The sequence below is a fragment of the Miniopterus natalensis genome, chromosome 7 (assembly GCF_054644295.1).
Source record: "Miniopterus natalensis isolate mMinNat1 chromosome 7, mMinNat1.hap1, whole genome shotgun sequence".
Taxonomy (NCBI): Eukaryota; Metazoa; Chordata; class Mammalia; order Chiroptera; family Miniopteridae; genus Miniopterus; species Miniopterus natalensis.
In genome coordinates this window covers 44,624,888-44,879,622 of record NC_142087.1, presented here as the reverse complement: position 1 = coordinate 44,879,622, position 254,735 = coordinate 44,624,888, and the positions used below count along the sequence as shown (strand labels likewise).

General features: G+C 42.1%; 1 protein-coding gene across 2 annotated transcripts; it reads right to left on the bottom strand.

The window, feature by feature from the left end:
* Nucleotides 1–47,521: 47,521 nt before the first annotated feature.
* Nucleotides 47,522–233,678, bottom strand: LAMA3 (laminin subunit alpha 3). 2 transcript variants are annotated; one of them, XM_087819001.1, is made up of 75 exons: nt 233,406–233,678; nt 213,328–213,480; nt 198,047–198,164; nt 197,213–197,331; nt 195,784–195,954; nt 193,207–193,298; nt 191,992–192,107; nt 188,952–189,070; nt 186,534–186,624; nt 184,469–184,600; nt 182,928–182,990; nt 177,412–177,546; nt 167,463–167,600; nt 164,200–164,246; nt 163,182–163,281; nt 162,451–162,503; nt 162,113–162,218; nt 161,309–161,408; nt 160,254–160,410; nt 157,680–157,812; nt 154,892–155,034; nt 153,678–153,775; nt 153,034–153,187; nt 146,158–146,318; nt 142,985–143,093; nt 140,916–141,013; nt 139,877–140,021; nt 137,653–137,779; nt 137,432–137,571; nt 135,788–135,903; nt 134,433–134,644; nt 133,345–133,552; nt 125,904–126,048; nt 125,081–125,221; nt 123,655–123,816; nt 120,588–120,686; nt 118,308–118,391; nt 113,017–113,247; nt 108,999–109,109; nt 103,775–103,884; nt 101,292–101,372; nt 96,844–96,950; nt 93,973–94,023; nt 92,889–93,040; nt 89,056–89,166; nt 88,835–88,946; nt 88,468–88,635; nt 87,325–87,521; nt 86,017–86,133; nt 85,197–85,351; nt 84,793–84,934; nt 83,814–83,916; nt 81,681–81,797; nt 81,416–81,595; nt 80,773–80,915; nt 78,926–79,096; nt 77,148–77,299; nt 76,823–76,985; nt 76,139–76,272; nt 75,168–75,321; nt 72,326–72,445; nt 71,822–71,955; nt 69,100–69,217; nt 68,584–68,724; nt 66,406–66,545; nt 65,892–66,023; nt 64,386–64,539; nt 60,268–60,437; nt 57,274–57,457; nt 55,468–55,608; nt 52,559–52,718; nt 52,323–52,453; nt 50,510–50,603; nt 48,729–48,848; nt 47,522–47,978 (listed from the first exon to the last, which is right to left on the bottom strand). In XM_087819001.1, the coding sequence occupies exons 1-75, from the start codon at nt 233,676–233,678 to the stop codon at nt 47,836–47,838; spliced, it is 10,002 nt and encodes a 3,333-aa protein (XP_087675127.1). In that variant the 3' UTR covers nt 47,522–47,835. The 2 variants fall into 2 exon arrangements, with proteins under 2 accessions (XP_087675127.1, XP_016067014.2); XM_016211528.2 differs by lacking the exons at nt 113,017–113,247; nt 118,308–118,391; nt 120,588–120,686; ... (33 more) ...; nt 213,328–213,480; nt 233,406–233,678 and adding an exon at nt 111,682–111,870.
* Nucleotides 233,679–254,735: the final 21,057 nt, after the last annotated feature.

Sequence of the window (254,735 nt, the reverse complement as noted above, 5' to 3'; positions counted from 1 at the left end):
AAGAACAGCACAGTTGATTATGGTTACACAGACTTACTGAAATCTGTTGAATGATTGGGGCAAGGTCCAGTGCAACTGCCTAGCACCCCATATATGGGCGGGCATGGGGAGCAGTGATATGGATAGAGGATAATTCTACCATGTACTGTACACCAGATATGTGCCAAGTTGGATTTAACCAGATACCAAAACAATTTCATTAGCAACAGCATCATGGACAGTTTCAAATATTTGCTCTGTGATAAGGGATACAAAGAGGATTGAAAAACGGGCCTCACGATCCTGAAGAGAGACAACACATGAACCAGTAATTATACTTGTGACAGCTGTATTTGGCACTGACATTTGCCCAAGGCTCACCTAGCAGGTGGGGAATTAAGGTTGATTGTGTTTTCTTCACTAGATAATAATGGAAGATAATGACAGATATTTAAGAGGTCATGGCTTGTATTACCTACAAAAGGAAGGGAAATCTAATTGCTAACACATTAGGGCACCATGCACTGACATTGTGAGATTCTCAGCACCCTCTTACAGAACTAATGCAGTATTCAGTGCACTTAGCTTCAGTCTAATAGTTACCCAAGTGTTTCTTTTGGAAAAAAAGAGGAAAGAGGAGGAGAGAAGGGAGAGGAAAAGAAAAGAGAAACTCTCAAGTGAAGGAAAGAGCCTATTTCCTTTCAACATACCCCTTGTGACTATTGTCAGCATTTTGTGGTTCTTCATGAGATTTCATTATGAAAACAAAACTCCAAGTCTAAATGATCAGTGAAAAGTTTTAGACATGTGTATGACCCTTTACACAGTAGACTTTTTATAAGTTAAAATGTTTTGGCCGCAAGTAACAGAAAAACCTAAACCAAATTGACTCAGAATTGAAAATTTTTTTATTTATGATGGGGATGTCCCAAAATGAGGCTGTACCAGGGCTGAAACACTATGACTAGGACCCAGTTTCTCCGCCTCTCAGCTCTGTTAATTTGGTCTTTGGTGGCTCTATTCTCAGGTAGGCCCATCCCTCCTGATCCCCAAACAGATGGAAACTCTCAGGTCTATCTGCTTGGCCATTTACATCCAGCAGGAACGCATTGCTTCTCCAATGCTTAACCAAAATCCCTTAATTGATCTCATTGGCTTTGATTGGTCGGACTGTGGCCAGGTGAACCGATCAATGCGGTTAGGAAGGTGGCTTATTATGATGGATTAAGCCAATCAGAGCCAGCTCCAGGATCTGGGAGGTGGAACCAATTCCATGCAAACTCCATGGCTGGTAAATTGCAGGTCTATTAGGGAAAGGGAGGTAGGGAATGGATGCCAGACAATAACATCCTCTATCTTTGTCTTCCTAAACATATTTTGAGTTTTTGGAATTACACTTTCAATGCATTTAGAGAATATAATACCTAAAGAAAATCTGGTGTTGTTTGCTTAGGTTATATTAAAATTTCTAAGTAATGATAATAGCCAGGCCTTAATGTATCTTTTTGTAAATCTACACTATCAGTTGAAATAAATACAGGTTTCCAGAATGTCTGAAATTCTAAAAAGGAAGAGAGCAGGGAAATTAATGTCACTACATTTTCATGTTACAGAAGCTATGCTATCAACTCAGCCCTTTTACTCTACTGAAGGTGAGGGAAAATTTAGTGAACTGCTTTTAGTGGCAGGCAAATCAGGTGAAAGGTTGATATGCAGAACTGGCTGGTTCCGTCCTGTTCTGCTCACAGGTGGGTCACTCGCTGGCCTCTGCAGTGGGGAGCCCGCGGTGGACCCACAAGGGTTCGCCTGGCTATTTCTCCAGCAGGATAGATGGCTCCGACAGGAAACTCTCGCTGCCCCAGGGTGGTCATGGAGCAGGAAACCACCCCCTTTGGATTGGGAGCCTCCGCACCTGCCTTTCCCCAAACCAGATACTCAGAGGACACAGTATGGGATTAAGCACAGAGTTTAGATCATTGCTTTGCTGCTTATAGATTCAGCGGCAAGACTGGGGAAGAAGGCATCACCCCTCCTCTGGCTATCTTCCTCCCACTGGGTGGCTCAAGCACTGAGGGCTCCTGCCAAGTCCTTGACTGGGATGTGTCCTTGAGTGGAAATATCAGTCCTCTCCTCGTCTTCAGAGGGTCTCTCTCTCTTTTTCACTCTCCTCTTTCCCCTCCCATTCCTTTTGCCTTTCTTCATGCATCCCTTCCCTTTTACCCATCTCCTTGCTTTCCCCTGACATTTGCTATTCCCCAGATCTACCATCCCTTCTCCTTCTTACAGAAATAATCAAGCCTCCCTCTCCCTTGGTCCCTTCTCATGATGTGCACATTTTTTGCAGCCTCTGGTGAATGTCCATGACTCCTCCGTCCACTGTGTGTTGTTCTGCAGAGGGACAGGCTGTCTCTGGTTTCAGGGTCTGGGTGTGCCGAGTCCCTGGGGAGGGAAGCAGAGCTCTCTCTGGTCCTGTGGATTGGGTGTGGGGAGAGGTGTCAAAGGTACGGAAAGTTCCACCCAGTGAACTGGTGGCTTTTCTCCCTGTGTATCTAAAACCTAATATACCTTGTCACTATGATTAATTTCTATCTTGAATTGCCATTTTTATGTAAATTAGAAAATCATCTTCCTTCTATTCATGTAACTTTACCTTATTTCTTACTAACAATCCTGATCTTATTATGCTAAGATACTATTAATCCTTTCCAACATCAACTAACAAATGGCATGGCCCAGTTCTTCTCTCTAACCACTAGGCTTCTCTCCTGACTGCAGGAAGAAGGAAGATTCCTCTCTGTTCATCTAACCACCTATGTGAATCTATTTTGGGTGGAAGCAGCAGCAGCCTTGGCATTGGCTTCTCAGAGTGGATTTGTTTCCAAATCTTAAAGTGTGGTCAGATTCCCTAGGACTGTCTAGAACAGCAATTTTCAACCTTTTCATCTCATGGCACATAAAAACTAATTACTGAAATTCTACTGCACACCAAAATATATATTTTTTGCTGATCAAACAAACAAACAAAGGTATAATTTTGATTCATACCAGATGGCTATTGTTGTGTTGGCGGTTGTCATTTTTTTATTTGATAGTCTAAGGAAAAAGAGGTGAGTGGCCCTGACTAAATAGTCAGGTATTGCATGTTTTAAAAATTCTCATGGCATGTTAGTTGAAAATCCCTGGTTTGGAGCATGCAGTAGGTGCTCAATACCTGTGTGTTAAGTTGTATGGGAAGGGTAAGCTACCAAGGGGGTGAGGTGGAAATGTGGGAGGAGGGAGACTGGGCCAGAGTCTAAATCATAGATTATTATTCTGGTTCTGCAATGTGTTAACTGTGTGACCTGGAGCGATTCTACTTAACCTTTTTCAGCCTGTGTCCCCATTTATAATATGAAGATAATCAGTACCTTCAAGGCGAGTATATGAAATAGTGGGCACATGAAAGAGCTTCATAAGCTGTAACAGCAAGATATTCTCTGAATCTATACAGTTAGTTTTCTAATATTCATTAAAGCCAGTGGATCCTTCTGTTCATCTACTTACTTGTCAACAGCATGATCTTGAACTATCCAGCTACAAGAAAATCTGTGCAATGAAATAACCAGCTGGAGATAATTAATTTAAACCGTTTCTAATATAAACAATACATGTTTGCTATTATCACTTCAGCCTGAGGAAGAAGTGAAGGTTTTCTTCAGAATGTATAAAAAATACAAAATAAAAAATATCTAGGTTTTAGAGTTCTTCATTTGGTTCTGATTTGGTTCTGCTTTAATAATCCATTAGTGTGTTTTTGACACTGTCTGAAGGGTTGCATGAGGAAATCAATAACATTTGGCATGAAGATGTTTAAAACGCCTCTTCCATGTCCTGTGTTTGTACCATGTTTTGCAGCCAGCTCTTGTTTATCTTCACAAGGAGAGGTGTATTACTAATATAAAATAATGCCTTACTTATAAATCACTGGTGTTTTGATCTGGGTTTAAGTTAGGAACCCATGTGTTCTAACCCAGAACTCAGCACCACTGAATTTCCCAGAGTAGCTTAAGGAATTGGTTGAAAAAAACGTTTTCTGTCAATGCAGGTAATCCCCACAGGTATTACCTGTGCAAATGCGTGGATATCCTGGAGCTGAGCTTCCTGACGCTCCAGTTTTTCACAGGGTGCTCACTGAGTGTTTTCACCGTGTCAGAACAGGGGTAAGTGCTGGCAATATTTAGACAAATATTACTGCCTCTCATTACTGTGGATGGGATATGTAGCCAGACACACACTCGTAAGACAATATGGTAAGTACTAAGGCCATGTGATCTCGGTTCAAAGTTTTTCAGAATTCATGTGATTTTTGGATTAACTCCTTAAATGATTATAACACATTTATACCTTATGAGCTGACTTTCACTGACTTTCTATTAATCTGTTGATTCTTTACACATCAGAGTTAACATATGGGCCACACCAGAACACCAGTCCTACTAATTTATAGCCAGTCCTTGATTTTTTGAGCCCCAAAATTGTATTAACCAGTTTGAGTTCCCCCATTAGTCACTGAAGGGAAGTAATCAGTATTTTTTTTATCACATTCCTATTTATCTTCAAAAGAAGATCCATTGTAACTGTACATATTTAAAACATTGTGAATAATATTTTGAGGATAATTCCAGAAGAGGAATTTAAAAGATGAATAAAATACCTTAAAAGAAAATATTTATAGTTCCCCAAGGATTGTAAATACCCACTAGAGTGAATAATTTGGTATATTTGTTTTAAGAGGTTCTATTAAACAATCTTGCTTCCCTAAGGAGGGTACACACACACACACACACACACACACATACATGTGTTAAAAACTCATCTTGAAAATGTTCCAAAATTAAATAGTGGTCATGGTTGCATAACTCTGTAAATATACTAAAAACCACTGGCTTGTATATTGTAAACAGTGAATTTTTCAGTATGTAAATCACACTTCAATAAAGCTGTTAATTTAAAATAAGAGAAAGACAAATATCACATGATCTCACATATGTGGAATCTAAAGAACATAATAATCTAATGAACAAAATAGATTCAGTGACATAGAATCATGGATCAGACTTACGAATGTCAGAGGGAAGGTGGGGGGGCGGTGGGAAGAGATTAACCAAAGAATTTATATGCATATATGCATAACCCATGGACACAGACAAGAGCGTGGTGAAGGCCTGGGCTGGGGAGTGGGTGCAGGGTGGAAGGGGTCAAAGGGGGGGGGGGAAGGGGACATCTGTAATGTTTTGAACAATAAAAAAAAAAAGGAATCATTTTAAACCACAGAGTGCAGGACAGAAAAGGGAGTTCATGGTTTGATTTTTTTTTATTTCATATATCTAGGGCAGAAAGAAAGAATTAATTATGAAAAAAGAATCTCATCTTGAAGACCACCCATAAATCAGGAATACCTGGTGCAGAGTTAAGACTTTGCACAGGTTGTTCCATTTAATTCTCAAAGTAACCCCTTGGGGTGGGCATTATCCCAAGATTACAGATGTGAAAATAAATACAAAGTTGGACAGTTTTCCCGAAGCCATGCAGCTAGTAGGGTTAAAGTAAGGTTTAACCCTCAGTCTCATTGGCCAGGGTGGGCAAATACTAGTTGTCAAACCCTAGTATCTTCTGGATGCCTGACCCAGAGGGAGTACACACACACACACACACACACACACACACACACACACGCACGTATGGGTTTCCTGTAATCATCATCACCTCTTCCTGAAAAGTAAGAATACCATTTACATTTAGAAGCTCTTTTGAAGACAGGCAAATATATGATCTCATATACGATCTGATTCACTAAAACAGGTGGAGCCCAGGCACCTGCATTTCACTGAGAACCCCAGATGAGTCTAATTAATGGCAGCAAACCTCAGAAAGCCCCGTGAGGAAGCATTCCTGGAAAGCAGAGTGGCTATTATTCATCTTTGTGTACCTTAGGCTGATTTTTCACCCTTAGTATATGTTTCAGAAATAGTGTATGAATTAATCGGGTGAAAGCATAACGTAATGTTTGATTTCGATGGCAAAGCATTTGTATGTCCTTGGATGTGAGCATGTGTGCTACTAAATTGAGGATAAAGGTGCATATTTAGACCCTTTAAAACAAAAGCATTTCATGTAATATCTTCAGAAACTGTACATTCCATCGGCTAGTGATTTAGATATCCCGAGTTGAAAGAAACCCGGTTTAGAGGGTAACCAGTCACAAGAAGACAGGCCCCATTAAGGAGAAAAGAGGGCGTAGACACTAAGGAATTGCTCAAACCCCAACTTTTGACATTTACTTTTTAAATGTGGTTGTAAAAGACTCAGAACAGTCAGCTGTGTCGTGGCTAAAAATACTCGTTTCTTCAGTTCTCCTCACCCTTTCCACCCTGCCGTTTCCACTGAGACAAGAGCAGTGAAAACAAGGGGATACTGCGAGCTGATAAAGAAAAAATTAGAGAGGAGTTTATATCCACAGATAGGAAGCTGGATGCTCAGATCCCACTGGGCCTAGAGTCTTCATTCCCTAAACCAGGCCAAAGAACAACAGCTTTCTGGGCTCAGGAGCAATCTTACTTCCTTTACCTTTCTGTAAAGGAAACAGCCTCTGGCGGGTGGGCCCCTCAGCTCTGCCTATAAGCAATACTCCTGCTTCAGGCCCCTGCCTTGCCATACCTGCCTGGGGAACAAAACTGGCCTTGTAGAAATAAAACATGCTGTTGTTTCTCTAGACTTAAGATAGCAATTCTGTTGTGTGCCTCTGCCATAAGTAATTCAAGTAAATTTTAAAATTATTTGCCTGTAAAGAGCGCTTTCCCATACAAGCGTCATAATGAATGGTCATGGGTGCACTAGTGGTCCACTCAGGAACGATGCACTACATAAACTGCAGGCCATCTCAGATTATTAAACCAGCAAGACTATCATATTTTACTTAAAATGAGGGCCAATTCAGTTCCACAGCACCTTCAAGGATGTACTGTGTGCCAACCACTGCATGCTAGGTGCTGTGGGAAACAAAGTTGAAGATACAACCCCAGGATCTGAGAATCTTCTAGTCTAGTGGGTAAGACAGACACACCAGCAGATACCCTAATATAAAACGGTCATAAGATAGAGGTATATGCTGTGTGCTATGGGAGCACAGAGGAGGGGCATTAGCCCACCTGGGGGTTCATGGGAGGCTTCTGTGAGGGATTTGAGAATTGAGCTTAGTCCAGGAGGAAGGGGGGAATGTATCGCAGGCAGAGGCACCGGCGTGAGCAATGCCTTGGACATAAGTGACAGCAGAGGCCGTTGAACAGAGCAGTTGTCCCAGAGGGCAGGGCATGAGGCAGGAAGCAGCAGGGCCGAGGCTGGGGAGGTGGGGAGCAGTCCGGGCTCGAGGGCTTGCTATGCCTTGCTAAGGGGTGGACAGGCGACGTGGAGCCAGTAAGGAATTTGGGCATGGGAATGATGCTGTCAGATTTGTGGTAGATAGAAGGCTCACCTGATTTCACATGAAGGGTTAATTTAATGGGAAGAAGACCGGAGACTTAGGAGAAGCAAATGCAGAAAATCAGAGCACCTGTTACTCCCTAATACGTGCGATTGTCCTTCTCTTTCTGTTGCAAGTGACCAACCCAACCCAAATGGGCTTAAATGGAAAAGGCGCAGCCTGAGGGCGGATCGCAGGTATCTGCAGGGTTGGATTCATGTGTTCACTCGGGGACACCAGGACTGGGCTTCTCTTTACAGGTTAGCCTTTTTCTCTGCTGCAAGTGGGAGAGTGGGTAACAGGACAAGTCTTCCTTTTGCAGGACTGTCCTGTACATTGCAATAATCTAGCATCCCTGCCTCCCAATGCCCAAAGCATCTCCCAAGCACTGTAACAACACAGAGGTCCTCATACATTAAAAAAAGAAAGAAGGAAAGAGCCCTGAGAGTGGTGCTATCCCCCATCTTGAACTACTGTTCTAGGGTATGAGCAATTCAAGGCTCTTCTCTGGCAGGTTTGAGTTTCATTACCACCAGTCCTTATACCTCTAAATAGCTTCTGGTCAATTCAAGCCTCTATTGACTCTCTGAGCTAGTAACACATATTAGAGCTCTTCTCAAGTTGTAGTCTCTAAATCCAGATCCTACTCTCCATTTTTAGTTTTTCTGCGTGACCATTGGTCTCTGTGCTTGCCCATTGCCAGGGAAAGAGAGACCTCTGTCTCTCCAGTTTCTACATACCTGCTGCCAAGGGTGTTTCTGCGTGGTGCTGGCTGAGTCACATGACAATCCCTGGCACAGTCCCTGTAGGATGGAATACTCTGATTGGCCAGCCTCGGTCAATCTGGAGGCAGTGAGGAGGGTGGAGCATCCTGGCCAACAGCCCCACCAGGCCCACACAGAATGGGGGCGAAGTTGTTTCCAAAGAAAGGAATGCAGGCACACAACTCAATGCCTACCTCAGAGGATTAATAAGCAACAACAAAATATAATTATTTCACACCTCACCCTCCAATGCTCCATTCTGTAGTAACGAAAAGTTTAAAAATCCCAAACCTCCTCTTGCCTCTCCCAAAAGTTTTGGTGGATTTGGAAAATTATCTGTTTGAGTGGAACCCAAGAGTAAATTAAGCACGACTTTATTAAACATTTCTTTAGGACACTGATGATGTAACTGACTTGAAAATCTCCAGGGTATATTGGTGATGCTATGTGCAGGCCTATGAAGAACTGAGAAACTATAAGAAAACTGTGGTGCAGCAGGGGCTGAGGAGAAACATAGGAAAGTCAAAGGAGAGTCAAGGGGCCAGGCCCATTGGCCTCATGGAAGAGCACCAGTAAAGCAACGGCAGAAGAGAGAAGAGGAGAGAAGAGGTGGGGGGGGGATAGACAGAGAGAGATAGTGAAAACTAACACACCGATTAGAAAGTTGGTTTTCCCGGGAAAGCCAAGAGGCTGAATATGTAGAGCCAAGGAACAGGTTAAATAATTGATTCCTGATGATATTTCTCAAGGTCCTTGACCAAGGGAACAGATCCAGTGGCCTGAAGTCAGCAGTTTCTATTTGAACCCAAGCCAGGTGGACCTGGGACCCAGGCGGGCAAGAACTCTGCTTCTCCAGAGATATGGTATCTAGTAGAAACACAGATAAAGGTAGGCTAGGGAGGACCAGCCAAAAAGATGGTATCGCCAATTGAGGCTGGTGGAGGAACTGCTTAACTAGAAGGCCAGGGTCATTCAAGGGTCATTCAGAAGACACTGAGCCTGGTGTCACAGGTTAAACTTCAGTCAAGATCGCGGAGTGAAGGCCAGGCAACTGTGTAAAGGTTTTACTTCCAAATTCTCTTACTTTTTAGATGAGTTCTAGAGTTGCAGAATCCCAAAACTGGATGCAATACAGAGGTCATTACATAAGAAACCTCAGTTCTTGCTTCAACTCTGGATAGTTCTGTTGGCCTTGATCAAGTTGCTTAACCTCTTTCAGCTTCAGTTTCATCATCAATAAACTCAAATAATGATAAAGACTCTGTTTACCTCACAGGACTGCTGTGATAACCAGGTGACAGGAGTACATGTAACCAGGCTACATATTTTGTGGGGTCCCTACAAAATGAAAATATGGGGCCCCTTGTTTAAAAAGTTTAAATACTCAGAAACCTAAGCATATACGTTCTTTTTTACAGGCAAAAGGAAAGAAACCATTATTTGTACAATTGATCCTGGAAAACATATGGCGTTTGTATGATGCTGTCTTTTAAATGCTGTCTTTTAAAGTATAAAGATGTTCAAGATGACAAGAGCAGAGCATTACACCAAGTGCCAGGTGCCTCTGCGAGCAGAGCCCTGGGCGATTGTCCAGGTCTGTAGCCGTGAAGCCAGCCCTGCAGGGTGGGAGAGTGCACATCAAAGTGCTTTAGGGATCAACAAAGAGCTCTACAAACTCCTTGTTGCTCTTGGCTCTCCAGCATTGTATTAGTTTGCTAAGGCTGCCGTAAAAAAGTACCACAAACTGGGTAACTTACATGACAGAAATTTGTTGTCTGTTAGTTCTGGAAGCCAGAAGTCCAAAATCAAAACGTCTGTGGGTAGGTTTGTTTCCTTCTGAAGGCTGTGAGGAAAGAATCTGTTCTAGGCCTCTCTTCTCTCTCTTTTTTTAAAATCCTCACCTGAGGATATATTTTCCATTGCTTTTCAGAGAGAATAGAAGGGGGAGGGAGGGGAGAGAGAGAGAAAGAGAGAGAGAGAGGGAAGGAGAAACATCATTGGGTTGCTCCCAGCACGTGCCCTGATCAGGGCCGGGGATCGAGCCTACAACAGAGGTACATGCCTTTGGCCGGAATCAAGCCCAGGACCCCTCAGCTCTAACCGCCAAGCCAGACCAGGTAGGGCTAGGCCTCTCGCCTTGGCATGTCTTCTCCTTGTCTTCCCTCAATGCAGATCTCCATTCCCAAATATTCCCTTCTTATAAGGACACCAATGATACTGTATTAGGGCTCACCCTAATGACCTCATTTCAACTTGATTATCTGTGCAAAGACCCTAGCTCCAGATAAGGTCACATTTTGAGGTATTGGGGGTTAGGACTTCAACATACTAATTTAGGAGAGTGGGGGCGCAATTCAAGCCATAACGAGCACCAACCCCCTTCTACTGTTTTGGAGTTATCTCCAATGGTGTGTGACAGTGATGTCAGCCTGTGTGTGAGGGAGGGCTCTGCCACCACGACAGGGGGTATGAACCAGTGTTTCTGCTGCCCAGTAATACAACTCTCGTTGCTTGTTCTGGAAGACCTGTTATTGAGTCTCTGAAAGCTCTTAAATGTACACCCAATGAAGTCCTTTCTGGCTTAAGAAAGCTGGAGTATGTTCCTGTGGCTTGACACCAAGGCCCCTGTCTGATGCTCAACTATTACATTAGAATTGGAAAGGGTATTGTATTGGACCCAACTTCTGTGCCTATTCAGATTTGCTTGGCCCCATCTGCCTGCTGGGCCCTGGTTTATTGCTCAAGTGGAAGGAGCCCCAGCTCCCCACTGTGGCCTTATCTCTGCCACCATCTGCAGACACAGCCTCCTCCAGTGTGAGGGCGGAGGGCCAGCTCCAGCACAGCTGCTAGGTGCCCACTGAATGGGAGCCACAGCAGCTTAGCAGCCCAGGTCCAGTTTCTCTGGGGGGACCTGCAGAGGCATTGGCTCTTCCCATCCCTTGTAGACACACATGGGGCAGCTTGCTGGGCTGTAGAATATAGCAGCCCCACAGCTACTGGGAGGGGCGAGGTGACAACTTGAGCTGAGGGAAGAGCTGAATCCCCATGGGACTAGCTTTCACCAATGAGAGTCAGGAGGCAGAGGGAACCAGCAGGCAAACTCCTTTCTCTTCTTCCCCCAGGACTAACAACTCCAGGGCGTGGTATTTCCACTTGGCCCACACAGTCCTGCTGGCTGCACGTTGGGCATGGTTCCTGGGGCCCAAGGCCAGCGCTGTCACACATCACTGTGCCTTTGCTCCCACTCTCTCCTCCACTCACTCCTCTTTCTCCCTCTCTCTTCCCTTCTGGGGCAGAGCCTTACACCTGAAGCTTTGCCTCAGGTTCTCTTTTCTGTTTGCTTTGATCCCCAAAGGCAGGGGCCGTGGAAGAGCCTCCTGTTTAGGGCCTGGGAAGGGAAAGGAGGAAACCATTTCACCATGCCCACAAGTTCGCAGCTCTCAACTTACCTGAGGCTCAAAGACATAAAAAGGCAGGCAACCAGGAATCATGAACAAAGAGACTGGGTATATTATGAAAACATCAATTATGTCAGAGCTGCTCAGAGAACGGAGGCAATCATCCAAGATGATTCAGGGCGTCAGCTGGGGAACAAAAGGGCTTTCACCTGAACACACCATGGTAAACGGAGGCCAGGGCTGCGAGTGTGTATTTAAAGGGTGGGGCTTATTCTCCCATAATTACAGGCTCCTGAGGAGCAGGATGGAAGTAATTTCTAACACTGTGCAGCAGTTTACCACTTCAGTGCTCCCGAGAGCTCCACTCTATTCAGCTTGACCTTTACCGTTCACATTGCAGCGCTAGACCAGAGGAACATTTGGAAATGCAGCTTCAGCGTAGCATTTATTCCAGTGCAGAAATGGTGACTGGTTAGGCTATTCAGAGCTATGTAAATGTAGTTATAAATTCTTATAGCTCTTTTTTTAAAAATGACTTTCAAGTAGGTCTTTTAAAAATAATAATAATAACTGGAGTTGGGGTCAACCAAGGACAAAAATAAGGGGAAATTCCAGAGGGAAAAACAGTTGTTATCTACTAGCTTTATGACCTTGGGCAAATGACCAGACCACCCTGAACCTCAGTTTCCCCTTCTACGAAATAGAGAATGTAATAACCTCTCTCTAAGTTGCTATCAGAATTAAGGGAGCTAGTGTGTGGGAGAAGCCTAGCCCATAATTAGTGCCCTATAAATGTTAATGATTATTATTACCATTATTGATTACTACAAATATTACTTCTCAACACAGAGATGTGATTATATGTGAGAACTGCTTCTGGAAGACCAGTTTGGAAGTAGGTAAACACACTATTCTAGTTCTCTCTGTTCCCCATGTCTCTGAAGGAGAACACAAGTTTCTATGCCCCAAATTGGCTAAAGAGAATTCTTCTTGAAGCCAATTTCTTAATAGAAGGACATCCCCCTGTGCCTAAAGACAGCTCCAGCAGTGGAGAGATGGGCCCCTAGTCTTTCTTGAGTAAGGTAGGTCCCAAAGCTTTGAGAGCATAGGAACCACCTGGTCTATGTGTGCAGATTTCTAGGCCCCATCTTCAAAAGTTCTGATTCTGTAGGTCTGAGGTTTGGGACCTGGGAATTACCATTTTACACACATGTGCACATGCACATGCAAAATGATTCTGAGGCAAGCGGTGTCTGGTCCCCATTCCCAGAATTATCCTCAGAAGGTCTCAGACACTCTTCCAGCCCTTGGTGAATATATGCAGGAAACTGAGCTCCTGGAAAATACTTCCCAGTCCCTCCCTTGGACTGCAGGCATTTTTAATTGGCTGGTCCTGCCCATACTCGCCTTATTTTAAGGTTAGCACAGTGCAACAGCATAAGTTGAGAGTGTACCACATGGAGAGGTTACAAGAAGGCAGTGCTTCCTGAACTTGGCTGCATATTAGCAACACCCATGAAAGTTGCCCCCGCCCCCACGCCCAAATCCAGTTAGAAAATGGGTAAAAGACAAAGACATTTCACTGAAGAGGACATACAGGTGGCAAATATGCTCACGAAAAGGTGCTCAGTGTCACTAGTCATGAAGGAAATGAAAATCAAACCACAATGAGATACCACTATACAACTATCAGAATGGCTAAAATTAAACAGTGATATTACCAAATGCTGACAAGAATACAGCAAAACTGGATCTCTCATGCATTACTGGGAGGCATGTAAAATGGTACAGTTACTCTGGAAAACAATTTGGCAGTTTCTTAAAAAACTAAACATATACTTAACATCTGACCCAGCGGTTGTGCTCCTGGCATTTATCCCAGAGAAATGGAAAACTCATGTTCACATAAAAACCTATATATACAGGGTGTCTCCCCAAAATGTATATATATTTTGAACAATTATTAATTCCAATGGGTTAAATCTGAAAAGAAAGAAACATCATTTGTGCTATCAACTGTAAAGTATGTATACATTTTTTTGGATACCCAATAGATGTTCATGGCAGCTTTATTTGCAACAGCCCCAAACTGTAAACAACCAAAATGTCCTCCAACAGGTAAATATCAAACAAACTGTTGTGGAGCACTACTTAGTGATAAGAAGGAATGAATTATTGCTACACACAATAACTTGAATGAATCCCAAGAACATTATGCTAAGTGAAAAGCCAATCTCAAAATGTTGCATAGTGAATAATTCCTTTAATATAACATTCTTGAAATGACAACATTATAGAGGTGGGGAACAGATTATTAGAGTTTGTTGGAATTCTAGGGAGGAGGTGGGTAGGTGATACTATAAAGGAGTATAGGAGAATGTTACAATGATGGACTATTTCTGTGTCTTAATTGCAGTAGTGGTTATATACACAAGGAATAAAATGGCATAGAATTATGCACACACATTGTACCATATCAATTTCCTGGTTTTAATATTATAACTATAGTTATGTAAGATGTAACCATTAGGGAAAACTTTGCAACCTCCTGAGCATCTATAATAATTATTATTTTGAAACATTTTTTTTATTGATTTCAGAGAGAGGAAGGGAGAGAGAGACAAGAACATCAATGATGAAAGACAGTCATTGATCCGCTGCCTTCTGCACGCCTCGTACTGGGGATCGAGTCCACAGCCTGGACATGTGCCTGACTGGGAATCGAACCCCGACCTTCAGGTTTATAGGTTGACGCTCAAACACAGAGCCATGAGGGCCAGGCTATAATTACTTTTTAAAAGAAAAAAAATCCTGATGCCCAGGCTGTTCCCTAGACCAATAAAATCAAAATGGGGGTGGGGGTGGGGGTGGGGATAGTCCAGCCTTCAGCATTTGCAGAACTCCACGTGATGGCTGAGTGCGGCCGAGGCTGAGGTCTACAGTAACAAGGCATTTTATAACTCCTGCTGCTACTGTTTTCAGCTGCTGAGCATCGCACACAGTAGAAACAGTCATCCAATGTACAGCAGGGCTATGAGTGCCAACACTGGAGGCATTTTTTAAAGCCTTGAAACCGGATTGATGGATATTTCTTGAGGAATATGAGTGCCATTAAATCAGTGTGGGGGGACGAGCCCAGCAATGCAGAGTGCAGGTGGGGACACATTGGTGTTGAACTAGGCTAAGGAAAACCCCAGGTTTCATTTCCCTTTGTTCCTCCAGATTCCTGGACAAATACAAAATGCTCTCTTGGGCTTCTGATTGACGTTCATAACAGATTCCCTAAGTGTCTGTAAAACATCTGCCGACCACACTGATAGGCTCTCGCACAAAGATTTTAAAGGTACAGGCTGGCTCCCTTCGGTGATTACAATTGGTTTCATCTCCAAAACTGTCTTCTCTATCATCTTATTGTAAACAAATGAAAACCACTGCACAAAATAAAGTGATAGTTCTTGAAGAAGACATTTATTTTTCCTTTTGTATCTTCAGCCAAAATATCTAAGGACTAATTATGAAAATAATAGAACACCTTTTACCCTGATTGTTGCTGTTTATCGCCTCAATTTACTTCCTGCTATTTTATTGCCATAGCTTCATATTGTTTCAGAGCTCCATGTTCCTGGTAGTTTTAAATGTTTTCCAAAATGAATTTCTCCAGCTGCATCGCAGATGTGAAAGCTTTGTTAATTGTAACAGTTCATTTAAGATTAATATGAAGCTTTCTGGTTGATCGTTGGTGATGTCATATGGACTACCAAAACCTCTAATGACAGACTGGGTCTTTTCTCATTGTATTTCCCAAGATAGTTGAACTGGCGTATCGTTTTTTTTAAAAATGGATATTTGTTTTATAAGATGGCATGCCTTTAAATAATTACCCAAAATGACATTGCTAATTGTGACATTACTTAAATATTTACAAAAAGTGAACTTTGATACGCCGTTTCACTCAAAGGCAGTGGAAGACAGTAGTCCAGACCTCACAGCTGGAGGGCTACGGTTTGCTCTTGCTAACGATTAGAAACATTCAAACCTGTGAAGAATTTTTTTTATGAGTCTATTTGAGCCAAACTGCTGACATATGCCTGGAAGCAAAATCTCAAGAGATGGAGATAATGCTCCGGAGAGTGGCAGTTTTGCACCTAGTTTTATACTTTACAATCAAAAGAGGAGATGTAAGTGGGTTACATGACATCTATTGGTGATAGATTAAGGAGGTGGGAGAAAGCAAAGCGGGGTCAAGGGGTAGGGGGTAACCTCTGGGGTTGGGTAAAAAGTAAAATGATAGACTCACAATTCTTTTACATGGGAGGGTACAGGATAGTTAACAATCAACAGTTAACAAGATAACAATAACAATGAGAAGATTCTAGGTCCCTGCCCTGGTGAATTGGGGGCCCAGAAAAGGGAGAAATACCTGTGTTTTGCAAAAGCATGTTAATCAGGTATGTTATTGTGAAAATTAACGTTAGGGAAAAATACCAGCCTAGGATATGACTACTAGCCATGAACTGCTTTTAGTTAGAAAGTTTTAATTTCAGACCATCCTATGTGGTTACTTTTAGGTCTCTGAGTTTGCAAGGTGGCCATGCAGGCCTCCCCTGAGCTTGTCAGGTTTAGCATGTGGCCCCTTTTCATCCAAACTCTTTATACAAGCTTTAACCGAAATATGAAGGGGCTTTTGGGCAATTTTCATATATTCTCAACCAAGTAAAGTATAAGAACTGTAAGTGGGGGTCTACTAAATTATTTGATATCAAAAAGGGGCCTTATACGTTATAACAATTAGTCATATCTATGCAATGCAGTGGACATTTACTGATAGATATCACCTCTACTATGTGTAGATATTATAAAATTATAGCTGTTCTCTGCTAACCTGACATTAACACATGTCTTTTAACCTGACCCTCCATGGAATATCATAGAAATACTTTAATATCTGGTATTAGCAGGGATTGTTAAGAATGGCACTGAGAAAGTCCTTCTCACCTTATGCAATTCATTATGGAAACATTTCTTTCTATTATACCTCTTGTCCATTTTATATTAAAAGGCATTTGATCATGTCCTCAATTTGCAGCAGTATTTTCACATCAAAGATGAACTTAAGCCGTGCAATGAGCTGCATGATAAAAACATAAAATGATTTAACAATTTGATTCTTCTTATCATTTATGCTGCCTCATTAAGCTGCTTACCATAAAAGAAACTTGGCATTTCTTGGGTGCAAGACAGGAGAGTTCTTAGGAGCTGGCCTTTCTGAGCTAATGGCAGGGTGCAGCCACGGGCTCGGGGGGGGGGGGAGGAGGGGGACCGGACACCTAGGTATTGTGTAGAGACAAGAAAGGAACCGGAAAATAAGTTCTGCCACTGTTGTAGCAAAACTCTCCTTTCTCTTCCCCAGTTTTGCTCAGAACCTGTGTACACGATTGGGGTTCACCTGCATGTGCATATGGGATTTAAAAGACTGATGCAGCTTGGGGAGTCTTTTCCGCACTGTATACCCAGGAGCACAGCCTTTCTGCTCGAAGTGCCTGGCTGCTGCTCGGCTCTGGCTATGTGGGGCATGTTGGTCGGGCCTGCCTGCCAATTACTCGAGCAGGCCATGCTTGTTAAACAGGTTGCTGCCCTCCAAGCACAGAAATGTCACATGCACATAATTACTACTAATTTGAAAACACAGAAAAGCTGCTACAATTGGAGAGCAGCGGGGCAAGGCCTTTCTTGTTTCTGGAGGGAACCAAAATTACATCCCCGCAGTATATTGAGCTTACTCTGCTACCTAGCACACATACGCATCTTCCGATTTATTGCAATGCATCATTACATACTTATTTTTTGTCTGCCCTCTCCCCATAGGCTTTATGAGGGCAGACACCATATATCTGTGTCATTTACCACTACACACACCCAGGACAGTGTAGGAACTTAGTAAGTGTTTAATAAATATGACCACGGTAGTTCATTTGTAAGGAAGAACTTCCAAACACATTTCCCTCCATTTCATTGTGAATTTATTCAACCAAGTTAGCCGAACACTTGATATAACCTCTAGATTGTTCATGTTGAATTACTGGGCCAGACACGGGGGGGAAATGACATAGTGGCCTATGAATATTTTACGTTAGATGTGATGGCCATGAGAGCTTGATTATGATTCAAAGACAAGGAGGCCCCTTAGCTGGTTATCTTTTCTATTTCTTTGTCTGCATGTAGCTCATTCTGTATAGACATATTCTGTATCCAAATGATAAAGGCATTCATGGCAGCATTAGTCACAGTGGTCAAGACATGGAGACAACCCAAGTGTCCTTCCATAGAGGATTGGATAGGGAAGATGTGGTCCTTATATACCACAGACTACTACTCAGCATAAGAAAGGATGAAAGACTGCCTTTTGCAACAATGTGGATGGATCTTGAGAGTATCATGCTAAGCAAAATAAGTCAGTCAGAAAAAGCTAAGAATCATGATTTCACACCTATGTAGATATAAATCTGAAATATATGGACACAGACAACAGTATGATGGTTACCCGAGGGAAGGGGGTGGGGGGATAGTAAAGTGTAAAGGGGGCCAAGTATATGGTGACGGAAGATAATCTGACTCTGGGTGGTGGGCACACAACGTAATATACAGATCATGTAGCATAGAAATGTACACTTGAAACCTATATGACCCTGTTGGCCAGGGTCGCCCCAATAAATTTAATACAAAATAAAATAAAAATAAGCCTGGCTGGTGTGGCTCAGTGGTTGAGCATCGACCCATGAACCAAGAGGTCACCGGTTTGATTCCCCATCAGGGCAAATGCCCAGGCTGTGGCTCGATTCCCATAGGGGGCGTGCAGGAAGCAGCCAGTTGATGATGTTTCTCTCTCATCAGTGTTTCTCTCTATCCCTCTCCCTTCCCCTTTCTAAAAATCAAAAAATGTATATTAAAAGAATAAATAAAAATAAAATTCCTTTTAACTGACAAAAAAATCACAAATGATAAAGACTTGTTGGAAAGAAGATTTCATTGCCTCTTATAATTTATTCAATGCTTAACAGCATTAAAGATGACTACCACACTGTTGACACATAACAGATGTGAAATATTGTTGTTTTTGTGAATTGAACTCAGTCGCAAAAATTAAAATTGCAGCTACTAAATATTTGGTGTGAATTATAGCAGCTCCCTTTAATCTCTTTTTAGTTCAATCGTGTTTGCATGAGTTAAATTGCTTTCCTTCTAGTATCCAATTTACATGCAGAAGCAAGCATTTTGCAAGCCATTTTCATTTTAGCCTGCTCAGCGTTTCCAGGTAGATGGCTCCGGGCATAAGTCAGATTCTGAGTCCCTGGCTGAATCATTGTCCTCAGGGCCTGTGCAGGGTAGGTCTTGCAAAGTTGTTCCTAGGTTTTCTTTAGTGTATTTGAAAGAAAGACACGCTCTTGCCATGTCCAGTGTGCTTCAGAGATATCCCCTCAAATAAAACTATGGAAAAATCACACTTTTACAGTTCTTTAATTTTTAGATCCATATAACTACTAAGCATAAAATATTATTGTGACACACACATTAAGTACTTCCTGTGAGCCAGGGGCGAGAACTACAGCTATTATTATGATTAAAGCTTTTGCTCACTGCTTGGCTTACCACCAGAAGAGAAGGAGATGTTGGCTCCTCTGCATAGAATTATATATGAGAAGTCATCTTAGCCAAGGTCAACACCTACAAGCTAGGAGCATTATTTGTAAATAGTTTTATCTTAAACATTTTTTTTAAAGCTTGATCGAGGTATAACTGACATATAACATACATACTGCACATATTAAAAATGTATTATTTGATAAAGTTTGACATATGTATAAATAGTGAAAACATCACCACAAATCAAGATAGTGAACATATCCATAACCCCAAAAAGTTTTTTCCTGTCCCTTTGTCATTCCTGTCCCCAAACCACTCCATGCCACAATCCATCCCCAGGCCACCAGTTTGGTTTTTTTCTGTCATTATCAATTAGTTTACATTTTCTAGACTTTCATATAAATGGAATTTTATAGTATGTACTCTTTGGTATTTTTCACTCGGCATACTCAAGTTGAGATTTACCCAAGCCGGAGCTTAGATTAATAGTTCGTTCCTTTTTGTTGCTGAGTAGTATCCCACTAATGAATATAGTAGTTAATCAATTCATCTGTGGATGGAAATTTGGGTTCTTTCTGGTTTTTCTCTTACACAGAAAGCTGCTATGAGCATTCATTCGCATGTCTTTGTACGGCACATATTTCCTTTCCTCTTAGTGAAGCACTTAGAAGCAGAATGGCTGGGTCATGAAGGGTGCATGTTTCGCTTTTGAAAAATCTGTCAGTTGTCTCCCAAAATGTCTGCATCATTTTTCCTTCCCAGTAGCAGTGTACGAGAGTTCCAGTTCTTCACACCCTCACCTACACTTGGCATGGTCATCTCATTATGGCTTTAATTTGTGTTCCCCTGACGGACAATGATGTTGAGCATCTTTAATGTACTTATTTGCTATCAGTCTCTATTCTTTGGGGAAGGGTCTGTTTAAATCTTTTGCCCAAATTTCTATTGGGTTTGTTTTCATGTAATATAGTTTTGAAAGTTCTTTATATATTCTGAGTACAATTCCTACATTAGATATATGATTTTAAAATATTTTTTCCTCAGTCTGTGACCTGTCCATCCTGTGAAAGATCAGACGTTTTTAATTTTGATGAAGTCCAACTTAACAGTTTATTCTTTGGGGGATTGTACTTCTGGTGTTATATCTATGAAATCTTTGTCTAATCAAAGGTCAAAATATTGTTTCTTATATTTCCTTATAGAAGTTGCACAATTTTAGGTTTTATATTTAGTTCTATGGCCCATTTTGAGTTAACTTTTGTGCACAGCACAAGATGTGAATGAAGTCCATTTTATTTTGCATATGAATATCCAATTGTTTGAGCACTGCTTGTTGAAGAGACTATATTTTCTTCACTGCATTGCCTTTGTCAAAAATCAGTTTCCCAGATAAATGTAGGTTTATTTCTGGACTCTCTATTTTGTCCATTGTCCTATTTGTCTATATTTATGCCAGTACTATGTATCTCGATTATTAGAGCTTTATAGTACGTATTGAAATCAGGTAGTGTTAGTCCCCCCCCCCTTTTTTTACAGTTGTTTAGATTATTCTATTTGCCTTGCATTTTAGAATCAGTTTATTAATTTCTACAAAAACACGGCCTTGATTGGCAGTGAGTTGTATCTATAGGTGGACTTGGGGACAATGAACGTCTTAATATTGATTCTTCTGATGCATGTACATACCATATCTCTTCATTTATTTAGGTCTTATATGATTCCTGTTGACAATGTTTTATAGTTGTCAGTGTACAAGACTTTTACATGTTGTGTCAGATTTATTTCTAAGTATTTTATGTATTTGATGCTATTGTCAATGGTATTTAAAAATTTTTTAATTTACAATTGCTCGTTGCTAGTACATAGAAATACAGCTAATTTTTGCATATCTATCCTGTATCACATAACATTGCTAAGCTCATTTATTAGTTCTAGTATTTTTTTATAGATAGCATCACAGTGACTACATAAACAATCATATTGTGTGTGAATAAATAGAACGAACTTTATGAGCAATATTGGTCTGTTTTCTTGTAGTTTCTGTGTTAGGTTTTGGTATCAGGGTAATGCTCGCCTCATTAAATGTTCTTTCAATACTTTTCATTATCTTCTCACATTATTTCCAACAAAAAAACTCCTGTCACTCTTACCTTTGTTCCTCTGTAATGTGTTTTCCATCTGGCTGCTGTTAAGGTTCTTTTCTTTATCACTATTCAATCATGATGTGCCTTGATGTTGCCTTATTTATGTTTATTGCATTTGGAGTTCACTGAGCTTATTGGATTTGTGGATTTATTGTTTTCACCAGATTTGGAAAAATTTCTGCCATTATTTCTTCATATATTTTCTTCTATACCCCTGTCTTTATTCTCTTTCAGGGATTCCAATTACACATGTATTAGGCCAATTGAAATTGTACCACAGCTCACCAATGCTTTGTTCATTTAATATATATATCCTTTCTCTCTGTTTCATGTTCAGTAGCTTCTATTTCTATGCCTTCAATCTTTTCATCTACAATATCTAATCTGCCATTAATACCTACCACTCAGTGTACTATATGCCTCATGCATTGTAGTTTTCAACTCTAAAAGATTGGCTTGAATCTTTTTTTTAATATCTTCCATACATCTAATTTTTTGAACATATAGACACAGCTATAACTATTGTAATGTCTTGTCTGCTAATTCTAACACTGGTGCCAGTTTTGAGTCTGTTTCAGTGTATTGATTTTTTCCCCCCCTCATCATGAGTCCCATTTCTCTGCTTCATTGCATGCCTGGTAATTCTTTATTGGATTCCAAACACTGACTTATCTTGTTGGGTGCTGGATATTTTGCATCCCTTTAAATATTATTGAACTTTATTCTGGAATGCAAAGAAGTGACTTGAAACAAATTGATCCTTTCAGGTCCTGCTTTTACAGTTTGTTAGATGGGTCTGGAGTAGTGCTCAGTCTAAGGCTAGTAATTATTCCTTACTACGCAGCCACCTTCTCTTATAATCCACCGACGGCCTGGGAATCACGAGTTTTTCTGGCTGGTGGGAACAGAGGCTATTCCTGGCCCTATCTGAGCGCTGGGTCCTGTTACCACTCATCCTTCTGAGTGCTCTTCCCTGGCCTCAGCCAGTGGCCTCGCACGCATACAGGGGTCAGTATTCAGCTTGAGGGAGATCTCCTCAGATCACTGGAGTTCTGCCTGCATGGGTTCCCCTCACTGCTGCTGCATGGAAACCCCTCAAGGCAATCCTAGGCTCACCTTATTTGTTTCCTCTCTCTCAGAGATCACAGTTCTTAGTTGCCCGATGTCTAGTTGCTTTCAACCTTCTTTCATATGTTTTGTTTCATGTGTGATGGTAAATCCAGTACTTGCAACTTTCATTTTGGTCAGAAACAGTCTTAAAATTTTTGAGCCTCTGAACTTGAAGCCTAAATGGATAATTTTGTCTCAGTCTTTCAAATGCTGTTTTCCTAAACTTACTGTATGACACAATATCTCAACTTTCTGTTTGACTACATATTTTTTTCAGATAACTTATGGTATTTATTATGAATGTTGTTCAAAACAGAGATGAGTAACAGTAATGTTAATTGGTTATTTAAGATAATAGCAGATAACATTATTTATTAAGTAGTCATCTTTTATATTTTTAAGTCATTTTATTTATTGATTTAACCATAACTTGTAAATATTGTTAAAATTGGTTGTGAAAATAAACTCTTTAGAGACATCAAGAAAACTCTATTTTCTTTTTCTTCTTTGGCTTTCTCAACTTGTCTTGTGCTAATTCAGTCACAACATTTACTAAAATATACCATATTTACTACACATTTACTAAAGTGTTGCTTTAAATCTGATCATAGAAGATCGAAAATTCTTGAGATTATTTGTTTGTAACTCATTCAATTATGATGTTTCTTGTGTTAATGCAGAATTTAGAAAAAGAGAAATGTTAGGCTAAAACAGCAATGTATGAATTTTCCAGGAATTTCAGTGTGTATGTGTTGTGTGAAGTGCTGAGGTCCCAGAAAATCTCAGCATATTGTTCTTGGATTCCCAAAGAAATAACCCAGAGGACTGGCTGTGAAACTCGGGGTGTTATTAGGACTTACATGCACACCTGTGGCAGCTGACTGGTGAAGTTTATCACTGCAGTGGCTGCCACCAGCGAAGTCCAACAGCCGAGTCCCATCTGGCCTGCAGATGGGCTACACTGGTGGTGGCCTGCTCGTGCCATTGGTTTGCTGCCACCCAGACTTTTCCAGCACAAGATTTTATAGAGTACAGAAAACAGAAAAATAGGGCATGCAGGGGGAGGGGAATGGGCCTGTGTAAGATCAAAACACTAGCTGTTTACAAACCAGGCTCACATCTAGAAGTAGCTCCTCTTTGGCCTTTCTTTTGACCAGGTTCCCAAGATCTCACAATCCACTTACAGGTGGCCATCACTATATTCCCACAGGGTGGGAGGGAGAGCTGAAGCATGGGAATGGGCCCATGTTCCCATTTACCATACAGTATGTCAATATGAAGTTACTGACTCTAATTTTTTTCCTCCCAGTGGAAAGTTTTTATTATTTTATTTTATTTTATTTTATTTTATTTTATTTATTTTATTTTATCTGAAGAACATTTTTATTTTTTGAAATAAATTTATTGGGCTGACAATGATTAATAAACCATCAACAAAACAAAAAAGCAACCAACTAAATGAGAAAGGATATTTGCAAATGATACTTACAATAAGGGGCTAATATCTAGAATATATTTTAAAGAACTCATATAATTCAACAAGAAATCAAACACTCCGATGAAAAAAATAGGCAGAGGACCTGAAGACACTTATCCAAGGAAGACATACAGATGGCCAACAGATATATTTAAAAATGTTCAACATCACTAGCTAGAGGAAAATGCAATTCAAAACTACAGTGAGAGCCCAGCCGGGCATGGCTCAGCGGTTGAGCATCGACCTAGGGTCCAGGAGATCAGGGTTCGATTCCCAGTCAGGGCACATGCCCGGGTTGTGGGCGCAGCCGATCAATGACTCTCTCATCATTGATGTTTCTATCTCTCTCTCTCCCTCTCCCTTCCTCTCTCTGAAATCAATAAAGATATATATATAAAATAACAAACTACAATGAGATAACAACTCTCAGCTGTCAGAATGGCTATTATCAATAAGACAAGAAATCACATGTGTTGGTGAGAATATGGAGAAAAGGAAACACTTGTACACTGCTGGTGGAAATGTAAATTGGTACAGCCACTGTGGAAAGCAGTATAGAGAGTCCTCAAAAAATTAAGAAGAAAGTTACCATATAACCCAGCAATCCCTCTTCTGGGTATCTACTTGAAAAAATTGAAAGCACTTATTTGTAAAGATAGACAGGGTGGGGCAAAAGTGGATGTACAGTTTTGGGTACAAAAACATAGTTTATTCTTGCATTATTATTTATTAATTATTGCACTATTTTCCATATGAACAACTGTAAACCTCCTTTGGCCCATCCTGTATGTACCTCTGTGCTCATTGCAGCATTATTCACAATAGCCAAGACATGGAAACCACTAAGTGTCCTTTGACGGATGATTGGATAAAGGATACATGGTACGTAGATACAATGGAACACTACTCAGCCACAAAAAGATGAAATATTGCCATTTTGACAACATGGATGGGCCTTGAGAGTATTTCGCTAAGTGAAATAAGTCAGGTGGAAAAAGACAAGAAGTGTATGATTTCACTCATATGTGGGACATAAAACTAAAGCAACAAATGAACAAATAAAACAAAAAACAAATGCACAGATACAGACAACAGAACGGTGGCTACCAGAGGAGAAGGGGGTGGGAGGAGGAAGGAGGTAATGGGAGTCAGTTATATGGTGATGGAAGGAGAATAGACGTAGGTTGAGGGGCACAAAATTGAGTATTCAGATGTCGTAGTATATAAAGATGTACACCTGAAACTTATATAATGTTAATTAATAGTGATCCTTTCAGTAAATATTTCTTGAGCCCTTACCACAAGCTAGGCACTCTGCTAGGCCGAAGGTATAATAATAAACAAACATTATCCCTGCCTGCAAGGAGCTGATGCTCTAATTAGGGAGCAGATGGGTAAACCGACAGTGACCGGCAGGTGCAAAGGCCCTGTGCTGAGTGAAAGCGTGGCACCTTTGGAAAGAAGTGACCGGGCCTTCATAGTTCGCAATCTAGGAGACAAAGATACTCATGCAAAATAACACCCCCAAACAGTGTGAGCCCCATGGTGGTAAGATTTGATGGTGATGATAATAAGAGCTGGTGTTTATTGAGCTAACATAATATGTCAGTCACTGCTCCCTTTCTCATTGAATCATTAGAACAACTTTACATGGGGTAAGTACTGTTATTACCTCTTTTATAGATGAGGAAACTGAGACACAGAACAGTTAAGGAATAAGCCCAAGGCCATAGTCGTCACTCTGGTTAAAGGGCAAACTCATTTTTTGACCACACGTTTAATAACCATAGCTCCTTTTATGATAGTCAGTAGCATATTCAGTGGCAGCAGACCATTCCTTTTGAAAAAATTTGCCACATAATATGTAGAGAGCAAACCCAATAATCACCTGAAAACTCAATTCACAATCTCTTTTCTTCCTAGAACATCTTCTGGCAAATAAATTCTCATAGATGTTTCTATTTTTATTCCAGTTCCCTTTATCTGTGCTCAAGTAAAGGCTACCCTGCACTTTCACTGAGCAGCTGGTCACCTAATCTTCTCTAGCTTGCTGGAATCACTGCTGGCTTCTCTTTCCTTCTCAGAATTTTCCCTTTGGTACCGTGGCTCTGCTCTAGAAAATGCTAGTCGAAGTTTTAGCTAATGGTGGGTTTTGCAAAATTCCAGAATTTTATTAAGTGCTTGACTTTCACTTGGAGAATGCAATTTGTTTAAAAAAGACATGTGGTTTGTTTATCCGTGCAACATTTTCACTGAGTGCCTACTATGTGCAAGGGGCTAATAACAGAGCATATTATTAGCTCTATTAGCATAGTGCACAAAACAAAAAATGCATCATGCCCATGTAGAGCTTACTTCTGGTGTGTGTAGGGGCTGGGAGCATAGACTACAAATATATAATTAAAATACAGTAGGCTAAATGAAAAGCATGAGAAACAAAGGAAAAACAGAATTCAGTATGTGCTTATGTGCATAGCATCTTCATATATGCCTATAATTACCTTATTGCAAGAAACAGGCATGAGTTAATTAGGGGCTCTCCTCATCTCAGATCTAGTTTAGGTGATCCAAACAAAAAAAGTTGAGAAATTTGCTTTTGGTAATGTTTTTTTTCACCATAATGTTTATTTACCATAATATTTACCTTTATATTCTTATTTAACTTGTAATGTTTTATTGTAAATACTTCAGACTCTTTTTACTAAATTTCTACAATCAGACTGAAACTCAGTACTTGCTTTACAAATATATACGTGAAGAGAAATTGCTCATAGCTCACTTTATCTCTGGGAGATTTTTGCTTCTATCTGATGAGTCACTGAATAGTATTAATTTTCAAGTAGAAATTCAGTTGAAGGTAGCCAAATGTTTAAGTATGTTCTCTCCTTGAAGATTAAGATCAAGACTGGACAAATAGAAGGGTTGTAAACATGAATTGTGTTTAACTATCCGCTTTATCTACTCAAAGACTGTCTTCTTGGGTAAAGGGAACCAGCAACTTGAGTAGTCCTCTAAAGAAAATTGGTGAAAATTCCACTGGTATTTGTACTGTTTTAGAAAATGACAGAAATAACCAAGTATTCACTACTAGGCAAAGGAGGGAACTCGTAAGTGAAGCCAGCGACTGGTAGAATGTGTCTTTGGTTCCCTCATCTCTCTCCCACTCCTGCCCAGGGCTGCGGCCTGCATACATGAAACGGGTGGGCATCTGTGGTGTGGGAAAGAGGGTGTGTAACTTTTACTTCGCCCGTCAGTGACGGATGCTCTAATGCCCATTTATTGACTCTCTAGTTAATAATAAAAGTAATAAAAGAACACTGATAGCTAATCCATGGTACATGGTAGGTACCAGCCTGGGCACTTTACAAATGTTAACCTGTTAATCATCACTACACCCTATGAAGTAGATATTATTTTTTAAAGAATAGTTTATTGATTTTGGGAGAGAGAGAAGGAGAGAAACATTGTTGTGAGAGCACAACATCGATCGGCTGCCTCCTGCATGCCTCCTACAGGGGATCCAGCCCGAAACCTGGGCATGTGCCCTGACCAGGAACCGAACTTGCAGTCTCCTGGTGCATGGGAGGACACCCAATCAACTGAGCCACACCAGCCAGGGCTAGATACTATTATCTCCATTTTACAGAAGAGGAAACTGAAGCACACTTAGCTACTGGCTGGTGGAATTTGGATTCTCACTCAGGCAGTCTGCTTGCAGAGTCCTACCTCGACTGGGCTATATTTGCCTTTCAGACTGAAAGGTAAATAAGACACCACTTCTGCCCTGGAGGCGCTCTAGGCCAGTAGGAGAAACAGACGCAGTCATTCACTAGTTAATTTCTTCACTCAAGAAACATGGGGAGTCATCTGCCTGCACGACGTGTGTGGTCTCTCCTCCAAGAGGGCAGGAAGCATGGTTTTCTCCCCTATACAAAGGGGCCACGTGGATGGTTATATGAAGCTTATCTTTATATTCTAGGGATACAAACAGGCCTTTGTAGCATTTGATATAAAGGTAGTTACTGACTATCAGGAAGTAAGGCATCTTAGTGACTATTACAATAAATAACATCTGTAGGAATGAAGAGCAGGAGAATGGAGATGGCCAGGGTGCGCTTTCAGGTGACGTGGGCGGAAAAGCACTTTCTGAGGAGGGACATTTAAGCAGAGCCCTGCGTGCCTAAGAGCACAGCCATTGCCGAGGCGCCAGGGGCGGGGAGAGTCAGGACAGGCTGGGGGAGCCAGGCTCGGTGAGGGCCCTTGTTGCACAGCCTGCGGGAGGAGCGCAAGAATAAGCAGCACTTGGTGTAGCTCTGCCTGAACAGACTGTCTCCTCTAGTAAACGTGCCGTCCTAGCTGGGTGCCGCCGCGTTCTCCGTCCATCCCTGCCCTGCGCCAGCAGGCAGACACCGGGGCACCGGGAGCAGGTCCTGGGTGCAGGGCGGCCCGATTTGGACAGAGAGGGAAGGCTGGAAGCCGGACCTGCCCTGACTCAAGGTCGCCAGTTCCGGGCCCTGGAGGGTTCCAAACGCGGTACAGAGAGGGAAAGGCAGCGAAGATGAAATGTACATGTTTCAAAATTTTATTTCCGACCTGGAGCAGGGTCTCCCTCCCTCCCCTCCCCCTGTCCACTTGCCCCCCTCCTTCCCCTCGGCCCACGGCGCGGACGGACGCAGCCCTCCCCGCGCGCCCTCACTGCCCTCTGCAGGGGCCGGCGCACAGCGCGCAGTGCCGGCTCCGCCTGCCCCTGGGCTCGCTCTCGAACCTGCCGCCAGCTCCAGTCCCTCGGCAGGCTGAGGCTGGCCTGAGGCCTGGCGCCCGTGCCTGTGCCCCCGGGTGACCGTGGGTGGGGCATTAATATGCTTACTCACTTATCCTCTAATTCCCGGCGGGCCTTACGCCTTCTTTGAACCACCTTTTGCTTTTAGAGCGCGCCCTGTCCAAAGGCCCCCTGCGTGAGCCCTGCGAGGACACGTTGGCCGCTGCAGTGAGTAGCCTTGGCCGTGCCAGGGGCTCGCCTGCAGCAGGGTTTCTGTCCCTCATGCTGAGCAGCTGGCAGCCGGAGTGAGCCGTGCTGACGGCTGCCCACCCGCTGCCCGCCCAGAGGCTCCGCTGCGGGAGCCCCGCGTCACAGGCGCAGGAGAGCAGAGCCCCAGAGCTATTTATAGAAACCTCTCCCTTATAGCAGATCCATGCACGCCAGAGGATTTCTGAGCCAGAACTAGGCTTCCTGTCACTTACGGCTTCCAATAGCCCGTTGTTATTAATCCTTCTGAAAAACATGACCTGTGCCCCTTCAGGCTGCAGCAGGGTAACAAGTAGCTGTGGGAGAACCATAAAGGGGCTCAGGGTTGTTACATTGTGAAGGGCTCTTGCGTGGTCTCCACCCCCAGAGCTGCCACAGCCTCTGGAGATCCACGCTGCCTCGGAAATTACTGTACAACTCCCTCCTATGCCTCAGGACACCTTTACAGATACAGCAACATGTTCTTGAGGATTTGAAAACAAGAGGATGGTATATTGCCTAGACATGTACACGCTGGGACCTGCAAAGCTCTCTGTACGAAATGTTTTTGATAATAGTTCTTCCTTTAAGTTTTTTTAGTGTCTACTAAAGCTAAATGCATGCATACCCCATGACTTATTTTTAGTTCTTATTTTTTTCTAATCACCATTTATCCCCTCTATGCCTTCTTCCAATTTTTTAAAATTGATTTGAAAGAGAAACAGCGATTTGTTGACCTGCTGACTTATGCATTCACTGGTTGATTCTTGTATGTGCCCTGACCAGGGATGAACCTGCAACTTTGGCGTATCAGGACGACACTCTAACCAACTGAGCCACCCAGCCAGGGCAATAATAGTTCTTTCTAATACAGGTGATATTACAGGTGACAATATCGGTGATATTATTTCCTGAACAGTATCAGTTTAATAAATGTAGTAATACTAATTAGTGTTAGTAATACTAATAAAGGTAGTTGTAGTGTAAAGCCTGGGTATTTCCCAATTCCCCCTTCCAGTCAATGGGAAGGTGTTCACCTGGCCAGTGGCCACAAGGAGCAGAGAAACCCAGATCCGAGTGTTTCCCATGTCTTTGGTGGCTAACAAGCTTCACCAGACCCTCTGTTTGGCCTTGGCATGCAGGCCATTCCTAGCTGTGGCTCTGGCTTCAGAGGCTCCCTCCCCTCTTCTAGCTGCTAGATAATCCCTTGCTCCACCCTGGTCAGGGGTAGAAACTCACCCCACCGGCCCCCATCCATCAGGTCTTCCCTGATTTAAGTAATAAAGGCTATGTCTTTCCCCTCTGGTCCCCTGCGTGCTTTTTCTGGACTATCAAAGAACAGTGTGGCACTCCCAGGGTTGGAGCTCCTACAGTGCAGTAATAATAATAGATAATAATAATACAGGTAATATTATTTTCTTAACAGTATCAATTTCATCACCAGGCAATATAGGCTAGTATATTTTCAAAAGATCTTTGCTCATTAAAATAGCTAGGCTCCATTTCATTTTAATAATGTTTCTTTAAGACATTGAATTCCTTCCAAATAGCATAAATCATGGTGACATTTAGAAACAATCAATCAAACATGTAATTAAAAATGATCACATTAATTCTTAACTTACCAGAAGTCAAGAGCATGTTATTATTCATTTGAGAAAGGTGTAGGTTTTTACAACTTACAGATTTGTCAAGAACCCTGGAGTTTCAAGAATCTTAGCTGACCCCCGAATTGCTTCCAGAATCACAGAAGACTAGGTATAGGGGTTGTAGTAGGGTGGGGAATTTGAGAGCTAAAAAGGTCAGTAGAAACCATCACCCTATTAAACAACACCCGAGACAAGGACTTGGTGATAGGTAATTATCGTCCTGGGAAGTAGGAGTTAGGGAGTGGGAAGAGACTAGGAAGGAAAAAACACACAATATAAGCACATGTTATTAGAGGGGGAAGGGTCTATTTGTTATCAGTTGTAGTTTGTGGTTAACTGTGTGTTAACAGAAACATGGTGGCTTAACACTATGCACAACAGCACAATAAACGGTATTATCTTACAGTTCTGTAGAGCAGGAGTTCAAACTGGGTTGCACTGGGCTCAGGTCAAGCCCTCAGAAAGGCTGCGCTCCTCTCTGGAGGCTCTAGGGGACGATTCTTTACCCTCTCCTTTCATTTGTAGAGCTGCCTGCATTCTTTGGCTCCTGGCCCTTTCCTCTTCAAAGCTGGAGACATCACATCTCCCTGACCCATTTATGTCATCACAGAGCTTCCTCACCAAGCTGGGAAGAATTTCTCTGCTTTTAAAATCTCATGTGATTAGATTGGGTCCACCTGGCTGATCCAGGCTGTTCCCCCAACTGAGGGGCCTTCAGTTAATCCCACCTGTGAACTCCCTTTTGCCAGGGAAGGTAACATGCACAGGTTCTGGAGTTAGGACGTGGACATCTCTGGGGGTCACTATTCTGTCTACAGGAGGGGGCAGTGGACAGTGGGCAGTGGGGGGAGCGCTGTCTTTCTCTGGTTCGCTGAGGAGCCCATGGAATGCCTCGACTGCCCACCTGAAGTAAAGAGGCTGCAGAATTTATCTACCAGTTCCCGTGCCCACTGGTTGAGGGTTCCTCCTGGAGACTTCTAGTCTATATACCTCCAGGTTGTGCCTGTACATGGCAAGTGGGCTCTGGGGGGTTGGGGCACAAAGCATGCTGGACCTTGTCAGCACAAAGTGACAAGAGCTTGCAAGGAAGGGTCTCCCACAGCTGCTCTGAAAACAGTGTTGGCTGAGCAGGTGCAAAACCGGCAGCAGGCAGCTGCTTCATCCATGGATGGAATGACGGCACCTGGAGACCTAAGAGTCACGCAGGCCTAGAACTTGAACAGTAGAACTCAAACCATTGGGAAGCCTTCCCAAGTGTTCAACATTTCCTAAACCTCAGTTTTTTCATTTGTTATATGGAGAGACAACTGTGGACCACACTGAGCAGGTATCACTATTAAGTGCACTAACAAATGCAAAGCAACTATGTAGAGAGACTGGTCATAAATGGCAGCAGGAATATTTACTTATTGATCCAAAGAAACATTTATTGGTTGCCAGGCACCGGGGATACGCCTGTGAAAAAGACCGAGAAGGTCCCTGCCTCCCTGCCCTCATGGAGCTTCTCTTCCAGTGGGGGAGACAGGCAAGAGAAAAGTAAATACTGGTAAGTACACAAGGCCTTACAGATTATGGTTGCTGCAGTAAAGAGCACCAACAGGGTGACAGGATAGAAAGTAAAGGGGCAGTGATGTGGCAGAAACTGTCCAGTGCCCCTCCCCTCTCCCCCTTTCTAGAGGAATCTAGTACATTCAGGTGGCATATGGGGATTCGTTGTGAGAGAGTAGCCCTGACCCCGATCCCAGGGGTGAATCGTGACTGGTCTAGCTCATTAGGGTCCTGTCATTCCCCTTGGTGAGCAACTGGCATAAAAGTAGACACTAGATCCAGTGGGATCCAAGTGGCAGTCCGCTGCCTGGTGAGGAGAAAGGTTTTTGCCTTTCCCCCCATTTTCCTGCCTCAAACAACATAAATGAGCCATCTGGACCAGTAACAGCCTTTTTGTGATCATGAAACAGCAAGCACAGAGGCAGAGCTAAAGCTCCTAAGGGCCGAGTCCCTGATGATGTCGCGGAGCAGCTGATCCAAACTTTCACGGAGGAAAAAGGAACCTCTATTTTTTTTAATGCTACGACTAGTCTAGTTTTCTGTTGCTTGTAGCTGAACACATCTTAGCTGATACAGGTAGTCCAGAGGTGACATTTAGTCTGCGGCCTGGAACGTAGCATATGAAAAGAACCATGGCAGCCCCTCTAAGCAGAAGGAAGAAGCGACTGGTGGCTGGAGGCTGGGTGAGGGGAGAGGGGCCTGATGCGGTGCCCGAGGGTACCCTGCCAGGGCCTCGACTTGAGAACGAAGAGTTTTAGGAACAAAGTGAAACTGCACAGTGGCTGTCTGCAGGGAGTGACATGTGGTCATAGGGAATGGTAAGTCCCATCGTCTTTAATGTAGAAAGGGGAAGCTTTAAGGCCTAACATTTTGATAGGGCTATTAAAATAGAGTTATTAAAAATTATGCTGAAGCCAGAAACTGCAGGCCTGTAATAAGCAGTTGTTAGCGAAGAACCTTGGGAATGTAGGAGACTGATGACTCCGTTGTCTTGGGAGACAAGCCCTGAGCTATAAACCTTTTACAGCTAATTGTTAAGGAGAGAGGCGAGCAATATTTATAGGCCACAGGACTTGGAGATCCTTAGAATATAAATCCTAACTCCTGTCAGGTGAAGGCCCCATTGTGTCAGATCGACTTGCTTTGTACTGGGTATTATGAAAATGTCCTGGCTAGTTTATAAGAGCAATTCTAGAGATACCATGACTCTAAAAGTGTAATACCATCTCCTTTAGAAACCATCAATCCTAAAGCAACATATTAGTGAAAATAGAAAATTACCCTCAGCCACTATTTATAATTCTTAAGGGACTTGAATTCTTTTTATTTATTTTTTCCTAAGAAAATATCAAGCCTTTGGCTTTCTCCCTTCAGGCCTGATTGAAATAAATGACTCTAACACATTCATTGTAATAAGTATCTCTAACATTTGTTTCTTAATAAAGAATTTTCTTGACGGGTTGATCTGTCTGATGGGTTAAAAAATATCACCCTGGCTGCAATGTGATGATTTATAAGGGAGTCAGAGCTGATACAAAGAGCACAGTTAGGAGCCTCAGGAGAGGGGGGGTGGGGGGGTGGGGAGCAGTGACATTACAAGCATGTGGACAGACTTGAGATGCGTGTAGGAGGCAGAACTGAAAGGACTGGCTGGAGGAACCAAAGATAATGCATTGGGTTTTGGCGTAAGCAACAAGATAGACAGCGATACAATTTACTGAAATTGAGACATTCGGGAGAGGAGGAGCTTTGCACGAATAAACGGTTTAGATTTGGGCATATTCCATCCAAGTGGAGCTACCAAGTAGGCAGCTGGAGGTACTCAAGTCTGGGGTTTGGCACAGAAGCAGTGCACAGAGGAGGGCGCTCAGGTGGGGCCCTTGGGGCACTCCAATATTTACAGAATACCCCCATTCGCAGGCAAAGAACAGCTTGACACCAAAAAAAATAATGCATGCCCATTTTTCTGGCCTGCTACCCATAGTCTATCTTTTGGAAGCCCTGCAAATGCCAACTTTCATTTAGGCGTACCTATTGTAGAAGTGGTCGCTCTCCAATCCCCAAATGTACTTCATTCATTACGGGCCTTCAAATAATGGAAGCTCCTGCTGACAGCGACTGCCTGGTGCCAGCCATGGACAATAGCCAAGCCTGATTAACTGTGCGACTCAGATTGTTAAAAGCTGGCTCTCTCTTGGGTGACTAAGACTCCCTTGAAGGGAGGTGTGGGGTCGGGTGCTGTTCCAGCGCTTGGGGTTCAGGGCGCTGACACACGGTGTTTTCCTGCAGCGCATGCGCAGGATCGAGGCCGGGCCGAGCGCTGAGCTTACTTGTGCGTTAGCTGCTTTTCGTAGGTGTGGAGTTGGGGTGACACTGTGTCCTGGAAATGCACAATCCTGTGTGTGTCGGCCCAGAACAGTGTGTGTGGAGAGGGGAAGGAGAAACAAGCTGAATTAGGTTATTTTGGTGATTAATTACTATTTTCAACTGAAGTCTTTGGCTTAATTATCTGTTATGAGAATGCTAATTTGGTCAGCTGTCTCTAGGTAGCTAACTTTACCCCTAATTTAAAAGCTGCCATCTGTGACGGAAGATGGCTTTCTGGAGGAAGAATGCCCGCCCACCAGAGGGGAGGCCTGGTGCTCACAACTTTTCCTAACCCCCTTTTGATGAATGTATAAATCAGGGCGCCCCAGATACCCTGACAGTCTCCTTCCCATCACCACAGTGCCATGGAAACGAGTGGAAATGGATGGCTGCGATCCGGGTGTCAGAGAGGATTAGTGGGTTAGACCAGCAGTCCTTCTTCATGCCCTTGGCCTTAATTTGTCTTCGAGCTCACCAGTACTAATAGCAAATAGGATGTGATGCTTCCCTCGTGAGGCTCTGCTTTCTTGACTCGGCTTAGTGCAGGGGCAACCCTGGATGTGTGTATTAAAATGTCATTCTTCTAATTATTCAGGTGTGGTGAGGCCAGCAGGTCAGGAGACAATTGCCACTGGAAAGACAGTTTGTTATACTCACAGGTCCCAACTGGGGGAGGGGGAGGGGCACCTACAGAAGCATCAGATTTGGTCAGGAGTCAGAGGGATGGGGAAATGGGGGCAAGAGCCTTTCACTGTGGTCTCTGCAGAAGGAGTGGGTGAGGCAGGGTAACCAGAGTTAGGATTGGCTAGTCTGAATCATTTCTGTGGACTCTGGGGTGTTGGGCTGTCCCTAGTGGTCTGGTACCTGGCCCCAAGGTAATTAAGGACAGGAGAACACTGACCCTGAGGAAATGGTATAGGCTCTGGATTGGTTAGTTAGCATATAAAAGACACATGGTCACAAATGAGTCACAATCTCCAGGAATTAGCTAACCCATGGGAGGGGTCTTTCCCTCCAGGATCAGCCAGCTCCCTCCTCTCCCATGTCAAACACACGGTTAATCCAACATGAGTCATAGTTCTGTGAGAACTGGACATATAATCTTGGGGTTTACTCTCAGAGTCTCAGTTTACTCTTCTGCTAAATGGAGTAATAATACCTCGAACTCAAGGTCATTGTTGAGACTGGAGGAGATTATAGGCAAGAGGTTGGCACAGTGGCCGGCACCTGCCAAGTGCTCAGTAAACGGTACAGGCGTTTGTTTATTAGTGGCCAGGTCATGAGCTCTGGTCACGGAAGCTTGAGTTGTGGTTACAAGAGTTTGAGGGCTGTTTCATGGCACTGAACGAGGGACAGCTGTGTCCTGCCACACTCTTCTCCTGGTTGGAAAGTAGTTCCCATCTGTGTCCAGAGGTTTCTTTCTTTCTTTTTAATTATTTTAAATACCCCAAGAGGTGCTTTGCACATAGGTCATGGTGTCACTGTTATGAATCCTTTGGGTGAACTGAATCCCTTTTCCCTGGGGAAACTTTGGACCCGAGAGAGTAAGTGGTTTCCTGAGTTTTCACCAAATAGATGAGTAGCCAAGACTTTTCTAAAAGTCTTCCATTGATTGATCCACTAATCAATTTCCCATTAACCTTTAGTAATAAAAGGCATGATGCTAGCGAGGGTGAGGTTTGGAGATCCGTACATTTTAGTTCATCTCCCACTGTGACATTTCTTTCTTTCCTTCCTTCAGTGATCATTTATTATGCCTGAGGCACAGGGGGGAGCAATTTACATAAAATAATTTAATGAAAGGAAAGAAGACAAATGAAGTGCAGGGAGCCTCACATTTTCTTGCTACGTAACCAGTGTTTGCTTTTACTTAAATTTCTCTCCATTTTTGTGAGTGTGGAAATGAAAATACCAAAAGAAGAAAATGAAGCCTGAGGCCAGAGCAAGGCTGCCCTGGAGAGTAATTAGCTGCCTCTGGTTTAAATTTCCCTTTCCTTTGACCTGAGGGCTTTCTGCAGCTCGTAATTATCCTGCAGTGTTTTCAGACCAAAGGGATGTTAATTCTTGGATTTGTGGAACAATTCACAGCACAACAACAGTGTGCAGAATTAGGACCTGAAATATTCACCTACCAGCAGACCCTACCTATCAGCCATCATTTTCCTCTGTGGCCCCAGCTTCTCCTGGTCCAAGGTCAGGAGCAAGCTCAGTTTCAGACGCAGAGAGTTGTTTTCTTAAAAAGGCCTTGATTTTCCCAAACCTAGTCCCTGCTACTTCCCTTCATGTGCCCCTCAGCTAGGTCTTTCCAGTTTTGGTCCCAGTTCTATAACCCAGCATGGTGTGGGGAAATGCACATGCTGAGAAGTCAGGGGACCTGCCTTTGAACTTGGGCAAACTCCCTAAGCTTTCTGAGCCCGTTTCTTTGTCTGCAAGATGGGGCCAATGGCACCCACAGTCAGCTGTGTTTCTGGAAGAGAGGAGGCCAGAGTGCCATCCCCAACTCTCCCAAGGTGACTTCTGGCCCTATCACTCCACTGAAATTCCCTGCACCTAAGATACCAACTGCCCCTTGCTTGCTAAAGCCAGTGCCTCCCTGCAGCTAGCAGGGATTACCATGCCCCCAGGACCTGGCTCCTGCCCAGCCCCCCAGCACCAACTCTTTCCTTGCACTTGCCTCCTTGCAGTCTTGCTCTCAGCCGGAGCTACCCAGGATCCTCTTGCTCTCTTCCCTGTGCCTTTGCACGTGTGCACTGTAGTTGAGGAGACATGTATGAAACACAGTCGGTCTGTAATGCTTGTTCCCACATTCTTCATTCCTGAATTACACACAACTTAGCTCATTCTTTTTTGATGGGCAGAGTCATTTCCTAATTGAGATGCAAGCCCAAAAGTGGCTTCCACCATTGGGCATCACTATGGTGACACTTCCTGTGTAAAACTAGATGTCCCCCAGCCATAGCAGCTCATAGCAGTTTTTTCCTGCTCAGCGTTCTACTGCAAGGCTGCATTAGACCCTAAATTCAATGCAGATTCTCTATCAGAAAGATAACTGGTTTGGATGCTAGTAATAGGATCATCTTCTAAGCAAACCTACCTAAAATGAAATGAAATGTGAAGTCCTATTTAATGCAAGTACTTACTCTATGATACTATATTTCAGACATTTGCCTGATTATGAGAATCACCTGGTGGGTTTATTAAAACTACAGATTCCTGCATTCCCTGCTACCTAGGAAATCAGAATCTCGAGGGCAGGGTCTCATCCTTACTCTTGTGTGTTTTAGAATCTTATCCTGGAAGGGAGGTCTGAGACTCAGGCTAGGAAAGCCAATTACCTGCCAATTACCAACTGAAAGTAGAACACTGTGCTGGCTGAACTGGAGGAACTGGGAAGTTTGAGCAACATCGGAGATCAAGGCAAGACTAAACCCTTGTTAAACCTTCTTCTCATGAATAAGCTCTTAGCTGGTCCCCTTCATTTTGCCCAGGATTGGATTTCTTCAAATGCATTATAATTTTGCACAAGGCATGTAGGAATGATGAGAGGTGAGTTTTGTGGGTCCAGGTAACATTTTCCATCTTAGTGCTGCCATGAATTGCAAACAACTGTGGCTCAAGTTTCAGGGCATCTGGTTGAGCGGGGTCATTAGCCCTCAGAGAGAGGTTAAGCACAGTCAGAAAACTGTCTCTAGTTCACTCTAAGTTTATGATGTGACCTTGACTATACCCCTCATTGCTCCATTATCAGGTGGGGCCCTATCTTGATGAAAAGGCAGAATTTTAAGTGGGTAATTTCTCTTGTCCCTACCCAGTGAAACCATGTGGGCCTCAGGCAGCAGGGGTGGAATATGTATTGGAGGTTGCTATGGACTAAATATTTGTGGCTCCCTCCCCCCCCAATCCATATGTTGAAGCTCTAACCTCCAACATGACCTATTTGGAGATGAGGATTTATGAAAGAAATTAAGGTTAAATGGTCATAAAAGTAGAATCCTGACCTGATAGGATCAATATTCTTGCCCGGCCGGGCGTGGCTCAGCGGTTGAGCGCTGACCTAGAATCCAGGCGATCGGGGTTCAATTCCTGGTCAGGGCACATGCCCGGGTTGTGGGCTAGATCCCCAGTCGGGGGGCGCAGGAGGCAGCTGATCAATGACTCCCTCATCATTGATGTTTCTATCTCTCTCCCTCTCCTTTCCTCTCTCTGAAATCAATAAAGATATATTTTAAAAAATCATTTAATATTCTTATAAGAGACACCAAACAGCTCTGTCTCTTTCTCCCTGTATGCACACACCAAGAGCATGTGAGGAAGACCATGTGAGGACAGCAAGAAGGCAGTTGTCTACAAGCCAGAAAGAGAGCTCTCTCCACAAACTAAATTGGCCAGAACCTCAGTCTTGGACTTGTAGCTTCCAGAATTGTGAGAAAATACAGTTCTCTTGATTAAGCCACCCCATCAATGGGGTTTTGCTATGAAAACTTTAGCTGACTAAGACAGACTTAGCTATGAGACACTTGTCCAGGCTTGGGGACAAGAAAAGGCACTGGAGTAAAGACAATAGCTTGCTTTGAGGGAGGTCTGGACACAATGAGGTACCATTAAAGCAACAATCTTATCCCAGTCAGTGCTTTTCTCAAAGGCACCCACGTCACCAGGCTTTCTGTCTCTTTTCCTGATGTGCAGCCAGGTTTCTGACTCAGGGTGTATTATATTTCCAACTTATACAAACACTACATGTATTCATGTTATATAAATAATACATAACACACATAGCAAAACAAAGCTATATAAACACCTTTATGGTTAAGTTGTTTTCCACATCTTTATTAATTAATTAGGACAGACCCCTAGGAGTAGAATGAACATTTAAAATTTTGTTATTTGCTGCCAAGTTGCCACATTCTTCTTCCAAAGGGATACCGATATGCAATCCTATTACTTATTTATGTATTTAATTATTTAAACAACCTTTGTCAATACTGTTGACAAAAATAATATATTTCATATTTTACATTTAATTGCTATTTAGACTGAGGATAGTTACACGCTTAGGGGCAATTTATATTTCTTTTGTAAATTATTCTCTCCTTTGGCTACTTAACTATTGGGATGTTTATTAATCTTCAAGAACTTTTAATTTGTAAGAATATTAAAGCTTTCTCTGTTACATGTTAAATATTTCCCCAGTGTTCTATTTTAATTAAGTTCAGTGCATTTCTTACCATAGAGAAATGTAATATTCTTTTATTTATTTTTAATCCTCACCCAAGGATATATTTTTTTAAAATTGATTTTAGAGAGAGGAAAGGAGAGAGAGGAAAACATTATCGGCTGCCTCCCATAAGCGCCCCAACCTGGGATCAGGCCCACAACCTATGTATGGGCCCTGACTGGAATTGAACCCAAAACCTTCTGTTGTACAGGATGATGCCCCAACTGACCCGCCCAGCCAGGGCCAGAAATGTAGTATTCTTATGTGATCACATCTATCAATATTTTCCTTATAGCTTCTTTCTTTAGTATCCTGTTTAGAAAACTACTCCTCAGCCTAAGAGTATGTGAATACTTCTAACATTTTCTTCTAGCACTTTTATGGTTTTAATTCACTTGAATCTTTAATCCACCTAGAATTAATTTTGGTAGAAGATGTAAGAATCTATCTTTATCTAATTTTTCCAATGGTGAGCCTACTTCAAGGAGACGTATTATTATTGCCTTAGATAAAAAATGGTGATGGTTTCAGTCCACTCCCTCCCAGATAAAAAGGCAAAAGAGGAGCATTGCTGGAAAAGCAGGAACAGGAGAAAGCTCATTCAAAACAAATGGAAGATAAAGCTCTTAGAAGTGAGCCACTGCTTGTTCCCATGGCCTTCAACTCCTCTTCCCCCTAGTACAATGAGAAAGGGCTGTGGCTGTCTTCACTGGGGTCTCAGCTTTACCAAGCAGTGAAAACACTGGAATTAGGAGACTTGATTTCCAGGACTGACTTTGACACTTGGGGCCTGCATGATGTTACCTTAGAATTTGGATAATTTCTCTTCTTTTTTTCACTCATTGATTAAATGAGGATATGTGTTAAATATATTTCTAAAAAGTGCTATTCAGATATCAGGTATTATGAGTACAAAGGAACATTTTTATCCAGAAGATATTCTCACTGGTAAACAAGTCAAAATTTACACTGCAACCTGATTATTTAATTCCAGTCAAAATGCATCCCCATGGATCAGAAAATTTCTTGACACTGGAATGCACAGTGGACATCTAAGGTAAATTTTGTTGTTTTTTTGTGTGACATGAACTAGCTATATCACAAAAATAGTATTGTCAAAACCTAGGACAAAATTTCTCTTTATTCTTCAGAGGGTGTCTATGTTTCGGGTCACCTGAAGTAGGCCCTGATCAAGGATTTGAAAGCAGGTAGCTTATTTGTGAGGTAAAGGAAATAGGGATGGAAAAGTTAGAGTGAGACACAATAGAAAGGCAGCCAGTGAAGTGAGATTTTGGAGCCAGCTCCCATGGTGGGCAACCAGAAAGTAATCCTGCTGGAGAAACTCAGGGGACCAGTGCTGAGTGTGTGCTTCCCAAGGGTGTGGGAACATGACACCAACTCTGAAGTCATTGGTAAGGGTCATGCCTGGGGTGTTAATCCCCTACTGGCATGGCTGGCTGACCTGCTGCACAAGTGGACACAGCTGACTTCAGCCATCAAAGGCCTCAAAGAAATGCCAGTGCTGGCCTCTGGAAGTCAGGGTGGTGAGCCCTGAAGTGGTGAGAGGTGAAGGGAGATGAGCCGGCAACTCACAGCTTCTATTACAATGGTTTTTTCCTTCATTTGAAATATATCTTACTTGTGCACACAGAAATGGTCTACAACATAGGGACAAATGTACTTTCTCTGTTGTTTCCTTAGAATGGCAAGTCAGGAAAAGTGGTAAACACAATCACAAGGAGAACAGGACACTTCATTAGATCCTTAGTTTTCATACTTTTGGACATTTGAATTCCTTTCCTAGAAATAATTAAGCCATAAGGATACCCAACTTCTTATACTTTCTTTGCTCTGTGTTTTACAGTGTTAATAGTAATATCAACAATAATATTCTCATAACATTTTTATATCCATTGTCTCATTTAACTTTGAGAGAAAACTTCAGAAGGAACATAATTTTTTGTTCCTCAAACTTCTAAAATATTCTAAACCACATGACAGAAAGCTTGCATGCTTGAAACTCAACTGAAATGATAGGCCCAAGGGAGCAAGGAGTGTCTCGGATTCAAGTGATTTCAAAGAGCAAAGGTTTTTCCTTGGGGGGGTGGCTTTCCTGAGGGGCTTTCCTCTTTTTGGGGGGAAGTGAGAAGAGATGGATTATGGGAAACAGTGGAGCAGGAGGCAAACCTCATTGGGATCTGGGTCTGTCAGGAGCTGTCACAGCAGCAGCTGAACTTTGTGGTTCACGCAGTGACCCAGGAAGAAGTCCCATGAGGCACTTCGGCCTGACAGAAGCCTCCCCCTCACCAAGGACACTGCAAAACATGACATTAACAATCTTATTCTCTGTTGACAGCACTGCAATTGAATGCTAGATACGCTCAGTCACTTATTTTCCAGAATATAGACTTTACTTCTGAGAACGAGTATTTCCTGTAGGAATAGTAATTACCTGCTGAGAGTTGCTTTTTGACTGGACAGCGTGCCAGCCTACATCACTGGATACCCAGCTCCATTATAACTTTCCAGGAATGCATGCTCCCTGAGTATGAAATGATTAGTTACTGATTAATTTGCAAAAGCTTTTTGAGCTATGAATGGCTTAATCAGTAAGTGTGTGCTCTGCTACCCATGTGCATTCATGAAGACTAAAGTGCTGCAGACAGTTCCAGTTCTTTGCCCTCTGAAACTCCCAATTCTCATTTTATCAAGGACTCAATGTAGAATAAAATAAACCACACATTCAAAATTTATGGGGAATAAAACCTTCTGGCAATGGAAAGGTATACTTTACATTCTGGGGTCACAGAAGTCTTTATGAGCAAAGAAGACAGCATTTTCAGTAAATAGTATTCATCATCTCAGGACTCTGCCCTCAATTCTGGGGGAATACCCCCCCCCCCATGATTAGCAGAGATATTTCAATCTTATCTCTGCTTTCCACACTCAGGCATCCAGACCTTATGCTAGAATTTCTATGCTGAGAAATTAAGTTATATTGTTTGGCAAATTAAGAAACTGGAAACATGACACATATGCCACCTGCTACCACCACTATTACCACTATCACTCATGTTAAGAAGAGTTTTGTTTGGATTTCTCTGTTGGGGGGGCAGAGTGATGAGAGGGATGGGGACTTGAGCTTTTACCCATTTAAATCACAAAAGACCCCAAATAGCCAAAGAAATCTTAAGAAAGAACAAAGTGGGAAGTATCACGCTACCTGGCATCAAACTATACTACAAAGCTACAATAATCAAAAAAGTATGGTACTGGCATAAAAACAAGATATATAGATTAATGGAATAGACTAGAAAGCCCAGAAATAAATCCTCACTTATTTGGCCTAGTAATATATGACAAAGAAGGTAAAGATATACAATGGGGTAAAGACAGCCTCTTCAATAAGTGATGTTGGAAAAAAATTGGATTGCTTTCTTATATTATATAGAAAAATAGACTCAAAATGAATGAAAGACTTACATATTATACCTGAAACCATAAAACTCCTAGAGGAAAACATAGGCAGTAAACTCTCATATAGCTCTTAGCAATATCTTTTTTAATATATCTCCTTGTCCAAGGGAAAAAAAAGAAAAAATAAACAAATGGGACTACATTAAACGAAAACAATTTTGCACGATGAAGCAAACCATCAATAAAACAAAAAGACACCCTCCTGAGTGGGAGAAGGTATCTGCTAATGACACACACAAAAAGGAGTCAGTACCCAAAGTTTATAAGAAACTCATACAACTCAACACCAAAAACCAGACAATCCAAGTGAAAAATGGGCAGAGGACCTGAATAGATACTTCTCCAAAGAAGACACACAGGTGGCCTATAGACATCTACAAAGATGCTCAATGTCACTAACCATCAAGGAAATGAAAATTAAAACCACAGTGAGAATGGCTATCATCAATAAATCAACAAACAGCAAGTACTGATGAACATGTGGAGAAAAGGGAACCCTTGTACACTGTTGATGAGAATGCAGATTGGTGCAGCCACTGTGGAAAACAGTATGGAGATTCCTCAAAAAATTAAAAGTATAGCTGCCATATGATCCAGCAATTCCACTTCTGAGAATTCATCCAAAGAAAACAAAAACACTAAATTGAAAACTATATACGCATCCCTATGTTCACTGAAGCATTACTAGTAATAGCCAAGATATGGAGAAAACCTAAGTGTACATCAATAGATGAATGGAAGAAGATGTGGTACACACACACACACACACACACACACACACACACACACTGGAATATTCTTCAGAAATAAAGAATGAAATCTTGCATTTATGACAACATTGATGGACCTAGAGGATATTATGCTAAGTGAAATAAGCCAGAGAAAGACAAACACTGCATAATTTCACTTATATGTGCAATCTTAAAAAAAAAAAAAATGAATAAATGAAATGAAACAGAAACATATTCATAGATATGGAGAACAAGCTGATGGTTGCCAAACAGGAAGGGTGGGGTGGAAATTTTAAACAAACAAACAAACTACAGCCCTCCAAATACATAAATAAGCCCTGGAAATTTTACTTGAGCGAATCCTTCTGGAAGTTTCAATCACAAAGAAAGCGAACTTACAGGGTGGAAGAGAAAGCCGCTGGCCGGAGCTGTGGCTGAGGTTCGGCGGCTGTAACTGGCCATCGCCCCTGATGCCATGGGGAGCACAGTACCCCCTCAAACCCTCAGAGCTGTGCCCTGATCCTTTCTGAAAACACGTCCCAGGCCTGGCATTGGTTTGGAGCTCTCAAAGAGTGACATGTTCTGCAAACCTGGCTGTGTCTGTGGCTCAGTGTTGGTTCTTTAGTACAAATAATTAAACTGCCTGCTATCTCGAGGCGTTTTTGCAGAATCACCCACCAGAGCCCATCAGCTCCAGGTGATGTGATTCTGGCTGAGATGAGCCCGGGGCATGGAGCTCTATGAGCCGGCTGCTCCAACAGGTGCTCCCTGTCTTCCAAACCATGGGCAGACCTTGCTGAGTCTGTATTTAATGGCATCAGGGGCTATGGCCAGTTTCAAAAGATACGAATGTAAGTGGATTATAACCTGTTAGGAAACAATTTGGCAATAGCTAACTACAAACATAAAAATGTTCATATCCTTTGGCCTAGTAGTTTTACGTCTAAGAATTTATCCTAAGAAAATATGTAAGTTTACATTCTATGACATATTCATTCTAGGAGTTGGTTAAATACATTATGATAAATTCATCTGATGTAGTGCTCTACATACAGTCAAAGACCTGGGAAACAGTCACTATATAGTTTTAAAAACCTTATAAAATATATACAGTATAATTGTGATTTTGTAAGAAAATACAAAGAATAATAGACATCCAACTAAATACAAACAGATTTCTGAGTGATGAGATTATGGGTGTTTTTATGCTTCTCTGCATATCCTAATTTTCTATAATTTACATATATATCATTTGTATTCAATGAAATAATGTTATTTAAAAATGGTTCCACTCATATGCTGGCTCCATGTCATCATTCGTAAGAAATCTAGCCTTTCTGGGGCAAGCAACAACCTACCCAAAGCTGAATTAGTAAAAAGAGAGCTGGGGACCTGGAAGAGAGGAGGAAGGTGGCTGGGAGAGCAGGAGTCGGGGTTAGGGGTTTGGCAGTGCAGCACTGTGGGGGAGCGGGAGCAGCAAGGAGCGGAGTCAAAGCTCTCTGTGGGGAAGCAAGGCCACTCCCTGGGAGGAAGGGAATGCCAGCATGTTCTGCCCCGGACCACTGACCTCCACCATGGGGTTACTGTGAGTGTGGCAAAAACTGACAACCCTGCCTAGCCGGGCATGGCTCAGCGGTTGAGCATCGACCTAGGATCCAGGCAATCAGGGTTCGATTTTTGGTCCGGGCACATGCCTGGGTTGCAGGCTCGATCAATGATTCTCTCATCATTGATGTTTCCATCTCTCTCTCTCCCTCTCCCTTCCTCTCTCTGAAATCAATAAAGATATATTTAAAAAAACAAAACAAAACAAAAAACTGACAACCCTGAGTATTGAAGAGTGAGGTCAAGAGGTGTCCTGAGAGATGTTGGAGAAGCAGCCCATGGAGATACACAATCGCTTCATAGTCACTTGGTGCCCTTGGAAAGACGGTTGCCCAGGGAGATATGCTGACAGTTTTCTGACAATCCAGGCCCCACTCCCCCGGACCAAAAGGAAACCAACTGTGGCCCTGTCGTGAACTGGTCAGAGTCAGCCACCAGTGATCTTGAAGCCTCTCCTTAGACTGTTACCCCAACAAAGGTCAGCACTACTTGTGAGATGTGAGCCGGGAAGAAAAGAACAGTGATAGTATTTGTGTGGCACATGACAGTTTACAAGTAATTTCCATAATAGTTCAATTGAGGAGCTGCAAACACGTTTGCAATCTGAGAAAAGCCACACTGAGGGCTTTCTGAGTCCCCAACTGTAATTCCACCTGTGCCACTCTCTTCTGCCCTCTGGTGGCTGGGGTTATACTCAGCAAAGGCAGATAAACAGCTGTTTCTCAAGGCACTATAAAATGGAGGGACAACCACGGTATTAGTGAAGAATTAACTGCCCCTTTATAATGAATCTAGAAAGTGCTGATAAATAATCAACACTAATGAATAACTTTGTAGATTCAGTTACGATAACACCAGGAACCCAGAAGAATCTCCTGTTTGGTGCAGACCTGCCAAAGACAGGTGAAACAGGTGCTCTTCCTGCAGACTCAGTGTCTGGGTGGTAATCACCTGGTGACATTTTCATTTGAAAATCAATGTTTTCTGAAAATACATGATTTAAGGTCGTACAATTCAATCTCTGACCCAGCATAGCATCTCTAAGGTCTACCAGCAAGCCTCTGATGAATAGTCCCTGTGATGGGGACCTGCGACCTCTCCAGTAGAACACTCTGTGCTTGTGTAGATATGGCTGTTCGAAAGCATGCCCACAGGACTGCAGTGTGAGGGGCATAAAAACAGCACTGAGTTGAAGGGAATTTGGCTCAACTTCAGAGGGGGGCGGGCATGTGGCCATAAGAATATCATATAGAATTATGGTATCCAAATTTCAGAATGGTTTGTTCTCTTCTTCCTGATGAACAAACACTGTGTAGCCTTCTACACAGTCTTTGTTAGGAAGGGTCGTGCTGGGTAATAATATTGGTCTAGTACATGGTTCATTATTTTGTAGATAAAACTAGAAGCAACTCCTCCTTTCCATTGACTCCTGTTAGCCTGCCATGCCAAGCTTCAATTACAGTATGTCCATCCACCTCAGCTTCCCTACAAGATAGGTTTTGCTCTTTAGGAATCGCTCATCATAATCTAGAGTTGACTGGTAGCAGACTGTATGTGGGAAGCCAAGTGGATTATAGGTCTATTAAATTGGTTTGTTATTTAGGATTTTATGAATATTATGTGTCTCCCAAATTGGACTGCATATCCTTCGGGGCAGGAATTGCTTCTTATACCTGACTGTAGACCCAACACTGAGCGCACATAGTACCTACCAGTATGGGATCATAATTATTTGCAGAAAACTGTGTTGTAGTAAGCACAGGTGAAGAATTAATATGATTAACAATGACCATCAAGTCACTGGCTTTATGTTAATAAAACATCATAATTTAAAGAGTACACTGCATTAATTTAACCTCATAAATGATAACCCCTTAACAGATGTAAAATTTTTGTATTTTTAAAGTGCTTTAAAAGATATTTATTTTTTAACAAGTAGCAAATAATGTTCTTTAAAAGACATTTCATTTTTAGTGGGAAATGATATTACCAAAAGCATATAACAATTTGCTCACCATCTTCAAGAACTGGGATTTTTATATAAAATAATATGTAGCACTGAATGCCAAAATGATGGTTATGTGTGGTCGACTTTCAAAATTGGATTTGCTACTGAATCCGTTTGCATGGTGTCTTAAGTCAAGAATGACCTTGAGCAGGGAGAGGGAGGTGCGTTGCTTATCAGTGCTTTTAAAGGTGAATCTCCTCACTGTGTGATCGGTTTGAGTTAGTGGTCGGGACAGCCATTCAGACTGACAGTCCCCTGGACTTCCACAGCTTCAGTGACAGGGATGGGAATGTGGTTGACTTGAATATTCTTCAGGCAGCCAAAAAATGATTTCCAGACAGGGAGCTTCAGGGTCTTCAAATCTGTTGAAAGAGGAAAAGGAGAGGCATTCAATGGATAATTCATACTGTCAAATGGATGCACCCAATTTAAAAAATAGATTAGCACTGAAGGGACCCAGGGTTTCAACCAACCCAGTCATTTCCTCCCTTTAAGCAGGCACCCAACACCCCACCTGCTGTGGTAAATCAGCACAAGGCTACTCTTCAAATTCTTCAATTCCACAGCCCAAATCAACAGATAATAACTCTAAATGCGAGTGCTATTTATGGGTCATGGAAGACCTGTATAATGACCAAACTATTTGGAGGGACACAAAACAATGAAGAATGACAAGACTCTTTCCAAGCAAAATTCTAGTCTTGCACTTGACTCCACTTCAACCTGCTTGATTGTCCAATTCTGGCCCCACAAAGCTTAATAACTCACCAGTAAATGCCTGAAAAGGAGACCAGTTTCTCAGTCCCTTTCCTGATCCTTTGCTGATATCAGGCATCTAGGTTAACACAGCCTCTTAAGAGAGGCTTGTAAGTTATAGGCTTGGGACAAGAGGAAGCAGCAGTAATGTGGCCTGAGCAGCCATTAAATCTGTCCATTGCTGACAACTGGGTTTCCCCATGTGCTAGAGCAAAGGGCCTCATCATTTCCACTGTACAGTTAATAGCTGCTCTACTGATAACCCATGGGCTGAGGTATCTCATTTGTTGGGTTACAATGGACATGTTAACAGCTGACATGGGAAACCATGGTGTAGAAGTCATGACAAGAGTTACCTGGGACACCTCCAATGTGTAGTGGCTCCTGAGTGCTGGCAGGCGGGAAGGGGAGCCGTCCGGCTGTGTAGCTGTTGTCTGCATCCAGTTCCAGGTGCAGGATGTGTTGTTTTATGGTGACTGGAGGAAAAGTAAGCTGGTCAGGTATTACCTGAGATGAACCCTGCCCACTGTTTAATATCTACACAAGTGTGTAACCACTGGCTTCTTTTAACTCATTCCTGTTGGACCTGTCCTCAGCACTATCCTCAGGAATTCAGTCAACCTAGACATAAATTCAACTGTTTCTCCACACCAGGTGGTGTTCAGGTGCTTCCACATATTTTACAGAATTTAATCCTTAAAATTTGTGAGAAAGATACTGTCACTCCATTTCCCACATAAGAGACTGACTCTCAGTTACCGAGGAGCTTGGTTATAAGTTGAATGGGACTCGAGCCCTGGTCTCCTATCTCCAGAGGCCATGCTTATGTCATGTGGTCTCAGCTTCTTTCCAAGAAGACACTGACTTCTGAAAACTGACTCCAAAGACAGTCACTTTTGGCCCTTAAAATAAAATTCCTCCCATGTAAATAATCTTAACTAATTGCAATGTAGTTAGCTTTCAAATTAGGCAAAGATATTTTAGCCAGAACAGGTTAATATATCTACAAACTTATGTCCACAAGTTATTCATAAAATAGCAGATTCGACTTGAAAGGCTGTGCCTGTTCTCTGCCTGGTGGTTTAAATCATTTGCATTCATAGTAAACAGCTATTTTTAAAACAACAACAATGAACTTTAACATTAGAGCAAATACTTATTGAACACTTACTACATATGGGACACTGCTAAGCACTTCTCATGCATTACCCCATTTAATTTTCACAACCCTGGGAGGTATATACTCAGCTCCATTGTGCATATGAGGAAATTGAAGGTGAAGGGCAATTAAGTAGCTCGCTCACGGCCACACAGGAGAGGGCTGGGACTGAGATTTTCACCTCTGTTCTTTTTGACTTCATGGCCAAAATCTAAATCACAATGTTATACTACCTTGAAAATAAACACAGCTTATCAGTTTTGTGGGCTCGAAAAACAAAAATGGCAGTGTGTTATGGAGAACTGGAGGCAGCAGTCATGAATTACGTGAGTATGGTTTGGGGTGAGAATGGACCCGCTCTCACCATGTTGTGGACCCTGAGAGTCATTTGATGTGAAGCCTGAGAAGGAATTTACGGGCTCCTCATGGTCAACCAAGGGCCTACATTTTATGAATAGTAAGAGCCTAGGCCATTGGCTGACAGGGGCTCCTTGGATACTCAGTATACTGAGAAGAACCTCAGCCTGAACTCTCGGCTTCCCGCACTCGGCCCTGCTTGTTTAGCCATCTGAGCCAACCACCGCAGGGACACCCTGGTTTCATCTGTTCACCAATGGATTAAGATCTGCTCTGTCCAATCAGAACCATACAAATTGTATCCTCATTTGCATCTATACTGACCAATAAGAGCTGCACAATTAAGAAACATATTTGCATAAAATTGGGAACTTGGGCAGGATCTTTATCTATAGGAGATGGCCTCCCCTTTGTTTCAATGGAACACAATTTAGGTTGCTACCTGAATCTGTGTCGCCTGAGCTGCAGCTCCTTTTGCTCAAATACATGCTTTTTAATTCTTTATTATAGTCAAGTTAATTTTGGTTTGGAATTTTAACTTTGTTGACACTAATGGATTAATAAACTCAGGCTGCATTTGGGACATTTAAATCAGATGAAAAGGAAGACTGGATGTCATACCTGCCACTGAGTGCCACTGTCCATCACACAGAGACTGCTTAGGTGTGACTGATGTCAAGATCCCACCTGCCTCACTGTCCACAGAGGCCACAACCTGAAATACAAATGCATTTTCCTATTTCCTTCAGAAAGACAGGTGGAGCCCACTTCCCCTGACATCTTCCATTCCCAACACTTCCACCCTGACAGCCCAAGAGCCCTTTAGATGTAGGTTCCCCCTCCCACACCAAGTGACCACATGGTGTCCAAGGCTTTGCAAGAATCTCTCTGCTTTATCCCTTTGAAGCAAGCAAGCTGCCAACGCAGAGTTCTGCCTGAAGGTGCTGCCAAAGGCAATGATCTCGTCCCTCCCTGCCCCCATCAGGCCCTACTCTAAGGTTACTGATTAACATCAAAGATCCTCCTTAGCTATTTATATGTGACAGTGGCTTTGTTTAGAAGGACATGTACAACTTGGAAGGCAAAAATGCTGACTAAGGCCTACACCCTGCTGCAAGGGCCAGCCAATTAAAATAATTCCATGAATACATGACTTATAGAGGGTTCCCATCTGAGGAATCCAATGAGCTGACCTATTGCATCTGTACTGGGCGCATGTCAGGGGTCAGGCACTCAGCGTGTTACTGTGTAGAATCCTGCATTCCTGTTGTCTGGGCTAGGATTCTCCAAGCACTGAATCAAGGTGAGTAACATGAGAGAACTGAAATAAGTGTTGGTAAATAATTTACATTTAATGTGCATGTAGCTAGACAGGGCAGCCTATTCTTGAGGGATTTTTGAGCTAAACAATGTGATTGCTGTTATGAAGGTCATCAGGTCTTGTTTTAAATTTCTGTGATTATTTCCCATCTAGAAGCTCTCACTGGAGACTCTCCCCAAACTCTCCCCTGAAAAGCCAGCCTGTCTCAGCCGCCAGCAAGCAGGTAGATAGTTGCTTGCTTCTTCCCTATCAGAGGCCTATAGGCTGCAACTTAAAGAAAAAGTGTTCTAGGAGTTTGGATGATTGTATTTTCTTCTTGGAGTTTTTCCATCCCATTTAATAAAATGTGGAAGGATGCAGGTGAAAAAAGTGGTACATTATCAAACTTTGCCTTGAGGCCTTGACCAAGAGAGGCATCCCAGAAGACTTTGGTTTTAAAGAGATTTTGTGAAAAGAGAAGCGATATAACAGGGTCATGAAGGTAAGATATTGACGAGGCCTGTGAATAATGGGGAGGGTGGAGCAGCAGAAGTATACACGCAGGGAGGAACCCAGGAAAAGCCAAAGGGAGCCTGCGTGGAGACCTGTGAGACTGATTCAGCGGACACGGGGCGTGGGCATGGGCGCGGCATGGTGCAGACAGCTGGTGAGGAAATGCATGCCATGAATTCTGGCACTGCCCTTATGAATAAAAGGAGAGATGTGACAAAGGTGAAAAGAAGAAGAGAAAAATGAACATTTATTGAGTACATGGCAGCTTCTCTTCTCTTGACGGAGCCCTAGGATATAAGCATTATTATCTACATTCTAAAGAAAAGCCAGTGAGTCTGAAAGAGGGTACATGACTTCCCCAGGGCCATATAACGAAGCGGTGCAGCTGGAATTCAGCCCAGCTTGTTTGAGTTTTCCCAATTTTAAGGACGAAGAACAGAAAACATGATGATCAAATTACTTGCTAAAGGAAGCAGGTAAGTCAGCCCTGAAGTCAGGACTCTCCAATACAAGACTGGATTCCACTCTCTATAGTCCCTTCACCTACTGTGGTCTCCAAAATTGGACTCTGCTTCTAATGCAAACCCACATGCCCTTCCACATCCTCAGACTGCTACGCACCTTTCCTGCCTCCATGTAAACACACAAGTGCCTCTGGGGCCCACTGCCGATGTGTATCAGGATTCCCGTGAGACTTCTCGGGCGGACGCTGAAAACGAGCTTAAATTCTGGCCCCAACGACACAGAGTTAGCTTTCAAAAGAAAAGAAACAAGAAACAGTTAAAACATCATAATTCAAGAGAAAGGATGGAGTTCTTCAGACTCAAAGACATAAACTCTTCCAAACTGGTCCTTACCTAGTTTGATGTGACCTCCTTCTTGGGAGAAATAAATGCCTTTCTCCAAAGAGCCAATCAAGCAGGGAGACACCCCAAAGCTTGCAGAAGGGGTGTCCAGTGGTTTCGAATCCAACTGAAAGTTCCTCAGGCATCCCACAAAGCTGTTTTTGGGGAGGCTCTGCAACCAAGCAGAAGAGAGCGCAAACTTCATTACCCACAACTCCCAGAAACGCAGGGGCAGCTGCGGTTAAGGGCCGGGGCAGTTGTCTGCTAAAGACAGAAGGCTGGGGACTCATTCTTCCTGTTTCAGAGTCAGGTGGGCCTGACTTTTCCATTTCGCTCCTGCCCATAGTACCAAGAAAAACCTGGATACCAGATGTCTGGTGGATGGTCAAATTTGAAGGTGCCACCAACCCAAGTGGCATGTGTGCAGAGGGCAGGGGTGGTGGAGGTTGCTTGCACGTGCTGGAACAAGAGCAGGGAGGGTGACCTGACCCTGGTCCACCTGGACAGAGCTCCAAGAGGGGGAGTTTCCACCTTAAGCGTCACAGATCTCACCATCTCCTTGCAGGTACAAACCACTTCTTAGGATTTTATGAGCTCATGTGATTGCTTAATGCAGGGCAGCTGACTGAAAAAAGAGGCCAAAACATTCCAAAAATAATAAAGTGTAAAAAGGTTCTCTACATTGTTGGGCTCACTGAATGCCTTAGAGTTAAAATAAGACACGCTGTGCAGCATCGGTGAGCTTGCATGGAGCTCTGTGCCTGCCTAACACTGGCTTAGAACAGTAATTCTCACCTGGGGCCCAGGGGTGCGTTTCTGGATTCTGTGATCCCTTAAATCATATATCAGATATTCTCTGCATGTGCATTTGCCTGAGAAGAGGGACTGTAACTTTAATGAAATTCTCAAAAAAGTTAAAGAATCACTGAATTAAATCCCTAAAATCCCTTCTATCGATACCTTTAGGACCCTGAAATTCTACATGACAGATGCAAGACATGATAATTTTGAGAGACTATGGTGATATTAGAGAGGCATGTGGTGTCAGTGTTGACGATAAAGGGCTGATTGGGCTTCCTATGAAGTTTTTAGTATCTTAAGACTTGCCATCTTATACAATAAAGAGCCTGAGCTGAGACCCAGCTCAAACTCTGCAGGATAGGCCATGGCCTACACTGAACCCTACACGCTGACTGCAGGTTTTGGTGCCCAGCAGCAGGCATGGTTTGATTGGATGGGGCCTGCCCTTTGAGAGGATTTGGAGGAGAGTAATCCAATGGTAATCCTTCAGGTTGAAGGGAGGCTGCAGAGAGAACCCTGGCTTATAAGAATGTTGTAAATCGGGTGCTGAATATTGTTCCAGATATTAGGAGGCCAAGTGTGTTTTATCCAGGTCAAAAGAATACCCAAATTGTGCCCTTGAATAGCTACTTCTCTGAGAGGGAAATGGGTACAGAGGTTTCAGAAAAGCAAACAGTAACATTGAGTATCCTCTTTAGCAATTAATATATATGTTATATAATATATTACATATACTATATTATGTTATATATTATTTATGATATGTTATTATCTATAATGAAGCAAAACGATACTTTAAGACTTGCTGGGGCTTTGACCCAAACCCCAGTGCAAAACTCAAGGGGGGGAAAATATATATATATATAAAGCAAAAAAGAGACTCAAGGGGACCAGGCTGAGCCGTGTGGAGATACTTTGGCCTAGGCAACGTCAGCCTGAATGCCCAGAATCTACACTAGTGGAAATGATCTGCCTTAATTATGCCCGTTCCCAGGCCCAGATTTGGGTCTTGGCCCTTCCTCCACAACTGCAAGCAAACTTCATACCAGAATGGGCCACCGCCCATGCGAAAAGGGGCAAGAGGGGCTGAGCACACGGCAGCGCATTTAGGTAGAGCGCAGTTCCTAGGCCTGAGCTGCTGACAGGACCATCTTACTTCACTTTGTGGGAGAAAAAAAGCAAATCTGGGAGAATGGCAAGTGAGGATAGCTGCCCCGAGTAACCCAGATGCAATCTGTGCTCTGGCAGTGTGGGAAGAGAGATAGGGAGAGGGCATGCCGAGCTCAGCCCTAGAGCCGTGGCCCCATCAGAGCCTTTGAACTTGACACATCCAGGTTCATATTCCTCCTTCTCCTCCTCCTTGGGGACAGACAGACTTGTGACTCTCCCTTAGCCTAATTTATTTTAGACACCAAATAACATTAAAACAAATATTCAGTTATTATGTTATTCCCTTTTCAATTCTCTGTCTAGCCTTATTAGGGAAGGAACAAATTTCTGTTTAGTGCTAATATCTTAAACACTTCTTGATCACTTGTCAAGCTGCTTTTTCTACAAATGAAGGCAGTGCAGGCTACACTATCTAGCTGGACTTTTTAAACACTTTTATTTTCATATATTTATTTTTATGGTTATCTACGATTTATGGTTTAAGGATATTGGATTTCCATTTAGGAGAGAGGAAAAAAAGATCCTTTAAAAACAAATTTAAATTAGTGAGTTGATTGAGAGCAAATTATTAATGTTTTACTGGGTATGGTAAAGATGGTGAAGGTGGCACAAATTGCTAAAGTTTGAAATATATTATCTTAATCAAAACTTCCATCTTAAACCCAGGTTTTTGCATTCCCTGAAAGACAAGCTGAGATCCGTGTGTATAAATCCATGGAGAAGGCCTGAATTCACTCCTTCAGGGCTTGCCTGTGTTTCAAGCTGTACCTGTAAAACGAAAGGCTGGGAATGGGGAATGTGTACCTCTCTGTGGGTTTATGGACATTAATTAGATTATTTTAAAAATCATTTAGAGCATTTTGGTATCTTTGAATATCTTGCATAATTATAATGATTATATTATAAAGTTAGTTATTTTTTATCTACGGTTCTGAAGCATAGCTACTTACTGTTGGTTTCCCTGATGGAGACGATCCCAGGTAAACTGATGTTCTGAGGCTGACGGTGGAATTTCCCGGTAAACTTCCCTCCCAGGCCCTCAGACCATCTACAACCAAGCGTCCCTTCTTTCCATCTTGTCCAAATGCCACCTTAAGAGCAAAGAAAATAAGTTAATAATAGTTTTGCCTTTGACAGTTGCTGCTGTATTTTATTTAGTGGTCACAGAAAATTTTTAAAAAATGTTTTTCTGTCCCTTTGAGTAGCCTTAAAAAATCAGAGATTTTTCTCTCTATTGTCGTCATCATCATCATTTTGTGATATAGTAGATATTGAATAAAGTGAGCTAAAAAAAGTAAGCAAAAAAAAAAAAGGTTGTTTGAAAGTGAACTAATAAAGATATAATTAATCTGGAAACTTGTGGAAATATAAACAACTGAAGATCTAAAGGAACATACATATATACACCCCCATGCAACAAAGGGAAAGGAATAGTTTGTGCAGAGCTAAGGGGTGGGGGAGTCACATGCTCCCTTGAGCAAGGCTCCTGGAGCAAGGGGCCAGTGGCTACTTCTCTTCTAACAAGAGAAGCAAGTGTTTTAAACTCTGCTAGAAGTCACGATCCCTAAGCTCCACTGTGGACCCTGCCACCTCACGGCTATGAAACTATTCTCTAACTGCTCCCCAGTTTATACACCCAGCTGTGACCTCCGGCCTCTACTGTCTACACACATGTGGGCTCACGTGTCTGATAGGCAACTCAACTCTAGGATGTTTACACCAGAACCCCTACTCTTCCCCAGCTCTGCACTGCTCCTTCCCTGGCCACACTCACCTCCTTCCCATCTTTTTCATCTCAGCAAAGGTTCCACTATAGACCCGATTGCTGGTCCAAAATCATAGCACTCAATATTGATTCCTCTTTCTCTCACACTATACATGGAATCCATCAGCAAGGCCTCTTGGGTCTGCCTTCAGAACATACCCAGGATGGCTCACTTCTCCCCACCTCTATGACAGCCTCTCAAAGCAAAGGCACTAGTGTCCATCTGGTCTACCTACTTCTCCTCTTACCTGCTTTCGGTCTCTTCAGCTAAAGAGAGTTTTTGAAAATATAAATCTATTCATGCAATGCTCCCTTTTTCGTTTTAGACTCTCCAAAAGCTTCAGGGACACTCAAAATAAAATCCAAAGTTCTTATCTTGGTCTCCAAAGCTTAAAAGATCTGGGACCTGCCTTGCTTTTGAATCCCATTTCTTGCCCTTTCTGTTCTGTTCACTCCGCTAATTCCTACCTCAGGGTCTTTGTACCTGCTGTTCCCTCTGCCTGAAACACTCTCCCTAGAACTTCATGTGATTGTCACTTCCTGGAGGAGGCCTTTTTTCACTACCGTATCTAAAATAGTTTCTCTACTCAGTTATTTCCCTACCTGGCTTCACTTTGTTGACTAAGTGAGTAGGACTTGTCAAATCACTCAAGTTTTCTGAGTTCCAGTTGCCTTATCAGAAAGAAGTCCCTTCTTGCTTTAAACTGTAATTCTTTAAATCTGGGATGCCTGAAGGCAGGAGCTAGGATGCTAGAGATGCGGGTCCTTATCCTTGTGCGATGGAGAAGGCTCAGAGAGGAGCCTGGTCCTGAAGGAGGGACATGGTCCGGGAAGCTGGGGTGGGAGTGGGCAAGGGGAGTGAGACACCTCAGCGAGGCATGGAGGGGACTGAAGCAGTGAGCAAAGCCCATCTTGGCAGTTAAGATGACACCCAGGCATGGACCTGTAGCAGCGCCTAGTGCTGAGCTTCTGAAGCAGCCCCAGCTCTTACCGTGTGCCACTTCCCATCATTGCACTTCTCTTTGCTTTTGAGCCTCAGTTTTTTCCCTTCTGCCCCCAAAGCAAAGACCAGTCGTCCCTTGGAGAGATAGAGAGCCATAAAGGAGTTCTTCGTGCCTGTGTGAAACACAAGCCCCCTGGAGGATGTTGTCTGCAGGTCCACAGCAAATTGTGACCTGCAGGAAAAGAAAGCAATGGGCACAGAAGGAAAATAGAGGTTTTTCGTGTTTTTCCAAATTTTCAAAGCTGGGGGAGAGGGTGAAGGGCAAATACCCAAACCCCCATTATTTAAATGAATAAACTGAGGTATGTGCTGATTAAATGATCTGTCTCTCTGGGAACTTTTAAAAGTTTTTCTATTTGGCTGTTAAAAGTTATGTTGTAGCCCTAGCTGGTTTTGCTCAGTGGTTAGAGCACCGGCCTGCAAACTGAAGGGTCTCAGGTTCGAATTTGGCCCAGGGCACGTACCTCGGTTGCAGGCTCGATCCCCGGCCCAGGTCAGGGAGGCAGCCAATCGGTGTGTCTCTCACATCAGTGTTTCTCTCTCTCTCCCTTCCACTCTCTCTGAAGAGCAATGGAAAAAATATCCTCTAGTGAGGATTAAAAAAAAAAAAAAGCTGTGATGTATAATTTCCTCACTGAGTTGGGGAATAATGTGGAAGTTCCACAGCAAGCTTAGCTGGAGGTGTAAATCTCAGCACATGGCAAGGAGGAAGATGCCTTACTTAAAATAAAATAAAAATCAACATTTATAAAAATTAGTAAAATGAACATAACATAAAACTTACCATCTTTACCATTTTAAAGTGTTCAGTTTAGTAGTTTTAAGTACATTCACATTGTTTGTACATCCCACCTTTGGACCTCTTTTCATCTTGTAAAACTGAAACCCTGTACCCGCTAAACAACTCTGTATTCCCTCCTGCCCCCAGCCCCTGGCAACCACCCTTCTCTATTCTGTCTCTGAATTTTACCACTCTAGGTACCTTGTATAAGTGAAACCATACAGTATTTGTCTTTTGTGACTGGCTTATTTCACTGGGCAGCTCCTCCTCACATACTTTTAAGCCCTGTGAACATGCGTGCTATTTTGTATACATCTAAGGAGAAGTTGTGAAGAGCAGTTGGGGGATAATTTGAATAGCAAGGATTTGATTTAAGCATCAGGCAAGCATTTTCTTTCTGTAAGACACTTTTAACACAGAGGCACACAAGTACATGTCCACCTTCTCCCATCCACCTTTAAGTTTCTCGGACCTTAATGCCCCACCTATGATAAAACTGGAATTAAGCAAGCATCATGCAGTAAAAGCGGAGAATGAAAGTTAATATTCATTTGCATGGTGTTGCATATTGTATGTACACCTGGCTAAACAAGCTTTACTTTCTATGAAAACTCACATTCATTCATCTATCCTTCCACTCATTCATTTATTCATTCACTCAACACATGTTGAATGAGTGTGTAGTATGTATAAAACACTGTGGCGGGCGCTAAGAGTGCAGTAATGGACGTTTCATTCCTGGAATTGTTTATGGCACACTGGAATGGGTGCCTAAAAGCGCAGTAGGGTGTTACTAAGCTGTCATGCCCGTTCCTGTGGTTTATGAATAAGTACATACCGGCAGGGACTGGGTCTATCCTGCTTAAGGCTGTATCCCCAGTGCCTAGTACACAGTGAGCACTGAAGAATTAGTTACTGAATTGAATTAAATGGTACTATATATGGAAAATTTAGAGGCAGAATCGGGAAGTGGAAGAAAAAAAAAATCACACTTTAATTCCTCTTTGTTTTTCAATACTGTGCGGCTGAGCCAACACTGAGATGTACTTTAATTCTTCAAATTAGCAAGTTTCCTTGAGGGTAATGTTCTTCAAAATGAGAAAGAAATCTATATTTGTTAAATGAAACCAACCAGATGGAGACACTGCTCAATATTTCTCCTGGTGTATCTGTGTTAGTGTGGAGGTTTGGGAAACGAGGGTTAGCCAATTTAAGGAGGACAGAACGTGCTACAGAATTCAAGTACTTTACATATGTGGGCGTGGTTACCAGGCCTGACATTTGCTCTCCAGAATTATTTCTTAAAGCAACTATCTTTCAGAAAAGACTGATTAACACCCCAAAAGGGCGGCAGTAGAGAGCCTGACTCTCTGAACTGCACTGCAGCCTGAGGCCCTTCCCACCCACTGCTCCTTCCTTTCCCTCTCCTTTCACTGGGGGCAGGCCCCTAGCTCCTGGCTCGCTCCTGCCCCTGCCCCTTTCTCTTCTACAGGGGCAATAAATCTCCTGCACTTCTAGTCCCGCCCTGACATTTCCAGCCTGGAGGGCCTGAGCTCACACAGCCAGCAAGTGGCTGAACGGGGACTGAAAGTGAGGTCTTTTGGACCCCTGAGAAATTCTGCTCCTATAGATAAGTCACAAAGGAATTTTTGGCACCTTTTTATTTTGGTCTCCTTCATATCACATGAAAATGACAAACCTTGTTTTTCTACATTTTTTCTGGTATAATTAATGTCTCTGCTCATTCCTTCTTCCCCCAAAGAGATGCAACTTTTTAGCACAAAAAGTCCAAATGTGTTCTCTAAAAATGATCTATTGGGCGCTTGAGTCTACCGAAAAGAATGATTTTCCTCTGATTATAGAATGCAGGGGAAGAAAGGTGACTTATCATAGAAATAAATAGCAGCTTTGAAAAGAATTATCAGCCTATTTTTAGAACACTGTCAATTCTAAACCGGAGCTGAGCTGATTGTCTCAGCCTGGGAGCAGCACACGTCATGCGTGCATTCCAGCTGTGGGGAGGGAGCACACTCAGCAGTCATGCTGTATGTCCTGTGCAAGCCAGCACCTTTTTGCACAAAAGTGGTAGTGCCACCATCATCAGTGACAGGGGCACAGTGTCATGCCAGCTAGCCTGCCCTGGGGTAAAATCACAGAGTCAGGCTCTGAGATGGCGTAGGGGCAAGAAAATGAAATAATACCTGGGTTTTAGCAACTCCTGGGGAAGCGTGAATAGCAAGTGGCTGGTGGGACTGTCCCCAAACCTGAGGGCTCCGTGACTGGCCTGGGCCCCGGGAGGTGATGGACAAGACTGAGCATTCTGCCACGCCTGCACACTCCTCGGGGAGGCCACTGGTGTGTCCTGCAATGGCTGTATGGGAAAAGAAGCACAAAATTAGGGCCACTAATTACCGGGGGGGGGGAGGATGAAGAATGCACCTGGCTAAGTGCCTAGCTCCGTTTTTACTTTGGATCCTAAAAGAGGAATTCAATACAGATGGGTTCGTCCTTGGGGAGAATGGAGGTTAATCCCATCCTACAGCAGTGCTGCGCCCGGAGCCAGTGGCCATCCAGAGCCCCTCTCTGGGGGGACTTCATTAGAACCAGCGTCCCTTGAGAGCCAGTGTTTGGCAGGCAGCTCCGAGGCCTGCACAGCTAGTTGGTGGGCCAAGGAGCTGCCAACCTACCACCTCCCCTGGGGCCATGCACTCGGGCTTTCGCAGTAGGGCAGTGAGAGGATCAGGAGAGCAGGATACAGAAGGCATGGGGTGGGTCCACAGCCTGTCCCCACTTTCATCAAAGTTGACCCATGCACCGAAGTCTGAGCTGGACAATGCTTTGAACTTTTGAATGGGACTGAGTTTTAATGCAGAAAACAACCATAATAAGTATCAAATGTCACTTAAACAACTGTTGAAAGAAACTAAGACTTGCCAGCCGCCCCTCTTTTCTCTGCTGCAAAGCCCAGATTTTAATGACCTGTCCATACTTTTCCCAAGGGGCTTAGAGCTGAGCAGGGATCTCCATTTTTCAAAGCTAAAGGTGGAAATTCATCTTGCTAAGGACTGGTTTAGGAATGAACATGTGAGCCTCTCCTGGCCAATGAGCCTTGAGGGTAAACCTGGGGTGGGGCCTCCGGGAATGGTTTCCTTCTAGTGGAGAGAGAAAGCCTGGCAGATCAGTGCTTCTGGTGCTGGGCATTGTCACGTGAGGATATGCCACTCCCAGCTGTGCAGGACAGAGCCCAGTCCTGATGCGCCAGGCCTCAAGCCCCACCTGTGTCCCTTAACGTGACACTGTAGATTCCTTGCTGGTTAAACATTTTGCAGTGGGTTTTCTGGAGCTAGCAGCTGACGGCTTCCCCATGGATTCAGATTCCTTCAAGATCAGGTTTTCCTCCCCGACCCAATTCCTAGATAGGTGCTCAGAATGCAAATCAGTTATTTAAAACATTCTGTGTTTGCACATTGCCGAGTGGAGATGTTTGATCACTAGGAAGTTAAGTGAATTGCTTAAAATCACAGCCAGATCTGGATCTGACTGCAGCTTAGGATCTGAAACTCTGTAACCAAAGCCCTCCTTTTCACGGCTTCACATTAACTATAGAAAAAATGTTAACATGACATCAGGCCATCCAAGACTCTCCTGAGTCTTGGTTCAAGTGGATTCTGAGCTTACTTCCCCCAGTCTCTTTTCTCCATCACATTCCCCTGTTCACCAAGCTTTCCAAGCCTGCAGATGCCACATGTGAAGAGCACATTCTTTGGGATTCTACAGCCTAAGCTTCAATTCTGAATCTACCATTCACTGACAGGACAAGATTTTTTAACCACTCTGAGACTCAATTTCCTGATCTATAAAGTTGGTGTTTTCTTCTGCTCTCAGAGGGGTGTGCTGAGAACAGAGAGATGGTAAGAAGACTTGTGAGGTTTGGAGAGAATACACGTAAAGTGTCTTGAACCTGAGAGTCCCACCCACATCCTGCCTCCCAGCTTTGGCCTTCTGCTCATGTAGCGATAATACTCACTTGTCTAAAGTCAACCCATACTCCAGACTCAGTTCATGTATCACCTCCTCCAAAAGGACACCCCTGATCTCTGCAGAAAAGTGCCTGCTGTACCACACTGTAGCATGTTGTATCCCTTTCACTTAGGTTTTTAGTGTGTATAACAATAATAATAATAATAATAGCTGATATTTACTGCATGCTTACCAAGTACCAGGCACTTCTCTACCTGTTCTGTGTTTCTTACTTCCTTTACCCCTCACACCATGAGTTAGTACTATTATGTATCCTCATTTATGTTGCAGGAAATAGACCCACAGGGAGGTCAATATTCACTGGAGGTCACACACCTAATAAGTGATAACACCTGATACAAACCCAGGAAGCCTGACCCCAAAGTCCAGTACATAACTACAAAGCTCTGTTGCCTTCTCTCTGTTACTGGGCTTTGGGAGGCAAAAACGAATATCTTTTTTCATCTAACCTGGGGGATCGCACAGAACGGCGTACTCTCTGGTGTCTCCCATGTCAACAGCCCCAGTCCTACCCTGTCTGCTGAGGTCCACTCAGAGACACCCAACAGTCTCCCGCCAGCATTCTCTCCCTGGATGTCCCGCAGGCACCTGCCACTCAATATGCTACGAACTGCGCTCAGTTCCTTTCCCTCCAAATACTGTCCTGTCCTCTCTCCACGATGCCGTCCGCATCTATCCAGTGACTGGACTAGATGCCTCAGAATTATATGAAATCCTGCCCCTCTCTTGCCACCCACATTCAATTACTATGTTATGTATATTCTATCTTTTAAATAGCTTTGAATCCATCTCCTTTTCTCCATCTCCACCACCACTGTGCTAATTTAGTCTCTTGGTAATTTTCAGCCTTACAGTAAAAAAATGAATATATGACTTCATTCCTGATGGGGCAGGTCTAAAGATGTTCTTTCTATAACAGCGAAATGACAACCCTTTGGGATTTATGAAGCATATTCCTTCTTAATAGCATAAAACATTTCTTATTAGGTACTATCTATTAAACTCCCCCAAATCACTGTACAGCGGGGAAGTACTGGCAGACAAGCAGTGTGCGGTTGACGTTAAGTGAAGAGCATGCTGAACAGAAGCACATTGCTCTTAGGAGCACATGGGCTCCGCCTGGGTTTGAAATCCAACTCCACCTTCCATCTGCAGGAGCATAGGCAAATTGCTTGCCTTTCTAAGCCATAACACCCTTTTCTGTAAGATGTGGCTAGTAATAGTACTTCTCTCCCAAGGTTACTTGCAGATGTAGTAAGAAAATCCACTTAAAGAGCTCAGTGCGATGCCTGGCACACGGGAGGTGCTCAATGTTATCTATTAATCATATTAATTGTAACCTCAGACGTGGGGAGGTCACACGGTTGACCTCAGGCAAGGCAAGGAATTCTTTAAGTTCTAACCCTGTGTTCAATTCATTAAGATGTTTTTGCTCCTGCAAATGAGGAATTTTGTTTCCTTCCAGTCTCTCTTCGTGCTACACATTAGAATCGCCGGGGGAACTTTACAAACGTCTGCCACCTGGACCCACCTTGAGCATCTGACTTAATTGGGTGGGATGCAACCTGAGCACTGGGATTTTTTTTAAACAACTTTAAAAATATATATATATATATATTGATTTTTAGAGAGAGAGGGAGAGGGAATAGAGAGATAGAAACATTGATGAGAGAGAAACATCATCAATTGGCTGTCTCCTGCTTCCTACACGCCCCCTACCAGGGACCAAGCCTGGGCATGTACCCTGACAGGGAATTGAACTGTGACCTCCTGGTTCTTAGGTCAACGCTCAACCACTGCACCACACAGGCCAGGTGAGCACTGGGATTTTAAAAGCTCTCCAGGTGTTTCTCATGTGCAGTCAAGGTCAAGCCACACTGGTCTCAGCAAGGCCTGGGTGCATGTGTGTATGTGTCACAAGAGGCAGGGCAGAGGGGTGTCTGTGGGGAGAAGGGGCATGGCCTCTGTATTTTAGACAATTATTGTGCTCATTAGAGACAGAAGTGTTAAAAGAGCAAGACATCAGGTACAAAAATGTGGCACCTAAGTCAAGGTTCTGTTTATTGTATGACTGCAAAAATTGCCAAATTTTTATCGATACAAAATAAAAGCTAAAAAGAAAACCATTTTGACCTTTTGGTATAATCCAACTGTTAATGACCCATCAAATCCACTTCCTGGAGGCACTGACCACACCCTGCCCACCCCTCCTGGCCCTCCTCCAGCATCTCCCATGAGATAGCGAGAAGAAAAACTGGGGATATGGTTTGACACTTACCTGGTTGATATTGAAAGTCTTGGCTTTGCTAAACCTTGCAGAACCTTTCAACAACATGAGAAAAGGTGGTTTGTTCAAACTGCAGCCTCCCAGGGACACACCTCTCTTGACAGATTTAGTGGTCAAATCTAGGACTTCAGGATTCTGTGACAACCTGGAATGAGGGCAGAAAAGAAAGCTGCTGCCGAACTTGGAAAACACATTGGCAGGGAGAGATTATTCCAAAAACACACATTCTTACTGTCATGGTTTCTGGGTAGCCTTTCATCTCCCTGAACCTTACACCTGGAGGAGTCACTGGACGCATGAGGCTGAGGATGTGCTGTGCCCACCTTTGTGTTCCCTGAAATGCCCAGCACTGTGCCTGGCCAGCAGAAGGGCATGAGAAACTTTTCTTTTTCTTTTTGAACATCCAGGATTGTGGCTAAGCCAGAACACTACAGTTCTTTCTTTGGAACGAGTGTCATATAGAAATATAAAAACAAACTATGCAGAGAGGAGAAACCTGGTCTAGAACAGTGATTTTCAACCTTTCCCATCTTGTGGCGCACATAAACTAATTACTAATAATTCTGCGGCACACCAAAAAATATATTTTTTGCTGCTCTGACAAAAAATAGGTACAATTTTGATTCCTTCACACTGAATGGCTATTATTGTGTTGGCTATTGTCATTTTATTTATTTATTTGACAACCTAAGGGAAAAGGGGTCAGTGCCCCTGACTCAATAGTCAGTACTGCATGTTTTAAAAATTCTTACGGCGCATCAGTGTGCCGTGGGACACTGGTTGAAAATGGTTGATCTAGAATGATGGTGAACATAAGGAAACCTCAGATGTGAGTTTATGAAGGGATTTTTCTCACTGCACTTGAGTAGGAAAGTCTCACAGCTAAGTGTGCTTTATCTCATGATTGTTATCGGAGCCTTGATGGACAGTAGGAGCCCACAAGCTCCTGACAGGCTGCCTGAGGTTCATGACCAGTCCCAGGCCCTCCCTCTGCCTTGGGAGGGGTTTTGCCTCTTATCTAAAAAGAATCATTTTGTATCAGAAGGAAAGAACATTAAAACATTTGCATGCGAGCATCAGGCTCTGCTCTATGAAAGTCACGTTGGACGCTGTGGTGGTTTGGTTTCCTAGCCCTGCACTGCACTGGGCCATGTAATTCTTTGGCCTTGAAAACTGGGAGAACTGATTACATCTAATTGTACAATCTTGATTAAAATTAAGTAAAATCTTGGTGTGAATATTCCTCAGAAACATCATATGAAACTTAATTTTATTTAGACCTTTTAAAGATTATGTGCCAAAGCTGCTCCTACAAAGGAAGGCTGGGCCCAGGTGTTCTTTTAAAATTTTTGGTTGTTGTTGGTTTGTTTTTAATGTGTGTATTCTGCCAAAGACATCATTGTTTGAAAGTTTGTGGTAATCCGCTCCACCAGCAAACCAACGGCATGCCCTCTGCATCACAGGCTGTTCTCATCACACAGAGAGACGGGCACGCACCTCTGGACAAAAACGTTGCTGATACAGCCCTCAAAATCACCCCCGCCCAGGCGCAGGGATTTCTGGGAACTTGAAATGCTTTGTAGCCTTTGGTTACTTTTCAGAGGCTGGTCATCAATGAGAAGCTGGAGTCTGAAAGACAAGGAAAGGACAACAAGGGTGAGAAGTGCTGGAAAACAGAAGATTGTCGCCTTGTGGTCAACTTACTGTCTTCAATTCAGACTCAATGTCTTTGTGTAGGAAGCATGCTGTCATGGAAGGTTGTAGAGCTTTCATTCTCATTACTCCCATTTTATTCTCCCACTTTGAATATACCACAATTTATCTAGCCATCCAATGCTGATTAATTTTTAATAAAGAAATTAATATAGAACCAGGAAGAAGGCCCCGACTTACTAGTAAAATAGTGTCAATCTCAAGGACAAATATTTCACAAGAAAAGACACTAGACAATTCCATTAAACTAAATAAAGTGAAATTCTTAGAGCTGTGGCAGAAATGCCATTCCACTCACCCAGAGTTGTCATTTATTACAGACACATAATGCAGTAAACCATCCATGTATGTCTGTGGAGATTTAAAAATTGGGCTGCTGCGATCCCTGGTGCTGAGCTCAATGTGACCATCTTCCAGGGAGACCTGTAGGCTAGTTGTCTGAAATCATCATAGAATTACCCATCAGTACAATGAATTTGCATTTAAGACTCATGAATGTATCAATTCTGCATGTATGATCAAAATTATGTACAAAACAGTCAGGATGTTTTGACCCAGATGTTTTGACTTTGCTATTTTGATCTAATGACTATTTTTAAATATTTTAACTTCATGTTTATGAATATAAAAATCTTATGCTATTATTTCAACACTGATGAATTTGTTAAAAGCATTTTATGGATCTACATTCAGAAACCAATTTAATTTCTCCAGCAACTATACAAAACAGTTAAACCATCTCTAAATTTTTCTATTTTCAGTTTCATTTTGCTAAAGTTGTTTTCATCAGATCAATTCTTTTCTGAACAAACTTTAGAATGAAGACTTGATTCATCATTTTTTCCCACGTGATTATAACAGTGATCTCTTCAGTCATAAATTTTTTATTTTCTGGTCATAATTTCTAGGAAGTTCAATTTTCCGATGTCAAACTACAGATCTAAATTCTGGCAAGATGATTTGATTCTTTCTGTTAATTCTTAATAAAAAAAATATGTGTAGTGTTAGTAGTTGTCACTTTAATTTTGTTGATGTTTTCTCCACCAAGTACATTTTTACAATTTTCAGCAAGATGTAATTCTTCAGTGAGTTTTTAGTCTAAAACAATTTTTACAGTGTGCGGTGCCAGTTTCATTTTATGTTGTTTTTTTTTCCAGTTGGCAATATTCCTTGTGAATTAGATAAAAGAATGCTAATTTATATGCATTTCTTAGCTAACCAATTATGAAGTTGAGGGCCATGTTCCTAGGCTATTTCCAGGATTCCTGCATTGCCCAGGATTGATCTCATCTTTTACTAAGCCAATTAATTCTTCCATCTGCTTTCAACCATTTTGTATATTGTGTACTAAGTGTCCCTACCCTCAGCAGAAGAAACGAGTGTTGGGGGTCAAAAGCGTAGATCAAAACATCCTGTTTTGATGGAAAAGCCATTCTCACCATCTAAATGCTAGCATGTGCTTCTTTAGCACTAGTTTTTGAAAAAAAGATCTCTAAAGGCCAATGAGCAAAGAAGTCAAGAGAGGAAAGGCTTTCTAATATGACAAAGCCACAGAGTCAGCTACCATCCTTCCTTTCAACAAATACTAGATTAATCAAAGAATTTATATGCATATATGCACAACCCATGGACACACAATAGTGTAGAGAAGGCCTGGAGGGAGCAGGGGTGAATGCCAGGTAGAGGGGGTAAATGGGGAGAAAAGGGAGACATCTGTAATACTTTCAACAATAAAGACAAAAATTAAAAAAATAAATAAATGACATATTACCATACATTTATATTCTTTTGAAAAAAATACTAGATATCTGTTGTGCTGGAAATTCTGAAGACACAAATCCAGAATGGCACTATGCTATTTCTACCTCTATTTTAAAATCCCACGTGTTCCACAAAGAGATTTCTAAGTGTTAGTTGACTTCTACACCTATGTAACTGCACTAGCTAAATTCTCTTAAGGTATAGAGGTATCTCCTTGCTGAAGAGAATTTCTGTGGCTCTGTTGTACATGAACAAAGAGCAAAAGACCTTCTTTTCTCCCATTTCCCAGATATGAATATTGTCCAATAAGCTGCTGCATGAAAAGAAGAGCTACCTTTCATGATATAAAAAAGGAATAGTGGAGATACATTCTGATTTTTTCCTTAGATCTAAAACTTTAAGCTACATTATAACTTTTAACAGTTATAATTCACCTTGACTCAAAAAATAAATCTAACAAAGAATAAAAATGAGCCCATGAATACACACAAATTCAATTCTGTGAACTACAATGTACTTTCTAAACCTGATTTCCTTTAGGACCTACCCCAGGGTGTATAGCTCAACCTCCATGGTTGAAATATACAATGGCATTGATCATGTGACGATAGATAAAACGCCCAAATAATTTACATTCAAAATCTCTCTATTGCTTTTGACATCAGATGTTGAGTCAGGTTTAAATCTTGCTCAGTATTCATGCAATGTTTCATACCCCTGCAGGATGATTTAATAGCACGCCACTGGGTTGAAAGGTCTGAAACCCAAAGGAGGCCTGGAACTGGCTGGACAATGGGAAGTCCAAATTGGTGAAGCTCAGATGTCCTTCCCTGGAGAATGAGGCAGATCGCACGAGCTGAAATGCAAACACGGAATAAATGACTGGCATTGCAATCATTTAATGGCTGAAATACAGATCTTGTCCTATGTCAGGGCACCTCAACTGATTAATGTGGTTTATGAGGCCTTGAGGAGAATTAAGTTTGCTTTTCTGAATGGCAATTTATTGATCATCTGCAGGTTTCTTTGTGTGTCATTGGTATTACTCCTTTCCTACAAATTTCATATGCAAACCTAAAGAGGTTTTGCAAGCACGTGGGGAGTGTATGTAAGCCAGTTCACAGTAACACTGTGTGCTACCAGAAAGGAGTCCAAAGCTGATGTTTTAACGAATACCAAAAATGGGTGGTTGGGGGACATTCCCTTGTAAGGTTATGAACTCGTCACATACCTTCCAGTCTTCTGAGCACTTCTTTGTTACTCCCACAGTATCATTCAACCTAACCACGCCACTGGGTTTCTTCAGATTTTTCATGCAGCCTCGGAAAGCAGGTGTAGAAATGTTAAACCTGATTTGGGACACAAAAAAGGACCGAGATGTACCAGACCAAGCTTACCTGAGAACTGGAGCTGAAACACTGTCCTCTGCTACTTCTCGCCCATAAACAAGGATGTATTTTAAGGTCATCAGTTCTCATAGGATTTCTAAAATGCTACTTATTTTGTGATGCTGGGAAAATCTACATCCTTTCTGTGGGATTCTGCATTCTCAGCTTCAAAAGTGAACACAATAGTGTTCACAAAAGAATGGCCAGTGTCCTCAAAAGGTACAGAGACAGAGAAGATATACAATATCTAGGATTGCTCTCCCACCCTGGGAGTCATGGCAGTGCATGGTGACTAGAAAGTATATTAATAAATTAATATACTATAAATATTAATTAATATATATTAATAGCTTAATAAATAAGTAATTTGTTAGAGTCGGGAATGCTCTAGAAAACTTTATGCCCTTTTTTTCCTGTCTAATTTTAAGTTTAGCCACTTTTAAGTTAGCTTTTTTTCTGTCTACTTCTAAGCTAAACTCAGAAAAAACAAACTGTTACTTTTTGGTTCTAGACAATTAGGAAAAATTCGGTTGGGTATTGAACCGATGCCAAGTTGAACACTGGAAAGCACTGTCTGGCCTCACATGCTGTATCCACCACCTCCTAACTGGGCTACCTGGGCAAGGGGTTATTGTGAGGATTAAACACATTGATGCACAGTGAATGCCTGGGACGATATGTGGCACATGGTCATGAACACACAGGAGGTGTTTCTCAGAGACAAGGTAGTGTAGCTCTAGAGCTGTCTGGAGCTGTGGGCCCTGGTGCCAGACTGCCTGGGCTCAAGTCCTGTCTCTGATGCCTGAGCAGGCAATACAACTTCTCTGTGCCTCTATTTGTCATTTATACAACGGGAATATTTAATGTTTCCTACGGTTGTCAGGAGTTTAAATGAGTTAATATGTGTAACACACTCAGTTGGTGCTTGGTACGGAGCAGGGACTCTATGTAAGAAGGTGGACTCAGTGACTGCCCCATATCAGTGCAATCACGTAATGAGAGCCACTTCCGAGCAGCTCTTCCTAGGCGGCTGCCCTGGCGTTTCCCCTTTGATTTCACTTCTGGCTCTGTCTGAAGCTGAATTCACATAAAACATTAACACACATGAACCAACTGAAGTCCAGGCAAATATTTGTGTTTCTTAAACAAATGATGTACTAAGAAAAACAGAAAGCTGATTTCATTATAAATCCCTAAGGCAGCTCACTTTTCTAAATGGAAGGGTGTCTGCATTCATTTTTATTCAATTCATTATAAGCAGTTTAGCTACATGTAATATGCATAAAATTAAATCTCATTAAAGCAAAAGGCAGAAATGAATCCTCAACAGAATTGCAGCATGAGCCTAATTATTTTATAAAGGTGGCTTTTTGCCTCAGAAGAGGAGGAGAGTGTGTGTGGGTTCCCGGAGCGGGTCTATTTATGCATACATTTAGATCCAACCTCTCTTGCATTTCAACGTGTTTTAGACCCATCAGCACCTCCTGATGCCCTTCTTTCCATAAAGTATAGGTTGAAGGAAGAAGGTGGCAGAAAAGAAAAGGGGGAAAGAAAGGCCACTAACAGATACAAGGTGCCTATTTTTGTGAAAGGTGCTGTTATGCTATCCTCACAATAACCTTTCAAGGGAGACATTTACTGAGCACTTACCATGTGCCAGGCACTGTGCGAACTACTCTGAAACCCACAACCGCCCTGAGAGAGAGGCGATTACTGCGCCCACGGTACAGCTGTGGCCAGGAGGCTGGGGAAGGCTGAGGACTGGCCTGAGGTGGTCAGTGTGTCACACAAGCAGGCATCCCTGGAAGCCCCTGAGCCTTACGCATACACAGTTTGTGTACCCGCAGCACTTGGAATGCCCATGGCTCTCCCCCCGCAGATTTGACATAAAAGTAATAACTGAACATTCTGGGACTTTCTTAGCTTAGTCGTGAGGCTGTACTAACCCTTCCAGGGCATCTTCTTTCCATACATTATCAGCAGCTATTTGGAGAATACAAATAAAACGTAAAAGTTTTTTTAAACTACATTCTCAAAGTGTTTTTTTTTGTTGATTTTGTTTGTCTTTTTCTCATTCAGCATAAGCTTTTCCTGTTTTCAAATGAACTGAATTCATTCACGTATTCATTAACCTGAGAAACGGTCTATACCTAGTCTATGCTCAATAACATACCAGCGGGCAGGTAACACAGGTGTGCCTTACATTCTAGAGATCCTTCCCAAAGGCAGCGACCCCAGCTTTCCGTGCCCAGGCCTGCTTGTCACACTGCCTTGAAGGGCTCCAGGGCCACAGCCTCCACTCCAATCGGCAGCATTGTCAACACCATCTATATTCCTGTGGCTTCTCTCCTCCCAAGAATGACAATGGGGGTGGCACACAGTTCCCCTCTCTCCCCCTTTCAAATGGCCAGTCCCGTTATCCAGTATTTATAGCCTGTTTTACTCTGTTGCCTAACACTGTTAATACTGAAAAGCTAACTTTCTGTGTTTGTTCATTGCTAGAATTAAAAAAGGCAAACTAATCAGTAGCTGTCTGCTTCCTTAAAAAAAAAAAAAAAATCTTACCTTTCCCTGATTGAAAGTGGAATTCCTCCCAGATAATATGTGTTGAAATCAAATATTTCACCATCAATCATACTGGAGCGACTATCCACACTTATGTACATACTTTTCATGGCTTTTGGAATTCTGATCAGAATCTGAAATAAATGAGAGGAGATTTAATGAGCAATGAGAAAAAAAATTCTATTCATAGTGCCTCAGAGCTATTATGTTTTTTGTCTTCCTTCAGATTCATTTATATACATGTTAGGAAGACTCTGACATTAGCACTTTTACATAAAATATAATATTAAAACATTTTAATAGAAATGTTTGCATTTGAAATGAATCATGTTTTATATATGCCACATACACGTTATATATTTTATACCCAAATGTTCAAATTTTAAAAAGACATGTCCCTCAGTTAATAAGCTCATGTGGTAAAAGAAAAGTGCTTGGGGCACTGACTTAATTTTAAAGGACTAAGGATATTTAACAATTCAAGTAAACAGACTGAGGACATACCGAATGATCTTTCCCATTGCTTATGGGCTCTTTAATTCTTTTTTCTTTTGGTGGCTCTGAATTCAGTTTGTATAGCACCAGGAGACTGTCATCTTCTATATTTAGAGAGATGAATTGATCCTAGAGCAAGGAAACAATGCAGATTACCAGGAGATACAACGGAGGAAGACCTGAGCACTGGCGCTCAAGTTACAGGCTGCTCTCAGCTCCAGCTGCCTCCTTAGTTAAAAGGGACAATAGTGCTGCAAGGTCCAACTCCTGGGATGGGTGTGACAGTTAAACGTTGTAAGTCTTGCCAAACATCATATATGGTGGTTGCACACAGGAAGGACACAATAAATGCTACCTATTATGATTTTGTGTCATAGTGATCTATAACCAGCATGTAAAAATGGAAACTGAAAAGATACAGATCATTAATATCATGTGACAACATGAATGCTACCTTTTGGAAAGAGGTATGGTCTTACTTAAGCCCCAGGCATTTTCTACCATCTGTTTTCTGACTTATTACTATGTCTCGGTCTCCTTTGCTGGCTCATCCCCCTTCTAATCTTCCATGCAAGTGTTGGGGGTTCTTTGGGGATCCTGCACAGGACCTCTTCCTCCCACCACTCTCTGCCTCACAATCACAGACACTCCCGTGGCTTTAATTCAGGTGTGCCCGTGAAGCCCAAATGTTTTTCTCCAGCCTAGACCTGTCTTTACAGTACCAGGTCTGTGCATCTGGTTACCTGACTGTTATTGCTGGCATGACTCATAGATGTTCAAATTCAGAATATCTCTAACAGAGCTTATGATCTACATGCCTCCCACCTGCTGCCAAGCCCGTGTCTTGCCCTTCACGCTCTCTCCCTTCTTTCTCTCTCTCACTACTGATACTCACTGATGGGGCCACAGACCCACTGGGAGTCATTCTTGACTCTTCCCCCTCTCTCCCATCCAAACAAATCTTAGCAGTTCTGCCCTTTCTTAACTCTCTCCATTTCATGCCATCTGGTCTCAGCCACAACTCTTTCAGCTGGACTGCACAGCAATAACACACTGTCCCCCCATGTCCGCTCTGTGCCTTCTCAAATCCACTTTCCACCCTGCAGCCAAAGAGGTTTTTGAAAATGCCAGCGTGAGCACACTATTCTCCTTTGCTCTCGGAATAAAGCCCTAACTCCCTATCAGGTGCTCTGAGGCCCTGACCACCTCTTTAGGTTTATTTCTCTGTGGTCCCTCCGGCTCTTTGTGTCCCAGCCACATGGGCCACCATTCCACTCCCCAGTGCTCCCTGCCTTTCCCATGTCTGGGCCTTCTTCCAGCCCCTCTCCCCACATGGATCACCCTTTTCCTCTTTATATGATGTCTCTACTTGTCCTCCAAGTCTCAGATTAAGCATCCTTTGTTCAAGAAAGTCTATTCTGTTACACATCCTCATTTCACCTCAAACTCTCCCTCTATATTGCTCGTCACCATTGTGATGATGTAATTAACCAGCTAACGAGTGTAACTTTAATATTTGTCTTCCCATCTAGCACACAAGGTCCTTGAGGGCAGGAATCATGTTGGTCTTGGTCTGTTGTGCATCCGCCTCATGGTGTAAGGCACATATTTAAACCAGCCATTTCCTTAGAGGAAAGATAAGCTGAGGAATTTCTCCTGCAGGGCTTGAAGGTTGGCTCTCGCAAAGTTCCCTATTGATAAGAGGGCCTCTCTTTGAAGTCTACTGCCAGAGTGCTTATCTAATAGAAAAATCAGTCCTTACCTGGATCGTAAACCTTGCCCTAGGAAGCCAGTTAGGGTTCCTCACACTCATAAATAACAGAATAACATTAACTCACCGACAGTTATGAGCCAGCCTACTTAACAGTAGCCCTTTAGATCATTTTCTCTTATCTAGTTGCTAATGGCATTTTATATAAGTAGTATTTCTGGTTCTTAGTCTCAAAGAACTTCAAAATGTAGTACAAAGAACACCTTGCTTTGGAAAACAGCCACCTTGCCCTGAAGATGCTGTGTGACATCTCAGTTCTCTGCAATCTTCAGGTAGGTCAGGACCTTCCCAAACCATCAGAACTGGTTGAGCCTTGGAAGCTGCTGGAGGGTCCAGACCAACCCGAGAGAGAAGAGTTGGACCAGGTCTGTGTCCCCACCCTTCAGATAGAAGGGTCTGGTAAAATCTCAAGTGCCTTGTGAATCCCACATTCTTACAACGGAGATTCCCGTTTCTCCAGAAATGCTACCTAATGGAGCAAACTACAGGTCTATTTAGAGGAGCAGACAATTCCCAGCCCATTTACCAGCAGATGGCGCTAGTGATCACCTGTAGAGCATCACTGGACTTTTCTAAACTAGGAGACTAAAGAATGGCCTCTAAGAAAGTCAGCTGCTTGACAGCAGAGAAGCTTTCATGTCTTGGATAGTCAAGGGTCAGGTTGATAAAGACAATCTCACACAGCCTGGCAAGAGTTGGACCAAGATGCAAACATCCAAAGGTCAAACAGTCGAGCTCTCAGAAACCCCAGGAGGTCTTCACATTTTTTATGCAGAATAAGTAAATTATTAGGCAAACAGTAGTTCTCAGAGAATGAAATTGACAATGAGAATCGAATGGGAAAAGGGGTGATTTCTTCCACATTTTGGTAGCAAGTTCTCAAATTCCTGATTATTTGCCTTATTAAGACACATATTCCCACAACCAAAGAAAGAAGAACTGGGCCAAGGGAAAGGATGCATATAACATTTACACATTGTATTTCAGATCTACTTGGGTGTTAAAAATAACCCAGTTACCCTCAAATTGCTCAATTGAATGGGCATATTTGTTAGTATTTAGATGCTTGATATAAATTACCTGGTTTTCTGCAAAGAACAGCAAACCTTTATCCACAGTGGTCTGAATTGACTGCCCAAAGGTTTTGACTGAAGCAGTTATAGTTGAAGTTTGAGTTGGAACTCGAGCATAGCCCGTACCTTCAAAATAATTTTTGTCTGACTCTTCCTTTCTCCTGTCAACATTAATCATCATAGGTTAGAACAAAGCAGCACAGGACTACTACACAAGTTTGTTTATTAATATGAGATGCTGCTATCTGAAAAATGGAGCAAAGCATATGCAATCTTGTTGCCACAATTTTTTAAAGAGGAGGAAACATCTTTAAAATGTTAAAACAGCCAGCTACTTCTCCTGGATGTGCTCTTATAATAATTAAAACCTCATTCAATAAAGACAATATTCAAGAGTACCTTTTGGAAATATCTACTTAGGAAGATGTAGACTAGCATCTGAAGAGTTTAAACATAAACAAAATTATGAACTTGAAATGTAATAATTTTATTCTGAGTAATAAATATGCAGTCTGTTCCATATTAGAATGTTCCAAATCCTTTTAACTAGAGGGAAGGTCAGGAGCTCAAGGCAGCAATTTTCATTAGGTCCAGGTGTCAGAGTACCTAGAAAGTTACAGTGTACTATGTGGACCATTGAAAAAAAAATTACAGTAAATACATACTTTTGTGCCTAAATCAGGTACCAATCCCACATTCAACATTTTGTGGTAGGAGGCACCAAAAATTTAAGAAAAAATTATTATTTTTAAATTGAGAAAACTCTATCAATTTAACATATTCTACAAATGAAGAAAAGACTACCATTAGATTTTAGGGATGGAATAGCACTGTTGCGTGCAAGCATAATTTAGGAACTACTGGCCCAAAGCAACCAGTGACATCAACAGCAAGTCAATGCCCATCCTTTGTAATGTAACAGACCTGCAAGCTATACAAATCACAGTCATAGGGACACAGTGTCTAGGCTTTGTTTACCTTCTACAAGGCTCCACTTGAGTTGTATTAAGATTGAAAGTTTCTTTGAAGTTGTACAAGCTCAGAACATTTTCATTGAGGTCATCTAATTCAATACAACCTTTGTATGGAGGGAATCTAAGTTTTCTAGGAAGCTGAAAAAAATGAAACAAAAAAATCTACTAATTGAACAAAGGACAATGATCACATTGGCCAAGAAATAGTATGACTTTGTTACTTTTTACCATAGACATAGCCATAGGGGTTAAGAATGTGGACGCTGTGAAGGCCTGGGGTGGGGGATGGGTGCAGGGTAGAAGGGGTCAATGGGGAAAAAAGGGGATATCTGCAACCCTTTCAACAATAAAGATAAAAAAAGAAAGAAAGAAAAGAATGTGGACCCTGGAACCAAATGCCCTGGCTTTACTATTTACCAGCTGTATGACCTTGGGCAAGTTATTCAACCTCTTTGTCTCAGTTTCCTCATCTGTGAAGTGGGAATGATAACGATGCTTTTTAAACTCATATGCTTAGCATATATCACTGCACAAGGAAGTACTTAAGTATTAGCTATTACCCCTAAATAAGCTTTAAGAATACATAGTTAAATCCATCTTATATACAATTGATCAGTAGAGACAAGAGGCCATCATAACAAATAAAAATGTAAATATTGTCACTCAGTGAAATAAAATTTGCACTTACTCTGAAATCAGGTGGGTAGCCTCCAACATAAAATACAACATTTTCAGGATCCAAATCGAGGAGTGTGTTGCTATTTCCATTGTCCGTGTCATAGAATTGAGCTGTTTCTGGTTTACTGGATGTGGCTTTTCTGGTGTAATTAAGCCTGGCAAACTGATAGATTCTGTTTAAAAATAAATTAGATAGTAGATTTATATAAACATTTATGCAAAAATGAAAAAAATCAAAGCTAAGATTCTAAAAATGGGGTTCATCAACATGTGCAATTGAAGTTCAGCAAGTGTAAGTCAGGTTAGCAAAGAGCAGCAGTCTATCAGACTTGTACCTCTGAAATTTCACCCGGTCCATAACTGCATCCTGAGTTTCACTCTTGGTCAAGATCTGGTCCACTTGAAGTTCCGCCTCCTGGTCTCCCAGGTTGTAGACACATGTGAGCTGGCCATCTATGACTGCCATGCCGATGTAGTCCCTGGAGGCCTGGCGGGATAAAGTCTACCTCAGAGCCCTTGACATATGTATTCTCTCAACTTCTCATTCCAAGAGAGTGCATTTCAAATAACAAGTGAGTTTTATACAATAAGCCTTGGGCAGGCAGAATAAATGAGGTGTATCCTTGTTCAGAATAATATACACAGAACACTTAACATTAATAATGCCTGAGCTGTCTTTGCTCGTGGTATATAGTGCACTCATTTATTCTACAAATATTTGCCAAGCACCTGCCATAAAGATGAACCAGATATGGACTCGGGTCTCCATTAGATTTTAGTCTGGTAAGGGAAATAAGCCATTTTTTCTCCCTGTACCATACAACATTCCCTCAATACTGTGTACATGCCTCTGTTACAACACCTAGCACCCTGTATTATCACGGCTACATATGTATCTTTTCCCCCTGTTAGAATATGAGCACTTTAAGGTAGATACAAATTTTTGGTAAATGATGGTATAATACCCCTGGCTGATGTGGCTCAGTTGGTTGGAGCGTCGTCCAGGGCACCAAAAGGTGGTAGGTTTGATCCCAGTCAGGGCGCATTCGAGAGGCAACCAATCGAGGCAATTGATAGGTTTTCCTCTCTCACATCAATGTTTCTCTCTCTTCCTCTCTCTAAAATCAATGACGAAGCATATTCTCAGGTGAGGATTAAAAAAAATTATGGTAAAATATACCATTTCAACCAGTTTTAAGTGTACATTAAGTACACTCATGAAACAAATTTTTGTTTATCATAAATACAGGGTGCTGCACCTAGTAGGTATATGGTATAAATTTATTGAAGGAATAAAGTAATGTGTATTTTGTCACATACAAAGCAAAAAGTCATGTCATAAGAAAGCTACAAATGAAGTACCAACCCCTCGAAGCAGAAAGAGTGATTAATAACTGTGTTGATTTTAGGAATCTTTAAATACACTGTCCACTAATGGCAGCCAACCATTTAACTGACAGAATTTTCAGATATTTCTTTTCTAAAAATTGTATCCTAACCCAATCAGTAATTAGTTTTTCCTGACAATTAGGTTGAAGAAATGTATTTTAAGTGGGGGGATTAAGTGCTAAAATAAACTCTTCAAAATGCCTGAAACAGTAGCAGTTTAAAGAATTTAGAATTGTAGAGATGGGGCAACTGGATTTCTGATTAATTAGGTAGGAGAGGCTTCATTTGCTCCGGTCTCCATCCACAGATGGTTGTCACCCCACCGACTTGAGAAAGGGCTAGGGCTGGACGTTCTGAGCAAGAGAACAGGGTCACAATTCTGTGAGGGAGAACTGTTGATTCCCACGAAGCCTTGATATTGCTGCCCTGGTCACGTGGTGAAAGGGGCTGATCTTTAACCCCAGGTGTATATTTGCTCATAGGCACACACATGTGTACACGTGTGCCCATGTGTTGGGCACCTCTGGTAAGGCCTCTAGATCTGCCAGCAGATAATAATCCATGATTGACAGAAAGCTCCTTGTGGCACCATCAGAGGTAGTGGAGTTTGTTGACACGTTGGTGGGATTTCCTCCTGCTGTGTCCATGGCAGTGACACACGGGTGTCTCACATCTCAAAACCATATTCTTTTAAAAACAAGAGAAGTATCAAAGCAATACTTACATCTTTATTTCCGAGGTACATCACAAACATATTCTCAGTCCCTCCATCTTCTCCTGACTCAGGTCTTTGGAGAAATAAAGAAAGAGATGTGTATCCTTTCAAATCTTCCAGGTCATTTGGCAGTCGGACTTCTACTCCAGATTTTCCATTGAATCTCATGGGGATAGCAACCTGCGAAGGAGTAAGATCTATGGTGTTAACCGTGCACCAGGAGGAAAGTGGGTGTGTTCAGAGCGGCTACTCCTTTCAAACATGCATGAGCCTTTGTCAAGCTGTCAGGATAAGGAACACAGGAGTGTGCGTGTCTCCTAGACCGGGATTAAAAACTCATGAAACTCATTCACTGTTTTTAGATTTATCCGTGTTGATACACTTGGCTCCAGCTCGCTCATGTTTACTGTTGTATGGTCTTTCATTGTATAAATTTATCACAATTTTATCCATGTCCTATTGATGGACATTTGGGTTTTTCCCAATGATTTTTGTGTGATTATACGCTGTGTTGCATTGAACATTCTTATATGCGTCCTTTCGTACTATTCTTAGCCTCTCTAGGTAGAAATTGGTATTTCCAAAACCCAGCAACACACCTTTATCCAGCCTCTTAGTGTAGTCTTTTCACCAAATGCCACTTGCAGCAGCTGGAGAGCAACCTGGGTCCTCAGGAGAGTGCCATGCAAGCCAGGTGTTCAAAAGCACTTGCTGATTATTTTTTATTATCCACTTACATAGTACTATTAGCCAGGAGCTGTTTTACATTAGCTCATTTAATCCTAACACTCTCATGAGGCCTGTATTATTATTTATTCTGCTTACAGATGAAGCTACTGAGGCACAGCGAGGTGAAGTGGCTGGCCCAAGGCCTCGGAGCTCATAAGTGATGGAACTAGGATCAAAACCAAGGCAGTCTGGCTTGGTTTGACCAAAGCACATAACAGTGGAGAAAATGGGTAATATTTCCTGGCTTGGCTCACTGACTCTTGACCACTGTGCTTTTCATACACGTCAAATTTTGTTGACTAAGTTAGTGAATGAATATAGAAGAGCAAAAGCTAACTGTGCCTATGCTCTTTGTTTTCTTGCCGAAGAAAAGGTTTTATGTTGACAGTACTTACTTCTCTTTCCTAAAAAAAGGGGCAGAATTTGAGGCTAACAAAACGTAATATGGAGCCTAGAGATAAATGACAGTGCCTCCAGGGCAGTGATATTATGACTTGGTTTTCCAACCCTCTATCTCCAAATCTCTCATGGGGGGTGGCTGAAAAATAAATGATATTTCATTAATATTTTGTGAGGACAAAACAAATTGTGGGAGAGACGTGTCAGGAATTCGAGTAAATAATGTTAATGTCAGGTTAAAATGAGAAAGGCTGATGGATCAGTGCTCCTGTGATGGAAAATTGCTATAATCCCATGTTCGGAACACTGGTGATGCTGGTAGGAACTATTCCTGCATCCTCAATAAAAGTGGATTCTACAACTTTCAAGTTACAGCAAGAAAGTAGGTCCTGTGCAGCATCATATCAGCCTATTCTGATTACAGAATCCTTACTTGAACTTGTAGTTTACTAGCTGCTGCCTGGAGGAAAACCCTTCTCACTGTCTGCATAAACTCAGTGGGGAGGAAACGGCTTCCGGTCCCTGACATGCCAGATCATGGGGATGAGATTGTTGTGCACATTTGAAGGACGACAGGGGGAAATCAACTTTCACATTTCAAGCAACCAAAGAATTAGGGCAAGAAAAACAACAGGTTCTTGAGTAAATAAATGCCCTTCCTTTCCTGATGAATGTGGTAACTTATCAAAGAAGGAGCTTAGGTGCCTGGCAAGGCAGGGCACACCTACCTTATTTGCAGCATCTCTGGCCTGCTGAATTAGCTCTCGAATGTGGTCCACATTATCAGAGATGTTGCCCAGTGGCAACAGCTGTTGGTTGATACTTTCAATCTTGCTCAAAAGATCAGGCAGTTTGTTGGTTAATTTTCTTACTATTGGTGAGGTAACAAAACAGAAATTTAGAAATATAAGTTGAGAAAGGTTAAATACAGATGTCCTTGTTGACAGTATTTGTCAAATAGTATGTTTGGGTCTCAAATGTTGAACAGGATGACTTGGAATCAGGTAAAACCTTTTCTAAATATGTAAGAGATTTTATTCTGCAATCTAGAGGTCAAGTCACCTTTCTTGACCACTATAGGAAAAAATACCTTTGTTTTCTAATCCTTAATATCAATCATAATTTAATACCTCATGATTCAGGGACCTATACCTCTACTCTATAAAAGGGAAAATCAATAGCAATGTTAATGGATCCTGCCTGGTCTTTCTAACTAATAGAATACCCACACTCTTTGAATGTGTTATGTGAAACTGTTTTCTAATGTTTTAATTTCTAAGATCATACTTTACCAGGGAAGAATTTAAATTGATCAAAGCACATAACAATGGAGAAAATGGATAACCTTTCCTGGCCAAGAATGCCTGATACCTGAGTTATCTGCGTCAGTCAGAGCCTTGTTGAAGTCTTCGCTGTGTGTGCTCCCATAGGTATCCTTAATTCTTTCCACATCTGTCTGAATGGGGTTGAGCCCATCCAGAACCTCATCTGTGATATCGTTGGCATTTCTGACCATGCTCTTTGCACTACTGATCATACCATCGATGTCATCTGATACACACACAAATAGGGAAATGTAAGTATCTAAACTGTTCAACAAAAGAAGCCAGGCTTGGTGGGTTCAGGAGATGCTGACCTCTCTCTATCCCACGAAGATCATCACGGATGGTAGTAATATTGGCGTCTATCATCCCTTTCTGAACTGCCATAATTTCCAGAGTTTGCTGTAGGTTGTTCAGAGCTGGACTGATTTCTAAAATAAAATAAAGCATTAAGAGGCAATTACTCTGTGCATTTTTATCCCGCATTGGTATTAGTTGCCCTTAAGTAGCTAGTGTCTGCACAGCTTTGAGCAGACCTGCATTTAAGGGGTCATCCCAGAGGTGCCCACTGCTTGTGTCTAGACCCACAGCTTCAGGGTCCTCTGGTTATGGAGATCAGGAGCATATGAAAGCCCGTGGCCCGAGCTCCTGGGAAATACGCATGAAGAAAGGGAGAGGCTTAATAACCTAGGGGAGAATTTAACTTCCACTCTGCTCAGGACAGAAGTCTCTCTTTAATGAAGGGAAAGAATGTGTTTGTCTTGTTCTCTGCTGTGTCCCATGACAAAGTGTTATGTCTGGCACTAGTCAGGGCTTAATATTAATACATATTTATAGAATGAATGAATGACTGTATGACCAGATGAACAAATGAATGAATAATGCAGAAAGGTGCCTCTTCAGTTTCAGAGTATAAGAAAGGAATGTTGTTATCAGAGCCTTATCCAAGCAAACACACACACACACACACACACTTAGGCATTGCTTGTTTCTGTTCATTTCCAAACTGATACACTTAAGGGAATTCAGTGAAAGGAGCAGAGCTCACAGTCCTAGTTGATAATATTGCCACTTTGGGGTCATGGAAAATGACCAGTGAATGCTACAAGACCAAACTGATGATAGAAGGCTTAAATTATGATTCTAGGACTGGTTTAAATAACAATGTTGACAAAACCCATATGATTTCTCTTATACATAAGATCTAAAAACAACAGCCTGGCCGGGCATAGCTCAGCAGTTGAGCGTTGACCTAGGATCCAGGCAATTGGGGTTCAATTCCCGGTCGGGGCACATGCCCGGGTTGTGGGCTCGATCAATGACTCTCTCATCATTGATGTTTCTATCTCTCTCTCCCTCTCCTGTCCTCTCTCTGAATCAATAAAGATATATTTAAAAAATAAAATAAATAAATAAATAAATAAATAAATAAATAAATAAATAAATAAATAAATATAAAAACAACAACAAAAAGCTCTTAGATACAGAGAATAAACTGGTGGTTGCCAGAGGTAGTGGTGGGAGAAATGGATGAAGGGGGTCATATATTTAGAAACAAAAGAAAATAAAAGGAAAAAGTAACAATGTGGTTAGCGTCCTAAACCTATTTAAAACACTGATCCTCACTTCTTACCTCAAATTTTATAGAGAGCAGAGATCATACAAGGAAATTTTAATTCTTGAAATTTGCTAGGCAAATCATTTTATGTTTATATTTTGTATTTTATTTTTCATGTATTTAATTTTTATAGATGAATGAGAGAAAGAAGAAAGGTAAGTTAGTAGTAGAAGCCATCTAATCCCTTTGAAGCGACTAAGAAGCTGAGTGAGGGCTGTGGGTGTTCAGATGGCTGCCCAGCTGTGAGTGACCACGAGGGACCGGAGAATATCAAGGGACCACATTTTCAGACACAGGAACTTGGTGAGATTGAGGTGGATTAATTCTTTTTTTAAAAATTAAATAAGTGGAACTTTTTCAATGATAAAATTTATAATTAAAAAATCCTCATGTTTCACAGTGGTACTAGTTTTTGGTACTTTTAATTACTAAGATTTCAGGACTTAAGAAAATTTGAAGCAGTTACTCTAATGACCTGAAATTAATGGTCTAGACCTTAAATAAGAAACCAGTACTGTACTTACCTCTATGCTATGTGGGTTCCCAATGCCACGGTCACAAGTAGATTAAATTAAATAGCCCCATAAAGGCCTGGCCAAAACAGGCTTGTCACCCTCAAGATTTATTATATTCATGAGGTTCTAGTTAAGTTAGTATATGTTAAAATATTGGGTAGAAACATCAAATTTATAAAATAAACCATGGATTTACAAATGTGCATCAATGCTGAGATTCAGGAAGAGCATTTTTTTCTAGGGCTGCCTCTCCTGGTCCTATAGGTTGTTTTCAAGTCCCTGATTATAACCTGACCACCCCCTCCCCCCAATACCTTGTTGTAGCTTCTTCTGTGTTATCTTGGCTTCATTTAACAGTTTATCACTGTCGGAACTCAGGGTTTTAGCTTTTGTTGGAACATCTTCCTTTGTCATTGTCTGAAAGCAAAACATTGAGCAGCTTTAAGCATGTGGTGCAGCTTAGGAAACATGAAATAAGATTCTTTTTCTTATCCTACCCCAAAGCCTTTATCTTTAATCTTTAAAGAATGAAGTTTGAAGAAGAGGTTTAAAAAGACTGTTCCTTAAAAGATAGATTTAGGGGTCTAGGTGGACATTTGTGGCTTGGGGAAGTGGACCCATCTCTGGTGACATATTGATGAATTATATGACACCTGTCTCATTTTCTCACTGTCACTTGTATAGTACTCTCTGAAATAACTGAAGACAGAATGGAGTTGCTTTTAGGTTTTTAGTCTTTGGGAGATAAAAGTCTTCAACCTTCCAATAAGGCCTTTCCCCTAATTCTTTGATATTTAATATTTTGTTCTTTATTTTTAAATATAAGAATATTATATGGTACATATCAGATCCCATAGGACTCCACAGACGTGCCTAGGTGTAAGACAAAGGAAATAAATGGTTCTCAAACTGTACACAAAAATCTCTCTCTTTTTTGGTAAATGTTAATACTTAATCACAGCCTAAAAGCATACCAGATAAGAAGCAGGATATAATATTTATCTTGGTTCAAAATTGATAATTAGTGTAATTTCTATCTGGTTTTACAAAGTTATTTTAAAAATTAAATGTTTTGGGGTGACATTGGTTGTACTACACATTAGTCATATAAATAACGACCCATATCTGGAGCAAGTTCAAGGCTATTCTATATAACAAGTTCTGATTTAAAGTAATGCTAACTGTATATATGCATGTGTGTGTGTGTCCATCCATCCCTTGGTTCACAGAGAAAGAAAATAAGAGAGACATCTCCAGAGTGCATCTAGAGAAGGTGCCAGTGCAGGTGCCCACCTGGAGGGCAGACTCGGAGGCACTAGTGGCCTTGTCGGCGGCATCCTCTGCCGCTTTGATGGCGTTCAGGATGTTCTCATAGGCAGTGGCCGCGTCCACAGCACGACGCACCAGCTCATCCGCACTGGCGTTCCTCTTGATCCTGGAAGACAGATGGGGGAAGTGCTCCAGCAGGCCCCCTGCCTGCCGCTGACCCCAATTCATTTGACGGGTGGAGACCTAGGCAGTGGGTCCTGCAGCTCTGCTCAAGTGCAACTGGGAATCAGTCCCCTACTGTAGATCGGGTTGGACTTATGCCCTGGGTCCACCCTCCACCCTGTTCCGGAGACCCAGCCCGCCCGGGGCGGGGCTTCCACACCAGGCCTCAGCAGGGGCACGGTGAAACCTCCAGGGCCCACACTCACTCCTCCAGCTGCTTTGCCAGCTCCTGTAAGGACTGCGCGTGCTTCTCTGCCTGCGCCACCAGCGATGCTTTGCTGGCGGATTTGGAAAGTTCTCTCACTTTGTCACTTAGTTCATGTCTTACTTCATTCACAGTGGCAGCTAATTTTTTATAGTCCTGTTTTTTTCCAAGTAAACAGAGACAGTGTCAATTTAAGCAAAGAATGTATATGCCATTTTCTTGAACTCTGTCCTAAATGACACGTTTCCAGGAAGCAACAAGAAGGAATTTGTTTTCTAAGCCCATTTACTACACCAATTAATCTTTGATGACTTCAGATAGTGGTGTTCATAACATTCTCCCAAGTTTAACCACCATTCGAACATTTTCCTTATGGCAGGGACGCCCTTTGATAAATTTTATAACAGCATGCTGTTATCATTAGTGTAAATTTGTACTAGGCCAAAACACTTTTTTTTCTGATTTGGAAATAGCGATCATAAAAGATACTTTCAAAATGCCCATTGGGCTAAGAAATGTCAATCTTTTATCAGTCCTAAATGTTTTCTGCTAATAAAGGTATGCTTGATATTTTAAAAACAGCATTTCAATTTTTTAAATTATGAAAGTAACATTTGCTCATTGCAGGCAAATTAGGCAATACAAAAACACAAAGAAGCCACATCATTCACACCGCTCCTCCGGTTGGCATTTTGGTATATTTCCTTCCAAGTAAAAGACATATACTGGAGGAAAAAAAGTAGATCAGCTCATCTCATAGTTTCCCTGCAATATAATTTAAGTATTTTTTGATTTTTCTCGAGAACAAGTTTTGTCTCTACCTGCTGGCTTTTCTCCATCAGCTGCAGCAAAACGTTGGTTTGCAATAAGGAAGAGTCTGCAGTGGCTAGAGACTTGGTGAAATCACTCTGCAAGGAATTCATTTCTTTAACTTGCCTCTGGAGAGAATAAAAAGAATATCTGCGTGAGCTGCAGAATATATCATTAGCAGGCACAGGCATATTTATTGGGGAAGAGCCTAGAAGTAATTTCAAGAGTCAGAATGTTTTCTTGAACTTAAAGATCATCTAGGCAATTGCAAAGTGAGGGGAAATCCGCTCTTTTTGCAGTGTGGGTGCACTGTCACAGTTTCCTCAAACTCCATGCCCATGAAACAGTCGTTATCCCTGTCGAAGGAGGTGTCTGTGCTGGTGTCATCTCGGGCATGGACGGCATACATGTAAGCTCTGGTTGGTGGAGGAGAAGGAGGGATTTTTAACTACATAAACCAGCCCCAACCATCAACACATCACTGTGCCAGTCCCCATGGGGATGCAGGTGGACTTCAATGAGAGAGCACATAGGACCTGAGAAGGCCAGGCCAGGAGGCTGCCAAGGTGCAGGACCCAGAAAGTTGTATCCTGCTCCCTTGGCTGGGCATAATCAGGACTTCAACAGAGGTGTTACTGTTGGAATAGGTTTTGGGAATAAAGCATATTGCCACCTGCTAAGATATTCTTTATTGTCTTTCACCATGTTCTTTTTGGGAGTCAGTCCTATGTTATTCCACTTAGATCTTACTGTCATTTCATAACCTCTCACAATTTTGTTGTTGGTTAGCATACAATGTTCACCACTGAAAATATATACCATAGAATCTTGAGCTCTCAATTCTGTCACTGCAGCTCCTGCATGAGGCCTATATTTAATTTATTCCCTTAAAAAAAAGCAGGTGATGGCTTAAAATGCCCTTGCTGGTGATTATGATGTTTATGCATCTGACCCAAAAAATTATTTAAAACATATTACATACTTTGAATTAATAACGATATTAGTTTAACTTCTCATCTACTTGGTAACATTTTTCCTATAGTACTCTGTCAGCCAGGGGGGTGGGGAAGAGAGGGATTTGCTCTGCTTTCTCAGTGGTTTAAGTTCAGAATCTTTTCTGGCAACTGAGGAGTAGGGATAACTTTGGTTTTGCATTTACTGCCTCATTCCTGTTTGATTAGAAGGTTCACCATAGAGAGAGGTGCATAAGACTAGATATGCAGATGGGCCCCTGGCTATGCCATTTAATCAACAGTAAAGATCCATCTCCCTCATCCTTGTCATTAGTGAAAGTGTGCAGACTCTGACTTTGAACTCACCTTGATGGATTCCAAAGTCCTCTCGTTGTCTTGGTTGAGGCCAGTGGCCTTATTTGCCTGGGCTGTTGCCTCCTGCAGTGCAGTACGGAGGTCAGCGAGTTTGGCTTCATAGTCATTTAAAGAATCCCGCATGTTCTTAACAAGTCCATTGCTCTGCACCTGGTGGTTTTCCATCCAGCTCCTTATCCGATTCAGCACTGTAATACATCACTTTATGTTTTCTACTTACGAGATGAGTACGTTGCATCTAAGTTAAAAAGACTACAGAAGGAGACTTACGTTTCTAATCATTTCATGGTTTTCCTTGAATTTTCGAGGGAATAGGAAAGGAAACTAACATTCATGCAGCACCTGCTCTGTGCATTGAACCCACTGCCTCATTTAACTTTTATGATAACCGCGTGAAAACAGTAACATTCTCATGTTTCATATAAGGAAACAGAGATGCAGAAATTAGGTGATGACCCAAGACTGCACGACCAGTCAGCCCAGGGATTTGAATTAGATCTGCGGAGTATACAGCACATGCACTCTACCACGATTTCTGTCTCCTTGCAGTTAAAAGCCAAGGCTAATTTTAAATTTAAACAATACAAACTCTAAAAGAAAACTGCTACTATCTGTAGCAGTTATAAATTAGCCATTGATAACATTATTTTACTACAGAAAATTTTACTAGAAAAACTAGTATTTCTCAGTTTTTAGCTGATGAGGCATTTTTCCCTAATCGAAACTTTAGATCTATTCCGTTCACTCCTACTATATCCATTTTTTGTTTTTGCAATAATAGTGCTAATATCAATTTGTAATTCAAACCCAATGGTGATGAGGTGACCATTCAAAAGTGATATAATGACAAAGATGGGAGGAGCTGAATTAAAGAATAATGAAAATGCAGTAAAAATGGAAGAGAGGTGTCAGTATCTAATATCTTAGGAGAAGACACCTCCCTTTTTTTGCCTGATGGTAAGATGTTAGTAACTTGGATGGGCAACCCGTTTTCACCACATGATGCTCTAACAGTAATATCCACTGAAATGAGGACACCCTCCACCTGTAACTAGGGACTCGATATTGTACTTTGCACACTGTATTTCAGACCGATGAGAATGGACGGATGCGAGAGTTTGGGGACATCCTTACAGAGCTGAGCCTCTCTTTTTTCAGCTTCTGCTTCTCTCAGGTTCCTTGCAAAGTCGCGGCTCCGCAGCTCCTTCAGCATGCGCTCGGCCTCGGCCAGCTTCCTGGCAAACTCCCCGGGTGGCAAGCTGCTCCCTCCTCCGTCCACCCCGGAGATCTGCCTCAGAAGAACTGGAAAACAAGAGCGGCTTATTAGACTGGGAATGTTGGCCTCCCGCAGGCTACTTAAAAACAGGCAGATGTTTTTATGGGAGGGTTCCTCTGACTGCAGGATCTTCATAATGTTGAACTCTTAAAGGAAAATTCTTTCAGCGTGCAGAAAAGGGCTATGTAACATAAAAAGTTAATTGGATAGAGTAACTCTTCTTACTGTGCACATTTCGAATGACGTTTTTAATCTTTGCATCCAGCTCTTTTGCGCTTTGGGTTGTCCGATCAACGTTGTTATATAATGTTTGTGCTTTCCTGGAATTTATTTGAACCTATAGGAAAAATAAATGTATTGGCAACAAATTGAAGTTAATGGGGGGGGGATTAATAATATTTTGAAAGTACAAACAAAAAGTTAATGCTATTGACCTAACACATTACCTTTTCTTGCAAAGTGTCAAATTCACGATTCAAATTGCTCAGTTCTTTTTCTAGGCCATCCATTTTTGAGCCCTGATTTGAAATGGCAGAACGGTAGTTGAGCAGCTGGTTCTGAAAGTCAAATACAAAGTTAATCTCACTTGAGAGTAGAAATTTGGAGTAAATCCTATCAACTTAGTAAACCTGGGTTGATAATATGAAAAGATTCATTTAGCAAGACCAATGCTGCTGGTTCCACAAGAAAAAACATGGTTCTTCAAAATAGGCTACATGAAGAATCTATTTTCTAATATAAATTGTGATATGGATCTACAATAAAAATAGCAACATTTAAAAACGTGAAAAGACAAGAGATACTTTACTTGAATGAATGACCTAACCTTATAGAAATGAGAGTGATACCACTTACCTAATGTATTAATTTCCAGATTCTATAATGAATTCAGTTGTTTTTAACCTATATTTAACCTTATGATACTAAAATCAGTGCCTATGGCTACTTTATTGGAGGAATCATTAGATTCAAAGAATGTTAGAGCAGTAAGGGAACTCAGAGCTCACTTAATTGAATACCCTCCTACTACAAATGAGAAAACAGAAGCCCAAAGAAATTGGGTGACTTGTCCATGCCAGGACTGTATAGCCAATCAGTATTGCTTCAGGACAAGAATCCAGGTCCCCTGTCCTTTCTGGAGTATTAAACTGCCTCATTACTTTGAGAAGGTGACACTGCTGCATATAATATCTAGGATAGCTAATATTTTCAATTTTGGGGAAAAATTTTGTTAATATCTTTAAAAAATTTTGTAAGAAAAAGAAATACTATTACCTCTATTTGTATGCGAGAGCCAGTGTTGGGTAAAAGGACACAGCTCAGGTACAAACTCTAGGTTCTCCATTTAGTAGATAAGCTCACTAAGCCTTATCTCCTTTATCAGTATATTACAGGTTGTAACATGAAGCTGTCAAGTTGTTTATGGTGGAAACTGGGCTAATGTATTATGAAACATCATACATGCACAAGCATTAAAAATGTTAGCTTTCCTCTCACACTTTGTACTAAATTCTCACAGTGCTTGTGTGATATGGCAAGAAAATTGTTCCATTTTAATTTTGCTCTGGGCAAACTAAGGCCCATCATTCTGTCAAATGTTAGGAGAATACTTGGATAAAAAGTACAGTGGGTAAAGCATGGTCTTAGAATTTGATCTTGGTTGGAATTCTAGCACTACCACATACTAGCTATGTAATTTTAAGCAAGTTACTTAGCTTTTCCATGCCTGTTCAAGGAAATAACACTATTGTCCTCATAAGGTGTTGTGAGGCTTAAATAAAACTTTTAGCACAGAGCCTGGCACACAGGGCGGGTACTGGAACGTTGGTTCCCTTCCCTTCACTGAAGAAGTGCAGAGTTTTATTGATGACATCAGAGTAACTCTAGTGGCTTCTTTCTCTCTCAAAACATAAAGGCTTCCCCCTAACCCCCACATTAAGCCTATAAACCATGACTAAAATGATCCTGATGGGATAGAAAAGAACCATTTTTCTAGCATTATTTTTTGCTATGTATTCTCAGCTGTAGCCATTAATGGGTTTAGAATTAGCCCTCATTCTAAAAGCACTTATTAAACTTTCTCCAAAGCCTCTTTCCCTATGTCTAGCTTAGGGTTTTATCCCATCTATTGAATTCTTTTACTTCAATGAGTATATATTTTTTCATTTCCATGATTTTTAATTGGACCTTTTCATATCCACCTCTTCTTGTTTGGTTTCTGGTATTTAAATTTCTTGTTCAGATTGTCCTGTGATTTTCATTTTATCTAAAGGGAACTCATCTCTTGACTGCTGCTTCTGTTAGCTATCTTTCTTATTGTTATTTGTCTATTACAGTGTCTGCAAGCTCATTCTTAGTGGGAGCTTTTCCTCTCTGCACTCTGTGTGTCCTGTCCAGTGATCTTACAGTTATCATCACTCCCACCCTCTAGTCCAGGACCAGGTCTTATATTGGCGGTTTAGGACTTATATACTATGGTGATGTTGAGGATGTCACATTCTAGTACAGAGTCTGGTTTGTGAATCTTGTCCAGGTCCCAGCTATAAGTTTGTAGCTTTCCTAGGTTTTCATGTAGCTATTCCCAACAATGAGCGTTGGGCAATTTCAGGGTTGTTTTTTCAGCCTTAATTCATGGGGTGAGCTTGACTCTTGCCCTGTGAGGAACTTTAGACCCCATTACTTCTCAGGACACCCTCTTGACCACCTTCTTTACAAGTGAACATATAACATTCTCCCAGGTGGACCATATTCTGAGCTATGAAACAAATCTTAACACACTTAAAGGAACTGGAATCATATAAAGTATGTTCTTTGATCACAACAGAATTAAATTAGAAATCAATAACAGAAAGTTATCTGGAAAATACCCAATTTGGAAATTAAACAACACACTAGAAGTAACTCAGGGATCAAAAACATGTCACAAGGGAAATTAGAAAATCTTCTGAATTGAATAAAAATGAAAACACAACATTTTAAAATGTGTGGGATGAAGCTAAAGTGGTGCTTCGGGAAATATTTAGCATTAAATGCTTATATTAAAAACAAGAAGGGTTTTGAATCTGTAAAAACTAGCAAATTAAACCCAAAGCAAGCAGAAGGAAGAAAAAATATAAATGAAAAAAGAAATCAATAAAATTGAAAACAGAAAAACAACAGAGAAAATCAGTGAAATAAAAAAATTAAATTAACAAACCTCTTGCCAGAATAATAAAGAAAAAAGAGATAAGTACAAATTACCAATATCTGGGATGAATGAGAATGCATCACTACAGATTTTGTAGATATTAAATGAATAATAAGGGAAGATTATGAATAATTTTATGTCAATACATTTGATAACTTAGATGAAATGAAAAATTATTTGAAAGGCACAAATTACCAAATATCACCCAAGAAGAAATTGATAACCCAAATAGTCCCACATCTATTTTTAAAAATTGAACTTATGCTTTATTTAAAAACAAATATACAAACAAACAAAAACTTCCGACAAAGAAAACCCCAGGCCCACATGGCTTCACTGGAAAAATTCATCAAACATTTAAAGAAGAATTAATAACAATTTTACACAAATGTGATTTTGAGTCTTCTGAATGCAAGAAGGCTCCATGAGAAAAACTGGCCCAGAAACATTCAGTAAGTAAGGAATGTTCATTCAGAAGTGTTAGTTTTGTGTATTTACTAATACTTCCCATCAGTAAAAATGTATTATTCTACATGAAATAAGTCAGACAGAGAAGGGCGAATACTGTATGATTTCACTTATATGTAGAATCTAAATAACAAAACAAATGAACAAATAAAACAAAACAGAAACAGACTCACAGATACAGAGAATGTATATCTTTTGCTGTTTGCCAAAGAGAGGGGGCGGATGGGCAGAAAAGGTGAAGGGGATTAAAGGGTACAAACTTCCATTTATAAAATAAATAAGTCACAGGGAAGCAGCAAACAGCATGGAGAAAGTAACCAGTAGTACCGTAATAACACTGTATGGTGACAGAAGGTAACTAGACTTATGTGGTGATCACTTCAAAATGTATTTGAACATTGAATCACTGTTATACACTTGAAACTAATACAATATTGTAGGTCAATTATACCTCAATTAAAAAGAATCCAATCTTCATTTAGATTAGAGGAAGGAGGAAAGCCCCCTGAACCTTAAGTGGAGTGAAGCCCTCCTTTCCTGCTTGAGGAATATTCATTCATGCTGCATCTATTCAACACATATCTAATGTGGGCCAGCATCATGCTGGACCCACAGGCTACTTACCCTCAGGTCCTTGGTCTGGGTCTCCAAGTGACCCATCTGCTGCAGAGTGCCCGCACTGGCACTCAGCTCCTGCAGCTGCGACTTGACTGAGCGGAGCTCGTCCTCCATGGTGGCCAGGTCATTCAAGAGTGTCATAACACAGCTGTCACAATCTGTAGGGACCACAATCAAAGGCAAGTGTTCTGCAGGCTGGAGCCACAGGAATGCAAACAGAGCACAAGGACTATACAACCCAGTTAATATGCATGTGGGTCACCACAGGCAAACATCACAATCCTAGACTTGTCAGGGAGGGCCATGGATTCTGAGAAAGGGAGGTGTCTAGACAGGATGCATTTTAAAAATTTTAGAAATGGGGGTGGTGATGGTTGAAGGTGGTCAAAAGTAAAAAAGGCCCAGTTATAAGACAAATAATTCCTGGGATGTAATGTATAGCATGGTGACTATAGTTAATAATACTGTATTGCATATTTGAAAGTTGCTAAAAGACTAGATCTTAAAAGCTCTCATCATAAGAAAAAAATTTCTAACTATGTGAGATGATGGATATTAACTAAACTTATTGTGATAATTTTGCAATGTATATCAAATCATTATGTTGTATACCTTAAACTAACACAATGTTATATGTTAATTATATCTCAATAAAACTGGAAAAAAAGAAGAACTGGTGAATCTTCTTGCAAGGGTAAATAGCCTGGTGAGTCAAAATATGCAAATTGTTGCTTATTTTATATGTGGGAAAGATAATAAATAGCTTTTAGTTATTTATTGCTATTTACCAGGCATTGTGACAAGAGATTTACAAGAATTTTTCCAAAAACTCTAATGAGGTTGACCTAGTTATTATGTCCATTTTGCAAATGGTGAAACTGAAGCTTGGAGAAGGTCACTTGCCCAAGGTCATATAGCTCTTAGTTGACAGAGGCTGGATTTGACCTTAACTAGTCTTCCTCCTCCCTCCTCCCTCCTCCCCCCTCCCACATAGCTTTCCCAGACTGGAAACTGCATGTTCCAGATTGGGGCTCACATATCTTAAGCAAAACTGCACAATTGGGAAAGGAAAGGTGCTTTCTTTACTCACCATCACATTCTTCTCCTGGGCTGCCATCTTTGGGTTCTTGGTTTGTGCATTCTGACCCAAGGCATAACCAAAGAAGGTAGTGTTATTAAGCTTACTCATAATCTGTTTTCTGATTTGGCTTTCAGAAAAGCTAGTTTTTGCAAGATTTTAGTCACCAAACTGTCCATGATCACTGGCTCTTCCCTTTCCTTCCCCGACCTGTGCCACTGCTCAGGGAGCTTTCTCATCTCCCAGCAGTCTTGCTGTAGGAACTTCTCTTGTGGCCTCTCTGATTCTATATTCACCTTCTTCTCTATAAAGGGTCATGTCATTCTTATAAAATTAAAACTCCTAGTCATTAGTGTTGAGGCTTTCTTCATTTGACAGCCTCTTCCAATACCATTCAGGAACATTCAATAAACATTCATTGGGCACCTTTGAGCATCCACTGTGCACTATGGGCCTGTGGTAGGTGCAGAAGATACAAAGATACCGAGACAAAAATCCCTGCTGTTCTGTGGCTTAATGGTCCCATAGGGGAGGCAGACAAATTACGCAACAGTGTGACACATGCTGTGAGAGAGATATGCACACAATTTTAGTGGACCCACACTGCCAACTTCCATAAATATAAGCCAAATTTTGAGAGTCTCAGGCACAGCCAGGAAAGCATACTGGTCATCCTTGCACACTGTTTACCCCCTTCCACATTTTCCCCCCCATACCATGTATTCTTACACTGAAACACCCTCTCACTTCCCTCTGTAAAATCATCGAACATCACCACAGGAAGACGCGAAGTTTGAAAAGTTCCTAGACATGTTTTCATGTTTGGTCTCGGCAGCAGGCAACATTCCACACTTTGTGTGTATATGCATATATTTTAAACCACATTTACTGTTAAGTAAATTCACTAGGGAAAATTTGGGAAAATCAGAAGAAGAATATAAAAACACCCTCCATCCTTCCACTCAAAGACAATCAATGTCTCCTTTATACATATTTGTACGCATTTTCATTTATTATATATAATCCTAAGTGTCTCTTACTCATTTTTTTTTAAATCATTTGCTCATTCTTGTAGTCATGTCACTTTTATTTCCTCAATTAGACCATAAATGCCTCACAGCCAGGAAAGATGTTTTGTTTCCTTTGCAATCTCCCATAGCACCTGGAACAGTTTGTGGGGGACTTGACTTAAGTGCATCATTGATATATCAGTGCAACTTTCTCAACAAGTTTGAGTTTGGCCATCACACAATCTGTACATTATTAATTGAAAGAAAAAGGAAGGATGAGAAGAGAGGGAAAAAAGCTCACAGGAACAAACAAGTCTCACGTGTGAGAATTTTCTTCCATTTGGGGAACAATATTTACCACCTTCATTTCACATTGCCTATTTTTGTTATTAGAATAGAGGGGAAAGATATTAACCTCACAAGTAAACTGGGCATAAGGTTGAAGCTTCTCCTTGAATACCTCCAATGACAGCAAAACTCAGTTCCTTTTAAAAGTCCTTTTCATCTTTAAACATCTGACGCTTCTTTCCTAAGATCATTTAAAATAGAACTCCCTCTAGCTTCCACTCTTTGGTGTAGGTTCTATCCCTCCTTCCACAGTACACAACGAACCCTTCTCCCACACACCAGCCTTTCAAATATGTGCTTTCCAAGTATTCTCTTCACTGTCCTGGTTTGTTAACCCCCCCTCATGTGACATGACTCTAAGTCCCTTCGCAGTCTTACCATCTTTCCGAACAAGCTGGAGCTTGTCTATTGCCTTCTAAAGACACAAACCCCACCTGAGGACTTATAGGAGCAGAGAACCAGGGAATGGGAGACCACCTGGTTTTAGACACTAGAACTCGGCGAAGATAGTGTGAGGTGTCTTTCAGGAGCCACATTACTCTCCTGAGCACTGAACTTACTGCTAATGAAAGTCTTAGTCTTTTCACACCTCCTACTACTAAGTTACATCTCACTTACCACAGACTTAAAGGTTGATTTTTTTCCCATTCAACTATAGGGCCATATGCTTATCCCTAACATAATTTTGTCTGGTTAGAACTGGCCCGTTATTCCAGGCTGTTGAGACCCTTTTGTATTCTAACTGTGCTGCAGGAGACATTTTGCTCTCTCTGAACTTTGTGTCATCTGATAACTGTATTTCCATTCAAATCGACAGTGTTGAGTTGATATTGAAGATGGAGCCAAGGATGAGGCCCTGAGGCATGAAAATAGGCACTTCATTCTGGACTAATAATAATTCATTCACTCTTCCTTCCTTTGGAAACAGTCACTTTACCAAATCTAATCTACACATTCAGGGTTTTGTTTGTAACTATAAAGTGACAGACTTTATCTAAGGGGTTGGCATTACACTATGTCAATGGCATTTTCCTAGGAAATCACATTAATATTCTCTGTCAAAGAGGGGAGAGCATAGTCTTCCCTTTTCTTTCAAGTCCTTCCTAATGAACCCACTAATTCCCAGTAGTTACCTTTTCCTTGATATGTAATATCCATCTCAATTGTACCACCTACATCCCAGAACATTTATTGCTATTAGAGAGAGAATACTTTGACTTCTTTAGATACATAAAGAACGCTGATGTGACAGATAACCTTATCAAAATAGGGTCTGAGGTTATTTTGGTTATAATTAGTTGAGTTTTAAAAACAATTTAAAAAACCCCAACAACCTACTTGAAGTAAGTTATTCACCAAAGTTGAAAATACTGCCTCAGCATTCCACAGGTTATCAAAATAAAGGGACAATTTGCTAGCTGGAATTGGGCATTGTGCTTCCTATAAATGTTTGCTTGAGTTCTTCACCTGTTACTTTATACTAGTCTGATAAATGCAGGTTAACAGAGGTATGAGTTGATCTTACCTCCGGTCAGGGAGTCACAGCTGCCCAAATGGCCGTTGCTATTACAATTGCATGGTTGGCAGCTACCTCCAAACTTCTGGGGATTTCCGAAATATCCTGGAGCACACCTACACAAAATACAGAAAAGAAGAGAAACACTCAATGAACACATCATTTATTCCACCCAATTTTCTCAACCTCTGGCTCCCTGTTTAGGATATTGTAACCCTATCAGAGGAAGGTTGATTTAGATTTTCAAGAATGAATGTGTCTCAGCACAGAGATATTTATGGCTTGAATGAGAATGTGAGTGGGATGCAGGCAGAGATTGCTCCCTTCCTCCTTGACACCCAGGACAGAATCCTCAGTTATCCCTAGAGCCGAATGGCAGATGAATAAATTGCACACAGGAGCCAGTGGTTTGATCGATATGGAAATCAGGGGTGGCTGAGGGAACAATCCCCAGAGCAGGCTATGTGCTGGGAAGCCTTTCCTCCCCTCTCCCCCCGACTGGCTGCTCCCTCCCTGCCCAACTAGCTCCTGCATATATTCCTCTTTTACTCTAACTGTCCTTGTATTTATCAATGCACAGTTAACGACTCTGCCAGGACTGACGCCTGGCATAGAGAGGGTGCTCAATAAACATTTAACAAATGAAAAATTTTGACATTAAAATGGCATTTACCTGTGAAAATGTCTTTAAAAATTTTAAAGAAACAATAGCTTGCTATCTTGAGACAGCAAATGTAACAAATTAAGCTGAAATAAGAACTGTTAATTACGAATTTCTCTTTTCAAATCAGCTGCCTGGCAGATGAATGTCTCATCCAGCCCATTGTTGTTTTGCTTCATTGTTTGTGAAGAACCATAAGGAGGGCTGAATTAGGATGTCTCTCCCAGGTGGGGGTTTCATAACTTTTAAATCACAGAGCCTGGAAGATCTTCCTAAGCCCCATTCTCCACTCTACCCACCCTTTAAAAATAAGGTATTGTGGTGATATTGGTTAATAAAATTATATAGGTTTTAGGTGTACAATTCTATGATACATCATCTGTATATTGCATTGTGTGCCCACCACCCAAAGTCAGGTCTTCTGTCACAATCAAAAGAACCACCAATAAAACAAAATGGCAAACAACTGAATGGGAGAAGATATTTGCTAAGAATAATTCTGATAAGGGGTTAATATCCAAAATATGTAAAGAATTCATACAACTCAACACCAAAAAAACAAACAATCCAATTAAAGAACGGGCAGAGGACCTGAACAGACACTTCTCCAAGAAGACATACAAATGGCCAACAGATATATGGAAAGGTGCTCACCTTCACTAGCTATTAGGGAAATGCAAATCAAAACTACAATGAAACACCACCTCACACCTGTTAGAATGGCTGTTCCCAACAAGACACATAATAATAAGTGTGGGAGAGGGTGTGGAGAAAAGGGACCCTCATTCACCACACTCAACCTTGCTGTCTCAGTATAGCTGCCCTTTCCAGCCCTCACCCTTCGAGGATGGTCGGATTCTCTCCTATTGCAGCCCGACTTCGCCCAGTTATGTTCTCTCTCACTATTTAAACAGCTTGTGTGTATGTCAGTCCACCACTAGACTGTAAAAACCCTGAGGGCAGAGTCTGTGTTTTGGTTGCTAATGTGTCTCCAGCGATTAGCACAGCACCAGATATATACTGAGATCTCCATATACTTTTCAATGAAGAAAAGAATGGGTAATAGGTGTGAGGCAAGTGTGGGATATGTTTCTCTTGCTGAAGTGGAAAATAGAAGAAACCTGAATTGCTGCTTGTTACTATAGGACAGTTTCAGACATTTGGCAGACAGTTCCAATAAGGCACTCCCCCCAACAACACCCCCTTCCACCCATGGCAGGTATCTTCTAGGTCGTTTCTTGCATTACTTTCCTGATCTGAGCCACTTTCTACTCCTACCTTGCAGCTCCACTGGGTTCCAGTCATCCCTTCAACCCATTTAATTAAGGCCCACCTTTTCCATAAGATGTTTCAGATAACCCCTGTCTAGAGAGGCGCCGCCTTATTATAAAATTCAGTTGAATTAACTTTCTGTTTTTTTGAAATTTGGTAAAACTTTTCTAAAGTTTATCCAGAAAAACAACATGCCAGAATAATCAAAGAAAATATTCTAAATAAGGGTTACAGGGAGAGTCTTGCTCAATCAAATATTCATTCAAATGCATTTTATACTTTCGGAAATGATACAGACGTGATAATGGCACAAGGACCAAATAAAACGCACAGAAACAAACCCAAGTCTATATGGGAATTTTGTATACAGACATTTAGCTTTAGTGAATTCAACTAAAGGTACTTGGCAAAAATGGAACGAGCATGAGAGGTGAGAGTAAGAGAAAAAACAGCTGGGGTGTCTGTGCCCATCCACTCAATGAGCCACAGCCTGCAGTGAGCATGGCAGGAGGGCTGGGAATCTGCTCCTTCCCCAGTTGGTCTAGTTTCCTTCTCCTAGAGTGAAAAACTCACCCTACTGAGTTGTGGTTCTGGGGTGTATCCAAGCACTACATGTATTTCATGCAACATGGTCCCTAGATTATTGAGAGATGGGATATTGGGATGGTCAAAGTTATTTGAACTCTGGTCCATTTTTGCCTAATATGTTGACCCTAAATCTATTTACCACATAAGATGCAATACCACCAAAAGGTAGGTTCTAAATTTTCACCAACATGAAGATTTAAATGCAAGAAATCAAACCATTAAAGGACCAAAAGAAAATATGCAAAACATTTATATCACCTCTCTATGCATGACACTAATGGCTGAAATTCTAAAGGATAAAAGAATAGATATGAAGATAGTATAACTTAACTGCTGCATATTTGGAATTGACAAAAACAAAATAAAAAACATACAAACAGAAAATAAACAGAGAAGAACATCTGCAACGTTGAGTATTAAGGATTAATTTCCTCTAAAAATGTACAAACCAATAAAAATTTTTGAAAATTCCACTAGAAAAAAATGGGTAAAAGACCTGGATAGCAATTCAAAAAATAAGATTTATAAATGGTCACTAAGTATATGAAAAAGCCCAATCTGATTATTTTAAAAAAGAAATGTAAATTAAAAAGACATTCATTATTTCCCTATTAAATTGGTAAACATTTGAAAAATTGACCATTTTTAGTATCCACTGGGGGCAGGAGTTACTTTTGCTGCCCATAGAAATGTAAACAGATGCAATTTTTCTGGAGGGCAATTTTGCAAAATGTATCAAAAGCCTGAAAAATTTATTAGCCTTTGACCCCAGGGATCCAAGTCTATAATTATATCTTGAGAATTTATGCATACAAAAATTTAGCTAAAAATATCTACTTTAGATTCTGCTTTGAATCAATGAATACTTACTGATATGGAAAGATATTACTAACGTACTATTAGGTGAGAAAACAAGTCAAAACAGAAAGTAAAATAGGAATCTACTTTTGTTTTTAAGAAAAAGTCTGCATATAGAAATGATCTGTAAGAATATACAACAAGCTTTTAACAGTGGTTTTCCATAGGTAAAATGATTATGAATTGGACTGCAAGTGCGCAGGCATGTAGTGGGCTATGTAGGGGTGCGGTGGGCCTCACTGGTTTTTTGCTCACCCGCATTACATCATTTTTATAATAAATATGTATTGATTTTATGATAAAGTCATTTTAAATTTAAAAACATGTCGTCCATATGATTCATTTGTTATACTGTTACTTTTCCAAATATATGTGTGCTATCTTCCCAGCTAGCTTGTAAATACGTTCTATAGTTTTCACAATACTTGGCAGCATCCTGGGTATAGTAGCTAATCATGAAATATTGTGTGGGGATATAGAGGAGTGTGTGTGTGTGTGTGTAGGAGCATCTATGGCTGTGGATATGGATATGTATGTGCATGTAGGAGTACATAGAGCTTGTGTGTGTGTACAGGCAAGTAGAAATGTGCGTGGGGTAGGGCTGGGTATACGTAGGGCAGGAGTAGGTAGGGATGCATTTATATGGAGGCAGGGGTTTGCAGGGATATGTATGGGGGAGGAAGGTGCAGGGCATGTGGAGGGAAAGAGGTATATAGGCACATGAAGGGGAAGGAGTATGTAGGGGTGCCCATGGGGGTGGAGCATATAGGGGTGTATGTTGGGGAGTACATAGGGCTATGACATATTGGACTTTATTCTCAAGTTTCTGAAACACGTACAAAATAGGAAAGAAACGAAAGTTAATGATTTATTAAGTGAGCAGTCTTGTATTTTTCCCAAGAGACCTTTTTCCATCCCGTGGAAACCAACAGCCCCACCCCTAGTTCTGAGCCACGACTGGGCAGAGCTCCACCGGCAGCCTGAGCGCCTGCAGCAGCCTGCAGAGCCCACCCCCACCCCACCTGCAGGATGGGTGGGGTGGGGAGGGGAGGGGAGGGGAGGGGGAGGGAGCACCCACCTTTCACACTGTGTTCCTGCGTATCCAGGTTTGCAGGAGCACTGCACGCTAATCCCAGTCACAACACAGCCGGTGGCAAAGCTTGAAGGAAGACAGAACAAAGCTCCAGTGAAAACATGAATCGATATAGGCTTTTACGCTCATTATTTTTTGCCACAAAGAACTGACTTGCAGTAAGTGAAAACGGAAACCAAGGGTCTGGCTACTTTTTTGTGAAGAAAATTTTGCCCATTGAGACTTGTAGAGATAACGATGAATTATTTCAGCTGACACTGGGCACATTTTGGTGAACAAGGACAGAAGGCATTTATTTTGTTTCATTTTTGGCCTGAAGATATACATTCCTTCCCATAGGACGGAGCAGAGTCACTCACTCTGGAAGAGATGATTACAACAGCATTCTCCCAGAAATAACAAGGAAAGAATAAAACAAGTCTAGGCAAAACAAAAGAGCAGAGAGCTCTGATTCTTTAAGAACATTTTCCCCTTGTTTATTGTATTTCTTTTACATTGGGCATGTTGCCTTTTGGGAAGGGAAGGTGGTGGAGAGGCCAGGCCCTCAGAGCCCCAGAGGGACCGAGGCCCAGGGCATGGCTGCCACCTGTGTGTTTTAGCTAATGATTGTTACATTTTTCAAGTCAAACTGTGGTGTGATATCTTAATTCCCCTTCTTTTAGTTCTAAATGGGTGTATATCTGAGCTTTTTTTTTTTTATTAAATGAAGAGATCATGAAAAAGCCCTGTTACCTTATGAAATGTCTGTCTGTGCTTTGAACATTTCACTGTGTAAATCTGAGGGGAAATAACTCCATTTATCAATTGCTTGTAAAAAAAAAATCTTATTTTGGGAAGCTTCTCTTGGCCTATTGGGAGAATATAGAGTTATAGCTCTAAAGGGGCCATTAGAAATTTGTCAGCAGTACTAATACTGCTGGAAGGAGAATTACATAAAAATAGGGTTTCATTGATTTGTCTGAGGAAGTGGTTACTTCAACTGCATGGAATCTGGAAGCTGACCTTGAGGATAACAATACACTTTGCCACCTAAGATGAAAAGCTTTTCTCAAGCACCCAGTGGAAGCCTCACTGCTTTCTACTCTCTCCAGCTTCTGTTCAAACAAGTCTGGGCTGGTGTAAGGTGATAGATCTCTTTACAAATAAAGCTGCAGGACTGGGCAGGTTTAAGGAGTCCATAGATAGCAAAGCAGGGTGAACTTTTCAAATATGCATCTCCAGGGAAGCCACATTTGGGCAAGAGGCTTCTGGTAAAATTAAGACTTAGCCAATTTCTCTGCTGCTAGGCTCATCTCAGTCTGCCTTGTGGCCCATACTTGTTCCAGGGCATGTGTACTACTGATACTTTATCAGCATCTCCGGATTTTCTTGCTTCTCTTAGATGTTCTATTTTGCTGGACCCACAGTGAACACGCCATAAGGAGCAAGAATGCGGCAAGGTGCCAAGTCCAAACAAAACATGGGTTACTATGAAAAAAAAAAAGGTGGCTTTCTATTTGCGTAACCTATTGGCCATATTGGGAGTGAATGAGGATGCAGGTCACACTACGCTGTGGTTCAGAACTGTCCTGTGGCTCCCATCACACGGCAGGTAAGATCCAAGAGTCTTACTCCAGCATGCAAGGTCCTATAGGATCCGAACCCTGCCCGCCAGCCTGGTCCCCTGCCCCACTCTCCCACACCACACTCCAGCCACTCCTGCCTTTTCACTGTCCACAAACACATTATCGCAGGGGCTTTCTCTTCTGTTTTTTCCTTGCTTGAGACCTGCATTGCTAAGATATTGGTCATGGCTTCCTCCACCTCATCATTCATTGGTCCCTGCCCAAGGGCTCCAGAAAACCCTCCTATCACCCTCTTTAAAGAATCTGCTCACTGCCAATCGAATAACCCTTTAATCCTTTGCATAACCCATCTCTTTCTGAAAGCATTCTTCTTATTTATTTATGCACATATTTATTGAGTGGGACAATTCTCCCCATCCATACTCATGAGATCAGAATCTTTGCTGGTCTTTTTTACTGCAGCTTCCCCAGCATCTAGATAGGGTTAAGGCCTAGCCCTGTAATGGGTGCTCAGTAAATGATTGTTTAGTCATTGAACGAATGGCACATGGAAAGAGAGAAAGGAAAAACCCAGAAGTGTACAGCTTGCAAAGACTGTTTTTGTTTGCTTTGTTTTGCACTTTTTGTTTGCTCTTTTTTTATATAACTGTTTATTGAGAGAATTCACATAGCATACAATTCACCCATTTAAAAGTGTACAATTCAATGGCTTTTAGTATAGTCACAGAATTGTACAACCATTACCACCGTCCATTTTAGAACATTTTCATCACCCCCAAAGAAGTGCCATGTCACATACCCCTTAGCATGCATTTCCCACTTTCCCTCCACCCCCACCCCAGTCCTAGGCAACCGCCAACCTACATCCTGTCTCAATAGGTTATTTTCAAGCTTCCACAGTACCTGTTTGAATGAGGACAGGGGCAGGCGCTGCAGGATCCCTGGATGGCGTTCCCATAGAAACCCTCCTGGCAGCGCTCACAGTGTTCCCCAGCAGTGTTATGCTGGCAGCTCTTGGGGCAGATAAACAATACAATTAATAGCAGCCGATTACATTTATTACTATTGAGAACAGTGTCATCTTAATTACTCATACAATTATTACTCAGGTCCTCTGTCTCTGTATGGTGATAGCAGTTTCTCTAACCATATATTTTTCCTGTCCATCCAATCACTGTTGGTGCTAGAAAAAAGGTAAGTGTCCTTCCATCAGCTATCTGGTGTTTAACGCTGGGAGGTATGAAGTGGAGAGAGACCAGCTGGGTTCAAATCCCATTCCGTCATTTCGTAGCTGTAGATCTTGAGCAAGTTCCTTCACCTTTCTGATGCTCAGCATTTTTTTATAAATCAACTTTATTGGTAGATGATTTACATACAATTCTAATGTTCTTAAAATGTACAGTTGGAATAATATCCACTTTCCAAGGTTGCTGGGAGGATTTTTAAAAGTACGGTAGTGATGGGAAAGTATAACAGGGCCTCAGCAAATGTAACCCCTGCCCTTTTCCTTCTGTCCCTTAGAATGGCTTCTATGAAAATTAACTTGATTAACTCATAATTTACAATGATATACTGAAGAGCAATAAAATTGAAATAAGTTTTTAACATATGACATTTGTTAAAACAACAAAAATTGCATCATTATCTTAAGAAAACACTTAATTTAATTCCAATGTCTCAAAGAAACAAAGCATTAATTTTATCTACACTTGAGTTTATGGGAATCTAATTATGTGCATGTGAAAGTCAATGCCTAGTGAAAGCTGTTCTTCAGTAAAGCACTGGAATGACACAACTTTGCAACTATGCAGTCTACATGCAGTCTACTGAGACAAAGCTGAGTGGATTGTGTCAAATTTACTTAGTTTGTGGACTTTTTGCCCAGTATAACCTTTCTTGGCTTTATTCTAGTAATAAAGATCTTAATGCACAAAAATAGCCTGGCAAACACTTCTTACTGTGGGCATTTGATAACTCAGAGATACATTGTGTTAATGATAAAGCCTGGAATAAGTACAGTCTAAAAAATTGTACTTATTCTTAGAGGGAAGGCACCGGTGGGTGGGAAGAGATTAACCAAAGAATTTATATGTGTGTATGCATAACCCATGGACGCAGACAATAGTGCAGTGAAGGTCTGGAGTGGGGGGAGAGGGTGGAGTAGAGAGGATCACTGGGGGAAAAAGGGGACATCTGTAATACTTTCAACAATAAAGATAAAAAATTAAAAAAATAATTTTCTTATATATGATACCTCTGTACGCAGGGGCAGTACTTGAGTAGGAAACTTTAGTGGATGTGAGTTTTAAAGTAATATCTGAAATCAGGTTGGGAAAAACAATATGCAGACTATCTTAAGTGGGAGAGGCACTGCTCTGAACAGCCAAGACCGTCCTTCAGTCACACAGGTCCTCGGTTTGTTCAGCTTAAGCAGATCTATCCTTCACAAACCTTTGAATAACTGAGAATTACACAATCCACTAAGATGTTAAAATCTCTTTTTCTACTTTGTCCAGCTAGAAAATTGTGCTACAAACACAAGGGATTAGTAAGCATATCAGAAAACTAGGTGGGTCTTTCAAGTACGAAGCTGCTTACATGTAAACATTTGATCACCAGAAAGTTCACCCCTGTCCTGAATCCTTCCCTCCTTCCCAAAATGTCACTGCTGTGAGGGGTTTTCCCGTAGGCACGAACACTGTAGGAACAAATCTACACTGGGCTGTGTCGGATCCACAGAGGGGTCTCTCAGGGGTGTCGGGTGAGGTGCTGAAGGCTTCCTCCACCTCTGCTTTGCCTGGTGGCCCTGACTCTCTCAGAAAATATCCATCTTTTGAATTCATTAGTTTCCTTTCCAAATGCCAATTTTAAAGAAGACATGCCTGAACAGATATATTTTAGTCCTGTGACTACTTAGTTTTGAGCTGAAAACACTAGAGAAGCAAGAACATAGAGAAACAAGAATTGCAGTGAGGTCATCTGTAGTCTACCAAAAACACCCTGAATACTGGTCCTCCACAGAGGGGGAAAGGGAGAGGGTCACAGAAGAGGATCAGCACCTGTCAGTCCTGTAAGCATGTCTCAAACAGCCCCTCACCCTCAGTTGAGAGCATCTACCCTAGAATTTGTCTTTATCAATCCTGCAAATCTGAGGCATCTGCCTATCAAATATCCTGTGCTTCATTGTGAATAAATGAATGCGTGAGTGAATGAATGAATCCACATCCACTCCCTCAACACGTGCCGTCCTAGCTCCATTTCACACCACCAAACATCTCCTGGGCATTTATTCTATGCTCAACTATGCTAGATACAAGGATGCAAAAGCAGATTGGCACCTGACTCGGACAGACAGAACCCTGTGGACAGACATATACAATGCAATGCGAAAAGTAAAAAGATGTGCCCCATTCCCTAAAGCAAGAGGAGCCTTAGGAAGGGCTTTTGGAGGCGATGCCTCCTGCGTGGAAAATAGAAGGAGAGGAACTAGCTGGGTGGAAAAGTGAGAGAAGGGCATTCCAGGTGCCAGGAACAGTGTGCACAGATCCCCAGTCTTGCAGGAGCCCAGCAGCACGGGCAGGCCACGTGAAGCGATTGGTAGCCTGGAGGGTGAAGTGCAAGGGCGGAAGGGTGCAGCTGGACAGGCACCATGACCTGCGGCTTTCACGTGAATCATTCTGTGGGAAGGAGGGAAGGGGCTCAGTGGCAGGAAATAAGAAGGAAAATGGAAGGAAGAAGATAAGAGAAAGGGGAAGGAACATGGGGACAGAGAGGAAGATGTGGGTGACTGAAACGGGAAGGCAAGGGGGATGGGAAACAGGCGGACATGGGGAGAGAGGAGGGAAAGTGGGCAGGGAGGAGAGGGGGAAGCAGGGCGTCAGTGGAGAGGGGGCCATCATCATCACAGGTCCCTTCGGCCAGTGGCACCAAAAGGCCACAGCACCTCCTACTCCTGCCTCTCAACTGGACACATCCCGCTTTATTGGCAAGGAGTTGGGTTACTTTCTTTTCAAACTTCAAAGGTTATTCTTTTTTTTTTTTTCATATCTTTATTGATTTCAGAGAGAGGAAAGGAGGGGGAGGAGGGAGAAAGAAACATCAGTGATGAGACAGTCACTGATCAGCTGCCTAGCCCGCAACCTGGGCATGTGCCCTGACCAGGAATCGAACCCCGATCTCTTGGATCCTAGGTCGATGCTCAACCGCTGAGCCACACCTGGCTGGGTGAAAGGTTATTCTTGAAAAGACATGGAGACTTGCACATGTGTGACGGTCCCAGATTTTAGAAATTGATTTTGGCCCTTGAGAGCAGCCAGCCCATTTGATAGTGGAAGGAACTTGGCTTCCCCATTACTGCCCTTTGAGAATGAGGGCTGCTGCCTCTGACGTTTGAGAGTAGTGTCAGCTCTCGGTTTCTGCCACCAGGCAGAAAGTGAGTGCAGACACGGGCTCCGTGCCTGTGTGTGTGTACGTGTGTGTGAATGGATGTGTGTCCGTGCATGTGTGCACGCACACATCCTCCACTAGACAGCACGCCAGTGAGAGTGGGGGTTATGTCTGATGGTTTCAACCTCAGCACTTAGCTCAGTCCCTCCCACAAGAGCAAATGCTCAGTAAGGGTTTCCTGAATGAATAGTTTCTAGAAGCTGCATGGGCATTAGGGACAAGTGAAGACAGAGTCATAAAGGAAATGGGAAAGAAATCTTGTTTGGTTAATCTCTTAAGCGAAGAACTTATATGTATATACGCATAACCCATGGACACAGACAATAATGTGGGGAAGGCCTGGGGAGGGAGCGGGAGTGGGCTGGAGGGGGTCAATGGGAGGAAAAGGGAGACATCTGTAATACTTTCAACAATAAAGATAAATTTTTAAAAAAAGAAAACCTGTTTGGTTAAAACATGTGAATTATAACTCTCACTAGTGATCCTTTCACTAGGTAAACGGACTATAGAGAAAACTCCCTTTCTTCTTCGGCAGCTTTTCTAAGTAGACTGAACATCTAGCAATGGTTCACAGACAGGATAAATATTTATACTTCATTAACGCATCTACCTGTGTTGTACACAACACACATTATCAAATATAAACTACTATATAAGAATATGTACGAGCTGAAAAATGGTAGTTTTCAATGTCTTTTATTTGTTTTGAACTTATAAGGTTAAAATCCTACAAAATATTCTCTCTGGTTCTTTACAACAATTTCCTGTCCTGGCCTGTCCCATCCTGCAGAGGAAGCAGCTCCCTGGGACATGTTGACTTGGCTTAAGGCAGTCTAGGAACTCAAATAAGTGAAACACTCTCGTCGCATTACACACTGCGAAGGAAAGCCATGCCAGAAGAACACATTTCCACCCAGCACAACCTAAGTGGGGGGCTCTGTGTTCCTGCAGGTACCCGCGCTCTCTCTTCTCCTTGGAACTGTCCATTCTCTTTCTAACTGGGGAGGCCTTGGTTCCCAGGGAGAGAAACTCTGATGAAAAGGAAGTCAGCAGAATAAAAAAATGTTCTGCTTCAGGATACAAAGGAAAAGCTTCCTGAGAATCGAATTTTCTATGGGAGAATTTTCTAAAATATTCCAGAAGAAGAGTGTTTTCCAGTGGATAAGCCATAGATGGCAGGGATGGCCCCTGGTCTGCCTTCCCACATAAACCCACTTCGCCTTGTCAGCTGTGGAAGGCTGTGCCTGACTGAGTGTACACAGCAAGCCTTTCTTAGCATCTCCTTCTCCTCTGGTGGTTTTCTTGAGCTACTGCTCATCCAACAGTCGCAACGCTCCCCTCCCACAACCTCCTGCCACCCAACAAAATTGGAGCCCACAGTAATGACTGAGATTTATTAGATCCTGGCAAGAGTTAAGTCCAGGATCCACCCATTAATATCATTTAATGAAGCAGAGATTTAGACGCTAAGGTGTAAATTAACGGTTCAGACAAGTGTTCTCCTCTGATGACGTGTTAAAATGGAGGAAAAAGTGAAGTGTAAAATTACTTGGCTTGATAATGCTGGAGCCTCCACTTAGGGTTTGGTTGGAGGTGACATTTGATGTCTCAGGGCCCAGCAGGGGGGGACAAGGGAGACATAGATTGCCTGCTGGTAGTGTTATAGCATCAATGTACTTACAATACATATTCCAGAGCCATCCTGGCATCGATTTGAATGTCCGTTGCAATTGCAGGGAACACACCGTCCATATAAGTCTCTGTTATCCCGATAGTATCCGGGGCTACATCTCTGTTTTCAAACAAAGTGTTCCGTCAAAACAAAGAAAGAAAATTATCATCCAAAGCATGTGACAATTCTGACTATCAAGCACTCCCCTTTCAAATCTTTTTTCCTTTAGTCTCTGTGAATTTCTACTTTCAAACACTAGCCAGCCCCACTTGCTTTTTTTTTTTTTTTTTTGGTCACCTCCTGTTTTGTTTCCACACCCTGGTGGGAATATGTGTGTGTGTTTGTGCCTCAGTGGGAGACGTGGTGGGGAATCCAGAGAAAGGGGAGGTTTGGAGGGTGGGTGTGGACGTGGCTTGCTCTCCTCATGTCAGTCCTTTCAAGGGTGAGTGGATGGGGGAAGCAGTGAAACAGCAAAGGGCTCAGACCTCCGTCTAAATAGGGAGGGCCTCTAAGCAAAACCCTTCAAGTTCAAGTTCTGTTTGGTAGCCATTCCCTCTCCAAGTATGGATTTGGGCTGGCTGGTGAGGCAGTATGGGGGTGGGGACAAGGAGTCTTCATTGGGACCTACACAGTCATGGCTGGACTGTGGAATCATGTCACTGCCAGTCACCAGCGATGGGCAGAACAGAGAGCCAGGGGAGAGGAGCGTGCTGTGTTCTCATGCGGAAGTTTGCGGGATAGTTGGTTCTGACCGAGCACACGAAGACCCAGCTCCGGGAAACCTCCTCCCTGTGATCTCCTGTTCAATAGCGTCTTGACTATTTCTATCTCCAGTATATTGTCTCTTTTCAGTGTAACACAGATTATCATTTTTCATATGGAGGAAAAGAATTATACTTTTTTTGATGAATTGATATACTTTTTAAAAGTATTCTAGATAAGAAAGCCCCCAATAAAAAAAATCAATTATTCTTACACCAGCAATTAAAAATTATTTAGATTTGTGTCTTTAAATAGAATTATAGGCATTTTCATCACTTTGGCAGAGCAAATCAGTGTACTGGTAAAAATAAAATGTTGTCCCTGGTTTCCTTCACTGGTCTGCTGTATGCCCTGTCTTTAAAGCATCAGGAAAAATTACTATTTCAAGATAAAAGATATTTTCTCCAATCCTCTTTAAACAGCAGGTATGTCTGTAAGACTCTGAAACTACAGCGCAGGGAAATCTTGAAATGAACTGTTCATCCTGATTCATCCATGGCCATAAAGGTCTCACCCTGGCCAAATGGGGGAGAGGAAGAAGCCAATGGGATAGGGCTGTACTCCCCAGAGTGGACTATTCCAGTTGCTTCTAGGAGCTTCTTCCACAATATTGTACACAATAAAAGACTACAATTTCAATATCCTTTTTCCTTCAGCTATCAGAAACCATGTTTAGGCAAAAGAACACATTGCAAAAAATGAGATTACTTTATGTGTTATATGAATAGGCTTGTCTAAAGGAGAATCAAAGTATGAAAGGAATGTTCTTTAGCTGAACGCACAACTGAGAGGTTTGAGCGAAATTCAGCTGACGATAGTATGATCATATCTGCAAACAGATAATCTCTGCTAATAAGGGGCAAGTACCTTATAATTATCCCCATATACCACATTACATACATATATCATAATCATATTTGGTAAAGAACAAACTACCCAAATAATTAAGTATATCAGGTTCGCTTGCGACAACCTACTCAAGTAAGTAAAAGCCTTAATTAAACATGCTTTGGGAGGAAAGGACAGTCTATCCTGATTAAAATTAAATCATCCATCCTAATTTGCTTTTGATTTGAATCAGAAGTACTCTGCAAGAGTTGTGTGTCCTGTGACTCTCAGATAAAACATTTGTCAGTTACTGAAGTATAATCATTTTCTCACCTCTACAGAGCACACAAACTTCACATTTTACATAAAGTGCAGTTTGAGTATTAAGAATGTATTAAAGACCTACTTTAAATGACAGTGAATGTATGCTAATATATTATTTCAGCAAAGGGGCTTTTCAGCTAATCACTTTTTAAGTGATAATTTTTCAGGATAACTTTTCCAATAAACTTTTATAGCACAAATGATAAAATGTCTCTATCAGATTTCCAAGGCTATACCCGGAGTTATAGGATCTGTTTCTCTGTGAATATAGATGCAACATCCAGGAAGTTTAAAGAAAGAGAAACAGAATGTATTAAGTATTTAATGCCTGGCAAAGTAAAGTTTGTCTGGTAGGTATTATACAAACTTGATCTCATCACTTTTTTAAAACACAGATTTCACTGATTCTAAAATTTTACTTTATGGATAATTTTTCTTCCAAGCAGAATCTGAAAACCTATAGGCATTGGACTTTTTTTCTTGAGGCTTGGGTTACTCTCGAAAGGGCACAAAGTTTCATAGCATATTAACATCCCACAAATATTCGAACTCTTAGCTGTCTCGGCATTTCCAGGGGGCTGATGTTTATAGGGTTTGCGGTTAACAACTCAGGAGAGCAGTCTGTTAGGCACTGCAGTAAACACTGCCAGTCAGTGGGAGGGGGAGGCCATGGGCTCCTCCCCCAGCCCACCCATTACTCATTTATCACCCTAACTTAAAAAGTCACAAAGCTGGAAACCCTTCCCCCTCCCGAACCAAAATGTAAAAGGGACATTACCTGGCTGGGTTTAAACTCCACAAGACTTGCTTGCAGGTTACTCTGACCAGGAGGCTGAAGAAAAGCTACCCTTTGCTGCTGTGAATTGTATCCCAGACACTGCCCCAGGGCTGCCCAGAAGATCCACAGCCATCGCGCACCCTGGGCTGACCACCTCACTGCTGGGGGCATCCTGGTCCCTGGGCGTCCTGCTGGCTGCACACACACCTCTGCCTCTTCCTCTTATACCAGCCCTTCCTGCTCGGTGCCCAGGCCCGCCTGACTCAGGTAAGGCAGGCTGTCTGCGGCAGGAGGCCCCACCTGTAAACTTCACCCATGAGTCAGCCTGTGAGAGAGCACACATAACAGTTCCACCGGGAAGCGCACCGCTCTCTAATCCCTGCGAGGTGGGGCAGGCATCACCTTCTACCCACCTCGCCTCACAGCCAGACGGCACTGGCGGACTAGGGCAGCTGTAAATCACAGGCTGAGTCATGGGCGAAGAACACGCCCTGGGCTGTAGGGTGATAATCCAGAGGTTCCACTCTTTCCCTTGAGCTATGTATTTTATTTAATTGGGCTAGAAAAGAGATAGAAGGAAGGTGGACAAATGTAGGCACCTGTGGGCTAAATGTTACAAAACAGGAGTCCCCAGAAAACCACTGCAGGTAATATGTTTGTAAATTTAAAAACCCCCACAAAACTCTAATGTGCAGATCACCTTGAGGTTTTCTGCTATCAAGGCATCAGGAGAGAGAATGAAGGATATCTATGACACAGAATGATAATTATTTCCTAATAACTATACTAATCAATGTGTTTCTCCCCCCCCCCCCCCCTTTAGGAAGAAAACAGATTTAAATTCTGAGATATGAAATCGTTTCATTTTATGGCACATTTTAATCACCTGAGGACAGGTCAGGTGGGCTGGGCCTCAAGTGAGACCTGCTGCAAGCTAGAAAATTGGAATTTGATAGAATTCCTCAAAGAATGAGGATATACTTGGGATTATAACTCTACTGGGGCGGGGCTAGGGGGGGCTAGATTAGAGAAGGTCATGAAAACCCTGGGTCAGCTACTGGGAAAGCAGTAGCTCAGATACTGGGGTGCTGACTGCAGGCTCTTTCCAACCTCTGGGGAAGTCCTGATTTTTACAACCCCCAGGACCTATTGGGCTCCTGTGGCTTTCCTACGGATTTTGAGACATTGTGATTTCTTTTCATATTTAATACCTAAAGGTAGTCCAGGTAAGAACAGAAACCTGTACAATGGATCAAGTGCCTCAGACCATCCAGGGTGCTGGACAGCAGTCAGGAGTGCCCTGGGGGAATTTTATGGAACAGGAGAATTTCCTACCTGACATGAGTCACCAGTGTAGTCAGGGGGGCAGGCACACATCTCCACATTATGTGCTCTACGTCCACTCCCTGTGTCAGAGGCCTCCTCCAGCCCCACCCCGCTCAGGGTGAGCCGCTGGGTCTCGCTGAAGTAGAGGCCTCGAAGGCGCACATCTTCCAGTCTAGACAGCACCGTCATCAGCTCTTCCCGAGTCACCGGGGCACCGCTCCTGGCATGTCTGAAGTTTCCCTACAGGTGAAAACAGAGAGGCAAGCTCACTTCCAGGGGTTTCAAAGAGGCAGGGCACCCAGAATGAGTCAAAGAAAAGACACTTAAGATATCTAACAGAAAAGAAAATAAGACAGGTAAGTGTAAGATATTGAATTTACATTCAGAAGTCAGATGTCCTGGGTTATTTCCAAGAAGAGAGAGAGCCACACGAAAGGGGGAAAAATGAAGGCAGGAAATAAGGAACAATAAAATGAAATAGAATTTTCCAGTGTTATGCTTATTTTAAAATGAACTTTTGTTTGTGTAAGCACAGAGTTAAGTGAGAAAGATACAGGAGAGAAGTCATATGGATACTGGCCGAGTCATGCAGCTCAGATCACTGTGTACACAACTGTGACAGAAGTGCAATCTTTACTTGCTCACGCACACTCATACTATTTTATTTTATTTTTTATTATGGTAAAAAACATACAGCATAAAAATGATCACCTTAACCTTTTTAAAAGCACACTACATGCTGTTAACTCTATTCACATTGTTGTACAACAGATCCCTAGAACTTTATCATCTTGCAAGACTGAAACCCTATACCTATTAAGAAATAACTCCCGTTTCCTCCCCCTCTGCCCCCTCCCCTCCCAGCTCCTGGCAACCACCATTGTACTTTCTGTTTCTATGAATTTGAGTGCTTTAAATACCTCTTGTAAGCAAAATCATGTAGTATTTAGTTTTTGTGACTGGCTTACTTAATTTAGTACAGTGTCCTCAAGTTTCATTCATGTTCTAGCCTGTGGCAGGATTTCCTTCCTTTTTAGGTGGAATAATATTTCAATGTAGATGCCTTGTTTTCTTTGTCCATTCATCTGTTGGTAGGCATTTCGGTTGTTTTTACTGCTTGGCTATTGTAAGTGCTGTGATAAATGTGAGTGTGCAAATATCTCTGCAAAATCCTGTTTTCACTCCTTTTGGATATATACTCAGAAATGGGATTGCTGTATCATATAGTAATTCCATTTTTTAATATTTTGGAGGAACCTCAAAATTGTTTTCCACAGCAACTGCACTGTGTTACAGTTCCACCGACGGTGCATATCCTTGCTAACCCTTGTTATTTTCTGTTGGTTTTTTAATTTAAAAAATTTTTATTGTAGCTGCTCTAATGAGTGTGAGGTGGTGTCTCATAGTTTTAATTTGCATTTTTCTAGTGATTTTGTGATGTTAAGTATCTTTTCACATAAAAAGCCTGCACTTTTAACCTCTAGATTCTGTTGCCTCCTTGAAGATTTTCCACATCTCTTTAATGGGCCATAGTAATAATTCCTAATCTCTCAGGACTATCATGAGGATTAAAATAGATTAATGATATAATGTACTTAAAGTATTCAACACAGTGCCTAGCATATAGCAGACATTTAATAAATGGTAATTATTATTAACACATTAATATAATACTTATATAATTTTAATTTCTATTTTAACAGCTTGAGGTACACAGACAATAATATTTCCTCATTTTAAGTGTACAAATTTTAGTAAATTTACAGAGGCATGCAACCATTACCACAATGTAATTTTAGAACACTTTCATTCCCCCTAGTGAATCCTTGCGGCCATTTGTAGTTACTACCCATCCCACCTCCAGCCCCAGGCAACCCCTAAGCTATATTCTGTCTCTATGGATTTGCCCATGCTGGACAATTTATATAAATACCAACTTAATTTCAGTAGCATACAAAATTTGGTTTCCATTTGCTTCATTTCCTCCCCTGCTCCTTTGTGCTTTTGTCATATAACTTACATTTTTATACATTGTACACTCACCAACACAGATTTATAATTGTTTCTTTATGCAGTTGTCATTTAAGTCAGATAGGAGATAAAAAAAGAGTTATAAACAAAAGATATATTTATACTGCCTTCTATATTTACCTATGTAGTTACCCTTACCTGTGCTGGGTTTCTTATGCATATTTAAGTTATTGTCTAGTGCCCTTTAATTTCAGTCTAAAGGATTCCCTTTAGTATTTCTTATAAGGAGGGTGGGCTAGTTAGTGAATTCTCTTAGTTTTGTTTATAATAGAATGTCTTCATTTCTCCTTTATTTTTGAAGTACATTTTGCTGGATATGTGATTCTTTGTTGACAGTATGTTTCTTTCTGCACTTTGAAAATGTCATCCCACTGTCTTCTGACTTCCATGGTTTCTACTCCTTGTATGTGATGCACTGCTTCTCTCATACTGCTTTCAAGATTCTCTATCTTTGTCTTTCAAGCATCTTTACTATGATGTTTCTGTATGTGGATTTCTTGTATTTATCATACTTGGAGTTTATTGAGCTTAGATGTATAGATTAATGATTTTCATCAAATCTGGGAAGTTTTCAGCCATTATTTCTTCAAATATTTTTTCCTCTTTTCTCTCTCTCTCCTCTTCTTCTGGAACTTCATTACGCACATGTTGATGCATTGGTTTCCCAAATATCTCTGAGAGTCTGTTTGTTTTTTCTTTCTGTTCCCCAGATGGGTAATCTCAGTTGAACTTCCTCAAGTTTGATGATTTTTCTGCCTGCTCAAACCTGCTATTGAGCCCTTGTCTTAGCTTTGGCTGCCACAGCAAAATACTGTAGACTAGGTCGCTTAAACAACAGATATTTATTTTCCCACAGTTCTGGAGGCTAGAAATCCCAGATCAAGGTGCCAATCAATTTGGCTCCTGGTAAGAAACCCTCTTCCTGGCTTGCAGATAGTCACCTTCTCACTGTGTCCTTACATGGCAGAGAGACAAAGTGAGCTTCCTCATGTGTCCTCTTTTAAGGCCATACTATAGGACACATTTCATCCTATTGGATCAGGGCTCCACCCTTATGACCTCATTTAACCTTAATCACTTCCTTACTGCAAATACAGCCACACTGCGGATCAGGGTTTCAACATTTGAATTTGTGGGGGGGAGGGGCACAATTCAGTCCACAGTAGCCCTTATAGTGAATTCTTCATTTTGGTTATTATACTTTTTAACACCAGAATTTTTATTTGATTCTTTTATATAATTTCTATTTTTTAATTGATATTCTCTATTTGGTGAGATATTGTTCTCATATTTTCCATTAGTTCTTTAGACATGGTGTCTTTCAGTTCTTTGACATATTTGAAATGTTAAAGTCTTTTATAATAAATTAAATGCCTGGGCTTCCTTAGGGACACTGTCTATTTGTTGTTCCTCCCACCCTCACCCTCGTGTGTAAACCACATTTTCTTATTTCTTTCCATGTTTCATAACTTTTGTTGAAAACTGGACATTTAAAATAATATAATGTGGCAACTCTGGAAATCATTCCCCCCCTTCCTGCTTTGAAGGATTTGTTTCTGTTTCTGTATTTATTTAATGACTTCTCTGAACTAATTCTGTAAAGTCTGTAATCTTTGTCCTGAGTGACCATTAAAGTTGGTTTAGTAGTCAGCTAATGACTGGACAGAAATTTTTACAAATGCTTGGAAACAAAAAGTCTCCTAGTCTTTGCAAAAGGGCTCTGTGTACATGTTGGAGGACTAACCAGGCAGCTGATAACTCTGCTTTAGCCTTTACTTCCTGCTTGCACAGAGCCTCAAGGTCAGCCAGAGGTGAAGGCTTAGGGCCTTCTCAGGTCTTTCCTGAGAATGCATACATCCTTGAGTATGTAAGTCTTTCTGTATTTCCAGGACTGTACTGGATCTTTTCAAAGCCTTTATGGATACCATATCCCCCAACTTCTTATTTTAAATTTTGTGATTATCCTAATGATTGCTCCAACTATTATCCACCACCTTAGGCAACCCTGAAGTGCAATGATTGCCCCTAAATGTTTCCAACACTCCCAGGGGAAAGGCTTTTCACACTGGGAGAGCTCTGAGTCAGGTCAGATAAAGACAGTCTTGGAAGTGGGATCATCCAGAAACCCTCCAGACAGGTCAAATCATGACAATTCTCTGGGAATGAGGTTTTGTAGGAGCTCCAATCCCACTCTTTCTCCTCTGGTGGCTTCTGGGCTACTGGCTTTTACCTTGATGGTGGGCTGTGGGTTATTGATTTTCAGGTCTACTGTGGAGCTGGGGTGGAGGGATGGAAATAGAGCAAGTCAAATACCAGCCACAAAGCTCATTGTTCTTCCCAAAGTTCATCCATTTTTCTTGAATAAATGCTTTCCAGATTGCTGCAAGCCTTTGCTTAATTTCCAGAGTTCTGAAATAGTTGATTTTGACAATTTAGGACAGTTTCCTCATTGCTTTTATAGAGGAAAGAATTTTTTGAGGTTCTTATTCCACCATTTTTGCTGATGTCAGCTCTCTCTTATAAAAAGAATCTCACAATATGTGATCTTTTGTGTCTTGCTTCTTTAAATCAGTACTCTGTATCATGTTTTTGAGGTTCATCAAGTTGTGGTAGGCATCAATACTTTGTTCCATTCATTGCCAGTTTTCCATTGTATGATGGATCTGTACAGAAATGTTAAAATATGTCTGCAAGTTCAGAGTACTAGAAAAAGGATCACCTTGAAGCATTGAAAGTATTTAGAAATACAAATGGAACACTATTTTAAAGGAATAGTTGTAAACAAGTAGGTATAGTATAATAAAATATTTTATGATTCAATGATCTTTCCTTTATCTATTTATCTACTCTTATTTCTTTGATGCTAGACGTCTTTGTGGCTTTTCCATCAATTCATCCCAAACATTTGTTGGGCACTCATCAAATCCCAGACACTGAGGGAGGCCTGAGGTTGAGAGGGAGCTGCATCTTAGCACTTAGAAGATCACACGGTTTATGAGACAAGGATAATTAACTATAAACAGGACAGATAGTTCTTAGTGCCATAAAAACAGTACAAACAAAGCCCTATGAAGATGAAACTGTATATTTTATATAATTTATGTTTTAAATTTATATATATGGTATGTTTATATTAATGTGATTAAGATAACTAACATTTTAAATTCATAAAATAAGTTAAAAAGCATAATTGTTTGACAGAACTAAGTTGTAGAACAGAAAAGATCATCAAGAACCATTTCATGTATGTTCCTCCCTTATGCATGTACCTCCACCACCTGCACTCGCCCATGGTACAGCTTGTCCGGCCGTGGGTTATTCGGCTCCTTGTAGATGATGGACATGTGCTGACCCTGTTTAAAGAAAAACACAAATGCTTTAGTGCTGTGGCTGGGATGTGTTGAAGTTTAGATTGAGCTCAGAACAAATTTCTATGGATCTGCATTTCATGAAGTGCCTGACTCTAAAAAATTGTTTGAAAATAAACTGACTGGCAAAAGGATTAGTGGCATGGAAGCAGAATGATACTACCAAATAGAGTGCATTTTCACCAATAGGAAACCCTAATTTTCGTTTAACTGAAAATGTCTAAAAAGATGGAGAAAAATTTTTTTAAAACCATGCCTTGCAGTCAATGCATGAGGTGCTGCCTCTATTACTGCCTACAGGATCTGACTGTGGTAGCAAGAAAGCGCTTTGGAGGGCGGGGTAGGCAGGAAGGTTAGCGGGGCCCCGCAGTGCAGCCTGCAGGGCCAGGGAGCTTCGGAGTTGGCTGGTGGGGCGGGATTTAGCCCCACAGCCCCCACACTCCAGGGCCCAGCCGCACTCACTCAGCCTCTGAACCCCGCTCCCTGAGGGACTCCTTACAGGCACAACAGGAAAGTCACACTCACCATCAGCACCCCACCTTGAACACACACACACACACACACACACACACACACACACACACACACACACACACACACACACCAGCTTTTCTGTTGTATCACCAAACCCGAAAGGAACTCATTAGAACCACTGTTTCAGAAAGAAGAGCATTATCTGCCATAACAAATCATTTAAAACCTTAACCTAGGAAACATGCCCCAATAGGCTCTCCACTATAGCAGTTTGGAACAAAGCAGAGTAATGTTTCATGAGCCTAATTTTTCTCCTATGTTTGAAGGTGAAATTAAGGAGAAATTCTGATCATCACCTCTCCGTGAATTCTAACAGGTTGCATAATAAACTCTTTGGCAGTAAAATATAGGTAAACCAATGGCCTGAACTTGAGATACTCTGCAATAAAAATGAAAATGAAATAAAGCACTGCTATGACAGTATTTTTATTGTGGAGCTCTTTTTCCTTCAACTATAACTTTAAAACCTTTGGTGCTTCATTATCAAGGTGTTTTGAAAAGGTTTCTTTGAATTTTTAAAATAATAGTTCAATAAATTTGGGTGCCAGTAAACACAAAACATATCACGGCAGTGCCTGAACACAAATAATCCACCAGAATGTGAGGCCCTCACCTCTGCTGAGGTGTGTGAGACTTGCTGGTCCCTATTGTGCAGTGAGTGACACAGACACCCTTCAGGAAGCTGTGACTGCATTGCATTAATCACAGCATACAAAGCAGAAGCAGGGTCAAGTTCAGGCCCTGGCACCCCAGCCATACATTGCAGGGGATTCAGTGCAGGATGTGACATTGCCCCTTCCCTCAGGACTTTTCTAGACTGTAGCTCTGTATTGTGTGTCTGGCACACACTATGTGACGTCACTTTTCTCTCAAAGAACCAAAGTGGCTCCCCAGTATCTACATAAGGCCAAATTCTTATCATAGCATTAAACACCCTCCTTCCTACCCTTTCAGGCTTGTCTTTGATGATCCACAATGATGATACTGCCAGCTTGGACTGGTCACACCTTACGCACTGCCCCCTGCCTCAGTTTACCTCACTCTCTGCTGCTGGAAGGGTGTTTCTCCTCTCATGCCCATGTTCAAAGGCTTGGCTCAAAACTAACCTTTCCCATGAAGCCTTCTGAGGGCCTCTCAACTACATAAGTCTCCACTTGGATCCCAGATCCCACACAGCCTTGTTTGGACTTTGCCTCAAATGCTTACTGTTCAGTGGATTGTAGCTATTTGCATTTTTTTTCTTTTCTCCCCTTTAGATTACACTCTCTTTTTTTGAGTATAGGGATTACCTATCCTTTATGAGCCCAGCAATGTGGTCTTGTAAATAGGAAAGGTTCAAAAACATTTGTGAAACTAAATCAAAAGATAGAAACATAAAAAAGTTTAACATGAACTTATGAGAATCAACTTATGAGATATTAAGTACATTGGGAGGGGACAAAGGAGAAACCACTTGGGCCTGGGATGGTCAGGGGCAGAGGATCCTGAGGAGGTGCTACATGGTCTAAACTCCTCTTTCAGTTTCTAAAAAATATTGGAAATGACTTAATCGAAATGTTTTGTAGAACCCTTATGAAGTGGTCCTAAAATTGAATCAGCACCAACTGTAACTGTCTTCCTGTTACTTGGTCAGGCTTTGATACCTACAGTGAGCTGCACATCTGGCTGCATTTCCAGAAGAACCATGTCACCAGGTAGCCCAAATGACTTGATTTGGTAGGTGAGGTAGCCACCATAGGAGGAAACCTAAAATTGAAATGAAATGATCAATAGCACAGACATTAAAAAAGACTATAGCGACATTAGCCCATATAAAAATTACATAGGCACATAGATCTGGAAAGATACACAATCAACCTGTTAACAGATGTCACCCTTAGAGGGTGGAATTGAAGATGGTATTTTAACGATATACATTATACCATTTTATATCAATTAAAATGTTTAACATGAACATGATTGAGTTTTACAAGCAAAAGAAGGTGAAGAGATTAACCAAAGAACATATATGCATAGTCCAGACAACAGTGTGGTGATTGCCAGAGGGATAGAGGGTGAGAGCTGGGTGGAGGAGGATATGGGGGGGGGGGGACACCTGTAATAGTGTCAACGATAAAAAATAAAAGATACTTCTGTTAAAAAGAAAAATAATAGTCACGCAGAAACAAATAAGATTCTTTTATTCTAGATGACTGCTAAACCAAAGTGTTTGTTTAGTCCACGGCTATTCTAAGAAATCTAGGCCATTGGTTTTTTACTTAACTGAGAAAATTGGTTAATATCTATCAGTTACAAAATGAACCTCTATAAGTAAATTTTCAATAACCTTCCCCTGAGAGCAGATGGTAAGTATTTCCTAAGTGATTATGCATTTTCCTGAGTATTAGCCATGTCTAACTATTCCCTTAGGTGTACGGACCTTCTCTCAGGGCACATAAGTAGCGCAAGGGTGGTGGAGATGTGGAGGTGAATGGTCATGGTTTCCTGACAGCAACTTCACCTCTGGTCCTGATACCTCCCACCCTTAAAGCTAAAACCAACCAAGAAGGAAGGGGTGACTAACGGATGAAAATCAGAGGCAATATAACATCAGAGCAGGCAGGACAAAATCCCCCTATTGGAGAGTGCAAATAACTTGCAGCAGGGAAGGAGCAGCATTTCTGGGCTCCCAATCCTCTCAAGTTTTTCCCTAGAATCTATAATCTGACAAAGCTTTACAGAGTTATGATCTTAAAGTCTGGAAGAATTCTAAGGCAACATCTTGAATCATCTTATTGAGTACAGTTGACCCTTGAACGTGGGGGTTAGGGGTGCTGACACCCCTTCCTGTACAGTTGAAAACCTGTGTATAACTTTTATCTCTCCAAAACCCTAACTACTAATAGCCTACTGATAATATAAATATTTGAGTGATAACATATGTTATATGTTATATGTATTATATACTGTACTCTTACAATAAAGTAAGCTGGAGAAAAGAAAATATTAAGATAATCATATGGAAGAGAAAATACATTTATAGTACAGTATATATTTATTGATAATGTAAGTTTATGTCATCTGTTTATAAGATGAAAAAAATCCACATATAAGTGAACCCCCACAGTTCAAATCTACGTTGTTCAAGGGTCAACTAAATGGCCTTTTTGATGGCTAAGGTAGTTTTAAAAACATGTCCCATATTCTTTGATATCCTATTTTTTATGAGGTAGAGCTTAATTCCCTCTCCTTGAGTGTGGGCTGGACTTAATGACTGGCTTCTAATGAATAGAATATGGCAAAAGTGACGTTATGTCATTTCTGAAATTAGGTTATAAAAAGATTGTGGCTTCTGTTTTGAGCCTATCATCTATCTATCTATCTATCATCTATCTATCTATCTATCTATCTATCTATCTATCTATCTATCTATCTATCTATCTATCATCTATCTATCATCTATCTATCTATCTATCTATCTATCTATCTATCTATCTATCTATCATCTATCTATCTATCTATCTATCTATCTATCTATCTATCATCATCTATCTATCTATCTATCATCTATCTATTTATCTATCATTTATCTATCATCTCTATCTGTTGTTTTAGAGGAAGCCAGCTGGCAGGTCATGAGGACCTTCAGGCAACCTATGGAGAAAGAGCTTAATGCAATGGAGAACTGAGGCCTACAATTTACAGCCAGCAAGGATCAGAGACCTGCTGACAACCATGTGTGTGGGTCCTCTAGTCCCAGATGACCACATCCTCATGAGAGACTCTGAGCCATCTGCTCTTGGATCTTGGTCCACAGAAACTATGCAAGATCATAACTGTATTTTGTTTTAAGATTCAAAGTTGTGGGGTAATTTGTTACACAGTAATAGATAACAGTACATGGGCCCACCTGTGGAGGTGAAGAGGGTTATATGAGAGAAGCAACAGTCCCCACACTCAAAGGTCAAAACCCATAATCCTTCAACCAGAAGGCAGAGTTAGGGACCTCAGGCCAACAAAGCCCTAATATTTAGTCATTCTGAAGGTGAGAATATGGCATTACCTGAGCTGGCCCTATGAAATCCTCCCCTTCTCAGCTGCTCTACCCTATGCCACCAGGTGCGCATGTCACCCGATGGTGTTTCCACAGGAGGCCCACACTTCTGTCCTTATGAATTAGTGCAGCTGGCCAGGCTCTGGAATAACATTTTATGCAGCAAAGTAAGAGCAACCAGTGCGTTAGCTCCCGTGGGAGTGTCTAACTAACCGCGCGTGATTCTCCTAATGAAAGTCGAACTGCCACAGAATCCTGGGCTTCTTTAAATGAGCTCCCGAGTCACTTTTCAGCTTTTGTTTTTTTGACAAGGGGCCTTTCTTCTGCTTTAAAACAAAGAACTCCCAGCTTGGCATTTACAAAGCATACATGTCCCATTTGCAACAGATATTACGAAAATGGTTATTTCCTTTGGCATTAAGTAAAAAAATCAAGAAAAACATGGTGCATGACTTCCTCTGCTAATGAGCTAATAATGCATGTGGGGTCCATGGGTTTCTTATGGTCTCAGCCCCTCCCAGAGGGAGGCAGCATCTCTCCTGCATTTGGAGTTAACCTAATTTCTTCCATTTTAGTAACCTGAACTTCCTGATGTTTCCTTCCAGGCACCCAGTAAATAACGCTCATGCAGTGAGGGAGGAGGCCCGGCGAGGGCCTGGAAGAACAACAGGATATCATTACCTTGTCCCCCAAGTAGGAAGGAGGTGCCACCCAGGTCACACTGTGAACTGTTGAGGGCAGCTCCTGGAGGTCAGCAACCACGCTGCTGCTGCCAGGGTTGAATGAGATGGGGATCTCTGCTCTGTCCCCCGTCTCCAGGCGCCAGCCCATCATATCCACAAACTGGAATACAAAAGCAAGGAATGGGAACGTGTGCCTGTGACTTCTTGGTGACGCAGGATTATGCAGAATAGAAAGAGCCATGGGGCAGCCACCTTGCTTCGAAGGCTTCCTTTCTGTGTCTCCCCTCGGCTTGCCCTTGGAATTCTCAGAGGGCAGGCAGAATGAGGGATTTATCTTTGTGTCCTAGCACACATCCTGGTTCTTGACTTTTAATAGGTATCCAATAAATGTTCAAATAACACATAAATAAGTATATGAATAACAACTAGCACAGTGGGCACATTTTAATGGGCAGCTTCTTCTATACAAAATGTGATGTGGAAGACAGCAATCTGCTATCATTATTTTGCTCTAAATGGAGCGCTGTAATTAAATATTTCCCTGGTCACAAAGGAGGCCAGGAGTTAAATTATGAGAGGAAGAGAAAGAAGGAGCTTACAAGGCATAGATTAGGAATAATGCTCCTGGGTCCCCTGGGGGTAAAGAGAGGAGACTTCAGGGTGGATTTACAAATTAATTTTTTTATTTTTCCAATTACAAGCCTGCACTCCTTTTAGGAGGCAGGCAGTAAAATGTGTAAAAAATCTTTCTTTGAATACTTGTTGGACATAAGACATTACTCTATAAGGAAAGCAAGCATTATACTACTGGTTCAAGGAATAGTGAAGGCAGCAAAAGTTTCCTTCATTTAAAGGAGTTATTTTAAAAAGTGGCCAAAGAAAAGATGTGGTGAAATATATGAGAAGGCAAAGAAAACAGGAAGAAGATTAGCAGATAAGAACAAACAAGGGGGAAGAGCAACAAAGGCCATTTATTTAACGAGTGTTTATTGAGCATCTACTATGTTCCAGATGCTGATGTAGGCACTGGGAATAAATCAGGGGCTCACGTGCTAGTGGGGGAGGAAGGCAGATAATAAAAAAATTTTAGAACTAAATGTAAAATATGGCAGGGAGTGATAAATGCTTTTGAGTACATGACACAAAGAAGGGCAAGCACACAGAGAGTGACCGGGGGGAGCTATTTCATAGGGAGTGGTGAAGGGTGGCCCCTGTGGGCATGAGACACCTGGCAAACTGAGGGACGGAGAGTGAGGACATCTGTGGAAAGAACACTGAAGGCTCAGGAACAGGTGAGCCATGCTTAACTTTTTAACAAAGTAATACGTAAAAACTTCCACAACCCTTCATGTTTCATACCAATTCATTCCTCCCTCATTCGGAAGTACTAAACAAAAACAAATAGACTCTCACTCCTTGCATACCTTAGCTCTTCTTTTATGTGTACTGTGACAGTGATTACTTATTCCAAAACAAAAGCAGCTGGTACAACCCTTGGGGTTTGCAGGGTCCAAGTAGAATGAGCCTTCTCGACACACATTGCATTCTGCACCTTCCACATTCTCCTATTAAAAAACACGGAACAAGAGGTCATTCCTTCTAAAGGTTCCCTGATTGCAGATAGCTAGCTAGTTGCACAAAAGAAATACCAATACAAGCTGTTAGAACATGGATGCTAACAGAACATTAAGATATATAATTGTTAAGCTTTTATACTGCATTAACTGTTTAAACTTTTATGCCACATACAAATAGAAAACTTCCTAAATTTTATATGATTCCCCTTGGCATCTGGAAGGTAGGGGAATTAGAACCAGAAGGATTCACAATATGGTGAGATAAATTCATCCCACTTACCACCACCTCAAAACATCTGCTAGGACTTGGGAGCTCTGCTACCACCTGGCAGAAGCCCTGGTGGCAGAGATGCGCCAGGAATAGGCTTCTAGGGAACCTTTAAATCTCCTGAAATTGTACATAGAAGTTTGTGTTGATTTTTCTGGAGAGGATGTGCACCTGTCATCAGATTCTTAAGAGGGTTTGCTGCCTCTCCAAAGGATGGAGGGGTAAGAGGGGTCTTCCCTTCTATTTCTATCAAATGAGAATGACTATAAAATGCTACACATATGGTGGAAATCTACTGCAGGTCAGTCCCATTTCCCATGTATTCTTATATGTTGACTCGACATGAAGACCTCCCACACTGATCAGTGGCTGACATCCTTGGCATTGCATGTTCGCTCTTACCTTGCAGAGGCAAGCCCCTGTCTCCGGGTCACAGACTCCTGGCTTCGTCCCCTCTCTGTTGCAGTGGCAGGGAATGCACTCAGGGAAGCGGTAAAACCCAGAAGTACATCGGTCACACTGCCGCCCTGTGATTCTGGGCTTGCACCTACACCCAAAGCAGAGGAAGCAAAAGCTCTCATCATCTCCAGACAGTTCTAGAATCCACTTAACACTGCAGCAGACCAGTTGCTGTACAAAGCCAGTCAAACAGACACGGTGTCTGCCCACAGGGTGCTGACAGTCAAAGGCAGAATGGAGGAAGCAGATAAAAGGCACCTACACAACCTGGGCCTGGGCCTTGAAGGTGAGGACAAGCAGATGGGAACCTATTTTACATATTTTCACTTCATTGGAAAAGAAAGAAAAGGAGTATTTTGCAATGAAGGCAACTGTGGAAGCTGCTTGTTGAGACTAGAACTGGAAGCAATTTCATTACTTGTTGGCCTATTTATTTCAGAGCATATGTAAGCAGGGCTGGGCTGAGAGAGCTTGGCTACGTCGGTAAGATAAGGTAAAGCTCTGAACACAGGAGTGAAGGAGAAAAAGCAAAAGCTGCGAAGAGTGGCCATAGCAATGGCCTAGGAGCTGAACCCTGAGAAACCCTTAGGACGGCTAGGCAAGGGTTAACCAAAACATGGAGAGTATGACGTCTCAGTTCCTCAGCAATGCAATGCTCAGAGCACTCAGTATACAAATCCTGTGCCAAAAAAGCAACGAAAGGAGTTTGGGGTGGTACCATGGCAACAGAGAATCAGAAGTAAACTTCCTTTGCAAAGTCTGGCTGAATACCTTTTAAAACTACCTAAAGTCACCCTGACCTTGGCACATTTCTCCAGAGACACTCCGCTATCCAAGGAGCGGCCCTCACGGTGAAGGCAAGAGGTTCTAGGTGCCGGCTGGAGGCTCAGAACCCGCAGCCCTAAGAATGCAGGTCTTGTGAAGTCATCTCCACGGCAATGGGCTCCCAGCCAAGCGTGACGTAATAACATCTGCGAGCATGTGGGTGCTCGCCGTGCCTCACAGACAATCAGAAAATCAGGTGTTCGGCTGAACTCTATCCTTTGCTCATTAAACACTGTGGGTCCCTTAAGCCACACTCACATCAAACTCTAGCTTTAATCTAGAATCCAAAGTCTGCCTTATTCATTCATTCATTCATTCAATAATTATCGAGTGCCATATACATATGGGTATATATATATATATATATGGTATCCCCAAAAATAATGTCTACACACTTTAATAGATGATAGCTTAATTTTGAAAATGAAATGTATTTTGATAAACACTGCTTTCATAATTATTAAAAGTGTGTGTATACATTTTTGGGGACATATATATCCCTGTGTAGGGAACCTGGGAAGGAAGGGACAAAGTAAAATAGGTTGGTCTTGACCTCAGCACATTTTCACTGAGGACACAGGACACAGAGATGCAGAATACTAGGTAATCCTGTGAGAGACGGAAGGCTGAACATTAAACTTGCTTTAGGCAATGAGATGATGAGGATGTCCCCGCAGACTTCTAGAAGGCTTCATGCTTTCTCTGAGTTTTAATACACAATCCTCAGAGGATAAGTACAATTTGGGGCTAACAGAAGAGGGGGAAGGAGGCCTTCATAGCTGGAGAACTGAATATGTGCAAACAATGTTTAGAGGAAGTGAGAAAACGAAGCCAGAGAAGGCTAAAAGAAGGCTTCATTAGGGTCGGTGGAAAGCTGGTCTTTATCCTGTCAGACAATCGGGATTTGAGAAAGGATTTTGTGCAGAGTGATGGATGGGAGTGGTGCTGTGCAGAGACATGTGTCCCCACAGCAGCCCACAACTCAGGCTGGCACTCAGCACACCGCAGATTACTGTTGGTGAGTAGAGATTCCCCTATCAAGCTGTGACCTGGGACAGCATGTGTGCCTTCTACACAAGGCACAGCACCTGAACTGGAGTGGGTACCAGATACAGTTTGAGCAATCAAACATATTTATATCTGACAAGGTAGAATTTAAGGCAAAAAATGAACTGAGGGGAATGTTTCATCATGGTTTAAAAAGACACATACAAGAAGATAAAATCATAAGCATGAATTCATCGGCATTGTCTCAAGTTTTGTAGACTAATAGTTCTATGTATTCATGACAAAATTATACGGAAAATAGATCTTTAAATCCCAGTATGATTTTGTATTAACACATTCCTCTTCAACAAGGGGGAAAGAGAGAAAGAGAGAGAGAAGGAAAAAAAGAAAAGAAACTACAAACCAGGAAAAGGTAGGTCAATCAGGTGATCATCAATATCACTCAAACAGGAAGGGGTAGAAGGACTGAACTGGGTGCAGCAGCTGGCAGGGAACCATGGGGAGGGAGGGGGGCAATATCTACCTTGCCAGAAGTTGACACCTGATCAACTGTAGGAAAAAGAGGCTGGTTCTAAGATATACTGGAGTTTCAGACTTTGAGGACTGGGAGGAGGCTGTTACCATTAAGTAGAATTTTTTTAAACATCCAAAGAGAGAAATGGCTTGAAAAGCAAAACAATGGTGCAGGTTTTGGATATGAGGTAAGAGGTGTAGAATTTTTGAAGTTGTAAAGGCCCTTAAAGACCATCTAGTCTAATATTTTGTTATACATGTGAGGGGACAGGAGCTCAGAGACTTAGGGGACTTGTCCAAGATCACCTAAGTAAAGCCAGTAAGAGAACCCAGGTCAAACCGATTTGCAGCGAAGGTGGGATAAGACAGCCCTCAAGGACCAGGACTGGAGCTCTGGATGTAGGAACCACCCAGGAGTCGGGGAGGAGGGTGGAAGCCAGGGGACTAGGTGGGGTGTCCACGGGGCAAAGTACAGAGGGAAGAAGGCAGAATAACAGCTAATACTTGTTGGGTGCTGGTGTGTCTCAGATATTGTTCTAAGGGTTTTTGCAAAGGATATTTAATCCTCAAAAGAACTTCAAGAGGGAGGTGCCTCCAGTATGTCTATTCTACCGATGAAGAAATAAGGCATGGAGAGCAGTAGTATGGTGACATCACCCAGGTATCTTTGATTATTTCTTTTTATAAACTTTAGGTTCTCCTAGACACATTCTTCATTTTCATTAGGAAATTTTCTGGGTGAAAAATAGCATTCATCCCTCTAATATTTTCTAAGGAAATAATTCTTTCAGGCAATTAAAAGCTTTTTCAGCACAAACTCTGGAGTTACTGTGAGCAATTTGTGCAATTTATAGCCATGTAGTAAACTGAAAGATTTTCTTACATTACCTGCCAAAGGCCCTTTCATAACAAGTCCACTTTGATCATGAATGGATATGTCATCCCATGAGGTTATTACAGTCTCTGTGGTAATGTCAAGTAAACAATCACATCTTGGGTTAAGTGTGATACAGGTCAATGAGATTCCATTCCTGTGATGCTCCCTCAGGTTTCTGCAAAACTATAGGACATGTCTCAGTTCCGAGTTAGGAATTTTCCAGACTATGAGTTGTCACTGTAAAGTTTTGTTAAACAGTCCTTAGAATTTTAAGTAAAATAAAAATACTCTGATAAATCTCTCTATCAAAGAAGGTGCCTTAACTGATTTTACAACTTTTAATATGTTCTTGGTTTCTTTCTCTGCAGTGCTGAGAAACTGTGTTCACAGCAATGTATCCTGTTGACCAGCTACTACTCCCTTTTAAAACTCTCTTGCTAGTCCTCAGACAGTGAATTCTATTGCTTCTCTTCCTGCTGAAAAACTGCTTCTCCATTTCCTTGGTTCCTTTGCCTCCTAGGATTAAACATCAGTACTCCCTCCAGGACCCCCACTGGCCTTTCCTCCTGCGTGTCCGCACCCCTCCTGGGTCCTCATTCACTCTGATCTATGCCCTTGGTTCCCAAACCTCCATTCTCAGCGCCGAACTCTTCACTTGGATGTTCTGCTTTCAAAAGAAAAACCAAACTAGTCATTAAGGAAAAACAGAACTTTGTTGTACTTCCTTGCACTTATTTTGAGGCCTACTAAGTTTTTATTCTTAATTATATATGGGGGCACTATATTGTTTTCAGTATTTAGGGCTCTAAGTATCTTAATGCAGCTGTGACTGAGGCCACTGCAGACTCCTGGGCTCCCTCTCTGCAGGGACTTCTATTTCCTAATAACTATTGCATGCATCCTGTTTACCTTCCTCTCCTGCTCTTCGGCCTAGTTTTTTCTTCGTATTCACAAGGTTATGCATTGCTTATTCTGCTGTTCAAATGGAATCTTGTCCTTGCAGCCTTTCTTACATCCAGACTCCTGCTATAACACCCTTGAGTGAGTCAAGGATTTTAACCTCGCTCCCTGCTTATGCTACTTATTTGTCAGACTTTTCTTTCTTCCGAAGGATTTGCACACACCTGTTTCACATAAAGATGTTGAACTATTTCCTTTTATTTGCTCTTCAAATATATTAAAAGAAAAACAATTATTCCTAAGTCAATCTTTTTCCCTTTTTATTATACCCCAGATTTCCTTTTCTGAAGTCAGTTCTAATTCTACAGTTTCCTCTGATCTGGTGGATGTCCTGGGGAGCTTTGAGGGGGGTGGTGTGTGTGTGTGTGTGTGTGTGTGTGTGTGTGTGTGTGTTTAGGACTGAGAAACTGCAGAAGGATTGAAATATTTCAATTGCGAAAAAACTGGCTTGGTTGACCATCTTTCGACAGTTGTCTAACTCTCCCTTGACCACCTTTTTGAACCCAAGATGGCAAATGGTGTCAGTGGTGCTCTCTTAGCTTCATGGAGAGAAATGCTTAATTCTTCTTATCTTTGTGGATATTTCCATCAAGATTCACACATTTTGCTTACAAATACTCTGGAGCTCTGGTCTCAAATGTTTATGACTATCACTTTCCTGCCAATAAAAGGGTTTGTTTTTCAAGAAAGGGAGATGGCACTGATGGGAACATAAAAAGGGAAAGGTCAATGGTAAGGGAGTGATGGGAAATAATTGTGAATATCGCCATTGGAGGGAGGAAGGCCCTTGTAGATGTAGAAAAGACAAAAATCATCATGGGGGTGTTAGCTGGGAGAGAAAAAGTGACAGCCATCAGTGAAAGAATAGAAGATAAAGAGAGGTAATGGGAGCAAAGGCAGCTATATGACAGGAAGATGAGAGTAGAGGAGATGCTGGGAGCAATGCCAAATAGCCCAGCTGAAATTAGGCCGCATCCCACCTAGTGGACCAAATCTACAAGGTTCTGCCACTTTCCCAGCTCCTTTTTGGACCAAGGGTTGAAACAGATGGATGGAAGCAATTTTTTCCTGGAGAAGCGCATCTAGATCAATAATGAAGTCACAAGATGACACGTAACTCCTCTTCCTCTCTGCTGTCTATAAAGTTGATGGGGTCATGGTTGGCACACCTTGCTCCTCTGCAGCCTCCCACTTAGACATCTTCTCCAGGAACGTGGCTGTAAGCAACGCCTGGGCTCAGCGCATCTTTCCGCTCTGCAGCATTCCCACTGGCTCCCGGGAGCCTGTGCTTCCACACCAAGTGTCATCCTCCTCATACATCAGTAACCGACTGGAAATAAATCAGACACTTTCACAGGCCCATGGGTGCCCTCGGGTACACAAGGCAGAGCCTTCGGTAGTGAACTAAGGGCCGGGCTTCCTTCCAGAGAACAGCCTAAACACCGGAGGGAACGGAACCTGATATGTGTTAATCAATTGTGATGAAAACTCTGGATATCGCCTCAAAATTCTTTGTGCAAATCACATCCAGTTTACACTCATAGTTTGAGAAAGATAAACAACTGAGTTGACTCAGGAAGGACTCAGACCTGTGAAGTTAAAGATTTGGAATGTTTCATGATTCAGGTTTTCACTCAGCTTCCTTCCCAGTAGTACAAAGGAGTTGCTAGGCACTGGGCAACAATTAAGGTGTGGTTAAGGGCCCTTCCTTAGGAAAAGTGAACATCACTGCTATAGAGAGTAGAGTTTTGTCCCTAAAAATATATGTTCAAGTTCCAACCCCTACTACCTGAGAATGTGGCTTTACTGGAATTGGAAATGGGGTCTTTTCAGGTATAATCAGGTTAAAATGAGGTCATACTGGAATAAGGTGGGTACCACTCCAAAATGATTGGTGGCCTTATAAGAAAAGAAAAGACAGACACACAGAAAGGAGAATGCCATGTGAAGACAGAGGCAGAGACTGGAGTGATGCATCTACAGGCCAAGGAAATCCAAGGAATACTGGCAACACCTGAAGGTAAGAGAAAGGCATGGAACAGAATCTCTCCTAGAGCCTTTAGAAGAAGCATGACATAGTTAAGATTTTGGACTTCTAGCATTTAGAACTGTGTGAGAATAAATTTCTGTTGTTTTAAGTCACCCAGTTTGTGGTAATTTTTTATAGTAGCCACAGAAAATGAATACAGCTGCCCTCCAGTACCAGCAGAAGCCCCTCCTGGCTCACACCTGAGTTACAGGAACACAGACTCTGAAACAGCCATGTGCCTGGGCGTGTGGTGGGGGGAGGCGAGTATAGGGTGGGTGGTGAACCACATACTTTCTCCTGCCTACTGCCATGCCAGCCTGGCCTTCAAAAGCTCTGGCTCAGTTTCCCTGCTACACAGCCCACTATTTAATTCTTCTAGCCTCTCTTCTAGGAGGCTGGCTCCCGTTCTCCATCACCTGTCACTGCTCCCCAGTCCTGCTGAGATAGGCTGATCACTTGCAATCATGTGGCATCAGCTTCTAGTTTTTAATGCAGAGCCTGGCCTGCACCTGTTTGAGCCAATGCTTGCCATTTGCCTCTTAGCGATTATACATTGGACCTATTGCTGTTCCTGGGGGCAGCCCCACTCACAGGCAGGCTCTCCAGCAGGTACCTGCCTGCCCTGTTTCCCTCCCCACTCCCAAACAACCCCCAATGAACCCCCACATTGGCTCAGACAGGCAGCAGGCAGGAGAAAGTACACAGTCTATCACCCCTTCCAGCTGGCCTGAGTGAGGGAGGCAGGCTGAGGATTTCAGACTTCGGCATGCACTGTCCTTAAGCAAACCTCCAGCTAATCCCAGATTGAAGGTTTGGAGCCCAGCCCTAAATACAAATGTATAGGTGTCCACCACAAGGTGACCCAGTGGAAGAAACTGATAACTTTATGCATGTAAATAACTTTATGCACACTAAGAACAATGCTGGAGTGAATAGGCAAGGCAGCTTGTGGCCTCGGGCCAGTGGCCATCTGCCCACCCAGGCTCTGCTGGGTTACCTGAGGGGATAAATTATTCCACACAGGAAGCCATTCGGAGTGGGAACTGCACCCTGAGGTGGACATGGTGCCATCCTTGAACCCGTGAGAAATGGGAAGTAATGACTGGTGAGTGGGCAGATGGTGCCATTCCTTCCCATAACAGGACCTAGTAGGTCAATGCACCTGAGCTCACCTGCACTGCCCGTGGTCCCTGTCGCACTCCAGGGTGGCAGCCCCAGCAACAGTGCCCCTCCTGGAGCAGTTGCAGCCCTCGCAGCCAGCCAAGGGGTGGAAGCTGAAGGAGTGTGTCTCACACACCTCACACTGGGGCCTGACCGTGCGGGGAGGGCAGAGGCACTTCCCCGTCATCTCCTCACAAAGGCGCCGGCCACAGCTGCATGCTGGCCAGGGGATAAAGAGAGATAGTGAAAGTTAGATGCTTCCCAGCCTCCAGCAGGACGGTACCAACTGCCAGGATTTCCAGAAGCTTCCAAGGGGTCTAGGAGAAATGTCTTGCTTTTCCTTCATTATGGCATTATTGATCATAGTTGATATTAAAGGCCCTTTCTCAGGGCCAAGATCAACCATATTAAATGCTCACAGTGGATATCATACAGTGTGTGATTGCTGTATTGGCTCCAAGATAGCCACTTAGAGGAACCCACCAAGCTGCCTATCTGTGCCTTTCTAGTGTGAGGCCTCTCACTCATCAGAGGGTTCTGCTCCTCTTGGGCTACTGAAGTGGCTCCACATCACCCCAGTGCATTGAGTCCAGGGTCAGGGCAGGACTCAGGAGCAGGACCCCATTACGCAAAGGCTGGTCTCCATGTGGGGACTCTGTATGCACCACACCTGCACCCCTCACTGATGACATGGCCTGAGCTGACCCTGCGTCTTAGGCAGCAGGACGGTTCTTAGATAATGGTCTGCAGGCTTCTTGTTCAGTGAGTAGTATGCTCTCTGACCCTACTTCTCCTCCCATCCTTACTTTGGTTGTGTTGCAAAAGCTGAGAAGGCTGCCACTAGGAATGAAATTGAGCCATCCAATATTTTAATACTTAATACTATTTACATGGCAAGGACATAATGAGTAGTTATTAGACATGCAGAACCTCAGGCCGCAGCCCAGGCCTCCTGTATCAGAATTTGCATTTCCTTAAGGCCCCCTCCCCCCTTCCCCATGAGTCTCTAGCACAGAGAACTCCGAGAAAGTCCTGCCCTAGATGAGCACCATCCACCTGGAACCAGAGACTATCCCAAATGACCTGAACGTGCACTTACGCTTGCAGTGTGGGAATCCGTAGTAGCCCGTTTGACAGCGGGTACATTGTCGACCAATGACACCAGGCCGACACAGGCACTGCCCACCCTCTTGGCTGCAGTGATGACCAACAGCCCCGGCAGGGTGGCACTCACAGGGCACTGCACCCTTGTGGTAGAGAGCTACCAGAGACCTGGCAGAGTTCTTACAGAATCCAGAGGCTGTCTGGGGGCTGTGGAGACAAAAACAACTCATGGTTCTATTCCAGGAGGTGTGCCCAGAAACGGTCCTACCATCCCCTTCCCACTTACCCACCAAGCAGGGTCTTTGGGGAGGGGCTCTGATTCTGGAGTCTTGGAGAAAACGGGAGAACATCCCATCCCTGGACTCATAGCCAGTGACAACCACCCTTCCCCCCAGCCATCCACTCCTGAACACCACACAAGACTGGTGGTGGGAACTTTTGGGGGCTGGAATAAAAAGGAAAGAATTTACGTATGGAATGAATTGTATGATTTGTGGATTATATCTCAATAAAGAACTTACCAAAAAATTACACCTAAATGTGTAATGATATGCCAATAACAATAATGAGGAGGAGGTGAATTGTCAACAATTATTCAATGGTGCATGCTAGAAGCTTTTCTTACATCTCACTTAACCTCACAACCTCATTTCACAGATAAGGCAACTGAAGCTCCTAGAGGTTAAACAACATTCCCAAGGTCACAGAGCTATAAAGCGGCTGAGCAGGCATTCATATCATAGTTGTTTGACTTCAGAGCCTTTGTTCTTAATATTTTCTCTACAGGGAGCTTCTGCCTACGAGGCCACCTGGAGCACCTGGGTTCCACAGGAAACCTACAGGGGCCAGGTGGGTCTGAAGAAGAGAACAGGAGCAGATTCTCATGGCCCCATTCAGCTCTTGGCATTCAAGGAGCAGGAGGGAGGATGGGAGGCCTATCTTGCTCTGATGCTCCCCACTCAGTCAGATGGCAAAAGAGGGTGGGAATCAGGCCTGACATGCCTCCCAGTGGAGAGTATCCTGTGTGGTATCTTTTAGGAAACTGAATTGGACAATAGGTAGCAGCAAAGAGGAAGAGAAACTCCTGAGCAGCCCGTGAAACCCAGTTTGGAGGGTGAATCTCTGTTGAGATCCCAGTTGAGGGTGGGAATCTTGCCCAGATGTGCATGACAAGACCTGTTTATATATATATAAAGTGTGCAGAGAAGAGCACCTCCTTCCCTGGACATGGGACTCACTGCCACTCCCTTGGGTGCAGAGAGAAAGCAGACTCAAGGGCCAGCAGCTCCCTTGCCTTGCCCTGGGCGGGAATGTGGGAGAACCTCATGCATTTCACAAAGTAATACTTACTCAATATAAAAACTATTTCCTCCGCAATTGGTGATAAACTCGAATGACTTGTCCACTGATTTTTTGTGAAGTATTTGGTAGTCGTAATTCTCTGCAGGCACCAGTAGAACACGGACCTAATGGAAACAGTGAACATACATGTCTTTGGATTTCCAACAACAGGGCACAGCCACTGCTATGCATTATACTCTCTGTACCAAGATCAATGTTCTCTGTCGTTAAGCCTGAGACCAAATGTAATAGGATTTATGAAAAGAAGAATCACAAGAACACCCCTAAGCCAGTATTAAAGGCTCAGTCTATGATCCTATGTAGGAAATGATGAGGGCTGGGCAGACCCCTTGGAGCAGCAGCTTAGAGAAGCAGCGGCCTGGAATGCTGGGTGGGGACAGGAGATCTGGGGGGTATGCAGGGTCCTGTCAGGACTCCCAGGGCCCCATGGGATTCATGCCTGGGATGCCTCTGGAACCACAGAGGTTGCTGTTTTGTATTTTAAAGGTGAGCAGACTGAAATGGCAGGACCAATGGGGAAACTCATACCATGGCCTGCCCCTGAAGTTTCAATCATATCAGATAGTCTATTGTGAATAATTATAGCCCCAGTTTTTAAAAGTCCTGCTTGGTTCTCTGAACCTGTACAAATGAGACTAAGCTAGTAACAAATGCTGTAGGAAATTTCAAATATCTTTGTCAACTACTCACCAGCATACAGTTTATAGAGAGACTACTGATCTCATATTACTCAATTCAATAAACATTTGCCAAGCACCATGTGCCAGGTGGTGTTCTAGGCACAGGGGAGACCAAATAAATAAAGTCAGGTCCCTGTCCTTAGCAAGATGATATTCTCGGAAAGAAGGAGCGCGAGCAAGGACTAGAGGGCCCCGGAGCAGGGCCTGGCAATGCTGCCTGGCTTTGTGGAAGGCTTTACCAGCATTGGGTGACTGTGATTCCATCAACCAAAGTGATGAACAGGGGAGGGGGCACATGGGCCTGTGCAGGTAACAGGACAAGTTTGAGGGGCTTATGAGATCTCTGGCGATAGAGACATGCAGCAGATGGTCCCATACTGGGTCTGGAGGTCAGGAAAAATCAGAGATGAATGCACAGATGTGGGTGACACTCTCACCAAGGACAGAATAGAATCAACAGGCACAGATAATGTTACCCGGAGAGAAATGATAAAACAAGGGCCCAGGGTCCCACCTGAGGGAATGCCAACATATGGGGACTAATGGAAGGAGAAACCACAGAAAAAGCACTAGAGAAAGTGAGGAAAAACAAGAGAACACAGCCATGGAAGCCACAAAAAGAAAGTTTTTAAGAGCAAAGGGGTCTTAAATTCTTCAGAGAGAGACCAGTCAGAGGAGGGGTCAGGAGAGGAAGGGCTGGTAGAGCGTGAGGCACTCGCTCACCACAGCTTGCACGGGAGTATTTTCTTCCTATTTACTCTCTATTATTTTGTTTGATTTTAATTGTCACATGCTTTCTTTTTTGTAATAGACAGCTGCAAAATTTAAACATTTTTCTATAAATATAACTTCATTTCCTTGGAGGAATTATTGTCATGAGCCAAACGGACCCACAGAGTGGCTGACCAAGGCAATCATGTGAAGAGTGAGCAGAGGGGCAAGCAGAACGCACCAATACTAAGGACTTTCCTTCTGGAACCTTCACAGTCACAACCACCTCAGGCTCTGTGAGGTCAAACTCCACTTGGTCTTCAGCCATCACTTGGTCCTGGCAGCCAAGCACATGGGGGCAAAAAGAGGCACGGAAGACACCTGGGCAGAAAGAGGAGGTCCTGTCACACCACCACAAGGCCTAGTGAGGCAGGCAACCACGAGCCTGTCCCTGCAGCTCACCTGGCGACAGCTGCCTGCCATCCACAGACACCTGTGCGGGAAACGTGGGGTGCACCGGTTGATGAAAATGGATGACAATAACATACCGGCCCACGCGTGGCACGCGTCCTCTCAGGGTCACTTGGTTCTAGAAGGAAAAAGGAGAGGGGAAAAACTCCTCAAGCTGCAGAGCTACGACTAATTAGAATCACAGGATATTCTGAGGTTAAAAACCAAAACAACCAAGGTATTTACCCAAGCTAAGTAAAAACCTTCACCGGAATGTTTATAGCCGCTTTATCTATAATCACAAACACTGGGAACAACCCAAATGTTCCTCAGTTGCAAAACAAGTAAACCCACTGTGGTACAACCATGACGATGTGGAGAGGGGGTAATCTGGTACAATCACTTTGGGAAACTGTCTTGAGTGTTTTGCCAAAGTTGAACATATAACTGAGCACTTGCAGGTCTCAATACCTACCCATCAGAAATGCATAATATGTTTGTCAAAAGGCCGTAGGAGTATGCTCTCAGTGTCCAACTACTACTTGTAACAACTGTGTAATAAAAGTCAGACTCCATTTTGCATGTCTGACCACTGACGGTTTCCAAGATCATCACCACCCTTCTGTCTTGGGCCCCACGCCTGGATTAGACAGTAAGGAAGCCCAGGTGCGCATCCCTTGGCACAGCGGGAAGTTCAAACCACACCAATTCTAGCCCTTGGAGAGGGATCCTCCCCCGAGACCCCTCCCCAGCCCCACGCCCATCCAATCACTCTGCAAACCAGGCACACCCCTCCGTTCCTTCGTAAAAGCTTGGGTGTGCGCCCCCTTCTCCCCAGAAAGCCTCACTATGTAAGAAGCCTTTTCAAACCCTCAAAAACACCCCACAAGGATAACAACTAAGGCTTATCCTCACCTGTCAGATGAGCACCGTGACTCAGGGAGGGTAAGTAACTTGCTGACGGTTATACACTAACTTGGTCACAAACCGGGACTAGAACTCTATTGTCTTGATTTCAATTCATTTCCTTCTACTATTTTCGGCTTCCCTTCCCATATGAGATCTTACTACATTTTCTCTCTCAGGTCTGTTAATTTCCTAACTCAACTCAATGGGAATGGACACAGCCCATCTCTAGTATTATAGGGACATAATATCATCAGAACAAATGTGAAGTCTTGTGATTTTGTAGTTTACAGTGAAAAAAATTGTATTTCTCCTACTACTTCATCTTCATGCTCTAGATCAGCAATTTTCAACTGGTGTGCCACAAGAATTTTTAAAACATGCAATACCTGACTATTTAGTCAGGGCCACTGACCTCTTTTCCCTTAGACTGTCAAATAAAAAAAATGATAACAGTCAACTCAATAATAGCTGGTTAGTGTGAATGCCCTGTCCTGAACCATAAACATAGTATAGGTCATATAATAGAGTTGCATCTTATTGGTCACATTGAATAATAAGGTTGCATCTGCTTGGTTAATTCTTGGCACCAGAAATCTTTATATATAAGTATAAGCACCTACTTTTTTAAAAAGTCACTTTGGAGCAAAAAGGATAGATAATTACTATTATTATTACTATTATTTTTTAAATAGGTCAAAACTATACCTATTTTTTGTCAGATGGGCAAAAAATATATTTTTTGGTGTGCTGCAGAATTTTAGTAATTAGTTTATGTGTGTCATGAAATGAATAAGGTTGAAAATCACTGCTCTAGAAAACTAATCAATCACTAAATGTTTATTGAGAATTTCTTTCTTGCAAGGAATTGTGCTTGTGCAGTTGGTGATACCAAAAAAAAATTGTTAGACACAGCAGTTATTCTAAAAGTGCTTACATTCCAACTTGGGAAGATAATAAACTCAATAGTGTTAAAGAGCAATGGCCCGTGAAAATATGAGGTGTCACAAGATGGGCCATGAGAACTGGCCAAATGCTTTAGACAGAGATGCAGGAGGGAAAGAGAGCAGCAGGAAGGGGTGGTCATAAATAAGATTAACCAGATGCCTGCAGGTCTGGATCCTCCACAGTTGAGAGTAGAGGCTCTCAAACTTTAGGGGCATCTGAATTCACTGGGAAGGTTGTTGAAACACAGATTGTTGGTTCAGTAGTACTGAGGTGGGGCTTGCGAATCTGCATTTCTAACAAGTTTCAGGTGATGCAGATGCTGCCGGTTCAGGGCAACACTGAGAACCACTGCCTTAGAAACAACACACTCGGGGATTCCTACCTGTGGTGCCATCAAGGTGACGCCAGTAACAACATCAGCAGAAGGTGAAGGATCCTGGTGCAGGAGAGGGGGAGAACCACCATGTGGGACATCTAAAATTAATGCTGCTGGAGGAGTTTCAGGGGACAGGGAGACACAAGTGGCTCTGAAAAATAGAATATTTTAAAATTTTATTTTAAAAATAACCAGAAAAAGGGAGAACTGCCCATTGGTGAAGATACAGATTCTGAACATAAGACTGTGTGAGGTTCCAGTCTTGGGGGAACCATAGGACTGTGGCGATCTTTATACTGGCCAGTGTATTCCAGCCACCTTCTCAATACAATGAGCTAAAATAGAAAGAAAAACCTTAATTTTGAGGGAAAATAAACTACACATAAAATTTCTGAAACTTCCTTTTCTATAACTAAAATTGTTAAATGAGACCAATGCAACGAAACATTATTATTCACCTCTAAACATAAATGTTGACATAAAACTGTGTAAAAACAGGAGCAAGCACACATCATTTCTTTAGGCACAGCCAGATTTCATTGCCTTGCTAGTTTCCATAGTCCTAACCATGTGCACAGATTTTATGACTGTGTCTATAAATTATTTTTGAATCTACATCAAAACAGCTCTACCAAAACCCCAATAAACATTGGTTAGCAAAGTCTCATAACACGGTTGTGGAGTAGGTCATTATATTCATGGTTTTTTAAATGAAGAGCCTCAGACACAAGGATTAAAGGATTAGACAAAGTGAGTCTACGAGACCTCAGAATAGAAGTCAGAGTAACTGCCCACGAGAACTGGGCTTAACCATTTCCCCCAGTTGTTACTGTGTCAGCTTCCTGATCTTACAGAATTCTGAAGAGAATTCTGGGGTAAATGATTTAGCTGTTTGTTTGTTTGTTTGTTTGTTTGTTAAATTCATCACCAGCTTTTAGCACCTTGACCTATGGTCACTTCTGAAGTGAAGTATAAAGTTGCGCCTTGCAAGCATTACAGTATCACTAGGAGCATAAACAAGGGACAAAGGAAGAGAACACATTACCTTTGATTATCAAATGGCCCATAACTGGCAATGCATTTTACTTGAGGTTTCAAATATTCAGTTGAGAATTCTTCAATGGGTATGATACAAATCTGATGCTGTTGAGCAAATACAATGCAAAAAGATACATTGCAGTTATCAGCAAAACCGGTGATAAGGTCAAACACACTTTTTAAAAAAGCTATTAAGTAAAGAATTCATCCAGAGAAATTACAATGGTTATTTTAAAGTAGTAAAAACTGCACGATGGTACTCCCTATGGTATTATTTTGTGCAACAAATCCTTTTTACTGTTATTAAAGGTCAGTGGCTGAAATGCTCTTGGAATAATTATATAAATAAACAAAATCATGTGAAAGTTCAAAAACAATTCTTCGTCAGTGACTTTTGGTGCCTTTTTTCCCTCTCCGGCCCTGAGATGCTGGCTTTTCAGAGCCCTTAGCAGAGAAAGGGGGAGGTGTAGTGGGCAGCCAGGGAGCCTGCTATTCAGACAGCTGCTCCCTCGACAAACAATCCTTCTTAATTCTTAATAGAGGATGACTCATTTCTCAGGCATATTTGGATTTCATTGAAGAACTGCCTCCAGAGCTAGTTTTTGAGTCATACAAGAAACTCAGTTATTAACTTACCAACATATTTCATTTAAAATCAAAACTGTATTACCAGTTTGATCATAGAGCTATTCAGTATCAACAACAAAATTTTTTATTGAACATCTACTATATGCCAGGCACTGAGACTGGGGAATCCTGCAAGACCAAGATAGATAACATCCCTGCCCTTATGGAGCTTATATTCTATCAGCCTTGACTCTGAATGATATTTGACTATTTTCAAAAAGCGCAAACTTATGCTTCAAAGGTGAAGATTCAGCCCCTGCCGGGTAATTCAGTTGGCTGGAGCTTTGTCCTATACACCAAAGAGGCTGCAGGTTTGATTCTTGGTCAAGGCACATACCTAGATTGCAGGTTCAATCCCTGTACGGGAGGCAACAGATCAGTATTTCTCTCTCACAGTGGTGTTTCTCTCTCTCTCTTTCTCTCTCTCTTTCCCTCCCTTGTTCCTCCTCTCTAAAAAAATAAAATCAATGAACATATCCTTGGGTGAGTATTAAAAAAAAAAGATTAAGTTTCAGCCCATTATAACTTCTAAAGATGAAAAGATTGAGTCAATTGGATTGTTATGTTTAAAAAGAGATTTATAATTTTAAAAAGAAAGTCTTAAATTATTATATACTTCATAGAGTAATTTTTTAAATTGAATTCTAGGTACTGCTTTAGCAAAAGCTCAAAGGTTTTACTACTGTCAAGCACAAATATTTAAAACACATTAGAACAGGCTGCTGGGCATTCCCCAGGTTGTGATGTATGCTTAATATTAGCAGTAACAGGAAGTTGCTTCATACTTAGATATTTTTATGTCCCTGAGATATTTATTGTGAATCTGGCCACTCCCTCCTAGCCCAGATCTCACTGTCTCTGTTTATCATAATTCTCAACATTTAAGTTGTGCTATTAAAAAGGGTGGACTTGAAGCATATTTAATCTGTCAAACTTGTCATTTTAAGTCTTAATATTATATATCAAATTAACTGAGTAATGTTCTTTTGAAATAGATGAACAGTAGTCTGGAAAAAAATACCAGAGGATTATAACCCTTAAAAGTCTGAAAGAATCAGCCAAGAAGCTAATATATATAATAAAATAGTAAAATAAGAAAGAATATAAACAGTAACTAATGCACTTTTCTACACCAGCAATAATAATAAGCTAGGAAATTAATGATAAAAGTTATTTCATTCATAATAGTAACAATGAATAAAAATTAATGAAACAGGGTTTGTGAGATGTGCTCAAGTTTGATGATTAAATTTTATTGAGTGTTATAAAAATGGCTCAAACAAAGACCAGGCAAGATAGATTTCTAGATGGGGGGAATGAACATCATAAAGCTGGCAATTCTTCACAGGGTTACTTTTATAGATGTAATAAAAACCCAGCCAAAATTTTAATAAGCTTTTTTGAAAACATAGATATCAACCAAATGCTTCTAGAACCCAATGGGCCTACCAGAAGGAATCGGGCCGTACGTGCTTTGAGCCGAATGCCTGCATCTGCTAACAGCTCGTAAGTGGCCAGGCGGCTCCTGCCATCGGTCACAGCGCTCCGGCAGAGGACACTGCAAGAGGAAACAGTTTTCTTAGTCTGACCCCCCTGGTCTCCCTCACTTTGTGCCTTCCTGCGGGGTGGCTGATTGCTCTTCAGCTTCCCGTTTATGACCCGGTGGCCAACGCTGAATTTTCCTGCACGGTGAGCTTGAGAGGGATGCACGGGGAAAGAGCCTCCCCACACGGTCCGAGCTGCACCTCGAGGGGCTCAACGCCTTGCTTACCTTTCCCACTGGCTTTATGGGATATGCACTTGGTTCAGTCAGCGGGAGAACGAGTCCCAGGGTCAATAGTGTCTGATCTTTAAAGACAGCTTCTTGGAAATTTACCAACATCCTGGGTACTGTTGGCAATTAAAGTTGTCCATGGGCCTCACAACCACCGTCCCACGGGACATCAGCGAGCGTGGCTGGCCTCACACAACGTCGTGGGCTACCCATTTTGCCTTTAGAAGTCCAGTCTGCTCCTTCTCATACTTCCTTCTTCATTTCTACCAGGGGTCCCCCTTCCCTCAGTCCCATCAGGAACATTTAAAAGGTCACAGTTTTGAACCAAGAATACACCGTAATGGTAAAACCCATAAAGGAAGTTTTTTTTGAGGAATGCTCTGACTCCATACCTCTGTAGCAACTTTTCTGTCTGTAAATATAATTTGGAACAAGTGATACTCTAAAACAAAATGACCATCTCTAGGAAACACAGGGTGGGGCAAACATAAGTTTACAGTTGTTTGTATGGAAAATAATAAAATAATTAATAAATAATAAAAGAATAAACTCTGTGTACTCACAACTGTAAACCTACTTTTGCCCCACCCTGTATTTGAAATAATTTATGCAATGACTTTTGGGGTGAGAATTAAAATGGGACAGTGTATAAGGAGCTAAATACAGTTCATGGCATATATTAGAAACTCAATAAACAGTCATTTCCTTTTCCTTTTTGTACATGTGTATGGAGGTATGAGTGTGTGTCAACTAAAGTGCATTCCTTTTGGATTCAAGCATGATCCTGAAAGTTAAATATATTAAGTAATTCAATTAGGTTTAGATTTATCCTGACCTTCTATTAAATTCCTTCCAAGACTAGACTAACAGTAATAACTGGATTGATTTAATCATTAATGATCACCCCTCTTATGGAGGGCAGGTTGGATTTATCACAGCACTATTTTGAAAAATGATATTCCCACTAGAACCACTACCTTTCTGCTGGGATATTGTTTTTAACAACATAGAACTCACTTGAGAAATGCTGGTAAAGTTTCAAATCTCAGCAGGATATGTTGCAATGCTGAAAGGGCCTGCCATTTGAAATAGGTTTTTATGGGTCAAATATTTTCCAATTGCACATTGTTGGACTCTGGTATATGTAACCTGTTCATTTTCATTTTTCCACATAACAGGCAAAGTAGAGAAAGGGAAATGTTTTAGGCAAGTGAATAAATACCACGGGACCTTCCTGGGAGTGGTTAAGTACAATAAAAGTGATTCCTGGTCTAAAGCAATGCTGTGTTGGAACTCTAGTCATGGAGGCTGATGGTGGAGAACGTTGGTGCTGTCATGTCCACAGCCAAAATGATCTGCAGAATATCTTGTAGTTCTTCCCCTAATGTGTCGTTCAAAGGCCACAATGCTTATGGAATCCTGGGAGGCTGTCCTTTCTTCCTTTGGTTTTGAAATCACTCCTCTGCTTGGCATAGATATTCTCAGTCTCTTCCGAAATAATTCAGAGAGCTACCAGGGTCCTTTGGAATGCTTCCTGGTGTCCTCTTAGCCATCTCTACATTGTATCCCGTGGAGTAGGGATCAGGCCATGTGACCTGGAAGGAGAGCTGATCTAGAGGGTGGACTTGGACAGACAGGGTGTGAAGAAGCCTTGCCCCAGGCCCTGTGGCCAACAGTCATCAGGATTCATGTGGAGGGGTGACCCACCCATCTGGGAGTGTACATTCCAGTGGTTGCTGATGTCACCTATAGGTGAAACTAACATTTTCAGATAACGAAAGAACATTCTGGGGAACTTTTGGCCCATCTGGCGCTCCTATTAAAAAATCCAAATATGATTATATTCCTTATTTTTTAAATCATCCTCCCAGAGAAAGAGGTGGATTAGACTTTTTCAAAAATATTTTTAAAAGAAGGAAGCCTTCATAGTTTGTTTTTTAGGGTTGCTGAGAGTGTGATGTTAATTCAATAACCATTTCATCAAGTCTCATAAGGTACTTTCCATTCTAAGCTACTAAAAGTAACTCTTTTCATAAGTTCTTTTATTTGCAAAACAGGGAAAATGTCCAACTACTTCAGGTCATCTTGGGTGTGACAAAAAGCAACATGAAAGTAGAAGCGGCAAAGTGTTTAAGGCCTTAGCCATGACCTGGGTGGGCGCATTGCCATTCTCCACCTGCTGCCTCTGACTTCCAGTTCCTAAATGGTAAGTAGAACAATTAACTTCATGTGGAAACACCCTTTGCACTGACTTTGTAATTAAAGCGTGCTCTGAATATTTGCCTATATTTTGAAATATTATGCCAAGGAAACAACTTTTAATAAATCCCTATCAGAGCTCTTGGAAGAGGGGAACATCAGGGTGAAATGTTAAAATCCTTTGTCCCATTATTTTCACCTGATGAAAATTGAACATTCACGATCTCCAGTTCTGAAGGGTGTGTTGGGATGGCAGGCGCGACAGAGAACGAGACTTTTTCCCTATGCTACACACCTATGCACTTTGCACAGCATTTGATGTGAGGGCACTGACTTCACTGCGCCATGCAGGGGGTGGCAGAGAATAAAATATAAAGGTTGCGCTGCTTCATGCCAATCTGAGCCCAAATGGTAAGTAGAACATACAGCTTTTAGAGAAAATGCAACATTTTCCAGACCCTGCCAACAGAGAAACCTCCCCACACCCATACTGTATGGTGATGTTGGATCACTCGACTAGGCACTTGCTTCTTTTCAAAATCAGCCTAAAAACGGAAACAGCTTTCCAAATCCAGATAAAAACCAAAGTTCCCAAAGCTGACCTCCTGACTGTTCAGTTACAGGGCACCCCCAGGGCAGCACTGATTACCTGTACTTGCAGCTATAGATGTTCACCTGGCCGGCCAGGACAGACCCGGGGCCCTCCACGTGCACGTCCACCACAGACAGCTGCTCTGCTTCCGTGGAATACTCCACCATGACCACGTAGTGGCCAACCTGCGGGACCCGCAGCTGCAGGTGCAGTTCCACCTGTCAGAGAGCCCGAGCAGACAGACGTGGGATGTACTGGGTGAGTTTACACAGGCAATGGTGAAAACAGGGCTTACTAGACACCTGGAAACAGTTTTCTATGTCATCATCTATAGGCACGATGCCAGATAAAACACAGGATGCTCTGTTAAATATGAAATTCAGATAAACAACACATAATTATTGAATATTTTTAATTTAAATTTAATGGGCCATCCAGTATTTTTATCTTCTAAATCTGGCAACCCTACATTTAGGAACTTCTACTTTTTCTACTCATATATTTGCCTTTTTTCTCAAGGTAAAACACACTCCACACTCCATTCCTTTTTGAAGTAAAAAGAAATTTCCAATGAAAGATAAGAAGAATGGGAGATAAAAAGCCTTGAGGCTTTTTAACTGTTCTTTAATTTAAAAAGAAACTTTAAATTATATGGATGCAAATAATGTAAAGTGATACATACACCCTACTCCTGGGATAATGATAAATAATAGCTTGGTTTTCATACTCGCAAACCACTTTGTATGTCTGAAAATGCATATGTATATGTACTTTAAATAAAAAAGAAAAACTGTAATCATAATAGGCAATCCTGGATGCATTCACAATGGCCCACAAAGCCTAAAGTACTCACTGTCTAGCCCTTTACAGAAAAAGTATGCCTGTCCCTGATACCACCTATTGATTAAGAACTTGGAGTCTGGAACCATACTGCCTCTCGCTGTGACCTCTCGCTGTGTGCCCCAGTGTCCTCCTGTGTAAAAATGAGGGTAACAATTGTACCCACCTCTTAAAATTATTATGAGGATTAAATGGATTCATACATGACAAGCCATTAGAACTGTACTTGGCATGTCGTAAGTGCTATATAAACAGTAATGATTATAACTATGATTATTGCTTTTTGCCATGACTTGCTTTCTTTCTCAACAGTACTTCATGTGTCTATAGCAGTACATACAGATGTACTTCATTTTTCTAATGGCTGCCTATCATTCCGTAATATGAATGTAAAATAATTTATTTAATAATCCCCTATTTATGGACACTTAGGTTGTCTCTAATTTCCCCTATAACATATAATGTTACATGATTGCCCATATAATATACATGCACATATATACATATACATACATATTTATCTCATTATGTTAGTATTTCTCTAAGATTCCTAGAAATAGAATTTCTAGGTCAAAGCGTATGTGCATATTTAATGCCTGAGCCAACATTTGAACTACATTTTTAGCAGTTTAACCCACTGCAGCTTATAAGCTCAGGCCCAGCCAAACTTTATGACATCTAATTAAAATCCTCCAGCCCCTTGCCTTCAGGAAATTCACATTTACTCTTTGAACTACACACAACTGCCGTTTTCCACAGTGATTTTTCTATCCCTTAAATAATAGAAAGACCTCCCTCAGGGAAAAAATGTGGCTTATCCACACCACGTTTCCATGTTACAGAGTGAAATATGAAGCTGCCATTGGCCCATGTGGAGAAGTTATTACAAGCATTTCTCCTCTGGGCATCTCCAAATGAGGGCTTGTCTGTCTTCACCCCACACACAGGCCAACGATGCATTGAGTTTTCTCCTGGAAGTTATTATTGGCTGCCAGTTCTGTCACAGAACTATTATAAATTCCTATTACTCTTTCCACTCTGAGTTCTAGGGGTTGAGTTTTAGAAGACTCGTGGGAAGGGTTTTGAATACATTTGATGGCAAAGGTGGGTTTTGAGAAAGTCAGACAAAAGACATAAAAGATGGCAAAGAGAAACTTTACTGTTTGCTTTTTATTATCAGTTATTTGTTTTTCAAAAAGGGAAACTTTAAGAAAACCAGTGTCAAGCTGGAGGGTTCTTTCCAGTTTTATGGCACCCAACTGCCCTCATCTATCTACCGGTGTTTCAGGATAAAGACATAAGAGGTGGTGTATCAAACATGCTGCTTCCACAAAGATGACTAACATGTCAGATGCCAAGGTGAGCATTCAAAAGGATTTGGTAGACAGACATTTATTAAACATTTATTTTGTGCCAGCCTATCAATAAGGCAGTGGGTATACAACGGGAAACCAGACAGACCTGCTCTCTGCCCTCAGACAGACTTTAATCAGATAATTAGATAGTTAGATAAGTAAAATGCAAAATTACAGGTATGACAAATGCTTGGAAGAGGTGCTGAGAGGGGTGCAGGAGCTAGTTAGAGAGATGAGTAGAGAAGGGAGTCTTCCTAAAGAAGCAATAACTTAGCTGAGCACGGGAGGACAAGCAACAGATAACCAGGCCACGAGGGGAGAGAAGAGCATTCAGGCCGAGGGAACAGCCTGCAGCAGGAGGCTGCCCTGTAACGCACAATCCTGGAGGCAGCACACAGTGCGAGTCCAGGAGAGTGAAGGAGGCCACAGTGGGGGGGAGCAGAAAGCAAGGGGAGGTGTAACAAAATTGGGCGGTCAGAGCAGCAGCCTTATAGGCCATTGACATTTTTTGTCTTTATCCTAAGAGCAATAAGATGTTATTGTAATGTTCCGATTATGCATGTGTGAGGGTGGGGTGAGAGGGTGAGTGATGATTAGATATTTCTATCAGAATGAGGATGTTGCCTATAGTATGGAGAATGGATTGGTTGATGCGATGGGCAAGAACTGATGTGGGTGAGCTAACTAGGAGGCTACTGCAGAGATCCTTATAAAAATGATGGCATATTGAATAAGAAAGACAAGTGGAGGCAAGTGGAGATATTCAAGAAAAGTCCATCCTAGGACTTTCCAGTTAAATATAATGGGTTAAAATACATATTAATCTTCCCTCTCACAAAAATAAGAGTCAATTTTTAAAAATCATAAACCCACAAAGAAAAATGGAATAGGAAAGAGGAGAAGAACAGATCAGAGAAATCAACAAAATTTTGGAAGCTGGAAAGCAAATGGATGTTAACTAATTGCGTCAGATAAAGCTGAAACCTAAGTGGGGGGGCGGGGGAGCGGGGGGGTGGGGGGGCATGCAGGGTTGGAATGGGGATCGGAAGAAAAGATTGAAGAAATCTCCCAAGATAAAGAGATTGGAAAGGTGGGTTAAAAATAAAGAAATAAATTATCAAAGAAATAACTCAAGCAAGTTTCCCAGAAAGATGGGTAGAAGTTTCCAGGCTAAAAGAGTCTGCTGAGAGACCAACACCCTGACTGAAACACTACCTATATCAAGGCACATCCTTGTGAAACTTCAGAAAACAAGAAATAGATGACCCTAAAACTTTACAAAAAGAAAGGCAGGTGACATCCAAGGAACTGGGTATCAGAATGTAACATCTCAACAGCAACACTTGAAGCTAGAAGTCACTGGGGAAATGTCATCAAATTCTGGTGAGAAATGATTTCTAACCTAGAATTCTAAGCCAAACCAAAAAAAAAAAAGCAAGACTGAGAGTAGAAAAGAGATATTTTCAGATACATGAAGTCTCAAAAAAAAAGTACCTCCTATGTGGACTTTCTCAGGAAACTATTGGAGGATATCTACCAAAATGAGAAAGCAACTTTTTAAAAAAGAGAAAGAGAAAAAGGAAGTTCCAATGGCCAGGAAGAAAGGATCCAACACAGTGGAGATGAAAAGAGTATGTAAGATGGTGATGTGGCAGTGAGAATGTTCAGGAAATGACTGCCTTCTTTGGGCCAAGAGACTTCATCCAGAGTAAAGAAGAGAGATGAAAGACCCCAGGAGAGATGTCTCCAAGAAGAAATGGAGGAGAGTAAAAGGAAGAAAGGATATGTGATGTATTTGAATTGAGATGGAATTTATGATCTATCTGAAGGTCTGAGGGGAAAAGATAAAAATACAATTTCTAGAAAACAACAGAAAGTTGGACGTTGGTTTACAATGTGTAAATAGGCATTCTAAAGTCTGTGTCAAGTACAAAAAGAGAACAGAATTACTAAATAACTTTAGACTTTGTTGAAAGTTTATACTTTAAGAACAAACGTTAAGGGTAACCCCTGAAGAACCAGAAAACAATCTATACCTACCAAACAATCAAGGAGATGGAGAAAACTGTATCAATCAAACAGAAATCAGAAAAAGATTTTTTTTTAAAAAAAAGGTAAATAAAAAGGTAGTAAAAAAATAAATAAGATGGTAAAAATAAGTCCAAATATGTCAGCAACCACCATAAATATAAATCTATTAAAGTCACATTGTAAAACAGAAATGGTCAGATTAAAATACAAAACCCAATCTAGCTATGTCTTTGTTTACAAGAGACAGAGGTGTATGATAGGTGTGGGCTGATTTAAAGATGCTACCCAGATTCTCTTTCTCAAAGAAAATAAAGAAGGGAGACTCAGGTGGCAGTGAATGCTGGAACTAGGAGGTGACAAAGAAATGGTACCAGAGCAGTGGTTGGGGCATGTGTGTGAGACAAAGAGCTATCAGTAGGGAAAGGAGGCCACTCAGTAGGAGGTGGGGTGGAGAGACAAACACAAGGAGAGAAGGGGAGGCCTCTGCCAGAACCAGGTAGTTCTATCCTTCACAGATTCCTGGGAGACCTGAATGCACTCAGTTCCTGATCTTGGAGCCCTGCCAGTCCTCTCTGTCTCTTAGAAAAACAAAAAACACCCCTTCACATGAGCTACATTTGGTGGGTTGCTTTTCCTTTCAGCTCAGAGTCCCAACAAGAGCACATTAACAGCAACATGGCTAACAGTTTATGAGTGATAACTGTGTGCCAGGCATCCTAACAAGAGCCCCTCATAGGTTATCTTACCTAATATTACCCATGAGGCAGCTGCTGCTATTCTCTGCATTTTGTATGTTAGTAACTTCAGGCCTAGGGAGGTTTCACAGCTAGTTACCGGTGACTCAACCACCAGAATGAAGGGAGGGTTACTCTGCATTGCTCCAGGTGGCTTATGATGGCCAAAAGTTAGACATTAGAATGAACCAGATTTTGGTTTAATATTAAAAAAAGGACTTTCTAATAATTAGGTTTATTTAGAAATGGAACAGGCTACCTCTAAAAGAGGTGAGTTCTCCATCAATTTAGGTATTCAACAGAGGCTAAATGAATATCTTACAAGGAAAATGTAAAAAGGATTCCTTCACTAACAGGGAAATAAAATGATTTCTAAGACCTCTTCTAACACCATTAGTCCCTGAATTTTAGCACACTGATCTATTACAGCATGTGATGGCAAAAATTTTCTCTAACCTGTGCTGTCCAATAGGGTGGTCACTAGACGTGTGATTAGTGAGTGCTTGCAATGTGACTACTGCAACCGAGGAACTGAATTTTTAGCTTTACTTAAATTTAATTAACTCAAATGTATATAGCCACACAGGGCTAGTGACTGCTGTATTAGACAGCACAAGTCTGTAAGCATTTAGATCACACAGTAAAATGGACTGTGAAATAAAACTGGACAGCCCAGGGCTAAGTTTTATGCATCATGCAAATATAATAGCTCAGTGCTAAGGCTCTGAGCTAAGTGAGAGGCAAGGACACCTCCTCATGAATCATCTGCATCCCTTCCTGTAGGTTAGCCCTTCTCAACTGTACCTCCTGCTGCCTAGGGAGCACACACACATGTATGTATGTATGTGTGTACATATATATATATGTACACATACACATACAGAGGAAAAATACAAATATATATATATATATATATATATATATGTATTTAAATGCATGTTTCTGTGTGTGTGTTCGTGTGTATTCACATGCACACACAGCATGGGTAGGGAAGGACACAGTGGGCTAATTTAATATTAGAATGGAGTGGAAGATCATTTCACTTTTCTTTATGCATATCTACACTGCTTTACTTGTTACAAGTATTAACTTCTTCTGTGAAATAAAAATTCTAATAAAATAAAATGAGGACTGAACTTATGAATATCCTTAAAATCCTACAACTGCTACCATAAAATGTTGGGAGTGTAGTTTTTAAAAAGGTACACATCAAAATGTCCAGTGAAAATTAATATCACATATAGTTTCATTCCACAAATTTAATCCCTGAAATGAACATTTTCCTCAAAGGTACAAAACAGAATGCTATGGAAAATAAGAAATGAAAATACAATGGAGGAAATTTTGTGCAGGGTCTTCATTTTGAGGTGTTGCATTGTGTGTTCTTACTGTTATTGTTGATAACTCAAATCTTCTAACTTAAATCTTAAATTAGTATAGTCTTAAGTTGTTGTGAGGCTCAAAGAACTCCTGGAAGAAAAGTAATGCCAAGACCTGTGGTAACCTGTCCTCCAAGCCATGAGGGAGATACCCTGGGGTGTAGCAGTTCCAGATTTTGAGCTCAAGGAATTCAGCTCTTACAAATCACCTAGCCTAAAGGGTTGAACAGTCAGTGAGCATTGTATCCTTTTAGGGTAAGCTGTGTAGTTCCTGGAGGCCTTTTAGAGAGGTCTTGTCCTGAATCGGGCACAACAGGCTGGCCCCCCTTAAAGTTCAGGGAATCAAAAGGAAAGAATTCTGTGGTCACCCATGTTCCTGCCATGTTTAGAAGGTGCTCCAAGACATTATCATGGCTCGATGTGGTACACTGCCCAGCCCCAACCCCAATCAGAGAATTCAGTACACCTTTAATGAATACCTCTGAGAAATCCTTCCAGGTTCCCCTGAATCTGAGAAGCAACTAAAGCCAAGGGTTTTCAGCAGACACAGATGGGGAGGTAAAAGCTTTGACAGTAAATAAAAGGCTGCCCCACCTCTCTCCCGCTGAGGTCCGCCATGACTGGGTGTGCGGGGGTGGGCTGCCTCACTGCCAAGAGTCTTGGCTCCCCATCAAGCAGGAAGTGTCTGGCCTCACAAGCCAGGGTACAGGGGAATCGGGTCACTGGCAAATGCTGGTAAAGCAAGCAACTTCAACAACAACAAAATACAACAGTTACAACGGAGAACAAAACACAGAGCATCAAAGTGCATCCCCAATGAGTCTTATCCATTCCATCCATACATCATTCCTCCAACAAACTCACTGAGTGCCTACTACAGGAATCAGGAGTAAACTTTCATCAGCATGAGGAATGGAAGAAGCCAAGGTCCACACACCCACTTTCTATTTTAAGCCCCTCCCCTAACCGGATGCATGACCTTGAGGGTATTACTTGGGCATGCATCAGCATTTCCACATGCTAGAGGGTGAGAGTCACTCTTAAGTGCCAGCTATGGTGTGCAAAGTGCTTTGTGATTCTTATGTGAAAGATGGTCAACTGCTACAGAGAAAAAAAATCAGTCAAGTAATTACCCAGAGCATCCCACTGCAGTTGTGACCTTGAGGCCTACTGCAAATCCTTACACCAAACTCTCCCGAATTAGAGGCCCCCCATGATACAGCCCTGCCCATACTAACTTCTCGTGGGGAGGTCCCCCAGGGGCACATGGCTCTGTGACAGGCAGCTGCAGTGAGGAGGCCTCATAGTAGTCCCTGGGGAGTAGCACCAGGTAGTCCTAGGAAATAAAGACCAAAAGGACAATGACTCACTTTGACGGTGGTCCTATTTTAGAAATAAAATAGCCAAACATGTTAATTTAATAACAACTAGGTGAATCTCACTAGTTAAACTCTCCACATCCCCTGCTTTGTTCTGCCCCCGACTCACCAGACACCCAACTTAACTCACGCAGGTACTGTAAACATTGGAGATAAGTGCCTCGGGCAGGGTGAACTTGATAATTTTCAAATCTCAGGGGAAATTCTACTGTCTCTTCTGGGTTGTTTTAAATTAAAAAATAAACAGAGATAATTACTGCCAATTGATAAAACATTCCTTTGAAATACGGGTGCCTTCATCACTACAAAACACTGGTTGCATTTCACTCATTATGGCTCTTCATTCCCACACCAGAGCAGTGCTTGACTGGCTTGGTGTAAAAAGTGGTGTTTTGTGGTCCTGGTGAATCAGAGATTAGAACTGGCCTACTGCCTGTCCTAGGATACGAGAGGAAGAACATGTTCCACCGAGTGTGCCAAATGAAGCCCACAACGTAAATTCAGCTATGCGGCTCTTCAGCAAAGAGCAGAGCTCTCGGCTTCTGAGTGGCAGAGGGTTTGCCAGCTTTGCAGCAATCTGGGAAGAATATCACAGAGAAGCACTGGCTCCTCTAGTCTCTTCTCTTTCCACCACCAAGAACTTCACTGATTTTTAGCATCTTCTCTTCCTCTGGTTTCTTTTGATTTGTTCTGCACAATTCCCAGAGAGGCTGAGTTTTTTAGATGCCCTTCCCCTCTAATTCATGATGAAAAATCCCAAAGAAACTTTTGAAAGGCTGGGACATATATGTTCATTAAGGTTTAGCGTTTATTTTTATAACTTCAAGTCATTATGAGTTATAATTTGGTATGCTTTTTTTTTTTTTTTTTTGTCTTTGAGAAGCTGGCTGGAAGACTATAGAAGATATTTTAAGTTGGTTCCTATGTCATTACGTCATGTGAGGGCAGCTGCCATCATTTGTGTCTAAAAGGCAACCAGCTATGATTTTGATATCTTATAGTCATTGTGGGTCACTGTGGATGAGACCATTGGGGGGGGGGGCAGAGAATCTCCACTCAGAGCTACCACGTACCAGGAGGACTCCCTCTGCCTTAATACAAGCAATCCACTTCCCTGGTGTAATTGAAAATGGGTCTGCCAAACCATTTCCGGGGATGGTGACAAAGGCTGGCTCCTTGCTTGGCAGAAAGATGATCTCTTTGCTTTGAGCAACACCTGTCAGAAATACAAAGAATTGCTTAGGGCGTTTTTCTAGCAGTCAGTGTTATGATTTTAGATAATCAGTTTTGAATATTCCTTTACATCTGAAAAAGTGTAGGCTAGTTTACTGATCATATGTACAGACCTTATTTTTTTTTAATTGTATGAATGCACATGCATATGTATAAAATAGACTAGAAAGATTTTGGTAAGATGTTAGCAGTGGCTATCTATGCTGGGATTGTGAGTCACTTTTTAATTTGTTAAAGATTAAGTATACTAATATAGATAAACTGCTTAGAAAAGTTCTTGGCACATTTTTTAATTGTCAAAAAATATGTAATTACAATTCACAAGGAAAAAGAAAATAGATAAACACACTAAAACTCAATATCACAAGCACTCAAATAAATGAAAATGAAAATAAGGACAACATATAACTTTCACTCATCAAGTCAGCAGAGTTCTTTGGTGGTGATAGGCTGTGTTGGACATGAAACCAGCAATGTGGTAACACTCAGGTAGAAGGGGAATTGGTGCTACTTTTCTGGAAACCATTTTGACAATTTCAAAGTTCTTAAAAACTTTCTTATCAATCGGCCCAGTGATTCTGCTTCTAAAATCTATCCTGTGGAAGTGTTTCAAAATGTAGATAGAAATTTATGGGTGAAGATTTTCACTGCTGCATGACAGTAAGTGGAGCCCTGGCTGGGTGGCTCAGTGGGTCGGAGCACCGTCCCGTACACCGAAAGGCGGCAGGCCCAGTCTCCAGTCTGGGCGTATGGGAGGCAACCGATCAACGTTTCTCTCTCACGTTAATGTTTCTCTCTTTCTCTGTCTCTCTCTCTCTGCCTCCCCCTTCCTCTCTCTAAAATCAACAAACAAATCCTCAGGTAAGGATTAAAAAGAAAAAGAAAACAAGAGTGGAAACACCCTCAATATCAAACAGTGGAGGAAAGAAAGTAACTTAAGGTGTAACTGGTGGGATAATACGGGGGAAGTTTACGAAGCCAGATAAAAAAACTGGAGGTCGAGTATGATTTCTAACTAAGTTTAAAAACCGGGCATGGGGAAAAAACCTGGTAGGAAATGTACCTAATATCACAGATAGGGGGTTTCATTTGCTTCTGTACTCTCTAAGTATTCAATATATTACATTTGATATTAGATTATTTCTCCTTTTTGTTTATATGTAATTTGAAATTTTTAATTTCTATTGAAGAGCATGCATTCATTTTGAAATAATAAAAAGTTTTCTTTTTCTGTTTAAAGATCTAAAATGTTTTCTTCTGCCTTAAACAAATAGAGGACCTTCTGTAGAAGGTTCAGAAACAAACAAAACTGTGTATCTGAGTCCCATTGAGACACTTTCTTCAGAAGAAATGTTGACTCCAAGTCCTGTTCTACAAACATGGGCCACTATGTAGCAAGCCTGGAACCAGGTTCTAGAAATGAGGCAGCGAGCACGGCCAGCATTGCCTTTGCGTCCCCACAGCGGGCATATGGGAGGGGAGCAGTTACAGGCCAGAGAACAGGAGCATGCTGTTCCGCGTGGCCAGTGGCGTCGGGGAGGAGGGTGGGTTACCTCGGGAATACACAACCGGGGCTCCTGACTCAGATATGGGGGCTTAGGAATGGTGTCCCAGGAGAAAACAAACCAAAATGTATTCCAACTGTCCGAGTACACAGAGGGCAAATCGCTACTGGGTGGGATTGTCATGTAGGAAGCGGCGGGGCCGGGGCCTATTAAAAAGTTTGGGATCTGAAGACTGAGACTTGTCTACAAAGGCCGGCCGAGTACTTAGGCAATTTACCACACCTCTCAGCGCTGTTTCCTCCTCAAGCCTCCTCAGCCCACAAGTTCTTATCTTGTGGGGGAATGGATGCCAAGTCCTCTGGAAATGTTAATGCGAGCCTGCTAGTTCCTCCTATCCCTTACTAGTTCATCAAGCTCCAGCCTCACGAACTTGGCTGATGCAAAGTGGAAACACCATTTCTTCCCCCAGGTCCGACTCTGCTGTGGACGCCATACACAGACACCTAGACTTCTGTCTGAATTAGGTTCCCAGGACTGGCAGGAGCCCTAACTGCTTGCAGTACAGACTCCAGGCCTCCTCTCAGCTCCAGACCACAGTGAGATCCGCGTTCTGACTGCACTTCCCCTCAGCCCTCAGGAATCCTCCCCCTGAATGAGGCCGGCCTGCTCCTCTCTGGAGCTCTTGAGGGCTTCCTGCTTTACAGTACTCATCTTAAAATTCCTATCCTCACCCAGTTCTCCTTGAACTATTTGCTTTGTCTGAAACAATGGGAGAATTTAAGTCAGGAAGCCAAGGTCTCTCAAATAACACCACTTTACAGTGAATGAGTTATAAACGAGCTTCACCCTGTGGTGACCTCATAACCCCTGGAGTTCAGCCAAGGTACACAGGTTGTTACCCTGATTTTTAAATGAACAGTTAATGATAAATTTAATAGCTAAATTTAGCAGAATGTTTAGAAATGGAAGAGGTAGCACAGGACAGGGTACCAAGGGCATTGTCCTAATCAGACCACGCACCAGGCATAACGATTTCTAAGGGGGCGACTTTGTGAAAACTGGGGAAAACATTTCACTAGTTCATTGTTTTTTCATCAAAAAAGAGGCTCGAAAATGCACCTACCTGCCTCAGCCCAGGATGGATAAATAGTTACATGGCCAGCTACCGCTGCAGTTCCAGGGTTAACGTATCTCAAAATGACACGAAACAAAGAGAGACTTGACTTCCCCACATTCAGCACGATCCTTACTTCATTCTGAAAAATACCAAAGGCCATAAAGTATAGAAGAGACAACTGGTTGAAAGAAATGCTAGCCAAACAGTGACTTCATTCACATTTCACTACTGGGCTTGTAGTTACACGCACGCACACGCACACACATGCACACACACGCACACACACACTCACACGCACTCATACCCACTCAACAAGCACCGAGGAACTAACTCTGTGGGAGATGGAAACAGGCAGGCCTAACAATGAATTAAAATCACTTACAATGAAAGGTACAGTGAAAACGCACTCCCTCGGCAACTGAGATCCTCTTTCGAACTTTTTGTGACCAGGCAGACAGCAGAAAGAGACGGACTAGTTAGGGAAAGCCACAGAGACAGAGCAACCACCACTGGCTGGGAGAAATAAAAAGGTGGAACAGAAAGAAAGGAAAGTATATTATTTAACACCCCCCCTCCATAGAGAGAACACTCCAGGGTCCACCTCACATATAAAAAACTCTGAATGGACACAGGAATTGGTGGTGGCTAAGGAAAGGCTATAGACCCCAAACACATTAGTGATGAAAGCTGGATGTAAGTAAAATATGCTTACTAAGTCATACGACATGTATCTCAGTCCCCATCCAAGGAGAGTATGGGCTTTTTAGATGGTGTATGTGGGGCTGTCCTGCTGTCCACCAACCCCTGGTGCTCACACAGTGGTTCGTAAGTGCTGCTGAGTCCATGGTGTTGAAGGAAAGAGCAGAGTATTTTAAGTCTGAACTACAGACTCTGTGTTCAAATCCAGCTGTGGCCCAAGGAAAGTTCACGAAACTTGGAAATTTCCAGATCAGTGGTTGTTTTGGTTTCTCCCACAGCTCCTTTGGTTAAAACGAAGGGACGTTTGTTGAAGGAGATATCTGTGACATAAAAGACTGGGTCGATAGACTCCCTTATTCTGGGATCAGGAGCTGCAGCTGGCCCACTCTGAGGAACTCCAGCTCGCCCTCTCAGTTTGACTCACTTCATCTTTAAATATTAGTTCCAAGTTGGAAAATAAAAATGCAAAAATGTATTAGGAGCAGAGTAAAGTTAGTGGTGATGTGAGCAACACCACCAAGGTCCTCTGACTAAAAATACTTACAGGGAATTCATCATTAGGCAGTCATTCCTTAGTGTTAACCAGCTATTCTTGCAAACTCTAAATACCTCTGGGAAGGTATATATTGGGCTCTCAGTCATTCACATCCTGTTATGACTCAATGGAATGCACTGCTTTTTCCTGAATAATGAGGTAAGATCAGGGAAGTAAAGAAACTGAATTGCTGTATCTGGGAAGGAGAAAACAGTGAGGCAGCTTAAGATCCTCAGGATGGTTTGGGAAAGGCAGCCTGGATGGGGATTTTTGTCCACGCAAGAGCAGTGCTAGAATCAGTGGGTGCTGATGGTCAAGTTTCTCTAAAGGCTAAATGAGATAGAAATAGCAAGTATAGTTCTGGATCTGCTAAGGACATATATTGGGTTGCCATAGTCATCAGTTTGCCTCTTTTACTCTAAATTTCTCCACTGAGAAACACAGTTTGAAGAGACTAGCCTCAAAGAGAAATTCTGAGAATACAAATACTCAGTGAGTATACAGAAATTTTTCATTATAAGTATTAAGTTCTAAAGGTAAAGTGTAAATTTCTTAATTATTCTAATACAAAGCCAAGAGAGATGGATACAGTAGAGAAGACTGAAGAAAAGGGGAAATGTGGGAAAGAAAAATTAAATAGCACTGACTAAAACTCCTCATTTATCTTAGGTTCTATTTATATAGTAATTTAGAGTTTTAGAAAGTAAAAAAATATCATTGGTCATAAAATAGCAACACAAGCTTTATTGGAATTATTTAAGTCAACTTATTTTATTTTCCACAAATGGCTTAAAGGAAAAAGGTGTCTCATGTTAAAATATAGCCTAATCTTGTTTGGAAAATTTCCTATAAAATGTCTCCAGAGATAAGTACCATTTTTCTTTAATCCCCTCATTTTCTGATTTGGCGACCAAATTAAAGTAATAAGAAACTGTGAAATTGATGTATATGTTTATCAGTCAAAATCCAACCCTAGCCCTGGCCGGATGGCTCAGTTGGTTGGAGCATTGTCTCATATACCAGAAAGTTGCAGGTTCGATTCCCAGTCAGGGCTCATGCTCAGGTAGGCTGCGGTTTGATCCCTGGTCCGGGCACATTCAGGAGACAACCGAGCGATGTTTCTCTCTCTCTCAAATCAATAAAAACACATTCTCAAGTGAGGATGAAACAAACAAAAATCCAACCCTACCCAGAGCCCCATTTATCCCCCCTCCTTTTCCCCCTAGGAGAAAAATAACCCTAGAATCAGTTTTGGGGACAGTTCACCTTTCGTGGGACTCACTGAGAGCGCCGCGAGTAAGCATAGGGGTACTCTGCTGTGCAGCTGTTTCCCACTGGCTGCGTACCTGCAGGGAGGTCATCTGAGCATATCCTCTCCAGCTAAACTCAGGAAACTCCAGGGGATCAAATCCAAATCGAAGTTTTCTTCCACTAGGTACAGTGCCATCTTCAACCTCATGCTTCATGTGATGCAAACCCGGGAAATAGTAGTTGTTTTCGGGTCTTTGATAAACAAAAGGTAAACAGGGATACGACAAGTTGGGTTCCTGGATAATATGAATATCCTTTAACCCCAATAGTTACGACTGAAAGAACTCCCAGCAAATGGACAGAGTGCATTACACAAGGACAAGTGACAGAGGCCTGCAGCTTTTTCTCTAAATGATTGCTTTCACGCGTGTAAACATTCACATAAAACATACCCAACACCTACTCGCTCGAAGCAGTAGAATGAGAAAATCCTTTAGCACAACCCTTTAAAACATTCTCAACGGGCGCCAACGACTCAGCAAAGTGAGATTAGGTTATTTCTCTAGATTCGTTCATTCATTCACTCGCTTATAAACTCATATCCACTCACTACACAGATATTAATATCTGTGTGTCAGCAACTGTTGCTAACTACTATAGATACAATGCTGAACAATTTATATGCTCTTTACAAATTAGATACACTTACATTTATATATTCTTTTGATCATTACAATGACTTTTCTATACCTTTTTTTCTCTTCAACTATGTGCCTATAAATGGATTCATTTCACCAGTTTGATAGTGGAAATCACAGAGGATCAAAAATATTCCGATGCTTGTGTGACATTTTAAATTCAAACAGCCTGAGGCCCAGTCTCTAGTCTCGGCCACCTGACTTTTTGTACCTGTGGGAACTCTCCAGTGAGGCTGCTCCATAGCCTGCAAAGTGGAACAGTTTTTATGGGCAACTTTACCTCCTCTTCTAATAGGGCTCAGGGACAAAGGTCCAGATCACAAATGACAGTGCAGCTTCCTCTGCCCTCTGTCCTGAGGATGGCTCGTCTCCTCACCAGGACTGTCAGCACAGACAGGACTCTGAGAGAGTCTTCCAAACATCAGTGTGGGAGAAACCTCCCGAAGACTCACCGCTGGCACGCCTTCCCCTCGACGTGTTCTCGGCACTCACATACTCCAGAGGGCCCGCTGCATATGGGGGTGACAGCTCCACCAACGTCACATCGACACCCTGAAAGTCAGCAAACAGCAGCGTTTGCCCACCAAAGCATCTCCACGGTGGATGCTTTCCCTGCCTCTAGGAATGGAAATCGGTAAACCCAGGGTCGTAGTGCTGGGCCTTCTTTCCCCTGCCTATCTTTTATCTGGCAGGTGTTTGAAATATGTATGAACCTCCCAAACTGAGATGGCATGACCCCCAAAAGTCCACTAGCAAACTGGAGGTGACTTGGAGGCCAGCTCCCACAGAGTTGTCCAAGGTAAAGGGAACTAAAAATGATTTAGCAACATAGTGCTATTGTAAACAGTGTGTGCTAAGAAGAGGGGGCATGATAGATACAAGAGTAGCTTTATAGGACAGCCGCTCCTACAGTTTTATTGTTTAAAACAATATAACATCTAAAAACCTGGTGTGAACGTTTTTGATAATACAAACTATATCTTTAAAATGACTAAGCCTTGATTTTATTTACAGTGACTCCCCCTACCCCAATTATATTTTTTATAATTAAACCCACAGTGTGCTGGTAGAAGAGAAGCGGAAGCAACCCCATTTGCAGTTATTACTAGTTTCAACTGCAAGTTTCGTGGAGGGAATTTTTAGCCCCCTCCCATCGGAAAGTCTGCAGGAAGATGAAGAATTCAGAATAAAGGTTATCCTGGCCGTCTTGTCCACCAACACTTTTGCTCTACTCAGGACCCACCAGGTGTAGTTACCTTGACACCCAAAGTAATTGCCCTTTTCCAAAGCAAAATATCCATCCTCGCACGTGTCACAGGAATCGCCACCGACATGGGACTTGCAGTGACAGTCACCGTCTTGCTGCAGAACAATGAGCCAGGTGACAAAATTGGATTAAGCTTGCAGAATTCACCAAGCTTCAAGATTTAAAACTGGCTCACTGTGTAATATGAAGCAGTGTAGTCAGGATCTAAAAATGTCCAAAAAGATGACCACACGCAGGCCAATTACAGAGGCCCTAATATAACACCCTCTTGCAGAAACCCCGCAATCAGCTGCTACTGGTATCATATGAAAAATCAGCTCACGTTACCTGCCCACACTCTCCAATTCCACTCACTGTTCCCGCCACATGGCACTGGCATTCTGTGAAGATAAGAGAGCGTCCTTGGACCAAGGTTACACAAAGGACAGTTTCCCGGCTCTGGGAACGTGACGCACCAGCAGCCCTACACGTGCACTCACTTCCCGGAAGCCAGCTTGCTCTGCTGAAGCCTAAACTTGGGCTGCTTTCTTGCATCAGAACAGCCAGATCAACGCCATCCACCTCCAAGGAATAACGGCTAGTTTCTGAGCACTCTAAACAAAAGCTGCAACATCGTGGGATTTTTAAATGAGTCTAATGTCAAGGTCATTGCCGATGTGCTTACGTGAAAACATACTCTATTTAAGGTTATTCACTCCACGTAGCCACCTTTAGCTCGATGTTTTTGAGTCCTGTCCTGACTTCAGTCTAAGCATAAAATGAAAATAATACTAAGTTAGAAAGAATGGGTTGTAAAAACAAGAAAGTAAAAACCATTTATCAAGTAGCTGCCTTCCCGAACACCACAATACATATGGAAACAGGATATAAATCCCTTGCTGAGGTTTTGAAAATGACAGAAGTTCTGCCAAATGTGGGGGGAAAACATCAAAACATTTATAAAAAATTTCAGACAAACTGAACTGATTAAATAGCTTTTTTGTGGGTGTAGTCACTGAGGTAGAGAAAATTATGAGGAAGCTGCAGTGTAGTGAGTTATTATGTATAAGAAACTTTACCTGAACATCCTTTGGGGTTTTCTTTAGCCAGATTCCAATATAATGGCTTACAGGTGTTGCAGGCAGGACTTTCAACGTGAAGCTTGCACTGGCAGAACCCCTTCAAAACAAAATCAAACGAAGATCTGACATCTCAGAATTAAGACATGTTTTCAAACGTGTGTTCTGAACAAAGCTTGTCACAGAAATATATTTAGATCATGAAAAGTATATTAACTGTATTCAAGGGGAATAAAAGTACTGGGTTGATTTCAACGGTCTGCTTAATTTACTGTCTTTTTGCCCATTTATTTGTTGTATACCTAATCCATATTTCTGGTTAAAACAAAATTAGAAAATACAGAAAAATGTTAAAATCACTGTGATTTATAATACTGTCATTGTTGACTCTGTTACAGCCTGGACTATAAATTTAAATGGAAAAATATCTGAACGCTTAACATGTGAGAATCAGTAGAAAAGTATGCTTATCTGAATGTTTTGTAACACGCAAGCATCATGCCTTGCTGAAACATCATCGAGACTCATAGGAAGGATGCAGAACCCCTCTCCCACTGTCCCCCAGGGCTAAGAAGACAGATATTTTCTAAAGTGCTTAGAAAACGAATCAGAATGTTGTAGTATTTTCTTGGAGTAATATCAAATAAATTACAATTACTTTGTACACATACAGCTTTATTTAATGTGAAATTGGCCTTCGATTTTCTTAATTTTAATTATGTATTGTCAGGCTTCTGTGCAGGGCTCTATGGTAGCAACATCCTGAGAGTAACTGACAATAACAGTTAAAATCTAGGACTCTAGAGTTCAAGTTTAAATAAACCTTATTCTTTTGTTTTTGAATAAAATCACAATATCACATATGCATTTTGAAAATAAGCAATGACCTCTTTAAGCAATTTGGCCTCAGGCCTTATTTTAATTTACTTTAATTTCAGGAAGCTCCCAAATGTGTTAGTCTTTAAAAAGTATCAGAATAATGGTTAGAATTGCAATCCTTTTATAATTCTCCACTTACCAAACTGGAGTCGAGGGTACCGGCCAGGTCACAGGAACTGCTGGAGCCTGTGTATAATTCAGAAATATGTTCAACGTCTGGGGTTTTAATGTTTGTTCGTCTCTGTTTGTTTTCAAGTTTTAAAAGTTTTAATTGTTTTTAAAAATAGTGCATCTACATTTATATTTTTTGATACATGGCCAGCAAGGATATTGCATGTAATTCAGAAAAAGACACCCCTTTATGGTCTTAATTCCCAAGTCACCCCCTTTGCCACTGAACAACTCTAGTCCCTGACTACTACTAAAAGTTCATCTCTCTTTAAAATTTTATTTTTCCATCGCAGTTTATATTCAATATTATTTTGTATTAGTTTCAGGTATACAGCATAGTGGTGAGACAATCATATAATTTACAAAGTGTTCCTCTCCAATATTTCCAGTACCCACCTGGCACCATACATAGTTATTATAATATCATTGACTATATTCTCTATGCTGTACTTTACATCCCCATGACTGTTCTGTAACTAACAACTTGTAGTTCTTAATCTCTTCACCTTTTTCACCCAGTCCCTCTGGCAACCATCAGTCTGTTCTCTGTATCTATGAGTCTGTTTCAATTTTGCTTGTTCATTTATATTGTTCTTTAGATTCCACATATAAGTGAAATCATGTTAGTATTTGTCTTTCTCTGACTGACTTATTTCACTTGTAATGCTCTCTAGGTCCATCCACACTGTCGCAAATGGTAAGATTTCATTCTTTTTATGGCTGAATAATATTCCATTGTACATAGGTGCCAAAACTTCTTTATCCACTCATCTATGGATGGGCACTTGGGTTGCTGCCATATCTTGGCTATTGTAAAGAACACTGCAATGGACACGGGCCCAAAAGATCCCGAATAGCCACAGCAATCATGATAAAGAAGAACAAAGCTGAAGGTATCATGCTGCATGATATTAAGCTATACTACAAGGCTATAGTAATCAAAACAACATGGTACTGGCATGAAGACAGACACATAGATCAATGAAACAGAATAAAGAGCTCAGAAATAAACCCTCGCCTTTATGGTCAACTAGTATTTGACAAAGGAGGCAAGAACATACCATGAGGTAAAGACAGACTATTCAATAAATAGTGTTGGGAAAAGTGGACAGATACATGCAAAAAATAAATAAATAAACAAATAAATAAACAAACAAAACTAGACCACTTTCTTACACCATATGTAAGAATAAACTCAAAATGAACTAATGACTTAAGCGTAGGACTCAAAACCATAAAACTAGAAGAAAACATATGCAGTACAATCTCTAAAATTTCTCTTAGCAATATTTTTTCTGATATATCTCCTTGGGTAAGAGAAACAAAAGAAAAAATAAATAAATGGGACTGCACCAAACTAAAAAGTTTTTGCACAGCAACGGAAACCATCAACAAAATGAAACTACAACCTACCGAATGAGAGACAATACTGCCAATAATACATCCAACAAGGGTTAATATCCAAAATTTATAAAAGTTCATTTCTAACTGATGATGCAGGAGGAGACTGGGGGAAAAGAGGCACTAGAATTTTGAGCATCTTTAGGATTGTCCAGAAGAGGGCAACATTGTACCAAGAGATTTTTTTACTGTCCAATGAAAAAGTTCCAGAATTTGTGAGTACATTTTTTTCGTTAACCAAGACCTAATTCTCTAAATATTACAATCCCCTTGTTCCTCACCTGTACTACAATAATTTCTAAAATTAGTTTGTTTGCTGCCTTAGTCAGTTATAGTATTACAAGCCCAATATAACCTCTCTTCAATACATTGGGATTTTGCAATCGCTCAGTATTACTATTATACAGCATTAGAAATGAAGAGGTTGGGTAAGCCTGCTCTGAGCCTGGTTTATCTAATAATTTAAGTAAATGCATAATATAATTTTGCTTTCTTACAAGTTGTTCCTTAGATTTTTTTTCCCCCTTTATTGTCTCCTCTTGGTCTGTTTCAGCTTCTTCCTTAATGATATTCATAACCTCTCTCTCCCTCTCTCTCTTCTTTTGATGTTCCCTCCCCTTCTTCTGTAACAGTCAACACAATCTTCTCACTCTTTGTGGGTTTCCAGCTGGGGCTCCTCCTCCCCAAGCTGATTAACGTTGCCACCCAGCTCTGAAGAAATTGGCTGTCCAGCCCCACTGCCTCCTGCCACAGCACCTTCCACAGCGCTCCCTTCCTCTCCTGGCCCTGCGGTGAGCAGCCCCCGCCCCGGGCCCAGCCAGCCTTGCGCTATGGGGACCTTCAGGCCTTCTCAAAAGGCAAGCAGCACCCCCTGCCTGCTGGTCTCTTGAGGATTCTGGTGACGAAGGTTCTGGGGGTCCAGTTTGAGCTGTGGCCCTATCTTCAGATGGCTCTGAATGCAAGGCTCCAAGCACTATGAGGAGCCAGAAGGGGTCTGAGAAAACCATGTTCTCCTAATGGAAAGCCTGACTCAGCCTTTCACAAACACCTCTTTCCAACAGAGAAAGGGTTCTCTGAAAGCCACAGTCAGGAGCTACTTCCACTAGAGGCTGCACACACCTGGAGCATAGTGCGATTCTGCGGGCATCTTATGTCCATGACCTTAGCCAAGGAGCATGCAGACAGACTCTCAATCTCTCAAATCAGCCGAGGGATGAGTGCTGACAACTCATGGCAATGTCTCCTCCTTATCTCACTCTTTCCAAACCAAACAGACTCGTTCACACGCAGTCCCCTGTTCCTCACTCCTATGCTGATGTGTGATGACACAGTCCCCCAGGAGACCAGTGGTGGGCAAGGAGACAGGGGCAGAAACCCAGCAAAGGTCCTGCTCAGCCTGCCCACAAGAGGGTCTGTTGGAGCACCCCTGGGCGGGGGGCGGGGGGGGGTGGATTACAAAGCAGCCAACATCAGTGCCACAGCCGGGATCCAAAGAGAAGCGAGGATGCCTTGGGAAAGGGGCAAAGAAACACTGGGCTTAGCTAAAAGAGGTCATCTTCACCACACATAGAACTTACATGGGAATCAAGAAAGACAAATTTAAAACATGTGGAATTTTTTTTTTTTTTTTTTAAGTTTAGGAATAAATCATTTTTGGAGTCCTCAGAGAATGGACTCAAATTGGGGAGGAACCAGGCAGATTAAGGTCAAACATGAATGTGATCAGTGGGGGGTTTGTGGGGGGTCTGCAGGCTGCTCTGTGAGGTTGGCTGCAGACACTTCAGAGAGGAATCTCCACCCCCCCCCCCAACATTCTGATGTCTTCCTTACCTTGGCAGTGGGGGAAATCATAGGCTCCTGAGAGACACCTGTCACACCGCTGTCCTGTAATCCCCGGCAGGCATTCACACTGTCCAGTCACTGGGCTGCAGGGCGTCGGGTAGGAGCCAAGCGCTGAACACTGGCAGGCTGCACAAGAAGACCTCAGTCAGACCCAGGGTGGTGGGGAACAGGACCTGGATAAGAGCACAGGGTGGGGCCGGAAGACCCAAATGCAAGTCCCAGCTCCACCTTTTATTAGACCTGGAACCTGAAACAATCTGGCCAAATGTCCCAAAGCCTCAGTTTCCTCTTCCTTAAGTGGGAATAATACTAGTACCTACTTGATATGATTGTTGCTAGCATTAAATAAGATAATACTTAAAGGAGCTGGGGACAGTGTGTATCTCAATAAGTGCTCATGTTTTTTGGTTTTGGTTTTGCTGTTGTTAATTTCATTATTTGGCAAGGTTGGCTGACCACGAAGGAGGGCTTGGAAGTGCCTCTTGCATACAGTAATTGGTGGTCGTCGAAGGACAGAAAAAAACCAATGAGAAGTGTGACTCACTGAAGGGGACACATTAATCCCATGCCCCACCAGGGATCAAGTGTAAACCATTTTAGTCCAGATCAGCTTCCAACTGTCCCTCTTTTTTTCCCTGTCAACCTCTCTTCATACCTGATTTCTCAAGGTCTAGTGTTGTTAAATAATCATGGAAAAAGTTATGCAAGCAGAGTTGGGAATGGATGGGAAAAGCATCCCAGTTTCCTCTCTCCCACCTCAAATAGGGAAATTAAACACATGTGGATGGAGAGAACAGACTGGCCATTCCCCTGTCTGCTCCCTTTCCCACTGGACCAGGTTCCTGCCAGTCTGTGTAGCTAACCTCCGTCAGGTTACAGTTACTCAGCATCACTCCCATATGCACTGCAAGGCCCCTGCTTTTGCAGAGATGAGCAGTGGAGATGGCCCACTGGTTTCCTGAGCTGGAGGGTTTCTCACCTTAAGAACAGGAAGGAACTAGAGAGATTGTCCTGTTGAATTCCATTATTACATAACAAAGTTCAGAAATTAAGTGACAGTTCCAAGGTCACATGCTAGTCTGCAACACAGGGCTTCAGTCTCTGGGGCAGACACATCTGGATTCAAGTACCAGCTCTGCCACTTAGCTGACAATCATGCGCAAGTGGCTCGGTGCCTCTAAGCCTCGGTGTTCTCTTCTGTAAACTGGAGCTGGTGACACTACCTGTCTCATGAGGCCATTAGAGAATCCCCAGTGACAAGGCATGAAAAGCACTGAGCATGATGCTTGGCAGAAAGGAAGTGCTCAGTAAGTGTCCACTCTCGTTAACATTGTTACTGTGATCACCCAAGTGCCCAGTGCTGGGGAAGGTGCTCGGTACATGCATGATTCCACGCTGCATAAATGGGAATCAATGGATTTATATTCCTGACTTTCAAATTTATATTCAGTGCATGTAGTAAAAAAAAATATATATATATATGTAACCTGTTGCAAGGTTTCAAAGATTCCACACTTGTTGAGGTTCTTGGGAAAGAAAAGATTCATGAGATAAAGTGTCAATTCTGATGATTTATTTCAAGTGTCTTTAGCATCTGTAAAGCTCCATAACAAGCCTTGGAGTGCAGAGCTCCCATAGGGATAAGACCATGCCATTGCCATTCTCTTTGACAGGGCTTGGCCCAGACCCATTGTGGTGAGTTACTCTGATAGTGCTTTTTCATGATAATGATAATGGTAGCATTTGCCCATGTTGTCACTGGAATCCTAAAATAAACTCCCCCTGATGGAAGGGAAGTTAGCCAGTTTTCTCATTTACAAATTACCTGGGACTTCAATGGGCTATGTGACTTGTTCCGAGAGGCACAGTTAGGTAATGGCAGACCTGGAGAACTTACCACCATGCCACACTATTTTATATTCATCCATTAAGCAGACTTTGATTAAATGCCTACTGTGTTCATTAGCCATGACTAGGTGTTGGGGTGGAGGTAAATATGAAAAACACATATGCTTTAACCTCAGGGAGCTAAAAATCCAGAAGAGGGGCTAGAGAATTACTGACATAGTATGGATCAACCCCCACCCACTCTTGCCAAGAAACTCTAAAAGAGATGAAGAAACCTGCCTAATGCCACTCAGCCAGCTCTTGGCAGACGCAGCACAAGGACTCAGATCTCCTGCTGCCATCATATCATGTGTTCTTTCATGGCTCCATGTTTCCCCCAGGCCTGTCTGCAGAGATCAATCTGAGGAAATGTCCCTGAGCTCTGTGATAGTTAATTTTATGCATCAAATTGGCTAGCTATGGGGCTCAGGTGTTTAGTCCACACCAGTCTAGATGTTCTTGTGAAGGTGTTTTGGTTTTTTAAGGTGTGATTAACATTTACATCAGTTGACCTTGAATAAAGCAGATTACCCTCTACATTGTGGGTAGGACTCATCCAATCAGGTGAAGGCCTTAGGGAGAAAAGACTGAGGTCCCAAAGGAAGAAGGAATTCTGCCTCCAAACTGCCTTGGGACTCAAGTGGCAACATCAACTCTTCCCTGGGTCTACAGCCAGGTGGCCTGCCCCGCAGTTTTGCACTTGCCAGCCCCCACAATCTTGTAAGCTAATTCCTTAAAATAACTCTCTCTATATGTATATACACACACACAGCCTTTTGGTTCTGTTTTTCTTGAGAAGCCCAACTAATACAGGCTCTTTTTGCCCTAAAGGAAAGTGAATGCAGAGAGAAAAGCACTCATGCAGGCAGAGAATAGCTATAGGAACTGGAGCGTATTGATGGCAGCTCTGGTCAGAATGTGAGTGACATCTACACTGACTCCTAGGGCCACAGGAGTTGCAGTTACACTCCAGAGATGAAAACAAAGACTCAGCCTTAAACGCAGAAACTTTGTTTTAAATTGTGAATTGCTCAATCTGGCATTACCCTCCTTATTTCATTCCAACTGTCAGTGAAGCCTGCCAAACCCCAAACCCCAACATTGGCAGCCCTCTTCTCACTCTTGGAAATACTATAAGGCTTTACAAATTCTTTAATTCTGCTCTTTGTTTTGGTCCAGGTCCTTTGAAGTTTCTGGAGTATTTTACTTCTCATCTGCTCATTGCTTTTGCTTTAAGATATTTTTGCTCCCAAAGAGTGTAAAAAATAATGATAAAAAGGTCCAAGGTGACAGACAGCTTGTCTGCTGTGTTCCCCAATGTCTTCCAGAATCGAACAGAGTCCTGGTCCCTCGTACATGACAAATAGATATTGTTAAATGAAAGAATAAGCAACGATTGAAACCCTTCTACTGGTCCAGCCCATATAGGTTCTTGCTATGTGTCCTCTCATTGACTCTTGAGATACTGCTAAGAGACAGGTATTGCTATGAGTGACACCACCCTCTTCTCCATCCATAAGTAAATTATATGGTAAACAGAGCACCTTATTGTTTCAGGAATGTTCTTTGCCCATGATTTTGGAGTGTGTCCGTCTGTTGGAAAAGCAGGAAGGCACCTCCTTCAGCCAAAGCCACAAAGCCAACAGTAAGTTCCATGATACCACCATCCATCTCTCTGGTTAACTGGGCTTAGGGTAGATTCAATGTACAGAAAATCCTAAGGCTTCTTCCAACCAACCACCTCAAATGTCTCCTAGACAAAAGCTGCATTACAAAGTGAAGGGCCAGTTCAAGCTATAATAGCACAGAATTTGGCTTCAGACTTCCCTCCACATCCAGCTCTCTGGGTCCTATTTACCTCCTTGGAAAGGCTGGGAGGGCTGTCCCAGGAGCATACCCAGCCAGAAACCTTCCCTCCCTCCAGCTCCATTCACCTTTGGGGGGAGCATTCGGCCTCTTCTCTTGGCTAGTTTGTCTGATTCATGATAATATACTGACAGATAGAAGGAGGTTAATATTGGACTGGCAACATATTTATAGGAGTTTTCTATGAAAACACCTGTAACCACAACCCAAAGACCACAGCAACCTCCAATGGGGACAGTTCTGGGCCCTGGCTCAGGGGTCGATGTGGCCCTGTGGTTGAGGTTTGGGGGCAGCTGCACTTCACCCACCTTCTGTTCCTTGTCAAGGGAGGGCCAATTGTTCCCGCATTCCCACCCTCTGAGCCTCTGTTCTAGCAAATCGCACCAGCGAAGGGGGGATGGGGAAGGGAGAGAAAGGAGACGTGGGACGAGGAAAAGGGAAGAGCCAACCCCCCAGAATGACCGAGTTAACTTAGTCACAGTGGTACTCTCTGGTTGATTGTCAAGAACTGAGCCAGACATCAACATAATTAGAAATTAGAAATACATACAGGCAATTCTCATATTGATTTACACCTGCAAGAAAGTACAGAGCACTTGAGTGAGTGAAAATGAGAAGAATACGGTATTGTACTAAGAGGAGTCTGGAATAAATTACATTAATGCAAAACATGAATGCAGTTGGCAAGAACAATTTAGAAGGGTTTAGAAATTTCTTTCCTTAGAGTCTTAAAATCTTTAAAGCAATACAGAATAAAGCCAAAAGAACATTTTTTAGCTAGAATATACTGAACCATCTGATGTAGCATTTGGGGGTCATGTTGATTTGATTCTAAACTTCAATAGGCCAAGCAATCGATTTCATCTAAAAAAGATCATAAATTAAAATATTGGATTGGACCTTGATGTTAGACCAAGTTCAGATTTCAGTGAGTCTGAGCTTCAGCCACTAGTCTTAGAGACGCCCTCCAAGGAAAGAATTTTAAAAGATCACAAAAGTGCGCTGGCGGTTGTGGCTCAATTGTACTGCTGTCCAGTACATCAAAGGGTCAAGGGTTGGAAGGGTCAGGGCACATGCCTAGGTGGCTGTCAGCACAGTTTCTCCCTCTCATGCTTCCTCATCATCTGCTGGCCAGTGAGGTCGGATAGCTTTGGGAGACCTTTGGAAGCAGAGATCCAAACCAGCTCTACCAAAAATATAAATGAGATGATAAAGTCTTATTATTTATTTATTTATTTTATTTTTATTTATTTATTTTAAATATATCTTTATTTATATATTTAAAAGAGAGAGAGATAGAAACATCAATGATGAGAGAGTCATTGATCGGCTGCCTCCTGCATGCCCCCGACTGGGGATCAAGCCCTCAACCGGGGATCGAGCCCTCAACCGGGGCATGTGCCCTGACTGGGAATCAAACCTCCATCTCCGGGATCCTAGGTCAATGCTCAACCACTGAGCCACACCTGGCCGGGATAAAGTGTTATTTTTAAAATCCTGACTCCAATCATTTAACACTAGGGATATTGCATAATCTCCTTGCACAGTAGCTGATTAAAGAGCTTCTCATGCCAGATGTTATCTTCTTAGGAAGACAAATTCTACAGTTAAACCTCAGAGGTTTTTTCATCTCTCCTAGGATTGGGCCCTTTGGGGAACTAAATTTTTTCAGATTGCTGAGGATTTTACTGCACACAGTTTTGCCACCCCTTTTTGGTTATGGCATCTGGATTTTGCTGTGGGGGAACTACTCTCCCAAGCACTCCATCCACACTATTCAGACAATGTCAACTCCACTCTCCAGTCTGTAAATGTGGGGAGACTCAGGCTTGGCTGTCAGAGCACTGGATTCCAGGGCCTGGGGTCTGGTTGGGGAAGGGGCATGTGATCCAATCCAAGCCAGAATTGCCCTAGAGGAATGCATACTCTTTTTCCCTAGATTTGAACCTGGAAGAATGAATGTATTAGTCTGCTCAAGCAGACTGGGTGGCTTCAACAACAGGCATTTATTTTCTCACAGCTGGAGAGGTTCAGAAATCCAAGACAAGGTATTGGCCAATTCAGTTCCTGGTGAGAACTCTCTTGCTAGCTTTTTCCTATGTCCTCACATGGGGGAGAGAGAGAGAGATAGAGATATAGGAGAGAGGAGGGGCACAAAAGCTATTTCTAAGGATAACTAATTGTAAGGACACTAATCCTATCTAATCACTGCTCATTTAACCTTAATTTCTTCCTTACTCCAAATGCACTCACATTGGGGATTAGGATGTCACTGTGTGACTCAGGGAGGCACGATTCCTTCCATAGTAATGTATGTCTGAGAACTATTGACTACCTTCTTACCCCCACCTGGGGCCTAAGAATGAAGCCAATGTAGAAGATAGCAGAGTTAAAAATGGGGGGAAAAACCAGACTGGCTACCATCCTTTGAGCCGCTAGATGAATCTGTTCCTGAAACCAAATATTCCTGGACTGTTGCATTACATCCAATAATTTACTTTTGCTTTAAGCCAGTTTAGGTCAGGTTTTCTGTCACATGAAACTATAGAGTCCCAACTGACTCTTTAATCATCAAAATGTTCTCTCTTAAAAAGTACTCTTACTAAATAGCACTCTTACTAAAATGTACTAAAATGTTTCCTTCCTTCTGAAACAGGCCTTTAGACTTAATTTAACCATTTCCCTATGACCCAGAGCCGTCGTTACAGTGCTCACTTACTTATTCTAAAAGTGATCCCCTCAGTACCCTCTTGAGTTGGGTAGGATCATTTGCCTGACGTTAAATGGCCTCAGACAGCTACACTTCCTAAGTTTCATGTCTGCTTTCCTATTTCCTCCCTTACTATTAGTGTCTTGCCTTAGCGACTTCCCCTCCCTTCTAATTTTCTGTTTCTAATTTGCCATGGTTTGGCTTGGAAAAAAAGAATATCTAAACTTAGTACAATTATTATTATTTTTTAAAGTACTATTATTATTATTATTATTTAAAGGGAACAGTCTGAGAGAGGGCCTATGGGATTCTTTTAGAAGTGAAATGCATGAATTTGAGTGCACACATTTTTGGGTGTGATTTTTGACTTTACGGAGGCAATAGGGGTTGGGGGATCTTACTGCTTGGCTCTCACTTTTGCTCCAGATACGTGAGCCAGATACCCAGCTAGGTGGAATAATACTCAGCAGTTCAAAGAATTATAGCATATATTTACAAACAATTATTTTTTTCTCTGAAAAAAATGGTTAGAGCTTGGGGTTTATTAAAGAAATCTGTGTTTAGGTAGGTAGAGCATTAAAAATGATCACAGTTCCTAGAAACAAATTAGAATCATAGTGTCCCTTTAAGGAAACCGTGGGAAATTAAGCCATATGGAGATGCAGTGAACGGAACAAACTCTTGCTATAAACTAAATCCTAGGGCCCTTTTCAACCTTATTCAGTGTAGGTGATTGCCCCCTGCACCCTGATGATACCTCTAATAAATTCTAGGGCTTTCAGCACACTCCTAGGTAAGAGAGTAATCATTCAGTCAAAGCCACAAGGCTAAAGAACAGAATGAAAGAAAAGTGACAAACTTCTCAGAGTCACAGAAAAAATCCTCCAGGATCATTTAACACATTAGCTTTCAAACATTTTTAGCCACATCCACACTAAGAAATAAATTTTACACTGCAACCCACAGGAGATTCATAATTATTTATAAAAACTATAAACAAGAACTTCACAAAACACTTCTTTCCATTACAACTTGTGTTGCATTCTAATAATTTCCAGTCTGTTCTATTTCACTTCAATGCTGGTCTATACCCACTAAATGTATTTCTCCATCCAATAACGAACAGTGACCTGAAGTTTGTAAAACTTGGTGTGGAGGCAAGTCCTCTTGCTTTTTGATGTGTGAAGGTGTTTAAGGAAGAGAATATAATTCTTGCACTAAGCCAGGTTGGGCATCAAGAAACATGAGAAACATGAGAATTACTCGTCACCCTGCAACTATCTAGCTTTTACTTAGTCTCCTGAGTCTCAGAACAGTTGCTGTAAAATAAGTAATTTCAATTACTTTAACTCTAAAATTCTAATGCATATTGTTTTCTCACTGCTGTTAAAGGTACTAGGAGAGACAGATGGGCGTCAAATTTGCAGAGAGATAGGCTGATGCATCTAGAGAGGAAACACCCTACTTTAATGTGTTGTATTTTCCCCCCTTTCGCATTATCTTTTTTTAAAAACAGGTTTATTGAGATATTTTTATACCATACAACTCATTCATTTAAAATGTACAATTCAATGTTTCTTAAAAAATATACTCACAGGGTTGTGTAACTATCAGCACAATCTAATTTTGAAAAGATTCTTGTCTCCCCTAAAAGAAATCCCATACTCACAGTCAATCCCTATTGCCCCGTCTCTGCCACCTCCACCACCATCCTAGCCCTATGCAACCACAAATCCATCCATGAATTTGCCTATTTTTGACATTTCATATAATTGGAACCATACAATAAATGGTCTTTTGTGACTGGTTTATTTCACTTAGCATAACATTTTCAAGTTTCATCCACGTTGTAGCACATATCAATACTTTCTTTTGCTAAATAATATTCCATAGTATGGATATACCACATTTAAGCATCACCTGTACAATGTTTCCATGGGAAATGCATTAGGCATTTCAACTTCTAACACTGAATTTCCCTGGTTGAAGTCAAAGAAGAGAAAGAAAAGATACGCCCTTCCTATCCTTACCCTCCCACCTGCTAGGTGACCAAATCTAGGCACAGGTACTGCTGAGAGCTTCTGTGGCCCCAGGAAGACAAAGGCTGAGAGACTAGAGGTCTATGGACAGGGTGTGCTGGGGGCCAGGAGGAAAAGGAGGGAGCTTGGGATATGGCACGTAGACATCTATGCAAACAGAGAGATCACCTGGGATTGGGGCTACAGGCTCTTAAAATGACGGAGGGGAAATATGGAGAGAAGGGGGGGATTAAGGAATAATAGCTACCATACGAGTGAGTGCTTCCCGGCTCTAGGAACTTCGCATGCCAGTGCGGATGTACCCTGCACAGCACATTACAGGGCGGGCACTGTTTGCAAACTGAGGCACAAAGGGATTAAGAAAGTTGCCCGAGTTGATGGCCAGTGTAAATCTTGCTCTCGGCCACTTTGCGCTCCAGCTTAGGGAGGGTGTTTCCTGCTCCTGTCCCATACACAGGGTTCCTTATTGCGGCTGAGCTTGTGAATAAACTTGTTCAATAGCAATGCTAACTGCCTCCTGTGTTCGGAGGCTGGGAAACTAGAAACAGCACTTTCCAGAGTCTCCCAGAGCTGGGTTCTGGATGTCTGGGTGCCAACTGGGTTTTGCTAATAAGAAGCGCTCTCAAGATCAGACAGTGAGGAAAGTAAGGTGGAGGCTGCCTCCCTGTGGCCTGTCCAGCATTTCTACAGCTGCGCCCGGCCTGGCTTCCTGAGCGTTAAGAGATGGTTTAGCACCTAGTTACCTACAGCCGGTCCCTGCCTGTTTATAATAACCTGGAGAGGTTAAGTTCCTGTCCCAACTGATAGTATTCTCTTCTTTCTCCTTCCTTTCCCTCCATCAACCACTGGGGGTGAACAGTGGCAGGCATTGGGGAGGAGGCGAAGGAACAGGACTTGGGCAAATTCATTCATGCATTTGCTCACTCACCCACCATTTAGGGCACGCCTCTTACGCTCTAGGTACAGGGCCAGCCACCTCCTACTCCTACCCTCCATCCCCTTCAGTGACTCTTACCAGGACAGGATACTAGGGCACACAACAGTGGGGAGGGAGGAGGTTGTGGATTTGTGTATGCTGGTCCCTTTCCCAGGAATGCCCTGCCTCCGCCCCTTACCTACCTGCTAGGCTCCTAAACACTGCTCAGTTACCACCTTCTCTCCAGGGCCAGGATGGGCACGCACACAGGCAGCTGACCCCAAAGCCCATGTGCCCATGTGCTTGACCACCCGTGGTGAGGAAGGGTAGGGTTGGAAAGACAGAAGAGAGGTGGCATTGCCCAGGGAGGAGACAGTCCCACGTAATGCACATTTATAAGTCAGGGGCTTATTAATAAACTGCAGGCCACACATCTCTGCCAGAAACAGCCTCTGCATTTCCTCAGGAGGAGATTTATCTTGGGGGACTGCCAATCACCATGCTGTGTGGCCTACTCACCTGGGCAAATGGGGAATGAGTAGAACCCTGAGCGGCAGGCATCACACCGAGGGCCCTCAACCCCAGGGCGGCACAGGCACCTTCCTTGGGCATCACATATTTCGGGGAGAACTCCTTCCAAGTTACAGTCACACCCTGTGAAGGAGAAGAGACTTTCAGAGGGGGCTCCCTCTTCCATTCCTTTCTCAGTTTCTCCCTTCCCCCAGGTTTCCGTCATGAAAACAGATTATGAGTTACCCACGGTTTATAGACATTTGGAACCCCGAAGACTACATCTTAAAGGGAAACAAAACAAATACTCAGGGAAGTCAGAGATGCCACCAAGAAACATTCAGGTGGGCATCAGTTTGCAAAACATCTTTTAGAGAATCTTTGCTTTTTTTAAAAAATATGTCTTTACTGATTTCAGAGAGAGGAAAGGAGAGGGAGAAAGAGGGATAAAAACATCAATGATGAGAAAGTCGTCACTGATCGGCTGCCTCCTGCACTCCCCTCACCAGGGATCGAGCCCGCAACCTGGGCATGTGCCCCGACCGGGAATCGAACCCCGATCTCCTGGATCCTAGGTCGATGCTCAACCACTGAGCCACTCCTGGCCAGGCTAGACAATCTTTTAATGTCTACTCCTGTGAAAACACTTTTTCCCCTCAAATCTGAGCTTTGTGCCGTAAAACTTCAATTTAATAGATTCCCTTGAATGACAATCTTGAATTAAACATATTTCTCCCTTCCATTTTTTAGAAGAAAAGGAACAAATGTAAATTCAGCTCAACTTCATGCCATATGTAGCTTTGGGGGGCTTCACCAGACAGTCTCACTTACTCCTCCAGACACGAGGCCGCCCAGCAGTCAGGCTGCCTTCATGCCCGTGAACAAGTGCGTTCCTGCCTCGGGACCTTCTTCTGCCTGAATGCCCCTTCCCTTGGTTCCTTCTCAGCTCAGAGTCAACTCGTAGGAAGGTCTTCCCCGCCAATCTGTGCAAGCTCCTCTCCTCTCCTCTACCTTAGCTGTTTGTCTTTCATGATCCTGTACTGAAATCACTATGGGCCTCATGACTTGCTTTGACCAATGGAATGAAGTGAACGTGCTGGCATAGGATTTCTGACACAGCGGGCTCTGTGGTTTCCGTTCTCACCCTCTGGGAACCCTGAGACAGCCACGGGAAGTACCCAGCCTGGCCTCCTCAAAGAGAAAGGCCATGTGGGAGAGATGCCCAGCTGTCCCCAGCACACCCTCCAGCAAGTCCAGCAGAAAGACTGCCCAGCTGGCCCACAAAATTGTGAGAAATAACCCTTGTTGCTTTAAGCCACTAAGTTTTGGGGTGATTTATTACACAACAACAGATGAGTGAAACACTTATAAGACTGACCACTTAGTGAGAGGTAACCTTAGGCCCCCAGTGCCACCATATAGTATTTCTCAATAAATAAATGTTTCTCAGAAAGACAGGGCTCCTGCTTGATTTCAGTATAAATGGATAAAAAAAAATGAAGTCAAGCAAGAGCCCTGTAAGATAGGTGAACATTCTATAGTTGAGAAAAAAGATGCTCAGAAAGGTTAATTAACTTGCCAAAGGTCACACAGCCAGAAAAGTAGAGCCATGATTTGAACCTAGGTCTGTTTGATTCTAAACCCCATGCTGAAAATACAAGCTGATAACTGGTTTTAAAAGCCACGTCCAAGGTACGTCCTAGACTAGTTTACATATTCAAATCCATCTCATATTTAAACCATCTACATTTCTATCAAGAACTTCAGCATCTAAATCTGCAACATGGTTCCACAAGGGAGATCCCGAGAGACTCAAAGTTTTGATGACCCTCGTCATCAAGGAAGGGATGTCTCATGCAGTTTGAAAATATTTTCTACAAGGGTTAAAATAATAGATAATTTTAAAAATTCAGCCAAACCCCACTCTTTCGGATTTGCCTTAACCCCTTAACCTTTCAGATAAAAGGTTAATAACAATGTTGTGGAATTTTTTTTTTTCTAATACAATAATTAAGAAAAAATACCGGGATAAATCAGAGCATCTTCACAGTCTTTGCATAACCTCTAACTTGTTCATATTTAAATCAAGCAGTCACCTACTTTGACAAAAGAGCACTAGACATGTCCAAGGGCACATTCATCACAAGAGAAGCCTTGGCACCCAGGCTGGCATGAGCACTGCCCTGACCATTTGTCAAAGTTCCATACAAGGTCCCAGTGCCATGGCCCTGTAGGCACAGAACGCGGCAGGGAAAGGGAAAGGGGAATATTACTGTTGAACACAGTCTTGGAATTAAGCCAGACATTAGAATTCAGTGAGAAACTTCAACTTCACATTGGCGTTGAGGTCCAAGGAATCCTGATTTGCAACCATTTGTAAACAGAAAGAGAACAGTTAGTACCCATGCATTTAAAAAATTCTGTTTCTGAAATCCACTGTTCAACATTTCCCCTTCCTTATCTAGCAAGTAGTCCCACACAGGGCCAGAGGCAGAAACCTCCGGGGTCCCTCAGCTTCACCTCCCAGACCTTATCACCAAGTCATGGCGATTACATCTCAGGACAGTCCTCGAAATCCTCCTCTCCTTCCAGGGTTCCATCCTTGTTTGCCTGTTATTTTGACAGCCTCCTAACCAGGCTGTCTGGTTCCTTCTGGCTGTTGAGATGTTTGTGCTTCTCATGTTCATTGCCATGAGTTATGCCCCAAATTGGGTGTTTTCAAAATGCATGAATCAAAGACCAAATTGAAATGGATATCTGTGCATTCAAATTCCCAAGTAAATCTAACTGCACTAATTAAACTTCTTTCCTTGAGGCTGTGTTCTAAGGCTTCCCTAATATTTTGTAACAGACGTCTGAACTTCCCTTCAAGTTCAATTAAATTTCTTTTCCTGAAGTCACCACCAGTCTACTTGGGGAGAAAAAGGAATTGAATAACAAAGGGATTACTATAAACAGACAGTAAGTGGGAGATCTAAGACATTCTTGTGGCAGAAGACCAGAGATGTGTGTTGTAATCAAAGCTCAAAAGCTGAGTTCCATTCTAGTCAATTAACGAACATTTAAGGAAGCACTTGATTATACCCACTATGGGTGGGATGCTGTGGTAGGTCCTGTGGGAATTAGAAACCAAGTCAAGCAGAGCTGATATCCCCAAGTCACCAAGTATCTGACAAAAATGTAAGACAGAACCCCACATAACAGCACATGGTGCGGTGGTTTGAGCAGAGGAAGTAGGAAAGAGCACAGGACAGTAAACTGGATCACGCTATAGCTGACCTCAGGGGATCCCTTTGTGCTGGCCCAAATCCTAAGACATTCCGCAAGCCCATTCCCTCTCCCACATTCTAGGATGGCTCTTTCATACCTTCTCTCTCCTCAGCTCCAAGGCCTCCTCCCCATCCTCACTTTCTGCCTCTGACCTTGATTCTTATTTCACAGAATAAAAAAGGAACCACCAGAAGAGAGCATCCACAAGCTCCCACCACCTCATCCGGCCGCCTCTCCCCCAGCCCATGCACACCACTTTCTCTTACAGCCTTTCAATAAATGGCAACATTTTCCTCGTTTGCTACATTTGGTGTCCTCTCTTTCTCTCATATCCCACCTCTGGTCCAGCAATCCCCCAGCAAGTCTTGTTGGTTCTATCATCAGATTATATCCGCAATCTGTCCAATTCTTGTCACCTCCACTGAGACCTCCTGGGTCTGAGTCACCATCATCTCTTCCTCACAGATTATCACAATAGCTTCTCATGACATCTCCCTGCTTCTCCTCTCTCCCTACAAGTGGTTTTCAACATGACAGCCACAAAGATGCTCATGCAATGTCACTTCTCAGTGCAAAGCTCTCCATGGCTCCCATCGCATTCAGAGGAGGAGGTTAAGTCTTTGCAGTGGCTGACAAGGGCCTACTATCTGGTCCCTGGAGCTCCCCTTCCTTATCCATCTGCCCTTTGCTCACTCAGCTTTCACACATCTGGTCTCCCTTTTGTTCAGTGAACATCCCCAGCATGCCCTGCCCCAGTGACTTTGCACTTGCTCTCTCCTGTGTCTAGATGATTCTTCCCAGACACCTGCAGAGCTCACTCCACCCACTCAGGGCCCTGCTTAGTATCTTTTCAGTGAGCCCTTCTCTGACTATCCTACTTCAATTTGCAAACCTCACATTCCCTAACTTCTCTGTCTCATTTTTTCCCACAACACTCATGACCAAAGCTGCCTCCAGCCCATACCTTGAGCTACCATATTGCTGCAGAACCTTAACTCCTTAGCCAAGAAGGTCTCCCCAGAGGCCATCTTCTTGTCTGGTGACAAGTGCCCCTCCTCTGCCTACCCAGGGGCACAGGTGCTCTCACACACCTCTCACTACCTACACCCCAGAAAGAGAGCATGTGGCCATCGAGCCTCTCTCTCTGGGATCCCTGGGAGGTGAGAAGCAAAGTCAGTGGGTGACTCAGATGGTCATGGGCTGTGTGCATGCGGTGTTGGTGTGGGTGTGCCCTTCTGAGGTATGCATCCCTGTATCACTGTGGGGTTTATGTAGGAAACTGCCCACAGCTCCAGAAGCTAACCTAAGGGCCTGCAATATCTCATATGGGTAAGTTTATACCCACAGTGTGAATGACTCCCCCTTAAAAGTAGTGACCTTGTGTAGTTGTGTAGGACACAACCCTGCACGTCATAGTCTAGCATATTATAGATTTTATTTGTTTAGTGGTTTATATATTATATATGTTATTGCATGAGTTCCCCAACTGGAATGTAAGCTCTAAGAGAAGAGGGAATGCTAAGTCCTCAGCAGCCAGGATGTCACTGTGTATATAATCGTAGATCATAAAATACTTGCAGAATGAGTAATTTGGCAGGTGGAGCACCCACACCTCACCACACCAAAACCTGCTTCCTGCAAACCCCTGCCATTCTCTACCCAGGGTATTTTTCTGGCTGCAGGTGCTCCTCAGCCTTCCTGCAGGCCAAACTGGAAGTGCCCTAGAGTTCATGCCCCAGTGGCAGCCCTCCACTGGTGGCAGGTAACTTAAGCTATCACTTCAGTTGGGATAAGCTGAGCAAATTCTATGCTCAGAGGGATGGAGCTCCAGGTGCTGCAATAGGACCTTGCTTGCTAATATATCTACATAATGGCCCCTTTCACTCCCTGATTGCTCCCTTATTGATGTTTCCTGGGATCACCTCCCAAACCAACTGCTTGTACTCCTTTCCTTTCTCAGGGTTTCTCTATGGAGAACCCAAAGAAAACAGGCATTGATTGCAACTGAACGTTTTGAGTAAGCTAGTGATTTACAATCCAAGCTCTGCTTCATTTCATTAATCAGGTAGTGCCACTGCAAAAGACAGGCTGATGTAGAAAATGATGGGCGGAAGGGTGAGGAGCCCAAATAGGAGACACCTCAAAGCACCTGCTGCACTCCCTGAATTTGGGCACAGCAGTGTGCACAACAAGCAGAAAAAGACTAGGGAGCATAACATTTTCACTGAAGTTAAATCAGAAGAGAGGTTACTTACCTTTTATATCTCCAGCAACTGGATCTTCTGGGCTTGGAGTAGAAATAGGAAAGTTGGGTATTCCTGGAAAAATGGTTTATTAAAAAGCACAGAGAAGGATTAAAGAGACAGTAAAGTAAAATATTAAATTGCAGTAACTAGGAAGAAGCCCTCTCTAACTCAAGAGTAGCATGTGGAGGTGGAGACTAATTTAAAGACAGGAAATATTGCTGTATTTAAAATGCATCTAGTAATTGAAACCAGACTGGTCAGTCATTCTGATTTGTATATCAATGAACAGAAATAGATATTTTGTTCTCACCATAGCTAAGTCTCAATCTAAGCAGGATGGCTTGACTTCTTTAACATCTTTATTGTAAAATAGAGACTAGCTTTTTAAAAATGTTTCTTTCAAGCTCCCCCCACCCCAATTTTGTTTACACTATAACATTACTTTAGGTTTCCTTTTTTCACTAAAAAGATGATATAATTTCTGCTGGGCCTCTACCCAATAATTGTAGATTCTAATTTGATTAAGTCCTGATTTGGTGCTACTGTGTTCTGGCTTAAAGTTGGTTCCCTTAAACATAAGGTGATCCCCATGGACACAGACAATAGTGTGGTGAAGACCTGGGGGGGCGGGGGCAGGGTGGAGGGGTCAATCAGGGGGGAAAAAGGGGAGACATCTGTAATACTTTCAACAATTAAGATAAATTTTTAAAAAAGAGAAAAATAAACATAAAATGATTATATAATTTATCCTTCAGACTAGGACATTCAACAGTGCTAATTTAATAATTACCCTGGGACAGCTGTGAGCCTGGACATACAGCCACTCAGTCACATGTGTTCTGCTCCCATATCCCCAAAATTCAATGTGATCTTCCTGTGATTGTCAAGTTGTGAGGGTGGGAATGGGCAAGAACTAATGCAGCAATGGGGGCCTCATCTTGAAACAATATTTCTTTATCCTAACACCAAATAGTGGCAGAACAAACAGAACCATGGATCCTATCACAACTAGCATAGCTGATTTCATAGACACTCCTGCTTCATGTTCTTTGGTGTTTCTAAAAGACACATATTTTTCTTTCTGAGATACTGAGACATTCACTTAGATCATTGCAGTAGGGCCCATGATCACTTGGCCTATTGTACATTGGGAGAGAGGACACATATTCCTAGTCACCCAAAACATGACACACACTATACGTATGCAAACGAACATCTGGAAGCCATGACATCTCTTCTAGGTTAATGACGAAAAATCACACACATGGATTAGTTAAGTTGAAATTGCCAATATTTGACCCTTTTGACCTACTGAGATGGTGATGTCTATGGTACAACCTAACACTTTGGAGATAAATAAGACTATAAAACATACTTCTGTAAATTTTATGTTCCAAACTTTTGGAAATACTTTCATGTAAGTACAACCTACCTGGCACCATTTCTGCTTCCTCCCAACCCCCCATCACTTGCCATGCCCTCAGGTGTTAATGCACAAAGCCCAGCTAAGTGCCAAGAAGGGAGGTCTCTATTTCCACAGTGGTACTTACTCAAGCAAAACGGGTAATGATAGTATCCAGGGGCACACTTCTCACAGTTGTCTCCGTGGAAATTCGGCTTGCAGGTACAGCGGCCTGAGCCCTGCTCACAGTCATCCGCATGCTCAGGGTTACAGCTACAAGCTAAGAGATATCCCAGTTTTCAAAGGATCAGCCCTTCGCTACACTTAATAAGGCAAATATGTCCCGATACTTCTTGTACAATGTTTAGTACTTTATCATCGGTCAATGGTCACTCTTGAAGGGGAACATCCTGTTTCCCACTTCATACATGGTTCCCTTTGACTGAACCCCATGGGCCCTCAGAGATGAGCTTTAATGAGCATCCACACTGAGATGTTCTTGAGAATGCAGTTTATTACACTGAGCTCTGCCCAGCTCACTGCAGAAGAGGGAATCCTGCACTAACTGCTATCGGAGGGACTGGGTGGCTGTATGTTGGAGCTTCTGGCAGGTCTGGTGGGCACACCCTCTCCTGGCCATGAGTCAACTGTGAATGTCCACATCATGGTCATTATTACACAGCTGTGGTGTGGACATAAGTGTGGGATGCCTAGACATGGATATATAATCTGTGGACAGAACAGAAAGATTGTGCCCATAACCCAAATGCTAAATTCAAGCAATCTGGCTTACTAAAGGCAGTTTTTGCAACCAACACAATTATTAGATTTGCATTTCAGAGGGATATACTTGGGGTATAAGAAGTTTGGTGATGCTCCCATTTGGGAGCTTCCCTTGACCAGGCAGGTCCTCACCTTGGACAGCAAAAATACTGTCATCGCTCAGCTAAGTAGATGTCCCATAAGGAACTGGGAGACTGGAGAAACTGTGAGCATCAAGCACCCTCCCCACCTCCACTAGCCTGGCTTCTCCTGGTGTCCTTTGCTTAATTTGTTTAGGATTTATATGCCTGCGGATTCTTTATGCTAAGCCTCTAACATCTCCATGAGACCACTTCAGTGACCAAGAAAGAAACTAGAAAAGGACAGAAAACTGAGGTTCCTAACAAGGTATGATGCATCCACAATGTCTGTCTTCCTTTGCCAATGCCTACTTTTTGAGGGCACGAGGAAATGATGGACATATTACTTCACAGGATGATGCAGAAGAGGGAGGAAAACAGGAACACAGTGAAAACTTAAGGATGTCCTCGAGAGGGACATCCTTAAGATCAGAGTTCACACATACTTTGGACTTTGATGCCCTCAAATCTCAATGATACAACGAATGAATTTGGAAACGGTGGGCACAGAGACCACCTTTAGGACTGGAGTTGTCTTCCAGCTATGGCAGCCAGAGAAGAGTAAAGAGCCCAATAGGATGCACATGCAGGACAAAGTCCATAATTGGCCCACTGACTGATGATTCCACAAAGAAGAATCTGTGGCATTTTTCTGTATAATGGAAGTGGTATAGCATGGTGACTCCAGACTGGTATGAACTATTTCCTGGATCTGCAGTTAGTGGTCTTGTCACCTGGGCCAAAATATTTAATCACTCCAGACCCTTTGGTTTCTCCATATCGAAAAATGAGAATAATAATTCAATGTTGTAAATTTATTGCGATGAATAAATACATTTGTTAAAGTATTTAGGCAATGCCTTGCATAGAGCAAATGTGTGATAAATCATAGCTATTTTAAATATTAGGACTATCATTAAATCCTTGTAAAATCTTTACCATGTTGTCTTGATGCTACTTCTGAAAAAATTTTAAAACTATTGGAGATCACAGAAACATGTCAAAACAACAGTAAATGGAGGAACTGACCTTTGTTGTAGCCCAGTGTGTGATAGGCCCAAAGCTTAGTATTTTCCTAGGGGCTTTTGAGGGTATTTCATTTAGGGAATATATTATCATTTCTATTTAAATATAAGAAATCTGAGGCTCAGAGAGACTATGTAACTGCCAGAGATTACACAATAAGGAGTGAACCAATCATATGATGAAACAGGGGGAGAAGGGAACCACTGACTGATCAGACTTTAGCCTGTTGACAGCCCTGAAGCAGCATACACCGGCTAAAACACACCAGGTTGAAAAGAAACTTACGGATGCAGCCATGGGGGGCATCAACTGGAAAGCCATGAGGGCGATAATAACCTTTCGCACACCGTTCACAGTTTATACCAGCTGTGTTGTGCTAAAAAGAAACAAAAGAAATTTAGAGGGAATAGTACTGAAGAAGTCTTTATTTTGTGTAATTCATTCAGAGAAATAATCCTGTTGTATACACTTGTAATTTCAAAGTCACACATGCACACAAAAGCATGGATCTTGACCTGGAGTCGCCAAGATTTACCACAGGACCCTGGCTTACACTTGGCTTTGGAATTCTTTTTCCCATTGGAAGAGGAAATGAGAGGAAGTTCCTTGAACTCGACAACCCAGGCTTTTCCCCCATCATAAAATTTGCTTACTGAAGCACCTGACATTCGAGTGAGAAAAAAAACCTCAGAAGTAGTGATGGATATAAATTACCCTTAGTGTAACCCAAGGAATAAAGGGTCATGTGTGTATTTTTATCTCCTCCACTCTGGGAAGAAATCACACACACAGATCCTCCTCTCTTGCTGTCCTAATTTTATCTGTGCTTTAGTCAAGAAACCATTTCCCAAACATTTCCGTTACATGAATGGAAAATGTAGGCATGAGTCTCATACACAGAGCTCATTTTAAAGTATAATACTAGGCAGCTTTTTACATTTCATAATTAATCCTTTTAATTGCCACAAAATCAAATTACCCAACATGCATCATCAGTTTCCAAGAACCAGACACCATGGATCTCGCTCAATTCTGCCTCTCTCCCTCTCTAATTTGGAAACAATTAGGAGGACAGTGTTCTTTCACTAACGAAAGAGAAGGCAATTGGGAGTCAAAAATAACAAATGTAACACGCTTGGACCCAAAAGGAGCCTGCATAGAAACACAGAGGGGAGAACAAAGACTCTTTCTGTACCCTCTCCCCCATTTTTCATGATTTTATTAATTACAGACTTTTATTCATTACCACTCCTTGTCCCGTGGGCAAAAATCTGAATGCACTTTAACACTGAGAACTAAAGCCACACTGGCCACTTCTCTAACTTAACATTTGCATGCATACACATTTTGGGCAAATAAGAAACAACTGCAGTCCACCCTCCTTCCCATCAAATGCCAATTAACATCTCAACTCTGTCGCTTGCCACTGTGATTTATAATAGACAGAGGACATCAGGTTAACCGTGGGTCCCCAATACTCTCCCACTGGAGTAGGAAATGAGGAAAAGTTCTCTGAAGTGGGCAGCCCAGGCTTTCCCCGCTTCTACGAAGTTTGGTCAATGAAGCACCTGCCACAGAGAAGTTACATTTTTAAGACACAAAGAACAGCTCATTTTCTCTCTTCTTTTAGGTCCTTATTCAATGCCACATTCCAGGGAACTGGCCACCCTATTTAAAATGTTGCATACCCCACCCAGCTGGCATGGCTCAGTGGCTGAGCATCGACTTATGATCCAGGAGATTCCCGGTCAAGGCACATGCCCGGGTTGCAGGCTCGATCCCCAGCTGGGGGCATGCAGGAGGCAGCCGATCAATGACTCTCTGTCATCATTGATGTTCTCTCTCTCTCTTTCCCTCCCTCTCTCTGAAATGAATAAAAATATATTAAAAGAAAAAAAAAAGATCCTGGGACCTTTCGCTTATACATGAAACCCTGTGATTTGAAACAAACCTATGACTTACCTTTTACTTGTATTTTAATTATCTAAAATGACAGAGAATATAAAGTGTGTGGAGTGAGAGAGAGGTGGAGAATGGTGGGTCTCTCTAAGCATGTACGGCCCTGGTTCCATATAAATGGACATCTCATGGAATGGACATCTCTTTAACGGTAACATTAACAAAACATCACTCTAAAAGCACATAAGACTGAATAACAATACAGACCAAATTCATGAACATTATACCTTCCTCTGCCATACCCTCCTCTTGGCTAATTTCCAGTGAACCCAATCATCCCATAGAAAAGATGAAAAATCAGTGTTTCATATTTGCTGTCGATGGCAGACATCATTCATTGATCCTGATGTACTTTCTCACTGAGTCTAGATTCAAAATCTGTCTGAACAGAGAATTTAGGGTCAGCACTGAGGTTGACATCTATTTTCCTCCAATTTTAGAGCCTTTATACCATAAGATGGATGGTAATCAGGATGACAGCCAGGAATTCTCCTCTACATTTAGGAAAAGACTTAGAAGAAGAAACTAAGCAATGGAGTATGGAAAAACATGCCTCAGTTCATTTTCCCTTTAATCCCTAAATTACATCCAGCTAACAAGGACTTTTGTGTACAAAAGTGGATAAATGATTTCAGAAGTATTTCCAATTTCTTATAACTTTCTTGACATTTTTTTGGGAGCAGGGCTTAATGAATGTCCATTTCCTACAGTGACACATCCACTTCGACTTAAATAGTGCCTCACCTGACAATTAATGCAGACCCCTCCACCTGCATAGATGCCGTGGATATTCAAGCTTGCCTGCAGCCTCTCGACTTCTGGATCATAGTAACAGTTGGTGGCGTGGCCATGGCAGTTGCATGCTGAAAAGGGCATTCGAAGTTAATATAGCATCATGACTACGAGACACTTAGTAAACACCCCCAGAGAATATTACTGCTTATTGAGCTACAATACAGTCTCTTCTGGAACACCAAGGACACTCTCAGTGGAAAATTTTAGGGACTTTTACACAAAGTCCAGTCTATAACAATATGCAATTTACAGCTTCCTTCACTTAATAGTAAGTGGGAGAGGTTTCTTTTTAAAAGAATTAAAAGATATGTAATTATAACAAATTAAGATATGATGTACAAAGAGACTATCACTATTACTGCTATTACTAACAAGAACAATTGAGTTCCTGGTACACCATGAAAAGTGCTTTACACGCAATATCTCGATCAGTGCAGTAACTCTCTAAGGTAGGTACTAATATTCCTTTAGCCCAGATGTGGAGGAAGGGATGTCTCCATAGGTACACAGCCCATAAATAAGAGAGGCAGAGTGCTGGCCAGTGTGGCTCAGTTGGTTGAGCATCGTCTCATGCACCAAAAGGTCTCTGGTTCAATTCCCAGTTGGGGCACATGCCCAGGTTGCAGGTTCGGTCCCCTGTTGGGGTGTGTAAGGGATCAATGTTTCTCTCTCACATCAATGCTTCTCTCTCTCCTTCTCCCTTCCTCTCTCTAAAAATCAATAAAAACATACTTAAAAAAATGAGAGGCAGAATCCTGACTTGTTGTTGTTTGACTCCAAAGCCTACTCTCTAAGCCTTTCATCTCAGCACTATTTATAATAGAGATAAATTGGAAATAATCTTAATGTCTGATTATAGGGAAATGGGTAAGCAAATATGACTGCCTGTTCTATGAAGTCAAGAACTGTTTGTGTTTTGTGTGCAATAGAGCACATTTTTCAGAACATAGTGGGAACTCAACAAATACTTTTTGGATACACTTAAATCCAAAGAAGGACAATATTACGTGGCATCAAAAAGGATGTCAAAGAGTTTTTAATAATACTGGGAAGTATCTAAAAATATCAAGTGAATAAGCTCAGAAAACAAAATTGTATAAGTAATACAATCTTGAATATTTAAAGTAAGCATGAAAAAAACACTAAAATACCTAAAAAGATGTTAATAGTGGTTTTCTTTGAGTAGTAAAACGATTGGAGATTTTCCTTTTTCAAAATAATTTTAAAGTTTTCTACAAGTAATGTATAATACTTCTAAAATTAGAAAATCTAATTGAAAACAACCCATTTAGGATTTTCATCATTGTCAAGACAAAAAAACTAACATGAGTAAAATTCTTATTCTCTCTTATGCAGAATATTCATTACACTCCACCTAGATCAAATTTTCCAAGTCTTTCTAGTAATTTGTATATTTTAATCAAGTCCCCAGATAAATCTATTAGGAAAAAAAGATTGAGTTAGAATTTCAAGTTATCCTGTTTTTAAAAAGCTGAGCACTTTCTTGTTTTCATTTCCTCAGTAGTGCCATGATTTAAGAAAAAAAAAAAATCAAGGCACTCATATTTGCTGCATCAGTTATCCCTTAAGAAGTCTGTTTATTCTGAATTGCAGTAGTTCAAGTGGAATTTAGAAAGTACCTAACAAATAGATCTCAATAGGTCTGATTTCCATATGCTGTTTTTGTAACTTTTAGTCATTCTGACAAGTGTAAAGTGATTAAAAACGAAAGGAAATTAGTTAAAATTTTTCATGTGTGTGAGAGTAAAGCATGTCATTCACTGAAAGGTTCCATTAGTCTGAAAAACTAACCAAATTGTTAATGTTGGAGTTCATGTGATACTTATTCAAAGTATCCTAAAATCGACTCAGCCCCTGATTATGACCTTTTCTGCTTTCTGGCCCCATTATCTGGGAGTGAAGGATGGAAAAGTCACTCAGAAAGGCTTTGTTAACTTGACCATAAAGTGAGAATGGCCATCTAGGTGACACCCCTGGACCTGGAGATGCACCTGAATGCTCCCCTTGGAAGCATCAGCACCTTCCAACAGTGTGAGTATCTGTCAACACATTCTCGAAGCTCCTCACTGGAAATGCCTTTTGAGTAATTTTGCTGATCATAGTGATCATCAGTCTTACTTCTTAATAGTTACAAAATATATTTGGCCAGTGTACCGATTCTTTCTTACCCTCCCTCCCCCAGTTCAACAAACCTAGATCCAAACACCTTTTGGTCATCTCAAAAAAGAAAATCCATCTTCAACTAAGAATATTCACCAAAAAAAAGACACAGTCTCCAAAACCAATAACTAAAGGCTACAAAAATATTTTCAGCAATTGGAATAAATATGTGGCTTCCTAAAAAGAGCAGACTAAAAGAAAATCTTCAGTAGGCTGTTGTAGGGCTTGTTTGTTAAAATAAGCTTCCTTACTTTATATTGCACCCATAGTTAAAAGCAGCCTCTCGTCTTTCCTCCTTCCCTCTCTCCTCTCCATCCGCACCTGCCCCAGTCCTGCTACAGGACCCCGCCCACTGCCTCCCCGCTCCTTCGGTGCTGCCAGCCCTCTGCTTAGCCGCCAATCTCACCCCTTCTCCAGACCTCGGTCCTCAAAATAGATAGGATTCTGATCCAGAATCACATACTAAGAAATGATAAGGGCTTCAAATTTAATAGCAGCTGCATCATATTTTAGATAGCTAAAAAGAGAGGCCAACTTATGTTAAAGCACTCAGCCCAATCCTTGCCTACAGTGAACACTTAATACATATTATTAAAGATTATTACTATTGTTATTTTGTCCTCATATTTATATCTGAATTTAGAGTGGGGCACTTACACCTCCGGTCTGTGAGTTATTCATTACAACAAAAAGACTTGTGTCCCTAAGATTGACATGACCCCACCATCTTCACAAGCAAGGAAAACGCAGCATCCGTTGTCAGGTAGAAACGGGGGGAAACACTGAGCATCCCTCCCCCAGGGCTCACCTTCACACTCATGGCTCTGCTCCCACGTGGCAGGCTGCCAGCCCCTCTGATTGTACCCAGCACAGCAGCGATCGCAGGTCTCCCCACAGGTGTGGTGTTGGCATTCACACCGAAACCTGCGCATGTGGTGAAGCACATCTCAGTTACTGAAAAGTTTTCATTAAGACCAGTTGCTCCTGTGTGAAAAACTGACCGTCACTCATGGTACCATTTGTTGAGTAATTATGAGAACAAAGCACTTTGTAGATACTATTTCAGGTCTCCCCCATCCTGCTTATTACCTCCATTTTACAGATGTTGACACTAAGATTCAGAGATATTAAAACACTTGGTGATAAGCGAGCCAGATTTGAAACCTGTTGGTCTAACTCCAAAGTCCCAGCTCTTTCGTCTCTACCACATTATATTATAATAAAGCAACACATTAGCAACAAGTGCTGAGCTTACTGAGATGTCTGGATTATTTAATGTGAAATATTATTCTATGTGGAACATGCCTCAATTAAAAACAAAACTTGGTACATCCATGTTCATAGCCAAAAGGTGGCCATAACCTAAGTGTCTATCAACAGATGAACAGATAAACAAAATGTAGTATATACATAATGAAATATTATTCAGCCTCAAAAATGAAGGAAACACTGACCCATGCTCCAACATGGATGAACCCTGAGGGCATTATGCTAAGTGAAATAAGCCAGTCATAAAAGGACAAATATGGTCTGGTTCCACTTATATGAGGTACCCAGAGCAGTCAAAATCACAGACAGAAAACAGAATGGTGGTTGCCAGGGGCTGGGGGAAGAGGGAATGGGGAATTGTTTAATAGGTACAGTACAGAATTTCATTTTTGTAAGATGAAGACTTCTGGAGGTTGGCTGCAAAATAATGTGAATGTACTTAATGCTACTGAACTGTACACTTACACATGGTTAAGATTCTATACTTTATGTGTATTTTACCAAAATAAAAAAAGAGGAGGGAAGGATTTGAACATGTACATCTCTGATCCCATTAAACCAAGGATAACAAACAAGTTTTATTTCTCTCGGCCACTCTAATCAATTATTTGTGCCTGCCTCAGGCACTGTCTGACTGGGGGATGGGGCAGGGGGTGGTGCTGGTGGTAGGAAGTAGAGATATTCAGTGGGATGCAAACATCCACTGAAACAGACTTATTCATAGCAAGCTAAACAATCTGCACAATGTACTCACACTTTTTCGGGATTGTTTGCATTGCACACTTCAGCATGGCCATTGCAAGCACAGCGCCCACCGATGCTGATATCCTTTATGCTGTAATAATACTATTCAACAGAAAACAGAACATGTCTGTTTTACTGAAGAGCAACAAAAACTTTACTAATCTTTAATGCACATCTACACTGGCCCTGCTTCCCCTTCATCCTGTTCTCTTGAGCCTACCTCAACCCCAAGAAAGTCACTTTGACTGTAATTTGTCTTATAAAAATAAATACATTCATTCCTCAATTAAGTTTAACAGCACAATGCTGAATCTGTACCTTGTTAAAAATGAAATGCTTTAAATGAATGGAGGGAAATTGCCTTGGGAAAGAATCATACACTATAGCCTTTTAAAAAGGAATTAAGTGCTTCTTAACTTATTTTTTAATCTAAATCTGGGTTTCATAAATTGAACATTTTTATTTACCAAAAATAAATTTTCATATCAAAAAGTTTGCAACTACCATGTATGTGCAGGCTCTGCAAAGGGAGCGAATGTTTACAAAGATGGATCAGATACAACACACTGAGACTGGCAGGGGCCATCAGCAGTTGTTGCAGCTTTGCTAGTTTAAGGTTAATGAGACCAAACAGAGGTTCGACTCCAAAAGGCCAGACAGAGCAAGCTTCAGATCTAGCAGAGCATTGGCTCCTGAACCGGGCCACAACTACGGGGAGGCCATGTCACCGACAAGGCACATCTCTAGTGTGCTGAAGGCCTCTCCACTAGCGACAACAGGTGGCACTGTCTGCCAGCTCCCTGACTTCTCGGACCTGGCGGGAGATGCACAGGATTGGGCGAGTGATTTGGGGGCTGCAGGATAATCTTTCTCACCGAGATCATGCTGCCAGGAAGGATACCTGCCAGTGAGGAGGTCTTTGAATTCACAAGGACAAGAGGGTTTTGTATCTTTTTGTCGTTGTTGCTGACAATAGCCATCTTAAAGGGCCCCATTCACTCGATGTTGGGGTTCTATTCTGATTTCCTCTCTAAAAGCTGTTGAAGTGTCTAAGCTTCCTGACAACATCTTACTTAGTCTGAAGGCATTAACAACCTCTCTTGTTAATATGGATAAACTCAGTATTCAGTGATACGCTGACACTCAGAGGCCTCTGTGCTGATCACCATAGAAGTTTCCCTCTACACGTGGGTTAAGGGCAGCAGCAGCCTCCGCCCCAGCAGCACACATATTGCCTGCGACAGGGTAGCTGATATTCTGTTCCTCCATTCAGAGGGGCAACCTAGATTTGGGGACTTGAGATTAGATGTTGTACACTCCATTGAAAATTACATAATAGAGGAGACTGTGTTCATTTAAGTGAAAAGAAATATGCATATATATGAATTCAAATCTTGCAACCCCCCAGAAGACAAATATTTTTTTAAAGGCGGTAAGGTACATTTGTTAGTAGGGCTTCAAAACACTTGGAGAAATGGAAGCGCAGTCTGGCCACAGTTTACCAGAAAGCCAGCTCTCCCTTGCATATTCCACCTTCGGATCCAGAACAGTTCCCACATACAGCAACTCAGAGTACTAATGGCACAGAAAATGCAGAAGACAAGACACCCACAATAACAGGCCTTTCTGGAAAATGCTAAAAACTGTAGCAAAACTTACTTTTCTCTCTTCCTTTCCCAGCTCTCTGATATTACCTACATAAAAAGCCAAACTCTATAAGGTGCTCTGGACATCTTCCATTCACCCTTCTAGGTCCACTCTCCACCTTTCTCCATCCTGCCCTTTGCTCTGGGGTTGAACTTTATGGATTGCAACAGGGTCTCTTGCTCTCTGGCTTTCTGTTGGGTTTGGCTAATGGGAGGCACTGGCAGGAAATCAGAGGGTAGGAAAAGAATGATCTCAGGGTATTTGTTCTGATGGCCCCCTCTGCGCCCAGAGAGAGGGCTACTGTCCTGACTCTAAGACTGAGAGATGTTTAGGCTATACATCCAACACAGTAGAAGTACTAGTGCTCGCCAATACCTATGTCTCCTCTACTTTGGCTAGATTACATCACCCAGTCTCCTGCATCTAGGTGGGATTATACAACCAGTTCCTGCCAATGGAAGTGACCTGTGTGGTTGGGAGTATGTGGGTCTTCTCTACTCTCTCTCCCTTCCCTCATCTACTGGACAGATGTAGGGGATCCAGAGGACAACTCTGAGGTCCTATACCTATAGGATCACTGCACATTTAACTAAAAAGAGCCTGGTTCCTTGATGACTTCGTGGAGCCGATCCCACCTGCTGAACACATTAGACTATCACAAGAGCAAAAAGATGAACCTTTGTTAAGCCTCTGAGACTTGGGCATTGTTTGTTATAATACCAGGCTGGTGGTCACCCTTTGCCTTTCATCTTCTTTGAATGTAATGATTTTTCTTCAATAACCAAACTTCTAAGTTACATCTAGTATTTCAGACAAGAACAACTCCTACATCTACACTACTACTGGCTGTAAGATTACTTAAAAGAGTTCAAGACAATTAATTTGATAAGCAAAAAAAGTTAAAAAACAATGCTTTTAGGCACTTCAAAACACAACTCACCCGCCTAGTAACAGTTGGATCTCGTTGTGCTTTGGAGATGAGGTGTCCAAGAAGGGTGTTTGTACGGAGAAAACGCAAGCGAATATTTGTTGCCTTGGTGAACTCCCTCAGGGTGTTGGAGAAAGTAAAATTTCTTGCACCTGGACGACCATTTATCAAGGACACCACAACCTAAAATAACCACACACACACACACACACACACACACACACACACACACACACACACACAGAGAGAGAGAGGGGAAAAAGTCCTTTCATCAAAATTTTGCTGCAAGTAACTATAAATAACCCATATGCTCCAAAGTACTAGGTTTCTTTGAGCCATTAGATGTTTGTAGGTGGTCTTGGATCTTGTTTGTCTCTAAAAACAGCACTGCTTCCATCTTCCCTCCAAATTCTGGCAATCTGTCCTTAAAACCTGGGCTCTCAGAAGATGCTTATCATTTCATTTTCAAACCCTTTGTTCAATCAGTGTACTTGTGGGGCTCTAATGCTATCACACGTTGAAAGTATGATGTTAAAATATATAAACATAAGGAAACAACTTTTTGTCAAGCTGCATCAAAGAAACAAAGCTAAAGTAATTGAAAACCTAAATGAGGTTAAAAAAAGGAAGTCTCTGGATTTAAAGTTGACAGTGGAGATAAAATATCTATACAAAGCCAGGGTTTTATTTTAGAGGATGAGGTGATGAAGTTCAAGTGCCAACCATTTAAGACATGAACCACTCACCACTCATGGCAAGATACTGGATAGAGCTGCTCAAGAAGATCTTTCCATATAAAGGGGGGAGATTGATGTCCTTTAAAGAAGTTTATTTGAAACGCACTTCATGCTCATTCTGGTCTCACAAGTTACATGGAATTCATCTCTGATTTTCCCCACCTCTGTTTTTCCATCTCTTCCAACAATAACCTGGCTGACTTCACAAGGGTAAAATGCAACCCACAAGGACAGCAGTTCTCTTCTTCCTAACAGATGATGCCCACGCTGCCTAAAGGAATAAGGGATTTGTGCAGCTATCTACCCTTCATCTCATTATTCTTACTGGGATAATGAGTCTGGGAGCAGTGGGAGAGGCTTCAAGTTAATCACCAGCAACCCACTTTCTAAATATTCCATCAGAAAAGAGAGTTCAAGACCTATGGGCCTTGAATCTGGAATCCTGCCTTCAGAGAATTAGAGACCTCAAATGGAATTTCCAATGTCAATTATGCCTCAGTATAATTCAGTGAAAAAGAATTTCCAATCCAACTCATTCTGGGAGTCTTCGATGTGATTCTTGTACCATTTAGTCCCAAATCCTGGTTTCCATTGTGACCTATGTCAGATCTCCTTGAAAGTGCAAGTTTCACAATGATAAAGAATTTGATATCCTTGTGTTCATTTCTGAGTCTTATCTCTCATAGCCTCCCAAATCTACCTACCTCACCATTTTCCAAAGGTACAATCCGAGAATATTCAGTCGTACACAGCACATCATCATCATGGGTGACAGCCATATTTGCCGCCTGCCCAAATTGTTGCAAACAGTCTACTTTAGAATCTAGAAAGAGAACATTTTAATATTATCAAATGAAGTATTATCACCTTGCTGTAAATCTCTTAAGAAATCTTATGTTTTCTTAAGAAAATACATGAATAAGGAAAGAATAGAGAAGCACTGAGGATTTTTAGACAAAAGCTTAGAATAAAGTTTTTAGATCATGAAAGAAAATACCAAGCCATTTCAGCCCACTTGACTTTCAAAGGCAATGTTTGGAGATGTGGTTCTAAATCCTCACTTCTCAGTAAGCAAATTTGCCCTCTCAGGAGCAGTCATGGAAAACCCAATGCCTTTGCAAGTGAAATTCCTGTCTGCCTCAGTTCATCATGGGGTTCATCACACTGACATTCTTCATTAGTGAAGATGACAAGGTCAAGGTAACTTATGTGAAATGCAGGATCCATAAAGATGAAACTTGGTTCCTAATTTTGCATAAAAGAAAGAGGATTGCAGCTATGGCCCAATTACAGGTACACTGAATAGAGGCAAGAACTGTTAACATAAAAGGCATTTCAACCTCAGTTCTGCGTGTGTATCCTTGCAGTTAATGCACACATGCTTGAGAAATAGAGTTGTTCTGAGGATAACCTAGAAAGTGAAAATTGACCAATCCCTAACTAGCCACACGGAGAGATGAATTTTCTAGTTAATCCAAAGTCTTAATCTGCTGCAAATAATTAAAGCCCCCGAGAGCATGGTAGGCAAGATTACTTACGAGCAAAATATTGCCAAGGTGAGTAGGTGCTCCCGAAGTCTACAGATCTTTCCAAGACCCAAAGATCAGGACGCGGAGAATTTGCAAATTTGATTAAAATATAGGCCACATGGAAAAGCTGATAAAGCAAAGGAGATAGTTATTAAAATCACTTTGTCTACCACAACCGTGACCATCTCTATATGATGCTGATTCCCAAGGCAACACATATAGCCACACCTCTCCCAAGATCCAGATCCCATTCCTAACTGCTATTGGACATCTCTATCTGGGTGCAGTTTGTCAAGCTTATCATGTCCAAAACCAAAATGATCACTTTTTAAATCTACACATTAATTCTTTGTTACACCTTAAAATTATACCCTTGAATTTCAACCAGCCTCCTCCACATCTTAAAGTCTGTACATTCAGAGAAATCTAATGTAAAGCAACAGTCATCATCAAGCACCCTTTCCCCACAAAAAACCCACCTATTTATTTAATCATTTATGATTTAATCATTACTATGTTCTAGGTACTATGATAAGCACCTCTCAAACATTCTTGTATTTAGGCCCCACAATAATTTCGAGAGGGTAAGTAACATGCCCACATCTTGCAGGTGTAAAAATCCTGAACCCATGTGTATTCTACTCACTGACCATTAGCTGTGCCATAGACCTAATGGATACTTAATATTTGACCTCTTTCATCTTAGGGGAAATAAATTGTCAGAAAGCTCCAAACATCATTATTATCTAATATGCAGTGTCCATTACAAGGAGACTAGAGGTGAGAAGCTATGTTATAACACAGCTTGAGGGTAATTTGAATGCAATGGTTTCCCAAAGTTGCACTTTCTGTTACTGAAAATCCAAATAAATGAAAAACATTAGTGGCTCAGAAGACCACTCTCTTTGTTTTGCTTTGAGATAATGTGTGATCCCTTAGAAGCAGCACAGCAAAAATTCCAAGTCTAGCAGCAGATGGAGACACCACAGTGTGCTGCTCTATTTGTTAGATGAGCCTGCCACCCAGGCCTAGTTTAATAATCCCATTGATTCCCCCAACTCATCTTCCAGCACCTGTCACACAGGGCATTCCACTCTAAAAAGTTTCCCTCCCATTTTCATCTTAGGAAACTCTTTGTGCCCTGACCACTGGTAGGCTGCATTTCCATTGTTACTGACAGACTGTGTTTCCTGGATCATCTCCACTGCTGTGTAACTTGCAGCCAGTTCTTGCCAAGTGCTCCAGCTCTGCAGCAAATCTCTGAGACTTGCTGATTCAAAATGCCGCTGTGAGGCAGCCTGAGTGGTATCCAAAGTGGGTTCGCAGCCAGCTCATGCATGTTAAAACCAGCAGTTGTGGATTTATTCTCTTCTGCTTGATAATTTAAAATGATGTGCCTTTTAAATGGCTCCTTCTGCTAAACTCCTATTATCAGTTACTTATGTTTGCTCTTTGATCACTCAAAATACTTCGAAGCATGCACAACCCACACTTGAGATTCACTGATGTGAAAAAGGTCTTTTATGAAGCTGGAAAGCACCAGGCAAGGGAGTCACTAGAAGCAGCAAAGCAAAGGCAAAGCGTACGTTTCCAGAGAAATAACATCTACACATGTCCCCCCCACCACACACACACACTTTAAAAATTTTGAAAGTAAGTTTCAGACATCATTATTTCAGCATTTATCTTCCAAGAACATAGACATTTCTTTTTCATAAACTTAACATTTTTGTGCCTGATAAATTTTACTGTTTATATAAGAATCTTACCTAACACACTGTCGTCCATATTCAAATTTCCCTGATTCTCCTAATAACACCGGTTGTATATTTCCAATCCTGGATCCAATCAAGGATTGTACATAGCATTCACTTGTCAAGTCTCTTTTGTCTTCTTTAATTCAGAGCAGTCCTCCATGGCTTTTGTCTTACATTTGAAAAAGTCCAGGTCTTTTTTATCACAGAATGTCCCACAATCTGAATTTGTCTGATCATTTTCTCATGATCTGATTCAGATTAGGCATTTTGGCAGGACTACTACCTGTGTGACATGACCTTCTCAGGGCATCATGCCAGGGGGCACATGGTGCCAGGTTGTCCTATTATCAGTGATGCTGTGTTTGATCACTTGCCGAAGATGTCTACTAGACTTCCCCAATATAAAGTTACCTTTTTAACTTTGTCATTAAAAAGGAACCCATGGAGAGACATTTTGAAACATTTATTTTTATTAACTAAATTATAAACCTTCCCCACTATCCATGCAAAAAATATAAATACAAGTTATCAAAAAGTGAGTCCCAAAATAAGGAACCAAACAATTACATTTCCTTTGTGGCTGATGCCCATTTGAAAAACTTATCCAATGAGCTGATTTCACTGAAATGCTTTAACTGAGAAGGAAAGACACAGATCCAGTGAAATTAAATTTCATTTTAGTAACCTTGTTTGAAAACTTTTCACAAGGTGAAGTACAATCCTCATAAAACATTCAGGTCCTGATGAAAATACAACTCAGCTGGCCTGAGAAAGGATCCTGCTTATCCTACTCCAAAGAGTGCCTCTTCCAATAGCTCAGCAAGGGCCCTTCTTTCTTGTGGGTGTCTCATCACTCTTCACTATCAGACCCAGACTCTGGCACCATCAGAAAGCGTGTGTGGGGAGGAAAGTCACTCTGTCCCTCAGCTCCTCTCACTGTTTCCCAGAAGCACCTGGTCACCTGCAAGGAGCAGAGGTAGATCACCCCAGAAGCTTACAGAAAGGGACTCAGAGGTCCTTAGGTCAACCTTTCACTCAGGGTAAGTAAGAAACTGAACCCTAGAATCTCTTTTTGAGAAGAAACCCACTGCACTCTGGAAAGGTTCAGGCCATTATATTTTCTCAGTGTCCCTCCTCCTAGCCTTTGGAGTAGCACAGATTTCTTCTGTTTATCCCACATGACAGCCTGCCCAGGATTTAAATACCAACACCACATCTCCGTAGGTTCTTTTTTCTTTTTTTAACAGAAAATGATTATATTTAATACACAAATTAGGTAAAACCAAAAAGTAAATCACCACAGTAAAAAGTAAAATAATTTTTAAAATGTTATTTCATTTACAATGCATGAGAAATGGTTAGCATCTCTAATCATAAACAAGCTATTAGAAACCAGTAACTACAATCCAAGGAAACTGGAAAAACTGTACGACACCATTCAAAACTGGAAAACATTAGATGTCAATGTTTTCATCCTGTGACAGTGTGATATTGCAGAGAAATTATTCTTCTGACACTATTCAGTACAATCATCATATATGCTTAATCCTTAATCGTCTCCTGTATTATTTCAGTTTCTTTTCTCCTTAGGTACTTCTTAAGTAATTAAGAATCAAGTTATGCCTGGCTGGGCGTGGCTCAGCAGTTGAGCATCAACCTAGGATCCAGGAGATCGGGGTTCGATTCCTCGTCAGGGCACGTGCAGGAGGCGGCCAATCAATGACTCTCTCATCACTGATGTTTCTCTCTCTCTCTCTCTCTCCCCCTCTCCTTTGCTCTCTCTGAAATCAATAAAGATTTTTTTTTTTTAAAAAAAGAGTCAAGTCATCAGGAGGCAGAGATTAGGGTAGAAAGTGGAAGGGAGAGGAAAATTAAAGCCTCTCATCTCTCACTTCCTCATTAAAAATAACCATAATATCCTGAGAAACAAAATCCCTGAACCAAAATTGACTCTAAAGTTTTGAATCACTCCAACAACTTGGAAAATGACAAGCGCACCTATATTTTATTACTAATAAATTCATAATTCTGGGGGGAAAATGATGACATATAGCATGATTTTTAGTCCTTGTGGACATGAAGCATTATTCTTCAAGTAGACTCAAAATAACTAAAATATGTTATTCGAGAACATTTGATCCATGACTAACAATTTACAAATAGATTTTAAACAAGCTGGAGCCCCCTGGAATCCAAGAACGCTGAATTCTGTTTTACACTGTCTTACATTTTGTCCTGTTCTGTGTAGTTACTCTCACTGTCAGGAAATTTTTTTTTGTCTAGGGCCTGATTCTCCTGGTAAAGCTCAGTTTTTCACATTCACAGTTTTTTGGTGTGTTTTTTGTTTTGGTTTGGTTTTGGTTTTGCTAATTTATAAGAAAATTAAGTATGACATTTGTTTCACTCACTAAACTAATAAGTAGCCTAAGAATTTGTCTGACAACCATACAGGATAAAGGAAATTATACAGTCACGTTCTTCCAAGACAAAGAGATTTAACTAACTCACCTTTAATAACCAGCAGCCAAGCTATCTGAATCCCCCTTTACTATATATTTTTTAGACTCACTAACTCCTAAAAACATATTAATTTCCATAGGTGGCTTGTACCATGGTGGGCTTCAACAAAATATTTCTCAATGATGATTACTTGTCCTAAATCAGCTTCCAAATGATGTTATTATCTATTTTCATGAATAATTCCACACCCTCTGTAATGTTCCAGTCTCCTCCTCCTGGCCAATATCTTTCTACCTAAAGAGTGTTACCATTGCTGACCTGCACTCATAATGGTCCTGTCCTACTTTTGCTTGCCATACCTACTCCTTTCTCCCTCCGCGACATCTTTCTTAACTTCACATCCATGGCCGCATCAGAGTTTTACCTAAGGCTAAAACTGTCCTTTGGCCATGTTTCCAATACCCTTACTAATGATGGGGCACTTCAAAGAACTTTTTCACAACAGCTGTGCATGTCTGTAGCGTGATGAGGGTCACTTAAATTGACTCAGCATGTTCATTTTTATTCGTCAGCCTGTTCTTTTTGGAATGAGCTTTAAACTAAAGTGTCATTTCAAATCAGCTGGACCACAGATTAAATATTCTTCTTAGAACTCACCCTTTGATCAAAAGCTGCCTTTTGCTTCCTTTGGCATGGTGGCTCTCAATGGGGGTGGTCCCACCCTCTGGGTATTTTATTGGTTATCACAATCACAAGCCCAATAAGCAGACAGATCATTTATTTCAGAGGCATCAACCTGCACCCTGAGAAAGGTGGCCGTCAGTTCCGGGTGAGGAGGCGGCTCTCTGGGTGCTGGGATCTGACTGATACAGGGACCCGCACTGCCATGCAGAGGGGGCTGGAGAAGGCGAGGTGTTTGTGGGACTTCTGAGGATCTAATGCCCTCCTACCTTAAGAATCATGCTGGGAATAGAAGGCACTTCCACCTTTAAAAGACGGAAATGTCAGCTCTCCCAGCTCTCCCAGCAGGTAAGGCAGCATGGGTCCAAGACCCAGCTCTGGGAACAGGATGTCTCCTGCGGAGATTCTGCATCTAGAGCAAACGTTATAGAAAGGCAGGGACGCTGAAGAATTCTTTCCAGCAGCAACAAAGATGACAACAGCATTTGGCTCCTGGGGACAGTGGCTAATCCCAGCAGAGGTGTACTGAGTCCAGAGTCCCGCTCAGGGCCGACTGTGTCGTCAGGACCAGCTGCAGCAGCCAGCGTTCAGCTGTGGTTCTCACTGTGCAGCTTCCTTTGCTTCTGCCCATTTTCTGAGGCTCCTCAAACCCCAGTCCACTACCCTACATTCGAAGGTGACTTTTCTCTTTCACCGGTAAAATCAGAACTACCAAAAAGGAACCCCTCTGCCTTCTCTTCTCACATCAACAAGCAACCTCTGCACACCCTCTCCCTCCTCCCTCTCATCCAAGGAGCAAGGAGCCTCTTCTGGTCAAAAGCCAGTCCCTCCCTTTGTGCTCAGGATCCCATTCCCCTCCGCCTTCTGTTGGATCCTTCTCATCAGCATATAAATGTCTTTTCCATCCTAAAGTCCAGCCCTCCTCTAGCTCCACCCTAGCTCCTTCTCCCCATTACAGCCCCTGTCTTCGAAGGGTGGTGCACTGGCTTGTCCTTCTCCACCTCTCCCTCCCACTCTCCTCCTGGTCACCAGAGTTCAGCTCTCAGCCTTCTCCCACCTTGCTCTGTCTCTTTCTTCCACCGACTCCAATGTATATCTGTAGCCCAGACTCTTCCCATCAACTTCAGACCCATGTTCTAACTGTTTATTTAACCTCCACTTTGCATCCACCTCAGCTCAACAAGACTCAGCGGAAGCCTGATCCCAGCCCCCTGGAGCCTGCTAACCCCTATTTAACCTGTAAGTCTCAGGGCCACCTTCACTTTAGTTAGCTGTCTGTATTTTATGCTTACTGAAGCACTGTGCTTTTCTTTTAAGATGCTCATCACATGAGGAATTTAATATTCATGGCTTGAGCGCACATGGCCTTGGGCATATAGGATGTGTGCTTGATTCTCCTGCTCACTCATGAACTGCAACAGGAATACCTTGGCTAACCGTAGCTGGAGGCCAGGGTAGGGCCCACACTTTGCCTGGAAGAGGGCAATGTTGATAGTCAGCCACAATCCTAAGGATTGTGATTACTTGGCATAAAATGGGGTGGCTCACAGTTATCATTGCTGTGATACAATGGTGAATCCCCAGCTAAACTCTTGGATCTGGATATGAGATGACCTGTTGTGTCCCAAATGCTCCGACTTAAATGCTCTGGCTCTCACTAGGACCCCTAGCAGACAAATGTGTGAAAAGAGTGATGCTGCAGGGTAGAGCAAGGCCTGAGTGTGAAGGGTCAGAGCAGAACATGGTGAGGAAAGACAGCTGGGCAGTAGAGTGACATGGGGACAGGCTCCACACCTGATGGACAGTAGGAGAGCTGGATTCAGTGCCCAGCTCAGCATCCACCAGTGGTCAGGTGACTTTGGGTGAGAGAACTGAACTTCTCCAAGCTCAGTTCCTGAAATCCACCTCTGGTTAAGACAAGGGCAGGGACTCATGCCTGCCCCAGAGCAGTGGTGTAGTAGAACATGAGCCAGGGAAGCAGGCAGGACAGCCAGACAGATCCACCACCGCAGGTGTGGGGTAAACTAGGAAACCAGAGGCACGGCACACTCCCACTCTGCCTGGTGACAGAGAAGGGGATGGGTTGGGGGGGATACTTTCATGCCAGCAGGAGCCATCCCCCTAGAGGCAATCCACACCCTGCAGGAACTGAGATCTGGGTCTTATGATGGTAGATAGGGTGACCAGCTAAGCATTCTAAGAAGAAGGGTCTGGGGTTGGAGGGTGGTGGAGCTCCAAAATTCCATCATCCCCAACCCACACAACAGCCTGACCCTCTCACTTTCCATAGACCCATTTCTAACTCCCCAACTCTTTTACTCCCTGGCCTTCCTTAAGCCTTTTCCTAATCTGGGGTGCGTTTTCCCCCTGTACCCCAGGAGCTACAGAGGGGGGAGGATTAAATGATTTCATACCATTCCATCTTGCAAATCTGGACTATGACAGCTATTATAGCTACACAAGGGACTAAATGGGTTTTTAACTCATAGCTTAGAAGATCATTCCTATTTATAACATTTTTTCTCAGAAAAATAATGCAATATGAGTTTTAAATATTTGATGTAACTTTTGTTGCACACCTCATTTATACCTATATGTGACTTCCCCCTAGGCAATATTCTATTAAATAAAACAATGTGAAAGATCATCTCATTAATGACCATACCAACCCCACAGTTGTCAGAAGCAAGGAAATAGATACACATATAGCAATATGGGTGAACCTTCATAACACAAAAGGCATGAATACAGAAGACATCAAACTAGATGCTATAGAGCATTCATATAAATTATACATATATACACATTTACATACATATACATGCAGATATATACACGAGTATACACACATATATATAGGGTGTCCCAAAAAATGCATACACATGTTAACAGCTGATACCTCAGTTTTGAAAATGAAATGTATTTTAACAAACACTGCCTTTATAATTATTCAAAGTGTGTATACATATTTTGGGATACCCTATATATTCCCATAAAACAACACTTTGTATTTTATGGGAAGTGTTTCATAATGGGGCCAAAGCAGGGGAGTCTGGTCATTTCCTCAAAGGCCCTTTGCCCCCTGGGTGGTTCTGCCAGGGCCAAAAGTTACTGCACAGCCTAGTTTTCAGGGCCCCATGTACACCAGGCTCAAGGAAGCCAGAAACGGGGAATATAAAGAGTTAACCAGCTGCGAGGACATTTTGCTTCATCTCCGTGTGTGATGAAGGTCTGTGTGTCCTTCGCATGGTGTCCATTATCACTCACGAGGCCCTTAAGGAGGCTTTGTCTACTCCTTTGGGAACCCATCTCTTGCAACAAGGTTTTCGCTTCTTCTCTACTGCCTGCCCTGCTCCTAGCTCAGCCTTCACCTTGCCGTTCACTTCTCAGTGAGACCGGCTGCTGGGCAGGGAGTCTGTCCAGACCCTTTCTACTCAGTGCGGCCCACAGGCCAGCAGCTGTGGCATCACTTGGGGGGATCTTAGATATGCAGAACTACAGGCACACCCGCAACCTTCTGAGTCAATGCCGACATTTGAAAAGATAATCCAAACATACATTAAAGTTTGAGAAGCACTGGCCCAGCCCGTTATATGTATCCTTTTTTCCATTATGGATGCATTGCCAGCATTGCTCTTTCTCCTATGGAAACTTGGCCTCGAGTGAATTTTAAGTCAATCTCTCCCAAGAACATTCGCCTATTCAAGCTTTAGCCTCAGCTAAAGGAATTCCAGGGGGTTTTGAACAGCCTGCTCTCCATCCTGAAATGACACCATGTCAACAGCTGCCAAACCATCTCTATAGAAAGCTGGCCCTGTTTTCCTGAAATGGACTATATGTCTTCTCCATGCCATGATTACAGACCAGTTTGGGGGACAAAGTAAGTATCTTCAGGTCAAATTACAATCTAATTGTGCACGTGTGTCTTCTATAGGATAATACATTGAGCAAGAAAGTTCAGCCTAGAACTTGCTTTATTAAGCCCCAATTGTTCTCCAAAGCAAGCAATATCCCCTAAGGAGAGCACAGGTAATGGCTAGGAAGAGGTACAATGTGGGTGGGAAGGGGTCTTTTGAAAGAATGCCTTGAGGAGACATTACAAGTCATGAGATGACTGCTTAGGATGAATCCCTATATATTTAAACACAAACCCACTCTCAGCTATCAACACCCATTATTATCCCACTGTCACTGGAAACATTTAGGAGCAAAAGAAAAAATATCTGGGAATGAAACAGTATGGTAGCTAATGAGGCCTTGTAATTAAAAGATGTACTTTCTCTAGGGGGAAAACATATCAAATCAGCTCTAAAAGGGAACAGCTGAGCATTGTAAAAGGCAAATTATAACCTTGTGTGCTATTCAGACGACCGATGCTGCTCATCATGTGTGATGTTGTCAAGAGCTTCGCTGGGACAATCACTCAGAAAAGCAGCAAAATTAAAAACTAAGCTGTAACCAGCTTACAAAGCTGGCGTGTTTTTACAGAATTGCACTGTACTTCTCAAAATGACTCAGAAGTATCATTTAATGCTATAAAATGAGAAATATTTTTATATGAATATACAAATCTTTCAGGCTTAGGATAATCATAAAGTAAAGCAAAGTATGTCTTGACAGTTTATTCTGAGGGGCAACCAAGTATAAGACTGGGATGAAAACAGTGATTGTATTTTACTGTTTCATCAAGATGTTGCATGTACTCATCCACATCCCATTTTCTTTAGGAAAAAAAGAAGGTGGGAAGGGAATTAGAGCCCTAAATCCAAAGGATGTAAAGAAAACAGCAATATGAAATTACCCCAAATAAAAAACAAATAAAACGAGTAAAAGGAAAACCGTCAGTAGGGATGAAATGTTGAGCCCATAGTGAGTCTGCACACAGCATGCAGGTCGTGACGCCCCATACGCCTACCTGCGTGGCCGAGCCATAAAACTGTTTCCAGCCGCCAATATAGAGAGAAGCATGACGCCAGCGTACATGTTTTACTTTGATTTCTAATGCCCCAAAGAAGCACAACTATGGTCCTCCACAGGGGACACTGCGGAAGATGATGGACAATGTCCTGAGGGAGGGCAGTACTGATATCCACATGGGCCACAAGACTTTCACTGAGCCCGAGCTCAGGGAGAACGGGAGCGTCGGGAGCATCGTCATCGAACAGTAGCTAAGGCAGCCCTGCTGCAAGACTTCCTGGTGCAAAGGCTCTGTTTGCCCCTTGCTCACCTGGAACCGTGAGTCAGAAGTTTATAACCATGGGAGGCTCCTAACACCCCTGACCTACCTTGCAGTGAGGATTAAATGAGTTAACGCTTGAAAGGTGCTTAGAACAGCTTCTAGAATTAAAAGTATGTTAGCATTAAATTCACATTATAGCTGCCATAGAACTTAGGGTTTTTTTAATTCTAAATTATTCACCTTGTGAGGTAAGATATTATTTATCTTGTGTCATTTTGTGAAGCAAATGTTGAAGAATTTTGTAAGACTTATGAGCTTATCTACCACAAGGAAAGAGCAATATACTTTCTTCCTATCACCTATTTTTCTAAATGTTTAAATTAATACTCTAAATATGAATGGCCAATAACTTTTTTGTTATGCAAAATCTGGGCCCCCAGAGAAGGCAAGGCAGTCTATCCAAAGATCACACCTCGAGCAGCAAGAATGAGAGCTGCCCAGGCTGAAAGCCAGCAGAGTTTGGGGGATAGGGATGTGAACGCACCCCTGGTTTGGGTGGTGGTTTGTATAACTTTGTGGAGAACAGGAGGCAGGCAGCACAGTGACTGGAGGAAATGGACAAAGGAAGGCAAGAAAGCAGTGTCCAGGACTGAGTGGCTGGCTGGCTAGAAGACTAATAAAATAGAGTTTAAACAGGGGCTTATATGAAAGCTATAGCAACCTACAAACGGGGACAAGCCAGGGCAGCCCAGGCAAGGTGTCAGACCCACCTGTCTAAATACCAGGCCCTTTCAGGTCCAGCCCTGCCCAGGCCTGAGCAGTGCTGGGCTGGGGCAATGCACTCGCCCTGAAACTAAGGAAGGTGTAAAGCAGCTGCCCTGGGCCCCTCTCCCTGCCCTCGTCTCCCTCCACAGTCGGGAGGCTGGACTGTGCTTTCCTGAGCTCTGCCTTGCCTGGGCCAGGCCCCGCTACTCTGCCCTCCTGGACCTCTGATTAGAGATGCCAGCCTGCATTTCTGCTGCTATGCCATCCTGGATTGGCAATTCAGATTCTGAAGCAGAGAGTGCTGCATCTCCTAGCTCCTGGCTTGCTGGCCCTAGCCTGCCCCCTACACCTTCAGGGGAGCACCTGGGACACTGCATGGTTATAACAGGTGTGCTAGGGACAGTGAGAGTCAGCTGAGCCAGGAGGATTATGAGAGGCAGGGTACAGAACCAAATGTTCCTTCCGGTTATTCTGTGATGTTGAAAAACTCTAAAGGTAAACAATCTCATCAATCAAGGTGCTTAAAACATGGAACTGTGTGTCACACATGATATATTGAATCGGGAACACCTAAGTCATAGAATGTTTATATTCGTGGTTTGAGAGAAGTGCAAACAGCACAGGAGCTTCCTCTTAATTTAGAGACAAGAAGCATGACGCATCCATATCTGCAGGCTACACAGCAGAGGTGAACTTCCTGCAGAAATGTGGCAGGAGCTGCCAGGTGGCATGTGGGAAATAAAACCCAGCCCCTCTGGTCTGGAGAAAGATTCAGGAGTACTGGCGAGATAGGATACCCACAGTGCCCACATCTGAGGCCACTAGTACCCAGTCCTGGTGGAGTCTGGACACTCTCAACCTGCTAAGCCAACCATGGCTCTGAGGCTGGATGGGGTGACCAGGGACCCCCATCCTGAAGGCTGGCAGTGACCTCAGAAAAGGTGGTGGTTAGATTTTGTTTTAGTTTTTCCCTAAAGGAAGGAGTGCAATGGAAGAATGGAAAGTGAAAAAGCTAAAGTGAGGAGAATCATAGAAATGAGAATAGGGAAAGAAGAGGCATCGGGAAGAAAAGAATAAAGAGTTTGAAAAGGTCGAAAGGCTCCAGGGTCACTGGGTGTAAGAAGGGCAGGAGCTCTGAGGGGCACAGGTGGGCACCCCGGAATACAGCAGGCAGAGGAGAGGAGGCACCAGCTGAGGACTCCCCAACATGATATTTAACTCAGACTCTCATTGGACCCATTGTGAAATTCATGGAATTCAGTTTTTCCTTATATATGCTTGCCACTAATAGAATAGGAGAACTGCCATGATTTAAAGAAAAAATATGCCTAAAATCACAAAAGTTTCACAAGGGAAGAAATATAAAATAGTTTTCAAGATGAGCTAAGGAATTAAATAGGCTCTTTTAAAAAAAATAAATTTCCATTTACTGTGCATTTTTATGATTCTGTTGGCATTTAAAGATCTCTAGCAGGCTGACCTCATTCCGGGACAAGAGAGTCTGAAGCTTTTTGGGGGAAGGGGGGACAGAGAGCATCTGGAAAGCTCCAAGTAAGCTTTTCAACCAATATCTCAAATCCCACCAGACACGATTGTTTTTTTTGTCCTCTCTGCATGGGACTCTTCTTTTTTCCCAAAAGGAAAACTTTTCCCAGTGAGCTTTATTATCTTTCGAACTCTGAAAGTAATAGATGCCCATTAAAAAAAAAAAAAAAGACCTAAGCGCTAACATAGATTGAGTTCTTAGAGTGTGTAAAGCATAACTCTAAGAGTTTTCCTGTGTTATGTTATTAATTCCTCACAACAACTCTATGAGGATGGAACTGGCTTCATACCCAAATTTCGGGTGAAGAAACTGACCCCAAGATATTAACTAGAGGGTCCAGTGTGACACAGCTAAAGAGCTGTGGAGTCAGATTTGTACCTAGGTAATAACCCAGAGTCATCGACCTGAGTTATGCTGCAAATGGAATTTACAGAAGAAAGGAAAAACCACCAAATAATCCCACCACCCAGAGAAAAGCACTCTTAGCATTTTAGATTCTCTTTCCTGACTTTTTTCTTTGCTTATACACACAAAGAAAATGTAATAATATCATACTATATATACAGCTTACAAATAATTTGATTTTTTTCTTAACAATTTGCACTGGCATATGCCATGTCAGTAAAGACCCCTCTCTGGCATCATTCTAATGGCTGCCAATGAGGCCACTGAATGAATGAGTCTCCTCTCACTGGGCATGAGATTATTTCCCACCTTATGTTATTATGAACAAGGCTACAGAGAATATCCTTGCCCAAATATTTTGAGCAATTATCTCATTGTTTCCTTAGGATAAATTCTTTGAAGTAGTAGGTCTATGACAAAGATAGATAGTAACGTTTCAGTGATCTTTTATCTTAGGAAAGATATGGCAGCTCAAGCTCACTGGAATCCTAGATAAAGGGCAAAAGTGAGGGTGGGTGTCAATGATGACTTCTCTAAGTAATAATAAGAATATTCTGTGTCTGTCTAGCACTGCACAAAGGTCAAAGCACATTCACACACATTGTTCACAAGCGTCTCTAGCCACAGCCAGGGTCATCCTCCCCCAGCTCACAGGTGAGGGCCAGGCCTGCCAGGCCCACCACCAGACCCTTACATGCCCTGAGCCCAGCCTGCCCATGTTCTATGCCTTGGTGTCTTTCCCAGCCTGACCACCCCCATATAACCAAAGGTTGGCACAGCAGCCTGGGCCCTTCCCAAGGAGACAGTGACTTTCCTTTCTGCTCAATTTTGGTTCCAAGTAACTCACAATCAGTGCCATGGCATGCCCTCTTACATCTGTCTTCTTCGCTGTGTGGCCGACCCTCAGAGAAATAGGATTAACCTTTCCTAAAAGGCACCTGAGGCTCTGTTTCTGCTTATTTTTCTCTCTTAAGCATGAGCTGGAATCCTGGGAATTCTCAGGAAATGAACCTCGTGTGTTTGCTGTCTAGCTCTATAAGACGTACATGATATAGCTCTTAAAAGCTTCTAAAGTACCAGATTTACTTATTTATTATGTATTTTTTTGTTGGCTGTCTCCCAAACTGGAATGTAAGTGCCATGAAGGGAGGAATCTTTATCTCTTTGGTTCCCTCATGCATCCCAAATGCCTAGAACAGTGCCTGGCCCATAGAAGGTACTCAATAAATATTTGTTGAAAGAATAGGATGGAAAAGACCATCTGTTCCATCCTATTCTGGTCTGAAAAAGGAAATGGGAAGGTGCATTAGTTTTCTACTGCTGCTTAACAAATTACCGCAAATCTGCTGGCCTAAAACATCCATTTATTGTCTTGCAGTCCCGTAGGTCAGGATTCTGGGCATGCATGACCGGGGTTCTCTGCTCAGGGTCAAGGCTACCATCAAGGGATCAGCTAGATGACTGGGACAACCCACTTCCACGTTCCTATGCTGTTGGCAAAATCTAGCTCCTTGTGGTTATATGGATGAGGTTCCTTCTTCTTTTGCTGGCTGTTGGGTGAAGCCACTCTTAGCTTCTAGAACCCAGCTTCTAGGCCCTTGCCATCTCCACAGGCAGCTTGCAACATGGCCATTTCCCCTTCAGGGTCAGCAGGAAAATTTCTCATGCTTCGAATCTCTTCCTTCAGATAGGGCCAGTCCCTTTTAAGAGCTCTCCTAATTAGAAGAGGTCCTCAGGATAAACTCCCTTTTGATCAACTGGCTTGGGACCTTAAATACATCTGCAAAATCCCTTCATCTTTCAGTGTCACAGAGTCAGGATTTCCAGGAGGGAGAATGCTATGAAAATACCTTTGCCATGCCTATGTTCAGAGCAGCATTAATCACAACAGCCTAACAGGAAAACAACACGTGTCCATCAACAGATGAATGGACAAACAAAATGTGGTGTGTGCATACAATGGAATATTATTCAGCCTTAAAAAGAAATTCTGATACATGCTACAACATGGATGAACCTTGAAGACACGTTATGCTAAGTGAAATAAGCCAGTCACAAAAGGGCAAACAAACACTATATGATTCCACTTATATGAGGTACCTGGAGGAGTCAAATTCAGAGACAAGAAGTAGAATGGTGGTTTCCAGCGGCTGGGTGCAGGGGGAATGGGGAGTTAGTGTTTAATGGGTACAGCATCAGTTTTGCAAGATGAAATTTCATGTTATATATACTTTACCACAATTAAAAATAATAATAAAAATATCTTTGACAATGAAACTATTTACAACTATTTTTAACTCATTTAATAGACAGGCATGTGTCTGCATTGTCACAGGCACCGTGCTGGGTGTTGATGGATACAAATATTAATGCAACAGGCTTCACTGTTACATTCACTGAAGTTTGTGTTTTAAGGTAATTATCATTACATCAAAAATCACCACAGAAACAATGGCCCTAATGAATTTTCCCCCTTCCAGTTGGAAGTATAACTTACCTGCCCTAGATCCAAGGTGACATTGACCATGTTGTACCGTGTGCCTGAGGAGAGAGGAGGGCTTTGCCACCAACGTTCAGATCCATCAATTGCGTTGGTGACTGGATGTGCTTTCCTGGGGTCCTCAGAATTGCAGTAGTCACAGAATTGCCCCTAAGAAAAACCACAAAACAAAACAAAAAACCCTCTTTTTTATGTTCAAGTAATTTTGTCTTATCAGTTTAGTCAAAAAGATAACTAAAACAAAGGCTGCTTTATGTAGCTTAGAGATGTCAGCTATTGAAGTTAATCATAGTGCATTCTGAAGACAGTAGTAAGGCTTTCTCTGTTTCATTTCATCTTAAACCCTATCACCTGTTTATACCCATTTATCGTGTTTCTCAGATATAGATTCTATTTAGCTTCCATCCTTCACAGCTTTGTGTTTCTTGTCCAATATGACACTTTAAGAAGAGCCTGTTGTACTTGGGATGCAAAGATCTTTTCCTTCAGCAAATCCTTTTTACTGTTTGTAATCTACTTTGGGAAAGTTCTGTGTCAGGCACTGGGATGCACTCTCAGGAGAGGTGTTAAGTACAGCAGTTCCCCCTTCTCTGCAGGGGATACATTCCAAGACCTCCAGTGGATGCCTGAACCCACACATAGTACTGAACTCTACCACGTTTTCTCCGATACATACCTATGATAAAGTTTAATTTATAAAGTAGGCACAGTAAGAGACTAACAACATTAATAATAAAATAGAGAGATTGTGACAATATACTGTAAGAAAATTATGTGAATGTGGTCACTTTGTAGTAGGCAGTTAGAGAGGCAAGAGTAGAGCAAATGATAGGCCAGGTGCAGAGGGTCACCAGAGCAGAGAGTCCCCGAGTGCCTAGCAATGGGCTAAGCTACCATCCCTCACACCACCACTCCCTTAAGCATTAACCTCTGGAAGGGGACATCTAGGCTTCAGCTCAGAGAAGCAGCAAAATCAGATGAGTGATGCCATCAGGACATCTGACATCAGGGCCAGCTCCATAAACTAGTGAACCCCTGGCACCGACCAATCAGTGGAGACCACGAGGGGACACACCTGCAAAGCTGATGAATGGTCTATTGGGGTTCTCCCTTAACGCCTCTCTGTGGAGCATGCTCACGCCTTGAACTCAAAAACTGAGCTTGCTGAACCAAAGTTAACACCTGGTGCCATTTTTTCCACCACTAACAACTTGTTTCAGGGGATCCTTTGTATAGGCTCAGTGCTTTCTGACGCCATCAATCAGAACATGCTTTCTGTTCCTGTCTCCCATAGACAAATTTAATACCTTATCCAGCTTAGCTAAGGGCTTATCACACACTGTGGCTATAACTTTTGCAGTCTGAGGTGGGACAACAAAACTGGCACAAATTTCTTTTCTTCTTCACAGTTTCACAGGTAGAAGATTCGTTCTTACCATAGATCTCAGCAATCTCACCATACAATCTTTTTTCTTTCCTTAAGTAAAGAACTTTCACCTTTTCACTTAGAAGAAGAACTTTACAGCTTCTCTTTGGTATATCCAAATAGCCAACATCACTACTCTTGCACTTTGGAGGCTATTATAAGTAATATAAGGGTTACTTGAAAATAAGCAGCATGGGACTGAGACCGTCAATCTGATAACCAAGATGACAGCTACTAACTAATAGTAAGTGTCTACAGCGTGAGACACCAGACAAAGGAAGGGATGATTCACGTCCTGGTCAAGATGGCTCGAGATTCCATCCTGCTACTCAGACTGGCATGCAATTTAAAACTTAGGAATTGCTTATTTCTGAAATTTTCCATTTAATATTTTCAAACCACAGTATATGAAGTCCACCATTGGGTACACATGATTATTTGACCCAGTTAAAATATATTCAATATATAAGAAAGGCCTATGTTCAGCATTTTAGATTGTAATGGCTGTGAAATATATCCCAAACTCCTACAAATCAATAAGGAAAGTATAAACAGTTCAACAGAAAAATGGGCAAAAGTAGGAATAGGCATTTTACAGGAGAGGAAATACATGTCAATAAACATTTGAAGAAATGTTCACAATCACCATCACTAGGGATCAGGGCAGACCACAGTGCTAAACTGTTTTTACGCCCATTCATTAGGATCAAATTTGAAGTTTGAGGATAACAAGTATCGGAAAGGATGTGGTAGGAGTATGAACTGGCATAAAGACTTTGGGAACTGTTTTGGCATTACCTCCTCAAGTAAAAAAAAAATGCACATTTCCTATGACCCAGAAATTCTACCCTCAAACTCACAACTCAGATAGAAACTCTTGCACCAATCTGATGGCATCATGTTCAAGAATATTCACAGCAGCACTGTTCACAAGAGCATACTACTAGGAATAACCTAATTTTCCAGCACAGGAAGAGGCCCAGATCGACAGTGGGACAACAATGAATAAATGAGTATAAGCAACACCATGAAACAGCATGGATGAATGTTAGCAACATAACATTAGTGTGAAAAGCACGATATACTTTTTATGAAGTTAAGAGCACTTACTTTTTTGGAATATATAGAGATGGAATAAAAACTATATAAGCCCTGGCAGGTGTAGCTTGGTGGGGTAGGGCCTCAGCCCGCGCACTGGGGGGTTTGGGGTCTGATTCCGGGTCAAGGGCACATGCCTGGGTTGCAGGCTCCATCCCTGGCCCTGCGGGAGGCAACCAACCGATGTGTCTCTCACACTGATGTTCCCCCTCCCCCCTCCCTATCTCTTTCTCCTTTCCACTCTCTTTATAAAGCAACGGAAAAAGTATCAGGGATGAAGATTAACAAAAAAACTGTATAAAAAGTAAAACAAAGGAAAATTAATAAAGGATTCAGAATGACGGTTACCCAAGATTATGGGAAACAGGGAGATGGGAGGTGGGGAAACCATATGGTTAGACATAAATTATTATCAAGGCCCTATTTTTTGTTTTGACAGCAAGTTCACGAATGCTTACTATACTATTTTAAATCCATTCATCCAAGTATATATTAAAGCAGACTATGCAAGGGCCAATGACGAAGTCATAACTGAGGGTTGTGAATAATCTATAACCCAACTCTGCACCTGAGGTCCAATGTTTTTAAAGTAGCCACAAATAACTAAAAGCAGGACAAAAACTGATAGAAGTCAGAGATGAGGGAGACAGAGAGAGAGCAAAGAGGCTCTTGTGTTCAATTATTCATCCTTCCATGCGACAAACCTATACTGATCATACTCTGTACCAGATGCTATGCCAGACAGAGAAGAGAAAATGGAAAGAAACAGGACACGGGACTCGTGCTCTGAATTGCGTTAAGGCTAATATTAGCCTAGTCATATGGGACATAGCAAACGTACTAGAAGGGGCTAAAAGGAAAGGGGACAGAACTGTTCAAATAAACAACTAAAAACAGTTGTGTTCCAAGGATGGAGGACCCCAGAGGATAAGCCAATCTTTGCCCAGAGGCCATGGAGTGACCCATACTTTTTCAGACGGATAAGAAAAAATAGTCTCTCCTACTTGCTAACATTTTTGATGATACTCCTTAAATAAAAGTCTCATATACATAATACTTTGCAACTGAATTCACAATACAAACATTGTCTTGTTCTAAGACATTAGAGGTTGATTATAGCACGGCTCCCTGACAGAAGTTCTCTATTATGGTTTGAACATTCATTCATTTACTCAACTTTTTCAAATTGCCTACAATGTGTTAAGCACTGCATTGAATGCTGGAGGAAAAACCAACAAACACTAAGAGCGGTCCTGCCCTTAAGTGGGAGAGAAGTAACTTGAACACCACGTTACTGAAAGGTGCTGGGATCAAGACAGCAGGAGAGTGTGGGAGCCCGGGGTGGCACACCACACTTCACTTGGCTTAATCTTCAAAACACTCAGGTTTATATCAAAGTATTCAAGACTTACAGACAAAGAAGTGAAGACTTAAACAGGTGAAGTGCCCCAAACCACACAGCCAGTACGTGCAGGAACCAGGACCTGTGCGGGTCTGGTGACGTTACTCAAAGCCCAGAACGCTTTCCATCCTGGCCTGGCTGCTCTGTGAGCTACATCAAAGAGCCCTGTCCTAGATTTGGATGGAGTGTGAGGCGGCACTGGAATAGCAATTATGTGATTTTGCAAACACCTGCCAATGACCAGATGTGTGGAAGGAGACCCTGCTCAGAAAGGAACTCTATCTGTCAGGAGCTGAGATGCATGCCCTTACGGCAGGCGCAAAAAGAGCGAGCAAGATGAGCATTTAATCACACTCATCCATCAACAGCCCCATCACGTATCACATTTGTGCTGCCACAAACCCTCCTCTAGCCATCACTCACGGAGGTTCCTCAGGTTATCTGCCTTGAAGGCACTGTCTCAACTGCCACAGCCCAAGCCAGCTGGAGCCCTGATGTGGGGAACATTCTGGAGTGCACCCGTTCCAAACTTGGAATTGCTCCTTTGCAAAGACCTTGTTCAGAGCATTCTCCCTCTGAGAAGCACAAAAGCACTTCTGCATGGTTACCAATGATCAAGACAAGAGTTTTGTAAATTTCCCGAAGACCTATATGTCTGCACAGAGTGGGGTGAAGGGCAATTACGCTGCACTGGAGAGTGCCCAGCTCCGCGGCCCCCACACAGGTTTCACGCCCCCCAGTGGGTGAACGATCTGTGCTGGGCTCCTGAAGGTGGGGATTTGAGAGATCTATAAAACAGGCTCAAGGTTCCTTCCAAATATTTTTTTAAGGGCAGATAAGCAAATGTCTGCAACATTTATACACATATACTCCAAAATTTTGTCCATTCAGGCCAAATTCCAGAGCTTTTTTTCTTTTAATTTGTTTCAAAGAGATGCATTTTGAAATAGAATGATAGAGGTTCAAATCCTACGTCTACAAGTTACAGCTTCAAAACATTACCCAAAATTTTAACTTCCCTTGAGCTCTGTTTTCCTTGTTAAAATGGGCTAACACTACCAATCTTATGCAGCAGTTGTGGGTACACAATAAGATGTCACTCATAAAGTGATCAGACCACCACTGGAACCACTGGGGGGGGGGGGTGTTTGTTTAAATGAGTGCATATTTGGGCCTTGCCCTGGGCATCTCTGATAGAGCCCAGAATGAACATTTTTAGAGAGTACCCCAGGTGATTCTGCCCACTGTAGCCTGGGGACACAGAAGCCACGGTGACAGACATGTGCTGAGTGGGCCACTAGCGAAGGCTCTTGCAGCAGAAGCCACAGAAGTAGCTGCGCTGATGGTGGTGATGACAAAAGGAAACATCCATGTGCCAGACACAGCACCTTGCACTTGGCATGTGCTGACTCTTAATTTCCGTTACATATCTATAAGGTGAGTACAATCATCAGGCCCTTTTACAGGTAGAGAGAAGGAGGCACCTACGAGAAATGTGTGCTCCCCATCTGCCTGTGAGCCAGGCAGGTAAAGGAACATGATTTTAAGCTTCTCCATCCACAGACAACTGAGAACTGTGTTTTCTTTCTATACTGGTATAGTGTTGCACTCTACTCCCTCTTTTACTCTCCTAGAAGTTATCTCACACATTCCCCACGCTCCTCAAACCTCCTCCACCCCCTTCCCTTCTGCTGATAATTTACTGAATTTGCTCGTATTCCTAATCACACCCCCCCCTTGCCTCTCAGTGCTGTAGAGAAGCTGTTTGTGCTCCAAAGCCCCCACCCCAAGACACACACTGATCCCTGTCTCTCCTGCCTAACGACTTTGCATCTGCAGTTACAGCCCCTAAACACACACACTCTGCAGCATCTCATTTCATCTTTCTATCGGATCAAACGTACTTAAAACAACCAACCTCCCACTTTCCCCTCACTCGGTCCACTCAACCCACACTCCCCCTCTTGCTGCCCATCCACTCCAAGGATGTCCCTGCCTCAGGATCTTTGCACTTGCTGTCCCCTCTTCCGGGAATGGGCTTCTCCTGGCCTTCAGTCCCTTTCCAAGAGGCCATTCCTTTCAACTCCATCTAAAGCAGTGCAGCACTTTCTGCCCTCGTCTGTTTTTCCTTCTGAGGAGGAACCACTTATTGTTTGCTTTTTCCTACCATGTTTGTTGGACTGTCAATGCCCTGAGCCAGGGACTATTCACTACCTAGAGAGGTATCTGGCACACGGGAGGTGCTTAATATGTATTCATTTAGTTGATAAGTTAAAATGGCATAAACTATTTTGTTACTGACTTCAAAAAATATGTATACCAGAAAGCAAGAAACAAGTTAATTAGTGATGGGGTGGAGGGGTAGTCCCAGACATGGACCGTGTGTGTGTTTGTGTGTGTGCGTACATATATAATTGTACCTTTAATGTCAGAAGCAGAATGCTGATTTCAAAAAAGCAAACAAGAAATTGCAGACTGGTACCTGTGTCACCAAGCTCATTAGAAAGCACATTGTAACTAAATCTATACTTGCTTTTTCTCCTCTCTGGAAATGTACTAGTTCCACCCCTCAGGGCCTCCCAGAGCCACCTGCCTGCTCTGGCCAGGAAGCACCACTCACACTTAACTCAGCTCTCCCATCTTTAGATGGAGCCTCTCCAGTTTCAGAGACTTCTCCGGTACAACCTTCTTTACTCATCTTTCCATCAGAGCCAAATCAGAGAGGAAAGAAAGAAAATGATGGTCATTCTTCTGGCCATGACATGCTTTCTTCATTGTGAGTTCTTTCCATTCCAAAGAGGTTTTCCAGGCAACTATGTCTCCCTCTCCTAATGTACTCCACCCATCACATCTGGTCCCTTTTATCAATGCCTTGTTATTTTGACGTTTTTACTGAAATAGGTTTCCCAACAACCTTTAATTAGAGTGACCATTTTATTAAACACTGTGTTCCAAGTACGTATGGTTTACTTCATGGAATCCTCAGAATAACCTTATGAGCTAAAACATATTATACCCCCATTTTACAGATGATAAAACCAAAGCTCAGAGAGGTTAAATAACTCACTCAAGGTGGAATTTAAGCTGCTTATGAGGATATATAGGACTCTGAGTGGCAGTGAGCAGCAAACACTGTAAGAGTATCATCCAGTACACCCGACGGTGTTCGGTTTGATCCCTGGTTAGGGCACATACCCAAGTTGTGGGTTCAAAGCCTGATTGGGGCTCGTACTGGAGGCAACCAATTGATGTTTCTTTCACATCAATGTTTCTCTCTCTCCCATTCCCTCTCTCTAAAATCAATAAACATATCTTCCAGTTTAACCGCAGCACATGTAATAAAAGACAAGACTCAAAAGGTAAATGGGAGAGATGTGCTGGGTTCTGGATACCAGAGTAAGAAGTTGGTAGTCAATTCAGTTCATAAATGGGAATCTATTTTCCTGGGGTGATTGTTGGTTTGGTACTATAATCTCTAACTTCTTACGGAATTACTCTTTTTTGATAGGTAGAATCGCTTGATTCTAGTTTGTTTGTTGTAATGCTCTTAATTATGATGCCATATAATCTACTTTGAGGTTCTATTACCAACTGGTTCCTTCTTGAAAGAACCCAAGAAGTTCTTTCTGGAACTGTTAAAACCCATGTATTAATGGTTTCCATACATTCCTCTTTCTTCTATTTCTCCCTCTATTCTCTTGTTCCTTATGTATTATGTTGGCATTTCACTGGCAGTAAGGGGTCACTTGGTGACTCATGTAAGTGGTCTGCTATAAAACTCGGGTTTACGAGTTGGCCAGGACACATTTAGGCCTGCCCACTCAATGGCCCAAACTCAAAGCATTTCCTCTTTAGAGCTTTATCTCAAAGCCTTATGAAGCAGGTCTGCCTGATAGCTATTCATTCAACCCTAAACTACTGGCCTGTGAAGAGCCAGATACCGCCCTCAAGGAGAAAGTGACCCTGACCTGATTCACTCCTCAAACCAAGCTTTCCCCTTCCATTTCCCTTTCAGTTATTTTAATCTCCTTATGAAATAATTATACTCTTTTACTGCTTTGTTTTCCCATTGTCCCAATTCCCTCAACTCTTTCGTTCACCCTTTTTAACTTCATCACTCACCTAAATTCTTTTGAGGACCAGAAAGGGTGTGAATATGTCCAAAAAATAAAAGGAAGTATTTATAAACTCTGGAGAGGACACAGAGGTCTCACATAGAATTGACATTCAAAACACGTAACAACTCGGGCAGCGTGGCTTTCTGAGTTCCTAGGACACACTTTGTACCTGCTGGTCCTTCTGCTTGGAACACATTTGCCCACTATTCACACGGGGGTGGCTTCCTCTCAACCCTCAGCTTCCTGCACATCAACACCTCCTTAAACAAGCCTCCCCTCATTAACTGCCATCACAAAATCCTGTTTATTCTTTCCAAGACACAATAACAATCTATAATTACCGTGTATGTTCGCTCACTGGTTGCAGTCTCCCCACAGTGTGTTAGCTCCGTGTAGGCCCCTTTCCTGCCTTGTTCAGAATTGTATTCCCAGCCCCCCACACCCCCATCCTCCGTGCTTGTACATAGGTGTCACTAAACATTTGTTAAATTTACGAGTGGATGAGTATTACACACTAATGTGTGTATACATGGGTCTCTAGGTAGCAGTTCTTTCCTTAGTAGATAAGAATCAGCCACAAAAGACATTCCACCAGATAAAGGTGGGAGGAAACAAGACTGCGGCGTAGGGAGCAGCTGCACCCCCGCCTCCCGCAACCACATCAAAATTACAACTAAAACACAGAACCACCATCGCTCAGAGCCTCCTGAAATCTGGCTGAACAGAAGCCCCACAACCAGGGAGCTGAAGAAGCACCGAGACCGGTAGGAGGGGCGGAGACGCGGGCGGATTGGGGCTGGATCCCCGAGATGGAGACGCAGCCGCGGGCCCTCACCCGGTGCCGCAGTTAAAACCCGGGAGGGAAACTCCGCGGTGGGGGTTTCCCAGAGGAGTGAGGGGTCCCAGCCCCACAGCAGGCCCCCAGCCCAGAGCTCCAGGGCCGGGAAGAGACGTCCCCACAACTCCGGGCTGAGAAACAAGCGGGACTGTTCCTGAGGGTCGCGGAGGCTGCGGGAGCCCCAGCAGCTCCTCCTAAAGGGCCCGGCACGGACTCACTCGGACGCTCCCTCTGAGCCCAGCGCCGGGCAGCAGCCTGAAAGGACCCGGGACACTCGGGGGGGAACTAACCTGCCTGAGATCCGGGCGAGAGGTGGAGGGCGGCTTCCTCCCAGGCAGAAGGGCTGGCAGAGGCCATGGCTCCTTTGGCGAGTCCTCCCGCACCTAGCCGGCAGGCAGGCGCCATATTTGAACCGCCAGCACCTGACTCGCACCTTTGGCCCCGCCCCGTGATTCCCGGAGGCCCCGCCCTCCCCACCTGCAGGCTCATCCAGGCCATTTCCAGGGGCTTTTCTGTGCAAGTGGCCTCTGGAGCTTTAGGCTTAGGACTTTCCTAAAATCTCTCAAACAAGCAGCAGAGGGCCCCATACGGCTTGATAAGCCGCCCCAGGCCTGGCACTGGCGGCAGCCTGCATTGGCTCATAGCTTGGCCTCTCCTGGGCACCTCCAAGCCCAGCACAAGTAGCAGCCAACTACGGTTTGCTGTGTAGCTCATGCTGGGTGGCCCTGGGCAAGGCACAGGCAGAGGCTGACTATGCACCTCCTGGGAGACCCCAGAGACAGTGCACCTGGCGCTCAGACTCAACCACACTGGATTACAGCCCTACCACATCCACGAGTGACACACTCAAGGGGAGTACTTGGTGAACACCAAAGCTCCACTGAAGTAAATCCTGCTTTATAGGGGTGTCTCCAGCACAGCAGCTCTCCGACTGTAGTTGCAGCTGGTCCTCACAGCCGATTGGCCTGGGGGTGAATTCCTTCCAGTGACGCCAACAGCAACCAAGGCTCAACTACAACAGGACAGTGCACACAGCCCACACAGGGGAGCACCTAGAAGGCCCAGCTCAAGTGACTGGGGAGGCTGAGCCACTGGACCCTACAGGACATGTACTACACAAAGCCACTCTATAAATTCCAGGAGACATAGCAGCTTCACCTAATACACAGAAACAAATACCTAGAAGCAGCCAAAATGCAGAGGCAAAGAAACATGTCACAAAGGAAAGAACAGAAGAAATCTCTAGAAGAGGTACTAAATGAAATAGATCCAAGCAAGCTAACAGATAGAGAGTTCAGAATAATGGTTATAAGGATGCTCAACCATATTAGTAAGAGTATGATGAAAATAACTGAGAAAATTGATGACATAATAAAGTACCAATTTGAAATGAAGGCTGCACAAACTGAAATGAAGAATAATTTACAGGGAATCAGCAGCAGAGTAGAGGACACTGAGAATCAAATCAGCAATTTGGAACATGAGGAAACAGAAAACACCCAACCAGAAGAGCAAAAAGAAAAAAGAATCCAGAAATATGAAGATAGTATAAGGAGCCTCTGGGACAACTTCAAGAGGCCCAACATTCATATTATTGGGGTGCCAGAAGGAGAAGAAAGAGACCAAGAAATTGAAAACCTATTTGAAAAAATAATGACAGAAAACTTCCCCTACCTGGGGAAAGAAATAGACTTACAAGTACAGGAAGCACAGAGGGTCCCAAACAAGAGGAACCTAAAGAGACCCACAGCAAGACACATCATAATTAAGATGCCACAGGTTAAAGACAAAGAGAGAATCTTAAAAGGAGCAAGAGAAAAGCAGTTAGTTACCTACAAGGGAGCACCCATACAACTGTCAGCTGATTTCTCAACAGAAACCTTACAGGCCAGAAGGGAGTGGCAAGAAATGTTCAAAGTGATGAAAAACATGGAACTACAACCAAGTATGCTCTACCCAGCAAAGCTATCATTTAGAACTGAAGGCAGATAAAGAGCTTCACAGATAAGAAAAAGCTAAAGGAGTTCATCACCACCAAACCAGCACTACAGGAAATGTTGAAGGGTCTTCTTTAAGAAGAAGCTAATGAACAAAACAATCTGACGAGCTAATAGGTCCAGAGACATTGACACATGCAACAGACGATCATATTTCAGAGGAAAGAGGGAAGGGGGGTGGAGGGTGCGAAGAGATTAACCAAAGAAGTTATATGCATATATGCATAACCCATGGACACAGTCAATAATGGGGTGAAGGCCTGGGGAGGGGGTGAGAGTGAGGTGGAGGGGGTCAATTGGGGCGAAAAAATGGGACACCTGTAATACTCTCAACAGTAAAGATAAATTAAACAAACAAACAAACAAAAAGACATTCCACCAGCTCCTGTCAAGCTTTCAGGTGTTGAGCTGGTCAGTGACAATGAGTCAATCTGAAAGTGACATTCAAGACCTTAGGCACCAGCCAGCCTGCATCAGGCAATCCTTACTTTATGCTCCCTCGATATGTTCTTCATATTAAAGGAAGACTCAATGTGGGTGATCCCTAAATATTTGTCCAGCCAGGAGCTCTCCTCATTCTCTTTAGGGACTACATTTTTTGAGTTATCAGATTGCAAAGTCTTAAAAGCAGAGATCCTACAACCAGGATCGTGCAGTGCCCCGATCCTCCACTCCGCCATGCAGAGATAACACTCACTCACTGAGTGGTCAATAAATACTGCTGACTGACCTGGCCGGTGGGGCTCAGTTGGTTGGGCATCACCCAGGGTTTCAGGCTCAATCCCTGGAGGGGGAGTGCACGAGGCAGCTCTCACATTGATGTTTCTCTCTCTCTCTCTAAAAATCAATAAAGAATCTTTTTTTAAAAAAATACTGCTGACTGAGAGATTGGTTATCTAATTTAAAGCTAACGTTACTGCTATGGACAAATATTTGTGTCATCCCCCTGCCCCACCAAATAAAAAAATTTATATGTGGAGACTTAACTGCCTAGATGATGGTATTAGGGCTCCACCTACATGAATGGAATTTGTGTCCTCGTGAAAGAGGCCTCAGACAGATGCCCCATCCCTCTACCATGTGAGGACAAATAAAAAGACTGCAGTCTAAGAAGTGGATCCTCAGACACTGAATCTGCCCATACTTTGACCTTGAATTTGCCAGCCTCCAGAACTGTGAGAAATAAATTTCTGTTGTTTATAAGCTACCCTATCTATAGCATTTTGTTATGGCAGTCCAAACAGACTAAGTTACTGTACAGTATTAATCTCCTAAGGCTACCGAAACAAAAGACCATAAACCGGGTGACTCAGAACAGAAAAATACTGTCTCACAGGTCTGGAAGCTAGAAGTCTGAAATCAAGGTGTCAGCAGGACCATGCTCCCTCTGAAACCTGTAGAGGAAGGATCCTTCCTTGCCTCTTCCAGCTCCTGATGGCGCAGTCCTAGTCATTGGTCCCAGCCACTGCATCAGACACCTCTACTTTGAAATTCAACACATCCAAAGGCAGGTTGATGAAATTCAGGTATTCGTTCTGTCGAACAGCGCTTTCATCAAGGTGTTGGTCTAGTAGGAAAATTCTATGATGGTGTTGCCCTCTGAATGTTTCTTCAGAAATCCTCTCTGTAATGTCTACAACAAGCTGCCACAGGGGAAACAGATGTGAGCAGGAAAATGTGGCCCCACCCTCACCTCATGATCTAATAAGGATACAGGCATGAAAATAAATGGCTCCAAGGTGATGAAAGAAATTATCAAGGTGGTGCAAAATTTGGCTGGAGCTCTGAGGGAGGAATAGTGTAGCAGTCGCAGCGTGACATAGTGGGGAAGAGCGTTGACTCTGCAGCCAGAGCACCTGGCTTTTTTTCCACATCCTAGCTGTGTGATCCTGAAAAAAATCACTTAACCTCTCTGTGCTTCAGTTTCCTCATATTTAAAATGAGCACGCTCAGAGCACCTCTTTCATAAATTGTTGTGAGGGTTAAGAAGTCAGTATGTATAAGGTGCTTAAGAACAGTGCCAAGCATCAGTGTTATATGTGTGTGTTAAATTAATACCCCGCACTAATCAGGCGAGCAAGCTCCCTGGTTACTAGGCTGTTCTCCCTACTCAGCATTTTACCTCCTTTATTTGGTATCACTTATGTATACAGTATGTGCAGCATATGGTGAAACTTGAAAGCAATGAAGAATTGCTTCTTTTCCTCACTGTTCACAGTTAAGAGGTGTATGGATAATCCAATTTAAATCCATATTTCTCTCTAGATAATATTCATTTATTAATTCCACATGCATTTTCTGAGCATCTAGGATGGGAAAACCACTGAGAGAAAACAATATGCTTATGACATTGAGAAACTGGCAAGATACATGGGACTCAATGAGTTGGCTTTCCCCAGGGCAGGTTCCACCCTGTTGGCATGAGGGATCTAATAAAGGCCCTGTTAGCTCATACAAACAGCTCTATTTTGTGAAGCAGAAAAAGGATCTCCGCCTCTGAGCAGACAGAGCTTGCCCAGGCTGGATTTCAGCTTCCACTTGCCCCTTGGCCAGGAACCCATGTACATAGCACAACTGTAGGCAGTTCCATTGACTAAGACCACTGAGGTACCATTCAAAAATCCTTTCCTCACTAGGCAAATGATTCCAGAATGTTGATCAAGAGGTAATAAGGGCCCGGCCGGGCGTGGCTCAGCGGTTGAGCATCGACCTAGGATCCAGGAGATCAGGGTTCGATTCCCGGTGAGGGCACATGCCCGGGTTGCTGGCTCGATTAATGACTCTCTCATCATTGATGTTTCTACCTCTCTCTCTCCCCATCCTTTCCTCTCTCTGAAATCAATAAAGATATGTTTAAAAAAAAAAAAAAAAAAAGAGTTAATAAGGTTTCATGAAAGTCAAAATCTCAACCAGAAATAAATTTATGATCTGGAAGAATGTATTATTACCAACAAAATTAACCTTAAAAAGTTAATACCTCCCCCTAAAGAATGTTACTTTAGCTGATTTTTTAAAATGTGTCCCTTCATAAATAAATACTATCTAAACTAGTTACTAACACAGTATCAAAACAATTTAACATTGCTATTTTATAGAAGGCTATGGAAGTCTTTATGCCTGTGGATTATTTAGCATGCCAAATCTGTTCAGTACATTATATATTGTACATTTCATTATTAAAAGAATTTTACTAAAAATTTTTAAATATTATGACAAATCATTTTTGTAGCTTATCACTTTAGAAGTCTTACCTAAGAATTTTTTCACTCCATGAAAAAAACTTTCATTGAGCACTATGTTCCAAAAAATATACTCAGTGATTTTTAACCACCCAATAAACCTGTGAGGCAGACATCATTATTAATCCTGCTTTATACATGAGGACACTGAGATTATGCAATTTTCCAAGGTCGGAGAGCTAGTAGAGTTAGAATTCAATCTCGGGCCTACATGATTGCAGAGCCAGAGTTCTCCATCTCTAAGTGAGAATAGTTTGATAAAAAGGACAATAGGTGATATATTTTCTCTCATGGGAGTTTACCTGGTCTTTAAAGAAAATTAGGCCATGAAAAATTGGTCATCTACGGAAAGGTTATGTGTGGATCATCTTTGCATACTCAGCCTCTAGTACGGTGCCTGGCATGTAAGAGCCACTTAATAAATGTTTGCGAATAAATGGCAAATCTTTAGAAACAGAAATCAGCCCAGGAGATACGTTCAGAGATTGAGTAGGCAAGAAAATTCTGGGGCTGAGGGGAATGTTCCAAAATGAGACTCTAGTGTTAGCTGCACAACTCTATAAATTGACTGAAAACTATTGAATTCACACTTACAGTGGATGCGTGTTATGGTATTCAAATTATGCCTCAATAAAGCTGTTTAAAATGACTCAAGCTTTAATCTACTTTTGATAAAATAAAATGAAAAGATGTGAAGAAAATGTATAGTTTTCCACATTCATATGTGCACTAAAGATACAAAACACACAGCTATCTTTCTGTAGTGGTTTAGGTATAGGTTTTTCAAAAGTAAGGGGCTGAAATTAATAACGTTTTGTCCCTTCCTTTCCCTATGACTGTATATTTCTTTTTCTCAGGTTAAATAATCCATCCTCGCTGGCACAGGTAATTCAGAGCATGAAGTAAAATCTTGCACTTCAAGGACTGAACATTCCCAATTCCGACTATTCACCAGCGACCCTGAAGGGCACTGAGCTGCAGTAGTTTGTGACTGGTTGAGAAATAAATTGCTGAGATTCTGCCATGTTTCTTCACTGGTAAGTGAATTTGGCTTTTCAAAGAAAAACATTTCTGTTTCTCTTCTTCAAATGATTTGTATACAAACTTGCATTGCTAAACCTTGTCTAAAGTCCACACAAAACAACTATTAGGAAAATAATTTTTTAGAAAGGATCATTCATCCTTAAACTGATGACTGTAGTCATTTGCCTGAAGTCTCAAAATAACTCTTATCATTAATCACTGTTACAAATATATCAATGGACATAGTAAAAATCTTAGATTTCCCTGTCCTCGCCCAAGATTATCACATCAATTTCACAAAGGAAAAGGCCCTTGTTGAAGTTAATAAATGGTTCTCTTTCACAATAGTTCTATGAAAAGAACCTTAGTGAAGTTGAGTTTCCTGTTTATGGCCATTAGTCCAAGTTACACAAACACACAAATGAGGCTGCTTTGTGGCAGGCACTCTCACTCTTAGCCATAACGCATGTATGTGCTTCTCTATCAATTTATTCAGGTTAGACACACATTCCTATGCACACATCAAAGTATAATTAAGTAACATATAAAAGATGGTGAACTGTCAATGCACAAAATCGGGATCATATGTTTGGTAGATAAGTGCCCTTCATTCCTTGTGAGCATAGTGTTTATGCCAAGCTAAACCAAGCACGAGGTTGCATTTTAGACACAGCCTTCCACTTTTTACAGCCTTTATCTGTACCTTCGACTCCACCATCTTTTCATTCAATATTTTCTGAACACCTATATTATTCCAGGCTTTGTCCTAAGCACTGGAGATACAGCTGTGAACCAGACAGACAGAATCCCTGAAGCAAAGAGCAACCAACACCAAAAACTTAATGTCTGAGCATTAATAGGTATATAGAATCTTATTTAATAAATATTAAGTCCAGAGAAGCCAGTGAATATTTTTCACTCAACAAACAAAATTCAGACTTTTAAAACACCCTGCCTGCTGACACATGCTACCATTTAAGTATCAGCATTGTTATTATAGAATCAGAACCATAAACTCAGGTTTTAGTCTAAGATGTGATTTTATTCATTTTTGACATTTTTTTTGCAGAATCCTTCTGAAATTCTAAAATTCTAAACCCTGGCTGGCCCCAAAGACTTATTTTTAGGAAGTTCAAAGAAATAGAACTATTTTAGTTAACTCTTCTCCATTTCCCATCTTGAGCTGTACATGAGCAAACTCAAACTACCATCCATCACTCAGGCACAACCAATTGATTAATGATAATATCTCTCCCCTTCTCTCATCCATCACCCACCACCCCTCGCTTCTCTGAAAGGCAGGTCTGTACAAGCAGCTGCCAACACTGGGCTATCACAGTGTCTAATAGTCTAGATTTTGGAACCCTGCTTCCCTTTCTGGTCTCTGACACACTTCTCACTACATGAGAACCTCTCACACCAACAATCAGTGCCTCTTCCCAAGCCCTCAACTCTGAAAGCAGAAAGCACTATTCAGCAGAGATTTTGTTCACCTCTCATTTTCAGGGAAGCACAAGACAATACCATATGGCACTTTTTTTCTGAAGGCTACACCCTGGCCTAGAAACACAGTCACTCCCTCCTCTATTGAAGACTGTGAATCCAGGTTTAATGACCTATTCTGGAAACCCAATCAAGAACAGGAAACATGACTTTTCTGGACCTCTAAAACAGAAGTATCAAACCACGAACACAATAAAAATATCAGTTGGTGAAAATGAGGGATGGCCCATTCCTGGGCAAATCTGGGGGAGAGGAGTCGGTTAAAAATTTCTTCGATTCCTTCCTTCTCCTTGTATCTACTCTCCCCATAATTAGATCAACTCTCTCCAAAGTTGGGTGTGCCAGGCAATCCAGTGGGTTCAAGAAGAGAATACTGACTTCTCTTTACACTTAAAAATAAGAAATTTAATTTTACTAATATTTAATATACAGATTGTTTAGGAATCTTCATCCAGTCCACAAGTCGGCTGGTCACAAGTCACTAATCGTCCAGAACATCTGTCCAAGGGAAAGGGAGGGGTCCCACTAGGCTATCATCTGACCATGACACCCAAAGCTTACATGTGCCCAGTTAGGTGGACACGGGGATTCTATTCATCTCAATAGCAGAATAGTTACAATCTTCTGTTGAAATGGGGAGTGAAATTATTTTGAGTATACAGGTTCACCAGTTATCTCATTGTAAATTACTTAAAGACCTTTTAAATTTAAAGAAGTTACACTTTTTTTTTTTCACAAAAATTCCAAATTTGCTGACTTTTTCTGGGATGACAAGTGGCTGCCAGTAATATACTACCTGGTGGATATTACAAAACAATAGAGGTACTTAACTCTGTTCTGTCAAAGTAAAAGTGTTGGTTTTTTTATTGTTGACAGTATTACAGATGTCTCTCCCATTTTCTCCCTTTTTGGCCCCCTTCACCCAACTCCCAACCCACCCCAGGCCTTCCCCATACTATTGTGTGTGTCCATGGGTTACGCATATATGCATATATGTTCTTTGGTTAATCTCTTCCTGTCCCCTTCCTCCCCTTCCCACTGTGATGCTATTCTGTCCCATGCATCCATACCTCTGGACCTATTCTGTTCGTGAGTTTATTTTGTTCATTAGATTCCATATATAAGTGAGATCATGTGATATTTGTCTTTCTCTAACTGGCTTATTTCACTTAGCATAATAGTCTCCATAAAAGTGTTGTTTTCACAATGTGTGAAAAAGTAAATGCTGTTCTAAAAAATGTACGCTTTGGGAAGAGCAGTTTTGGAAAAACAGTTGTTTGGAAATGTTTCATTTTTTGTTGCCCTGGCCAGTGTGGCTCAGTTGGTTGGGTGTCATCCCGTGCACCAAAAGGTTGCTGATTCAATCCCCTGTCAGGGCACATGCCCAGGTTTCGGGCTCGATCCCTGGTAAGCGGCGTAAAGGAGGCAGCTGATTGATGTTTCACTCTCCCATCTATGTTTCTCTCTCTCTCCCACTCCATCTCTCTTCCTCTCTCTCTAAAAATCAATAAAAATATATATATTAAAAAATATGGAACTGTTACTCTAAAAGTTCTCATAGTTGCACATTTTAAAAACATGGAAACAGAATTTTTTAACATATTCTAGTATTTTCCAAAAGAGGACTTGTAATGTGTTTTGAATCTATTGTTTGAAACATTAAAACACAACACCTTCCTACCAGGAAGTACTGAATGCCTTGAAAAGGAAACATTTACTGGCCAAATTTCTACTTTACGCAATTTAAAAATAATAGAAGGATGGGGCAGGAATATGAGTACCATGATTTATTGAACTCAGACAGCAATAAGACCTGTACAGTCACACAGGGTCCCACTCTTAGAAAGTCCTCTCAGTTTAATGCTCTGCTATCACCATCTTGAAATTCTTAATAATTTTTGAACAAGAGGCTCCACATTTTCATTTTGCATTGGACTTCATAAATTATGCAGTTGGTTTTGGAGCTCAGTCAATGCAGTTCTTCCATTTGAATCTACCTATTTTTTAGGTATCTTTTCAGCTATGACAATTACTAAGTTCAAGTATTAATATAAAACAACTCTGAACTGTATCATAAATGCTAACTAAACTTGTGAAAAATAAATACACATATGATGACTTCTGTATATTTGGATATTTATAAGTAGTTATTCACAAATAAGATATTTAGAAAAAGCAAATTAGTTTGATCTTTTAATAAACAAAATAAAAAGTATTTTCATCATTATTTTTCTTTTAAATTTCTATTTTTGCACGTTTTAAGTATGCATAATATATTAATAGAGTAATACATGCATATAATTTCTAAATAAATAAACATGTATTGACCCTGCATGTGCAGCAACTTGCCATTTATGCAACTGCATAGTCAAAAGAATTTCTTAAACTCTCAGTGATAATCTTTCTCTTTTGGAGCACAAGCTCCCAAATCACTCCCTCTTCCGGCAACACTTTCCCGTTCCTGAGCAATACTTCCCAGCCTTAGTATTGGGAGCGATTGTGCCTTAGTGTAGAGCGGCTTTTGGAGCGAGAACTGGGTTCAAATCCAGCCGCCCTGCTTTCCGACACAGGAGCAGTTCTGACCCTGCTCGCCCAATCCAGTTCCCAGGGGGCTGCGAGGACGGTGCGGCGGCACCTGGCGCGCCTCCGCGTGCTGAGTAAGTACCTCCGCGTGCTGAGTAAGTACCGCCGCGTGCTGAGTAAGTACCTCCGCGTGCTGGGGGAGCACCGCCGCGTGCTGAGTAAGTACCTCAGTGTGCTGAGTAAGTACCTCTGCATGCTGAGTGAGCACCTCCGACTACATGGTTCACACCTGGCGCTCGCGGTGAGCGTCTCTGACCAACTCGAGCGCCCTTTCTGCCTGTTTCAAGTCTATTTGTCCCGGTGACTGAATGGTGGCACTTCAGGCAGTGGGGTGAAGTGCATCTTTTCGATGACATCGGAGTGATACCACTGATATAATCTGTAAGTTCTTTCTTAAAATACACCGCGGAAACTAACTGCTACCAGCTTCTCGCCGGAATAAGGTAGGAGGGACGAAGTCCCTTGGAGGAGGCGCGCCCGTGAAGCCCGGTGGACTCAAAGCCTGGCCCGGAGCTACCTGGTGACAGACAGAGTCCGCCCTGGACCACAGTCCCCTGCATCCCTAGGGAGCGGCTTCGGACCTTCTCCTGCGCTCGCCCTCACCTGAGGTCTGCCTTCTTGCGCCCGGCGTGCTTTACCCATCCCCGCCCCGGGCCGCGCGCGGGCAAAGGCGATGCGGGACAGCGCGCCCCGGTCCCGGGGTCGTCGGCCCGCGCGGGAGCGGAGGGGGCCCCTCCCTGCCGCCTGGGGTCACCAGCGCGCGCGGGGAAAGGGCCCGATTCCTTCGCCCCTCGGGCTGACCCGCGCGGGGAGGGACCCGGTCCCCTCGCTCTCTCCCGGGACCCTACCTGGATGGCGTGTCCTCTGCCCGGGGCGGTGGGCCCCCCTACCAACTTGCAGTAGAGCTCCGGCTCGGGCCGCGCGCTCCCGGGCTCCGGCTCCCCGCAGGTGGCGGTGGCCCAAATCCGCGCCGCCTCGGCCAGGTTGAAGTAGGGCGGGTGCAGGCTGAGCCGGGCCGCGGCCGGGAGCCCCTGAGCGGCCTCGCACGCAGCCGGCAGCAGGAGCAGCAGCAGCGGGACGCGCGGCGGTCCCCGGCCCCGAGCCCGCGCCGCAGCGGCCATCGCGCGGCGCGCGCCCCTCCCTCCGCCGCCGCCCGCGGAGGGGCTCGCGGTGGGGGCGCCGTGGGCGGCACCGCCCAGTGGTCCGGCTCCTCGGGCGAGCGCAGCCCGGGAGCCCGCGGCGTGGGGGCGGCTTCTCTCCCGTGGAATCTGCCTGCAGGGGCTGGAGCGGGAACCGCGGGATCGGCAACTGCCGGCGCCCAGCCCCGGGCCGACAGACGGCGTCTCCGAGAGCGCGCTGCGCGCTGCGCGCTGCGCACTTAGCGGGCGGGGAAGGCGAAAGGCGTTCCCGGGCTTCCACCGCGGCTGCCTCAGCCCGGGCCCGCACAGCCCCGGTTTCCCACGGCCAAAGCAAAATCAGAGATTTCTCCTCTCCAAACACTCACGGTCGCAGACCAGCCAGAAAAGCCAGCCCCGGACCTTGAACAAGAGGAAGGAGTCTTGCAGCGAATTTGGGTGAGACGGCAGAGGAAAGTGCCCCTCACGCAGAACTTACACTAAAGATATTGTGATTTCCCGACAAGCCTCAGCTGTCAAAAGTCTCAAACCCGGTCGTCACCGGTATCAATGGCGCTAGCCACACTCTGAGTCTGGGAGCAAAGGGGCTCAGCAGGAATCGTGAGTGGCAGAGCGAACACATGTAAGAGACAAGAGTGGAAGTTGTAGTTGGCCAAACTGGAAAGCTACCCTGGAGTAAATCCTTTAAAGGCCCAATCTGCTAAATTTTACAGAAAAACTGAGAGATGTTGAGTGAAATACTCAAGCTGTCAAGCTGACCTCAGGGTACAGGATAGTCCAGTAGGGGCTGAGGCTGAGGCTTGGTCTGGATGCAGGGACACCTCGCCAAAATGAGCCCACCTAGGCCCTCTAAGCAGTTAGAGGGCGTCGTAGCTGTTGGCCATAAGGAGTGCCCCAGAGGAAGTAGGACTGGAGCTTTGAAGGATGAAGGGAAACACCTAAAGGAGAAGCCATAAAGGTTGATGTAGTGACTACCTAAAAAAAAACAGTGTGTACATCAAAAAGCACCATAACTAAACAAAAATGGAAAATAAATGAGGGAGGAGGAATTTTATACCATTAAAAGACATAAGATTAATGACTTTAATATATAAACTGCTTTTACAAAACAGTTAGAAGAAGCTGAACACTCATGGCTAAGAACCTAACATGATTCACAGAAAAGAAATGTTTTAAGATAATAAACATAAGAAAAAATATTTGACCTTCCTGGAAATTGAAATGCAAGTAAAGCACCAATGAGACTCATCTTTCACCTTTCAAACTAGCAAACAGGTTTTAAAAATAAAACTGAAAGTTGAAGATAATTCAGGGAATCAAGTATCACACCCATGGCAGAAGTGCAAAAACCTTATAATCTTTCAGGAAGGCAATGTTTGCAGTACTTCACAAATGACTCCAATGTAGATATATTTTGCCCTAACAATTCCACTTTAGAGATTTATATACAGGAAGTAATTCAGAAAGTTTGCAAAGATTTGATAGCTAGTATTTATCAGAGCTATTTATAATTTTTTTCAAGTTTAAAAGAACTTAATGTTCATTGATAAAGAGGTACTTAAATAAATTGTGGTATATGACATAGTGAAATATTACGAGGTCATTAAAGTGATGTTATAGAAGCATATATTTCCTATAAAATCTATAAGATGTTCACAATATTTTAACATAAAAAATATGTAAATTCATAAATGTTCAAAAATTTATTATATTTTTAAACACTAGCAATAAACAATCCAAAAAATAATGTTAAGAGCAATTCCATTTACAATAGACTCAAAAAGAATAAAATTCTTAGGAATAAATTTAACAAAATAAGTGTAAGACTTGTACAATGAAAACTACAAATCATCTTTGAAAGTAATGAAAAAAAGACTGAAATCAATGGAAAAACATACTATGTTCATGGATTGGCAGATAATAGTTTAGATGGCAATATTGCCCAAAGCAATCTACATATTCAACACAATCCTTATCAAGTTCACAGATGATTTTTTTGCAGAAACTGCTAAGCTGATTCTAAAATTTATGTGGAATTGCAAAGAACCCAGACTAGCCAAAACAATCCTAAAATAAAAAGAACAAAGTTGGAGGATTCATGCTTTCTGATTTCAAAACTTAATACAAAGTAACAGTAATCAAGACTGCATGGTACTGGCATAAGGATAAATATAGATCACTGGAATTGAATTGGGAAGTCATAAATAACCCCTTACATTTATGGCCACTTCACTTTCATCATTTTGAATATTGCCAAGAAATGGTGCTGGGACAACAGGATATCCACATGCAGAAGAACCAAGTTGGATGCCTACCTCACACCATATACAAAAATTAACTGACAGTGTATTGAAGACTTAAATGTAACTGCTAACACTATAAAACTCTTAGGTAAAAACATAGGAGTAAATCTTTCTGTTTTTGAAATAGGCAATGGTTTCTTACATATGAAATCAAAAGCACACAGAACAAAAAATAAGTTGAACCTCATCAAATTTAAAAACTTTTGTGCTTCAAAGAACACCATCAAAAAGTGAAAAGAGAGCCCAAAGAATGGGAGAAACAATTTTCAAATTATATACTGATATGAGATTCAAGTCCAGAATAAAGTACTCTGAAACTCAACCATTTAAAAAAATAATTAAATGATGGAAAAGGGATTGTAATTGACATTTCTTCAAAGCAGATATAAAACTGGCCAATAAGAACATAGAAATATTCATCATTAGGCATCAGGGAAATGCAAATCAAAACCACAGTGAGATGTCACTTCACACTCATTTTAGGATGGCTATAATCAAAAGGACAGATAATAAGTGTTGGTGAGGATGTGGAGAAATTGGAACCCTTATACATAGCTGATGGAAATGAATATGATGCAAACACTTTGGAAAACACTTCAACAGTTCCTCAAAAATGTTAACATAAAATTACCATGTGACCCAGCAATTCCAATCCTAAATATATACTCAAGAGAATTAAAAACATTACCACACAAAAACTTGCACATTGATGTTCATAGCAACACTCATAATAGACTAAAAGTGAAAACAACCCAGAGTTCACCAATTAATGAATGGATAAACAAAGTGTGGTGTATCTGTATAGGATGGCATATCATTCGGCTATAAAAAAAATAAAGTTCTGATACATTCTACAACAGAGATGAACCTTGAAAATATTTCACTAAGTGAAAGAAGCCAAACACAAAAGGCTACATTATTGCATAGGGAGTAACTGCTAACGGATATGGGGCTTCTTTCTGGAATGATAAAAATGCCCTGGAATCAGATAGTGGGGATGGTTGTACAACTCTGTGAATATACTAAAAACCACTGAATTGTGCACTTGAAAGGTGAATTTATGGTATGGGAATCATATCTTCATAAGCTGTTATTAAATTTTTGTAGAACAAATATATATTAAATATAAACCTATATATGAATGTGTGCATGAATGCATGCATGCATACACACAGTGTGTGTATGTGTGTGGGTGTTTGTGTGTGTGTGTGAAAGCAGACTCAAAGAGATTTTGAAAGCTATACAATAGGATATTCAAGAGTGGATAGAGATGGAGAGAGGAGTATTTTGTTCATTTTCCTCTTTTTGCTTGTTTATATATTTTTAACTTTTCCAATAATGAAACTACATTGCTTTGCCCTAAATAGGAACTTTAATATATTAATAAATCAACTGAATGAATGCCCAGCACTACCTGAAATAGTCCTGCCTGAGATAGTATGGTTTTATCCAATTTGGAAAAAGAAGACTGAGAGAAAGATATGTTTACATCTTTTTATAAAGTCCTTGCAGACACAAGATTATTTGAACAAATGTCTAAGATTCCAAAGTCATTTTATTAATATGCAATATGAAAGCAAAGCCTAAATTGAAGAAGCTGTTCTCTACCCAGCCAGTAACTCTTCCACAATATCAGACCATTTCACTGAGGTATTCTGGTATCAGAATTCTCAGCAGCAGAACCGACCATCTGTGGATTCAAATCAAGGCCTCTTCCTCACAGAACTTCTTATTTTGCTATAAAAGGCAACAATTAACAGCATGACATACAAATTGACTGTCTTTTAAATAACATACTTCTCTTTGATACATTTTATTACATTCCACAGTCAGAAGATATGTAATATAATTGACTTCACATTGTCACTGCAGCTTAAAAATAACTTTGTGATGTCAAGGTGCGATAAGTATGTTTGCCCACTGAGAACAGCTTTTAAAAATGATCAAATAAAAGCTAAATATCTAAAGTTAATATTTGCTAGTAAAGTTATCCCTCTAAAGATTATGTATCCAAAACAAACATCCTGGGAGCACCTACCATCCACAGTCCTAGATATCAGAGATATCATGAGAATAATGATACGTTGGTTGGGTAGGTGAGAAAGGCTGCTCTGAAGTTTAAATGAAGGAATGCATGAGAATTTGCTTTTAAGCACTAAAACAGCAAATATAAGGCACGCTTGTATTTGAAAGGCGAGGTGAGGCTATTGTGTTTTAATGGGGAAAGATGATGCTTGAAGAAACTAAGTGACTTGTCCCTGCTTTCAGAAAAATAGGAATAATAAGGACCCAGGACTTCTGATGATTCTCAGTTCATGCTCCTAGAAAGACTCTGGGAGGACAGAGGGGAAAGCTGCCTCTGGGTGAGGCCCATCTGAGGTGTGAAAGCTGCAGAAGTGTCCCAAGAGCAGTGATTGGTTTGCTTAGCCCTAGAGGAGATGGGTGCGACAGACATGCATAGTTGGGTATAAACAAACCCCAAACTAACACAAGTGAATTTGGGGGTTGGCTGGCCTCCCAATACTTCAGAAGTGATTCATGCATAGCTGTGTCCTTCAGACTTCGAGATGGAAATGCAACTTGCCATGCCATTGTTGAAAAGAATTTCCCTAGCGTTCAGACCCTAGACATGCAAGAGTAATAAATTCACTGTCTTTCTTGCAAGGGAACACTCAATAATGTTCCTTTAGCGCAGTGATTGGACTCACATACTCATGATTTGTGGCCCTTTAAGTCAAAGCATAGGTCTTCTCCTCTTCTTCCTTCAACCCCTCTCCAATGTGGCAGCTTTTTCTCTGTTTTCCGAAGTCCCCCTGGGAATATGAACTAGGATCATAAACCTTGGGTGCTGGTTATCATTATTTTTAAATTCTATTGTTCAATACAGCAACTTACCACGGGCTTGGTTTCGCTTAAGGCAGCTTGTGGTTTTCCTCTTTCATCATCACTTCATAGAGAAAACAATGACAATGACATCATTCTAGGTCAATAACAGTATGTGGATCGTCAACAGCAATGAAAAGAATACAAACAAAACAGAAAAATGAAAGGCATTTCTACTTCTTGTAATACCACAGCCCTGCGAGGCCTCCCCTTGAAAAACGGAGGGAACTAGAAAATGATGAAAAGCTCTCTTGTCCAACCGGGTAGCTTCATTGTAAATGCTAAGGTTAAGGGCATCTTTTGAACCAACCATTCGGTCATATACTTTTATATGCTTTTATTACTCTTCTCCCACGACCTTTTCTTTGAATGAATTTCACAAAATATGTTTCTTAATGGATATTTTTCATATTGTTAAAGATACATAAAGATCTATATAGCTGCTGATATAACCTTTTGATTAGCATGACAATTAGTGTGACTATGGTGACCTTAAAGCATGCCAGCCCGAAGTGAAGAAAGTGCTTTCATTAGCCTGTGCTGCCATACTCTAAATACGGGGTTTCTATTAGTCATTTTGAAAACTGAGACTTGCCCCTAGGTCTCTCTATACCCCTGGACATTGGGAAACACAAATTTAACACTGCCCACTTTTATTTCTAGATGGGAAGTCAAGGTTAAGGAACTGGACGACGTTCTCATTACCACAAAATGGCATCCAGAATCCAGAACCCAGCCCTGTGCCCGCCTGGGATTGCAGCACACCTTACCCTACTTCCTCCCAGGGTGGCTGCAGGCCACTAGGTCTAAGGGCTCCTTGGAAAGTCGGGGTGCTCCCTTGGCACATGGCCTGCGTCCGGTTCCGTTTCCGAGCTCAGAATACCCATTGTTAGCCAAACCAGAGTGGAGTTCTCAGAGCAGGGTTTCTGCTCACAGCAGGCAGATCCCAGCTTTGGTAGGAACCTTGACGCTGGGACCTACCATTACAGCACTTCCTCGTAGGCAGTTCTGCCAAAGACCCTATGAAGAGTTCACATTCCGATTGCATGAATTTCCTCTCCAGCTCTTGCTTCACACACTCCAGTATGGCCTTTATGTGAAATATGCAGTCGGGCAGAGCAGGTAATTTTATATATTTATTAATAAGGAGGATTCCTCTTTTCTACTCCAGGTGTGTGTTACTACAAGCAGTAGTACTAGGATAAAAGAAAGCCTATCCCTCTGTAATAGTACCTTTTCTTTACAATGAAAATTATCCCACTAGCCCAGAGCTAATCCTGAAAGGTAAGGGGGTGAAAACCATTATTCTCATTTTGTGAATGAGTAAAAATAAGGTAGAGAGAAATTAAATCATCTTGCTCAGGCTTAGTGGAGATTTAACAAATGGAGCCTTCATTCTCTTAACATAAAGGTTAGTAGTTTATCTGGCAGAGATTTAGAGTGAAAATTAGAAAACAGCCTCTAAAATACCCTCTTGCATCACTTTGAAATTTTCCCCTTTTTGGTCACCCTAAGTTTAAGGATCTGAACCCTGTTGCATAATCTCTGTGACCACAAGCGTTATCAGGACTGGCAGTGTTAAGATATGTCACTAGGTAGTGTTCAGCCACACTACACTTTGTTTCTATGTCCAAAATATATCACTTCAGGAACATGCATTTTGGTGAGAACTTGTCCAAGAGACCCAGTAAAAGGCTATTGAACAAGAAAGGATGAGAACTCTTGAGACAGAGGCTGGCCCGAGGATTTTTTTCCTTGTATCCTTTACGATCGCAATAGAAGTGCCTTATACAAAGCACTTCTATTTGTCAAATTTATTTGTCAAAATTTAGACTGAATTATTTTCACTTGAGCCCTAAACATGGGTCTGATAATTTGTAAGATATAATCCTTGAAATCTCTCACCCTTTAATGCTCTTTAATAACCCTCTTAATGCCGAGTAGTTTACAGAACAAATGGGGATGCTAAATTCAATACTTTCTTCTTAAGGCAAGGTAGATCCAACTTGTTCATGACTGTACATTTTTACACTAGAGTTATAGAGTACCTAATTATGTTTATGGGACTTACCCGTTATTTATTTATCTCATGCAGTGTGTTTTTCATAGAAGTATATTCCAAAGAGGATCCTGAGTGTGGCTGGTTAGACAGCTGAGACCTATGAAACAACTGGAAAATATGAATAAACCATAGGCATAGCTCTAAGGATGTGGGAGGAAATGAGAGAGGGACAGAATCAATGCTATGGAAATAATATGAAGAGATGAGGAAAAGAAATACCAAAGAGTCGTGAGGGCTATCAACATAATCTGATCTGAGGTGATAGCAATGACTAGCTGCCTACCAAGGATTGGTGCTTCCCTTCCATAGTGTGTAGTTGTTCCTGGAAGTGGTGCCTGCCCTGCTGAGGAATATATTTTCCATCCTACTTGCATCTAAGAGGGGTCATATGACTGATTTTGAGCCAATGAAAAGTGAGGAATAGTAGTCATTAAAAACATTTTGTGTGACTCTTCATGCTCTGTGGATTGATCAGTTGACTTGGTTGCTCTAACCTGGTGAGTTTTTATAGCCCCAAAGCCATTTTTAAAAATCCCCAAATACCTGTGCCATCTTACAAAGCTCTAGAATATCAGCTGGATTTTCCAGGTAACCTAATTCTGAATCTGTATTTATATAATTTAAAAATATTTTTTATTTAAAAATTTTTTTAGCTTATGATGGACCATTCTTTGCATTGGTGGCCTCCCATGAAGCGTGCCTCTGAGGATTCTTGCTCTTGTGTTGTTCCTTCCCACACTGAATCTGAGTTTGATAATGACTTGCTTTGGCAAATGAGACATTAGCAAGAGTGATGCAAACAGGAATTTCATAAGCTTTTGTAATCTTAGAATTCTCCCTCTTTGAACCTAGACTCCATGCTGTAATGAAGTCCAAGCACCCTGCTGGAAAAAGGTCTGTAGAAAGAGGTCCTAGAATAGGTGAAACCACGCAAGGCACGTGAATAAGGCCAGCTTAGTCTTACAGCCCCATTCAAGCCGTCAGATGAAGACACCTATATGGGAGATCCCAAGGGATAGCAACAGAATTACCCGGCTGATCCCAGCCCATGTTGCTGAACCATGAACAAATAAATGGTGGCTGTTTGAAGCTACTCAGCAGTAGACAACCACAACACTCAGAATTCTGTCTCTTCTTATTCATCAATCTGAACTGATAAATATCACCTACTATTTGCAAGTTCCACTCTTAAATACCTTGAGTTAGATTCGCAGTGAAATACAAAATGCTCTTTCCTACTAGGGTGAGGGAGCTTTACTTCTAGACTCTTCTGGGAAATTGGGATTTTAGAATTTGGCTTTCACATTTAGAATTTTTTTCTATGTAATTAATGTCTAGAAGACAAATTAAGTTTATCTTCTTCTTACTTTTTTTTCCCTGGTTTTTGCTCCTGGGTATCTAGGGAAAAGAAAAATTTTATCTCATGAGTTTCATGCCCTGTTTTTTACTCTTGCCAAAATGCTCTGTTAACTTCATTCCAAGTCAAAAAAAAAAAAAGAAAGAAAGAAAGTTCTTGCAAATATGCCACAGCATCAAGAATGGTGCCAGAAAGGACGATCTATAAAAACAGATTACTTGATTCTGTATCTATGTGAATTCCACACAGTCAGATACTCCTTTTGTAGCTATCTTGTGAATTATAGTTTTTCTGAAGGTAGGTTTTGGACCATTTGTGAGCCTCTCTTTCAAGCACAGCCTTGGCCTCATTTTTTCCTCACTTTAGGTTTATAGTTTATATTTCCGTCTTTCCTTCTTTATGTACCTTTCATAGCTTGATCTTTGAAGGAAGCATTTCTCCTTTTTCTCTCAGTTGGGAAAATATGTGGTTTACCCTGAATCGAGGACTTTCTTTAATAATTTCATCAAGTGTTAAAAATTCCACTAACATAATAAGCAAAAAAAAAATTAAAGATTGAAAGAAAAAGCAGCAAAAGCTAGTTTTTCAGTTGTTGAGATGGTTTCTGCGTGGTCATGCCTAGTTTAAATCAGTTCTATTCAAAGTGTAGTCTGTGGATCAGTGCCAGTCCATGAACTGTTGTTGCAATAAGAAAAGCACAAAAATTTAGAGTGTTTATAAACTTTTTCAGCAATTTTATATTTTATATAAAATTGTATATTGTATATAGACATCAAACTATGATGTGATCATTTTTGTTGTAACCCCATTTTATTGTACATTTAAAACATATTGGCCAACAATTGATTAGAATTTTTTAAATGGCCTTCCTTCACAGATAGTTAAAGAAACACTAGTTTAAATGACCTTCCAGCCTCAGGCCTAAGACAGGATGGGACTCAGAGTGGGCAGTCAAAAAACATATGTTGATAGATTGTTACTTAATGCATAACTTCTAATCCTATGATGCTCTAATATTCTGTTAAATCTTTATTAGTCACTCAACTGTATATACAACAAAAATAATATAAGAAGTCAGAGTTTTACAACTGTTTCTTTAAGGGCATGAAATAACCTGCCTAATTCTCTTGGCTTGGTATGAGTAATAAATTATATCCAAGTTTAGAGAACTCAAAAGAAATGACACATATGCTAAAGTTAAAATTAGCTTTCAGTTCCTCCATAATAGCACCTACTGATTTAGCTGCCTTTGAGGAGAGAGATGGGTGCAAAGTGTTCAACTCAATGTAAGGACTAAATCTATGACTCATTTGTTATGAAGGTAAATGTATCTTTGGGTTATATCAGGTGAAAGCCACTCCTTACACTTAGTACAGGAAGTCAGGGTCCTTGAAGTTGTGTATCTTCAAAATTGCTCTGTATCCTAAAGGACCTTGACTAACTCAGATTTCAGAGTAAAGAGGCCTGAATGTATAGCAGTCATTACATTCCTCTTCCCACCTGGTGCATCAGCCTCAGGGCAGTCTTGCTGCTGGTTTTACTCTGGCATGTACTTGAGTCCCATTAATTGGGTTATTGCCCCCTTCCTGTGTGCTGTAAGATAAGCTACTTAAGTCTCTATATGTTTTGGATCACTCATCTGGAAAAAAAAAAAAAGGACACTGTGAAGGTTAAATGACACTGTCTGTGAATACGTCTGCTGCAGGGCTGGGCCGACCCTTGCCCTTCACCTTGCCCCTGCTCCCCTGACGAAGCTTCCACTATGCAGTGTAGTTAAGTCCCATTTCCCCCATCAACTAGTTTCTGTGACTTTAGGCCAGGTTGTTAACCTCTTTAGTCTCTTTCTTCCATCTGAAAAATTTTACCCATGGCATATTTGAATGAAGTTATCGTTATAAAGGGTCTAATGCAATACTCACACATAGTACTCTTCCAATTAGACTAGCCATTGTTAGTTTTTTGCCCGGTTCTGGAAACAGGTCTTGACCCATTGTGTCTGAATTTCTGTCCAGTCTCCTGCCCAGGATTCTGATTTCTCAGAACCTGGAAGCTTTCTTTGCTCTTGCCATTAATCATCAGTCCTTAGTAATCACATTTCTGCATTTACCTGCTGAGCTTCTCTACTGGACATAGCTCCCTGCTGCCCACTTTTTACCTTGCCAGAACCCCAGCATCTTGGAGGGCATGTCAGCAGTCATATGGAAGCGCCTATTGCCCTAACATCCTCTGGTCAACTGGTCTGCCTTGCACATAGCCCCGACTCCTGTCTCTGCCCTCAGGACACCTGACCAGCCTCCAGGCTGCTTCAGCCCTGTGGGGAGCACTTTGGATCCCTGGCCCCCTCAGTGACCCTGACTAGCTCCAGGATTAAGCCACAGTGGACTGGCTTTCAGGCCACATGCTGAGCCCCAGCTCTGACAGGCCCTGCTATGGAAAAACTCAGGGCATTGGCCCCATCCTGGGACTGACACATCCCCATGGTGTCATAATCCTGGCAACCAGACTGAAGGCAGATAATATAATGTAAGAAGGAATCTTTTCTGTCAAAGGGATTAGAATAGGCCCAACTGAATCAATGCCCACCTTAGCGTCCTCCGTGTTACCGTAGCAGCCTCTATTTTGTATTCAGTACATAGGTGCCCAATTGTCCAACCCAAGGGTCCCTCCAGGGCGCGCGTTTTCTGCTTTAGGCAAGTCGGTTTAGCTTGAGAAGCCTCACCCCAGCCAACAGGCCAGGCGCAGTGGCGCTGGCATTAGGGATAAAGCCCAAGGACTCCCCCTTTGGTGTGCTTGCCTGCCTGTTTGGGGTAGCTCTGCACCCTTCTGCAGAAGTAAAGTTTGCCTTGCCGAGTTACTTTCCATTTCTTGTGTCTTCATTTGTGGCACGGTCAAAACCTATTCCCAACAATAAGAACCCTTTTGTCCAAAAACCATGTTTGATTGTTGCTCTTCTGGGAGTTTCTGCTGACATTTCTCTTTCCAGTGAAGCCGCTTGGATTTCTCCCCATACCCTTCCACTTTTTGTTTATGGTTCCTTCTTCAGCTTTATTCCCCTTGCTGGGGGAACTGAGATTCCTACACCTATCCCTACAAAAGGCATCAAAGCCAGCAGTGACCTATGAAAGGCTGTGGCCTCAGCTTGGTTTGAGTGCACCTCTGGGGGAATGGAGAGTGGGGGTGGGGGCATCCTCTACAAGCATAGGGTCTCTTGTTCAACTTCAGAATTCCAGAGCACCCCCTCCACTCTCCCCACACAACATACATGAAGTACCAGTTAATTTAAAACACACACACACACACAAAAATGGAGTCATGGCCCCTTAGCAATAACTTTCAAGTCCCTGAGGCACCTTCCAGCCCCACGTTGGGGACCAGTGATGAGAGGTCTTTTGGGGGAGAGGTGGGAAGGCTCTGCCCAGCGCAGCCATGATGGTGGTTCTACCCGGCACTAGCCTTTGTGCAAATATAGGATGACATTCTCTACTGTTGCCTGCCTGATGGCCTCCCTCACAAGCTACATGGTTTCGATTCCTGAATAGAAGAACTGCACAGACATAGACTCCAAATCACATTAGAGAAAAGGGCATCAATAGCTTTGGTCCCATATCTGAGAAGCTGATGGATTCTCAGGTTATCCACGAGAATTCATTCATTTAAAAATATTCAGTAAGTACCTGCTATGTGCTAGGGGCTGGACTTAGCACTGGGGCTGCAAAGAGAGAGGCAAACATGGTATCTGACTCCATGTGACCCACGGCCTGATGCTCAGTCCCACTGAAGCTCCACTAACCCTTGCTCCCATCCTATCTCTAAGCTGCATGGAGCCCACCAAGGAACCCTTGCTGAAAGAATGAGACTCCTACCACACTTGATATTTACACAGTTTTTAAGATACAGTTTGGTACATTGCTAAATAATGCCAGATAAGGGCCCCAAAAGTCAAATACTATATTCTGCATTTCTAACTGTGGAAGGAGGGAGTCTGTTTTCTCCACAAACAAAATTAAATTTGACGTTCACTCTTGCTCCCACGTAAGGCTGTGAGAGAATTTCCATAGCACGAGAGTCTTCTAGTCTATTTTCCCTAAGGACTAAACTCAGCTTTTTTTGGCTTCTTTTAAATTGTTTTGGTTCAGTAAAGATTAAGCAAAACAAGTCCCGACTTCGCAAATAATTTAGAAATAAATCTTTGAGTGTCTGCTACATGTTTGCCTCTTAAGGGTTTAGCAACTTGATAATAAAACATGAGGGCTGAGATTTCAGCTGGTCAGCATTCAGGATACTCAGTACATTAAAAGATAATGCTTTTGCATGGATACTTCAAATCCTCAGTGGAATGCTAAAAGTAGCTTCAGTTAGGATGCACCTCTTCTGGGCCCATCCATTATAGATGCTTTTATGCCCAAGGGCCAGATTAGTGACAGGGTACTTTCCAATTATTAATCTAATTCTCTTTAAACAAATGTTGGAAGCTGAGAAAGCTGAGAGAGTTACACAATAATGCTAAATATTCTAATGAAAATCAAACACTTCAGGCACAATCTAGACATCTGCTGGGAGATGAAAACTCGCGGGACTGGCATTTCTACCACAGTGCTTAGACCACTGGGTCATAGTTGAATTTCCCAGAAATCCTGCCATGCGTAGCTCACAGTTCATCATGACAATTTTTAACCTGCAAAACATTTGATGGAGCAGCGCCAAAGGCGGCTGGCCCCCAAGAGAGCTTCACTGACCCCAATCATATAAAGGAATGACAGCTAACATTTTGTTCAATCACTATGGATAATAAAACAAAATTACTAGTGTGTACCAAAAAGCAAATAGTAAAAGAGGCCTGGGTGGCTATTGGCTACTTGGGGGAAATTTGAGTCATTTCGTGATGTTCCTCTATATCAGTGTGGCCCTCCTGCTCCCTGGGGAAAAGGGGGTACAGTGCAGTCTTTATACAAAGCTAAGCCAGAACCATGACTCCACAGGCCAGGTTACCCCACCTGGGGACAACATTGGAATGCCCTACCCAGAAGGAGAGAGAATACTTAGGCAAGCAAGCAGAGCATATACACAACTGTTATCAATTCATCAATGAACAATAAAAAAATTTTAGCAAATGAGATTCTAAACATTCTTTTCAATGATGAAGAATATATTGTCAAAGAAGGAATCTCTTAAATAGATTTAGGTATCAAAGGAAACATAGCTGAATCAACAGAAGTATTTACAATACGCTATAACTTTAATTACAACTAAAGACCCTACAAAGCTGATACAACATACCAATAGCTTCCAATCTGTACCTCTTGAATCCCTTTTTGCCCATCTCCCACCCTCCACCTCAGGCAATCTTTTGTCTGTATTGATGAGTTTGTGGTTTTTATGTTTGTTTTATTTTTTAGATTTCACATGTAAATGAGAATATACCATATTTATCTTTCCTGTCTTATTTCACTTAGCATAATGCCCTGAAATTCCAACCATGTTGTTGCAAATGACAAGATTTCATCTTTTTTTATGGATGAATAATATTTCTTTGAATATATATATATATCACACATCCTTTGTCCATTCATCCATCAGTGACATTTAGGTTGTTTCCATGTCTTGGCTATTGAAAATAATACTTAAATAATTATGGGGTTGCATACATCTTTTCAAATTAGTGCTTTCCTTTTCATCAGATAAATACCCAGAAGTGGAATTGCTGGATGATATGGTAGTTTTATTTTTAATTTTTTGAGGAACCTCCATACTACTTTCCATAGTGACTGCACAACTTTACATTCCCACCAGCAGTGGGAATGCACAAAGGTTTCCTTTCTCCTCAACATTTGTTACTGTTTGTCTTGTTGATGATAGCCATTCTAACAGGACTGAGGTGATATCTTATTGTGGTTTTGATTTGCATTTTCCTCATGATGAGGCATGTTGAACATCTTTTCATGTACCCATTTGCCATCTGGATGTCTTCTTTGGAAAATGCCTCAGACCTCCTGCCCATTTTTTAAATCAGGTTATTTGGGGGTTTTTTTGCTATTGAGTTATATGAGTTCTTTATATATTTTGGATATTAGCCCCTTGTCAGATATATGAATTGCAAATACTTTCTCCCACTCAGTAGGTTAAAGGATGGCATTAATTATAATTTTCCATTCGTGCATGCACTGATTCATTCAACTAATATTTTTTACATAAGAATAGCAATGATAATAATGATAATAACAGCACTTAATGCGAAGTTGCATGTGTCAAGCACAATGCTATGTGCTTTATAGTCATTAAATTAATTTATTCATCACAACAATCCAATGAGGACAATTATATTATCTCCATTTTACAGCTGAGGAAATCAAAGTTTGGAGAGATTAAGTATTAGTTTAAATCAGATAAAACTGCTGATATATGCCTAATTTTGATCAGTTAAAATGGCAAGTTCATATGATTTTGACCTAGAAAACTGGGAATTTCTTACAATCCAACCCAAAAACTTTTCCAAGATTAGGAAGTTAATAAGTGATCCAAAACCCTGCTCTTAACAACTCATCAAAACCTCTTACTATGTGCTAGAAGCCATGAAAGGTTCTGGGAATACAAATGTGGATGGATTTATTTGATGGATGTTAACCATCTATACATATTGCTTTTAAAACCTGCTTGGTAATATTGTGTAATTCTTTCTGCTTTTTCTCCCTTGTCCTGGTCTCCATGTCAAATAAAATAAGCTAGTGAGTTCTGTTATAATTGTGGTTCAATTAAGAGTAACAAGGGTGAACAAATATCACATTTGTTTTTTGGCAGATTGGTTTTGTTTTTTATTTTGTTGCAGAGGGTGGTGGTGTTTTTGCTATTGATGATGATGTTCTAGATTTCCTTGGCCCTCTATGAAACATACCAGCTCAGGACAAACACCATGGTCTTAGACACAACCCACCTGGTTATGAGGGGACAAAAATTGTGTACTCATGTCTTACAGAAGCTCTGCTCTTCCCTTCCTGGGATTTTTTTAACATGAAGCTCCTAAAACCAACTATGAAAAGACTTGTGAGTGGAAGCTTTTGTTTTCAAATTATTTTAAACACAAAATAATACAACTTATCTATAAAGGGTAAACATTTTTGCTGTCATTGTTAACTTTTATTTGTAGTTTTTACCTTATAAATTATTCATTACGAATTCAATTGAAAAGAGGGAAGGAGGCAGAAACAGTGGTGAGGGGGAAAAATAAGTAGATTCCTATAGTGCAAGGGTGTGAGATATCCACTTCTACTTTGGCTTTGAATTTTCTAGAAAGGTATTGTCTTTTATATATTAAAAATTATTTATTTATTTATTTTCATTAAAAAATATGTGACTCTCCCACTTTTGCTTCTCCCAAACCAACCCGGGCAGGCAGCAAGCAGTATGTGTGAGGGAGTGGGCATACATGGCAGGTGTGCAGCCGAAAGCAAGAGGAGGGGGTGGCAGGTGTCATCAAAAGAGCCATGAGTGTATTTGCCCCTCACCTTCCAAAAGGAGATTACCACTTGTTACTGGTTCAACCAAAAGTCTTGTTTCCTGGATCTTTCCCCAGGAAGGGGAAACAAAACCAACAGATTAGTAGAAAAAAAGGACAAGAAAGAAAAGAAAACCTGGAAAGAAAGAAATAAAAATGAAAACAGCTATTTGAAGGGGTAGCGGGATGCTGGGTGCATGCCTGTGTCGTGTTCCATTCACATCATCGTCACAGTCGTGCTGTGATGAAGGCTGAGGGCCCTCTAGTGCAGACCGTGCTCTTCGGGAGCTGGGGGGGGCGGGGGGGGGGGCGGGGTGGGAGTATTGCGTGTGACCTGCGTGTGGGGAGTGTGGAGTCCGTACAGTGTGTGTGCAGTTTGGAGCGAGTGTACGTGTGCGCCGTGGGAACGCGGATGCGCGTGGGGCGTGTGAGAAAGTGTGAGCGGGCGAGGAGGGCGGGTGTGCGGACCGTGGCGAGCTCGCAGGCTGTGGCGTGTACAGCTTGGAGTGCGAGAGTGTGGACCGAGAGGAGTGCGGGTCTGAGGGTGTGGGTGTGCAGGGGTGCGCCTGTGTGAACCCCTGGGTGCGTGCAGAGCGCGCAGGGCGTGCGGAGTTTGGAGCGAGGGAGGTAGGTACGTGGACAGCGTGTGTGCGAACCCCCGCAGCTCCCGCCCCTCCCCCCTTCCCCTCCTCTCTCCTCTCCTATCCCCCCTCCCCCTTCCCCGCCCCTCCCCCCCGCCCTGCCCCGCCCCGTCTGCTGCAAAGGCTGCGGGGGGGTGGCGGTGCGGCGGGAGCGCTGGGCGCCGCGCAGGCCGCCCCTCTGCGGAAAGCGGCGGGCGCGGGGCGGAGAGCGGGCGCGGGCGCCCCGAGCCGGAAGTGCGCCGGGCCGCGGGGACACGTGCGGGATGTCCTTCAAGGTGAGTCGGCGGGCGCCGGGAGGGCGTGCGGGGCCGCGCACAGGCCCGCGGCGGCGGAGCCCGCACGCAGAGCCGCCCGAGCCGCCGCCGCAGCGCCCGCAGGGTGGGGTGGGCGCCGCCCGGGTGCCGGTGGGGGCGGGAGGAGGCGACCCGCCTGGGATGGTTCCCGTCGTTTGCGGTTTGGATGTTTGCGCTGTGCCGGAAAGGCTTTGGGTACTTAGGGCTGCAGGTCAGGTGAGCCGGGCGGCGGGGACTGTCGCCGGGGTAACGGACGCGCGGAGGAAGCCCCGGGTCCGCGCTCGCTGCGGCCGCTGTCGGGGGACGGGGGCCGCGAGTCCGGTTCTGCGTCTCGGTTTCGGAAGGCCGGCCGCACCGCCGCCTCCTCTCCAGGGTGCGTTTTGGACACTGAAGCGGGATGACCAGCACAGAGCGGAGCTGTAATTGATTACCAGGCTCTGCGCAAAGGAGTCTTGTCTTAAACGAGTTTATTAAAGTCATTCCATTATATCTGTACATTTTAGGATGAAAATGAGGTTAGTTGATTTCCTTCTATTGAAAGATTTAGTAAAAATAATAGTTAAAAATGTTCTGAGCAGTTAAAATGTGCCCAACTCTGAACTAAGGGCATCACTTTTCATCTTCCGAATCATCAAAAGACCCATGAGATTGTATTTTCCTGGCTCTTTTTAAAAAAACAAACAAACAAAAAAACCCTAAAACAAGAAAATTAAAACCTGATTAAGTTAATTAGCTCCTCTCTGGTTTTGCAGCCAGTAAATGAATAGTGTTAAGATTGAAACCAAACCCTGGTGTATCTGGCTCCAAAGCCACTGTAATCCCATCTCCTGCTGTGGCTCATGTAAGCAGAGGAATGCCTGGGTGAGCTTTACATGGTGGAAAAGACCTCTGGCTACAGTCAGGAGACCAAACAGGGAGATGTTGGGGTTGTCTTGTTAAATGGTACTGGACGAGGGCACGGTTGTGGAAGATGGAAGGACATAGACAAAATGAGTGACTTTAAAATGTTTAAATCTCCAGAATTCAGTAATTGATGTTATTCATGGAGTTAGGTAAGGAGAAAATGTTCATTTTGGGACATGGAAAGCTTAAGGATTGCTAGGAGTCCAGGAAGAGCTGCTGAATAGACAGATGTACAAACTGGGAGCCTAGGAGGGTAGTCTGGGCAAGAGAGAGAGACAGACAGACAGAAGGAGCTAGAGATGAGATTGATTTAGGAGTAAGCAGTGTTAAGTGGTAACTGAACTCATGGGAATGAATGTGATTACCCAGTGAGACCATGTAAAGGTGGAAAATAAGAGGACTGAGGACAAAATCTTGAAGATCAAGACGTAAGAATGAGCAGAATAAGAGAAGCCCATTGGGCATCAGCCAGTTTTATGAAATGTGTGAGAACATACAGAAGTATGCGCCATCATTTAAGCCAAGAATCTCTAGCCTTTGAATAAACATGGAGAGAGACTCGGAGTTAAATACCACAGAGAAATCAAACAAGCTAAGAACTGAAAAGTGTCCATTGAATTTAGTAACAAAACAGCCATTGGTGACCTTGATGAGAGCAGTTTCAGTGAAGTGTGGGGTTCAGGAGCCAGATTGCAATCGCTTGAAAAGAGAGTGGGTGGAAACCGTAAGTGTAGAGAACTCTTTCAAAAAATTCTGCCAGAAACAGTGGCTGTAGCCGGCATCCAGACTTGGCCAAGGGTTTGTTTACTTTAAAATGGTAGACGCTTGAGCATCATTAAAGATGATAGATATCTCAACAATAAAAAGACAACCCAATTTTAAAATGGGCAAAGAATGTGAATACACATTTCTCCCAAGAAGATATGCAAATGGCCAGTAAGCCACTGAAAAGATGCTCAACATTATTAGCCATCAGGGAAATGCCGGTCAAAACCACAGTGAGGTACCGCTTCACACCCACTAGGATGACTAATCAACAGGACAGACAATGACAGGTGTTGGCAAAGATGTGGAGAAATTAGAACCCTCATACATTGCTGGTAGGAAAAGAAAATGATGCAGCAATATTTTAAAACAGTCTGGTAGTTCTTCAAAACATTAAACATAGAGTTACCACGTGACCCAGCAATTTCAGTCCTAGATATATACCCAAGAGAAATGAAAGCATATGTTCACACAAACACTTATACACAAATGTTCACAGCAATGTTATTCATCATAGCTCCAAGGTGGAAACAATCCAAATGTCCATCAGCTGATGATAAACAAAATGTGGTATATGTTAGTCAGCTTGGTCTGCCATAACAAAATGCTATAGACTGGGTAGCTTAAAAACAGGAATTTTGTATCTCACAGTGCTGGAGGTTGGGAAGTCGAAGATCAAGCTGCAGATTCAGTGTGTGGTGAGAACCTTCTTCCTGGCTTGCAAACAGCCACCTTCTCTCTATATCCTCAGACGAGAGAGAGGAAGCCCTGGTGTGTCTTCCTTTTCTATTAAGGGCACTAATCCTCTCATGGGCCTCAACTGCCTAATCTAAACTGAATTACCTCCCAAAGGCTCCACCTCATAATACCGTCACATCGGGGGTTAGGACTTCAAACATATGAATTTGGTAGGGAAGGACACAAATATTCAGGCCATGAGATGATCTATCCATACAATGAAATCATTCACCCATAAAAAGATTGAAGTACTGACATGCAGTGACATGGGAGAGCCTTGAAAACATTATGTTAAGTGAAAGAAGCCAGACACAAAAGGGCACATATTGTATGATTGCATTTGTATGACATGTCTAGGATAGGGAAATCCACAGAGATAGAAAGTAGACTTAGTGGTTGTCAGGGACTGGGGAAGATGAGGAATGATTGTTAGCAGCTACAAGGTTTCTCTTTGGGTGATGAAATGTTCTGGAATAGTATGGTGGTGGTTGTAAAACCTTGAGAACACACTAAACCCATTGAATTAAGTGCTTTAAAAGGATGGATTTTATAGTGTATAAAGTATATCTCAATAAAAAGGTATTTTTAAAATGACAGTAGAGAGTGCTGAGAAGGCTTGGTAGTGGAAGGGCTAACTGAGCTGATGGATGAAGTACACAGGAGGTGGGAGGCGCAGAGAGTGAGCAGGGCTTTATTAATTGCAGGGATTAACTAGACAGGTGGAGAAAAACCTTTTCCATTGGAGTAGAAGAAAGGAGGCGAGGTTGAGCGTGGATATTGGTGTTTTGTAAAGTGAAGACCAGGATGAGGGAAGTACCAAAATTTTCAGTGAAGAACAAAGAATGATCAGGTGGCAACAACTACCAGGTGAGGTGAGGTGGGATGGCCTGAGTGTTGAAAAAGCAGAGATTCGTACACCTGACTACAGGCAGTGTCTGGAAACCAGGTGAGGAGGGCCCAGCTCCTTTTTCCACCCTAGGGCTGGTGTGGGCTCCCTCTACCAGGCAGGGGTACTGGGGAGCTAGCTTTCTGCTGGGAGACAGAAGAAGCACTCTGTGCTAGGTTAAGATTAAGAGGAGTTGATTTTCCATGAAGTTCCAAAAGGCACAGAGGGAAGACTGGAGGAGAGGCTAAGCCTGCACTGGCCCTAGCTCACATCATATCAAACATATTAAAATGTACCCACAGCCCACAATAATAACAGAGACTTTATTGTATATTTTTGGAAGGATTTTTATAACATTGCTTTTAAAATTGTTTAGCCATGAATAACATTCGATTTAGATTTGTCCGTGATTTTCCTGCCATTGCCATATGTAGTCAGTAATTCTCACATAGTGAGAAAATCAGACTCAGACCTACAAGTTACTTTCATAGGCCATCAATATTTTATGGATACCAATTTTAGCAATTAAACAGGTCGGCAAGACAGTACATTTTGTAGCTTTTTAATTAAATATTCATTAACTCTGACTTTGGAGCCACAGAGTCACTGTTCATTTTCACAGCCCCCTGAAAGGCTCGTAGGCTCTAGCCCTGGGTCTGCAAAGCCTTTGTTTAAAATGCCCAGCCTCGTTGGCGGAGTCTGTGGGAGAGTAAACAGAGCAT

What these genes read in the sequence shown, in the direction of transcription:
- LAMA3 (XM_087819001.1), bottom strand. Translation starts at nt 233,678, where the DNA reads ATGGCCGCTGCGGCGCGGGCTCGGGGCCGGGGACCGCCGCGCGTCCCG. An exon ending in TGTTCTTTGCAGAAAACCAG is followed by an intron (nt 72,446 to 75,167) that starts GTAATTTATATC and finishes TCCTTGCTCTAG; the next exon opens with GATCAATTCATCTCTCTAAA. An exon ending in GCAATGGGAAAGATCATTCG is followed by an intron (nt 71,956 to 72,325) that starts GTATGTCCTCAG and finishes CATTTATTTCAG; the next exon opens with ATTCTGATCAGAATTCCAAA.